This window comes from Lepisma saccharinum, chromosome 17, assembly GCF_977018435.1.
Source record: "Lepisma saccharinum chromosome 17, izLepSacc3.1, whole genome shotgun sequence".
Lineage (NCBI taxonomy): Eukaryota > Metazoa > Arthropoda > Insecta > Zygentoma > Lepismatidae > Lepisma > Lepisma saccharinum.
Window position 1 is genome coordinate 35,540,790 of NC_139245.1, and position 288,358 is coordinate 35,829,147.

Below are 288,358 nucleotides of genomic sequence, written 5' to 3' on the forward strand. Positions count from 1 at the left end.
ATTCCATCAATCAGTGTTCAACCCTGACACTTTCCTCCGGGGAATATTAGACTTCAAGACGGGATGTCACAGCAGCCATCGAATTATAATACTGTTAAAAACAATACTAATATTTTTAAATTGTCCCTTGCTTCTAATGCGTAATTAAATTAAATTAAGTGTAAATTTCGATAAGACTGCATGACCACGGCACTACCATTCCACAGGAAATTGTTGACTGGCCGTTAAGATAGCTGAGAAATAGCTGCAACAAGTTTAAATTCCTTACAACACAGATCAAATCCCAGCGTAGATCACACCAGCCCTGCCGCTCAACACGTGTTTATTGTTGAGATTCAATAAAATGGAATTTTATTACATTACAGTATAACTATTTTTACGATAAAAATTTTACCTTGATAATGCTGTGAGTGGGGTTGGTTATGACTTGAGTAATTTAAATTGGTGAGTATTTCAGAGAATCCACTTTATGCAGAGCGAGGCCAATCGGGACTAAACCTACAGTTTAAAGTAGGATCCGAACCATTACGTACAGAGGGACCACAAATAAAAGAACCTTCGGTCAAGAGCCTTCGCGCATCTTCCCCTCCATTCGTTCAACTCGGGCCATAAGGAAGCCTGATCCACGCGCGAGTATGATGCACAGGACAAGCCGGGAGCTTCCCCAATGGCGCAGTGGTAACCACGTCACCTTGTAACCAAGGGGTCCTGGGTTCGATACCCGGTGGCGGCACATAGTGGTTCGGATCCCACTTTAAACTGTAGACCCAATTCCGATTAGCCTTACTGTACATAATTTGAACTTAAAATACCAAACAATCAATCAATGAATCACAGGACAATCTGTTCTGCGCAGGTCCTTTTGCTTATTAGTGTTGCCCACGAGACGAGACGAGACGAGACTTTGGTCTGTCCCGTCCCGTCTCGTGAAAATGCTGTCTCGTCTCGTGTCTCGTCTCGTGTCTCGTCTCGAAAATATTCGTTTGTCCCGTCTCGTGTCCCGTCTCGAAGGGTTCTGTCCCGTCTCGTCTCGTAAAAGTGATCCGGGATATCATGCCAACAAAAGTCAAAAGTAGCAGAAACACAAAATATTTTTCCGGAAAGTGGGATAAAGCTCCAAATATTTTACACATTGCGTGGTGAGAATAAATAAGGTTCGTTAATCTGGAGTACATTAATATTAAAAATGCAGTTTGTTGGTCACTGATTGCAAGGTATCTTATGAAATCTACTTTGTGGTTTTTCTCGCTTCATACAACTGTCTATCCATCGTACATTTATACCAAGTTTGTTAGAACCTGTCCCGTTTCCCGCGCTAGCGATCGCTCGACAGTTTTGGTGCCAATGAGAAACGAGAAAAAAGTCGTCTGCTGGGCAGCGACGAGCAAATGGAAGCCAGAAGAGAGGAGCTTACGTAGACGTTGTTGCCACGTTGCGTATTTAATTTGCTGCCTGGCTTTGGTTTTCCCCAGCACGGAGTTCAGGCGGTCTTCAGCAGCAACACCGCTTGGTTTATGCTAGAAAAGCCAGCGATCAGCTACCGCGGGAAGCCGGACAGGTTGTAACAAACACGGTATAAGTGAGTGCTCTTTTTCATTACTGCTATACCTTTTGGAAGTCTTGAAATGTTTTCCAATAGACCTTCTTTCTTTCTGAATGTCGAACTTCCGTGCACTATGAAAATGTACATTTTTTTCTTTAAATTCTAAGCTTGGCGCTGGGGAGCAACAGAAAAGTTTTTAAATGTGTAGTACGAACACAAAATACTATTTAAAATTTCAATATTTAGTATATTACAAATAGAAAGCATTTATTGTTCTTAATATTGTTAAACATCTTCTATGGCATAAGTTTCAAAAAGTGTTTCTTTGTGATATTGTGCTGTTTCTTATGCTCAACTTATGACGCACATACTTCTTTGTTTACCCTTTAGCCTCTAAGTCCGGTACCACCACCGCTTGATCTAATTTATCCTTCGGCAGGCACGCATCTAGAAATATATGTCGGGGGAGCGTGTCTGAGCCAAGTGTTCCAGAAAAAATGATAATAATAACATTAACGACAACAATTAAGCAAATGTTTAAATTAATGCATTAATATAATTCATAGGTCTATTCACTTGAATATGTAAATTAATCAATTCTATTATTGTTATTGCATGACATGTTACAAAGATGGTAGAAGAAAAGTAATATAACAGCAGGAATATTAGCTAATATGTAGCTTACGTGTAGTTAAGGTCGTCAAAATATGCATAGAAACAGTTGTCCTGGCAAGAAAATTAATGTCAAAAAAGGTGATGAATTGAATATTTGCTGAATAACAAAAAAAGATGTTACATCCAGTTGACGAAAAATAAAGTTCCTGATTAATATTTTATGCTCATTATTATAAGTAATAGCGTACATAAAACTTCATTGATACTGTCATTCAAAGCAGTATGATCCCAATAGAATCCTTGTTTTCTAGTAAGTTCGGCAGGAATATGTAACCCTCGATTATGCTAAACAAATATATTTTTTGTTTAGCTAGAGCAAGGCCCCAGGAGGATGCAAGAAGCCTTTCCTGCAAAAGTGTATATTTTACGAAGCGAAGAAACGTGACAAAACCACCACGTATGGAAGGCAAACCTGCATTAAGTTTATATCGCACGTTTACAGAGCCGTGCCTCCTGAAGTTATAAAAATTCCAACTTCAATTATTCTTTTAGACATGCTATAGTTGAAAAAAATATGTTTAGATGCACCCAAAGTGCATCATTATCAGATTATGCATATAACGTGTTATTGGAATCAACACATTTGTGTAAATTGGGTGCCTCCCCGATGGCGTAGTAATAACGTCGGGGTCTTGTAATGAAGGGTCCTCGCGTCGATACTCAATGGAGGCACAAGGTGGATCGGATCGCACTTTAAACTGTAGGTCGGCTCGCGATTTAGCCTATTTGCGAATCAAGTGGACTTAATATATATATATATATATATATATATATATATATATATAAGTAGTAGAGGTCTGCGCCAAGGACAGTTTTCTTCGTGGGTGGTCCTTTATTTGCACGTACTTAGAACTAATTTGCACGGGTTTTAATTAATTCGCATGTACTTAGAATTTATTTGCAAGTACTTAGAATATTTTACATTTATATATTTGCATGTTTATAACTTTTTATGAATATATATTTATTTATTTTATGAAAAATATGTATATAGAAGGTAATTAGAGGTATTAAACGCTATGCATATGTTTTTATATTCATTACTGCAAAGTATGTAATGTATAAATCGATAATAATTAATGTTTATAATATTGAAAATAAGTTTTCTATGGTTTATGAACCGCTATGATCGGTGGTAATGGGTGTAGGTACAGGTCCAATTACGATTGGGGACGGTCCCGGTACTCGAACCCACGATATGCAATATTATTAATTAGTACTATGTAATAATGTATGTTATTATGGTATGAAACACGATGATCTCAGACGCTAGACAGAATACTGTCTCAGAATCTCGACTCGGCGGAGATGCCAGACAGAGAGAATGAATTAATATTCAGCGCAGGTAGAGGAGAAAGGAATTTTGGGGAAGCGCGCTCAAGGTCAAATGACGTCACAACGTCAGGACAAAGGAAGAACCTGATTGACCAATCAGAGAACGCGTCGGTAGATTTTCAGAACCGGTTTTTTCAAGGTTAACCAGTACGCAAGAACAGGGGAAAGCTATGCAATACTGTAGGGCATGGGAGGGATTCAACCAGACAACAAAGAATGTCTGGAATTCGCAGCAAGGGTCAAATCTCTAAAGCTATGCGTCGCTTGTAGAACTGGTTTCCGCCACCAATTAATATTCCGCTCAGGGTTGCCCCAAGGCACAGGACGCTATAGCGCAGGTTTTTTTTATCTGTACTATGAAGAAGGGAGAGCTATCAGGGACGGGGCCTACAGTTTTCACCATTTGCTTTTATCACGGGGTAACGAACCTAGGACCCTTTGATTATTGACTTAGGTAGTAAATTTATGTTACTGTGTGCTATTTAACATAATATTGAGTTTATTTTTTACCAAACTTTGACTTTATGTCAAACATTTTACAAGTTTTTATGTATTTTTACAAAAATAACACTATTTGTACTATTCAAGCAACATTTTTTATTAAATTTTCGACACACAAAGTGTGTGTTCTCAACTTCTATCTGTTTATTTTACAACTTTATATTAATTTTTACCAAAATAACACTATTTATACTAATCAGGCAACATTTTTTTATTAAATTTGGGACTCACAAAGACATTTTTTCAACTTTTAATTTATTATTTTACAACTTTATGTTAATTTTTTTACCAAAATAACACTATTTATACTATTCAGGCAACATTTTTTCATTAATTTTGGATTCACAAAGACATTTTTTTCAACTTTTAACTTATTATTTTACAACTTTATGTTAATTTTTACCAAAATAACACTATTTATACTATTCAGGCAACATTTTTTATTAAATGTTGGACTCGCAAAGACATTTTTTCAACTTTTAACTTATTATTTTACAATTTTATGTTAATTTTTTTTACCAAAATAACACTATTTATACTATTCAGACAACATTTTTTATTAAATCTTGGACTCGCAAAGATATTTTTTCAACTTTTAACTTATTAGTTTACAATTTTATGTTAATTTTTTACCAAAATAACACTATTTGTACTATTCAGGCAACATTTTTTATTAAATTTTGGATTCACAAAGACATTTTTTCTACGTTTAACTTATTATTTTACAACTTTATGTTAATTTTTACCAAAATAACACTATTTATACTATTCAGGCAACATTTTTTCATTAAATTTTAGATTCAAAAAGACATTTTTTTCAACTTTTAACTTATTATTTTACAACTTTATGTTAATTTTTACCAAAATAACACTATTTATACTATTCAGGCAACATTTTTTATTAAATGTTGGACTCGCAAAGACATTTTTTCAACTTTTAACTTATTATTTTACAATTTTATGTTAATTTTTTTTACCAAAATAACACTATTTATACTATTCAGACAACATTTTTTATTGAATCTTGGACTCGCAAAGATATTTTTTCAACTTTTAACTTATTATTTTACAATTTTATGTTAATTTTTTACCAAAATAACACTATTTGTACTATTCAGGCAACATTTTTTATTAAATTTTGGATTCACAAAGACATTTTTTCTACCTTTAACTTATTATTTTACAACTTTATGTTAACTTTTACCAAAATAACACTATTTATACTATTCAGGCAACATTTTTTCATTAAATTTTAGATTCAAAAAGACATTTTTTTCAACTTTTAAGTTATTATTTTACAATTTTATGTTAATTTTTTTTACCAAAATAACACTATTTATACTATTCAGGCAACATTTTTTTCATTAATTTTCGACACACAAAGTGTGTTTTTTCAACTTTTAACTTATTATTTTACAACTTTAGGCTTATTTTTACCAAAATAACATTATTTGTACTATTCAGGAAAGATTTTTAGTTACATTTTCGAAACACAAAGACATTTTTTTTACTTCTATCTGTTTATTTCACAAGTTTAGGCTTATTATTACCAAAATAATACAATTCAATCTGTTCAGGAAAGATTTTTAGTTATATTTTCGACACACAAAGCGTGTGTTCTCAACTTTTATCTGTTTATTTCACAAGTTGATTCTAATATTTACTCAAATAACACGATTTGAACGTGTTTTTTATTACATTTTGGACACACACACACACTTACACACACACACACACACACACACACTTACACACACACACACACACACACAGTTTTGTCAAGTTTTACCCTTTTATTTTCAAGTTTAGGCTTAATATTACTCAAATAACACAATTTAATCCAGTCAGGAAGGATTTGTTATTATATTTTGGATGCACAAAGAGATGTTTTCAACTTTTTTACTGATTTTTTGCAGGGTATGTATTAATTTTTATTTATTTTGTTTTGTATCATATATACATTTACAAATTTTTAACTTAGAGTTTAGTATTTATTTAAATCTTTTCAAAAACACTAAAGAGAAAGTACTTTTAGCTAAAATGTAACCTACAGAATAGATTATTATTATTATTAATATTATGGTTTAGTGATTTCCACTATGCCTTCTTTGTTTTGTATTTCTATATTAATTTAGGGCAGGTTACGCCTGCTACGTAGGAAAGTTTGTTTATTTTAGAGTTTACTGAGTATTTTGTTACTTTTATACTAGGTAAAGTTTTCTAAATATATCAGGTAGGGCTCCATCCATATACTTTTGTTTTTGCTGTTTGGAGATGATGCGATCAGCATCACTCTCCATCTGCTTTTTATTTTATGTACCCAATATTATTTTGAGGCTTAGTGAATTCTAGAGCCTATTTATGCAGGAGAGAGGGCTTGAAAATTTTGATCTCAGATAACCCACAACTATTTGTCAGAGTATTTTAAAGGATATTTTATATTTATTATGTGCCACTAGAATATTAAAGCTTGCTTAATTTTTATGTCTGTAACGCTGTTATTGTATTTCTAGCTAAGGCTTACTGGATAAAGTACACGAAATGTTTATCATTTCGACTATTTACCTTTATACGAGGCCAAATTTTTAGTGTAACGAAAATTATTGTGTGTCTATAAAGACTGAAATTTCTTTACCGATGGGTCCATAACTGGACGCTTACCAACATTGTTCCTTTTTTTTTTAAAAAAAAAAAAATATAACCATTTATCAATATATTGACAATTCACAGGACAAGACGAAGTTCACAGACAACTGACTATATAGACCATAGATCCACTTGCTAAACTTTTCTCTATGCTAGAAGAATAATTTAGCCTTATGGCGTTTTTCAAGGTATTTTTGAAGTATTACTGGTTTTTGGGTGCATCAACATTTGGGTTATTTCCATTTGGTTTATTATACGAGGTTTATTTTTTACTCTAAGATCAATATATGTCTCCGAGGACTAAAATACATTTATTGAAGCTAAAAGCTTAGGCTGTAACTAGGGACTTAGTATGTATATCGACAATTTATAGGACAACACGAACCTTACAAAGGATTTTAGGTGATGTAGGCCCACACGCCAGAGCTTTGTTAACCTGCAAGAAGCATTTACAGCTAATGCTACGAGGAAATGAGGTTAATTTTTTACTGTTTCACAAGAATGCTATCTGTTATACACCCAATATTTGCTTTTTCAAGTAACTACATGTACCAGAAGCACTTACAGGCCAACTCTAACTAGACTTCGATTTATGTAAATGTAGCAAGAACTCTATTTCTGAGGAAGTACGCAAAAGCAGATTACCCGATTAAAGTATCTGAAAAACAGATTTTTCTATGCAAGTATATTTTTATCGACTGGATTATTTAACAGATCAAACAGGAAGACTGCAAAATTCATTAAATGTAGTTCTATAGTATAGGTGGTTTCAGAGATATAAAAAGAACAAATATAAGATTTAGCTTTTTTTGCTTCTGAGGCTAATCGCGACGCTAAGGGTAAATGGCGAGGAAATGTAACGGAGGAGAAACAGTCCCAAAAGTTATGGGCTGCATGTAAGTTAATACCACAGAGATATTACAGTAGGTGTAGGTTCTACCACCAGAACATTTCTATTATAATAATGCTGGTTATGCTGTACTGTTAGCTAAAGATGCTGATAATTGAGAAACTTAAAAGCTTATTTGTAAAATTTTAGATAAATAATAATCTGTTAGACTGTAAACATATTTTATATCCATTCTGCAAAAGATCCGATGACAAAATTTAAAATTGTAATCGCCCAGACAGGGACTCGAACCCTGGACAGATAGGTTAAAAGCCTAACGCTATACCAACTAAGCTATCTGGGCACAAGGTATTCTTTTCTTGAAAAGTTAGTTATGTTAAGAAATATATTGAAACACTTGAGAACACTCTTGGTCTGGTTCGACAGAGAAGGAGACAACATTTCCAAATTTTTACAGACTGGGTGTATTTTTCCACTATAGAGGCCTTCACTATATGTAATTCGAAACGCTAAAGTTCAGCTAGCTTCCAAAATTGAGGTAAATATTGTGTTTGGCGAGATTAACAAGTTACAATTATATCCAGTTACGGACAAATAAAGCTAAAACTCTCAGATTTACTGTACTAGCCAAGTTTTAGTAACATTTTCTTCACTTTAGTACAAATACCAAAGAAATAGGTATATTTTATTTATAATTTGACAAAATGTACTAGTATTTAATTCACAAAGTTGGGTGAAAACAGTATTTTTTTAAAAATATTGTTACTGCCTTCAAATTTTATGTTATTTAGCCACTAACAACTGGTTTACACTGTTTGGCATCCTTTAAATAGGAAAAGAAGGAATTATTTGTTTAGTATTTTTACTACTTTATATTTATTTAAGAAAACAATTCTACAGTTTAACTTAATTTTTAACAAATTGTTACTAATTTATGTATCAAAGTTATGTTATTTAGAGTGTATGAAGGCGTATAAAGTTAATATTTGTACTTATCAGTTCAACTAACAATTATATTTTACACACAAAAGATAATGTTTACAGTTAAATTACTTGAATCAGAGAATAATATTTTACAGTAATTGAGTCATTCAGCACTAGTCAGTACTTTTATGCATCAGAAAGTTTTCTTAATTTTCTATTACGCATGCTATTTTGGGCTATTCTTAAAATGTATTTCTAGGGCAAACTGGTTTAATTTTCTGCTTATAATGCAAAGTTGACAGTTTTCGCACAATGCATTGTACATTTGTTATATTCTCTACTTACAATCCAAATATTATGCTTATTTAATGTATAACTAACTAACTCTCTAGCCTTCTTAAACCCGAATGTTCATGCCTGCAGCAACACATGCCTTTCATCTGTCCCTGTCCTGAGCAACATCTATATACTCCTTTCCTTCCCTACCAATTTCCTTTTGGTACATCTCTACATTATCCCTCCATCTTTGTTTTGGTCTTCCTATTGATCTTTTACCATCAGGTTTCCCAACAAGAATCCTGTATACTCTTCTTTCCTCTCCCATTCGTACCATATGATCTACACACCTAAGTCTTCTTGATTTAATCATTCTAATAATATCTGGACATGAATACAAATTATGTACTTCTAAATTACGTAACCTTCTCCACTCATCTGTCTCCTCATCTGTTTTAGGCCCAAATATTTTCCTAAGGATTTTATTTTCAAATACTCTCAATTTATGTTTCTTTTTCAATGTAAGGGATCAAGTTTATTTACTGTATTTAACTTTTATTTTTTTGTAATTAACAAAAATTAAAAGCTTATACTGTAGTTATTAGATCTTTTTTCTATCACCTTATTTTGAAATTAATATTATTAGGTATAGTCTTTCATTTATAACTATATTGCTTTTTTATCAATTTATCTAAGAGTACACGCAGACAAACACATGTGTACACACTTTTCTGTAAATAGATATGCCTTTTTTCAATATTTTAGTATGAAGATTGCACTTTAGCTATTTAAGCAAGGGTAGGAAAGGTAGGATTTCTGAGAATTTGTTGTAGGATTTTGTTGTCCAAGTATAGATGAGAACTGAGCTGGGAGACTGTTTTGAACCTTTTCATGATAGTTTGCATGTGAACTGTATCCAAAATGGGCACTATTGACTGTGCATGCTTCTACGTTTTGCTGTTATTTTACATCAACTCTGTGAGACTGTAGTCAGTTTTCCCTTTTCAAGTAGTTTTTATTGATTGTATTTGTATATGTTTTGGGGACTTAGCAGTTTTATGTTATGAGGCAGTTTGTTGTAGAATATTTTTACATGATTGTTTTTAGATATTGAGTGTCTGCTGTTTTACTTGTAATTATTTTCCTTCTTGTTTTGTGTATTTGACTATATTTTGTCCAAGTTCGTAGTATTTAGAATAATTGTTGTTAACTTGTAGATGTAGGGAGTAATAATCCTTTGCAAGATGCCCTATACTTTAGTCTGAACATTATTTTTAGTGTTCACTTTTGAAGCCTTAGTATCCTGGTAGTATTATTAATGTAGAGGTAAATTAGGCTGAAATGTAGGCATTTTTCTGATAAATTATACTCACTTAGTTGTTTCAGCAGGTAGAAGTTGCATGATGGTTTACTGCTGATGATGTTAATTTGCTCTTCTTATGTACTACGTATGATGTAGCTTACTTGAGTAATTGGAATTTTCTACTGAAAAAGGATTGCTTGTCTATTTTATTCCTATGTTGTTGAGTTTGTCCATAAGCAAGCCATGTTTTTATTCTATACTTGGACAACAAAATCCTACAACAAATTCTCAGAAATCCTACCTTTCCTACCCTTGCTTAAATAGCTAAAGTGCAATCTTCATACTAAAATATTGAAAAAAGGCATATCTATTTACAGAAAAGTGTGTACACATGTGTTTGTCTGCGTGTACTCTTAGATAAATTGATAAAAAAGCAATATAGTTATAAATGAAAGACTATACCTAATAATATTAATTTCAAAATAAGGTTATAGAAAAAAGATCTAATAACTACAGTATAAGCTTTTAATTTTTGTTAATTACAAAAAAATAAAAGTTAAATACAGTAAATAAACTTGATCCCTTACATTGAAAAAGAAACATAAATTGAGAGTATTTGAAAATAAAATCCTTAGGAAAATATTTGGGCCTAAAACAGATGAGGAGACAGATGAGTGGAGAAGGTTACGTAATTTAGAAGTACATAATTTGTATTCATGTCCAGATATTATTAGAATGATTAAATCAAGAAGACTTAGGTGTGTAGATCATATGGTACGAATGGGAGAGGAAAGAAGAGTATACAGGATTCTTGTTGGGAAACCTGATGGTAAAAGATCAATAGGAAGACCAAAACAAAGATGGAGGGATAATGTAGAGATGTACCAAAAGGAAATTGGTAGGGAAGGAAAGGAGTATATAGATGTTGCTCAGGACAGGGACAGATGAAAGGCATGTGTTGCTGCAGGCATGAACATTCGGGTTTAAGAAGGCTAGAGAGTTAGTTAGTTATACATTAAATAAGCATAATATTTGGATTGTAAGTAGAGAATATAACAAATGTACAATGCATTGTGCGAAAACTGTCAACTTTGCATTATAAGCAGAAAATTAAACCAGTTTGCCCTAGAAATACATTTTAAGAATAGCCCAAAATAGCATGCGTAATAGAAAATTAAGAAAACTTTCTGATGCATAAAAGTACTGACTAGTGCTGAATGACTCAATTACTGTAAAATATTATTCTCTGATTCAAGTAATTTAACTGTAAACATTATCTTTTGTGTGTAAAATATAATTGTTAGTTGAACTGATAAGTACAAATATTAACTTTATACGCCTTCATACACTCTAAATAACATAACTTTGATACATAAATTAGTAACAATTTGTTAAAAATTAAGTTAAACTGTAGAATTGTTTTCTTAAATAAATATAAAGTAGTAAAAATACTAAACAAATAATTCCTTCTTTTCCTATTTAAAGGATGCCAAACAGTGTAAACCAGTTGTTAGTGGCTAAATAACATAAAATTTGAAGGCAGTAACAATATTTTTTAAAAAATACTGTTTTCACCCAACTTTGTGAATTAAATACTAGTACATTTTGTCAAATTATAAATAAAATATACCTATTTCTTTGGTATTTGTACTAAAGTGAAGAAAATGTTACTAAAACTTGGCTAGTACAGTAAATCTGAGAGTTTTAGCTTTATTTGTCCGTAACTGGATATAATTGTAACTTGTTAATCTCGCCAAACACAATATTTACCTCAATTTTGGAAGCTAGCTGAACTTTAGCGTTTCGAATTACATATAGTGAAGGCCTCTATAGTGGAAAAATACACCCAGTCTGTAAAAATTTGGAAATGTTGTCTCCTTCTCTGTCGAACCAGACCAAGAGTGTTCTCAAGTGTTTCAATATATTTCTTAACATAACTAACTTTTCAAGAAAAGAATACCTTGTGCCCAGATAGCTTAGTTGGTATAGCGTTAGGCTTTTAACCTATCTGTCCAGGGTTCGAGTCCCTGTCTGGGCGATTACAATTTTAAATTTTGTCATCGGATCTTTTGCAGAATGGATATAAAATATGTTTACAGTCTAACAGATTATTATTTATCTAAAATTTTACAAATAAGCTTTTAAGTTTCTCAATTATCAGCATCTTTAGCTAACAGTACAGCATAACCAGCATTATTATAATAGAAATGTTCTGGTGGTAGAACCTACACCTACTGTAATATCTCTGTGGTATTAACTTACATGCAGCCCATAACTTTTGGGACTGTTTCTCCTCCGTTACATTTCCTCGCCATTTACCCTTAGCGTCGCGATTAGCCTCAGAAGCAAAAAAAGCTAAATCTTATATTTGTTCTTTTTATATCTCTGAAACCACCTATACTATAGAACTACATTTAATGAATTTTGCAGTCTTCCTGTTTGATCTGTTAAATAATCCAGTCGATAAAAATATACTTGCATAGAAAAATCTGTTTTTCAGATACTTTAATCGGGTAATCTGCTTTTGCGTACTTCCTCAGAAATAGAGTTCTTGCTACATTTACATAAATCGAAGTCTAGTTAGAGTTGGCCTGTAAGTGCTTCTGGTACATGTAGTTACTTGAAAAAGCAAATATTGGGTGTATAACAGATAGCATTCTTGTGAAACAGTAAAAAATTAACCTCATTTCCTCGTAGCATTAGCTGTAAATGCTTCTTGCAGGTTAACAAAGCTCTGGCGTGTGGGCCTACATCACCTAAAATCCTTTGTAAGGTTCGTGTTGTCCTATAAATTGTCGATATACATACTAAGTCCCTAGTTACAGCCTAAGCTTTTAGCTTCAATAAATGTATTTTAGTCCTCGGAGACATATATTGATCTTAGAGTAAAAATAAACCTCGTATAATAAACCAAATGGAAATAACCCAAATGTTGATGCACCCAAAAACCAGTAATACTTCAAAAATACCTTGAAAAACGCCATAAGGCTAAATTATTCTTCTAGCATAGAGAAAAGTTTAGCAAGTGGATCTATGGTCTATATAGTCAGTTGTCTGTGAACTTCGTCTTGTCCTGTGAATTGTCAATATATTGATAAATGGTTATATTTTTTTTTTTTTAAAAAAAAGGAACAATGTTGGTAAGCGTCCAGTTATGGACCCATCGGTAAAGAAATTTCAGTCTTTATAGACACACAATAATTTTCGTTACACTAAAAATTTGGCCTCGTATAAAGGTAAATAGTCGAAATGATAAACATTTCGTGTACTTTATCCAGTAAGCCTTAGCTAGAAATACAATAACAGCGTTACAGACATAAAAATTAAGCAAGCTTTAATATTCTAGTGGCACATAATAAATATAAAATATCCTTTAAAATACTCTGACAAATAGTTGTGGGTTATCTGAGATCAAAATTTTCAAGCCCTCTCTCCTGCATAAATAGGCTCTAGAATTCACTAAGCCTCAAAATAATATTGGGTACATAAAATAAAAAGCAGATGGAGAGTGATGCTGATCGCATCATCTCCAAACAGCAAAAACAAAAGTATATGGATGGAGCCCTACCTGATATATTTAGAAAACTTTACCTAGTATAAAAGTAACAAAATACTCAGTAAACTCTAAAATAAACAAACTTTCCTACGTAGCAGGCGTAACCTGCCCTAAATTAATATAGAAATACAAAACAAAGAAGGCATAGTGGAAATCACTAAACCATAATATTAATAATAATAATAATCTATTCTGTAGGTTACATTTTAGCTAAAAGTACTTTCTCTTTAGTGTTTTTGAAAAGATTTAAATAAATACTAAACTCTAAGTTAAAAATTTGTAAATGTATATATGATACAAAACAAAATAAATAAAAATTAATACATACCCTGCAAAAAATCAGTAAAAAAGTTGAAAACATCTCTTTGTGCATCCAAAATATAATAACAAATCCTTCCTGACTGGATTAAATTGTGTTATTTGAGTAATATTAAGCCTAAACTTGAAAATAAAAGGGTAAAACTTGACAAAACTGTGTGTGTGTGTGTGTGTGTGTGTGTGTGTGTGTGTAAGTGTGTGTGTGTGTCCAAAATGTAATAAAAAACACGTTCAAATCGTGTTATTTGAGTAAATATTAGAATCAACTTGTGAAATAAACAGATAAAAGTTGAGAACACACGCTTTGTGTGTCGAAAATATAACTAAAAATCTTTCCTGAACAGATTGAATTGTATTATTTTGGTAATAATAAGCCTAAACTTGTGAAATAAACAGATAGAAGTAAAAAAAATGTCTTTGTGTTTCGAAAATGTAACTAAAAATCTTTCCTGAATAGTACAAATAGTGTTATTTTGGTAAAAATAAGCCTAAAGTTGTAAAATAATAAGTTAAAAGTTGAAAAAACACACTTTGTGTGTCGAAAATTAATGAAAAAAATGTTGCCTGAATAGTATAAATAGTGTTATTTTGGTAAAAAAAATTAACATAAAATTGTAAAATAATAAGTTAAAAGTTGAAAAAAATGTCTTTTGAATCTAAAATTTAATGAAAAAATGTTGCCTGAATAGTCTAAATAGTGTTATTTTGGTAAAAATTAACATAAAGTTGTAAAATAATAAGTTAAACGTAGAAAAAATGTCTTTGTGAATCCAAAATTTAATAAAAAATGTTGCCTGAATAGTACAAATAGTGTTATTTTGGTAAAAAATTAACATAAAATTGTAAAATAATAAGTTAAAAGTTGAAAAAATATCTTTGCGAGTCCAAGTTTTAAAAAAAAATGTTGTCTGAATAGTATAAATAGTGTTATTTTGGTAAAAAAAATTAACATAAAATTGTAAAATAATAAGTTAAAAGTTGAAAAAATGTCTTTGCGAGTCCAACATTTAATAAAAAATGTTGCCTGAATAGTATAAATAGTGTTATTTTGGTAAAAATTAACATAAAGTTGTAAAATAATAAGTTAAAAGTTGAAAAAAATGTCTTTGTGAATCCAAAATTAATGAAAAAATGTTGCCTGAATAGTATAAATAGTGTTATTTTGGTAAAAAATTAACATAAAGTTGTAAAATAATAAATTAAAAGTTGAAAAAATGTCTTTGTGAGTCCCAAATTTAATAAAAAAATGTTGCCTGATTAGTATAAATAGTGTTATTTTGGTAAAAATTAATATAAAGTTGTAAAATAAACAGATAGAAGTTGAGAACACACACTTTGTGTGTCGAAAATTTAATAAAAAATGTTGCTTGAATAGTACAAATAGTGTTATTTTTGTAAAAATACATAAAAACTTGTAAAATGTTTGACATAAAGTCAAAGTTTGGTAAAAAATAAACTCAATATTATGTTAAATAGCACACAGTAACATAAATTTACTACCTAAGTCAATAATCAAAGGGTCCTAGGTTCGTTACCCCGTGATAAAAGCAAATGGTGAAAACTGTAGGCCCCGTCCCTGATAGCTCTCCCTTCTTCATAGTACAGATAAAAAAAACCCTGCGCTATAGCGTCCTGTGCCTTGGGGCAATCCTGAGCGGAATATTAATTGGTGGCGGAAACCAGTTCTACAAGCGACGCATAGCTTTAGAGATTTGACCCTTGCTGCGAATTCCAGACATTCTTTGTTGTCTGGTTGAATCCCTCCCATGCCCTACAGTATTGCATAGCTTTCCCCTTGCTGCGCATTTCCAGACATCCTTTGTTGTCTGGTTGAATCCCTCCCCTGCCCTACAGTATTGCATAGCTTTCCCCTGTTCTTGCGTACTGGTTAACCTTGAAAAAACCGGTTCTGAAAATCTACCGACGCGTTCTCTGATTGGTCAATCAGGTTCTTCCTTTGTCCTGACGTTGTGACGTCATTTGACCTTGAGCGCGCTTCCCCAAAATTCCTTTCTCCTCTACCTGCGCTGAATATTAATTCATTCTCTCTGTCTGGCATCTCCGCCGAGTCGAGATTCTGAGACAGTATTCTGTCTAGCGTCTGAGATCATCGTGTTTCATACCATAATAACATACATTATTACATAGTACTAATTAATAATATTGCATATCGTGGGTTCGAGTACCGGGACCGTCCCCAATCGTAATTGGACCTGTACCTACACCCATTACCACCGATCATAGCGGTTCATAAACCATAGAAAACTTATTTTCAATATTATAAACATTAATTATTATCGATTTATACATTACATACTTTGCAGTAATGAATATAAAAACATATGCATAGCGTTTAATACCTCTAATTACCTTCTATATACATATTTTTCATAAAATAAATAAATATATATTCATAAAAAGTTATAAACATGCAAATATATAAATGTAAAATATTCTAAGTACTTGCAAATAAATTCTAAGTACATGCGAATTAATTAAAACCCGTGCAAATTAGTTCTAAGTACGTGCAAATAAAGGACCACCCACGAAGAAAACTGTCCTTGGCGCAGACCTCTACTACTTATATGTATATATATATATATATATATATATATATATATATATATATATATATATCAACCTTAAGAATATTAGAATCAACTAATTCACAAGCAGGTAAGTCAAATTTCACATATCCTTCTTCATCCTCGTTCATAGACTTCCTGCAATACTCTTGTGTTGCATCCCACCAGGTGCGAAAAATGTGAAGTTATTATTTCCCCGTACTGCGTTATTTCTTTTCATAACAGTAAGGCTAAATTCTCGTTTTATCTGAACTTTTAAAAAATGTGCAAAATCCGTCTCTATCTTTAAACAACCACCCTTTCCCATGTACGTGTAAAATAATCCCACTCTGTCTCAGAAAACCTCTTCCTAAGATCAAATGAAGGAAACGACTCTCAAGTCTCAACAATTATAATTTTTTGCTTAAATTTCCTATAATTTATACAAACAGTAGCTCATATCACGTCCTTTGGTGCAACATTGTGAACAGCTAATGTTGCTTTCCTCGTCCTAATAAATTTACTTCCAACCAGTGACGGCGCCAGGGAAATGTGACGGGGGGGGGGCGGAAGGGGGCAACAAATTATTGTAAGGAGGCAGTCACATTAAAACGCCCGAAAACACTACACGTATATATATATATATACTTATATAATAATAATTATAATAATAATTATTATTATTATAATTATTATTATATTCATGTATGGTGTTTTGTGTGTGTCTTTTATTTAGAGTGGACGTTTACTGCCTAAATTTACTTCTTGATTACGAGATTATCTCCACATGATTCATTTTAATAAAGACATTAATTCTTTTTATTGATAAGTTGCGTTGTCTCTAGTGGGCTATTTCAGTATTGAAAGACATTCATAATTTTATAATTCATCGTCTTTCTTGAGATGAAACTACTGATATAAATATTTAAGTTATAAGATGATAATATAAATGATGAAAATAATGCTTCTAAGAGTTTAATTTTCTTGCAAAATAAACGTGACGTTGGAAGAAATGAATCTTCTTAAGTATTAGAAACAATGTGAGGCACTTAGTGAAGTGCAATTCTCCTGTAGGAGAATTCTGCTCTATGTGCTTTGGAGAACACATTGCCCACCTTTGGTACGTTCAGGACTTGACATTTCTTCTCAATGGCAAGAACAGCCAATTGAGGCAGTTTGCATCCAGCATCCTGTTTCGAGCAAGCCTTTTCAAAGATTTTAAGGACAACCATCTTCGTAACGCTGAAGAGTTTTGGGCAAAATTTGTGTTTCACATTTCAGGGAAATGTTATCACAGGATAAAAAAGTCAGACAAAGGTTACAGTTATCTCATAATTCAAGAAATATTCTCACCCTGGCAATACTTACTCTTACTCTACCACTCCAACGTATGTCTGTGCTACCCAATTACAGGCACCTATGGAGTTCGTGGGAAGAAGTTCTTCGATTTTGATATGTACGATCTAATGATTGAAGAGTGACAAATCCTAATAAGCGTTCTTTTACCTGCCCGCGATATGTTTTGAATCGAATTTTAACTGTAATTTGCATTTTAAGGTTTACGTTCAATACATTTCCAAATAATATCCCCTCATTAACTTCAAGAGTATCGAAGAAATTCCCTTTGTTAAGGTTTCCTCAGACTCATCATCTCGAAATTCAAGTCCCTGAATAGTAAGAAACCGCGATGAATCCACAACAACTGACATGTAGTGTAGGGTTTTTCTCCGATCACCTTTGGTCCTGGGTTCGATACCCAGTGGAGGCACTTTAAACTATAAGTCCAGTCCCGATTAGTCTTACTGTGCATAAAGTGGACTTCAAACGCCAAATCAACCAACCAAACAAATCTTGAATCAACTTTGAATGTCTTTTAATAATTAGCGTTGTCACTAACGACCACGATTAGAATAATTTGCCCGTCTTGTGGCCCTGAAAATATTCGTGATGTTTTAAAATCATCCACATTCAACACTTTTTCCCAGTTCTTAAGACTGGTTAAAACTTACTCGGCTATTACAGGACATAAATGAATGAGAAATCACCTATGCCCAGGTCGGCGCTCGAATCTTTGACGAAGCAAATTAATATTTGTTAATCAAGTTGGTATTATAAGCAGAAAAGTGATATCATGCAGAATACACCACTTTGAAAAGGTGAAAAACGTCATACTCTTATAAATGAACTCTCTTATTATTCGATATTTAATTAACTTCAGTTGGAGGGCCCGGAGGGGGGGGGGCGAAGTGTCCGACATGGGGCGTCCCCCTGCCTCCTCTGGCGTCGTCACTGCTGATAGCCTCACCTTCGAAATGGAAGCTTGTGTGTCGGTGAATAATACAAAGAACTTGTGTTCACTGTCCCTCTTTCATTTAAAGTCTGCCGTTTTCCTTTTCAGCTTTTCCTGCAAAACTTCCTGTCAGCAAGCAAACCGAATTACAGAATTTTTATTGCCCCTCCCTTGCATCAACTTTCATTCCTACTTTAGGCCTGGATTTATGGCACGTACCCGCTACTGCAGGTCAACCTCGCCCTATGTTAGGTGTTTGCCCCCTGAAGCAACGGTGTCCATTGTTCAAAGCGTAACCTTTGTCAGTGGGGAACGGCGAAAAATAGTCTCGGAATACACCCTGGTCGTAAACAAGCTCCCGCCACTGTCAGCTTCCCTGTGAAGTTCGACAAAACTACTTTGTGAAATGTGTTTAATAACGAGTGAAAATGTAGACAGTAGATACTACATGAATTTTGCTCATAAACTTGAAGGCTAAATTTACAGAATAAAAAGAACAGCTACAACATTCCTTCATCTGATTTACAGAAAGGCTAATCGGGACTGGACCTAAGTATAAAGTGGGGTTCAAATCACAATGTGCCTTCACCGGGTATCGAACCCGGAACCCCTTGATTACAAGGCGACGATGCTACGACTGTACCATCGGCGAGTCCCCTCATAGAACAAAGTTTCCTTCTACGACGATTATACAGAACTTAGTGCACTTCCTTCATTTGAAATCTATTCTATGTCAGCCTCAGTATTTCGTTATTACAATCCAAGGAATAGTATTCTCCTTAAATAAGAAATAAAGAAATAAAAAAAACATTGGAAATAATCTTCAAACGGACGTAAAAAAATCAAATCCAACCACCTGCAGAATGCCTGAGGGAAACAACAAGAATTTTCTCAACAAAGACATATCCGAAATTTCCATAACATTCTAATAATTTCGCAACCCGTGCAAATAATCATGTGGTAAAATCTTGTCGTGGTTCCCTGTAAACACTAAAATCACCAAATTACTTCTTTCCATATTTCCCGTATTTTCTCCTCCTCTTTAGCTCTCAGCTGTTCGGAGTGGAATAATGCAAGATTATTTGTCCCTAATTATCTCCTTCTCTTAGTCTTGCTAATATCTTGGACTCCTTAATAACTTTCCCAACTCCTTATCAATTTGTACTGCCATGTTTCCCACAATGCTTTTCCTACTTCCTAATAACAATCACTTCTGTACACCCTTTGATGTAAAAATTAAATAATAAAAATAAACCATATCCGTCGGTCCGTTTATCTTTCCAACCTATAGAGCTGAGACTATTTTTACAAGATAAACCTCGGACGCAGACATTCCACGATCTTTTGGCCCCTCCTTTCACCTTCTCTACCTGCCCTTTTACTTGATGTTATTCAGAATTGTATTAGTATCTGGAGTATTATCGTAACATAAAGTTATTAACCTGGAATATTTTTTTAAAAAAAATGGGAAGTAACGCTATGTTTCGAAAGAGTATAGGAAATAAGTTTAGGTATTCATTCATGCCTCTCTCTAGAATAGTCTTCTTATTTTGACTTAATACACGCTTATCAACGTTTCTAATTGAAATACTTTATTCCAAGCAAACAAGTATTTGAAACTGATTAAAAATTTTGCTTTTATTTTTTCGAGACATTCGAGACGAGACGAGACTTTTCACAAGCCGTCCCGTCCCGTCTCGTGTCTCGTCTCGAAAACGAGACGAGAAAGGCATTCCGTCTCGTCCCGTCTCGAATTTCAAAAGGCTTGTCCCGTCCCGTGAGCAACACTATTGCTTATGCTTTCACAATACCTTCACAGGATATTGAATCCAGTAACTCTTGATTACAATGCGACGACGTTACCACTACGCCATCGGGGAGATAGAAAGAACTATTGATCAAAAAAGTGATAGATGCTTATAGAAAGAAAACAGGACGAATTCAGTTTTTATTTAAGTCGTGAACTCAGGTCTAATGCCTGAGTATTTTCAATTGAATTTAAATTTTATGTGTTGAAAAATAATAATAATATTAATAATAAAAACAACAATAGTAGTATTAACAAGAATAATAATAATAACAGGTAAAATATAAGTTTCTATGACTAAAGGGAATGATGTGAAATTCTACTCCCCCTGAGAAAAGTTGTGAGCGCCCTTGTTAGGGATGATTGCGAAAAGTTTGTGGGGGCGGTGTTTGGGTGTGTGAATAGATTACTGTTCTTTACGTTGCCAAATGAAATCAGGGTAATCTGAGAATTGAGAACGCACATATGACTTTTTTGCACACAGAGGGAAACTTCATTGTTTATTGCCGCGGACTTTGTACTTTGAAGATAACAATGGCTGTGTGTACAGATTTGAAGGGTGTCACAGACACACGTCTCATGAGACGAGACCTATGCATGACAACTTCCTCTTGTTGAGTTTTATTTCAAGTTCACTTGATGCACAGATAGGCTAATAAGGACTGAACTTGCAGTTTAAAGTGGAATCCGAAACACGCTGTTCAATGTGGCTCCAGCTGGTATCGAAACCGAGATATCTCGATTACGAAGTCCTACTTGATAATAGAGTATCTGACTCTCTCGTAATAGAGAAGTTCCCGGAGGGGCAAACAATATTATCTAGGCGTCATGAGGCGTTTGAGAGAGAAGGTTCGCCGGAAAAGGCCAGATTTGTGGTAGAACAATTCTTGGATTTTGCACCACGATAATGCGCCGTCCCACACATCGATCCTTGTACGCGCATTTTTGACCAAAAACTCAACGAATGTCATCGATCAAGCACCGTGTTTGCCAGATATGGCCCAGTGTGACCTTTTTCTGTTCCCCAAACTAAAATTACTACTTAGTGGAAGACATTTTGAGTCCATTGAAGTTATAAAACAAAATTCGCGCAAGGAGCTGAAGGCCATACCGGAAAGTGCCTATAAGAAGTGTTTCGACGACTGGATTATTCGTTGGCATATGTGTATCTCATCAAATGGGGCCTATTTTGAGGGCAACAAAATAAATTGGATCATTATTGAACAATTTGCGGTATTTTTGTATGTGACAGAGCAGTATACTAGCGCACTCATGATTTTTTTCGGGTAGGGGAGGGGTGCTGGAATTTTAGAGGTGGATGTTACTTAGCTATGTTCTAAAGGGGGGAGAATACATTTTAACCATATTTCGTCTTTATAGTTGTTCAAAGACAGAAATGGTACTCGGGAGAAATTATACTTCTTTATTGTAAATATTGATTTTCTCAAAATTTCGGGAGAGGCTGCCTCCCCAAAAGCTCCCCCGTGCGTACGCCAGTGTTACCATGCAATGTTAATTTGATATTATCTAGTGATTTTAATTATACTTATTCTAACACTACGTTTCAAGAGAGTACCTCTACTCTTCATTTTTTTTGCTGCGGGTGTGGTCGAACCTACAACCTGTCGAAATGAGTTTACCGCAGTTGCATTCCTCATGTTTCTTCAGTGTTGTTCAACCTTTCCATGACAATTGAACCGCCTGTATTCACTAGAAACTTTATTCAGATTTCCTTCAGGGTATTTTAATTTCCAATTCAAAGCTCATTATCCAGTGTTTATTAATTTCGTAAGAAAGTATATGTGGTCGAAGGGAGGATGTATCTCGGGAAAAGGGGTATAATCTCTCAGCAACCACTCTAGAATCACACCACTCCTGTTTCATGTGAGTTTTTCTTTCAAGTGCATGTATTGTCTACATGCTTCCTAAATTTAGACCCTACAATACACATGTAATAATAATTTTCAACCATAGTGAACAGAACTGGAAGTAAAAAACATTAATTCCTTGGAAATGTCTATTAATACCTTGGAATATGTTACTACTCTCGGCACGATTAGTAAAATGTGCAGAAAAGCGATGTAAAATTACCTCATTCAATCAATGGTGCCACTCTGTCCACTGATTCGAGCATACAGTGTTGTGTGGTATGAGATATGGTGTAACAAATTAATTTTCACTAAAAAAATTCGAATCATTAAGCAATTACCCTAATCTCATATTGAGAATAAATATATAATAATTATTCATATTTGTCTTTATTCTCCTAATTTCAATATTGATACAATTTAAGTTTATTTCTACCAAAAATAATTATGGAACTGAACATGCCTTTGCAATTCATAAGAAGAAAAAATTGCAAAATTAAATACATTTATATATCAGTATTCTTCCACTGAACCGAACACATAGTATCTACATTTACACATACTTAAAGCTTTATTGAGTTGTAGCATAACCCGGTTACATAAGTCATTTCTCTGAAAATATTAGTATGTTCATTTTGAGTGTACTTTGTACATTATGTGATAAATGTAAATGGTAAACCAATATGCATTGAAATAAATTTTCTTCAAAGTTCAACCGTTTCAAAGAAATTATTGAACTCAATTAGAATATTGGGTCTGCAGATATTCGTTAAACATTTATGATGGTAATATTGAAATCTACACACATATAATGCATATTCATTTTGCCAAGTGTTAAAATAATTTCCATACCCGGGTGAACTGCAATTCTAACACCCTGATTACAACCTTACAAATTTCTATGTAGCAACGAAATAAAAATCTCTAATGAATTGATTACAATATTCACTACTTGGTGTAAATATTTGTAGGCCGTATGATAAATTCTTCAAGTATTAATTGTGCCCCCCCTTTGTTACACAAGAAGGCAATGATTCATCTTCGGACAAAGGATATAAACTGGAGAGAATGCTACTTGAGCATTTTTTATTGATTGCAAATCCTTAACAAGACACTTCACCGTGATATTTTTTATTCTCTCACATGCTTTTCAATCTTGAGGATATGTATGAATTCTCAAGAAAAATCCAACATTACAGACTGCAGCAAGTTTGAAATGGATATAACCTTTTCCTTACTGTAATATATAAACATATATACCATTAACAATTTGGATATTATTATAGTCGTTTATAATAGTTCATTTTTTTATGGTAGCTATGCTATCGTAAAGTAACATACTTCTGTTTTGTTTTGTTTTAAACAGTGACTCAGAACAACACAGTACAGTTTTTGGCACTACATATTTTGGCATGTGTAACTGGTAATTTTATCACTGCATATGCAATTTTTATTTTGTAAAGTATGCCATAGCAACTGTACGATTTTTAAAACATGAGTACTGATATTCCCATGCCTAAAACTGAGATTTTCCCCATAAAATTGACTTTGTATTTGGTAAATTTTTAAGTAAGGTTCTTGTCGATGGAACATAATTTATTACTTAAACATCCTACTGGATACTTAGTTGATAATAAATTACCTAGTGCCTTGACTACAAGTTTTCGTTCCTTACACTACTTAGTACCACGCTAATTAGTACACTATCTTGTTCCCATAACTTAAAACCTTCTAGTAGGGACCTTTCTCCGACAATCCATTAACACAGGCAAGCTCAGAATGACATCGCTTTGGTATTAAAAAAAACACAATTTTGTCATGTGGATGAAGGGTGATCTGTTTGGTTGCTTTAAATATTTAATATATACATTTAGGAAATATCGGACATGCTATGTTGATATGAAATCAGTTAGTTAGCCAGTTGAACAAAAAGTATAATGGCTCATTTGCTAGTTTAATATATACTGTACATAATCCAGCTGTTGAGTTTAAGTAAGTGAAACGTGTTTTACAACTTGAAATTCTGGCATAACATATCTTTACGTTTGTCAACATACGGTGTGTGTCAAATGAATAAAAAACAGTGTTACAATACAGAAACGTAATAACCAGCTCAGCATAATATATATTTACTGATGAGAACAAGAAAACAATACCTATAACCGTCTTCTTACATGCAATACTGATTCTGCTATTCAGAATGCATATGCCTTGTATATATTTTAAACTTTTTAACTTTAAAGCTTTCATTTCAATCGCGATGTGTAGTGTAAAAATTCACTACTTTTGTAGAAAATTAAAAGAGCTAAATAGATTAATATGACTGGTAGAAATTATGATCATTTACGATGTAAACGAGTGAGATGCGCCTCCCCATGCTATTTGTATATTTGTCACATCCTTAATTTAATGTGTATTGATTTATAATTTAAAATATTGAATAAAAAGTTTGTTGTAATTTAATTTAGTATAATAATACAAAATAAAAACAACATTTTCTATGTTGCTAAATTTCAAATGTCGGCTTCAAAATTAATTTTTGTGATAAAATAGTGAGTTTATTTTAATAACAATCGAAGAATACTCTACCAGCGAATAGTCCGTATTTGTCTGCTCTAGAAAAATCTAATTACCAAGTTTGTTTTCAAAATTGCCATTTGCAAATATTTCTTCAAAGTCATAAGAACTCTCAAGAAATCAAAATAATCATTCTTAGCGTGTGTTACAGAAAACATCCGTACGCAGAATTTTGCAATTGAAACAATATCTAATATGGTACACTTGCACCAGCATATTTCTCAGCTAATGCGAATTAAACATCTGTTTCTTTCCCGTTACGTATGTAATACGTATAATATTGTGTAGTCCATTGGCGTATTTTTTCTCTTTTTAAAAAATAGTTTTTTGTGTCGATAGTACTTCAACATAAATACAATTTTCCTAGATTTTAGCCTAAATGTAATATAAACTATCAGTTTACAGAAAGCACGTGTACAATGGGTAGTCTATTTGCACAATATATGTGTTTCCCGTAAATCTTAGGCTTTTCATTGCTATTCGTTCCGTAAATCTTACAGAAAGTTTGTGTACATGGATTATATGCGGCGATATAGTTTTGTAAGGTACATTTTATTTAGTCTTGTAATGTAGTCGCTAGAAATATTTTCTCAAATGAAAAGTTAATATCTGTTTACTGAAATAATTCCATTATGTTATATATATTATATTATATAAATATATTTGCGTTTCACAAATCAGTACAGTTCAATAAATTTGTATGTTTCATAATTCATCACTTTTTAAAATATCGCGATTAAAATATAATTTAGAAATCAAGTTACCAATGAGATATTTCGTGTCTCGTCTACAGTTGTATAAAATTACATTACTTTTTACTCTTCAAGTCAAATAATCAGTAAAGCTGCACGCTCCCCATACTTATGAATTGTTATTTTTATTGTTGAAGATAACGAACCAGTAAATGAAGAAGCTATGGAGTAAACTCCAGTCATATTCTGTATGAGAGAAAAAAAATGCATAACTGGATATCAAATTCACAGTGTAAGTGTGAGACTGCTTTTTCATACACATCTGTAGATATGATATTTCACAAATTTTCATAACTGAGTGAGAGTTCACTTTGAAAATGTTTGTATTTTTTAGAACCATATTGAGCACTTACAGTGTATTTGAGTCTGGTTTGTTTCTCATGAGCCGGTTTTGTGACACTCTATAGCTGGATGCTTATGTACATTGTATCAAATCTGTTTTTGTACTTCATTCTCCACCACTTATAACTACAAAACACTTATGTGCATATATCAGATACATCCACACATCCATGCATTTGCAACAAAATTAAATATATGACGAAAGTTATACTAAGTAGCATAATTAATGTTTGAACGTACAAATTATTTTTTCTATAAAATTGCTTTTAACATCTATTGACATAAAACTAACATCACAGCAGTAGAACAGACTAGTTTTCATTTTTTTAAAACCTTGGATCCTATCACATGTGGTGTTTCGTAAAATGAATCACAGACAAGTGTGATACTATATTTGTGCGCACCATTATCCTAACAAATAGGCCTTTTTAATATCTTCTATTTTTTTTTTGATGAGCTGCTGTTGATAAGATTGTGATCATCACTGGAAAAAAAAATACATGATCCTTATGGTGCCTATGTAAAGGCACTAGTAATCTCAACACTGGAGCGTCTTATATACCACCACACAGTAATCTTCATACACTTCCTCCTGCTCAGGTGAAGCAACAACGCCATCTTGATTTTTTTCCCTTCACTGTGAGCTAGCCACTCTTCACCAGCAACTACTTTTATTCACCCTTGCATCTTCTAACCAGAGAAACAATCTGCACTGACATGTTCCGAGGCAGATGTTGGTTACACGATTCAAACGTACCCTTGAGCTTCTAATTTGAGTGCTGCTTCGTAACTTGGAAGTCCGCTGTCGAAGCTAAAACTGTTTTTCTTGCCAACCACTGCATCGTAGGCTGGAGGAGGGGTCGGAGTATGTGGCATGACGAATGCCTCGAAAGAGGCACATGGGTCCGTTGGCAGGAAGACGCCAAGGCTCTCGTGGCACTGAAAAGAAACAATTAAAAAGTGTAATTAGTGGAAAAATTAAAAGTATACCACGTAAAGAAGAACATTTACCTCGAAACAAATTTGGTAGGTCCAACATACAAACAAACTGGTTTCCCAAATCGCAGTTCAGCTTTGAATACCTCTTTGGACAGAAGCTTTGCAAACTACAAGCCAAACAAGACATAGGAGCCGACTTTAGGGGAGCAAGGCACTTCCCCCCCCCCCAATACTTAAGAAGTACATAGGCTATATATATATTATATATATATTGATGCGTTCACTGGTTTCAATTGCTTAAACTACGGGGATCGTTACTGTGAACGCTTTAGGGGTCAGATGGTAGAGCTAGGTTACGTTTATGGACCCCATACAATCTCACTGACAGGCTTCTGGCAGGGAGCGGAATGATGTCAAGGGATGTAGACGACGTACATCTTACCTCTCGGCCAAGCGGTTGAGTGTGGACGTCAGGCGACAGAGCACGGAGTCCTGAGTTCGACGGCCCACGGTCTTCTTGCCCGTGGCTTGGCGACGGAGCACACGCTGGTCTTGGAGTATCGGCCCTAGAAAAGGCGTCGGGGCGATGGTCTGACCGACGGCTACAAGTTGCAGGACGTGGTACGGAAGATAGTCAACTCGCGAATGTACTGCGGTTGCCTTAGGCGGAAGCTTCGTCTCGGTTTCCCGAGCCGGGATGAAACCTGAAAGGTGTCGAGGTCTTCGCCTGGTATTCTTCTGAAGGTCCTTGAATTCTGAGACTTGACTGAGCCTCGAATTCTGGTGCTTAGCTCTTTTAAGCTGCTGGCGAATACTTCCTAGCTGCTTGGACAGCACTTCCGTATTTGCCAGCCGATGACGGGCTTGAAACCGGTAGTATCGAAGAATGCCGTGTCTCCTGACGTCATATGTTTCCGCTATTTGTGGAATGTTACCTTTTGTTTGTAAATTGTCGCTTGACCGAGCACTGACGTCTGGCGAGAGATTTTACCTTTTTTACAGTCTCCCTTGAATCGTTCCACATTCCCCTGCTCGTAGAGTATCCACAGGCTTGTGGTTACCCAGAGCCTTGAGAAAGATTATATGAGGTTAGTTTATTTGACCCAACAAAAAGAAATGTTACATAAAAGTATGAAGTAATTTACCCGTTGACCGATGAATTACATAACTGATATACACAAAACCTGTTGATATGCACAAAATAAATTATTGCTTAGATTGCAGTGTTAATGCATTCGGAATGCATTTGTTTTGTAGATAAACAAGAGAACAGATATACACCACAGAAATTACTTCTTTTTTTTGTTGGCAGTGTAGATTTACTAATAGTGTTCCTGACCTTGTGGCACTGATTATATTTGTGTTTTTGTTTTTGTTGCATTTACCTTATTATTGATACCCTAATCCATGAATAAAATATTTTTTACATAAGTTTTGAAACATTATTTGTTTAGAATACTGTCAATTGTTTAAACTGCATGTCGTGAGGTGGAAGTCGTTAAACTTAAAATAATTGTTTAGAGCTTAATTGCATAAAAAAATAACGACTTGTGATTTTTCTTTTCTTTTGTTGTTTACACAATGTGAATCGAAGCACTTCTACACTGTTTTGAAGCACTTGTCTACTGTTTGTTCGGAGCACTTAAACACTAGTGTTAGTATGCCATCGTGTGTCATAATATACCCTTAACATAGGCGCCGACTCCATGAGCCACCCAATGTTAACGATGTGGGGGCGCAACCCCCCAAATAATTTTGCTTAAGAGGATCTAATGTATTATTTTGCTTCTCTTGTAAAGTTTACTCTGAATTGTGCCACATGAACTTAACTTTAAATAAATATTTGAAATGTTCTAGAATCTAGACCATCCATCAACTTTGGGGGGCTGAGACCGCTAATCCATCAACTTTGGGGGTGGGCGATGGCCATAGACAGCAAAACACATGACTTATTACTGTAATTATGAGTATTGTTAAAATTTTTACTAAAAAGAGTTTCAAAAGGCGATGTGCATGAACTAGGAGAGTGGATGGGACGTTCGGGCTACAAATGGCTCTCACATGACATTCAGAACGAGATCATTCATATATTAAGGAGATCTGTTTTGTGCTTCGTGGTAGCAGATATTAAAAGTCGGGAATATTTTGCTATTATGGTTGACGAAACTTGTGACATATCCTTCCGTGGACAATTAATATTCTGCATTCGAACTGTGAATAAAAATGTTGATATTTTTAAGGAATTCATGCGCTTTTATGAGATTCCGAACACTGAACTGAGACCACAACTTAAAAAAAGGGAGAGAGTGAGTCATTATTAATTTATTTCAGTGTTCAGAGCCCCCCAATAATTTTGACAAATCGGCGCCCTGACCCTTAAGTGTGTCGCTATATATATATATATATATATATATGTCAATGTTATCCCCTCGATATTTATGTGAAGTTGGCGTCTCTGAAATTTGATATAGAATTAATTAATAAATTGATCCTCACAGCAAAAATTTAATGATTTTAAATAAACCTTTTGCTTTAAATCTTGGTTAATAATTTCTTACTTTCCAAGATGCATATATTCCTCTAAAAATTGTATTATTTTTTTTTACTATACCTTGTCCCACCTATCTGGAGCAGGAAAACGAAAACAAGTCTCTGCGCAAGTAGTGGCGCGAGACGGCTCCACCAATGAACGAGTGAGAGAAAATGGGTTGCGTGGAGCTGGGAAAGCGACTGCAGTTACCAACCTTCGCAGCGGCGTGTGCTACTTCGCTCTGCCCACTCGATTTCCTCCCCTTCTCTGACGTTATGCGCGGCCTTGTTCCAGAATTAGCTGGTATGGGGTATGTTTTTTTATTTTTTTAGCTTATGGTAGGGCTATAGCCCATCAGCATGCTACTGTAAGTCCTTGGTTTTGAATATAAATTTTGCTGCTCCTGGTAACTCTAAACGTCACGTGAACGACATTTTAAATTAGAGATAGCCTCTATTTTTTAACAAATAAAAAGTAACACAGAACCTGAATATATTATGTTTGTAGTTACTATTTCGTCAACGCGGGTCTAACTGTTGGTATTGCGTATTGGTAACCTCGTCGTCTTGCAACCGAAGAGTTCCGGGTTCTACTCTGGTGCCCAACAATTTTACTCGTAAATAGCATTATACGTTGTTTTAACTTTATACGCTTCACATTCAACTTTAAAATGAAGACTCACTCATGATTAGCCTAAATGAACCATAAAGTGAACTCAAAGTATATGGTGACTTTCAGATTCGTCAATGCATTCTAGACATTTCAGAAAGAGAGTTTACTGAGTGTTTCATATGAGCTGGCGCCAGTTTGTTCCACACAAAAATAGTTTTTATATTTGAAAAGTTCAAAATTGAAGTCCAAAATAGTTTTCATATTTTTTCTCACATTTTGAGAAAATAGTTATATGATTCTTATGTAACTTTATAATATTAATGATGATATTAGTTTTCAAATAAGTAAACATTAGCCCTTTGCTTACCAGTGGCCTACTCCGAAAACACTTTTATAGATAAAATTATGTATTTGTCTGAGTTACCACTTGACAACCGTAAGAATTGTCCTACAAAAAATCGCTTGTGTACCAGAGTCATAAGTTTCAGTAATGGTCAAACCACGCTTTTGCACTTAAATTGTACACAATTAAATGAAAAAATGTGAGAAATTTTTGATGTTGTTGTAATAAACAAAAGAGGATGTTAGTGACCAGTCTCCCGCCCCCCCCCCCCCTATGTGCTTGCAAATTTTTGACTCTTGGTACCCGGTGCTTCAAGTCTAGTTACTAGAATTTCTCCAACGGAAATTTTTCAAGTGCCGCACTGTTGGTTACCCAACATTTGAATAAGCAGCTGACAATCAAATAATAATTTCATGTGTTTTTATCAGCACCATTTTTACATCGAGGTTCATTTGCTTAGAAAACTAAAACATAATCAAATTTACTATATTTAGTTAGTTTTATTTACAGTTACCAAAACTCATTAACAAGGATTTTTCTTAATTTAACCATTTTTTTCTGTGTGAATAGACTACACGTGCAAAACTACTGGTAAGTATGGTGTAAAGAAGAGCATGTACTTCATGAGAAATCGATATGATACTCAACCAATCAATGAAACTAACAGTTCATCTGCTTAAAATGAAGAATACTTTCCCTCTAGAAACTCCACCTCCGAGTTTCCATGTACTGTAGGAGTTGATGCAAATTTGACACTAGTGTTGTCTGTAGGTTGTACAGCCATCGAAGTGTCAGTTTAGAGTTGTTAATTGAAAACGTGTCAATGTCCAGAAGGAATGTTGCATATTGCATAGTTAATTGATTACCCCTGTGCTTAGCGTAGCGCCACCATTCCACATGCCGAACACATACTAGTTCTTCTGGAAGAATGTTTTAAACAAAATAAGCATCGAAATTCTACAAAAATACATGTGCTTGAGTACTGTTAACAAACCTATGTACAAGAACCGTAACTTTCTCATGCTACAATCAAACTTATTTTTTACAAGGTTTATATTTTTTCAAGAGAATACCTCTTGTTGTCTCTCTTTAGGCTAACTTTTTGCACTCCCCGAAAGACTGAAGTGCTTAAATTGAATAGTGAATATACACTTGTTTAGCATTTATTGTATTGCTTATTTTCTCTGAAGATACTGCATGGTAAGGGTTATATTGGGATCATACGGCGGCTTTGAATGACAGTAGCAAAGAAGATTTGTGCACACTATACTTATAATAATGTGCATAAAATATTAATCAGGAACTTTTCTTTTCGTCAACCGGATCTAACATTATTTCAATAAATATACAATTCTTTACCTTTTGAACATTAATTTTATTTGCAGGACAGTTATTTTATACAAATGTTGGCGATCTTAACTACACATAAGCAATATAATGAATAAATACGTGGTGTTTTATCTGTATTTTTTCCCGTCTTTTTACCTATTCTTGTAGTAACAACAATACAGTATTAATTTCCATATTATAAATAGTACTATAAGTTATGTTAATGTATTAATGAATCATTTCTATTATTGTTATCATATTTTTATTATTGCTTCTGAGACATTTTGTTCGGCGAAATATATTTCTATGTAGGTGCCTGTCATTGGCCCATGTGCAAATGATTTGTGATTTGGGTTTTAAGTTCAATACATAATATCTACAAAAAAAGCAAAAGAAGATAGAATAGGTAAGAATTTAGAAATAGGTAATCACTCTTGTTTAGTTAAGATTACATACTACTACTACTACTAATAATAGTTGAAAACGTCACAACAAAAGGAAACCTTCCATTTGGGAGCAGTTTGCATACATGTTTTGCTGACCTTCAACAACAATTCCCTATGGGTTTCCGTGATGCATGCTTGTTCATTAGTTTAACGGCGGGAAGCTAATGTTATAATGAGTTGTGTGTGTTCCCAGAGTAGCCAGGGACAGAAAAGTAACTTCCACCGACGTGCGAGGATTATGCATTCTAATGAGACTTGTTACAGACTATTCTAGTGTTTAGAAGCTGGACAGGAGGAACTTCTGCACGGTGTTCATTGTAATGAGTTTTAAACATGTCACAGAACGGAGCAGTTGCCAAATTTAGATTGAGTATTTTCGTCGTCATTGCTCATTGCAGGTGATTATTGGGATAGTGCAGCCTGGTTAAATATTGCATTCTTATTGAATAATGAACCATATTGGTGGTGACGTCACCAGCAGACAACCGACCAAGAGTCCAAATAAACTCGTCACGTGGGGTTTCTCCCTGTTATAGCATTGGATTTGCAATCGCAAGGGGTAACCAGAATCCGAACGCAGTACCTCAGGTGTTGTAGCGCGCCGTGCTAACCACTACGCTACGGAGGTTGGCTGTGTGGATTTGAATCATCATAACACTGTAGTGAAAAAAAGCAGTGGGTCTGAAGCGCATCTATCTAGTTTCTTTAAATTTAACAGTTTGATTATCACCTCTACTAGAATGGATGTTATTTTGCATACCCAATAAAAAAACAAATCTGCACAAGTAAAAAGTCGTCTGGTTTTTAGTAAAACAAGAACTGCCATTCCGAAGCCATGAGGAAGATGAAGAATATGTAAATAAGGGCAATTATATGGAATTACTTCGCAAGTGCCGAGTCCCCCCCTCCTGCCCCCAATTAAATGAGCATTTACTGACTTCTACAGTTTTCCGCGGTACTTTAGCAGCCATTCTTACTACTTAAACTTTCTAGCTGACCTACATGGCAGAGTGGTTAACACAACGCGCTACGACGCTAGGAGTCCCGGGTTCGAATCCTGACCTGGACATGGGTGTTCTTTGTGATTGTCCATTCATAAATTTTATCACATTATCTCATCCTCATCTTCGCGATTAGCCAAAAATTGCAGAAACGCGAAGTAAAGTTTGAGTGGAGACACGTGGAACAGTGGTTCAGATACGACTTTAGACTGTAGGTCGTCTCGATTAGCCTTTCTGTGCATAAAGTGGACTTAAAACAACAATTCAACGTAAAGCAAAATAAATAAAACCAATCAATCAATTCAGCGTGCATTCAAGATTCAATTTGTTGCTTAATGTTTATGTAATTTAAATTCACAATTGATGTTCATTGTTTTCACAGGGAAGGCAGCTTCGAACCTTTCAACTTAGAAGCTAGTCTTTCCACTCAAAGCGCGCTCTAAGGCGTATTTTCAATGGCTGCTTTTCTTAGCGGTTGCTGAACTCGTGTCTAAACGGAAATTATGCATCCAGACCACCTCCGACTGTGGCTCGCGCAACAAAGCCATAATTCTATGTACGGTGGTTTCCCCCCTCCCCCCTGACCCTTACAGCGAGTCGAATTTATCGAGTTTTCCTCGCTTGAGCTGGATTTCGTTCCGGAAACTCCGGTGCTGTTTGGGCTTATCTCGGTGAGCTTGCTGTGCAGAAGCAAGGCTCGGAGCACGGGCGAGATCCAGTTAAAGCGATAACGACCGTGGACTTCGATCTGTGACCCCGTTTTGTCTCCTTTGCCAGGGATAAATGACGTTACGTAGTCTCTCTTTACTAGGTCACGTCACTAGTTCAACGAGCAATTGTGCCTGTTTTGTTTTTTCTATTACCGTTTGAGGTTATTTCAAAGTCGACTTTATACATAGGGAGCCGCTGTGGTCTAGTCGGTCTGACTTCCACGCGGGAGACCCGTGTTCGATTCTCGGGATGGGTGCATAAAGCAGCTCTGGAGCTCACCCAGCCTCAAATCAACGGCTACCTAAGGCCAACCTTGCGGGTAAAGGCGGCCGGAACGTGGTGCTGATCACGTCACCTCCAAAATTGCCGAGGTCGAGAATTTGTGGGGCCCTAGGGCGTAGTGGTAACGCAGTCGCCTTGTAATCAAGTGGCCCTGGGTACGTTGCCCAGTGAACGCACATATAGTGACCCGGGTTCGAATCCCGGCCTGTACATAGATGTTTGTGAGTGTCCATCAGTGGTGGCTCGTGGTCTGGCTCTATGGGTGTGCACTTCAGTCTATCGTCCAGAAGTGTTATACCACCCCTGTGAAATACTCACACGTACATAATGAAGCTTAATATATTGGCAACCCAAGTTTTTATCACCTTTCACTGAAAATGGGGCTATGACAGAGTTATACGTACTTCATGAATTTTTTAACACGATTTTTTTTTACAAATTTCAAATATTTCAGAAATTATCCAGCCAATCAAGCGATGTTATTGTGCAGTATGTAATTTAGCATTCGATAGCCTGTCAAAATCAATCAAAACATAGAAATACCGATCTACAATATCAATACTTTTGTCGATTTGCAAAATATTTCGTAAAAACTTTCTCCCCGGCTCTGCTGAAATTAATGAACAAGGAGAATAATGACATTGGCGTACACCAAAGAAGTCGATCCAACTACCACATGGAGGAAATCAGTTGTAATCTATCTAGCTCTTGTTTATTTCAAATGACAGACTGATCAAACGAAGCAAATCAAGCGAAATCAAGAGAATAACAAATGTTAAAGCAAGTAACAGTACTCACTAAGTTCACACTGCCCTGCTTCGTAATCGTACTTCAAAATTTTCTTTCTCTTCCGCCGTATCCATTCATCATGAAATCAAACACTTTACTGAAACAGGAACGACCTTTTGACAGCGTTAAATAATTTTGTAACGCAGTGACAGCTACACAATGCAAAACAGCTGACTATTTGATGCACGCTCCCTCCCCGCGGGTTGATAATTCGGCTTCTGCGTCACAGAGGCCGTTTATTTTGACCAAGATGCACGAAGCAAAGGCATGCTTAAAACACCCGTTTTGGTTTCAGTTGCCCTCCCCCCTCTCCTCCTTTCCCCCCCTGTTATGCTCGGGACAATACACTATCGAAATTTCCCTTTCATAAAAAAATCCCTGAATTTGCGATGATGTATGGGTTGCATCGACTCCGTCACACGATTTCCAATGGAATGGGTTTGCAACACTACATTCGCTCGCACACAGATCGCTGCGTTCACAGCCTTCCTAAAGGATGCAGCCTCCCCTCGCACGGCGCTCAACCTAAAACACCCAATCAACGTCCTCTACGCGACTGCTGCAACAGCGCCATAGCGAGCGAAAGAACCATTGTGTTCCAGCCCCGATCGCGGCCTGATCTACGCGGGTTGATATCACGGATCGCAGACTTCTCCACCATCTCTCTTGGTGGAGCGGCGTAGGAACACTTGATGTTTCGAAGGAGATAGAGTTCAATAAATAAGTATAATAATAACGATTTGCATTACAGATTTATTTGGGTGTGCACGTGCTAATGTACGAATAGGCAGAAGCCGCTACTGGTGTCCATTCATCAATTTCATCATGTATGTCATCACTCATCCCCATCTTCGCAAATTAGCAGAAAGTGGCACAAGAAGCGAAGTAAAATGAAGCAAATCAATCACATATACTGGTTCGGATCCCACATTAAACTATAGGTCCAGTCCCAATTAGCCTTTAGGTGCACAAAGTAGATTTGATTTTGAATTGTTGTTTTAAGTCCACTTTAAGCACAGATTAGCCTTTCATGTTAATTGTTTACCGGACCATATTATATTTCTATTTTAACACTAACGGCTTTCATTATAGTAAACAGAACTTGAAAACAAAATTCCATTTCCAAACCACTAACTGAAGGTATGCATACACAGATTATTATTATTTTTGAAAGAAAATACAAAATCCCTAATAATACTAATAATAATAATAATAGTATAATAATAATACTACTAATAATAATATTTACCTGTCCATCCAGGGTGAAAACCTCATTAGGGGGCATTTCTTGTTCCACCTCCTCTTGCCAGTACTCCGTGTAGGAACACTCGCTTTTCCTCATGTTCCTATGGCAGCAGTAACAGATTAGGAACACTACCAGTATCAACCCACCCAGCATCGCTCTGTGGAAGAAAAAAAAACGTCATCAGATGTCGCCCTCACTTCACCACCACATCCAATTTTTAATTTGTTGCTCCTTAACAATATACAGGGCTATTCAACATTATTCATTCCATTTCGGAGTGTAAGGGTTAACCTTCTCTTTAGAGTTGGGAAGTAATGTGGCTTCATGGGGCAGAGGGAACATGTAAATCTGATGATAATCTTATTAAAATTAAGAATACAAAAGTATATTGAGAATGTAGCAATGGATATTATTATCTCTTTTTTATCTTTTCTCATGTTAACTTTGTTCGATAAGGTTGCAAACAACTCTAGTCTGAATCTAAAAATATAATCTGGCAACACTGTTTATAAAGACAAATAATGTGTTACGAAATATTTGTTATAGATATTACAATTGTTATATGTTTAATATAACGAATAAACAGGAACTTCCTGGGAAGGATGTATTCAGCGTAGCACATCCAGGAGTAGCATGTTTGCAGGCTAACGAGGCTCTGGTGCGTTCACCTACAGCCAATGAAATCCTCCTAGGAGTTATGTCTTCTCCATGCTCTTCAACGGGGCAAATAACCTCAGCGTTCAAGCCCCTCTGGCTATTTTAATAATCAATTAATGAAATAAATTTACTTCGATTCCCTTCTCATAAGACATCGCCTCTGAATGGGACTCAGGGGTGCTCATCTCCCCCACCCCAGGGCCAATAGCACATTCCCAATAAGTATTTTAATTACTACAGCTCGTCTACTACAGTACTACTGCTTATACTTCAAGTCACTTTTTTCACCTTTACAGACACATTTATTTGATCTGCCCCTCTATAAATTCTTCCGTTTCTTATGGGTCCAGGGTTCGAATCTTGGCCTGGACATGGATGTTTGTGAGTGCCCATTTATCAATTTCATCATCATTCATCCCCATCTTCGCAAATTAGCCAAAAGTGGCACAAAAAGCGAAGTAAAATGAAACATCTCAATCAATCAATCTTCCCTTTCTTAATTTAACGGATTAAATATGGTGCAACTAGTTGCAAAAGTGACTTGGAACAATCTAATGTAAATGAATTACTGAAGAAATACAGGGTGTCCACAAATGAAGTGTACACTTTCAGGTTAATTGCAAAATGAAACGACGATATAGAATAAAGATCTTCAATGTCTCAAACATATAACACAAGTGAAAGTTTTGTGCAGCACAGTCAGTATGTATCCACATGTTGTTTGCTCGTGAGATATCCAGACGATAGTACAGTTTCATCCATGCACGCTGCAGAACGACTGGTTACACGACCGAAGGCTACATAAATGCATTCTCGGAGATCAGTGCTGGAAGTACTCGGTGATACACTCTTCGAAATTTTCGCTGCTCTTGTGTTATAGATTTTAACTCCGCAAGCCACAAGACACACACAGCTTTTTTCTGAGGAGACGCCATTTCTGTTTATTGAGCTCACTAGCGCCACCGCTCGCCGGAGATCCTAACTAGCACAACGTTATCAAACTTTCACAGTTGTCAGCTAGTTTTCCTGTCACAGAGAAGACATATGCAATTTGATTTTCATTCTACAGGGAAAGGAAGTTGTATACAGCATTTAGATTGATTGAGTTGGTGTTTTAAGTCCACTTTATGCACAGTAAAGCTAATCGGTACTTGACCTACAGTTTAAAGTGGGATCCTAACCACTATGTGCCTCCACCGGGTATCGAACCCGGAACCCCTTGATTTCAAGGTGACGACGGTACCACTACGCCTTCGCGGAGGCCCAATACATCATTTACAGACACCCAGTCTATGCTAATTCTCCATCAAACCCTTCCTCATCGCACATATTACAGCATGTTGCCAATACCAAGGTGTAAACGTTTCTGCACATGATTTAAAATTTTATATTATTTTAAGGAGAAATATCCCTCCCAAAAATTTCTATGGGTCGGTCCGACCCCTCTCCGCTGTGGGCACCCCTGATGCGACTTTCAATAAATATCCTTGTATTGCTTTAAAAGTAAGATACACACTCACCGTAACTCCGATATCGCAGCCAATTTGTTATGAATTGAAATAAACGTTTTGATCAATTAACATGGAGAATTCGAATCCTGCTGACAGTCACGAAATGTTCCGAAAGACCCTGACTTCCTACCATTGAAACCAGACGAAAGATGGAGCTACGCCAAGATCCAAACTTAGTACTCTCGATTGCTTTTCGACTTTCGAGACGATCGATCATTTTCTCCATCACGCCACGTCAAGAAAGCATGAGGTGTCCAAGAATGAATTAGTGCCACTCAATTCTGAAAACTTCAATGAGCATTACTTACTCACAGTCATATAAGCTAGTAAAAAGAACTACTTTATAATTCAAGATTTCTAATTGGAAGCAGATTGCTACTGCGTGGAGCATGTCATGCCCTTAACGGCACTAACTGGTACTTCGTGCTCTCGATGGAACATATCATATACTGTTCACGATTATACAGCGTGAGGCACCTAAAAGTACCACCTGAAATAGCGAAGAAACCAGAAACAGTAGCGATGTGAGGTTTGCGGGAAACAATAATATCAAATGGGGCTCGTAAATCGGAGGTATGGGGTGGGTCGAAAAATATCGACAAATGGGGCATCTGGAGCAAAGTCATATTTTTTAAAATGGAACGATATACAATAACATGCATAATATAAAAGAGCACACGCAGAGAAACACAACGCCGTTGGTCTCATGCATCTACTGCACATAGGAACGAAGATATGGCTATGTGAAAATATGTAAACAAACTAACAAGTGGCCCACTTGACCGTAAGTACCACGGCATGTAAGACTTCTCAGGTGCCCGACAGAACTGCCTTTACGCAGAGCAAGTTTTGATAGCAGGTCCACGAGATCGTGTTAGTTCAAAGCAAGCAGTCGTAGTGGTAAGAGCGAAGATTATGGTGTTCACAAACATAGAAAAAGCGGACATGATCCTGATTTATGGGGAATGCCGAAAGAATGCCTCAGAAGCCTACCGTGTGTACGCAGAGAGATATCCGGACAGACGACAGCCATCTTGACGTCTGTTTGGTAAGTTATTTAGTAAATTAAGAGACACCGGACGTGTAACACCACGAGCACGTGTGCGGAACAAGCCAACTACAGGTGAGGCAGGTGCAACAAATGTTCTCGCCGCTGTTGCTGTGAATCCGCACGTTAGCTCCCGTGAAATTGCCAGGGATGCTGGGATGAGTCAGCGAAGTGTATTGCGCATTCTGCACACACACAAGTTTCACCCATATCATATCTCCCTTCATCAGGAACTTCACGGGAATGATTTTGTGGACCGTGTTCGGTTTTGCACATGGATGTTACGACACGACACACCCGATTTGTCACGTATCCTCTTCACTGACGAGGCAACTTTTACCAATCATGGAAATGTCAACCTAAGGAACATGCACTATTGGTCGGTGACAAATCCACATTGGCTTCGCCAAGTGGAACGCCAGCGCCCATGGAGTGTGAACGTGTGGTGTGGTATAGTGGGTGAACATCTCATTGGCCCTTTTTTTATACAAGGGACACTGAATGCTGACCGATACATACAGTTTTTACAACATGAACTGCCTGTACTATTGGAGGACATACCACTTCAGACAAGGAGGGAAATGTGGTACCAACATGACGGGTGCCCAGCTCACAGTGCAAGACGCGCTACAGCATGTGTGGAAAATACATTTCCAAATCGTTGGATTGGACGTGGAGGGCCCTTTCAAATGGCCGGCTCGTTCCCCAGATTTGTCACCGTTAGACTTTTTCCTGTGGGGAAAGCTGAAGGACATTGTCTACCGGGATGTGCCAACAACTCCAGAGGATATGCAACACCGCATTACTGCGGCCTGTAGGGACATTCCCTACGAGATGCTACATTCTGGGCAACGATCTTTGCGTGGGCGCCTCGTTGCCTGTATCGCAGCTGACGGCCACAACTTTGAACACACACCTTGACAGGTTTTCGCTTCTTACGCAGTGGTTCTTCGACATACTGTCATGGTCATTTTCATTATGCTGTAACACTGTCAAATACATGGTGCTGACGATGTCTACTGTATTTTTTCTTCCTTTAACACGTTCTGTCTTCATCTTGTCCAATGGCTTCCGACATCTCATACTTGTACATGCCGTGGTACTGACGGTCAAGTGGGCCACTTGTTAGTTTATTTACATATTTTCACATGGCCATATCTTCGTTCCTATGTGCAGTAGATGCATGAGACCAACGGCGTTGTTTTTCTCTGCGTGTGCTCTTTTATATTATGCATGTTATTGTATATCGTTCCATTTAAAAAAATATGACTTTGCTCCAGATGCCCCATTTGTCGATATTTTTCGACCCACCCCATACCTCCGATTTACGAGCCCCATTTGATATTATTGTTTCCCGCAAACCTCACATCGCTACTGTTTCTTCGCTATTTCAGGTGGTACTTTTAGGTGCCTCACGCGGTATATAGTATGTATAGTTATATAGATAGATATATAAAGAATGTTCCAGCAAGAACGCCGGATTTGAATTGCGCCAATTGTCTTGTTGTTGGGTTGGCGGCACTGTTCTTACACACACACACACACAAACACCTCCCACACATATACGAGGGCTATTTTTTTTTCAACCTCCGATGGCGCCGCCAGGTGGCCCGTGAAGCTCTAGGAAGCAGGGCGTCACACAGCGTGATTGGTGTCTGCCACTGCCACCATCACTGCCAGAGCCAACTGTCTGCTACAATAGACTCTCCCGCCAAGTGTGAGGTGTGTTACTGTTGGACTTTATGGAATCAATGCGGCTGTATACTGTGAGACATTGCGCAGACTACGCAGAGCCATCCAGAAGAAACGGAGAGGCATGCTGTCTTCATTGTCTTGCTTCATGATAATGCCCGACCACATGTTGCTGCGTCAAACTCAAGATCTTCTTCAACGATTCTACTGGGAAGTGTATAATCACCGTCCCTACATCCCATACCTGCGCCGAGTGACTTCCACCTTTTCGCGGCGATGAAGAAGTCGTTGGGAAGACAATGAGCAGCTTCGGGACACCGTGCAGACCTGGCTCAACAGACAGACGGCACCTTTTTTTGCGGAGGGTATTGGAAAGCCGGTGCATTCGGCTCGATAAATGTGTGAATCTTCTTGGTGATTACGTTGAAAAGTAGATTATACGTGTTCCTTTCCTCCTTGTTTATTGCTGCTTTCAATTATACGTGTTTGAGGCGATCCCACAACTGGTTAACGTCTCATGGATAGTGTGGATCAAGATTGTTTCGGCGTACACATCATACATATTAAGGGACGAATCCTGCATTCGAATCTCGAAAGCCGAATCTAGATCCTGATTGGAATCCAGAATCTTCGAAGATTCTGTTCCGCCAATCCCCAGGTGGGTGCCAGTTCGGGCTGCAAGTCGCTTCGTTCTTCCGGGCCTTATTCGATAACGGCCCGTCCGTCAATCTCCACCTTTTGAGCCGGGAGGAATCGCGCGCCTCATTCTCGAATCATCGAATCTCTCAGAAACGCATATCAATCTCTCCTTTCCAAGATTCGTATATCCAGGTAGCTCAGTTTCCCCATAACCATGCTTATTGGATCATTGTTTGAATCGCGCTGGACAGCTATTTTTTAGTACATGAATCACCTGTAAGAATCTTCTATAAACATATAAAAATAAATTTCTTTGAAAAATTTTAAACATTAACTTAACTGAGCTTCTCTTAGGTATTAAACCACAATGAAAAAAGATTACGCAATTCTTCAAGGCCTAGCAAAGGCCTAGTCAACCCGTCGTGTTTGTGGAAGATCGGTCGTTTGGACTGAAGAGCGAGAAGCAGTACTGTAGCTTTATAAGAGGGACGGAAGGGAGGGGGTGAGCTAGGCAGAAGGCTTCGCCGGTTGCGTTCGTGCAGTGGGAAACCTCTCGTTATCTGATTCGTGAGTGGCAGTACAGAAGAAACAGAAGGTGGCTCCGTTGAGAGTCCCTTCATCAATTTCATCATATCATCAGGGGGGGATTTGCCACTAGGGGCCGCACAAAAATGAGACGCTGAAGGGGCAGAACTAACGAAAGACCATCGACTATAAAAATTTATTAATATTGTAACAATAGCAAAATAAAATAACATGCCAATTTTTATTACTTGCTTATTTCATGAAAGCAGATGGAAAGAAGGAGTTTCTAGCGTTTAAGTAACTGCTTACATCATAATCCTATTTTAAGATGTCATGTAATAGTGCTCGAATGTAAACAATTGTTTCTCGAAGAAACGAATGTAAACATTTTGAATGTCAACAATTGATAGAGCATCCCCGAAGCGTTGACGCCTTGTACGCACATAGTGGTTCGGATCCCACTTTAAACTGTAGGTCCAGTCCCGATTAGCCCTACTATGCATAAAATGGACTTAAAACAATAAATAAATATTAGTAGTAATAATAATAACAACATCGGCAGGACTAAAAACAAAGGATAGCCTAGGGACTCAAATTTTAAAAATCTATCACTACATAACATTACTCATTTTCATCTCCGCGATTATCCAATAGCAAAAGTGGCAGAAAAGCCAGGGAAAATACACAAAAATCAACGAATACGTGTAAAACGACATTGAAGTATTTAAATCATTTTAGAATAAAACTTCAAGAACATATGAAATACAGAAAAACCTCGTTAATCCGGACTAATGTGGGAGATAAGTTGACCGGTTTAACGATAGTCTTGATTAACTGAAATAACCTAAACGAATAGTAGAAAGTGAATTAAAACTCCGTTTATAGCAATAAAACACGTTTTTTATGGTGTATTTAGAGGGCTTAGGCCTAAATACACTATACAGTGATATGAACCTCACGGCTCATATCCATGTGCCGTTAATTATTCTTGGTTATTTTATATTAGTTGGTTCTTATTATTTGATTATTAATATTTCATATTTCATAATTTTTGATAAATAGAAAGATTATTACTAGACTTATATAATCCACTAATATTTCCTTTATTGTAACAAAAGTGTAAACGCAGCCTAATGTAATAATCTATATGTTAATTTTCTGACCGAATCTTTAATATTGGATATGTAAATCTGTGTTCTTTCACGGTAGAAAATGTTTGTGATTTAGATTGACATAGATTTCGTTTAGCAACAATGGGAAGATCGAATCTGTTCTTTTAAGTTTAATGTATTCAATAAGGTTCAAGTTGCAACGAGGAATGATTCGAGTTTAATCTTTTAATCGTTCCCCTTATACAATTTTATTTGGTTTTGCTGCAACGTGGAAATTAGTTAAACTTTGATATTGAGATTGTGAATATAGACATTGATGAGTATTTAGTTTTTGGAAATGTCGCAAGTCGCCTGTGCAAATTACGTAATGCTTAACAAGTGAGCATCGATTGGAAAGGTATATAAGTAAATGCGGAGCTTAGTTTGCACGCATTCCATCAGCGTCGGCTCTACGATATAAACATCTAATGACACTTGGGAATAAAGATACCTGTATTTCGCCAAGCACAATTTATACTTCGAAATTTATAATGTTATGGGACGACAGGTTAGGATCGGCCGAAATCCTTTGAGGTTAATGACGCCTACCTATTGGACATGTATTTGTCACTGTTGACCCATATATTCTCATTCTTACGGATAAATGATAGAATTTCAGATCTCCGAACTTTATTTTGGCCTTCTTCAAAATTTATTCAACGTAGACTTATTTTGGCAAGGAAGCAAAACTAGACATGTAATGCAATATGTCTCGTTTTTCAATGGAAATGTCATCATTGGCGTGTATCTTGATGCAAGCTCTGCCTATTAACGTTTCTCGATCCCAAGTACTCAGTGGAGCCCGTAGATTCTATTCTGCTTAAATCCTGCCCGTATTAACATCGACACTCGTGACACATTTTGGTCGCAATATTGTAGGAAGGGGCACGTACGAAAGTTTTTGTCTGCTACTGAATGGTAGGCCGTAAGCTTCGTCTACGGTTGCAAAAACGACAGGGTTCTCTTCCCTGGCACGGCTTCCTCCTAGCGACGCACATACACACGTAACTATTCCCTGCACATATACATATTTGGATTTTTCCCATGGAGACATGCAGCAAATTAGAATTCTGGATTCATCGAATCTAATATTAACGAACAGGGGATTCTGTATTTATTTTAAATTTAAGGATATTCATGGATTGTAAATTGTAACTGAGTGTAATGTAAGCTTTCGTATGTATTGGAAATAAACCATCTCCTGGATAAAAATGAATGAAAAGAAAGGTCAAAGTAACCTCCCAGAGATGCAGTTGCCAATCTTAAAATTTGAGAGAAGTCGTTCATTTATTTCATGATTCACCAACACCTCCCTTAAGTTCTCAATGCTTTACTCACCAAGCCCGTACCTGAGAGGGGTCAGAGTATCCCATTTAGCCATCTGAGTTTTAGCCGAGGTGAAATTAGAACATAAGGTATTTGGAAGATTGAGGCAGGCTACGATTACCATAATTTGCAGCTCTCTGTGTGTGTGTTACTGAAAGGCTATCTATAGTGGAGAATGAAATAACACACAGTTATAGTTATATGAACATACATATATATATTACGCAGATGAATTGCGTCTTACATAAAGCTAAGGTCAACCCTCATGCGTGAATAAGCGCGCGTAACGGCCATAGTAAGTCTCGCAGGTGGGTAAGACGAGCAGAGCCGCGCTCGCTGTGAAAGAAGTTGAGTTGACAGTAGCGTCGAGACGTTCGTCGCGTCCAGTAAAGCAGCTGCCGTGCGACCGATCAGTGGTTGTGCGTTTTTCTTCGCCTGTGCCTCATTTGTCTACAGTATATTTGGGTATACAAACTTACGTCCGACCGGAAGTCACGTCGTCCTTGGCAATTGGCACTGCCATTGCGTTCGTGACAATTTGCGATCCTGTCATTGCGATCGTTTCGTCGTTTTGCGTCCGTGACAACAGTACAGTACAAAGTCTGCGGAAAACAGAATCTCATCAGTGGTTGACTGCCTTTTCTTTGGGAAGTTCTCTTGTTGACTTCTAGCCACATTTAAAACCTTGCATTCTGCTTTTGGGGTGAGGGGGCTTTTGCTTGTCCCGTTTAACGAGGTTTTACTGCACGTGTAAAATTTCATTGATAATATCTCTGATTAGTACAGTAGGTATGCTGTCAATTCCTTTCATGTCCTGACCTTGCATTTTGACTTCTGCTCGCAAACTTTCCTTTAACGGACCCGCCTCTTCTATGCCCTTGCCCCTCCCCTCTGTTGTTCACTGTCACAAACTTTCCGAACTTTTTCTTTTGCGCGCGCATGAATACATTTTCCTGCCGAGACGAAGGCTTCGAAATCACGAAATCCTTTCATGCAAGATTTTGTAACACGCCCGTCACTGGGTAATCAATACTGTTGCAAAAGGTCAGATATGATAGCGTTTGCCATTTGACGCTGCAAAAGCCACGCGGGGCAATATATGCTAATGCCTTGATTGTGCTTCAAAGATGAGGAGAGACAAACTCTCGATATGAATTTTCATACCTACAAAGTATACAGGACAATTTATTTCCAATTGACATGGATAATAAGAAAGAGATTGTCCATGTTGAAAGACTCCTCGTGTTTCCTATTGCTGCATATGAACAATATCGGGGATTTATAATATTTGTGCCCTAGGCTATACTATGTTTTGGGCCCTGCCGATATTATTATTATCATTATTTACGGTTTTGGTACTTCACTTCCACTTCTGCATTAATAAATCTTTAAAATATAGATACATTTGATTAATAATTATATCTCTCCACTTGATTTATTTGTTGTTTCAAGTCCACTTTATGCACAGTAAGGCTAATCGGGACTGGACCTACAGTTTAAAGTGCGATCCGAACCACTATGTGCCTCCACCTGGTATCGAACGCTGGACCACTTGATTACAAGGCGACGACGCTACCATTGCGCCATCGGGGAATCACTATCAATTGTTAACATTCAAAATGTTTACATTCGTTTCTTCGAGGGACAGTTGTTTATATTCGAGAACTGTTAAACTCGCACTTCGGTTAAAATACAGTACTGAAAATAGGGTTATGATGTAAGCAGTTATTTATTTACACGTTAGAAATTCCTTCCTTCTTTCATGAAATAAGGAACCGAAAGGACTTGACAAATTGTTATATATTCTTATCATAATATTAAGGAACCGAGTTCGAATCCTGGCCTGGGCATGGGTGTTCCGTGTGTGTTCCTTCACCAATATCATTATATCATCACTCATCCTCGTCTTCGCGATTAGCCAAAAGTGGCAGAAATGCGATATAAAACAAACAAAATTAATCAATCAATCACAATATTAAGGAATTTTAACAGTCGATGGTCGTTGTCACTTCTGATCTTTCAGCGTCTCATGCGTGTGCGGAATCCATGGACGTGCGACCCCTAGGATAGACTAGTGGCAAATCCCCCCATGATGAACATTATACATCAGAGAGGTTGCCTGCTTTTAAACCCTGTAGGAATTAAACTTTCTGTTGTTTTTTTTTGCTTGGGGGTGGGAGGGTGACCAATCACTGGTGTGCTTGTGATTTCATTTCGGGAGGTACATTATTTTGGGTATGCAAATTTGTACATGTTACCAGTCAGTGCCCCAGCTGGATACGCACATGATCAGTCTCTTACAAAAATTAACGCAAATTACTGACTGAAATTCAGTTATAAGTTTGATTATCACCGTCATTGACATTTTTTTTCAGGTGCCCATATACACTTCCCCTGACCAGTTTCGATTCAGGATTTCCCAACTCAGGAACTATGGAAATTCCAATGAAAAGAGTGCCATCTCAGGAACTGTTCTTTACCAGTTGGATATTTCAGTGGAATGTCTTCCCAAGTCAGGAACTATGGAAATCCCAATGAAAACAGTGCTATTTCAAGAACTGATCTTTACCAGTTGGATATTTCAGGGAAAAGTCTTCCCAACTCAGGAACTATGGAAATCCCAATGGAAACAGTGCTATTTCAAGAACTGATCGTTACCAGTTTGATATTTTAGGGAAAAGTCTTCCCAGCTCAGGAACTATGGAAATTTCAATGAAAACAGTGCCATTTCAGGAAGCGGTATTTACCAGTTGGATATTTCAGTGAAATATATTCCCAACTCAGGAATTATGGAAATTCCAATGAAAACTGCCATCTCAGGAACTGTTCTATACCAGTTGGATATTTCAGTGGAATGTCTTCCCAACTCAGGAACTATGAAAATTCAAATGAAAACAGTGACATTTCAGGATTGTATTTCCAATGTATATATTTCAAGGGAAAGTCTTCCTAACTCAGGAACTATGGAAATTCCAATGAAACAGTGCCACCTGAGGAACTGGTCTTTACCAGTTGGATATTTCAGTGGAATGTCTTCCCAAGTCAGGAACTATGGAAATCCCAATGAAAACCGTGCCATTTCAAGAACTGATCTTTACCAGTTGTATATTTCAGGGAAAAGTCTTCCCAACTCAGGAACTATGGAAATCCCAATGAAACCAGTGTCATTTCAGTAATCAGTCTTTACCAGCTGGATATTTCAGTGAAATGTCTTCACAACTTAGGACGTCCTACTAATTGCCTCGAGGGAGGATGAATTGTAGTTTGAAATAGTTGACATTACGCACACCTGCTAACCTAACCTACAAGCAAAATATCTGGAATATACTCAATATACGTATACATAGGTTGCTATTTATGTATCCGGAACTGGCAACACTAATGTTGCTAGGTAACATCTAATATTTCCATCGTAAAGTTGGACATTTCCATGGTGTATGTACCCAAAACGTTGTGCGTACGGTTGCTATTTTTGTTTGTTACAGGAACTTGAAAATTTCATCGGAGGCCAACAATGGAATCAACTCGAGAACATTTTCGAGCAATGATTTTGTATGACTTTCGACGTGGATTATCTCAACAACAGTGCATTGATCAACTCACTTCGACTTTTGGCGATGAAGCATCATCTAAAAGCACTGTCTATCACTGCTTTAGTGAATTCAATCGTGGCCGTCGTTCACTCAGGGACGAATCTAAAGAAGGCCGACCAAAATCGGCTGTTGTGCCAGAAAACATTGATGCTGTGCGAGAACTGATAATGCAAGATCGTCATGTGACATATCGTGAGATTGAGGCATCTCTGGGCATTAGTATGACTAGCATACATAAGATATTGCATGAACATTTAGCCGTGAAGAAGATTTGTTCGCGTTGGATCCCGCATAATTTGACAATCGCTCAAAAAAGGCGCGTGTCGATTGGTGCAAACAAATACTCTAAAAATACAATCGTGGTGCTTCAAAAGCCGTGTATAACATCTACACAGGTGACGAATCTTGGATCTATACATATGAGCCCGAAAACAAACAGCAGTCGACGGTGTGGGTGTTCCAAGTTGAGACAAATCCAACAAAAGTTGTTCGTGCAAGAAGCACTTCAAAGCAAATGCTCGCCTGTTTTCTATTTTTGAAAAAATGGACATGTGGCTACAGTGCCACTAGATAATCGTAGAAGCATCAATTCTGAATGGTACACAACCATTTGTTTGCCAGAAATCTTTGGCGAAATCAGAAAAAACAACCAGAGGCGCAGGATCATTCTTCACCATGACAATGCGAGTTGTCACACATTGGTCCAAACATCTCAGTATTTGACCGGTGAAAACTGAATTGATGGGTTATCCGCCGTATATCCCTGATTTAGCACCCAATGATTTCATTTTGTTCCCGTACGTGAAGAATAAGCTACGTGGTCAACGATTTTCGACGCGAGAAGAAGCGATTGATGCGTTCAAAATGCATGTTTTCGAGATACCTCAATCGGAATGGACAAAGTGCTATGAGAATTGGTTCAAACGTATGCAAAAGTGCATCGATCATCATGGAGAATATTTTGAAAAACAATAAAACCATTTTCAATTATACATAATTTTTTTGTTTGTTATTCCGGATACATAAAAGCAACCCTCGTATTAGAGTATTAGATGAAAGAAGAAACTCATCTTAAATCAAAGTACTCTTTCCACAAATGGATGTGAAATGTACGTAGTATTTCAAGGTAACGTGCAGTAAGGAAAGGAACCTCTCATACATCTACTCTCACCTCTTCCCCTTCCCTCCCGAGGCAATTAGCAGCGGTTCCTGAGTTGGGAACGTTCCATTTTAAGCATTCCACGTGAAAATATCGGTTCCTGAATTGGAAACTTTCCTCATTGTTTCTGAATTGGGAATTTTCGTCATAGTTCCTGAATTAGGACATCATCGCTTACGACACATTAAACAGAAAACTTGACGCAATGCTACTAAAGTGAAAGGGTACATTTAGTAAATATATTGCAATAGACACGCATGCAACTACTTACTGAATGAACACTTGCATGGGATCCTTCTTGTATCCTTTGGCATCGTCGTGAAAGAGATCATCCTGAAATCTCATTTTTCGGACCCGAAGATTCGGGGTTTTATTCTTCTCCTGCCTAAGAAACGAGCAGACACACAACCGGTACACGTAATCATCGATAGAGAGGAAACCTTCCGAAAAGAGGGCGGAGTGCATTCGCCGTATGAAACCCGACCACACCCTTTGGCTAAACAACCTATTGCATTAAAGAGGACAGCAACGTTTTAGCCACAAACAACATGCACTTTGATATGTAGCCTTCTCTGTTTCCTGCTACATTGTAAGGTTCCTGAACCCAATATGGCCTACCTAAAGTTCACGATTGTTTCTAAAGCCGTACAAAGTCAGAATGATAAAAATAATGGCAAGATTAAAAGGAGGGAAAATTTCTGGACATTTACTGAAAACTGGAGCCAGTTTCAAATAACATGGGTGCAGTGAAGATTTTATTAAAAAATAATATTTATGCCATATTGGGTACATATGTACCAAAGTTGGCCTACTGATATATTTTGTTCTTTCACATCAAAATTGGAACAGAACTCGCAAAAAAAAAGTACCACAATGTTACTTTGTTAGATATATATATTGACACACTGGCATTTTATTTACATAATGGCACATGAGATTAGACAAACAAATAACATCGTTTACAAACCAATACACTAGGAAGTGATGGGTCATAATTTGTCACCAGAAATCCATGAATTACACATCACAGGAAGATGAAAGGCCCTTTAACATGCTTATCGAATGAAACACACTTTATGTGAACATGAGGGTAACAAATGACACATTTGCGCATGTCTTTCATGATATCTCCCATGTAGACCATATTGATTCTACGGGGTGAGCAAAAGGTAACTGTGCACCTACACTACGCTTCATTACGCAGAGAAAAACTTCCCTTTTTTGATGTTTGTTGGTACATAAGGACATGGACAGTGGTGTTACGTTTCGGCCGTTCGCCGGCTTAAACTGCTTGGCTGCAAGAGGATGCGTGTATGAAACTGGAATAAATTACGCTCATTCCTCTTTACCAATATTTAATATAATTGAACAAGTGAGGGGGGGGGGGGGGGAGATCACGCACGAGCCAGCAAGATATCTAAACACTGACAATGATAAAACCCAAAGTGTCACCACTGTACCTGGTTTCCTTCGCGAATCCTCGGCTGGGTCACGACGTGGCGCTCTATCGGTCCATCGAAGGTGTCCTCAGTGGGTTCGCCCAAAGCTTTTAAATGGACCGACTTAACACTGTCACTCGCAACACACTTCGAGCTTCGCTCCCTCGATCAAGACCCCTCCGGCGACCTCTCGTCACCCGGGGACTGCTGGCGTTTTTGATTACACAGCATTTTATTCCGGCTCGTGACAGTGGGTTAGTAAGACACTTATTGTTGTCAGTCACTCATTGTTGTTTCTTCAGTTGTAAAGTTCAAGTTCAAGTTCGAGGTTCCCAATAAGTAAGGACTGAAATTGAAGAACGCTCATTGTAAAAAGTCTCCATTCTGTTTCGACGCTCAAGCATTATGAATAATCTCAAGAGAAGCTTGCGACAGATGTTGATGAAATCGATGAATGCGAAAATGCTAACATAATTTCCATAATTTCCAAATAAATTGTTACATTCTAAGTTGCGTGTTTGAAACGAGGTTGCGAGCACATTATGTTAGCATTTTGTCTTTAAGGTTTCCTTTGTCTTGGTAAGTTTGTAAGTGCTGTAAATAATTGCTTCAACATCGGAAGTATCATTATTCTTTCGTATTTTGCTCAGGTAAGACTGCCAAGTGAGGTTAGTTACAACCCTGCCGCACGCCCCTGGAAGTTATGTCAGAGCGGTCGTTCGCTGTGTTGGGTTGCATACATACAGGATACATTATAAGCGCTTATAGCGCCGAACCTAAACGCTTTCGAGGTAAAGTTTATAAGGAAAAGTTACTTGTTTTTATGATATCTATCAGCACCCAAGCGTTGTCGAAGTTGTTTTGTGACACACAGTTCCACAGAGGCACTGAGAGGCGTAAAGTAATGTAAAGGAAAAAAAAGAGGAAGACAGAAAGAAAGGAAGTTATAGAGAAACACACCTTGAAAGAAGAAGAGACAAATGGAAAAAGAGGTGAGACAAAATTCAGGTAGACAAAAAGAAAGAAGGAGACAGAAACAGGAAGAGAGAGAGAGAGAGAGGAAAGGAGAAATAAGAAGAAATAGATAAGCTGAAAGAGAACAAGAATGAGATAGAGAAACAGCTAGAAAGAAGGAGAGATAGATAAAAAAGAAAGGGAAACACAATTAAGGAAGATAGAAAAAGAAGGAAGGAGATATAGGAATAGGAACAGATAAAAAGAAAATGAAAGGAAGAAATACAGAAGTAAATAATGAGGTAGAGAAACAGAGCTTGATAGGAGAAGAATAAGAGAGAGAGAGAGAGAGAAATAGAAAGCGACAAACAGAAACAACTAGAAAGGTTAAGAAATAAAAAGAAAAGAAAATTAAGTAAACAGAAAAATCGAAGAAAGAAGGACACACACAGGAAGAAAGAGCGAGACGAAGAGAAAGAAAGGAGGAAATAGATAAACTTTCATCAGAGAAACAGAGCTAGAGAGCTAGAAAGAAGGAGAGAGAGAGAGGAAGAAAGAAAAATAAAAGACAGATGAAATTTAAATTAAGAAAGACAGAATGATAGGAGAAGGAAGTAGACAGAAACACGAAAAGAGAGAGAAAGAAAGGAACAAATAGATAAGGTGAACGCGAGAATTAGAGAAACAGCTATAAAGAAAGGGAGACAAAATTAAGGAAGACAAAAGAAAGATAGAAAAAGAAGAAAGGAGATATGGAAATTGGAACAGAAAAACAAAGCATGAAAGAAAGAAATATATAAACTAAAAGAGAGAAAGGTGTAAAGAAACAGAGCTAGATAGAAGAAGACAATTAGAAAGAAAGAGATAGAGAAACACAAGGAAGAGAGAAACAGAAGAAAACAGAGGAAGAAATAGAGAAGAGAAGATAAAGAAAAATCTTAGTAGCTGAATCAATCTGATTATCGATATTTACTCGGAAGAACTTGTCTGAAGGCATCATTGGCCAGAGATTCGTTAGCTTGCAAATACAATCACCAGGATGCACTAAGTGGAACCCAGGTTTACCTTTAAATGCCTTCTGGAAGTGACACCTTGCACCTACTCAAAACTTGAAACAATCTTAGTGTGTACGAACTGCGTATTCGCTAACCTTGGGGAAATACAAGAAGGATGGGAAATTTATGAGTAAATTTAAATATGGACTGTGATTCTCATGAACATCCTGGCCTTCATGGCGGAGTGGTTAACACAGCTCGCTACGATGCCAGGGGTCCCGGGTTCCAATCCTGGACTGCGCATGGGTGTTCTTTGTGAGATCCCCTTCAGCAATTTCATCATATCATCGATTATCCTCATCTTCGCGATTTGACAAGAAGTAAAATAAACAAAATCAGTAAGTGAGATTATCAAGAAACGTAAAATTATACGAAGTACTGCTATATTCTTCCTGTTAGCTCTTGTTGACCATTGCATTAATACGCCACAGGGGTCTACAACCCTTGAACAGTTTTTAAGTGAGGAAATATTGCCTCGATGATGCTTGCAGAATACAATCATGATTTGCAAGGGTAATGAATAGGCATTCAGTGCCGTTGAACGTGTGACGACACACTGTCATCTCTCCTCATGCGGACGAATGTCCGTATAAAGCAGGCGGCCCGTCAAACGCCCCGTCAACTGTCGCTTAAATCGCTTGCCAAAGGCTCTATTCGGGGTAATTTCCACATTTATTGCCATGTTGCGCCATTCGACACATCCGCGGCCTCCTTTTGAAGCTTTGGCATTAATGAGATTGGTGCATTGGGGGAGATGATCCCGTATTTCTCAATATTTCTATGTCCAAAGTTTTTTTTTCTGGAAAGTTCACAGTGTCGCTGACCTCCTTGTAATGCTGCAATCTGTAACAATGGCGCTTTCTTTTGAGAGCAATTGCCGTTTTCTTGAAGCTATCTCTGTGCTACAAACGATGTTTATTGGACAAGTCACGTGTGTGTCTTCATTGGAAGTTCACCAGTAATAGCTTAGGCCTTCTCCGAAAGCACAGTGGCGACGGTAACATCCACAGCATCAAATATGAATGAGGTAATAGGTAAGGTAAAGATCTCAGTGCACATTGCACCGTGCCACACACATTTTCGGCCAATTGTGCATGTGATGTGATCAACACCACGCCGTCAGCTTTACTTCCCTATGGTTTCCTCAGGTACCAATTATTTGAATCTGGGTAAACCCCAGAGCCCTTATTCATGGATCTTCCAACCCGGGAATCGAACATGAGTATGCTGCGTGGAAGTCACACGCCTATCGACTAAACCACTGCGGCTCCAGTTATATATGAGATATTCCACTTTCTCTTATTATGCGTCGTTTTTCTACCTCTTGCCTTCGTTGCGACGAGGATGAATGATGATGTGGTGAAATATATGATGAGGTACACCCGTACCTTCCTCCGGATTCGAACCCGAGCTCTGTGGCTTCGTATTGCGTTTAGGTGACCACTACGGACGTAGGCTGGTTACCAAGTGTTTCCTATATAATCACTAGGCTATGAGAAGAAGCTAGAAATTAATTAATATAATTAAATACATATAACTCAGTTTACACACGAAGAGACTGAAAGTAACTCTCAGTGTATGTATGTACATCCGTTTGATATTCATTCCTTAATATCTATAGGATCTCCATGTTTGGATATGCATTTGAACACGTATAAGATCTCCAATACTGGATATCTCCATTTCTGAATATTGTATATTGGATGTCAACAGGGTATCCTGTCCTGAATATGTATATTGATTGATTGAGTCGGTGTTTTAAGTCCACTTTATGCACAGTAAGGCTAATCGGGACAGGACGTACAGTTTAAAGTGGGATCCGAGTAGTATTGATCCGCGCCAGTGGATGTTTTCTTCGTGGGTGGTCTTTTATTTGCACGTACTTATAACTAATTTGCACGGGTTTTAATTAATTCGCATGTACTTAGAATTTATTTGCAAGTACTTAGAGTACTTTACATTTATGTATTTGCATGTTTATAACTTTTTATGAATATATAATTATTTATTTTATGAAAAATATGTATATAGAAGGTAATTAGAGGTACTAAACGCTATGCATATGGTTTTATATTTATTACTGCAAAGTATGTAATGTATAAATCGATAATATTAATGTTTATAATATTGAAAATAAGTTTTCTATGGTTTATGAACCGCTATGATCGGTGGTAATGGCTGTAGGTACAGGTCCAATTACGAAAGAAGATGGTCCCGGTACTCGAACCCGCGATATGTAACGTTATTAATTAGTACTATGTAATTTTGTATGTTATTATGGTATGAAACACGATGATCTCAGACGCTAGACAGAATACTGTCTCAGAATCTGAACTCCGCGCAGGTAGAGGAGAAAGGAATTTGGGGGAATTGCGTTCAAGGTCAAATGACGTCACAACGTCAGGACAAAGAACGAACCCGATTGACCAATCAGAACCGGTTTTTTCAAGGTTAACCAGTACGCAAGAACAGGGGAAAGCTATGCAATACTGTAGGGCAGGGGAGGGATTCAACCAGACAACAAAGGATGTCTGGAAATACGCAGCAAGCTATGCGTCGCTTGTAGAATCGGTTTCCGCCGCCAATTAATATTCCGCTCAGGTTTGCCTCCAAGGCACAGGACGCTTTAGCGCAGGGTTTTTTTATCTGTACTATGAAGAAGGGAGAGCTATTAGGGACGGGGCCTACAGTTTTTACCATTTGCTTTTATCACGGGGTAACGAACCTAGGACCCTTTGATTATTGATTTAGGTAGTAAATGTATGTTACTGTGTGCTATTTAACTTAATTTTGAGTTTATTTTTTACCAAACTTTGACTTTATGTCAAACATTTTCACAGCTTATCCTTATTTTTACCAAAATAACACTATTTGTACTATTCAGGCAACACTTTTATTAAATTTTGGACTCACAAAGACATTTTTTTCAACGTTTAACTTATTATTTTACAACTTTAAGTTAATTTTTTACCAAAATAACACTATTTGTACTAATCAGCAACATTTTTTATTAAATTTTGGACTCACAAAGACATTTTTTCAACGTTTAACTTATTATTTTACAACTTTATATTAATTTTTTACCAAAATAACACTAATCAGCAACATTTTTTATTATATTTTGGACTCACAAAGACATTTTTTCAACTTTTAACTTATTATTTTACAACTTTATGTTAATTTTTACCAAAATAACACTATTTGTACTATTCAGGCAACATTTTTTATTAAATTTTGTATTTACAAAGAGATTTTTTCAACTTTTAATTTATTATTTACAAGTTTATGCCTATTTTTTACTCAAATAACACAATTCTATCTGTTCAGGAAAGACTTTTAGTTACATTTTCGACACACAGAGTGTGTGATCTCAATTTCTATCTGTTTATTTCACAAGTTTAGGCTTATTATTACCAAAATAATACAATTCAATCTGTTCAGCAAAGACTTTTAGTCGCATTTTCGACACACAGAGTGTGTGATCTCAACTTCTATCTGTTTATTTCACAAGTTTAGGCTTATTATTACCAAAATAATACAATTCAATCTGTTCAGGAAAGACTTTTAGTCGCATTTTCGACACACAAAGTGTGTGTTCTCAACTTCTATCTGTTTATTTCACAAGTTTATACCTATTTTTACCAAAATAACACTATTTATACTATTCAGGAAAGAGTTTTAGGTATATTTTCGACACACAAAGTGTGTGTTCTCAACTTTTATCTGTTTCTTTCACAAGTTTATTCTAATATTTACTCAAATAACACGATTTGAACGTGTTTTTTATTACATTTTGGACACACATCCACACACACACACACACACACACAGAGAGAAAGAGAGAGAGAGAGAGAGAGAGAGAGAGATTTTTTCCAAGTTTAGGTTTCTTTCCACTCAAATAACACAATTTAGATGTGGTTTGAATTAAATTTTGTACACATGAAGTGTGTTTCGTCAAGTTTTACCCTTTTATTTTACAAGTTTAGGCTTAATATTATTCAAATAACACAATTTAATCCAGTCAGGAAGGATTTATTATTATATTTTGGATGTACAAAGAGATGTTTTCAACTTTTTTACTGTTTTTTTGCAGGGTATGTATTAATTTTTATTTATTTTGTTTTGTATCATATATACATTTACAAACTTTTAACTTAGAGTTTAGTATTTATTTAAATCTTTTCAAAAACACTAAATAAAAAGTACTTTTAGCTAAAATGTAAGCCACAGAATATATTATTATTATTATTATTATTATTATTATTATTATTATTATTATTATTAGGGTTTACTGATTTCCACTATGCTATTTTTGGTTCTGTATTTCTATATGTATTTATTTAGGTCAGGTTACGCCTGCTACGTAGGAAAGTTTGTTTATTTTAGAGTTTGCCGAGTATTTTGTTACTGTTATACTAGGTAAAGTTTTCTAAATATATCAGGTAGGGCTCCATCCATATACTTTTCTTTTTGCTGTTTGGAGATGATGCGATCAGCATCACTCTCCATCTGCTTTTTATTTTATGTACCCAATATTATTTTGAGGCTTAGTGAATTCTAGAGCCTATTTATGCAGGAGAGAGGGCTTGAAAATTTTGATCTCAGATAACCCACAACTATTTGTCAGAGTATTTTAAAGGATATTTTATATTTATTATGTGCCACTAGAATATCAAAGCTTGCTTAATTTTTATGTCTGTAACGCTGTTATTGTATTTCTAGCTAAGGCTTACTGGATAAAGTACACGAAATGTTTTATCATTTCGACTATTTATCTTTATACGAGGCCAAATGTTTAGTGTAACGAAAATTATTGTGTGTCTATAAAGACTGAAATCCCTTTACCGATGGGTCCATAACTGGACGCTTACCAACATTGTTCCTTTTTTAAAAAAATATATATAACCATTGACAATTCACAGGACAAGACGAAGTTCACAGACGACTGACTACATATATGAACCATAGGTCCATTTGCTAAACTTTTTTTCTATGCTAGAAGAATAATTTAGCCTTATAGTCTTTTTCAAGGTATTTTTGAAGTATTTCTGGTTTTTTGGGTGCATCAACATTTGGGTTATTTCCATTTGGTTTATTATACGAGGCTACAATCACTATCTGAACACTGAAATTCTCTGATTGAAACTAAAACCTTAGGCTGTAACTAGGGACTTAGTATGTATATCGACAATTTATAGGACAACACGAACCTTACAAAGGATTGTAGGAGGCATAGGACCACACGCCAGAGCTTTGTTAACCTGCAAGAAGCATTTACAGCTAATGCTACGAGGAAATGAGTTTGATTTTTACTGTTTCACAAGAATGCTACCTTTTATACACCCAATATTTGCTTTTTCAAGTATCTACTTGTACCAGAAGCACTTACAGGCCAACTCTAACTAGACTTCGACTTATTCTATATCAGGTGCTAAATTTATAAAGAACTATATTTCTGAGGAAGTACGCAAAAGCAGATTACCCGATTAAAGTATCTGAAAAACTAATTTTTCTATGTAAGTATATTTTTATTGACTGGATTATTTAACAGATCAAACAGGAAGACTGCAAAATTCATTAAATGTAGTTCTATAGTATAGGTGGTTTCAGAGATATAAAAAGAACAAATATAAGATTTCGCTTTTTTTTTTTTTTGCTTCTGAGGCTAATCGCGACGCTAAGGGTAAATGGCCAGGAAATGTAACGGAGGAGAAACAATCCCAAAAGTTATGGGCTGCATGTAAGTTAATACCACAGAGATATTACAGTAGGTGTAGGTTCTTCCAACAGAACATTTCTATCATAATAATACTGGTTATGCTGTACTGTTAGCTAAAGATGCTGATATTTGAGAAACTTAAAAGCTTACTCACGACTTACTGTTGCAAAAGATCCGATGACAAAATTTAAAAATTGTTATCGTCCAGACAGGGACTCGAACCCTGGACAGATAGGTTAAAAGCCTAACGCTATACCAACTAAGCTATCTGGGCACAAGGTATTCTTTTTTTGAAAAGTTAGTTATTTTAAGAAATATATTGAAACACTTGAGAACACTTTTGGTCTGGTTCGACAGACAAGGAGACAACATTTCTAAATTTTTACAGACTGGGTGTATTTTTCCACTATAGAGGCCTTCACTATATGTAATTCGAAACGCTAAAGTTCAGCTAGCTTCCAAAATTGAGGTAAAGATTGTGTTTGGCGAGATTAACAAGTTACAATTATATCCAGTTACGGACAAATAAAGCTAAAACTCTTAGATTTACTGTACTAGCCAAGTTTTAGTAATATTTTCTTCACTTTAGTACAAATACCAAAGAAATAGGTATATTTTATTTATAATTTGACAAAATGTACTAGTATTTAATTTACAAAGTTAGGTAAAAAGCAGTATTTTTTAAAAATATTGTTACTGCCTTCAAATTTTATGTTATTTAGCCACTAACAACTGATTTACACTGTTTGGCATTCTTTAAATAGGAAAAGAAGGAATTATTTGTTTATTATTTTTACTTTATATTTATATTTATTTAAGAAAACAATTCTACAGTTTAAATTAATTTTAACAAATTGTTACTAATTTATATATCAAAGTTATGTTATTTAGAGTGTATCAAGGCGTATAAAGTTAATATTTGTACTTATCAGTTCAACTAACAATTATATTTTACACACAAAAGATGATGTTTACAGTTAAATTACTTGAATCAGAGAATAATATTTTACAGTAATTGATTCATTCAGCACTAGTCAGTACTTTTATGCTTAAGAAAGTTTTCTTAATTTTCTATTACGCATGCTATTTTGGGCTATTTTTAAAATGTATTTCTAAGGCAAACTGGTTTAATTTTCTGCTTATAATGCAAAGTTGACATAGTTCTCGCACAATGCATTGTACATTTGTTATATTCTCTACTTACAATTCAAATATTATGCTTATTTAATGTATAACTAACTAACTCTCTAGCCTTCTTAAACCCGAAGGTTCATGGCTGCAGCAACACATGCCTTTCATCTTTCCCTGTCCTGAGCAAGATCTATATACTCCTTTCCTTCCCTACCAATTTCCTTTTGGTCCATCTCTACATTATCCCTCCATCTTTGTTTTGGTCTTTCTATTGGTCTTTTACCATCAGGTTTCCCAACAAGAATCCTGTATACTCTTCTTTCCTCTCCCATTTGTACCACAGGATCTACACACCTAAGTCTTTTTGATTTAATCATTCTAATAATATCTGGACATGAATACAAATTATGTACTTCCAAATTATGTAACCTTCTCCACTCATCTGTCTCCTCATCTGTTTTAGGTCCAAATATTTTCCTAAGGATTTTATTTTCAAATACTCTCAATTTATGTTCCTTTTTCAATGTAAGGGACCAAGTTTATTTACTGTATTTAACTTTTATTTTTTGTAATTAACAAAAATTAAAAGCTTATACTGTAGTTATTATATCTTTTTCTATCAGCTTATTTTGAAATTAATATTATTAGGTATAGTCTTTGATTTATAACTATATTGCTTTTTTTATCAATTTATCTAAGAGTACACGCAGACAAACACATGTGTTCACACTTTTATGTAAATAGATATGCCATTTTTCAATATTTTAGTATGAAGATTGCACTTTAGCTATTTAAGCAAGGGTAGGAAAGGTAGGATTTCTGAGAATTTGTTGCAGGATTTTGTTGTCCAAGTATAGATGAGAACTGAGCTGGGAGACTGTTTTGAACCTTTTCATGAGAGTTTGCATGTGAACTGTATGCAAATTGAGCACTATTGACTGTGCATGCTTCTAAGTTTTGCTGTTATTTTACATCAAGTCTGTGAGACTGTAGTCAGTTTTCCCATTTCAAGTAGTTTTTATTGATTGTATTTGTATATGTTGTGGGGACTTAGCAGTTTTATGTTATGAGTCAGTTTGTTGTAGAATATTTTTACATGATTGTTTTGAGGTATTGAGTGTCTGCTGTTTTACTTGTAATTATTTTCCTTCTTGTGTTGTGTATTTGACTATATTTTGTCCAAGTTCGTAGTATTTAGAATAATTGTTATTGACTTGTAGATGTAGGGAGTAATAATCCTTTGCAAGATGCCCTATACTTTAGTCTGAATATTATTCTTAGTGTTCACTTTTGAAGCCTTAGTATTCTGGTAGTATTATTAATGTAGAGGTAAATTAGGCTGAAACGTAGGCATTTTTTCTGATAAATTATACTCACTTAGTTGTTTCAGCAGGTAGAAGTTGCATGATGGTTTACTGCTGATGATGTTCATTTGCTCTTCTTATGTACTACGTATGATGTAGCTTACTTGAGTAACTGGAATTTTCTACTGAAAAAAGGATTGCTTGTCTATTTTATTCCTATGTTGTTGAGTTTGTCCATAAGCAAGCCATGTTTTTACTCTATCCTATGCCTTGGAAGAATCTAGATATATTGTGTTTGCAGTTTTATGCTTCTCTAAGGTTTCAGCTATGTAGTTATAAACTGTGCTATGGCTTAACTATTGATTTCTTTTTCTGGATGCCATGTTGGTTCTGTGTATTCCTTTTGCTGCTTGAATTTGACTTAGGTTGTTTGCTTTTTTCTTAGATCTTTATTTGTTTATTTGTTCAGTATTTTTTATTTTTTTGAATTTTAATTACCTTAATTTTACATTAACTAACATATTTTACTTTACAACAAAAGAATTTACTCTAGTATATAAACTTCTTCTAACAAAAATGTACTATTATAACTTTTAATTTTAGAAAATTGTATTTTTAAAACTTTAACTTTGAAAAATTGATTTTTAATTACTTTAATTTTACATTAACTAACAAATTTTAAATTAACAACAAAATAATTTGCTATAGTATAAAAACTTCTACTAACAAAAATATATTATTATAACTTTTAATTTTAGAAAATTGTATTTTTAAAACTTTAACTTTGAAAAATTAAATTTTAACACACTTTGACTTTAACAATGTACTTTGAATTTTTTATGTAAAAAAATATTAAAAAATAAAAAATACTGAACAAATAAACAAATAAAGATCTAAGAAAAAAGCAAACAACCTAAGTCAAATTCAAGCAGCAAAAGGAATACACAGAACCAACATGGCATCCAGAAAAAGAAATCAATAGTTAAGCCATAGCACAGTTTAAAACTACATAGCTGAAACCTTAGAGAAGCATAAAACTGCAAACACAATATATCTAGATTCTTCCAAGGCATAGGATAGAGTAAAAAACATGGCTTGCTTATGGACAAACTCAACAACATAGGAATAAAATAGACAAGCAATCCTTTTTTCAGTAGAAAATTCCAGTTACTCAAGTAAGCTACATCATACGTAGTACATAAGAAGAGCAAATGAACATCATCAGCAGTAAACCATCATGCAACTTCTACCTGCTGAAACAACTAAGTGAGTATAATTTATCAGAAAAAATGCCTACGTTTCAGCCTAATTTACCTCTACATTAATAATACTACCAGAATACTAAGGCTTCAAAAGTGAACACTAAGAATAATATTCAGACTAAAGTATAGGGCATCTTGCAAAGGATTATTACTCCCTACATCTACAAGTCAATAACAATTATTCTAAATACTACGAACTTGGACAAAATATAGTCAAATACACAACACAAGAAGGAAAATAATTACAAGTAAAACAGCAGACACTCAATACCTCAAAACAATCATGTAAAAATATTCTACAACAAACTGACTCATAACATAAAACTGCTAAGTCCCCACAACATATACAAATACAATCAATAAAAACTACTTGAAATGGGAAAACTGACTACAGTCTCACAGACTTGATGTAAAATAACAGCAAAACTTAGAAGCATGCACAGTCAATAGTGCTCAATTTGCATACAGTTCACATGCAAACTCTCATGAAAAGGTTCAAAACAGTCTCCCAGCTCAGTTCTCATCTATACTTGGACAACAAAATCCTGCAACAAATTCTCAGAAATCCTACCTTTCCTACCCTTGCTTAAATAGCTAAAGTGCAATCTTCATACTAAAATATTGAAAAATGGCATATCTATTTACATAAAAGTGTGAACACATGTGTTTGTCTGCGTGTACTCTTAGATAAATTGATAAAAAAAGCAATATAGTTATAAATCAAAGACTATACCAAATAATATTAATTTCAAAATAAGCTGATAGAAAAAGATATAATAACTACAGTATAAGCTTTTAATTTTTGTTAATTACAAAAAATAAAAGTTAAATACAGTAAATAAACTTGGTCCCTTACATTGAAAAAGGAACATAAATTGAGAGTATTTGAAAATAAAATCCTTAGGAAAATATTTGGACCTAAAACAGATGAGGAGACAGATGAGTGGAGAAGGTTACATAATTTGGAAGTACATAATTTGTATTCATGTCCAGATATTATTAGAATGATTAAATCAAAAAGACTTAGGTGTGTAGATCCTGTGGTACAAATGGGAGAGGAAAGAAGAGTATACAGGATTCTTGTTGGGAAACCTGATGGTAAAAGACCAATAGAAAGACCAAAACAAAGATGGAGGGATAATGTAGAGATGGACCAAAAGGAAATTGGTAGGGAAGGAAAGGAGTATATAGATCTTGCTCAGGACAGGGAAAGATGAAAGGCATGTGTTGCTGCAGCCATGAACCTTCGGGTTTAAGAAGGCTAGAGAGTTAGTTAGTTATACATTAAATAAGCATAATATTTGAATTGTAAGTAGAGAATATAACAAATGTACAATGCATTGTGCGAGAACTATGTCAACTTTGCATTATAAGCAGAAAATTAAACCAGTTTGCCTTAGAAATACATTTTAAAAATAGCCCAAAATAGCATGCGTAATAGAAAATTAAGAAAACTTTCTTAAGCATAAAAGTACTGACTAGTGCTGAATGAATCAATTACTGTAAAATATTATTCTCTGATTCAAGTAATTTAACTGTAAACATCATCTTTTGTGTGTAAAATATAATTGTTAGTTGAACTGATAAGTACAAATATTAACTTTATACGCCTTGATACACTCTAAATAACATAACTTTGATATATAAATTAGTAACAATTTGTTAAAATTAATTTAAACTGTAGAATTGTTTTCTTAAATAAATATAAATATAAAGTAAAAATAATAAACAAATAATTCCTTCTTTTCCTATTTAAAGAATGCCAAACAGTGTAAATCAGTTGTTAGTGGCTAAATAACATAAAATTTGAAGGCAGTAACAATATTTTTAAAAAATACTGCTTTTTACCTAACTTTGTAAATTAAATACTAGTACATTTTGTCAAATTATAAATAAAATATACCTATTTCTTTGGTATTTGTACTAAAGTGAAGAAAATATTACTAAAACTTGGCTAGTACAGTAAATCTAAGAGTTTTAGCTTTATTTGTCCGTAACTGGATATAATTGTAACTTGTTAATCTCGCCAAACACAATCTTTACCTCAATTTTGGAAGCTAGCTGAACTTTAGCGTTTCGAATTACATATAGTGAAGGCCTCTATAGTGGAAAAATACACCCAGTCTGTAAAAATTTAGAAATGTTGTCTCCTTGTCTGTCGAACCAGACCAAAAGTGTTCTCAAGTGTTTCAATATATTTCTTAAAATAACTAACTTTTCAAAAAAAGAATACCTTGTGCCCAGATAGCTTAGTTGGTATAGCGTTAGGCTTTTAACCTATCTGTCCAGGGTTCGAGTCCCTGTCTGGACGATAACAATTTTTAAATTTTGTCATCGGATCTTTTGCAACAGTAAGTCGTGAGTAAGCTTTTAAGTTTCTCAAATATCAGCATCTTTAGCTAACAGTACAGCATAACCAGTATTATTATGATAGAAATGTTCTGTTGGAAGAACCTACACCTACTGTAATATCTCTGTGGTATTAACTTACATGCAGCCCATAACTTTTGGGATTGTTTCTCCTCCGTTACATTTCCTGGCCATTTACCCTTAGCGTCGCGATTAGCCTCAGAAGCAAAAAAAAAAAAAAGCGAAATCTTATATTTGTTCTTTTTATATCTCTGAAACCACCTATACTATAGAACTACATTTAATGAATTTTGCAGTCTTCCTGTTTGATCTGTTAAATAATCCAGTCAATAAAAATATACTTACATAGAAAAATTAGTTTTTCAGATACTTTAATCGGGTAATCTGCTTTTGCGTACTTCCTCAGAAATATAGTTCTTTATAAATTTAGCACCTGATATAGAATAAGTCGAAGTCTAGTTAGAGTTGGCCTGTAAGTGCTTCTGGTACAAGTAGATACTTGAAAAAGCAAATATTGGGTGTATAAAAGGTAGCATTCTTGTGAAACAGTAAAAATCAAACTCATTTCCTCGTAGCATTAGCTGTAAATGCTTCTTGCAGGTTAACAAAGCTCTGGCGTGTGGTCCTATGCCTCCTACAATCCTTTGTAAGGTTCGTGTTGTCCTATAAATTGTCGATATACATACTAAGTCCCTAGTTACAGCCTAAGGTTTTAGTTTCAATCAGAGAATTTCAGTGTTCAGATAGTGATTGTAGCCTCGTATAATAAACCAAATGGAAATAACCCAAATGTTGATGCACCCAAAAAACCAGAAATACTTCAAAAATACCTTGAAAAAGACTATAAGGCTAAATTATTCTTCTAGCATAGAAAAAAAGTTTAGCAAATGGACCTATGGTTCATATATGTAGTCAGTCGTCTGTGAACTTCGTCTTGTCCTGTGAATTGTCAATGGTTATATATATTTTTTTAAAAAAGGAACAATGTTGGTAAGCGTCCAGTTATGGACCCATCGGTAAAGGGATTTCAGTCTTTATAGACACACAATAATTTTCGTTACACTAAACATTTGGCCTCGTATAAAGATAAATAGTCGAAATGATAAAACATTTCGTGTACTTTATCCAGTAAGCCTTAGCTAGAAATACAATAACAGCGTTACAGACATAAAAATTAAGCAAGCTTTGATATTCTAGTGGCACATAATAAATATAAAATATCCTTTAAAATACTCTGACAAATAGTTGTGGGTTATCTGAGATCAAAATTTTCAAGCCCTCTCTCCTGCATAAATAGGCTCTAGAATTCACTAAGCCTCAAAATAATATTGGGTACATAAAATAAAAAGCAGATGGAGAGTGATGCTGATCGCATCATCTCCAAACAGCAAAAAGAAAAGTATATGGATGGAGCCCTACCTGATATATTTAGAAAACTTTACCTAGTATAACAGTAACAAAATACTCGGCAAACTCTAAAATAAACAAACTTTCCTACGTAGCAGGCGTAACCTGACCTAAATAAATACATATAGAAATACAGAACCAAAAATAGCATAGTGGAAATCAGTAAACCCTAATAATAATAATAATAATAATAATAATAATAATAATAATATATTCTGTGGCTTACATTTTAGCTAAAAGTACTTTTTATTTAGTGTTTTTGAAAAGATTTAAATAAATACTAAACTCTAAGTTAAAAGTTTGTAAATGTATATATGATACAAAACAAAATAAATAAAAATTAATACATACCCTGCAAAAAAACAGTAAAAAAGTTGAAAACATCTCTTTGTACATCCAAAATATAATAATAAATCCTTCCTGACTGGATTAAATTGTGTTATTTGAATAATATTAAGCCTAAACTTGTAAAATAAAAGGGTAAAACTTGACGAAACACACTTCATGTGTACAAAATTTAATTCAAACCACATCTAAATTGTGTTATTTGAGTGGAAAGAAACCTAAACTTGGAAAAAATCTCTCTCTCTCTCTCTCTCTCTCTCTCTTTCTCTCTGTGTGTGTGTGTGTGTGTGTGTGGATGTGTGTCCAAAATGTAATAAAAAACACGTTCAAATCGTGTTATTTGAGTAAATATTAGAATAAACTTGTGAAAGAAACAGATAAAAGTTGAGAACACACACTTTGTGTGTCGAAAATATACCTAAAACTCTTTCCTGAATAGTATAAATAGTGTTATTTTGGTAAAAATAGGTATAAACTTGTGAAATAAACAGATAGAAGTTGAGAACACACACTTTGTGTGTCGAAAATGCGACTAAAAGTCTTTGCTGAACAGATTGAATTGTATTATTTTGGTAATAATAAGCCTAAACTTGTGAAATAAACAGATAGAAATTGAGATCACACACTCTGTGTGTCGAAAATGTAACTAAAAGTCTTTCCTGAACAGATAGAATTGTGTTATTTGAGTAAAAAATAGGCATAAACTTGTAAATAATAAATTAAAAGTTGAAAAAATCTCTTTGTAAATACAAAATTTAATAAAAAATGTTGCCTGAATAGTACAAATAGTGTTATTTTGGTAAAAATTAACATAAAGTTGTAAAATAATAAGTTAAAAGTTGAAAAAATGTCTTTGTGAGTCCAAAATTTAATAAAAAATGTTGCTGATTAGTACAAATAGTGTTATTTTGGTAAAAAATTAACTTAAAGTTGTAAAATAATAAGTTAAACGTTGAAAAAAATGTCTTTGTGAGTCCAAAATTTAATAAAAGTGTTGCCTGAATAGTACAAATAGTGTTATTTTGGTAAAAATAAGGATAAGCTGTGAAAATGTTTGACATAAAGTCAAAGTTTGGTAAAAAATAAACTCAAAATTAAGTTAAATAGCACACAGTAACATACATTTACTACCTAAATCAATAATCAAAGGGTCCTAGGTTCGTTACCCCGTGATAAAAGCAAATGGTAAAAACTGTAGGCCCTGTCCCTAATAGCTCTCCCTTCTTCATAGTACAGATAAAAAAAACCTGCGCTAAAGCGTCCTGTGCCTTGGAGGCAAACCTGAGCGGAATATTAATTGGCGGCGGAAACCGGTTCTACAAGCGACGCATAGCTTGCTGCGTATTTCCAGACATCCTTTGTTGTCTGGTTGAATCCCTCCCCTGCCCTACAGTATTGCATAGCTTTCCCCTGTTCTTGCGTACTGGTTAACCTTGAAAAAACCGGTTCTGATTGGTCAATCGGGTTCGTTCTTTGTCCTGACGTTGTGACGTCATTTGACCTTGAACGCAATTCCCCCAAATTCCTTTCTCCTCTACCTGCGCGGAGTTCAGATTCTGAGACAGTATTCTGTCTAGCGTCTGAGATCATCGTGTTTCATACCATAATAACATACAAAATTACATAGTACTAATTAATAACGTTACATATCGCGGGTTCGAGTACCGGGACCATCTTCTTTCGTAATTGGACCTGTACCTACAGCCATTACCACCGATCATAGCGGTTCATAAACCATAGAAAACTTATTTTCAATATTATAAACATTAATATTATCGATTTATACATTACATACTTTGCAGTAATAAATATAAAACCATATGCATAGCGTTTAGTACCTCTAATTACCTTCTATATACATATTTTTCATAAAATAAATAATTATATATTCATAAAAAGTTATAAACATGCAAATACATAAATGTAAAGTACTCTAAGTACTTGCAAATAAATTCTAAGTACATGCGAATTAATTAAAACCCGTGCAAATTAGTTATAAGTACGTGCAAATAAAAGACCACCCACGAAGAAAACATCCACTGGCGCGGATCAATACTACTGATCCGAACCACTTGTGACTCCCGGGACCCCTTGATTACAATGTCACGACGCTACCACTGCGCCATCGGGGAGGCCCTGAATATCTATAGAATGATAGGATCTCCAATCCTTGATATCGATAGGATCTCCCATACTGGATATCCATAGGATCTATTTTTCTTGATATACATTCGATGTCCATAGGATATCCAGTCCTGAATATCTATGGGATCACCAATACTTGATATATATACAGGATCTCCGATACTGGATATCGAAAGCATCTCCATTTCTAGCTTGTACATTGGATGTTCACGGGATATCACTCTTGGATATCTATAGGGTCTAGATATCCAGAGAATATCACTAAGACATACAGTATGTGCCCATATGTTATTCAAAAATTGACATACATGTTTTGTATGTTTTGAATGACATAGTGTCTAACTAATCATCTACAGGTATTGGACAAAATAATGGAAACACCTGTGGAAGTCGGAACATCATGTATTAATACGGTGTTGGGCCACCTTTAGCATGCAATACAACTTGGATTCGGGACGGAATAGACCGATACAAGTCCTGAATGGTGGTGAGTGGAATTTGAAGCCATTTTTCATGCAGCACAGCCTCCAGCTCAGGTAGAGATTAAGGAGGTGGAAATTGACGCCGAACCCTGGATTCCAAAACAGCCCACAGAGGCTCGATGATATTCAGGTCTGGGGACTGGGTGGGCCAGGGAAGATGTTGAACCTCATCAGCATGCTCTGGAAACCACTGTTGAACAGTGCCAGCAGTAAGAATGGGGGCATTATCATCCTGGAAGATGGCATTCCGGTTTGGAAATAAGGTTTGCACAATTAGGTGGATCTGGTTACCCAAGAGTTCTCTATACACTGATTATGAGACCCGACTGTGTAATGTGAAAAGGGGGCTGCCGAATACCATGATATAATGCCCCAGACCATAATAAAGCCGCCACCATGTTTGACAGTCGGGCGGTGACAGTCCACATCGTATGGTGCCGAGGGTGTTCGCCATACAAACACACGTCCAGTAGTGGGGAAGAGGGTAAAGGTTGACTAGCCTGACCAAATGACATGTTTCCAGTCCTCCAACGTCCAAGTTTTGTGGTCATTGCGTCATGCACGTCACCTTCGAGCGCTCGTCTCACTTATTAGGGACTTGGCAATAGCAACACGCCCATGGATACCCATTTGATGCAGTTCCCGCCTCACTGTTTTGCATGACACGGGGTGTTTAGGTGCTGATTAAGTTCTGTAGTCACTTTGGAGGCCATTGTTTTCTTCTGCAACGTCACAATACGCTTCAAGGCCCGGCGGTCCCTTTCCTGCAGCTTCGTCTTTCAACCACTATTGTGCTTAGCAGACCCTGTTTCACCGTGCACTGTGTATGCGGTCATGACTTTCGAGACCGTGTTACACCACATAACTTCGCTGTTTTGCTCACAGATGCTCCAGTGAAACGGGCACCAACAATTCGACCTCTTTCAAACTCAGTCAGGTCGGCTATACTGGTCACTCACTACACCTGAACAACGTGCACTACCACACTGCCTCACTCTACTGTCAGTGCACAGTCCATACTACCTGCAACAAACAAGAGAAGGTTGATTTCCGCCGTGCTCAATATTACCAGGCACATCGAAAATATGTCCCACTTCTGACTCGTGTTTCCATTATTTTGTCCAATACCTGTATATGTTACGACTCAAACTAACTCTGATGCAGTCTTAAATCACTAGACCTCGGAATTTTAGGTTCTAAAAAGTGTGCTTTTAGGTTCTAAAAACCCTAAAATAGGTTCTAAAAATCCTAAAATAGGTTCTAAAAATCCTAAAATATGTCCTAAAAATTTTAAGTCAGGCTCGAAAAACCCTGAAGTAGGTTAAAAAAATTTGTTCTAATTAAATAAGTTCAAAAATCCTGATTAGGTATAGTCACCAGCAATAAAAATGGGACACATATATTCTGAAATACGCACTATCTTGCATAACGTTATGTGTGTTGCCTAACCCTACGGTGATGGCAGAACTTACCATTGGAAATTTGCTATTAAAATCCACTCTTCGCCGTATAGTTAGGCAACGATCGTTTTCATGTTATCCACAGTTAAACTCCGCAATTTTGTTTGTGAGGATCGTCTTATATGCTGAAAATAATCTTTCAACATAAGCATAGTCAGTGGTGCAAACTTCAATTCTGAAATGTTAGTTTGCAAGGCGTGAATGCCACAAAGCATCGGAGTGACGCAAAAGTGAGCAGAACAACAAAGATCAGAAGACTTTGTACTGTACAGGTAACAGTGGCTCCAGACATTTGGTTTAGTTAGAGCTTTGAAAAATCACGATGGACTTTGAGGAAGGGAAATCGACAGAGGGTACGTTTCAAACACGTTCGTCATTGAATATTTTCGTGACCAAACAAAGCAAATGCCTCTGTGTGACATAAAAATGCTGTAAAACCTTTAAGAAACTAAAAAAGGCTTGATTTAGACCCATAAACCTAAAATAGGTTCTAAGAAACAAAATAGTTTTTTTAGGCACTACAAATCTTCATCAGTTGTTGAGTTTTTTAACGAAACGCTGACATAACTTATTATTTTTTACGTACCTGTAAAGGAAGAAATAGGTTAAAAACAATAAAATCCGAGGTCCATTCATAACTCACGAACTTAAAAATTAATATTTTCAAGAGAAGAACCACCACCAATAAGCGAATCCCAAGAATAAAGACTCCTAACACAGCTGGAAAATAATCTTTCCCCATTCCTGAGAAAAGTTTCATGGATTCGTTTTCATTTCATCCCCCTTCAGCGGATTGTCCTCGCGGCATGAAATATTAAATCGCCATTCGCGTCTTTCTTCCAAACGCCTTTAACCCAGTTTCCAAGAATTGATTTCCTGCAAGAAATACTTCTGGTCTCAGAATTCCAACGAAGCTATGTGTTCTCACTTAAATGACACAAGGTTCTCTCCAAGGTTAATAAAATATCAGTATCTCTTTGCGATTTCTAGTGGATGCCTCTGTAATTTGCAGGGCCGAACTCCGTGCCGGAGTGGTTAGCACAGCGCGTTACGATGCCTGGGATCCCGAGGCCCCCCCGGTGATAACGTCTTCGCCTTATAATCAAGTAGTCTAGGGTTAGACACCTGGTCGAGGCGCATGGTGGTTAGGATCCCACTTTAAACTGTAGGTCCAGTTCTGATTAACCTATATGTAAATATAGTAGACTTGAACAAAAAATCAATTCAATTCAAGCCTTGGATCCTGGTTTTGAATCTCAGCCTGGGTATGAGTGTTCTTTGTGAACTACCCTTCATCAATTTCATCATATCATCATTTATCCTCATCGTCGCGATTAGCCAAATGTGGCAGAAAAGCGACGCTAAACTACATTTTTTTAAAAAAAGAATCCTGTCCAACGCCGGGTGGTGTAGTGGTAACGTCGTCGGCTTGTAATCAAAGGGTCCTGGATTCGATACCCGGTGGAGGCACATAGCACTTCGGATCTCACTTTAAACTGTAGGTCCAGTCCCGATTAGCCTATCTGTGCATACAATAGACTTAAACTTTAAACAAATCGTGGACAATTGTCGTTAAGCTTGCCTCAGTCAGTGTTGCCAAGATTTACGTCAGCCAGTCCTTGTGATATAGTGGTTAGCGTAGAACAGCGATTCCTAACTGCCGATGGGCGTGCAGGTGTGTTCAAGAGTGGACGACATATTTGCAAGTGGATTGTGTTTCCGTTGTCATGGCAACTAAGAATCTCTCTCTCTCTCTCTCTCTCTCTCTTCCTTCCTGCCTTTCTCTTTCTTCTTTTTTTCCTGTCTCTCTCTCTCTCTCTTCTTCATCTGTCTTCCTTCTTCTTTTTCTTTCTTGTTCTTCTGTTTTTCTGTACATTTTTCCATCCCTTCCTTCCATCCATCCTATCTATTTCACATTCTTCATTTCTTTCTCTTTCATTCTCTGCATTCTCCTCCGTTTTTCTATCTTTCCCCTCAATTTCTGTCTCACAATATTTATCCATACCTTTATTTATTATTCTTGCTCTACTAGAGATAACTTTTACGAGTCTTTACACTTTATGCGAAGGTTCAAGAAAGAATAGACCAAAGCGACACGCTTTACTTCGAAAGAAACCTCCAGAAAAGAAATGCAAGCTCTTGTACGTACCAAAGCAACACTACACCATCACGTGCCGTTTGTTGCTTACGTGTCGGTCGGACGGAGTCGTTTCTTAATATCATGCATCGTGTCGCTTCGGTCTTTTGGTCGCGCATGCTCTGTGAATGCTTTCTTACAGACTGAAACTGCTCGCATCCCTTCGGTCTGAAAACTGCCTTAGAAATATTTATTTAACTCCAGATCTTATTAAACTGATGAGCAGTGGCGGCGATTGGGTTCCAAAACCAGGGGGGCAAGGTGCCAAAATTGGGAGGGGGCGCAAAGACAGTATATTTCCCTTTGTATAAACGGTGTTAAAGGCGGAGCTACTGCGGAGCATGCGCATTCATCTGGTACCCCCTCAGAACATCCGGTTACGCTTACGGTGCTATGGACGATAATATGAAAAGGCAAATTGGAGATTCTTTTACAAGAAAATAGGGCGTCAGCTGTGTAGCATATGGTTGCCCAGTTCGATCGGGAACAAATTTATTGAGTCAAGTATCACTTCGTAGGTTTCCGAAGGACGTACAGACGAAACCTGTTGATACAAGCAGAACGAAGAAAGGATTGGTACCCGGAAAGGATTTGTACGACTTGCATTTTGTTACAATCATGTTGATCGTTTATCTGCGTATTGTGTTGTGGTGAAAAGCGCGCCTCTTGGAGAGGTTTCAAACCGAAGCGACACGCGACAGCAGTGGTTCGTACCGAAGGGACAAGCGACACAGTCCTATTTAGTCTATAAATAAGCATTTACCGCTCATGGGAAATCAAGTCTCAGGCGGCACAATACACGCCATTGGGAATCTGAATCTGTTGTGTCGCTTTGGTTCGAAAAATTTCATTGTCACTGAGGATTCACTTTTAAGTGACACGGAGATTACACAACGAAGCGACAAGCAACAGCCCCTTTACTCTAAACGAAACAATTCACCTTGCATACGAGTACAACAGACCGAGGCGACACGATGCATGGTACTGTGAAAACAACAGTCCAGTCCAAGCGACACGTGCATTTTCTCGTGGTGAATTGGTTCGAAAGGAAGCTTTCAGACTGCAGCGATACGTGTCTCTTGGAAACCAACATTCAAAAATAAACAACACTTTCCGAATTAAAGCGACACGACAAATTGCAGGTGTCGCTTGTCGCTAGAACTGGGCCATTTTATCAATACCGTGCATTGTGTTGCCCCGGCCTGTTATTTGCGCAAGCGTGACTGGTGAATGATTTGCTTTAGATCGAATGCTTCTGTGGCCTAAACCGGAAGTTCCGGGGGGACCGGGCAAGACCTCACCAATGTTTATGTTTACATTTTTAACACGGTCCATATAAGGTTTAGCATAATTTGGGGGCAAAAGTGGCAAAAGGGGGGGGACTGCCCCCTCGCCCCCCTAATCGACGCCACTGCTGATGAACAATCAATACTGAATGACCGATAGTCTTGGAGTACCTTTGTGGGTAAGCTTTGACAACATTTTTGAAACGCATGGATAGAGGGACATCTTAATTAGAGAAAATAGTGTTTTGTTTTTATGAAATTGGAACAGCATATTCAGCTACAGAAGCCATTTGTTCCACAGAATGACACGCGAGAGAAACAGTCATATTTGTATCAGAGGTCTTATTCAGTGCTTGGAAGTAACTAGTTACTAGTGAAGCACTCAAAAGTAACAGATACTACTGTAACTACTCTCTGATTCGGAAATCTCTGGAGCAAGAGAACGAAAATAAATCTATGCGCAAGTAGTGACACCAGTGAACTCGTGAGAGGGGAAGTGAGTGCAGCTACCAGCCGTTTGCAGCACTGCGCGCTGCTTTGCTCCACCCACTCGATTTCTCCCCTTCTCTTCAGTTATGCGCGACTTACTCCACAGATTCCAGAGACAGATTATATTTACTTTTAAAATTACTTTTCAAATACTGAGTTACTTTTTAAAAATGAGTAACTATAACAGTAAGTAAGTTACTTTTCAAAAAAAGTAGCTAACTGTAAATGAAGGCCTCATCATACGGAACTGGATTTACAGTAGGAATGCCCTAGTTGGCGCTGGACTGGAAAAGATGGCGTGCCGAATGGCTGCTACACTGTTTTTTTACGACTAGACGGTGTTTCAATTGCAACTTGCTTCTCTGCTAGATGCTGTGTTAACAACCAATCACAGTGAACATTCGGTCATGTGCATTCCTTTATGTTCGCTGCTTGATAAAAAACTTAACAGAAATGAGGTGCATTATTTAACATTTAGGAATGTATCCAAAGCAATGAGATTTGAAAACGGCAGATGTGACTAGCCGATAAATAGAATCTTTATTATTGCTACTGTATAAAGTTTGACAAATTTTGTTGACCAAAAATATTTTTTATGAATGAATGCTGTGAATCTCATGTATAAATGTACTCGAGTTTATTAAAAGCATGTTGACTACACAGCCAATTTCTAGCACATTCTTTTCATTTAATTTTCGCAATTGCAGGAAAATATCATCAGTAGATATTATAATGTTCTTCCTCAAGTCGCTCGTCCGCGCAGTGCCTTGTGGGAACAAAAGCCTACCAAGTATGCTAGTATCGTGTGAGGTGAAAAGTAGCAGATGGGCATGTAGCACGCAACTAGTTCCACTGGAAAATCCAGCAGAAATGCTTATAAAACGAAGTTTCCGAACACTGAGTATGTCTACAGTGCAAACAGAACTGTGGGCTGGTGCGTCGGTGCAGTGAAGGGTGAGAACTGATTGTAAAGGGTTGCTACTCACCCTCCGAGCAGGACATTGACATTGCCTGCACCGCTCACAACCTTCCCATGCGACATATTCTTCTCGTGTTGCCGTTCTGAGAAGTAGGGAGCGTTGAAAGCGCCTCTGACAATCATACCAAACCAAGATCGATGAAAATTCCTCACAAGCAGCCACCATTTCTTGTCCAGATTATCGAACAACACAACCGAGTTATTACACCTGACAGCACTGCGTTTAGGCATACTCGTGGTTCCATATTCGTCCCCTAAAATTTCCTTTTAGGGCGAAAACACCCGCTGCATTGCCACTAGATTATCAACTCCGAGTGGCACGCAAAGAGAATTGAGGGGAGGTTCCGAGGGGGAAAGGGAAAGAGAAGTCACGAACACGTGACTTGTTGTGGCCGAAGCACGCAATCTTCTCGTCTGCCGACAGGTGGACTCCGTGGCTCGTGACGTCACTGCATTATAATGGGCGGAGCACATTGGACTTGATCATCTTAATGTGTGTAAATAGCAAATCCTTTTACCTACTTATTTTGTGCCGAAGGGAGTGGCTTCTTATGGAATAGTACAGATCTGAGCAGACTGAGCGATTGCTGATAGGAAAACAAAAGTGTATCGAGATGGTAGACACGTGTTGAATGTTGCTGCATTTGTTACCGCAAACAAAGTACTTCCGGCAGCAGGATGAAGCGGATAAGACTTGTGTTAAAACTCGGGTGTCCCGTGAAAGAGGGGGAGGGCTGCTCAAATAACATCTGAACTATTAATTGTGAAGGAAAGCGAAAATATCACTGATTCCGTGAGAACTTTGTGTCGCCCCATTCAACACATGTTTCTTCAAGCACAAAAATGTTCAATCTGTGTTGCAATAATCTATGTTGAAATCTTTTCTCTTAAAAATGTTAGATTTCTGTCTGTTAATACCTCTATAGGTAAAGGATTGTTTAACTTAATTCTTGCAGAGATGCTGAAACTATGGATATGTAAACAACCATGTAGTTACCTTGGAAAAATGTTAACAGATTTTTGATATAAAAGAGCAAGACCTTTGTAAGCCAGCGGGACATTCTCCTGGTTGGTGAAAGGCTGATGGTTCAGGGGACGTTCGGGAAATATCTTGCTTCGTTCTTCGGTTCGGCTGGTGTACTTGTACACTCAAAATCGAATGAAACGTCCCCCCTTACGGTTATGCAACCCGGAATTTAATATCATCTAGTTTCGCCAGGAATAGCAGCTCGCGAGAAGCGTAGTGTTTCCAACTCTTGAATCTAGCCACAGATTCACGCAACCGGGTGGAGATCTTGCTTTCCTCTTGATTTGATTTTAACGGACAAGAAGTTTATTTTGAGAATGTCTCTGGTAATAATAACAAGTGTTATTAACATTTATGCTTGAGTTTTTTATTATTCTTTTACCACTTCCGAACGAATATGTGAAGATTTTTTTTTTCATTTTGCAATAACGCTTTCGGCATTTTTCCTTCAGTTATTCTTTTTGTTTTTAAATTTTTGGCGACATCTGATTTGGAAAAAGTTCCACGAAGTTTGTTTTAAGTGTAAATGCATCTGGACATACAGTGTAGAGTGGGATTCGAACAACAAATATGAGCTTCCGTCGTGAATCGAACCAGCGCTCCTTTCATTATGTTTTCTTTCCACGTTTATTAAAATTTGCTTCCTTCAGCCTACTTCCGATTGTCGTATATTTCAATTCGTATTCCCGTTTTTTTTCATTTGCATTGTTCGAGCCGTGATAACTTTCTCTCTTTATCTGGTTATTCGAATACTTTTATACTTAATTTTTTTTCCTTTTCTCGATTTTCCCTTCGCACTCATTACAGATTTCGGTATCGCGCTTTTCCATATTTTCAGTAATTTAATTCTTTGACTATTTTTAATTTGCCCTTAGTCCGAATCAAGAAAATATGTTAGGAAATGTTTCCCGTGTAAATCTTATTGTATGGTGGTGTAAAATTGATGCCAGCTTTTTCTTGCGATAAGGGTTTTGAAAGTGCAAGGGTCTCATTTATTAACCATGGTGGGAAGTGGGGGGGGGGGGGCGGAGGGGTGCCAGAAACCTTCCAGTCGGAATATGCCTGAAACGAAAAGTATAGATCGACCACAACGAAAAAAATCCTTGGGACGAAAAGTACCCGCGCAGATCTCCCTTCTTCCCTTCAGCTCGGGCCATAAGGAAGCATGGTCCACTCTCCCCCGCCCCTCCTCGCGGGAGTACGGTGCACAGGAGTCGTGGGTCTGCGCAGGTTGTTTTGCTTGTGGTTCCACTCTTCCATCAGCATGTGGGTGCTGAGAAGGCTATGCTATCTGCGAGTGAGGGAGAGGGGGTGACGAGCAACACTGCCACAGCGAGTCGCTGTAAATGATTTCATTGTCTGTGCTGGGTGAAACCGGTTCTTGGTGCTCCTACACTTTTCCGATACATTTCTGCCAGCCTTTCATATGTTCCAGATTCGAACTCTGGTCAGGCATGAATGTATCACTGAGTTTGTCCCGTCACAATTTTATAAATTGATAATTCATCCGTATTATCGCGATTAACTCAAGAGGCAGAAGAGTGATGTAAAATAACCGAAATAGAAATTGATGCATTTGTGTCTGGTGCTAGCGTAACGACGAAGTTAACTCTTTATAAATGATGAAATAGGTAGCCCTTGCGATAAAAAAAACACACACACAAAAAAAAATCCGACTTATCGCTGATCTCTTACTACATTTGGAATACAGCCAAGAGCGATGTAAAGCAATGCAATTACATTGTGAATGTTTCACATCCTATAGTCTTTCTTTTTCTCGTAGCGGGGGCGGGGGTTCATTCATTACAAATATCTAGGAATGGATTTAGCAGCAATCCGTGATATACTTAAATATCATAACATGCTGCGCAGCCAGGGTTCTTGGGTCCTAGCCTCTGATAATGAGTTTTTCTTTTTCGTTGTTTCTTCAATCTTCATCAATTTCCCTGAAGCATCATTCATCCTCTGTCGCCATTGGCTATATGTAAAAGTTGACATAAAATTAGTAAATTTTGAAAAGAAAACACAAGGATCTGCTTTTCTCATAGCTCGCCAAACATGCACATTTCTGTATTTTATGCTTTCAGCGCTATCATTATTCTTGGCAGGCAATGGAATTGAAGCAACTCTCACAACTAACGTAAACTACATATCACTCAGGCATGACAATTCTCGCGGGCAAAGTGGATTTTTTTGGCACATGGTAGCGCAATAACTATCTTCTGGCCTAGATTTAAATCCGTACTTTTTATTCCAGTTGAGTGATTGACTCACAATTTTGCCATTGAAGGTTTGGGTTGCATTTGGGTTATACGTATTGTGTTTTTGGTGCGCTAGGAAAAAGCAATCCAAAAGGTTCGCACTGAACAGAAAATTGTGTGCTTTTCCTCTCTCTCTCTCTCTCTTCCAACTCCGTCCCTCTCTCTCACCCCAAGTCCCCACTATTTAGGTAAACTGTTGTTAGAAACATATTTTCCGAAGAATATCCACATTGAAAATAATATTCCCCAATTGTTTTGATAGGGCATTTCTATTGCTCCGAACGAATTATCTCCGTAAGAGGACTAGGGCCTCCCCTATGGCGCAATCGTAGAGTCGTCACATTTCAATCAAGGGGTCCCGGGTTCGATACCCGGTGGAGGAACATAGTGGTTCGGAACCCACTATAAACTGTAGGTCCAGTCCCAATTAGCCTTTCTGTGCACTAGTGGACTTAAAAAACAACAATTCAATTCAATTCAATTGAATCATCTTATCAATATTTTTAAATCTGCATGCTCCTGCTTAATTTAATAGATTACACATTTATATTCATTGCGGGCAGAAATGTGCGAGAAAACAATGCATTTTTTTAATGGAATGCATGAGTCAATAATAATGTATATTTTACGGTATATACTCTTTTATATTGCATTGATTCAATAGTATCCTTATTTCCTAAAGCAAGCGTGAGTTTCTTTGCACACACCACACAGGCCCTGCTTGACGTAAATCTCAGATGCAGTAACTTCACGGTTGCCTTTGCCACCACGCTTTGGCTTTAATTCGAGCCCCGGTAGGTGCTTCGTTCGAGATCCTGCAGCAGTTTTACTCGTATCTATGCCTTGAGCATGTCACTTGCAACGGAACCAATAAAATGAAACTTTCTGCACCGGAATGGGCGTGAAACTCTACATGCACCAATGATAAGCTGTTTTCAAGAGGCATGTGCCACGTGCAGCATGTCCCTTCGGTCCGAATGTTCCTTTACGATATCATTTCATCATGCCTTACACTTCGGAATTTCCAAGAGAGGAGATAGTCCGCATGTTCTTGTGCGGGGGATCTGCTTTCAAGAGTAGATTGGCCAGCGAAGTCTTCCAATCGAAAACATTTGGGCGTTGATGGTGAGAGAGTGGGAACCTAGACAACTGAGAACAACGGAAGCTCTACTGACTCACGTGTTTGATGTTTCGGAGAGTTTAAGGAGAAGACCAAACATCTGCTCGTGGAATCCTTGCCTCGTCGACTAGATGATGTGCTTGAATCCAACGGCGGGTGAACACAGTATTGAAACTCCGCACTGTTTAACCGATGTTCTTTGCTACATCCCAGAACAAAACTAATAATTACACACATCTCCATATGCAACTTATCTTTCCAATTCTTTCTTATTGATACCTTGGTGCTCTTGCTTAGTTTTTCGCACACCTGAACCATTATATTATATTCTATAATATTAATATTCACATTATTGACAGATTTGATTCACATGAAATTCAAATGCGCAGCACACATGCACCCATTCCTAACACTTAACTGTTAGTTACATTACACCTATCACGTTGCCACAGTTCTAAATCAGGGGTGTCCAGGGGGAGGGGCATTATGGCGCAGACTGTGGTGGAAATTTGACTGAGTAAACAGGGCACAAGTTGAATTACGTCATCAATTAGCCATTGCTGTTATACAAATAGTCATTTGTAGATTGTCAGGGGAATTGTTACGGGTAATAAGTAATATTGGTGGGGGGGGCGATTGATTGATTGATTTGATTGATTTAGTTTATTTTACTTCGCGTTTTGTGCCTCTTGGCTAATTTGCGAAGATGGGGATGAGTGATGAAATGATGAAATTGATGAATGGACATTTACAAACAACCAAGCCCGACCAGGATTCGAACCCGGGACCCTTGGCGTCGCAGCGCGATGTGCTAACCACTCGGCCACAGGGTCTGGCGGGGGGGGGGCGATATCCAACTCTTACATATTAGGCCTTAGATTGATAGGGAAATTATGGTGGGCGATTAATGAAGTTAGTGAGATTTTAAGGTAGCGGGATTGATAATTATTTGGGGGGCAGGGAATCCCAAGTCTTGTGTATTACTATTACGTCTTAGATTGCTTTTTTGGAGGGAGCAATATCAGCAGGAAGTCTAAAATTGGCATGGAAATTTTGTTGGGAAGATTGAGTATTAAATTTGAGGTGGAGGGGAGGGGAATGAAGTTTTGATAAAATGGTATGTCTTAGATTGTGAAGGGATTTCTGACGATTAAGAAATTGACAAAGATCCGGGCGGGACTCGAACCCGGAACATTCGGTGTCTGGATCGTTAGTCCACCACTAACCGCGCTTGGCCGCAGAGCCGGTTCTCTTTGGTGGCCAAGCGCGTTAAGTGGTCCACTTCCGATACCACGAAATTTCCGGGTTTGAGCCACAGCTTCAATATTGGTATCATGGCATCAATTTAATCTAATCGTCACTCATCCTCATTAGCCGAAAGTGGCAGAAGAGCGACTTAAAATAACAAAAGGTACAAAAACAACTTTAACACTCTAGTAATTTCTGATGTATAGATGCGTATTAGCTTTGATTGTTGACTCTTGAATGATAAGCTTACGATTATTATTGTTAATATAAATTGCCATCCATCAACAGAAGGACGGACCAATCGATCATTTAATTCATGTCGTTTTTTTGGTATTTGTTGTCCCTTCGGATCAGCTTCGAAACCTAAGGAAATTATTAGATGTTTGTCTGAAGTTAGTGACAATGGTTCTTTAAATTCCTGTAGCTCTTTCAGCCGACGCGGGAACCACCTTTATGGCAGTGATCCTCTGTTGCCGCGTTTACCTACGAAGGAACTCGTGGTCAATCAACCAATTAGGCCTACCGCTTGGGCAAGAAACGATAACTTCACAAAGCCCTCTTCTCGGAAGTAGCCAGCAGGGAAACAGGATTTTGTCACAATAACCCTTTTGCTCTGTGAATGAACACCGGTTCTAACAACGTTTCTACTTAATTGGATATTATCCATTGTTTTTCCTTTTGATTGAACATATATTCTATCTATATATTTCGAGACATTTCAAGAGATCACCTCTTCTCTCATCTTCAGGCGAACAATTTTTGCTATGTTTGTAGTGTGATTGGAACTGTGACAGTCCATGATTTTGCTCCAAATCCGGTCCGCTAAGCAACCAGTCTTAGATGCCCATTCGAAATCGACAACTATAGAGCAAAATATGTTTGAAGTTAAGATCTTATTGAATGAAACATAGCTCGACTCACCCTCACATTTGCATTTTTTTAGATAACTTGCATGCACTTCGTATAGAAGACTGAAAATTCACACTATTTCGCATGGCAAATAGACCTTATTCCAGCTTCGCTGAAAGTTCGATGTATGTAATAATTGTCAGTCATGACGTTCAACGCCCTCTGCGCGTGTGTTGTGATGGGTTACCGTGTTTTAATTCCATTTCATGCTCAGAAAGGCTACCCGAAGTGGGACCTACAGTTGAAAGTGAGATCCGAACCACTAGGCGGTTGTGTCTCCACCAGGAATCGAACCTGGGACTCCGTGATTATAGGGGTTTAACGAGTTCATGGCTTTACAGTTTCGTGAATTGAAGGAAGCCAAGGTGAGAAAAATGTGAAGAAATGTCTTCTACACGGAACTAACTATGTGTGTGTATGTATGTATGTAAAACTTTCTAGCACATCCATTTTCCTACCTTCATTTTATCATCATTACGTTGAATTTTGCACCAGTGATTTTTCACTACGTTCTAGGTCACGTCACTTTGAGTCGTAAAGTATTGTCTGTAATTTTAGCCTCTCACCCAAGAATTTTTAAGGTGGGAGAAGGGAGGTGGGACTCAATTTCTGGAAAAAATAGTGCGAGTTCAATTGAGAATACGAAAATGGAGCGGAATGATTATATTGCTAAAATATCTTCAGGAAAGTAAAGCCTAAAATTGAATTCTGCCTCTGAGTGAGTCCATGATATTGTTTGTTTGAAGGTAATATATTAAACATGACTATCAGCATAACCGAACGCATATAATGAGATGATTTATTAGTGTTACCAGGCTAAAGGTGTGGAGTGCGGCCTGTTGCCTCCTTCATTACGGAATTCCACATGTAAAAATTGATCCGCTCTTTTTGCGAGTAACCATTATAGGCTTAGACCAAATTCTGGCGTTTATATTTCAATTCACTTCCTCAAAAAATCCTTTCTCGATTGACTAGATTTTAAGCGGAGCGTCATTCAGTTGTCTGTCAGTGTTCTTTTTTGCAGAAGCAACAGCAGCTCGCTCGCACCCACAGTGCCCCGCCCACTCGACGAGACGCGTTGTCTGTGCAGTGCAGAACAGTGACAGTGTTGCCTCTCTATTCGATCTTTGTATTCTCCTTTGCCTGCCACTACACACACATTTCAGACAATTCTTCCCATACAACAAATGGAAAAGCAATCAGGCAACTGTTAAATGGCTCTTTTCTAGATTTTGTATTAACACTTTCCACGGTCAAGATATGTTAACTTGGTTCTGTTTCGTATTCCCACCATTTGGCTTCGTGCAGCAGGGGTTTATATTGCAAGCTTTAAAAAAAAAACGTAGGCAGGTATTTTAACATTTTAATTTTCATCAGTTGCATGATTGTATGAAAGAATATGGTGGAAAAATACACTACTTAAGACAATATCACTAATAATAATTGGCCGCGTCTGTGCCCGAGCGTGGTAAGCCGTCGGCTTTTGATCTCGCTGCCGAAATTCCCGGGTTGGATTCCCGGCCTGGGTATGATTGTTTATGAGTGTTCCTTCATGCATTTTATCATACACTAATCCTCATCGTTGCGATTAGCCAAAAGTAAAGTCAAAAAGAAAGATAATACTAGTAATAATAATAATATGAATCTAGCCCCCATGGTTTCTTTATGACTGTCCTCTTATCAATTTCATCGAGTCATCATTCATCCTCATTGTTCCGATTAGCCAATAAATGGTAGAGATGCTGCGAAAAATAAGATGTAAAATAATAACAGAATTTTCTCCGCAGAAGAAAAAATAAATGCTCCAGAACACATGCAATACAGGAAAAGAGTGTCCTGTAATGTGAGTCTGTAAACCAAATGTAACTCACGAATGAAGAAGTTTACGTGAAGGTTTCGTCTTCTACGAAGCAATACAGGCTTGGATGGCGCAATGGTATCGTCGTCGCCTTGTAATCAAGGAGTCCCGGTGGAGGCACAAAGGGGTTCGGATCTCACTTTAAACTGTAGGTCCAGTCCCGATTAGTCATACTGTGTATTGTGGACTTAAAACACCAAATCAACAACCAACCTACCAATACAGGGTTGGAAACACTACAGTTATAGGTTTGGAAACACTGCTCTTCTCGGGAACTACTCTACCAGGCGAAACTAGATGATATAAAATTACGGGTTGCATAACCGTAAGGGAGTGCGTTTCTTTCGAATTTGTGTGTACTCCATTCGGCAGATATTCCACAACCCAACTCTGAATAATGTGTTCTCCTGCATCATCAAAAGACCAGGGTTATAAACTTCGGTACAACTAATAGGTTTAGGCCTACAAGTTGTATCGGATGAATTGTCTGTTTGAAAAGTGTTTGTATATCATCAGAAGTTTAAATAAATCTCCTAGTGAGAGATCTGGCTGATCTTTTATTCCTAACCAATATAGAATAATTAAAAATAAATCCTGCACCACAGACCACGCAAGGGCTTGGTCCTTCTAACCCTAAGAAGCTTTTGAGAAGTCCGATAAAAGGGTTGTAACCGACGAACATAAAGCCCTAAAGGCAGAAGGGGCGTGTCAACTTGTTCTTCTTTTCAATTGCAAAGTTGTCTTACGCAGGTTACGGCGTTCCTTGTGATCAAGGGGTCCCGGGTTCGAACCCGGTGGAGGCACATAGTGGTTCGGATCACAATTTAAACTGTAGGTCCAGTCCTGATTAGCCTTACTGTGCATAACGTGGACTTAAAACACCAAATCAATCAATCAATTGTCTTATGCAGTGAAGGGGGCAGATTATAAGGGAGACGGAAGGGCAGTGTCCCCCTCCTTACGAGACTTATAATACCAAAACCAAAGAGTTCCTCCCCGATAACGTCGTTGCTTTATAATCAAGAGGCCACAGGTTCGATATCCGGTGGAGGGGCATTGCACTGTAGGTCAGTGTTCACATGAAGGGAAATTTCCCTTTATGAAGGGAAATTGGAAACAAGTTTTGAACTAAATGGGATGAAAAATACCAAACTTCCATGGAAATTTCAAGACACTAAACTCAAAAATAGTACAGATTATGTACTATTTATAAATATTATTTTTAAAGGTTTTTAGTGAAGGGAAAAACAGTGCAAAAAGGGAAATTTTGCCCTTGGAAAGGGAAATTATGCCCTCAGATTGTGGCAACACTGCTATAGTTACATCCCCGATAAGCCTATATAAAGTAGAATTAAAACTCAAACCAAAAGCAAGGAAAAATTAACTAAAGATAGCGAATAGAATAGTGAAATGTTAGCAGTAATGGTGCTTTTAATAAACAAGTGGGAGTAGAGCGGACGGTAATATTTTTTTCGGAAGTTTTCGCGCCTTCCCTGCGAAACTTTGGCTCACCTTGCACGTTTGAACACCACTGTTCTACAGCCTTAACCGAATATTTGTCGTTTGTTACATTAACTAAATGGATTGATTTATTTTACTTCGGTTTCTGCCGCTTGCGGATAATCGCGGAGATGACAACGGTGATAAGATTAAATTGTGGAAAGCAATGTTGCAAACATACGTGGAAAAGACACACTACGAGCTTTACTGAGAATTACACTGGATGTGAGTTCAGACGCCAGAGCCTCGTTAGTATGTAACAATGCAGTGCAAGGTGTACTACGCTAAACTATTGGTCGTTTCTAGATTTTGCATAAACGAGGCAAGTCGACCTCCGTGATGGAGCGGCTAGCACAGCGCGCTACGACGCAAGTTAACCCGAGTTCGAATCCTTGTCTGGGAATGGGTGTTGTTTGTAAGCGTCTATTCATCAATTTCATCATATCACTCATCCTCATCTTCGCGATTAGTCAAAAAGTGGCAGAAGAGGCAAGGAAAATAAACCAAATTAATCAATCAGCCAATCACAACGAGGCAGATGTGAAAGAAAGTGGTTACTTACTCTTTTGAAAAATAGTTTTCAGGAAGGTACTTGAGGCTATAAGTCTAAATAGATGTGTCTTTCTTTAGGGGGGAGGAGGGGAAGCAGGTCGATCAATTTGTATGTGCAAATTATTTGAAGGCCAATTAAGGTTGTTAAAGGTCCAGGAATTAAATAAATTCAATTCCGGTCCAGGAGAGAAAGCGTAAATAGGTTCTGGACCGTAAAGAACCTTTTTATCTGTAAAGTATTTCAATTCGGTTCAGGAACCTTTTTTCCAGATTAATTTAAATTCGGTCCAGGAACCTTTTTTCAAGAATGAATTTCAATTTGGTCCAGGAACCTTTTTTACGGAAGAATTTCAATTCGGTCCAGAAACCTTTTTTCAATGTAACAATTCGCAACTTGGACCGAATTTAAAATGTGCGAGAAAAAAAGATTCCGGTCCTACAGCAGAACCCAATAGAACCCATTAGAATTTATGGGTTCTTGGACCTTGAACAACCAACCCTGCCTGTAAGTTGAAAAGCAGGGCCATTAGGTGTTTATTGGGACGTAATATGGTTCCGGGTTTGACTCCGCAAGCTAGTTAGGCTTATGTTTGAAATTCATATTTTCTTTATAAATGTAAGTAATGTAACATTGAAAAATAAAAATGTATAGTTTTCACAACGCTTTCCTCCATGAAAAGTGCAGTAACGTAGTTTTTCACTGAAGTAAATTGGTTCCACCATAGCACCGTTTCTAAATTGCTGATTCACATCTCTGCATCTATTACCACCTCAAACTGAGTGCGTAAATTATGCGTCTGATATCACGTTAGGGATGCATACATCATCACCTTATGAATGTTTAGCCGTCCGAAATGGACGTGTTATTGGGTGCTGTAAACTGAATTACAAGTAGACACCGGATCTCATAATTGTTGCAGCTTAATGCTGTTGCAGTGCGCAGTGCTTGCGCCCTGCTATGGAATGGTTAATTTTCGGTAAAACTATCAAAGCCGGGAATCGGATTTCTTCAAATTTACAGGAGAAAGTACTTAGGGAATTGAGTTTCTGTGTAATTTCGGAAGGTCGTAGAAGTGTTTTGTCGCATTTTTCAATGTATTTGGCCGCTAATTCATGTATTTTTCTATAATAATGTCCGTCCGATGCACGAAAGCTGTTGCTTGAATTTCCATTCATGTACTTGAACCGGATGTTGCGAGCATCTGATGACGTAATCCCCGGTAAGTGTTTCCAAACACACAGTTTTTTCACTATATTGCCCAACCTAAAGCAACCTAATCTAACCTTACTGTGATGGTGCGTGAGGCATTCTTCGTGGATGGTTATACCATCCAGAATGTTTTTTGGACTATGCGGGAATGGTTTCTGGGGCTATTCGTGGATGGTTACACTATCCCGAATGGTTTTTGGGGCTATGCGTGAATGGTTTTTAAGGCTATGTGGGAATGGTTTTCGGGGCTATGCGGGAATGTTTCTGTTAAGAAGGTTGAAACACTGCTTTGCAGTTTGAAACACAACCCTAGTCAAGATTTGCCCGCCATTTTGCGTGTTCAGGAAGCGAGAAAAGAACGAACAATAATTACTCGATATGTCGACAATATATACTAATTTCGTTAAAAAAAAAAAAAGCGAAATCCCTTGTTAAACAATCTTTCGCAATGCAGAATAATTAAGTACGAATGTCAGCAATTACAGAATAAACGAATTACAAACAATTCCCGGCTTTGATAGTTTTACCTTATTTTCTATTAAAAGTTATTTCATTATCTTTAACTGAAAACATAGCGAGTAAATTATGGAATCACATACACTAATTTTGGAAATATGTATTAACAAGCAAAAATATATATATAAATTCAAATATACGACTGAAAATGGCAACTACACTCTTAAAATACAAAAGAATTGACTTAAAAGGCAAAATTTGCACTTAGATGTCAAAATATGTATTTAAATGCCATAATATGTACTTACAATACAAAAACGTATGGACTTAAAACACAAAATATTCACTTAAATGTAAAAATAGCTATTTAAATGCCAAAATATGAACTTAAAATATCTAAATATGCACCTACGTGCACACAATGTAATGCAAATACAGTTTTGAACAAATATAAACAATGGAACACTACAAATTTGCAAAATAGTCAATGTTAAATTATACATTACGCACAGTTTTCCTATTGAAGATTATCAGTGGTTAGAGCTAGCGCGACATATTAAAAGTTTTGTTGATTTTTGCAGTTGGTTCACACCGCCTATTCCTTGTGGTTTCTAGCCACTGTTATGGCTTTTTGATCCTAGTTCGTGTCTTCTTGTCTCGGACCTCGTTCTTTCTTACGGTACTTGCGTCACACTTTGACTTTCATTTTCAATTTCACTCGCGATTTGCATTGTGCGAGTTGTATTTTGGGGGGTATGTTACGCTTTTGACTTCTGTGTTGTTTACATAGAAATTTATTTACTAGCGTATCTCTACTACAGTGTACTGCTTGGATCTTGTTTTCGTTCTAGTCTCCCACCCTCGGGCGAATACAGTGAAATATTATTTTAATGTGACAATAATCGTAAACGTGTAAAATATCTGTCTTGGTAGTTTCATCCCACAATCATCTATTTAATTTTCATTTATCACTGTGTATTGGTAAGATAGACTTAAGCTCGTTTTAACATGAAAATGATAACTATGCTCACTTAAGTTTCAATTTCACTGCATTTTTCACTTCAAGATCCATATTCGAGGTCCCACTGCCAGAGACAAATGACGGTTATACATGTACTACTGGGCTTCGAGCGTAAACCGCTCGTTTTGCCTGTTCCAGCGATATTCGCTCGAGAGAAGAAACTCTCGATTCCGTACGCCATCTAGCGTCGTCCGTACGAACTATTTGGCGCTCCAGCGAAATTCTGTCCCTATTACACTTTAGTCTAGACAATTGATGCTCGGGGATTGCTTATCCTTTTAATTGTAAACTAAATATAATTTCGAATGTCGGTTACGATGTATATTGTTGAAACAGTTCTCCATTTTGTTTCTTTGTTACTCGCTTTTATGGAAACGGATAGTTCAACAAATTCGACGAAACATGAAATCTTGCATTTATTGAATGTTATTTGCACAAACATACCTTTGCTGAAACAGAAAGTATGAATCAGCAAAGGCATATTTGTTCACTGGCGCTAAAGCTAGTAATTACAACAATCGGTGCTAAAGGGGAAGGTGTTATTTTTCATATTGTAATTGAGTAAGTAGGAAATAAATAATTTAAAAAATTGTCATAGTTGTTTGTTAATTAGAAGTTTTATTAAGTTAATATAGAGTAAAATTTTGTTTCTAGTGGTGGTAACCAGCTGTGTCCATGCAATCGCATTCACCAACCCCCGTAACACTGGAAAGCTAAGGTTCGTCGCCACCCTTTCTTACCACATGATGCACTTGGCACCCTCAGAACCTTCAATTGACCTTGAACTGTGGAGGGAGCGATACTGTCTTGGTTCAATTGCTGTCCAGTTGACAAATTATTTGATATTATTTTATCTGTGTAGTCGTTCTGATGATGCATTAAAATTTGCCATATCTATTTTTTCTATCGACAAGAAAACATCAATTGTGTTACGCAAAAGAAATCTAAAAGAATGTGGATTTCCTGCTTTAGACAACTCATGGCACTTCTATCAAACTTCCGAATAACCTGCGATAACCATGAAAGAAAAGAGGATGACAAAATTGTGTTTCAGCCATTGTTCAAAAGCAATATGTGGAGAATACCAAACAAATTGCTGTTTTTAAATGTAACTATGAATATTAAATGATGTCAAAACTTTTTTGTTTGTTACTAATACTATCAGAAACAAATTATATTAGCCTAATTTTAATTGACAATAAAACTGTTCCTATAAAGCAACAGAGTAAGGTCGTCAAATTCAATACGCCTTAACTTCAGCGTTCTTGACTTTTTACCTTAGCTCTCTAGGGTAAAATGCATTAAATACATCCAAATACATTAAACAGGGCCTCGAGAATGTAGGAAATGACACGTTGGGGGCCCGTCACGGCCGTTAAAAATTATATACAGGGTGAGCATAAAGCCTTTCCCTGATTATGAATATTTATATCTCAACTTTACGTTGCTCCTCAGTTACAGGAATTTCAACCATGGGTAGTGTTTCAACAAGATGGTGCACCGCCACACTGGGAGTAAACTGTTCGCCAGTTCTTGCATGACACCTTTCCAGACAGATGGATCGGTAGAGACGGTGCCATATCATGGCCACCGCGTTCGCCTGACATAACCCCTCTTGACTTTTTTATGGGGTTACTTTAAGGACACAGTGTTTAGTTTACCAGTTCCTGATATGCAAACTCTTCAGACACGAATACGGGATGCTATAGAGACGGTGACGGAAGAGATGTTGGCAAAGACATGGAGAGAAATTGAGTATCGCCTAGACAAAGGGAGCACATGTCGAAGTGTACTGATAACAAAACATTATGAGTTAAGCTACCATTTCCAACAAACCGCATATTTGTATCTAGCATAGTTCTTTAGCAATAAAAGTTTGTAATCAGGGAAAGACTTTATGCTCACGCTGTATTTAATATTGACGGCCATATTTGTCCGCCATATTGAATAACTCAAGCCACGTGTACCATCAGTGGCGCCTACTTATACGGGCCCCGAGCGCACCCAATAATTTGTCGTGTTATTATTATTATTATTATTACATATTTGTTATCGTCATTCGTGGTGAAGTGCTTCTTGAAATCAATAAATGAACAGAATTGAACAAAATAAGTAAGGATGCAATTTTGATGTGCATTAATATTCTGATACATGGACTGGGGATATATGAGATTCTTTCGTGACACTATAACTCGAGTGTTTGAGCCCACCCAATGTTTTTCAAAAGTTGATGCTCCATTGTTCCACATCGCCATTTTGGCAGCTTTAATGATTAGAAAGTCCTGAAATACATAGGAGGCATTACTAAATATAGATCCTTATAGTCGGCGGGGTATCTGACTGCCTCGCAGAAGACCCGGGTTTGATTCCCGAGGTGAGCGATTCCAGGTGGGGTGAGAATTTTTCCCAAAATGCATTGAAATGTTGTGGCGTTCACCCATCCCTAATAAATGGGTACTTGCAAGGGAAGGGCGTGGCGAAGGCTGCCGGAACGTGCTGCTGTTCACATCATCTCCACAAATAGCCGAGATTGTGAATGTATGGGACGCTGCCTCCACAACCCTGACCTTACTTCAATACTTCAGGGCAGTGGGGGTCATTCCCCCAATTGTTGTTGCCCCGGACACTATGCTAAACCTACGAGGGAAAGTAAACTGCCTTTGCACCCCCGTTTTGGCACCTCTTTCCCTGGTTTTGGAACCCAATCGCCGCCACTGCTTCAGGGTATATTACAATGTGCAAAGAGCTTTGCCTTTGCCTTTTAAATACGCCTATCGTAGCCCTCTTTATCCATAAATAAGTTGACATAATAACAATATTAATTTCTAGGTTAGAGATTTCAGGATGCATTACTACAGCAATATAATTTCCTTCCTACAATTTCCTTACATTCTGGGACTTTGTATATAAACATGCTGTAGCTCTCAACAAAACACTAGCAAAGGACAATCCCAGGTACCTAGCAACGCTACAGTGGAAAAATAAGGCATTTTTTAACCCTCCCCCTCTCACAGCAGCCAGAGGCAGCGCCAGGAGAATGCTTGCGCAGCTCATAATTTTCTTCCGCACCTCCTTCAGCACCCCTTTATCACAACCCTAGTTCAACTGAAAACATTAACTCGTAAGTGTCATATAATGTCATCATATTGAGGTATTGAAGTGAGATCGCTGTTATTGTTGCGTACAATAGGCAAGTTGGCCACGGTCTCTCTGGAAAATGAATGTCAATTTAAAATTATACATTTCACACATATACATTCAGTCACTGTACTTTATGTTAATTTTTATAAGGGCGGTGCAGGACCACGATAACCTCAAACGTGGGAGTGCTTTTTTTGGAGGGTAACACTATTGGGGGGTAAAGTATGCCTGTTTGCCCCCCCCCCTAAAAATACCCTCTTTTCCTCTCATAGAAAAATACTCCGACATGTAGCCTATGTTATTTATCTTCCTTGAACAAGCTGTTTCAAGATTTCCAAACATGTCGTTTTTGTATTAATATCAACTAAAATTGGGTTTGAATTATATTTGTACGCAGATGACTGTCTCCTGTACTGCGCGTCAAGAAAATTAGAAAAAGTAATTGCAAATATTGAGAAAAATATGCCCGAAGTTCTTGAGTGGTATCAATCTACCATGTTGAAAGTGAACGAGTCTAACACGCAAGTATTAATACTATCCAGTGAAAATAACAATACGATAATTGACAAGATTAAAATAGGAAATTCCAATGTAAAACCATGTGAATCTCTAAAATATCTCGGTATGCACCTAGATAAGAGTTTAGGCTTTTCACAACATGTAAAAAAAATGTGCGCGTGCGCAGCACCTAGAATCAAGCAATTTCAATTTGTCTGCAAATATGTACACCTTGCCCACAAATTAGCGTTCTACAAAGCATTTATTAGGCCGTTACTTGAATACTGTTCCTCTGTACTTTATGGGGTGAATAGAAATAACACCACGAAACTAGAGAAACTGCAAAATTGGGCTATTTGTAGCATAAGAAATACGGCGCGCACGACCTCACGTGCAAGCAGAAAAGAGCTGCAACTACCCACGCTGGAATCCAGGCGAAAATATGCATTTCTACTAAAAATTCACCAGGCAATTAACACGCACCACCACTTATTAAAGGACAAAGTAATGATATCGAGTAACATACATTATCCCAATCTGCGATGCAACAACACCAACAGTATCCGAGTAACAAAATGTAACAAGGCAAGATACGGATCAAAATCCCTGTCATATCTGGCAAGTAAAGCGTGGAATCAACTGCCTGTAAATTGCAGAAAGGAGATAAATTTGGCCAAATCTAAACGAGAGATTAGGACATTAATCTATGAATACTGACACTGTGCCTCATCTACCTCATTGCCTCCTTCATATAACGTAGCTGCAAAAATGTTTATTTTATTCTATTTATTCTATATTCTTCAATTATATAAATTTATAATATTCCATTTTATGTATACAAACAAATAGCATAACTGTATATTAATTTGTGTAGGGCAAAAATCTGTTTTTGTAGTTCAGAATCAATGTAAAGAAAATTGTAAGCTTAATTGTAACCCTACTTTAATAATAAATATTAATTAATTAATTAATTGAAGCAAGCCACTATTACTCTTCAATGTCATTGCCAAAGCCGGATTAAGACGAAATTGGGCTTGATGCTTGAAATCTTCGGTGAACAATAAACACAACGATGTTACAGTTACGTCACAGCGCAAAGAATAACAGTAACTGTATAATAAGTAACGCTATGTCTAGCCTGGAGGAAACGCTGGGGGGTAAAGGCGGCCAGGGGCGTGGTGCTCATCACTAGACCTCGGATTTTATGTTTTTAACCTATTTTTTCCTTTGCAGGTAAATAAGAAATAACAAGTTATATCAGTGTTTCATTAAAAAACGAAACAACGGACGAAGTTTTATAGTGCCTAAAATAACCTATTTTGCTTGTTAGAACCTATTTTAGGTTTATGTGCGTAAATTTAACCTTTTTTCACGTTTCTATATATTTTTTAGGTTTCACAGGATTTTTATATCTCACAGAGGTATTTACTAGGTTACTATATCTGACGCCACTGTTATCTGCAGGTAACAGTGACGTCAGAAGCACGACAGTTCCCCATACTTTTTACCCCTGCACTATAGACTTTTAATGCTAAGCCTTGCCTACTAGGATGAAGTAAACTGTTCTTGCCCCCCCTCTCCTCCTCCCCATTCTCAGTTTTGGCACCCAATCGTCTCTACTGCCTGCACAGTCCCAAGTGCAAACTTCTGATCTGTGCAGCCTTGCTCACACTCGTGTCAGTTTGGTCCTTTTTGGCATTCGCGCCTTGCAAAGTAATTTTCAGCATTCAAATTTGCTTTAATTGATTGATTGATTTGGTGTTTTAATTCCACTTTATGCACAGTAAGGCTAATCGGGACTGGACCTACAGTTTAAAGTGGGATCCGAACCACTATGTGCCTCCACAGGGTATCGAACCCGGAACCCCTTGATTACAATCCCACTACTGACTATGTTTCTGTTATAATTTTCAGCACATGAAATGATCCTCACAGACAAGAGGTGGAGTTTGAGTGTGCATAACTCAAAAGGATTCATGGTGGTCAAGAGGACCATGAAAAAATTCAAGTATAATTCCTGGTTTTCAAGGCGAACTTTCCAAAAATTCAAGGATACAAGCAGATGTTTTGTATTACCAACTCTGGCCCTCCCTTCCACACACAAACATATTAACAACGTAAAGGGTTTGTAAATTCCAGTGTACCAAAAAATTTACCTAACCAAGTTCAAGATATATTATTTTGGAATAATCTTCCGTCTTTCAGATAGATTGTTCTGCAAAAGACACTAACGAAGTTAACGGATTGAGAAATTTTGTTCTATTTTCCATGTAGCTTTCTTTTTCTTCCTTAAAAAATAAAATAAAATAAAAAATAAACTGAGAGAAACTTTCCTCGGGGCATTTATAAACATGTATAAATTTAATGGGATTTGGATTAATAAAAGTTGCAATTTTTCACGTCTACGGAGAAAAAATGGGACTACAGAAAACATCCGGTTGTACCTTTTTTCATGTCTTGCAAAAATTCATGAATCATTTCCAGAACAAATAATTCACCCATAATTCCCGGATTTCAAGGAATTCCAAGTAAGTAGCCACCCTGATATTGTGCAGCAAATTATACATACGTAATTCATTTTTCATACCAACAAGTATCTTTCTCTAACAGCACAAGTGCAGTATTATATAATTTGTAGATAATTTTGAAAATGATATAAAGAAATGAAAATTTGTTTACAAAATTAATATTTGGTTATTACTGTTCTTGTGAAATTTTGTATTTAACGATTGTATCTAATCAGTATTTTTCTGGAATTTTGTACCAAATTAAGTCTTTTTGCAACCTATTTCAGGATTTTTTGAGCCTAATTTAAGTATTTTCGAGCCTAATTTAAGGTTTTTAGAACCTATTTTAGGATTTTTAGGACCTATTTTAGGATTTTTAGAGCCTATTTTAGTAACCTAAAAGCACACATTTTAGAACCTAAAAATCCGAGGTCTACTCATCACATCACCCTCACCTTCAGCCGTGATCAAGAAAGTGTGGAGCCCTAACTCCACACCCCATAAATGTGCCTTCATGGCGTGGTGCAAAGAACAGGGAAAAACTTTATTTCCTTTTTGTACCCTAAATTTTATTCCGCACTCCCTCAGCACCTCTAAGATCCTGCCGCCCCCGCTGCCAGCACCTAAGGTAAAGGTAAAGTTCGTGATGTGATTAACACTACGCTCCGGCTGCCTTTAACCCCCAGGTACCCACTGATTTGAGACTGGTGATCCCTAGAGCCGCTTAAGCGGGGACAAGGTCGGAAAAATTCCGACCGTAGATCACCAACCCCGAAAAATCGAACCTAAGTCTCCCGCGTGTCAGTCAGACGCACTACCGACTAGGATCAGAATCGGATATCCCTTCAAAACGAACCACATGGACTCAAATTGACTGCATTTTCCCTGCTAACGTACAGTTTCCGTCCACAAGTCATCGGTTCACAGTTATTCATCACAAAAACGACGACATGTGTGACACAGATAGCACCTTCGCAAATCTCCCCATAAATCAAGCAAAGTCGATTTCCGAGAGAAAAAAAAGGCTTTCCTGCAATCCGGCAGAATTTACAGCTGAACCCATATTTTTCGAAACTAAAAAAATCCAAACGTTAGTTAATTACCATCTCGTGGTAAAACCCTACCGTTCCTGTCGTATCATTAAAATAATCAATGCCACGATAATGATTGAGCATGTCATATGTGAGTTACGTCTAATCCACAATTCGTATATTCAATTCGCAGTACATACTATGCCCTTGTTCCTACAATGACGTGTAACTAAAATTAGAAATTCTCTAAAAATAACATTTTTTGCAGCTAAATGTTACTTTTAAGGAGGGTGAATAAAAATCATGATTTTGTATTAAAAAAATATTTTTGATGATTTTTTTATTTAAATTGGATTCTTTTTATTTAAATAGCTTAAATTTTCATGAATTGTTTTTGGCACAATACATATGTGTTCTTTTTACAGAAAGGCTTTTTCTAGCAAATAAAAAAAATATATGTAAATGTATATTTTTCGGTTCCTGATAGTGCGTACATGAACCTACTATGGAAATATTTGTTGAGTGTGTTAATGAAACTACAATACATAATTTCAGTAACTTTTCTTCCAGTAAAGAAACATTCTGGATGTACTCTATAATTGTAACTTAAAATATTTTTTTAAAAAGTCTTTCTAGCTGATTATTTTTTAAATGATACCTTGCAAAATATCAGCTGCATGTTTATTTACAGTATAATGATAAGATCACTATTTAAGGTTTTACATGATTAGTATTTTGTATATTATTTTACAAAATTTAAGCGTGCTTACAGTTTACATATTACGTTTCCTTTCGTATGAGCTTCACCCCTTCAGTTCATATATGTTGTTTCCTTTCTTAGAGCTTAAAAAGAACATTAAATGATTACAAGATTAATGTACTTTCACTAGAACGTATTCTGATATCTGCAAAATCCTTATGTACGTTATTCTATAAATTATTTATTTAAAGTTATTAAAATCGCAATATAAATCAACCTGATTTAAATCAACCCAGCGTGCTTTTAATGCATAGGAAAGGAATATAGTTTATAAATTTAAATTTAGTTTCATTTCACTTATCTATATGTTTAGAAACAGGAATGCATTTATATTACAACCCACTCTAACCCCACCGTCAGGTATACAGCAGAGTCCCAATAATTCGAGGTTGCTCTAGCTCATGTTCAGTCTTACAGCGGGTGCACTACATGCTGGCAAGGGAAGTGGGGAACCTGGAAGCGACCAATCCAGTACGATAAGAAACGCAGCAGCGGCGTCCTCTCACGCGCCCAACTTAACCCGGTGCCGCAATGAATGCGCAACTCGTCGTGCTTGAACGAGGGTTTAACCTTAAGTGTTAAGGTTAAAAATCATTGAAATGAATTTTTAAAATTGTACTATTACTGCATACTTTGACGATCAAACCTTTGTCAAATCACTTTTATTTTAGAAACAGTGCATATTAATTTGTTGTATAGAATAATTAGTAGAAATGTAATCTGTATCTAGGAGGAAACCAATCAAAAAGTTATATTATATAATTTACAGCGTTTTAGAAACATCATCCTGTAACTAAAAATATATATTCTATATTCTAATATATAAAAATGGATGCATATGTGTGTGTGTGTGTGTGTGTGTGTGTGTCTGTGTTTATTCCGGCATAACTCTCGAACGCCTGGAGCAATTTCAACCAAACTTGGTACACGTATCCCTTGCAATTTCGAAAGAAATACTGTTAGGGTAAAACACCTCTGGCACCTTTAGGGGTTGGGGTCAGAGGGGGTGACATGCAAAAAATAATCGAAAACGACCGATATTAGTGTGGAATCCATAGTTTTCGGAGTCGATAAGATGAATAGTGACACTCCCAATGCCGTTCAACTTCAAAAAACCCCTGGCATCCCTAGAGAGTTGGGGTGGGAAGGAGGTGACATGTAAAACATGTATTAGTGTGGAATCCATAGTTTTTGAGCTTGCTAGGATGAATAGTGACACTCCCAATGCCGTACAACTCCAAGACACCCCTGGTACCCCTAGGGGTGGGGTTGGAAGGGATGACATGTAAAAATAATCGAAAACAACCGATATTTGTGTGGAATCAATAGTTTTCGGGGTCGCTAAGATGAATAGTGACACTCCCAATGCCGTTCAATTTATTTATTCTTGCTCTTGGAGGTGGAACTAAAGATGTTGCTCATAAATTGTTGTTAAATTTATATTATAGTGAATTTGGTAAATATATTACTTTATAATTTGTATACTGTACTTATACTTTTAAATACCTGTAAATAATATTAGTTACATTTTACGCTATAGTTAGAATTCATTAAACACCCGGGCAACGCCGGCTAATCAGCTAGTTATATATAAACTATACTTGCTCTGTAACGTGGTATCTATGTTACCAGAGATGTAAGTGCCATCTATCGGTACTTTCAGATAACTGGCTATTGCAGAATTCTGACTGTCAATTCTGCCAGTTTTAATATAGGGACGGGGAGGGGTCGTTTAATGTAAAATCAATATCACATTAAGCCAATTCCAATGCTGTAATATTCCATGGGTAGGACAGATGTATAATCGCCACACATTTGACTGAGTATCTCCTCCGGTTTGTCACTAAGCATGTTTTCGGGATTTCTTTTGCATCCATGGACGTGAGACTTTCTAGAGGGAAATGAGCGAATGACGTCATATTTACGTGACTGCCGATGACGAAATCTCAGTGAAATGGGTCACCCGAAGTGCGGCTGTGTTTCTTTGTGTGAAAGTAGGTTACTCAGGGATAATTTATTCTTTTGAAGTTGCCTCATTAAAAGGAACCATCCAGATAAAGGCTTAAGAAAACTGACAGGTGAATTTTATGCAACGTTCTCTTGAATGAAGTTTGCTATAAACCCACTTTATGCATAGATAGGCTAATTGGGATTTGACATACAGGGTGACCCGAATGTATTGTTACCCTCCGCAAAACAATTTATAAAGTTGCCGATCTGACTTCCACCATTTTCTTGACACAAATAATTTGTCTGCATGTCCTGTGCGAGATTATTTTCTATCTCGGTTGCGCCTCTTTCTTAAATCTTGCGGTGAAGTCATGTACTTTCCTTGTGGTTTTAATGGTCTGTGGATGTTCATGTATCCATACAGGGGTGCCCATCCTCCCCAAAGTTGTTTATCAAACCCCTCCCCCCCAAAGAAATGTTCATCACATTCCCCCCCCCACCTACACACATGCATGCACATAGATAAACACGCAGTAATTGATATTTGTTTAAATGTTGCTAATTTCATTTCATTTAAACATAAAAAAAATTCCAAGCTTCTCGTAAGCTTTAGAATCGAAAACTGACAGTATTGTACAATTATCCAGTCAGTCGTAGCACAGAAACACATACAATCGAAACAAATCGTGTGCAACGTACTCCAGTTGGACACCAGTCGTCAGAAAGTTAGTCCGCTACTCCTTTAGTCGGGAACATGAGAATCTTTGCAAATCATCAGTGCTTGCTGGGTAGAAAAAAAACACAACACAGTATTCGAAGTTAAACGCAGTTTTAAAATCACTTATATTTCCTATCGTATGTGGACTTACAAGCAAGGTACAGATTTGTTCACATTTCTGCCTGAAGAGGAACAATTCTATAGCATATTAAATCACATCACAATCACTAAACACACTTGCATATAGAATTAACGTTTGACAAGACAAACGTAAATACACGAAAGTTTCTGTACTTAATTATTATTTCGAGTGTAGCCAGAATGAAACGAAAATAGTTACGACGTTTCTGTTGATTTCTCACCTTCACCTGTTTTCTAACTGAGTCTTTCGTCAGGTGAGAAACATTCAGGTGGGTTCACTTCCTCTGCTGAGATGAGAAAGTGACGTCAACACGAACAGATTATGACGTATTTATAAACATATATACAAGTTCCAAACACAACTGTATCAATCTAACTATAGTTGTCTGTGACAGCTTGCACATTATTTGAACAAACATTTTAAAAATATTAACTTCTTACAAATATAAAACCTTAAACGCTCAGGTTCGTTACACGTGCCTGAAATCATCCAACACTAAAACTGAAATCCGCAAGTCGGAAGTTCCGAGCATACTCGCAACTGCAACAAAGAAAACACCAGACATTGTTTACCACTGGCCGAGATGCCAACAATCAAAAGGTGCATGGCATTCGAATGTTGAAATTAAGAACCGTAACTAGAAATCAATAACAAGTCAATCAAACGAAAAGATCCCCCTATTTTTATGTGGAGATATGTAGAATTGGTAGCTAAACTATAAAATTTTGACCACCCCGTCATGAATCCCCCTGTGGGCACGCTTGTATCCACACACATGCTGCTCAACATTCATCCTCACTATAGTAACTTGTGACAGACAGCCATCTGAAGGCAGAGAACAAGTTTAATTCGTTTCACTGTGATAATCACCCAGGTAAACAGTGCATTCGGACCACCCTGTGCAGTTTATATTGAAATCCGAACCACCATGTGCCTCCACCGCTCATCGGGGTGACAAGAACCACTTCAATGAGATCAGTGGTTTCTTCCCAGAGAAAGATGCAAGCTTCCCACGAAATGCAGTAACTACAGCATGGTTGCATAATCTTATTTGTATTTGAACTATCTGAAGTCTATTTTCTAGACCAGAGACGTCCAAACTTTTTAGGTACGAAACAAAAGAGAAACAGAACGTTCCGGAATAAGTAAAAACTAAGGCAATATGAGCGTCTCGTTTTTTCCCCTTTCGACTCACATGCATCCACAAAAGAGGATGAAAAAACTGTCATCGTCTCAGCCGCTATGTACAGGAATTTCGACCACTGCGACGACTGGTGACCAGAAATCTTTTTTTTTATTATTTGCTTTATTTTACTTCGCTTCTTGTGCCACTTTTGCCTAATTTGCGAAGATGGGGATGAGTGATGATATGATGAAATTGAAGAATGGACGTTCAGAAACATCCATGCCCAAGCCAGTATTAGAATCCGCGACCCCTGGCGTCGTAGCGCGATGTGCTAACCACTTCGCCACGGGAGCCGGCAATCAGAAATCTGGAAGAAAGCGAAGAAAACAAATCGATCTCAACTGGGGACTGAGTACGGCTGCGGAAAAATAGATTTGATTCGTATGTCGTACTTAACAAACTATCTTTTTTGTTCTTTGTGCTAAGGGAGAAAACCATTAAACCAAATAATATCACTGCTCTGCACAGTTCCAATGGTTAGCTGCCAATAAGTAAAATTTCATGCTCAGAATATTCGATACTATTTTTGATTTTTAACATTTATTGCTATTATATTTTTCCACGGTTTCATGGTCGATAACATTTTATAAATTGAAATTAGTATAAAAACTTTCCACACATTTTAACTCTTCCACATATATATTTTTGGTGCCACAATAGTCCAGTGAGTCCTGACTGCCACGCGGGAGATCCGGGTTTGATTCCAGATGACATCTCTGGCACAAGCCGAGATCGTGAATGTATGGAGCCCCTCCCACTCCCTATAGCCTCCATGACTTGTTGCAGTGTACAGGGTAGGGCTTTCACATATAATTTTTTATTTTTATCCCTTCCGTTAATATTAGTTTCACATTATTATAGCTAACGTTTCATTATTGTTTAATATTATACTTTTTAGTGCTGCATTGTATGATGTGGTTTCCGGCATTCAATCTGCAATTATAATAACCGTCCAATAACAAAAAGTAAAATTACACGAAACAGTAATTTTGCCTGTATTATATCGATGCTCAAATGTTTCCTTACACTACAGTGTGGTTCAAAAATATACCAAACTAAACAAAGCGTGTTACACAGAGAAAAACTTTATTTGAAATAATCGACAAATCTGGCAACCAAACATTTCTTTAAATAGACAGGAAACAAACGATTGTTCACGAGTACTAAAGTATTTAAGTTGTAGTTCACAGTTGTTTAGTGTTACCAATGAATTTGGTCATAATTACCAAATTAGTAAATACTACTAATTTTTTGTGGATTGTTCTAGCGCAGGAACAAATTAAAGATTTTTGTTTTCATAAAAATCCAGTTTTAGTCATATCAAATAGTTAGATAAAAACAATAGTTATGTGATATACTCGAATCTACAGCCAATTCAGATGATGAAATAAACAATCATCTTACGAATTTCAGCTTCCAGTTTAAGCGAGACATTATTTTGAAATACGATGATAATGAATAATAATCAATAACCAGTAGAAATATAAGTAGCATATATGTATTTCCTGGTGCATAAACACTGAAATATTCATTCATCGTGTGGCGTGGAACAACAATTAGGTCATGACTATCCATGAACAGTTTGATTGTGAAATGCATAATTGATAACGAAGTTTTAATTGAGTATCTTCACGGAAAATATTCCAATTTCACAATTAACACTCATTATGGAGGAAAGTGATTTTTTTTTCCTGAAGAATATAATGTGTCTAAGGACAGCTGTTGATGTTTTATCTTTCTTGCACTAGTATTTATCAGTTTCAAGCCCATACGCTTGAGCTGAACATACCGTACTAATATAGTGATGTTGCCAGTATGCAAATTACATTTTTTTACTTGGAAAGAGGAGGGGAGATGATGTTAATTGTTCAATTCACACGTAGACAGGACATTCATGTAATTTTATTTTATTTGATTTGTAATATTTAGCGTGGCTTTTCTGCTACTTTTGGCTAATCGAAACGATGAAGATGTGTGATGATATGATGAAATTGATGGAGAGACACCCATGACAGGCCAGGTTTCGAATCTGGGAACTCTGTCGTCGTAGCGCGGTGTAGTAACCATTTAGACAAGGAGGTCGAAAAAATCATTTAGTTACAAGGAGATCAGAAGTTACATCTTCTAAACAGATAAATTATTTGCAGTAAAATATTAAACTTCGCATTTTCAATACTATATAATGACGTAATTTTTTTTGTCGTGTGTGAATAGACTGTACTGTTTATAAGACCTTTGGAATTGGCAATATGTTTGTAGCTAAGAGCGCATACACTCTTTGGCAACCCCGGTCGGTAGCTAAGGAATACTTCAATTGTTTGTTTCCTTGCTCGTGACGTATCGTGGGAACCAATCTTCAAATCTCACATGTGAGAAGTGTATAATGCTCTGCTTAAACGAAGATTCATGAATGAAAAAGTTCATTCTGTGTTAATTGCTCGTAACGAACATTGAAATCGAAGTTGAAGTTTGACAAATTTTTCCTTCGCATGATTAATTTTCTTGGTATTTGATACTGAAAATTGTGAATATTTGTAGTGATGCATTTTATGGAACGTTTCGTATTTCACACCATGTATGGATTAATCAACCACAGACAGAAGAAGAATGCGCAATGCCTGATCCGCCGTGCAGTCTACTTCATAAAAAATCCATACTTTTCTTGTTTCTAACATCAGACAATTATCTGATACGAAATGTAGGACCACGCTTTTGCATTGAAGCATGCATTTCTACATGTTTGTGAACTTACCTACAAGATGTGAAAGAACAGTTTTGCAATATGCACGTATAAAGAACAACGAGCACAGATACTCGAAACAACTGTGGGAAACAGACAAGTAGCAAAGAGTTCATTCGCGTACTTAATGTTAATAGAAAGAAGCAATATTTTCACCAGACCTGATACATTTTTACAGATTCAGCATGGATTATGCTGACAAATGGATTTAAGGAGAATGGCAGACGTTCAAAATCCTTTTAAAAAACTGTTCCTATTTTGTTTCGGTTGAGAACATCGTACACTTTAAAGAAAATATTGTGTTCTTCCACTGTCCGATCTGCTATTCAAAACATATTAGATTTCAATATATTCTTAACTGTTGAAGAAGATTACTGTACGTGTAATATATTGAAATGTTACTAATTTAAATAATTTAAGGCTTATACGAAACGAAAGTTCTTATTTTGGTGTAATATTATTTGTTAATCTGTTACATTTAAACAGTGAATTCAAGAGGTATTCAAAATGATAATTCACAGTAACTGCTGCTTTTTATTTATTTATTTATTTATTTTATTCTTGTGCATGACTTGCTCGGAAGCTAATATACAGTAGTTGCTTTTAAGACGTTAATCCAAATGGATGTCTTATGTCCGAATGAAAGGTTGCGATGGCTTAGATCTGTTATTACCTTTGAATCAAGGTGTTCTGAATTCGAATCAAAGGTTTATATCCTAATTTAAGCTATCGAAGAAAAAGGCGAGCTTAAAAGGGGAGAAAGTTGTTATTCAAAAATTACGGAATCAATTGGGAGGTAACTAGGTTAATTTATATGCTTTATTTAAAATTTATTTAATGCACAATGATCTTGTTAATATTTTGCGAATAGACTCATCATACAAAACGCCAAAAAACCTAATAAAACGACTTTGTTGGCATTAGCCAATGGTCCAGATTAGCCTTAAGTGCTTCTCTAAATAAATATTTCACCCATTCCCCCCCCCCCCCGCATAACTTAAAGCTATTAACTTTGTCAAAAGGTGTCCGAAAACTTTGCTGATTGGCCGATGGAGAGTTTGTTGAAATTAGAGATTGTGAGGGGATGAGAGAAACCTCAGTTTTATCCCAGTCCCGTCTCGAATTTTAAGATAGTTGCTGTGATTTTTTAGAACTTGAGACGAAAATGAGACCAAACCTTTCGAGAGTTTTTGAGACGGGATCGAAGAGAATCCCTCTCTCTCCCTCGTAGCTACGTGGAGTCAATGCTGTTCGCATTTTCTGTGAACACACGTTTACGGACATAATGGAAGGTGAACAAGTCTTATTTAGAGAAGGCGTTTCTTGAACCTGCATTCGATTTTAAAATCATCTTAGGTGCTAGGACGTTTAGATTCCGCCACTGGCGTACGCAGGGGGGAACTGATGGGGCTATAGTCCCCTCCCAAATTTTGATTGATTGATTGATTTAGTTTATTTTACTTCGCTTATCTGCCACTTTTGGCTAATTGCGAAGATGGAGATATGATCAAATTGATGAATGGACACTCACAAACAACCATGCCCAGGGACCCTGGACACCTGGCGTCGTAGCGCGATGTGCTAATCACTCCGTCAAGGGGACCGGTTCCGAAATTGAGAAAATTCAAGAAAAACAAAGTGATAAATGCAAACTCCCCTTATAGTGTCACCAGATAACCAATCATTCTCGTCTTGGAACAACTTTTGAAATAAAATATTTTAGTGTTGTATCTTGCCTCCTACAATTACATCTTTACAATTCCAGTCCTTCCGAAAAATCCTGCGTATACTAGTGGACTCCGCACATAGTCTTCTGCATTGAAATATAAACTATACGCATTTTTGCATGTTTTATAGTGCTAGGTCATCCTCCGTGGCCGTGCTGTCTAAGGCGCTGAGCTTTGGACTCCGACGGCGTGACGGCATTTGCTCGAGTCCGCCTGGGTTCAGTCTCCAGCTTCTTCGCCTGTGTATAGGACCGGCGGTAACCCAGCATCGTGGGGGTAATTGGGGAGCTACGAGTGAGTAGCGTAACCCGGTTTCGGATATCTTCTATAACGGCTGAGGGTTCGACGTGCTGACCCCACGTCATCCCATTACCGGTTGAAGATCTCCACGCCTCTAGGTAGTATTGTGGGAGGGAGACTGGCAGTCGAGAGATAGGCCAAGGCCCTTCGAGGGCTGTCGAGCTATGCGTTGTTGAATATTATTATTTATATTGCTAGCATCTTTACGCTTGCAAGCACGAATTCACTGGCCACAAAGGAAACGAATCCATTGGCATATTACTGTACGAAATGTTTGCTTTTGTATCTTTGGACCTCAACGGCAGAAACTAGTAGTATTATATTAACAAAACAGCTTAGTATATTTATAAGTACAATACAACTTTTCTCATGTGTAAAAACTGCTTATGAATCGTTGATATGGAATATGCTGCTTGAATACTGTAAAACATCACACAAAGTTTCCTAATTCAGATGAATCACAATTTTGATTGTCCTCTATGCCGAAATAAATAAATTAAACGCTCTTTTCTAACACAACAGAAAATAAGTAAAAACATTAGTAATGTATTTTTCTCAGTTGAAAGATTGAAATCTAAGACATCATTGTTTTTTGAGAAATGATGAAGTTTTAATTTCACAATTACGTAATGTTATAATTTTTCACGATTCAATAAATATTGATCATTTTAAAATGGATTGTACTTACTAATCATGATACAAATTATTCATAAATCATCACGTAATTATTTCTACCAGTTTTCACTAAAATAAACACATATTTATATTTTTCGAATTAAGTGAACCATAGGATGTTTCATGAAAATATCTTTTTACAATTAAAGTGACGAAGATAATCAGAATGAGCAAAATACAAATAAGAAAAAAAATCGCTACCGGATTCGATCTTACAACCTTCAGATTGTGAAGCAAAAACGATACTTCTGGACTAATTTGCCAATACAAGTTGTGTGAGTTATGAATAGAATATACGCTTTCAATTGTTTTTAAGCTTGAAATAGGAATCAAAATATACTGCATTAACAACTTATACTTGCTTTTCAGTTTAAAAACTTGCCTTTGCCTTTATTTAACGTGTAGCACTAATTGTGTAAATTAGTGGCACAATCCATTCCTTCTGCAGATCTGAAATGCTGATTGCACATTAGATAGCTTGCATTTCTATCGGAAAATAAGCATTTTCAACTTCCTTGAAGTGAAAACCTCTAAAGATTTTTAGTAATTAAGAACCATAAATAAACTATCACATCAAGATATAAGCATTTCTGTGCTCCATTTCAAGTTTTCACTTTTTGCTCTTTTGTGATATGTGGATAATGCAACACTTCTACCACGTGTACTTTCGGGGGTTAAATTCACTAAATCCCACGATTCGTCATTAGATCGCATGCATTTTGAGTAAACAAGCTTACGCCCCAACCTTATATAATTCTAATAACCTTGCTCTTTGGCTTGTAGTAACAGATTGTGTCATGTCTTTTAGACATAGAGTTCGTATTGTTAAGTGGCAGTTAGATGTTAAATAAATAATGTTGAATTATGCGGTGCATATATTTTAAAATCAACTCGACACCTTGAGTGCAATCTGCGTGTGTCTGAATACACAACATTTTGTAATGTCTTCTGTAGAACCTACATACTAAACAGGGATGTCTTTGTAACAAGGAGAACAAATAACTTATATAGGAAAGGTATCTATTTCATTAATGTTACATTTTGCTACATGTGCATATAATCAACATTATTTGATATTATTATACAATATATTCTAATATTAAATATGAGCTCATAATTCGAACATTTTATTTCCAAGAAATTATAATAGTAATTAGAAGTAAATTAGAATAGAAATCTACCATTAGGAAAATACTAATATTAAAGAGAATAAGAGTAATGAAACTTACATAAAAAAGACCATGAACTCCCCAAACATTCCTTCCATGATCCACAAGTACATGTAGGCGATCAGTGAAAGGTGAACACACAGTTACTCCCTGAAACAGATAAGTATAAATTAGTGCAATAGCAATCATTGTTTTAACGAAGAAAATGCATTTAAGTATACATAAATTCCATTAAACCAGGCTGAATTGTAGAACATTAAAATGCTAAGGGAAAATATTTATTGTGCAGGATATGCGAGGTTAACTTCCTTCCTAAATGTAAGCTTATTTCAAAGAAATAACCATTGCACACTCCAAAAATTGAAGATTCTTTCCTCTGATTTTCTACCGACTGTAATAAACTTGCATTGGATGAAAGTACATTGTTGTGAATCTTATAACACACTAAACTTTAGGTCTAGATTAACTTAACCTCTCTGTGAATAAAGTGGGATTACAATAAAGGTGTGGAAATTGGAAATATACAAAGTTAATTATCACTAAATCTAAAATCAATAGGTACTTCAAAGTCTGCACTAAATGTATAATATTGACGATAGTAATAATGTTTTAACATAATAATAATAATGTAAAAAGTAAAGTTTATTGATTTAAATTCATTTGTGAAATTAATTAATGAAATATAAAACCCTTTAAGATAATTTAAAATACTTAATTCTCAAGTAAGGTAGTTTAAATTGTGTATTTGGATTGTTGTAGAACATGTACAAAATTATCCTCCAGGAAAAGCAAGAGACAAAAGTTTGTTTTGTCTAAATACGAATAACCTTTTCATTTAAATTATGCCTAAACGTTGAGTTACGTTATCTTAGCGAAGGTTTCCGTGAAGAGACCATGCCGGGATTTGAACAGGATCCATAAGTACAAAATGCAGCATTAGTAAATTAATGTTGTCGTAAATGTAAACAATTTAAAACGTTTCTTTCTTTGTCCTTCAATTGTTGTGTCCATGTTAGGGCAAAACATGAAACTCTTTAAAAAAAAGTATTCACAGTGTTGCGATAAAATGTTCGTTGACGTTGTTTACGAATTAACTACGACACAATGTACCTTCATATAATATTTCATACCATTGCTTTCCTACAAGAAACGAACGATTTAAAATTATAGACGTGGTCGATGGAGTCAGCCACGTCACAATCACCAAGGCCATTTTGAAAATAGTTTTTCGAATATTACTTTTGATTTATGCCGATCTTATTGACCGCTAGGAACAACTTCGTGTTTTTCCAGACAGAAAAAGAAGGAAAATGATATCGATTTGGGATTTCCTGTGTTTTTATGTGTGCAAAGTCAGAGAAATACGACCTTTAAGTAGAGAATGAACTGCTTTTCCTAGCTTTCCTAGATCCACGTGCGAGATCTAGTGAAGGTAGAGTGAAGGCAAACAGTACTATGTGAAGATAAGAGTATTGGGTTGTGTGGTTCGAGAAATAAACGCTGCATATGCATCTAGTTCATTACTCACGATATGTTTTCCTGTGGAAAGAATATGGGATAATTTGCTGGGAAAGCAGACTTTGTGATCGATAGATTAAGTTCGAGAGGTCTTCCTTATTTACGTGTATGCTATCTACGGTGATGTTCAAACTCAGGACGTTCAAATTCAGGAACTACGAGGAAAGTTCCCAATTCAGGAACGGCATTTTCATGTGGAATGTTTGAATTGGAATGTTCCCAAATCAGGAGCCGCTGTCTCGGGAGGGAAGGGGGTAAGAACCGGTTTTTGAGAGGTTCTTTTCCTTACTGCACGTTACCCTGAAATACTACGTACATTGCATATCCATTTGCAGAAAGATTACTGTGAGTACGGTAATATAATATATTTTGAGTATATGGCAGATCTTTTGCTTTTATGTTAGGTTAAGATAGCAGTTACGACAATTTATCCTCCCACGAGGCAATTAGTCGGACTTCCTGAGTTGGGAAGACATTTCATTGAAATATCCAACTGGTAAAGACAAGTTCCTGAAATTGCACTCTTTTCATTGAAATTTCTATAGTTCCCGAGTTGGGTTGGCATTCAAATATCCAACTTGTAAAAACAAGTTCCTGAAATAGCTCTGTTTTCATTGGAATTTCTATATTTCCTGAGTTGGGAAGACATTTCATTCAAATATCCAACTGTTAAAGAACAGTTCCTGAAATTGCACTCTTTTCATTGAAATTTCTATAGTTCCTGAGTTGGGGTGGCATTCAAATATCCAACTTGTAAAGACTAGTTCCTGAAATAGCACTGTTTTCATTGGAATTTCTATATTTCCTGAGTTGGGAAGACATTTCACTAAAATATCTAACTGGGAAAGGACAGTTCCTGAGATGGCACTACTTTCATTGAAATTTCCATAGTTCCTGAGTTTGGAAGACATTCCAGTGAAATATCCAACTGCTAAAGACAAGTTCCTGAGATGGCATTATTTTCATTAAAATTTCCATGCCGCTCCTCATGGTGAAGTGGTTAGCACATCGCGCTACGACGCTAGGTGTTCCGGGCTCAAATCCTGGCCTGGTCATGAATGTTTTTGAGTGTCTATCAATTTAATCATGCCATCACTAATTACCATCTTCGGAAATTAGCCAAAAGCGGCAGAAAGGACGAAGCAAATTAAAGCAAATCAATCAATCGTTGGTATTTCCATAGCCCCTTTGAAATCCTGAATCGGGAGTAAATCCTCAATACAGTCAGAATTCCAGTTGTTTTCCTAAGTTGTGATTTCGTGTCAGTCAGGAAGTCGCCCAAGGAGTTATGTCATGAGCTACAATGTATTTTAGTTAAAGATCGAGATGTATTACAGTGTTCTACAGTATGCCCGAAACGTCCCCGTACCACTTCTTGCATGTATCGTGTTCTGAAACTGTTGATTACAAGCTCTAAGGTGTTCACTACTTTATGTGTTCGATATTATTAGAAAATTTAATGGCTGGTTTATTTTACTTCCCTCTACTGTCACTTTTAGCTAATCGCAAAGATGAGGATGAGTGATGACAGGATGAAATTTATGAAGGGACACTCACAAAGAATAGCCATGCCCAGGCTTGATTCAAACCCGTGACACCTCGCGTGGTAGCGCTCTCTACTATCACTCCGCCACTTAGTATGCATACATAGACTGAATCATAATTTAAATTTTTCATATTCTTGTTGTCATGGAAACTTGTTGTTGTTCATTTTGTTCGCTCACAAGTATGTTGTAATGTAAATAGATAAATGTACATTTTACAATAAATAAACGTCATATGTATCTATATATATAACTAACCTGTATGTTTTATCCTTTACGAGGAACTTAATAATTTCAATGCTTTTTCCACTATCTAGAAGTGATTAAGTTCATATTATTGAGGACGTTGCTCTATGTCATAACTATTTGCTAGAGTTGTTATCATGGAAGAATGTGTTGCGGATTATATTTGAAAGTGTGCCTTCTGCCCGAGAACCTGATTACAAGGCGTAGACGTTACAAGTAAAGGTTTGCGCCAACAAACATACACACGCTAACGTGCTCATAGTAGCCAAGGCTACATGTAAACATACACCAAGCTGGTTTGGTAGCACAGATCGCTACAACGCGAGAGGTCCCGGGTTCGAATTCCGGCCTAGATGTTCGTTGTGAGTGGTTCATCAATTCTATATCATCACTCATCCTCATCGTCGCGAGTAGCCAAAAGTGGCAGAATAGTGACGTAAATAACACAATTCAATCAAGCAATCCAATGTGGTTTTTCAGTAATCCGTTGTGCTGGCAGAGGCACCAAATTAAAATATTTTGGGGGGGAGGGCAAGGTTGGCATAAACAATATTTTATATATGGAAATACATATAATATCGATACCTCAACGTGTTGGGGGAGCAGAAAGTGCCTCGGCCCCTCGAACTCGTCCGCACCTATAGGAGCTGGAGTGAATGAGATATTCAATTGAAACGTTACTATTTCCTTCCATTCCATTAGTCACTAAGACCCATAAACGCCAAACAACATTTCCAATCTCTCACTCGTGATGGAGAATCTTATGGCTTGCAAACAGAGAGTTTTGACGTTGCCTCACGTAGGAAGACCATAAAGGATGTGTTCAGGTATCCCTGCCATAATATCTCCATGGCAACTAATGAATCACTGTTAATTGGGAAGCACTAACATTCAGAGAGAGAGAGAGAGGAAATTGCCTTAGGACTCACGTCATCAATCACGTGGTGTCAGGGGAGGAATCAACTGTTTCCAAGCCAATGCTTCCAGCAGGAACACCCCTCATGTTATTCTACTACCCTCAAAGACTATGCTCATAAGTGGATTAGCTAGCAAATGGCCGAAGTTTCACCAGTGTCTTGAACGTGAAGAGGAACTAATGTTCTGTACTCTTTTCTCCTGATAGTTAACGGTTAAGCTATCTTCACAAAGATCACTTACTTGCGCATTTCTGGTGAGCTTCACAAATCTTCGCCATCTTAGGTTTATTAGGCCGTAGTCTTTGGCCATGACGTCATCAACTGTAGGCAGTATTCCGCGCAAATGAGATCCGTTTGTAGCGTTCTGCATTTCCGTAGCAGAAAATTGTAGCAAAGAATATAAGACATATCTGAGTGATAGTTTATACATCCTGTTACCCAGTGGCGGCGATTAGGGGGGGACGGGGGGGCTGTTGCCCCCACCACTTTTTGCCTTCTTGCTCTCGCACTGTGCTAAACCTTATGTATCGAGGGAAAGTAAACTGTTCTTGCCCTCCAGTTTGGGACCTTACCCCCCTTTACGCCGCCACTGCTGTTAACAATTTTGTAACAATGAAAGAAAACAAGTTTAAATTGCACGTACTACGTAATCGCGACATGATTAATGAATACTAACAATTGATACCAAACAGTACATTGCACATTCACTGGTTTATCGGTTATAGACTTGTAACGAATTTTCTAATGAGGCTGTTTTTTTATCTCCATTAATTAACATATAAATCTGAACTCATTATACAAAATTTTATTCTTCTAGCCAATTTGGCATACCAATGCTTCGTCAAAATTTTTAACTTATCGGAATTTTACACACAAAATACATAGGTAAGTCAGTATGTATATCACAAACATTTATTTAAAATATACTAAGTGAGATTATGACTTGAAAATTGTTTTTATTTTTCAACATGTTCTCCACCAACATTTATACACTTATTTCATTGCTTTATCAGTCCCCAAAAACTTCTGCTAAGAAGTGTTTAGGCTGCTGTCCCAGCCACAGTCGTACCTCACGTTCAACATCTTCATCCGAGAAACGTTTGCCGCCACCGTGGGCACACTTTTTACCAGTACCCGGTATGTTTTCATTTCACGAAATCATAGCATTGTATCTGCAGTAATTAATTGCCAAGCAATCAGCATGTATCAGATGGTTCGACTGTTGACAAGAACGGACAAATAAACGGATGGATAAATCGATTTTTTTTGGTAGAAGTAGGCTTTTTATACAGGGTGACCATAAATTCTGGAAACAATGGAAGATTAATTTCCTTGATACCAAACCTGCTCCTGCACGCCACCAGTATCAACAAGCTTCTTCAAAAGTTACAATGCCTTTTCTTAAATTATCTTCAAAATACATACAGATATCCAGAGCAGCTGTTGCAGTAGTTATCCTTTTCTGGATATTGATCCCGGATTTTCATCGCATACACCTCAACTTTCACCACATGTCAAGCAAGGTCCGTGTGGTTGAGGTCAGTTGACCATGGTACTCACTCCACAGATCTCCTTCTCACAATTCAGCGTCCGACAAACAGATATTCCTGCCAGTCGCGTACGCTTAATGAGGTGGTTTCATTGGTTCTAGACTTTGGGGCCACCCTGTATATTTAGATACATCAAATGGTCTCTAGCTTTATTTCGTTCTGAGATATCGAAGGTTAAAAATGCATCGAATGTTGACTCTGGATTGTTAGACTCCCCAGATAGATATACAATTTGACGAAGATGGTATTAGGTACATGCTTCTGTCTACCGAACTATATGTATCTATCTTTAGTACTTTCTCAGAAATAGGTAGGAATCGCAACGTTGAAGATGAACGATGATTAGTAGAAATTGACGCAAGAATACTCACAAAGGAACACCAATCCGACAGAGATCGTGAGTCGACCAATGAATTCGCTCGACCAGTGATACCGCTCTACGTAATCGTCCGTGGCGGAGTGGTTAGCAAGGCGCACTGCGACACCAGGAGTCCCGGATTCGAATCCTGATCTAGACATGGTGTTCTTGTGAGTGTCACTTCATCACACCATCACTCAGCCTCATCGTCGCGATTAGCCAAGAATTCCACAATAGTGACGCTAAATTTCGCAAGGAAAAAGAAAATCAGGCCTTCTCAATGGCGTAGTGTAATGCCGTCGCCTTGTAATCAAGGTGTCCCGGGTTCGGATCCCACTAAAAATTGTAGGTCCAGTGTCCGATTAGCCTATCTGCGCATAAAGCGGACTTAAAATAACAATCCAAACAAGATTAATTGAAAAATAGAAAATCGTGAAGTTAGATAACTGGAATTCACGCAAGTGTACCGGGTTGCATACCAACTAAGGTGGATACTTTCTTTTGATCGGCGAGGAAGGTATCAATAGTTGTCAGATCCAGACATTGCAGCTGTCCTGCAGCCATTTTTCAAAGCATCCCACGACTTCACTGAAGCACTATAAGAGCGGATGACACTCTGTACCCACGACAAGCTGCAATGAGTGAACGATCACTTCGGGGTACTGTCCACCCCTCCTCCGGATGCGAAAAGAGAAGTTCCGGTTTTCCGGGCGCGTGGGAAGGACTTCCCGGAATCGATAAGAAAAGGTCACAGAACAAATGACCCATTCGTCTGCAGCTTCCCATTTGGGGGGAGTTAGCGTTTGTCTCCCACACCGGAGGTGGTAGGAGATCTTTCCTCTTCTCTTCCGCCGCTCTGCTGATATCGTTCGGCGCTAACCTTGAATCCAAAGCCTAGCTGAAAAGGTTGAAAGCCTGCACCAGCGAAGTTTTCCCAATAATGGGATTATCTTTGAGATAACAGCATGTTCAATTAATGGGACGATATTAACTGTTACTCTCTGGTACACTTTACTACACATCTTCCGACGTGTCTACCAGATTGTATTTGTATGCCTGTCCTTTCATGTGACGAGATCCGTGGTTAAGTGATTAGCACAGCGCGCGCGCTACGGCCTCAAAGGTCCAGGGTTCGATTCTCGCCACTGACGTTCTTTACTAGTCTTGTCATCAATTTCACCATATCATGACTCATCTTCGTAGTCGGGATTAGCCACAAGTGGCACAAAAACGAAAGAAAATCATCATATAATTACTTATCCTGGCAGCCTCCGTGGATGAGTGCTTAGCACATCGCGCTATGATACCAGAGGTTCCGGGTTCGAATCCTGGCCTGGGCATGGATGTTTGTGAGTGTTCATTTATCAATTTCGTCACATCATCACATATCCAAAGCAAATTAGCCAAAAGTGGCACAAGAAGCGAAGTATAATAACGCAAATCAATCAATCAATCAATCATTTATGTTCCTCACCGTCACGATTAGCAAATTGGCAGAAAGTGAAGTAAAATAAACTAAATCAATAAATCAACAAGTGAATTATTCAATATGGTGAACAAATATAGCTCTCAATGTGAAACGTAAACATTTTTTAAAGCCGTCATGGGAATTCAATGTTCCATTGCCTGCAATTTCAAGGTCTCTGAATTATTTTATTTGGGTGTATTTAAGGGGTTTATGAATGCCATTGCTTGGCGTAGCTGGTTTCCACTACTATAATCAAAGTTCTATTCTCAATTATGTTACTTAAACTTGTAATTAACAAACATGTATGACATTTATTTAAGTGATTTGTTTCGAACTTACTCACCTTTATCTTAAGCGCCGATTATTTTAAGTAATACCTTTGGTTTACTGAACAAATATTCCTTTGCTGATTCATGTTTTCTGTTTTAGCAAAGGTATATTTGTGCACATAATATTCGCTAATGCCAAGATTTCATGTTTCGTCGAATTTGTTGAAATACCAGTTTCCATGGAAACGAGCAACAGACTAAACAAAATGGAGAACTCATTCAACAATGCCCATGGATAACGACATTCGAAATTGTATTTAGTGTACAATTAAAAAGATAAGCAATTCCCGAGCATCCGTTATGTGGACTGAAGTGCAGCAGGAAGAACATTTCGCACAAATAGGTCGGGCAGACGACGCTAGATAGTGCGGAATTGAGAACTTCTTAGCTCGAGCAGAAAAAAAAACGAGCGGTATACACTCGAAGCTCAGTAGTACACGTATAATAATAAACATATTTCCCTTCATGAATTTCATCATATCATTCGTCATCCTCATCGTTGCCCAACCACCGAATCTGCTGACAATATACTGATTGATTGATTGATTTACTTTATTTTACTTCGCTTTTTGTGCCACTTTTGGATAATTTGCGAAGATGTGGGTGAGTGATGACATGATGAAATTGATGAAAGGACAGTCACAAACATCCATGCCCAGCCTGGATTCGAACCTGCAACCCCTGGCGTGGTAGCGTGATGTGGTAACCACTCCGCCACGGGGGCCGGAGGCTGACTGTAGAAAATACATATTTTGTACATAGTAAATGCACAGGCAATGCATTAGTGAAAATGGTATCTCATCACAATTAGCCCAGAACTACATAAAAGCGATGCGAAAAAAATATAATCTTAACTCCGCGTTGAAGGGGGAAATAGTAATATTCCAAAAAAGAATAGTTATAAGTTGTTGTTATGCCTATGCAAGTGACGTATGCATTTGTAGATTAAATGTAATAAAAGAGCAACTGTGGTAATTATGTCTGGCAAGAATGAAAAGCTGTTTCCTCACCGTCCCACTTGACAGCGCCAGTGTTCAAGATGGTGACTCCTCAGCAGAAATCTCTTTGTGTTCTGTAGTTTATGAAATGCAGTTTACTCGCATTCAAAAGTGAATTTGGAAGTGACTTGAGACGCTAGATTGTACAGGCTGTTGCATTTATTTCGCCAGAGACGAAAGACATGTGGGAAGAACTCGGCTACCAGTTTCATGTGCGCTGTGTAACGAAAAGTGGTGTTGTATGAACGTGTACATATCATGGCTTATTATTGTATGTCTCAGATAAGAGGAATTACGCAAATTTAAAACTCCGATATTCTTTTGTGTAGTATACCCTGCACTACAATGGACAAGATTGAAACACTGATAGAATCTCGGTGACGTAGTGATTATTATAAGGATCGTTAAGCGAAATTGGTTAGATTCGCGAGAAAAGCATGGACATTTCATTGTTGTTCTTTCCTTATCCGATTAGAAGTACAGAGTGAATTTCCGTTGCATTAAGTTTTAGATATCCACATATTTTATCATGTTGTTCATATCTTGAATCAACTTTGTGGGAGTACTTTGATGAAACAACTTCGGATTCGGAAAATAACGGAATAAGGAAATTGAGATGTTTACAAATCTTATTGATTATACGATTGAAGGGGTTCAAGAGTACAAGACAGTTTTGAGAAAAAGTCGCATTTAGATAACTTAGTACTACGTTTACCTATTGGAGCACAAATACAGTGGTGCCTCTATGAGCAAGAATTTGAAACTTAGGAGATACTTACTCTAGCACTGAAATGTTAATACTTCACTGTTCTAAGTTATACAGTAAAACTTCTCTTAACGGACACCTCTGAATAGCGGACACCTCTATATTACTGACACTTTTAAATTCCTCGGCAGATATACATTGAGTTTAATGGCAATATTACTTCTCAATAACGGACATTCTTAATAACGGACGCGGACACTGAAAACTACCTACAAAACGCAAATAAAACGTCTTAATAACGGTCGCAATTCCTGGAATTCGATACAACAATGACCAGTATTTCGAACTAGCGCGCATTGTTTCATGTAACATCGAACGTATTTCTTTATAAAAGTGCAGACAGTAGACAGTATTCTTTGTGGTTATCTTGAGAAGTGTGTGTCACTTCTGCTACGATGTCGCAGAAACGCAAACGACTGACTTTAAAGGAAAAAGTTGAAATCATCAACGTCTACGAGAAACAGAAACTTAGTGTTCGAGACATGGCCGTGCAGTTTGCTGTTGTAAAAACATAGATCAGTGACATTTTAAGAAACAAAAGTGACATCCTTAAATTGTGGACTGAAAATGAAAATCTTTCTGGAAAACGATCATTTCCCAATACACCGGGCTTGAAAGTTGACAACTTAACATTTGAATGGTTTTGTCGTGCTCGTAGCAACAACATGCCTGTGAGTGGAACTCTTATTCGTGAAATAGCACTCTAAATCGCTAAAGAATTAGGGTATCATGAGTTTAATGTATGTACTGTACTGTAATATGCTTATCCTATTGTGTAACAGCCTGAATAGCGGACACTTCTTAATAACGGATATGTATCACCCCCCCCAGGCCTGTTCGTTATTGAGAAGTTTTACTGTACATGTAACTTCATTTCCACAAAAAATTGAGTTATGTCCCATGTTCTCTGAACCCCTCACTTAATCTTACAAGACATACTGGTTCACAGTATTTGATATGTGATGATTCACGATTGGTTTGATATCGATTCACATCCGTTTCACACTCAGCTTTCATGAACTATATCCTACTTACTATACAACGTTACAGTTTGCAAACTGTACATTCACTAGTCTACATATAGACCCACTCCGCACGTGCGGACTTGAAACAAGCGCACAAAGCATTCTTTAAAATAACACTTATTTTAAGTTACCCCATTTATTACGAACTGGTTTGATAGATGGAGCAAATTGATTTATAGGATTTTTGAACCGAACTGGGTTGCATACACTGCTCATTGTGACGTCATTTATGCGTTGGACAATATTTATCGCAATGTGTGAATAATCTGGTGTAATCTTGCACTGACGTGATTGAGTTTTGCCACCTTTAGTTAATTTATCCGGAAACACAATTTTCATTAATTATGACATTGAGCTAGATTCTGTTGCATTTACTCTATTGAGTCCTCTAATTTACCGGCATGTACAGTCACCAGCAATGAAAATGGGACACCTAGATCCTCAAATGCTCGTTTCTCTGCATAAGTGAATTATAATGGTAAATTATCAATGGTAACTTCTACCACCGCCGAAGACTTAGGTAAGACCCATAATGCCTTGCAGGAAAGTGAGTATTTCAGGATATAGGTGTCTCATTTTTATTGTTGGTGACTGTACATAGAGCAACCACACAGCCATGACCAAATGTCAGATCGTACAAATCCTGCTTTGAATTATGCTTGTTTTGCTCGGATAAATTTGTCTCTAATTGTATGTAGCCTATCGTCTGGTAATTAATGGGAAACTTGATTCGGTATGTAGTGAAAATATTTGGTACGGTCAATAAATAACCGGATTAGTGCCGTGAAAAAATAAAGTGACAGACCCATGGAATTTACGGGATAGGTAGGCCTGGCTGGGGTACGCCACATGTCTGCGAGATGATTTCCAGACCGCGACGCTAGGTGGCAGCACTGGCAGGGAAAGGATGTTGTGTATGTGCAATTTGCCTCCAAGGTGTCAGTCAGTCCTTCAGTAAGGTGAGTCATGGCGTTCACAGTGTCAGGTGCCACAAAGGAGGCTCAGTTATCCGTGATACAGTGGCAAGGGATGAGATCTTGCTCAGCCGGTATACGCCAAAGAGTAAACGAGACAGCAAGGAGTGGAAATACCCCTCGTCCCCGCGACCAAAGAAAAGCAGACAAGTCGACTTTGATCGCAAGGTAATGTTCGTGTTCCTCTTTGATCATCGTTCTCGGTCGCTTTCTCCGGCAGGGTGAGAAAATGGACGCTGCTCTGTACTCTGACATCTTGCGAAACGACGCGAGACCTGCAAACAGGCGCAAGCGGCGCAGCTTCTTGTCACGAGGTGTCACCCTACTGAAAGACAATGCACGTCCCCACGTTGCTGGGCACACTATGGACATGATCGCACAAATGGGTTGGGAATGCTTAGATCATCTCCCCTATAGCCCTGACCTATCCCCGTGTCCCTACGTGAATCCCCTTTGCCTCGGACGCACAACTGCAGGAGGCGGTCTTCCATTGGTGCTCACAGCAGTCACAGGACTTCTGGGACAGGGGCATCAAGCATCGGGTGAAGCGGTGGGATGCCTGCTTCAACAACGCAGGGAAGTATGCAGACCAGTATTAAAAGGTACGTCCATACAACATTCATTCCGGTCATTTATTGACCGTACCAAATATTTAGTTTTTCTTGCTGATTTTAGTAGCAAATCTAAATTAATTCTAATAAAGAAGACTCCATTGGTGCTTGAAGTTTTATATATCTTGAATTCACGAGTTAGGTGGCGATTTGAGGATTTGGGTAAGGAGGGAGGGTTTCGTGTAATTGTTCTTGTATATCAATAGATTGAATAATTGATTTTGTTTATTTTAGTTCGCTTTTCTGCCACTTTCCGCTAATCGCAAAAAAATGAACGATTACTGATATGATAAAACTGATGAAGGAACACAGAAAACACACATTCCAAGGTCGGGATTTGAACCCAGTAGCGCAATGTACTAGCAGTGGACGAGCGATTTGCTTTGAGCCAAAAAGTACAGTAAAACCTCGTTAATCAGGACTAATGGGGGCTATAAGTTCACTGGTTTAACGAAAGTCCGGATGAACTGAAATAACCTAAAAGAACAGTAGAAAGTGCATTAAAACTCCGTTTATAGCAACAAAACACGTATATTATGGGGTATTTAAAGGGCATAGGCCTAAATAGACTATACAGTACAGTACAAAGTCTGCGGAAAACAGAATTTCATCAGTGGTTGACTGCCTTTTCTTTTGGAAGTACTCTTCTTGACTTCCAGCCACATTTAAAACTTGCATTCTGCTTTTTTTTGCCTGTCCGGATTAAGCGTTCGGATTAACGAGGTTTTACTGTACCGCGGTGGTTAGCACTCTTCTTTTTAAGGAATCACATTGTGGTTCATCTACCATGGTTGCAATGTCACACAGCACTATTACTCACGAATCAGATGACAAGAGCTTTCTCATTGTGCGAACGTGACCGACGAAGCCTTCTTACTCGCTCATCCCCTCTTTTACGGCCCTCTCACAACGCTACAGTACCGCTCCTCGCTCCTCAGTCTACCCGAACATACGAGAGCCGTCTTCCACAAATATGACGTGTTGCCAGGCTTAGGATAAGATATCCAGAACAACCGCAGAATGGGATTAAGCGCAAAATGGAGTTATCGCGCTTAATCCTTTTGCGCTTATTCCGTTTCACTCTAACTTCTTTGCCGCCTAATTTGTTTCGCGGTTGTTCCTTTCGTGCTTATTCCGGTGTTCAAGTTTGTTTTCGCGCTTAATCCGTTTCTCTGTTATTCCTTTCGCGCATATTCCGGTGTTCAAGTGTGGTTTCGCGCTTAATTCGTTTCTCTGTTATTCCTTTCGCGCTTATTCCGTTGTTCAAGTTTGGTTTCGCGCTTAATCTGTTTCTCTGTTATTCCTTTCGCGCTTATTCCGGTGTTCAAGTTTGGTTTCGCGCTTAATCCGTTTCTCTGTTATTCCTTTCGCGCTTATACCGGTATTCAAGTTTGGTTTCGCGCTTAATCCGTTTCTCTGTTATTCCTTTCGCACTTATTCCGTTGTTCAAGTTTGGTTTCGCGCTTAATCTGTTTCTCTGTTATTCCTTTCGCGCTTATTCCGGTGTTCAAGTTTGGTTTCGCGCTTAATCCGTATCTCTGTTATTCCTTTCGCGCTTATTCTGGTTTTCAAGTTTGGTTTCGCGCTTAATCAGTTTCTCAGTTATTCCTTTCGCGCTTATTTCGGTCTCAAATTTGGTTTTGCGCTTAATCCATTTCTCAGTTATTCCTTTCGCGCTTATTCCGGTGTTCAATTTTGGTTTCGAGCTTAATCAGTTTCTTTGTCATTCCTTTCGCGCTTATTCTGGTTTTCAAGTTTGGTTTTGCGCTTAATCCGTATATCTGTTATTCCTTTCGCGCTTATTCTGGTTTTCAAGTTTGGTTTTGCGCTTAATTAGTTTCTCTGTTATTACTTTCGCGCTTATTCCGGTGTTCAATTTTGGTTTCGAGCTTAATCGGTTTCTCTGTTATTCCTTTTGCGCTTATTCCAATGCTCAAGTTTGGTTTCGCGCTTAATCCATTTCTCTGTTATTCCTTTCGCGCTTATGCCGGTGTTTAAATTTGGTTTCGCGCTTAATCCGTTTCTCTGTTATTCCTTTCGCGCTTATTCCGGTGTTCAAATTTGGTCTCGCGCTTAATCAGTTTCTTTGTCATTCCTTTCGCGCTTATTCTGGTTTTCAAGTTTCGTTTTGCGCTTAATCCGTATATCTGTTATTACTTTCGCGCTTATTCCGGTGTTCAAGTTTGGTTTCGCGGTTAATCCGTTTCTCTGTTATTCCTTTCGGGCTTATTTCGGTGTTTAAGTTTGGTTTCGAGCTTAATCGGTTCCTCTGTTATTCCTTTCGCGCTTATTCCAATGCTCAAGTTTGGTTTCGCGCTTAATCAGTTTCTCTGTTATTCCTTTCGGGCTTATTTCGGTGTTTAAGTTTGGTTTCGCGGTCAATCCGTTTCTCTGTTATTCCTTTGGGGCTTATTCCGGTGTTCAAGTTTGGTTTCGCGCTTAATCCGTTTCTCTGTTATTCCTTTCGCGCTTATTACGGTGTTCAAGTTTGATTTCGCGCTTAATCCGTTTCTCTGTTATTCCTTTCGCGCTTATTTCGGTGTTCAATTTAGGTTTCGCGCTTACTTCGTTTCTCTGTTATTCCTTTCGCGCTTATTTCGGTGTTCAATTTAAGTTTCGCGCTTAATCCGTTGCACTGTTATTCCTTTCACGCTTATTGCATTTCGCGTTTAAACCTCTTGCGGTCATTCCACCCCTACCCATGGAATAAATCTGAATAAAACTGAATAAAATAAAATAAATATAAAAAAACCTGACCTACTTTAATACTCTCCTAGTGAGCAGCAGCAACAGAGTAGGAAATGCTTTTCATACAGATCAGATCGTCAGCAGGATATCATTGTTAAGTCATCAGCGTACCAAGCAAGTAGATTTTCCGCTGAGCGTGGACAATTCTTTCGTTAGCAATTCCCAGAGGGTTTTTCCCCCTGAGAACAGAAATATGGGACATTACTAGGGGGGGAGGGATGTTGACGCAGAAATATCTCATCCGATCGTCAATTTACTCGGTGGGACGAAGTGTTGTTGTGAATGGCTCATTAGCTAATGGAACGAAATCTCACTTTTTGTCTACGCATTCCGCCCCACGCATCATTCTGTGACGGGCTTCACAGATTTATTGACGTTTGACATGGAAAGCTTTCTCCGTGTTGAATTTTTGAGTTTTCCAGAATCAAATTTTTGTAATCTATTTTGAACAACGAATACCTTTAACCTTTGAGTGAAGTACGGGCATTCGGTAATCTAATTTTGTCCTTTCCTGTATCGTAGCAGGCAGAAACTAACTCTTCTGTTGTTCACTCAGTTTATTTTACACCGATTTTCTGCCAATTTGGGATAATCGCGACGATGAGGATGATGATGAAATTGATGAAGGGATATTCATATTCAGACCGTGATTCAAACCCGGGACCTCTTGAGTCGTGGGGATGTGCTAACCACGTCTAACTATTCTCCAATATGCAGATGATATCCCCATATTCTTCACATGATCAAAGCTGAAAAATCCTAATCTTAAATGGGACATAATTTTAGAAAGGAACTAGTCAGTAGATGTACAGTCATGGAAAAAAGTTCTTCCCCATAAGGCTTTAATAGGAGCAAGTAATGCAGGAGGGTAGGCAACACATATTGCACCCTTCGATGATCGGGTGATTTTGCCTGTCTTAACCCCGAGAAATTTGTTCCACGCGAAGGTCAACATGACAGGAAAGCAAAGAGGGTCACGTGACTATTGGTTACGTGGAGTGTTGTGCTTCTCCACGTCCCCAGTTCTTGATCCACATTGCAGAAAAAGTAGAGCTGCATGCAGTGGCGTGGCGTGGATTTTTAAAAGTGTTACCGGTTATAAGTAGGACATTTAAGGGAGACTTGGGCGCTTCCCCACCTCATGCCCCCCCCCCCAAAGTCTTCCAAGTAGTTCATATAATATTAATCTGGTACGTATGCAATTCAATACTAGATTTTGGTAAAGTTATTAATCAGAAAAAAAAATGTTGACATAAGGACTAAAGTGAAATCGCAAACATTGGTTGTTGACACAATAATACGTAATTTGATACTTACAGGAACATCGAAGGCTACTTATAGAGCAGATCAATCCGACTTTGAAAATAGTTATATGATGCTGGGATCCCGGGTTCGAAACCTAGCTTGGGCATGGACGTTTGTGATGTCTATTCATCAATTTAATCATATCATCACTCATCCCCATCTTCGCAAATTAGCCAAAAGTGGCACAAGCGAAGCAAAATCAATCAAATCAAATCAAAAAACTTCTATGATGCTGTCATAAAGAGAAGTTTTTCATTTGAATTTGAATTTTTGGGTGCGTCATGGTCATGGTCCATGTTATCCACATCTGAATTCGACACGTTTTTTTTCACCCGAAAATAGAGTACATGGCCAACAAAAGCGTTTAGAAAACTGCACACATCCACATAACCACGGTTAGTCGTTATACCACGAAACTTTGAAATGTCGGTCATATCCAGCAGACGACTTGGTTTTTAAATCGTTCAAAATAGGCTTTGACCTCCCTTTCGCCACAATTTCGATGTTTTCTGCAAAATAACGAACCGAAAGATTGCTTCAAAATATCTTCTATCGCACGATTACACACACTGTCCAGATAGGATGAACCCGCCACCTCGGAACTCGGAGCAAGCTTCATAAATTAATTGACAATGCCCGAAAACAACATAAAGACGAAAGACACCAGTCACAAAACTCCCACTGCACAGTCCCTCCCACAAACCGTTGTTTACTTTTGTAACACGTGAAGCACCCTCCTTGCCCCCTCCCCTCTCAGCATCGGCCCTTCCCCAATATTTCCTTCGGAACCTGCAAGAAGTCCAGTTCTACTAATGTTGCCATCTTAGTACTTTTGAAACCAGATTTGCCCAAATCGCGAAACATTTTCGTTTCAAATAAGACGTATGTAGAGTAGATGTAGTCTTCATCTGTTTCCTAACTACTCCCACTCCCATGTTTCGCTAAATCCACTGAAATCTCATTTCTGACACCACTACTATTTCGTATATTTTACGTCTTTTGCTACCTTTAAGGCTTTCGCTTTATAGGATAATCGTGACGATGACGATGCGTGGTGAATTATTGAAATAAAATTATTATTTCTTTGTGTATGTAATTATTAATATTTATAATTATGTAAGTAAAATAATAACAACGAACATTGAAATAACCATTTTTTGCTGAGGCTTCGAACCTACGACACCTGACACTTCAGAGCGTGCTAAGATAACAATCGGGAAATTATGCTTGTAAGTATTGTTTTCACCCAAAAACAGTTCTACCACCTCAAAAACATTGCTTCAATCCGAAATTATTGCATTCCTGCGACAACGTATGTCAATGTCAATCTGTATTATCAACAATTATCACAAATTCCTGTAACCGAAATAATATTATATGTGTGAATATAGAATTTTAGGTTGACATTTTTAGAAGGACAGCGGACCCCTTGACCATACCCATCCCCCTCCTCTCCTTCTCGCCCATGATGTCGAAGAAGGACAAAGAGGACTTTCATAATCGCTGATATTTAGTGTAAATACAAAATATGACTTGGTAGTTTGCTTTTGTCCCAGTGTGATTTGATTTTTTTAAATTTTGATTTGGCGATTTAAGTCCACTTCATGAACAGTAATGCTAATCGGGACAGTTTAAAGTTGGATCCGAACCACTTGTGCCTCCACCGGGTATCGAACCCGGAATCCCTTGATTATAAGGCGGCGACGCTACTAACACTGCGCCATCGTTCCCTAGTGTGACTGGACACCTTCAGAGTAAGATAGACCCGATTAGGCGACTTAGCTCTTTTCTGTCAATTGAATATGGCAACACTGGTATGTTTCCTGTAAGGATCACCGGAAACTGCGCCGGCTAAACAGCCCGCCTCCTCCTCCCGCCATAACAGTCTTTACCGCTACGCCAAGTCTTCCTTTGGTGGGCTCAGGGCCCTTCCCTCATGTTGCCTGTGGAGGGTACCGGATCAGTCCTCCTCTTCGCTTTTGCCGGTGTCAGAAAAAATGTCAGTCTGCAATGTTTACTTTACGACAATATTACCAGTTTATGTACGTAATAATATTTTAAGACAGGTTCTTCAATTCTTTATATTTTAGTGTTACCTGCGGTAACAGCGGCTACATGCACGCCACGCCTCTGGCTGCATGCAATATATGAAAATAGGTTGTTTTCAACTACACGCTTAATTATGATTTTCCCAATTGTAAATCTATCAGACGTGTCTCCCGATTTAGTCGGGACAGTCTTTTACTTTGAATTCCTGTTTGTCATAGGCGTAACTTGACGGGAGCAGAATGGGCATTTGTAACCCCCCCCAAAAAATCAGGTTTCTTAAAGCTGCTAAAACAGGAATTAAATACTATGATTTGACGCGTCCAAAAAAAGTATTATATTGAAAGATTTTTCCCAAATACGTAGATAGCAATTTAATACTTTGAAAGTGTCTCAGATTTGTTTATTGTCACAACTTAGTGTGGCACAGGTCTACTACAAAAGTGGAATTTCGTAACAGAAATATGAACCCACTCCTTTTATTTCGTAGCCGATTTCATCTTGAAACTGAAATTAAGAATATTAGTTAACAATGTCATTGGTAAACAATAAAAAAATGTGTTAGACCCAATTCTTTAATACCTTATCATAATCTTTATCGCAAGTTTAAATTTTGTTGTAAGTCCACTTTATGCAAAAAAAAAAAAAAAAAAAGGTAAAGTTCTCACCTGTGCTTGGCGCTACGCCATGAAGGCGTATAGGGGGTGTGGGGGTAACGCCCCACACTTTCTTGATTCGTTCGTGAGTGGGGGTGATGTGATCAGCATCACGCCCCTGACCGCCTTTACCCAAAGGGTTTCCCCCAGGTACCCATGTCATTCGACGCTGGGTGGGCGCTGGGGCCGCTTCCAACGTTAGAAAAGTTCCCGGGCTTGAACCGGCCGGGAATCGAACCCGGGGCCTATAGCATGGTAGTCAGACGCGTTACCGACTGAGTCACCGGCACAGATAGACTAATCTGAAGTGCATACAGTTTAAAGTGAGATCCGAACCACTATGTGCGATCACCTGGTATCGTACCCCAGACCCCTTGATTACAAGGCCTTACCACTACGCCATCAGTGAGGCGCACACAATCTTTGTATTTCGACCTTTTTAAACCTATATGTATCATATAAGAGGTTGTTTAACGTTGCTATGCCTCTATGGATTATATTTAGCCAGTATTCGAGCACATAGCGTCAGGTTTCATAGAATATAAGCTTCTCTTCCATGTTTATGGTTTCCTGTCTGCAGTAGAAAAACTGGCAGGTTCCCATAGCTTTTCTTTCAATAGTCTTCCAATGGTTGCATATCATATCACTCAAATTTGATTCATTCGTTTCGAACACAATCCCCGATGGCGTAGTGGGATCGTGGGCGCCTTGTAATTAAGGGATCCCGGGTTCGATACTCGGTGGAGGAACATAGTGGTTCGGATCCCCCTTTAAACTATAGGTCCATTCACGATTAGCCTAACAGGACATAAAGTGGACTTAACACACCAATCAACCAATCAACACAATCCCGTTATTGTCCAGATTATCGAATCCAGAACCTTCGTCGCGAATAACATAAGCAGGAAGACAACGTGAAATAACCGAACAGAAACAGAACCTAAAACCTACATCGGATAGATTGAATTAAGTCGACGATACAGCACGGGTTCTGAAATGAAAAAGAATAAGAAAGTTGAAGGACCTCTATACGCACCCACTTTTCCTCCAGTCAATGGGGAAGATATCCTTCTAGCTGAGAAGCCTTTACGTAGGAGTGCCCTGAGGGAACTTCAAGGCCACGACGATAAAGTGTTCTACGTGCAATGACGGGACCAAAACATACGTCAGATAGCTGTGTTCCTCCTTATTTCGTACGCCATTGATAACTGGAACACGTGACCTCGTCTTTGGTAGAGCAGAAGCCTGCTTGCTTGCCACCACCCTTTAGTTCAGTGACCTTCGCCCGTAGTCAGCAAGAGTGCATGACTCACCATATACTTGTTGTCTGTGAGGCTACACAAGAATAGATATTTCGTTAGTGGCTGTAAGTATTGTTTCATCTGCAGTTATATCAGTTAACATTTCAATAGTTTCCTTCCTAATGGTTACGTTAGTGATAAACATGTAAATTAGTTCTCGAGAGTGAACGTTTTATCTATTTGAACGGGGGATTTTTATACAGCCTGCATGTTTTATTTTTTCCTGAAACAAGAAGAAATTCGAAGACGCAAAAAGAGTTGTATAAGAGTAGTTAACAAAAGGAAAAAAGAAGAAGAAAACGAAAATGTAAATGCTGAAATAAATTATGGTAGAGATCGAGTGAATAACATTTTGTCATGGGGCCTCCTCGATGGCGTAGTGATAACGTCGTCGCCTTGTAATCAGTGGATCCCGGGTTTGATACACGGTGGATGCACGTAGTGGTTAGTATCCCACTTTAAACTGAAGGTCGAGTCCAGATTAGCATATCTGTGCACCAAACCAAAACTAAGAAAGAAATTGTCACAGTGTAAGAAAATTTCATGTTCAACCAGATACGAAACAAAAGGGAATAATATATTGCAGGTTGGAGTTCACATCTGTAGTATCTAACCAGCACAATTATGAATCGCAACATATCGTATCAGATCCATTTTTATTATACATGTATGATAATATAAGAGAAGTAGAGGAAAGAGAAAACCAAGCGAAAGACGGACGCCTTCTCCAGAATTTCAAATCTCGTTACATAAGGTTCTGGGTTGGAGTCCCGAACAGGCATGACTTTCTTGTTCTTGCCCTTTTATCTGCTTCATTTCATCATAAATCATCGTTATGGTTTACCTGCAGGGGAAGAATAATGACAATAATTGCCAATACAAAGCCAATGACAAACAGAACAAAACGATTACGGAGGTGCCAAGAAGAAAGGAGACTTGACAGTTTCTCCGTCTCTCGGTTTGTCGAATTGAAAATTGCTCTCCCGTTCTCGGTCTCGATACATGTATTTTATATATTCCGGTTTTGTGGGAGATTTCGTGAGAGATGAAATAAGTACTCTTCCATCGTATTTATTAGGGCCTCCCCGATGGTGCAGTGGTAGCGTCGTCGCCTTGTAATCAAGGGGTCCCGGGTTCGATACCTGGTGGAGGCACAAGTGGTTCGGATCCCAGTTGAAACTGTAGGTCCAGTCCCGATTAGCCTTACTGTGCATAAAGTGGACTTAAAAAACACCAACTCAACAACCATCGTATTTATTTTTATAATTTTTATTCCCTGTTCGATGATCGCGACGATAAGGACGAGTGACCATTACATGAAATTGATGACGAAATAGTCAAACACCCCCGACAAGGACGGTACTCAAACCCGGGAACTTTGGCGACGATATCGAATGTCAATCACTTAATGAGCTTGACCACCGAGCCTGCTTAATGTTGTTTCTGTCAGGTAATTCGTAATAATATCCCACATTCACTATCATTTGCTTCATAATTTATCTTATTGTTGTGATTAACCTGAATTCAAAGAATTAGTTGAAAGGCAAATTTGCGAGATTGAATGTCTCTGATGTTACTTCGTGCCGAATAATATGACGTGGTATTATGATATGAATTTATTAATCATATAATATGCCTATTCATTCCATTGATTGATCCCAATTGAGCACACAAAATATGGTATAATGTCCACTCCAAGGAGGAGTGGTTAGCACAGCGCGCTACGATGCGATGGGTCCCTGGTTAGAATCTCGACTTGGGCGTGGGTGTCCTTGGTAAGTGTCCCTTCATCAATTTCATCATAGCATCACTCATCTTCATCGTCGCTATTTGCCAAAAGTGAAAGAATAGCAAATCTAAATAAAAAGCATCCAATCAAATCGAACATCTCTACCGATTTAATTCTATACGGTACCGAATTCCCACTTTATTACTGCATCTTAAGTCATTTTACAGCATCTCAATTGTTTTCCGATTCGAAAACATTTGGAATGTTGTTTTGTGCAGTTGATTGTGCATTGTTTCGTTGTTTGGATTGTTTAATTAACGTCGCATTAATTAGTTTTAGACCAATCGTGACGGGGGAAGCAAGAGCACAAAGAAAGCGAAAAAGGAAAGGAAGAGACCACGGCTTTCTTTAAAGATAGCATCCCGTGAATACAACTCAAGTGACTGCAGAATATTATGAATAAAATTTATTTCGCTTTTTCCTTTTATTTCTGTTTCAGTTATTTTACTTCGCTTTTCTTCTACCACTCGCGTTACTCGTGTCGGTGAGGAAAAATTATAAACTCGTGAAATGGACGATGGTACAAAAAAATATATGCCTCTCCCACGGTTCGAAACTGTCAGTACAAAATATTGTCTTATTTTTAAAATTTACGGTCAAATATGGTTTGTTACGTAGCAATTTTTGCTTATCTCTTTCTCAAGGGGTTCCATAGTGGTAACGTCTTCGCCATGTAATGAAAGGCTTCCGAATTCAATACCAAATAGAGAGGCATTTGGTTCGGATCCCATTTTAATCTGTAGGTCCAGTGCATGAACTGGACTTAAACAATTAACATGTGGCATGTGGTCTGTGATGAGAACCATCATTTCAGTGAACCTTCTTGACAATGACTCTAATATCACTTGAAGGAATAGTATTTCCTTACGAGTAGCTCTTGTCAAGAAACCAGTTCCTGAAATTTTCTTCTGGAGGCATCGTAGCACCCAGCTGTTTGTTGTGGCTGGGGCAAGAGTCATGTGACTCATGCTATCAAAGCTCAATCCTTCCCGAGAACTCAGAATCACCAGGCAAACTTAAGCGAATATTTTGTTATTTGGGTTGCATAAACAACAGGTTTTAAGACGTTACGAAATTCTACGTCCCGTGGCCCAGGTATTTTTTTCTAAGACTGTACACACTGTCCCAAGAGCCTGTGGAGCAACGACGCGCATAACGGTAAAGAAGGGGAGCAAGCGAGCGGGCGGAACGAAGCATTGTGCACCGCTGCAACGGCTGTTAGCTGCAGCCGCGTTTATCTCCCTATGCACTCATTTCGCCTCTCCCGCGTTCATTGGTCGAACCCTCTCGAGTTGCGCAGAGGACTCGTTTTCGTTCCCTTGCTCCAGAGACTCGTGTCGTGAGACAGTGAACTCGGTTACAGTGAACATTTGGCTGTGGTAAACCTAACTCAACAGTTCCGACCTAAATCCAGTACAAATTTCGTTTCAACCTTACTTCGGTTTTACCGAACCTATGAAATGGAATGTCCATTATAAGTTACTATTAGCATCATAAGTACAGCAGAGTACTTTAAAATAAACATTCTTATACAGTGCGTCCAATTCCTTGCGAGGCCGACAGATCGGTAGAAGTGTGGCGGGCGGCGCTAGTGGAGATGTCGACATTTTCGACCAGCAACGTCCCGCTTAAGTTTACCCTCGAAAGTGTTTTGCTTCGTTCGGAATCGTTTGGAGGTTTGTCATGTGCAACACTGTGTCAAGATTACGTTGCAGACTAAACCATTAAAAGTCAATGGTTTTCGTGAGCATTGTTTGCAATCTGAAAGCTCCGAGCTTGAGTTGTTCTTTCCTTTGCGACTACAGGTACCCTGGACAGAGCTGCGAATGGAGTGAGGAACAGACCTTGAACCAAGAGCGTGGTAATTTCGTACTGTGTGAAAGAGTGTGGTTTTTGGTTACTTGCCGTGCTACTTCTTTGTGTAATTGCAGTGTGTGTGTGTGTGTGTGTATGTTGTGTGAAAGTGAGGCGATTGAAATGTCAGCCGCAAAGTTCATGTTATAACAAATAATTTTTATATATGACACTTACGTGAAAACAGACCCGTGTCGAGACGTAAAAAAAGAAATAACCCTCATAGTATCGACGAACTAAAATACAATATAACGGCAGAACTTGGAAGAATTACGGAAGAACAACTTTTGCGTGTGAATCAAAATTTCATCAAACGATGCCAGGAATGTGTGAATGTATATTGGACTTCACTTTGAACAACTCTTATAACACAGGTTAGTACTTGTTTTGCAATATTAATGTAAACATATGCATGCTAAAGGTATGACCATAAAAATAAGCGCGACGTTACTAGTCGAAAATGTCGGCATCTCCGCTAGCGCCGCCCGCCACACTTCTCCAGATCTCTCGGCCTCGCAAGGAATTGGACGCACGGTATATCCTGAGACTTGAAGTAATGGATTTCTTCCCTGCTTCTGTGACTGAAATGGAACTGGGGGAGGGGGGATAGTTGGGTTGTGACTCATGATGATATTAGGAAATTTGAAAATATTTTATAGTGAATCCTGTCCCTTCCACCTCCTAGAAAGCAGGAATGAAACACCCAACTTTACAATTCCATATATAGCATATATTTAACTAGCTGATTACCTGGCGTTGCCCGGGTATTTATTTATACCAATCTTTTATTAGACAGGAATATAATGAATTCTAACTATAGTGTAAAATGAACTTGGGAGTTGAACGATATTGGGAGTGTCACTGTTCATCTTAGCGACCCCGAAACTTTGGATTCCACACTAATATCGGTCGTTTTCGATCATTTTTACATGTCACCCCCTTCCAACCCCATTCCTAGGGGTGCCAGGGGTGTCTTACCCCCACAGTATTTCTTTCCAGATTGTAAGTCATATGCGTACCAAGTTTGGTCATCGTGAATATTACCAATTAGCTTAGAGACTCCGAAAACTATGGATTCAACACTAATCTAGATCATTTCTGACATTTTTTTCACCCCCTCTCACCCTTCATCCCAATAGATGATGAACTTGGAGTTGAACGGCATTGGGAGTGTCACTATTCATCTTAGCGACCCCGAAAACTATGGATTCCACTAATATCGGTCGTTTTCGATTATTTTTACGTGTCACTCCTCCCCACCCCACCCCCAGGAGTGCCAGGGATGTCTTATCCCCACAGTTTATCTTTCCATATTGCAAGTGATATGTGAACTAAGTTTGGTTGAAATTGCTCCAGGCGTTCGAGAGTTATGGCGGAACAAACACACACACATATATACACACATACTTCCATTTTTATATATAGAGAGATTGTTGGACCATAGCCCGCCAGGATCGTAGTGGGCTATGGTTTGACTTACTAGCACTTTTATTCTGAGGGTCTTAGCTGTTCAAACGCAAATACTATGGAAAATTCAGACTTTTCTCGTCACCAACCCCCTACCAAATGTTTCAAAACGCTTTTATTTTCTCTTAAAAAATGTCATATTCAAATCTATTTTAGTAGCCTTTTTGTAACAAGGTTTTATTGAAGATTTTCCAGGGTAACTGTTTTCAGTGATCTGTTGTCACTATAGAAAATGGCTAATGTATCATGATTTCTCGCATTCCTCTCGGGAAATTCGCCTTTTTCGTTCGGTTATATTTGGAATCGTTGCCTGATTGATGAACTGGGCGTCAAGGCCATATTGAACCTGAGCAGGGGTGGAATTATAGAAAGTGGTGTATGTGATAGGGAGATTGTAAATTTTATGTATAGTCAAAGCGCTAGCTGCGTTAACGACCTGCTGGCTTTGAAGTCGACGGAGCGCGCCCACCAGCTTCAACAATCACATTCAACGAACAGTGTTGCAGCACATCTGCTCTACGCCACCTTGTCCCTCCGCGCACAAGTACCTTCCCACGGTCTTCACATTAAAGTTGCAAAGTACGTCAACATCCGCAGTCATGTGACTGGGACTCCACGTGTAGTAGACGAGCAGAATGACAGCTGCGCCCATTAACTGAAGGTTGAGTGTGATTGGACGAAAACAACTTGCCCAGAGGCAACTAAGAGTAGCCAACTTTGCAACATTTCTTCTTCCTTCATGAATACGCTCTTGTGATTTTTTTTCATTCTTGGGCATTCGATAAAGTAAATATACCCTAAAGCAGTAATAAAATATATGAGTAGACAAAAAAATGTCAAGTAGAAATACGAATGTTGAAAATATTTCAAGATTCTTCGTTCTGAATTTCAAAATAGGGAAATGTATGTGCATTGTGAAACACTAAACAGGTTATCATCCACCTGGAAAGAATTGCAGTCACATTTGAATGCAAGAAGACAAATTTATGATGATTTTATGCGAAATGTTTAATAAAGATACCTTGCTCAACACCAAACGATTCTGCAAAGTGTGTCTTTTCCTTGGTTCTTGGCGAAAAATGGTTCGAAACTCCAGCACAATGTTGCTTCAACTGAGATTAACGTGCTTTACTAAACATTCTGTTAGCAATCTCCTGGAGTAGTTGGTTAGATGACAGCACTTTCGTTTGTTTTGCTGTTTTCGTCAAGATCGAAACATCGTACGTTCAAATACCACCCTTTCTTAATTTTTTTTCCTTTTTATTTACCGAGTACGAAGTGTTCTAATAACGTAATATAATATTATATGATATTACTGTAAATATTTATGCGATGCATGCTCAGTGGCGGCGATTGGGTTTCAAAACTGATGGGGCAAGGTGGGGGGGAGGGCAAGGACAGTTTCTTTCCCTTGGTAGATAATGTTTAGCATAGTGCTGGGTCATCTGCCCCTCCACACTCCATAACCGTCGCCTCTGTTCATGCCTCAAGTAATGCTTCTACTAATGTTTTTAATCTTTCAGTGATTGGCAGGATTTTAGGAAATACTTTTCCTTTCATTCAGCTGTTATAAGTTAACACATATTAAGAACTTACATGTCAACTTTCTGCATCCGGAAATGCTGGACATAAATCGCATAAATATCAACGGAAATATCCTGTAAACGTAGATAAGCATTCTCGTCCAAAGCCGTTTACTTCCCGAAAAAGATTTTGCAAAGAAGTAGGTTTGAACCCATGACCTTCCATTCCATAATCAAACGATCCCCCGACACCACACGGTTCACCTTATTTTATGCACTCGGTTCGGAGGATCACACTTTAAACCGTAGGTCCAGTCCCGATTAGCCTTGCTATGCATAAAGTTGACTTAAAACACCAAATCAACCAATTCATCTCCTTTCAGAGTGGGCCTTCTATGATACTGTAGTCGGCCAGCAACCGAAAATACAGTTCTGCTTCGCGTACATCAGAGTGTAATTGCATTTAATATTGTGACTAATTTTACTTTAAAACTACAGATTAAAGCGATAATAGTGTCCAGAAAAAGAACCTCAAAGTAGTCTTCACACAAAGTATTTTAATCCATTGCCAAACATTTCAGTTAAGAATAATATTATGCTTTTCCATTGACCGTATTTTCGATTCATGGTGAATTTGCTAAAAGGACCATGTCAAGAAATCTAAATATGTAAGTTTTACTAGTAAATGCATTTAAAATGCACGAAACAACAGGGGAAAAGAAAAATAAACCTCAAAAATAAGTAAATACTGACAAATAAACCAAAAGCCAAAAAAGGCCGAAAAATGCAAAAAAAAAAAATGTAAAATAGAAAGTGTTTTTCGGCTCTAACTGAAGGGGAACGGACATGATTTCAGGTTTAGCGTTGTTTTTAAGTTTCAGAAAAAAAAGTATATTTTTCATCAACTTCCGGACCCTAATTAGTAATTATGACCATTGAGAAAGTTGGAGGTAGCTTACTTAAAATGTTCTCTGCTGAGGGATCGTATCGTTTCATATCTTCACTTCATAATACAGAAAAAATCAAGTTCATATTTAAAAAATGACTTGGAGTTTTCCACCACGGAAATATGTTTGTCATAGGTTGAAGTTCGTTAGTATTATCTTTCAAGGTTTTCATTGTTTTAATTTCACACATATTTTATATTTCATACGTTGAATATCCCTCTCCTCTCTCTTTTCGTACAGTCTTTGGAAAAAAGCTGAAGTTTCTTGTTAAAAATGGTCTGGTTCAAATGACTCCTTTTCGTTCTCCTGTTCCTACTTTAAAAAACAACAAAATACTTCGTAACTAAACGAGTGCTTTTTCAAAACACGGAATTTTTACACAATTTACAAAATATGACAAAACGCCAATAGACATGTTCATCATTTTTCCCTTTCAACGTTTCTCGATTTTTTTCTGAATTCGATTCCTCATGAAAATTGCCATGAGGAAATTATAGATATGACTTTATGTGTGAATTGGTTACTTCAAACTGGTAGCAAAATTTTAACATGAGCTATATGGAGAACAGGTAGCGTGCTTCATTTTTACAAGGGAGGTCGTAGGTTCGATTCTCCACCTAGGCAGGATTTTTTCAGGAGATTATCGTTTGATGTAAAGTTTATCCACCGTGCTAAGAAGTTAACATTGATCTCTGTATTTCACGAGGTGAAAGGAAATAGTAAGATAAAGTTGTTTCGATGATAGCAGGAAGTCACATGCCACGTGGAATGCGCAGAATCAAGTTACGTAGAGCTAAGTCTGTAATGGTGATTTCGAATATTGCAAAGTTAGTGGGGAAAGTTTGTTATATCTGATACTCGTACTTTCTGTTCAAAGAAGACAAACATTTTAGATACAAAGCAGTGAGGAATTAACGATCATTATGAGGTTTTGAATTTCTTGTTTGTCACTCACTATGTAAATACTAATTAGTAGTTTCTTATCGAATCGGCCTTCGTCGCAATAACCATTTACTTATATTAATTAGCGATTTACTATTAGTTTTAGACGCATGGTAAGATGGTGCTGATAAGATTGACAACAGTCATTACGAAGGAACGGACATATAAAATTACCAATCATGATGTGTTTGTTAACACAACATATGAACAATAACTAAAAAGAAAAGTTTTAATTTTAAATCCTGGAAATCTCCAACTTCTAAGGGGAAATATGCGCAGAAGGGACGTCCTTCAAGTGTGCATCGGATTCATTTTTTAAAATATTCTAATATCAACGGTATCCGTTCAGCAAACAAAAAAAACAAAAAATGAAAAAGGAGAGGGTGGGATTTGAACCCGCGACCTTTCACGCTTGATGAAAAATAAGGATAGCAGCACCTAACCAACTGCTCTACGTTAACTTAATGACGTTATACCCTAAAAAACATGTTGACGTTTATGAAGACTCCAACCTTCCTGTGTTTCAAGCACATTTTTTCGACAAATCGTGTAAAATATATGTTTTTGAGAACTGTTCGATATTATGCAAGGTATTGTAAATAAAATGTCGCATAAACTCCTTACAAATTTGCTTCTTTCTGCACAAACTTGATGTCAATTTCCTCCAGGTGGAGGAAAACTCTATTCAGTGTTTCAAACCCCCAAAAGTTCAAATCGAGCAAGCAGAATCTTAAATATCCCTCAAGGTTATTTTTCCAATTTATTATTTCTGTTTGATTGTGTATTATAATAGCGGTATATAGTTTCTAAGATCATGGAAAGTGTTAAATTGAAAACCTATCACCGCAGCGTTTTTCGTCTAGTGGAAGGACCTACTCAAAGTTGGCTACTCTCACCTGGAGCCAAAGTGCAATGTTGCTAAGTTTACGATTTCGGGACTTAGAATTATTTCGGGGCGGTCAAATAAGATGTTGCGAACTCTTCGCAACAAGTTAATTGACCGCCCAGAAAGAATTCTAAGTCCTAAATTCGTAAACTTAGCAACATTGCACTTCAGCGCCACCTGAGAGTAGCCAACTTTGAGTTCGTCATTCAACTAGACGAAAAACGCTGCGGTGAAAGGTTTCCAATTTCGCACATTCCATGAACTTATAAACTATAAATCGCTAATATAATACACGCTGAAACAGAAATAGTAAATTGAAATAAGAATTAGAATGAGAATCTTGCGGAATTGTAACAATTCTGCGTGCTCGACTTGAAATCACATAGGTTTGAAACACTGAACAGGGGTTTTCTCCACCTGGAACAAATCGCCATCAAGTTTGGGTAGAAAGAGGCAAATTTCTGAGGAGTTTATGCGACATTTTATTTACAATACCCTGCACAATATCGCATACACATCTACGTGTTTTTAGGGTAATGTTGTCAGTAAGTTAACGTAGAGCAGTTGGTTAGACGCAGGTATCCACATTTTTCAACACACTTGAAAGGTCGCGGGGTCAAATCCCACCCTGCCCTTCTTTTTTTGTTTGTTTGCTGAACAGAGAAAGTTGATATTTCAACACTGTAAAAATATCCGATGCACAATTCGAGGAATATTTCTCCTGCACATTTTTACCCTAAGAAGGTTAATGCTTATTCAGTTGCTTGCCAGGATTTAAGGTTAAAACTTTTTGTAGTTTAGCTATTCTTCATAAGCTGAGTTAACACACATTATGACTAATTAACATATACAGTAACATACGTATATGCATTCAGGATGCTGTAGGTAATTGTATTTAATCCTGGGTTCGAATCCTGGTCAGGCATGAGTGGTCTTTGTAAGTGTTCCTTCATCAATTTCATCATCCCATCACCCATTCTCATCTTCGCGATTAACCAAAAACATCACAAAGGCGAAGTAAATTAAACCAAATCATCAATCAAGTAATGTAATTTAAGATAAGTATTGTGTACGCTCTTCACTGCACACCTAAAATATTAATTATTTCAAAATACTAACACACAAACACACACAATTATAATAGGAATAATCCACTACATTGATGTAGTGAATTTTTGTAACGAACGAAAGAGTTTAATGTATTCAATTCGCTAAGATTGGTTATGTTATGTCGTTTATTTAGTAATGAGAGTTCTTGTTCCCCTCACTTCGATCTTCCAATGCATCTAAAACTAATAATAAATCCCCAATAAACGTAAGTAAATGGCTATTGCGCCCTAGGCCTATGCGATAAAAATCTACTAATAACTATTTATATATTGCGTGACATCTAATAAATGCAAAACTTGAGAATGATCATTAATTCGCCACTGCTTTGTATCCAAAATGCGTTTAAGCCTTGTTTCCATGATATGAAAAACTCAATATGCTGACCAAGGCAGAAATTTATTTTATTATAAAACATAAACTAAACGTAACGTTTGAACCTTCTAGCAAGGTCTTCTTCAGACTCTGCACCAAGTACTTGGTGACGTGGGGTCAGCACGTCGAGCCCTCAGCCGTTATAGGAGATTTTTATGACAGGGTTACGCTATTCACTCGTAACTTCCAAGCAAAGAACATTCTATTTGTATACTCGTATGTTTCTGTATTGTTGTTTTAAGTCTACTTTCTGCACAGACAGACTATTCGGTACTGGATCTACATTTTAAACTGGAATCCGAAGCAACGTGCCTCCACCGGGTGTCGAGCCCGGGAACCCTTCATTACAACATCCTGTTTAAGAACAGATATTAATGACATATAAGTTCTTAAAATATGTGTTAACGTAACTTATGACTTTTTCCTAAAATCCTGCCAATCACTGAAAGTTAAAGAACATTAGTAGAAGTATTACTTGAGACATGCACAGTGGCAACGATTGGGGGGTGGGGAGGAGGGACAGTTGCCCCACCCACTAAGCTAATCCTTATAATCAGGAAAGGGTGGGATTTGAACCTACGATGTTTCTATCTTGACTAAAACAGTAAAAAAAATTAAAAGTGCTGTTATCTAACCAACTACTGCAGGAGATTTCTAACGAAAACCTCAGTAAAGCGTGTTGATCTCAGTTGAAGAAACCTTGTGCCGGAGTTTCGAACCATTTTTCGCCAAGAACCAAGGAAAAGACACACTTTGCAGAATAGTTTGGTGTTGTGCAAGTATCTTTCCTAAAAATTTCGTATAAAATCATCAGAAATTTGCCTCCTTGCATTCAAATGTGACGGCAATTCTCTCCAAGTGGATGAGAACCTGTTCAGTGTTTCAAAATGCACATACATTTACCTCTTTTCAAATTCAGAGCGAGGAATCGTAAAATATTTTCAACATTCCTATTTCTACTTAAGATTTTTTGTCTACTCATGTATTGTATCACTGATTTAGGGTATCTTAACGTCATGGAATGTGAAAGAATGAACAAAAAATCACCACAGCGTTTCCATTTAGGAAGAAGAAATGTTGCAAAGTTGGCTACTTTTAGTTGGCTCTGAAGCGCTATGCTGCTAAATTTACGAATTCCGGACTTTGAAATTTTTGAGGGCGGTCAAATAAGATGTTGCGAAGTGTACGTGGCCCTCGCCGTGGTGAATCCGTCGCCTTGTAATCAGAGGTCCTGAGATTTTAACCGGTAGAGACATATATTGGTTCAGATACAACTTTAAAGCTGTAGATCCAGACCCGATTAGCCTACCTGTTCATAAAGCGGACATGAAACAAAACTGAAATAACCTTTGCTTCCGTTTCAACAAATTAACACACACCACATTAATTTCAGATGACATATTTGTAATGTTTAGTAAACTATTTCTTACACACATCAATCACGTAAACGGTATTTTCCGTGTTCATTGATTTAGATCCAATGCAACACCAGGTCAATCAATCTATTGAAATATATAAGCGCAAGGACACAAAATTGGCTATTCCTTCCCCACTGCCCCTCCCAATAAGCGCTTTACGTTTCAAAACGATTTACTTTCAAATTTTGTTATTTCTACTTGCTCCAAAACACACATACACATACACATATAATCCGATGATCAGAGTCCACCATGATGGTCTTCGATACAGCATTTTCCTTTGGATGTACGAAAACGTTACAGAGGATTCTTTCAAAATATAATTATAACATGTGAGGAAATAATATGTACACACAGTTAAACGTTGGCTTGATTGATCGAGTTGGTGTTTGAAGTCCACTTTATGCACATTAAGACTAATTGGGACTGGACCTACAGTTTAAAGTGGGATCCGAACCACTATGTAGCTCCACTGGGTATCAAACCCGGGACCCCTTAATTACGCTACCACTGCGCCATCGGGGAGGCCCACGTTGGCTTGATGAATGACACCAAGGACCATTATAGATAACCTAGTTATAGTAATTTAAATATATAGTGTTTTAATGTTTATACATACATACATATACATATGGGCGTATATATTGTTCACGTAAGGAGGGTGTTCAACTTTTGGTATGATAAGGGTTGCTATATTTCATAAGTGAAAATCCGGGACACTTGCAATCCCTTTTCGGTCCTTTAAGAAAGGCTACTTAGTATTGATACTTTTCTGTCCATCCTGTGTCAAACAACTGAGAATGTTAAGGTATTTCCTTGGTTTTCTTGCACTGCGTTTTTAATAACCATATTCCTTTCAGAAGACTCGAGAGAGAAAAAATACAACTGATTTGACAGTCTCAATGCAGTTTCTTATCGCAAGAATTCCGAAACTATCAGGAAATTGCAGATATTAGTCTGCAGTCCTATCTGGTGTGTGGAATTACGTAATTTTCTTCCCATCCGTATCCAGTCCTATACGTCTCTAATTTAGGACAATAAAATAAGTCCGAAGAAATTTTTAGGAACTAGCGGATAGAACAGATAATCTCCAAATTTTACTGAACCATGCATACACACACACACACACACACACACACATACATATACATATATATATATATACACATACACATACATACATCTTGGAACTCAACAACACATGGACGTTCTCGTGTTTTCGCTGATATATGTCACCCTGCCTATCACCTACCGTCTAATCGTCGTCGCCTTGCAATCTAGGGGTCCCGAGTTCTATTCCCGGTGGAGGCACATAGAGGTTCGGATCCCAATTTTAACTTTAGGTTCAGTCCGAATTAGCCTTACTGTGCATAAAGTGGTATAAAGTGCAACAAATCAATCAATCAATCAATGAAAACCTATTGTCTAATATAACAATATTGCAATCTTTTTGTGAGGAGAGAGAAAGTGTGTGTGGCGGCAAGGTGACAGTCTTTTCACTACCACCGAGACGGCCAACAAGAACAGATACGGACAGAGCGATAGACGGAGGGAGAGATACAAGGAGAACAGTAGAAATGCACAAATACAGAGAGAGAATGAGAGAGAGACAGAGCGCCAAAGTGACTAAGGGCGAAAGAAGAATGTATCTATGGATAAACACAGAGAATGAAAGAGAGAGAGAGAGAGAGAGAGAGACAAAGTGACTAAGGGAGAAAGAAGAATGTATCTATGGATAAACACAGAGAATGAGAGATATTGTGAGAGAGAGCCAAAGTGACTAAGGGAGAAAGAAGAATGTATCTATGGATAACCACAGAGAAAGAGAGAAGGAGGCAGAAGCTTACTCAAAAGGGAGAGAGAAGGAAAACGATAGAGAGAAAGAAACAGCTAGTAATATCCAGGAAGAAACACAGTTAACAGAGAGTGGGGGAAGGAGAAGTACCAAAACACCCACAGAAGCAGAGTGTGAGAGAGAGAGAGAGAGAGAGGAGAAACACGCAAAGAGAAAACAACGTAGGACTTACAAAAATGAGAGAAACCGAAGAACATCTCTCTCTCTCTCTTTGTTTGTGTGTCTGTGTGTGTGTGTGTGTGTGTGATAAAAACTATTCTAATTTAAATAAACAAAACTGTTACGTCTCGCTTTTGTAGACAGGCAGACTGCTTAACTGTAGAATGCAGTCTTCAGTATAGACTAGAATATGAAAAAACCTTTTTTAAGGATTATAGTGAGCATTGCCAACCCTCTAACAGCTACATTGGTGCCTTCGTAGGCTGAACGCTAGGACTCTATGTGCAAACAAGAAAATAGCTTTTAATATTATCTGTGATTCACAATGAAAACGGATAAAAAATTCTATTTTTTTCCAATTCCGTCGAACTATATACGCCTAGCTGGTTATGCAATTTGCCAATCCGTTGTGTTGTGGTTAGTTGCATATATGTATGGATGGTTCTGTTTTAACACAATTTTGCTCTCGAGTGTATGAAACTAGTGCTGCATGTTCGAAAAATATAACCAAACGCCAAGAGTACAGTAAATACAATCTCGCGAGTAACGTATTGCATCATTAACCTCATCGTAGGATCCGAATCATTTTGATCCACGATTTTTCAAAAATCCACTTTCCTTCATCGTTTTCTTCTTCTCCCTTTCTTGACCCTGGAGAAATGATGTTCAACCTTAAGTGTCTCTTTTGCTTTCTTTCCCTCTCGCTTTTCCCCTTCTCTGGCTCGGATCCAATCCTCTCTGGTGTTGAGATTTCTGAGGAGTCGTTCGAACTTCCCACACGTTATTGATCGAGTTTTGCGATAACTTTTTACGTCCACGTTCCACCTGAGAACATGGAAGGTGCCTCCTATCGGAACACAGGACATCATGCATGCCGAGGAAAGATTATCTCTTGGCGCTGCTTTGAAAATGTTTCCTCCCCTTGACGCTAGGTGTCTCTGTGTTGGCACGGAGACGCACTTCCATTTCAATACGGTCAGCATCAAAAGTGGGTACAGTACAGTAACAGAAATTACATGATAACAGTTATGTTTACCGGGGATCAGGCGATACCTCTCCGAAACGATACCCAGCGGTACCGATGCTTGAAAATTATAACAATTAAATGCTATTAAAAAATATTGATTAGTATTATTGGGCGAGTACCCTATTCCAATTACCCGAGTTTTGCTTTAAAATATCCAAAAATTGCATCAGAATATAAAAAAATATATATCTGTTATGTAATCACATAATATTGATACAAAATCAATTTTGCATAACTTCCAGGATAATTATATCCCACAGAAGTGTTAAGGATCAAAACCGTCGGATAAGTATCAGCTAGTATCGGTAAATAATATCAATCCGATATTTCCAAATATTGTTACCACTCGTATCAATGGTATCGGCTCAGCGCTAGTTTAAAGTTCACATCCTTAAATGTTATGCAACCTTATCTGTATGTATACAATGCGTGTTGCCTATCCATAACAATATAGGAACGTAGTACTGAAATAAATTTTGACGTCGTGTGTACATAGTAATATTAAAGATTGGAGGGCCGCATTTTGCAATATTATCTTATTTCAAGTGTTTTGCTTTAGCTATCATTCTTTAATATCAGGATTTACATAGAAAAGCACTCATGTTGTCATTCATTATTCATAGATGGCACAATCATCGCAAATGCTCGTGATATTTAAAAATTTTCTTCCTACTTGAAATAACTGATTTGCTCTCTTTCTTGAAGTTTTAGTTTTTTACACGTTCTAATATATTTTTCTGAATAGTTCATTTTGCGTGGAAGTAAATTTATTATAGTTTATTAAGTCTACATTTACGAAGTAATTGTTATTTGATTACGGTTCATCCTGATTGATTTATTCTATGGTTTCCTATTATATTGAAAATATATAGATAGGTTTGCTCTGTGAACATGTTTCCCAATTGCATTGTGGTCAACCTGGCTGAAGAATAAGAACTCATTTCTCGAAATTGGCAACTTAAAAGTTAAATTTTCTTGTTATTTTACTACTCCCTCTGCCCATAATTATTGTCCGGTACACCTTTGGTTGTTGTCTCATAATAATTGCCCGATATTCAAATTGTGACATTGGTGTATACAGAAGATGAACATAAAACAAGGGATGAGTCATACAACTTTACTACTCAAGGATCAGTACAAATTGGGCTTTCCATCTGCCTCTTCGTCTGTCATTCCTGTACTATCATTTTGGCATACCGGACTATAATTATGGGACAGAGGGAGTATGTAGTAATTTAAAATACGTAGGAGTAATAATATATATATATATATATATATATATATATATATAAGTAGCGTAACTTTCAAGACTATAAATAATATTTCTCTATTTACTCAATCATTTACTCATTTTTACCCAAACCATGGATCATAAACCTTTTCTGGAGATGTGGCCTTGAGCTGCACTCAAATTAAATCCAGTTAACAGAGGTATTAGCGTAAATATGAAAACCATTGTCGTGTATGTTTTCTTTATAACGTGCATAAGAATTTTGTAAAGATTTATATTTTTTATAGTTAAATCCGTGTAAAGCAATATGTTAATTTCATTAATTGCAGCATATCTTCTCTCCAAATAACAGCTTCTACCACGAAAATAAATAAAAGCCCTTAATAGGAGCTTGTCATTCAAATATATTGTATTGTGCTACGACCCCAGGGGTTCCGGTTTCGAATCCCGACAAGGTATGGATGTTCCTTGTGAGTGTTCCTTCATCAATTTCTTCATATCGTCTCATCCTCATCGTCGCGATTAGCCATTAGTGGCAGGCAAGCAAATTAAAATACATTAAATCAGTCAATTATTCCCCAATACAGGGAATGCTTCCCTATTGCTTGGGGGTGTATGTGGATGGTGGTGAATAACCCTCTGGATTGAAATGTTGATTTTCTGGTAAATTGCCAGCCACGTGTTTAGAGCTCAGATCGATCACAGAACCACGTGGATGACATGTCGTTGAACGCAATCTTCTGGCTAAGCACCTTCTCGAAACAGAAAGGATAGATGCGTGACGTCTCTGGTTTCGGGACAAAGTGGCTTTACAAGTTTGGATAGTAATTTTAATAACTGCATTCGTTGTATGTCCTAAACTCATAATTGTTGATGATATCACAGTATGATTCTGTGTACTTTATCATACTCTCTTCAATGGTATATCTGACTGAATGACATTTCTTTAGCCTTGATAAGGTATTGCTTACATGTACTTCTATTAAAGTTGAGAACTATGCACGCGTATGGCTTTCATGTTTGTTTGAAAGCTAACTTTATGCACGAATAGGCTAATCGAGGCCTACAGTTTGAAGTGGAATACGTGTCGAACCTGGGACCCATTGAATACTAGACAACGACGTAACCTCTAGGCCATCAGAGAGGACCGCGTATAGCTTTGAAACGCCGAGAAAATCTAAGGGTGATTCCACACTCAAGGCAGACAAAAATAAATAACACTTACAAAGTGTTTAATTTAGAGCGACCTATCGTGTTACCCGAAATTATCCTATTCTTTTAATGCATAGCTATTATGCAGTTCAATATCAGGCAACATTTTCGTCTACCTGCTCCTTCATTAATTTTAGATATTCCCTACGTATTGGAATAGTGGTGACCAGGACGCCTTGTAATCAAAGTGTTTCTGGTACGATCCCTGACGTGGCTCTGACCCCCCTAAAACTGTTGGTCCAGTTCCCATTAGCCTAGCTGTGCATAAAGTCGACTTTAAATAAACTTTTATAATAATAATAATAATCCGTTGCGCAACAGCCCATGAAGGGCCTAGGCATACCTACCGACTGCCGGTCTCCCTCCCACGCTTTCCTTCGTCACCTCTAAGCGTGGAGATCTTCAACCAGTATTGGAATAGTCGGGGGGTCAGCCCGACGTATCCCCAGCCGTTATAGTAGGTCTTCTCGACCGGATTACGCTCACTCACTCGGAGCTCCCCAATTTCCTCACGATGGTTGGTTGCCACCGGCCCTATACGCAGGCCGAATAAATTCCGACCAGAGCCGGATTCGAACCTACGCCGTCCCGCAGCGAACGATCTCAAGACGAGTGAACGCCTTAACCCGCTCGACTACGGAGGAAGACAAAGAAACTTTTAGATATTTCAATCTGTGGGGAAATATTTAGGAGAATTCTCGTATAATATCAAGTAAAATTCCAGAAACAGTTTGTATTATAGTTATAAAAATATGTCATTGTTGAAATTCATGAATTGGAATGTCTATAAAAACATTTCCATTTACGTTCTAGTAACTCTGTGCTTTATAAATTCACTTTATGGAGTAGTTACAGAGTAATATTAAAGTCAGTGTACTAACTATATGTAGCTATACATATATATGTACATACATACACTTGCTACTTTACGTCACATATCTGGGGCCTCCCAGATGGCGCAGTGGTAACGTCATGTTTCTGCCCTTGATTATTATAATCGCGACGATGATAATTAATGATGATCTCATAAAATTGACAAAGGCGCGTGCACACACACACACATTAAGGAACAACCATGCTCAGGTCGGGAATCGAACCCGAAATATTCGGTGGTGAGGTATTGAGTCAACCACTTAACACGCTCAGCCACCGAGGTGCTCTTCATAACTACTATTTTTTAAAATAAACTTTGTAAAACTTTTTGCGCGTTAAAATACCAAACCTACGGCCTTGGTAGAGAATATCTGCATGCTACATTCACGACAAAACATAAAACTTTGCTGCTTCAATGGTTGAAATGTAGGTGGGGGAAATCTATATTGAGCCAAAGAAAGGTGATGATGAAGCTGATTTCGTGCCTTAAAAGGATGATTATCACGTGGCAGAACAGACACGCGAAGACATCACGCCACGAGCAGCAACAAAGAAAGTTTGGAGTTTTGTTTACCGATTGTTGGGAAGTCATTAGGAGTTATCTCGACAATGGATCTCTTTAAGACTGGCGATCGTATTGATTTGATTACTTGTTCGGCTAATTACTTTTCCTTGGATTACGTAGATACCTGTATTTTGTGCCCTGTGACGGGGGAAGCCAGTCTTTGGGAAAGTTCTTCCGAGTAAAGTGATTGGTTGTCTCTGGGACAATCGAAGGTTGGAACTTCTCAAGCTTGCGTGGAGTACAGAATGATTTTTAACATGCTAAATGTAGACTTTGATTGATTGATTGCTGTTTTAAGTCCACTTTATGTGCAGGAAGGCTAATCGGGACTGAATCTACTGATTAAATTGGGTTCCGAATCACTCTGTCATGTTACTCCTCCGGGTATCGAATTCGGGACCCCTTAATTACAATGCAACTACAAACTAAATACAGATGATAACTCTTTGGCATCCCTAAAACGGAGTGTTTACTGCCCCTAGCCTTTCAACTGTCCCATTAAATGCCAACATTGTTCTCCCAGCTTCGTCCAACAGGTCCCTTACCACCAGGTTACCGGAGTGTAAGGGGTGACCCTTCCCAGAGACACCCAAATGTCAACCCCCCTTACACGTAGTACATTCTGGACTGCATTTTTCAGACTAATGAGGCTGTGGTGTCTGGGCCCATAGCCAGAATAATCCTTCGTCGGCCTGATATGGGGTGTTTGTGATTCTCACTTCATCCATATCAACTTATCATTATTCATCCTCATATTCACGATTGGCCAAAATGGCAGAAAAGCGAAGTAAAGTAAACTATATGACCAATCAATCATCCAACAGTTTGTGCAACACTGACAGTGAATATATTTTTCTCCGTTCCTATGCGTGTCACACTGCCTGTCCAACTAATAATATCAGAAATGTACCGGGTGGCCAGAATTAAAGTTACCGAACTCAGAGCCCTCTGTAGCCTGTTTGAGGTATCGTAGAACTCTGAAATTTGGTGAATCCACTATGAAGACCATGGGGAAGAGGATGGCGATAAAAATAAATAGTTCAATTTTCCGCCACCAGGTTCAAATGTGGCGCTGTACTTCCATGATAAGTTGTAATAATGACGTAAACTACTCCAATTGGTTATGGATTTGCCTTTACTTTGTAATCTTGCAATAAACGAGTGATTATTTTCTCGCAACTTCCAGCCACTAACAAATGTCTTTCTAATTTAAAACTCAGCTAAATCACTTAACGTGATTATTTGATCAACCTATCATGGAAGTACAGCGCCAGATTTCAAACTGGTGGCGGAAAATTGAACTATTTATTTTTATCGCCATCCTCTTCCCCATGGTCTGCATAGTGGATTCACCAAATTTCTGAGTTCTACGATGCTTTAAACAGGCTACAGAGGACTCTGAGTTGGGCAACTTAAATTCTGGCCGCCCTGTATGTATTATATTGTATTTTGTTGTTTGACCTCAGTTTTATTTTACTTGTGTGTAATCTTGAGAATGATTGATGATTACATGAAAGAACACCCATGCCCTGGCCGGGATTCAAACCCTGAACCTTCAGTGGCGTACCGAAAGTCGATCACTTAACGCCCTCAGCAATGGACGGCGGATGATAAGCATTGGTTATGCAGCTTAGTATTACGTAACCTTCTCCACTGCCCTGTTCTTTCATCTGGTTTTGGTACAAATATCCTTCTTAAGATTTTATTCCCAAAAACCTCTTGTTTTTATTTGATTTTACTTACTAAGCGTTGTTTTTCTACCACTTTTGGACAATCGAGGATGGCAATTAGTGATGATATGATGAATTTGATGCAGGGACATTCACAAAAAACATCCATGCAAAGGCCGTGATTCAAAGCCGCGACCCCTGGCGTCGTAGAATGATGTGCTAACAACTTGCGTTCTTTTTGTGTCTAGAGTGCGAGTCTAATGAAAATATTAAAACTCCGACAAAAATTATAGAACACTCTGTATACAGCTCAACTATACATGAAGTATCAATTGTCTTTTTTTAGTAAACGACCTCACCCATCATTGGTACTTGAAAATGCCATTTTTTGTCATTTAAAGATTGCGCCTCCTCCGTACACACTTGCACCATTAAAAAGCAATGGATTCATGCCCTCTGGAAGCCTGAAACTTAAAGAAATTCTCCAGCAAATGAAAGTTCAATATCTCTATGAATGATTACTACACGAGCAAGTTTATGAATGGAGTGGTAAGGGTGACAATGGCCCCAGTTCGTAGTCAAATAATTGTAAATACCTTGGAAGTAACTCTGGAGATACCTTGGAAGTATATCATAAGTGACCTTGGAAGTATGTCATAAGTGACTGCATTATACCATACATCTTGATGAACACGGGTAATATCTTGGATGTGAAAATATATGTAGATAAGCAAAGGGCTTATGCTAAAATGCAGCAAATTAAGGTTTTCATTTCATCCTATCTCGTACAAACAAGCTTCATGCTATCTATCCCACCATTAGTGCACCACGTTCCGTAGAGAAGTAATTTTAACTCGTCTTCGAATAGGACACAGCCGTCTCACTCATGAACATTTGCTGCAAGGGCTGGACCGGCCAATGTGTTGTGCATGTAATGCTATTTTAAGTGGTCAGCGTATTCTTATTGAATGTAACAAAGTTTTCTCAGACAAACTTTTAATCTTCCCAACTGTTTATCATATAGCAGGCCTTTTACACTATTTCTGTGGACATTTTTAGACCATCCCTACCTTTTTCTTTTAATGTGTTGTGGATGTCCCATGTAGATCCCTTTACAACCTTATCAAGGGGATTTTTACACCCCTTTTTATCATAAAAGCAAGGGTTGTAAAAGATAAGGGGATTTTTACTCGCATACGTATAAGAGTGCAAGATGGCCAAAACATCCAAGAATTATAACTCACTATTCATTCATAGAGACTAGTATTTATATTCTGTGGTATTACCTGAACTAAGTTTACACTTAACATCCTCTAACATCATTCTAATTTTCTCATACAAGAATGTTATTAAGAAAGAATTTAACTGCAGTTGCCCTGAAGATGATGGACGAAGATTTGTCAAACTTACAAACAGTTGTAGATCGAACAATATTTTCATCTTTCAAAGGTCAAATTCAACAAAACACGCGCAAAAAATCTTATAAAGGTCTTACATGACTTCTTTCTATTCTGAAAGTGTGTTTACATGGTAAAGTGCAGAGCAGAGACCAAGAGAGAGAGAGAGAGAGAGAGAGAGAGAAGGTGTTAGTGTGACCAGAATTTACAGGAAGAGGGTATTGAGTGAGTAAATGATCTGATTGGTTATCTACTTCAATTAGCCAACTACCATCAGGCTATTGTTATTAACATTTCCCAGTGCTGATTTTAACTGGATGACCTACCGGTATATGTCTGTATCGACCGTCTCAGTGACCGAACAGGACCTCCCCGATGACGTAGTGATAACATCGTCGCCTTGTAATCAAGGGGTCCGTAGTTCGATACACGATGGAGCCACGTAGTGCTTCGGATCCACTCTAAACTGTAGGTCCAGTCCCGATTAGCGTATTTGTGCACAATCTGTACAGTTGCAAGCAAAACAACACCAGAACTAACACGCAGGGGAAGAACTATTTCTCAGAAGTCACGTGGTTTAGTTGACATGAAACTTCATCCTTACAGCAGATTGTCGAATGCCTGCAGATGAAACTGGATATAACTAGTTAAACTGGAATATTCGGATGTTGAATTTAGTGTTTACTAGCCAGAACTAGAATGAACTTAAACCCTGTACCAGCTAGCTGTAGAGCAGGCGAATGAGATCAAGTCTCTGCGCAAGTTGTGACGCGAGACGGCTCCACCAATGAACAGTGAGAGAAGCGGGATTGCGTAGTGGACGACTGGAGTTACCCGCTTTCTCTGCTTCGCTCTGCAGTGTTGCAAATTTTAAAAACGATGGCAAATGGACTGTATTTTTGTCTCCAGGTCCGTTCGCTTAGTTTAAAGATTTGTAAGGAAAATATTAGGGATAAAACATCAAGTGCAAATTTTGGCAAGCCGTACATTTAACGTACGGTCTAATATCTGGACCGTACGTCCGTAAATGCCATGAAATTTCCGTACTTTTACGATCAGGACCGCACGATTGGCAACGCTGCACTTTCACCACTCGATTTCCCTCCTCCTCCTCTGCCGCTATGCGCTGCCCTGCTCTACAGTTATCTGAGACAGGATATAGTGAATAATAGTTACAGTGACTTTTCATTCCATAATGTTAGTAAAAACTACTTTGAAATTTGTCACTGTGTTTCTTATTGCACAATAGAACATAGGTGACCATATGTCCTTAAAAGCATCTGAACATATCATCAAATCGTAACAATTATAAAACACCATTAACTGTACTTTCACCTGACAGGCTAAACATATTTTCTTCCATCTAGAATGCTAGTGAGAAAATAGAAGGAGACCAAGGAAATAGAGAAGAAAGGTAAAGAAGACACAATGAACTGGAATGGGGGACTGAACATAAAGAAAGAATGGAAGAAGGTGTTAGAAAGAGTGGAAAGGACAAGAGAGAAAGAGGAGAGAAGAAGGAAGGAAAAAGAGCGTTAGATAAAGAATCCAACCACATTCTAGATGGAAGTAAATATGTTTAGCCTTTCAGGTGAAAGTACAGTTGACAAGGGAAAGCCACCTGCTAGAATGTTCCAAAACAACTTTCTAATATTCTGGTGGGGAGTAATGTTTGTGTATATATATCGTCCTGTTTTGTACCTTGTTACATTTGTACTTGGTAGAGAGTCTGAAGAAGACCTTGCTAGAAGGTTGAAACGTTACGTTTAGTTTATGTTTTATAATAAAATAAATTTATGCCTTGATCAGCATATTGAGTTTTTCATATCATCAAATCGATCAAAGAATCGCAGTTCGCATCAGCCACTCGCACCGTGCGAATTCCTAATTACATTACGCACAGGATCGATCGCACCAGACACCAGGAAGGAAGATTGTTTTTTAGGGGAAGGGGGGATAAATGGATTGTCTCCCACCCAGCCGAAGTCTCTTTTAATCAAACTGATTCTATACCGTTCGCCGGTCGCGTGCGTACATGTCTTTTCCTGTAGTCAACGTTGTACAGTTTACGGACCTTTTTTCCTGGCAGATAAACAAGATACTCAATATTTATATACGTGCATATTCACTTTTAGGGATTCTCACACTAAGCAGGTGTCTGTGCGCTTTGAGTGTTCGATAAATGGTCTCAGCATTGTAGCTCTCACTCTCTCCTTCTCCCCCTGTTTCTCTCACACACACACTTTGTTCCTTCCTTCTCTTTCTCTCTCCTATTTCTAATTCTCTTTCTCTCTCATTTCTCTTTCTCTCTTCCTTCTGTTCTCCTACTTCTTCCTCTCTCTCTCTTTCTCTCTAGTGAGAGAGAGGGAGAAAGAGAGAGGGGAGAGAGAAAGAGATAGAGATAAAGTGAAGAGAGGGAGAGGGGGAGAGAAAGAGAAGAGAGAGAGAGAGAGAGAATGAAAAAAGAGAGAGAGACATAGAGAGATAAAGAGATAGAGAGAATGTAAAGAGAGGGAGAGGGGATAGCAAGAGAGGAGAGAAGAGAGAGAGAAGGAGAAAAGAGAGAGATAGAGAGAGAAAGAGAAGAGAGGGAGGGAGAGAGAGAAGGTTAGAAGAGAGAGAGATAGTGAGAAAGAGAAAAGAGAGAAAGATAAAAAGAGAGAAACAGATGAGAGGGAGAGAGAAGGAGAAAACACAGAGGGAGAGAGAAGGAGAAAAGATAGAGGAAATGAGAGAGAAGGAGAAAAGATAGAGGGAGAGAGAGAATGAGAAAAAAGATAGGGGAGAGAGAGAAGGAGCAAAGAGAGAGGGAGAGAGAGGAGAAAAGAGAGAGGATGAAAGAGAAGGAGTAAAAGAGAGGGGAGAGAGAGAAGGAGAAAAGAGAGAGGGGGGAGAGAGAGAAGGAGAAAACTGAGAAAGAGAGACCTAGAGAAATAAAGAGAAAAAGAAGAGAGGGAAAGAGGAGAAAATAGATTGAAAATGAGAAGGAGATAAGAGAGAGAAAGAGTGAGAGAGACAGAAAGAGAAAGACGGAGATAGAGAGAAAGAAAAGACAGGGAGAGAGAGAAAAGGAGAAAAGATAGAGGAAGAGAGAGAGAAGGAGAAAATATAGAGGAAGAGAGAGAAAGAGTGAGAGAGACAGAAAGAGAAAGACGGAGATAGAGAGAGAGAGAAAAGAGGCAGAGAGAGAGAAGGAGACAAGAGTTGGAGAGAGAGAAGGAGAAATAAGGGAGAGAGAGAGAGAAGGAGAAAAGAGGGAGAGAGAGAGAGAAAGAGGAGAGAGAGAGAAAGAGAGAGAGATAGAGAGAGAGAGAGAGAGAGAGAGAGAGATGTTTCCGCTTTCAAGTCGTGGGCTGGACTTGTGTGTTTCCCTCTTACTTTAAGTGCATTTATCCATTGTAAGCAATGCTTACAAATAAAAATAATATGCCAATGTAACTAAGCCTTGTTTGCAAATTAGAAAAACGCTACAGCTGCTGATTAAGGCGTTTCTATATACTTAAAAAAACACTACACTACACACGTGACGTTTTCTCCCTATATCAGGGTCTTCTTCAGACTAAGAAACAAATTCAATTCAATTTCAATGTCAGTGAAAACTGTTCTTCAAATAATGTGGCGTGTGTATTTGTAGAAGGCGAAATTTAAGGTATTTAATTGTTAATCAATGTGAATAGCCTGTTATGGGCCAAGTTAATAATGACATTAGATGTCGTTGTAAGGCACATGTAAGTAACGCACTTGCCGCTCCGGCCAGATACGATAGCGGTTGTTGCTCTCTGGTAGCCAACGCCACGCCGTAGTATGTAACTCTAACATGTCGTGAAAGCAGGTGTATGAATGATTACGGTCTGAGTTTTCAGAGCTATGCTCAGTATTTCGATGATGTCTTCATTTGCAGAACCATCATAACCAACTGAAAATTAATTGTGTGATCGAGGATCATGTTGGTGATAAAAGCGTTTGTTGCAAGAAATTTCACAGACAAACTGATCATCATTTCAAAGGGACGATGAACTTCAGAAATCCTGACAAACCAGTGCAAAGAAACAACATTATGACGCCATTCCGTGGTTGTGCTGTTGCCTGAAAACTTCATTCTTCTTATGCGACACGAAATAAACTGATTTCGAAAGAAGCTCATGATAACTTAGGCTTATGTAATATTCATTATTTTTTAACTGGTTTGGTTTGATTTGAGTTTTAAGTCTACTTTTATGCACAAAAGTGTAATCGGTACTGGACCTACAGTTTAGAGTGGAATCCGAACCATTAACTGTATGGGCGTAACTTGGGGCCCAACTTTGAGGGTGCAGAATTAAACTGGGCCTAATTTTGAGGATGCAGAATTAAACGCCTAATTTGCAGGGGGCAGAATATTAAACGGGGCCAAATTGTGAGGGGGCACAATTAAACTGGGCCTAATTTTCAAGGGGCAGAATATTAAAGTGGGCCAAGTTTTGAGGGGGCACAATTGAACTGGGCCTAATTTTGGGGGTGCAGAATTAAACTGGGCCTAATTATCAGGGGGGCGAATATTGAACGGGTCCAAATTTTGAGGGGGGCAGAATTAAAATTGGGCCTAATTTTGAGGGGGCAGAATTAGACTTGGGGCCTAATTTTGGGACGGTAGAATCAAACCTGGGGCATAACTTTGGGGGGAAAAACTCGAAAAGTTTTCCATTCCATAAAGACAGCGTCCAGAAATATTTGCTAAATAACTGTGACGTTTGCGAAATTACAAACATTGCTCTTAATTACTTTGCTCCTCAAGTCCCCTCCCTTAACTTGTAAATTTTAATAAACCCGTAAACAAATTTGAGGGGGGCAAGCGCTCCTCTTGCCCCCGCAAAGTTACGCCTATGACTGACTGTGTGTCTCCACAGGGTATCGAACCGAGACCCCTTGTATACAAGGCTACGACTTTACCACTACGCCATCGGGGAGGCCCTTTTATTGGTTACGGTAGTTGAAGTTATTAACCAATCACTGATCAGTGATGGAGGCTATTACTAGGATCTATGGCAGTTTTCCTACACCACAATTAGACGAGTTAATAAATTAACTTGAATATGAGTAATGTGTGTGATGTATGATTACTATAAGTAATGTACTAGTCACAGTGCAAATTGAATTTGTGCAACAGTTTAACATTCATTTCGATACACCAATTTTTTGACAAGCCACACTTCAGTAATAGCAGTGCATAAACATGCAGAGATGCTATGTATTTCACATATATATTTTTAGGCACTGTATCCACCAGTTGAGAAAACTTGGTTTCTGAAATTAGAGTTTGGCGCAACAGGAAACTGCAGACAATCGAAATACGATTCTGGAGAAAGTCCAACCTAACGACTCTCTTAGTCGCCAAACTTGCGACAAAAGGATTTATGGCGCAGAGGAGAGCTTTGGAAGGGCTAAAAGCGTATGCCTCACATAGGAAACCAGGTTGATATATTCGGAGAAGCAATATTTTATACCCAGCGCCGATTTCTTCGACGTAAATGTCGTCGATCATGTTTGTGTAGAGATAGGTGATCTATGTACTGACTGGAGATCTTCTAGAACTAGATTTGTCTAGGAAATACAAGATTGAATATGCCGAGAGAAAAGTTGGCAGGTTTCCTGGATTTTAAGGTACAGACCCGTATCCAGTGATGTGCGTCTACGCGTAAACAACGATAGTCTACATTCTACACGTAGACTATTTTGTACACGTAGAATACGTAATCTATGTAAACAACATGGCGAAAGGTGATAACTTAGCAAAGGGCGCCGTGGAACTAAAAAAATATACTGCGTATCAGTTGCTGATGTGTGAGGAGAACTTTTCATACTATTTCTTCCAATATCGAACAATTTCTCACCTAGGAAGAAACCTAATATAGGAAATATTCTAGTGTTTTATGGAAAAAAGACCACTTTTGCCTCACGACTGCCATCTGTTGTTGTTTTTTGCATATTATTTATCTTCTTCCATAGTTGGTTATAGAAGAAAGGAGAAATTTTCTTGTAAATAGGGTTATTTTCATTTCGTTAGGAACCAATATAGTTGAAAATGTCACTTTCCTTTCATGAAAGCCTTGAAAATTAATTTTAATGCACTTTAGATTGTCTATGTAGTCTATGTAAACTACAACCCTATGTAATCTACGCGTAGATTAAGTTTAGACAACGCATGTAGACGTAAACTTATAGTCTACGGCACATCACTGCCCGTATCCCGTGATAATTTTTCTCGTGACGTCATTTGTTCCGTATTTGAAAGAACAATTTCCCCCCGTCATATCTATATTTCTGAACGCTCTTTCAGGCGTGCTGGTGCATTATGGGACGGATATTAATTCCAGTTCCGCTTCCCCACCGGTTTGTGACCGCTACCTCCCCTGCACTGTTTCTACTTTCTTCCCAGCTAGCGTTATGACTGGTTGCTGTAGTAAGTTCTGTTGGTGTTTCAAGTGGTAAACATGTGTCTTTCCGATACGAAGAAAACGAAAGAACTGTTTATATTTCACCAGTCATGGATGGGGCAGAATATTATTCCTTGAGGTTGAAGGATAGTGATAATAAATAACAGTTGTAAACACTGCAACAAAGAACTACCAGAGTATAAAACTATCGCAGCCATGTAATGCATCATGCTTGAGGAATGGAGTGCAATCATAACAAAGCATCTTATTTATCTACAGCATGTATTAGGAGCTATTTCATAAGAAAAACTGTTACGAAGATGACACTTATTTTCAACATATTATTGCGATTTTGTTCCATATTTTCATCTTGACAACCTGGCAACCCTGGCCATAGTGACGTCACTGCACCGTAATTTACTTGCACTTAGTAATTCAACGTACTAATTTGTCTTGGCAGTTCCTCAAAGTTTGGAAAGATGGTGCTGGGAAATAACTTTCATAAAAAATATTAAACTAACTAACTAACTCCCTAGCCTTCTTAAACCCGAAGGTTCATGGCTGCAGCAACACAGGCCTTCCATCTTTCCCTATCTTGAGCAAGTTCTATATACTCTTTTCCATCCCTACCAATTTCCCTTAGGTCCATCTCAACGTTGTCCCTCCATCTTCGTCTTGGCCTTCCTACAGGTCTCTTACCATCAGGTTTCCCAACAAGAATCCTGTAAACTCCTCTTTCCTCTCCCATTCGTGCCACATGGCCTGCCCACCTAAGTCTTCTTGATTTAATCATTCTAATAATATCTGGACATGAATACAAATTATGTAGTTCTAAATTATGTAACCTTCTCCACTCACCTGTCTCCTCATCCCTTTTAGGTACAAATATTTTCCTAAGGATCTTATTTTCAAATACTCTCAATTTATGTTCCTCTTTCAATGTAAGGGACCAAGTTTCACATCCACATATTACTACAGGCAAAATTACAGTTTTGTATATTTTAACTTTTAGTTTCTTAGATATTAAACGAGAAGACAAAAGTTTATGAAGAGAGAAGTAACATGCATTTCCTGAATTAAGCCTACTTTTTATTTCCTCTTTAATATAATTTTCATTTGTTAATATTACTCCTAACTAACTAACTCTCTAGCCTTCTTAAACCCGAAGGTTCATGGCTGCAGCAACACAGGCCTTCCATCTTTCCCTATCTTGAGCAAGATCTATATACTCTTTTCCATCCCTACCGATTTCCCTTAGGTCCATCTCAACGTTGTCCCTCCATCTTCGTCTTGGCCTTCCTACAGGTCTCTTACCATCAGGTTTCCCAACAAGAATCCTGTATACTCCTCTTTCCTCTCCCAGTCGTGCCACATGGCCTGCCCACCTAAGTCTTCTTGATTTAATTATTCTAATAATATCTGGACATGAATACAAATTATGTAGTTCTAAATTATGTAACCTTCTCCACTCACCTGTCTCCTTAAAAAATATTAAGATTTCCTAAAATGTTTCTCAACAAAGTACGATATTTTGTTACAGGTTTATAAACATATGATTCAATTACTTTGTTCATATCCTTCAGTTAATTACAAATGCCTTTTAATGTCAATTATGAGCTAGAAATTGCCGATAGTCGTAGATTTCTTTTATCTCTTGATAATAATAAATGATGGTTTGCTAGCCTTATCGTTTTACATCGTTAGTTCCGCATAACTTTTGGTCATTTATACGAATAGTATTCTTTTAAAAATGATGAATCTAAATATCACATAAGTGATAGTGGAAGCCAGGGTTGAGCATATCGCTTGCTTTTGTGGAGACCGGCGAGCCTTCCATGCTGTTCGAGCTTCACGTCTGTACACTGGACCTGAAGGCCAGTAAGGAGCACAGGAACGGGGGAACCGATTGCGGTGAAAGGTACTGGAGGGGAAAGTGCCCTCCATTTGACGGAATTACCACCCGTTTATTCTGCCGTGATTACAGCGCTACACTGCACTGTTACGAATCAGAAGACCAGAGGCACGAACGCGACCGACGAAGCCTCCTGCCACCCTACAGTACCGCTGCTCCCTCTGCAGTCTGAACGCTCTATTTACAAGCACGGCTTCTGCTACCGTGTACTTGAGTGCATAATAAGTACTGTTCCAAGCTTGATGAAACAACAACGCAAATACGATTTTCAAAAACCCTTAATAACTTAAATATTTCTGCCCATATATACAGATTTATTAGCAACAATTTTCAACGAGGTGCACGGTGGATTTAGCGATGGATAATTGTGGACAATGGTATTATTGTCATTTCAGAGTTAATAAATATATTTCTTGGTTTGTTACGAGTTGTGTCCATGAAATTTACAAGGAAAACAATCATTTATTTTTTATTCGCCATAAGTGTCGGGGGCGTTGGAGGCAGTTCCCCTCCTTACTTCTTGCCCCGTACTATGGTCTCTTAATGCCAACCTTGCCTACCAAGCGAAAGTAAACTGTTCTTGCCCCCCAAGCTTTGAAATCTTGCCCCACCAATAGTTGATACCCAATTGCCGCCAGTGATCGCCAGTGCTATGCTTTACTATCTTTTTATTCATCCGTAGCTATATTCTTAGGGCCATTTAGACCAAAAGGGAGGGGACGCTGTAATCACCACAAATCCTTTCTCGAGACAGCCCTAAGAATAATACATTTGTAAAGGTACATTTCATTTTACTGATTGATTGTACTTTAGTTTTCTCTTAGTGTTGGCTAATCGCGGAGATGAGGATGAGTGATGATGTGATATAGAAAAAATCATGGCTGCCTGGCTGACAGCTTGACTGGTTTGGAGGAATAGGACATGTTCTAATTGCTACTTGCTTTCCTCGACTGGATTCTGTGGAACAGCCAATCAAAGCAAAGGTTCGGCATGAGAATATAATCTGTGAATGTGCAAAGGAGCGCTTTTGTCTGTGGTTTCCAAGTGTTACTCCAGCAATGTATAACGTATACAGCATGAAAGGCGCGTTGAGTTACACCATCTATGCTGAGTGCACGGTGTTTACATTTGAAACAACTAAAATATTCTTCCATACGTGTACAGTGAACGTTGTAAAGTATGTATTTAAGCAGCGCCATTGTTTTGTACTTAATAACGTTTTATACCAGACGTTATTCCTCTCGGTTGAATAGTTATCGGCTTTTAAAAATATGAAGTGATACATTGTTTACATCTCACGCGGCCGCCATTACAACTTCCCTCGTATGGGAACAAAAGTATATCGACAAGTACGCTGATAAGTATCGTGTGAGGCAAAAAGTAGCAAATTGGTTGCCAATCCAGCGCAAACTAGGGCATTGTTTTAAAGTAGCAATCACCTTTGTTGTTAATTCAATCTAGTGTAACTAAAAGATCAAGACCACTCTATCTGTAGTAAGTGATATATCGGATCACAAACATTTCTGAACTTTAATCAATATTTAAGTGTTATTTTTTCTTGATAGCGACATAACTTGTAATTATTTTGCCCATTATATTACTTTCATGCCTATTTCTACTAAACTTGCGCTGAAATGTTATTCAAAACAATGCACTGTGGCTCCATCTCTGATCAAATTTAGCTATCTACGAGGGCCACTATTTATATTTTGAGCCTTGGCAACACTGATTGAAGTTAGGCGCGATTTGACCTTTGCACGGAATCGTCTGGCATTATTGACCATAACGTACTTCAAATGTTTTATCAATAGCTTCATTTGTGTTGTTTATGTTGCCTTGGAGATTGCGCGACAACAATAAAATGGAATTAACTCGTGAACATTTTCCTGCGATGATTGTTTACGATTTTCGACGTGGATTATCAAGACAAAAGTGCATCGATCAACTTACTTCCACATTTGGCGATGAAGCCCCATCCTTTGCCACTGTGAAACGCTGGTATAACGAATTTAATCGTGGCCGCCATTCGCTCGCCGACGAGATTCGCGAAGGTCGTCCAAAATCAGTTGTTGTTCAAGAAAACATTGATGCTGTGCAAAACCTAATACTGCAAGATCGTCACGTGACATACTGTGAGATTGAGGCAACCATAGGCATTAGTTCCACCAGCATATATAAAATATTACATGATCATTTAGCTGTGAGAAAGGTACGTTCTCGTTGGATCCCACACAATTTGACAAAAACTCAAAAAGACGCTCGCGTCAATTGGTGCCAACAAATGCTCAATAAATACAATCGTTGTGCTTCAAAAGACGTAACAGGTGACGAATCGTGGATATATGCATATGAGCCGGAACGTAAACAGCAGTCGACTGTATGGGTGTTTCAAGATGAACCCAATCCAACAAAAGTTGTTCGCGCTCGAAGCACATCGAAACAAATGGTAGCCTGTTTTTTCGGGAAAACTGGTCATGTGGCAACTGTGCCTTTAGAGGAACGTAGAACGGTCAACTCTGAATGGTACACAACAATTTGTTTGCCAGAGGTCTTCGGTCAAATACGGAAAACAAACAAACGCCGTCGGATCATTCTTCATGAAGACAATGCCAGCTGTCACACATCTCGTCTAACAACCGACTATACGAACAGTCAAAAAATCGAATCGATGGGTCATCCGCCGTACAGTCCTGATTTGGCACCCAATGACTTCTTGTTCCCGAATGTCAAGAATAAATTGCATGGACAACGATTTTCGTCGGCGGAAGACGCCGTTGATGCGTTCAAAAACCATATTATGGAGGTGTCTCAAGTAGATTGGAAAAACTGCTTTGACAAATGGTTCGAACGAATGCAAAAGTGTATTGACCATAAAGGAGAATACTTCGAAAAACAATAAAGCAGTTTTCAATGCCAAATTCCTGTTTTTTCATTGTTAGGCTCAAAATATAAATAGTGACCCTCGTATGAGATCCACATAGAATCTCTTGTAAGTACCATATATATACAGTAGCTCAATTAACGTATTTATCCACATAAAAATAGCTAATTGGTGTACCGATACTTCTTTAAATCTGTAATTCGTTTCGGATTGGACGGTATTCGTTCAATTAATGAACTCTTTTACTTCTTTTTTTTATTCTGGTATAATCTGGATACGATTGAAACTAGATGTTGAAGATTGAGTTCAAAAGGTCTAATAACTGCATTGATTAGTTTGGAATACAGAACGTGTGCTCCGGGATTCCCAGATCGGAGATTGAGTTGATGGCTCCGATGCCTCTGTGGAAAGGGACCTACCACAAAGGGAATTGCACCAGCAGCATTTAACGAACGCTGATAACATGGATATTGTGATTACTAAAAACGTACGGAGGAAACAGACTGGGGAATGAGTTCGCTCCGTGTTTCTCTGGTGTTCTCTTTCTGCCACATTATATTCAATATTATTTGTTTCTTTTTTCTTCTTGTTGATCTCTGTTTCATCCGTATTCTTCCTTGTTTTTCTCTACTGCACGTGTGTTGTTTCTTCCTCACTGTCTACTGTGTGTTTCTGTTTATTCTACTTATTTCTCTTTTACTCTTCATGTTTTCTTGTTTCTTCCATCTTCTTTTTTTCTGCCTGCATGTTTTTTGTCACTGTTAGTATCAGATCTCTCTTTCTTCTTGTCTTTCTGTTTCTCCCTAAATCTCATTCTCTCTGTCTGTTTGTTTCTTATCTCTCTGCCTCTGTTTCACTATCTCCCTCTCTCGTCGTCTCCATTTCCCTACATAAAAGCTCTTTCTCTTTCCCTCTGTCTCACAACGTCTCTTTCTTCTTGTCTATTTATCTCATCCCATCTCTTCCTCTCTCTCTGCCTGTTTTTATCTGATTGGTCTTTCTCTCCTTGTCTCTCTGTTTGTTCCAACTTCCTCTCTTCCTCTCTCTCTCTCTCTCTCTCTCTCTCTATCTCTTCCTCTCTGTCTGCTGCTCTCTGTTTATCTCGCCACTTCTCGCCCCTCTTGTATCTCTTTCAATCACCACATCTCCTTCTCCCTGTCTGTCTGTTCTGTTTCTCCCACTCGCTCTCTCTTTCTCCTTGTCTTTCCGTTTCTCTCTGTTTGTTTCATCCCCCTCTCTTACTCTCTCTCTCTCTCTCTCTCTGTCTTGTTCTTTCTGTTTATCTCGCTACTTTTCGCCCTTCTTGTCTCTCTTCTTTAACTCACCACATTTCTTTCTCCCTGGCTGTCTGTTCTGCTTCTCCCACTCGCTCTCTCTTTCTCCATATATATCTATTTTCCTCTCTGTTTGTTCCATACTAACCTCTTACTCTCTCTTCCTCTCTCTCTCTCTCTCTGTCTGCTTCTCTCTGTTTATCTCGCCACTTCTCGCCCCTCTTGACTTTCATTAACTCACCACATCCCGTTCTCCTGCCTGTATATTCTGCTTCTCCAACTCGCTCTCTCTTTCTTCTTGTCTCCCTGTTTGTCCCACCATCAATCTTTCTATCTGTGGATGTTTCTTTTCCTCCCTCTCACTCCGTGTTTCTATCTGCTTCATATTCTCTGCGTTTTCCTCTCTTTCGCACATGAACGCATACCACATACAAAGATATATGTTTCTCTTCTGTTTATCCTCGTACTATCTGTGTTGCTCTTTCTCTCTGCGTGTCTGTATCTATTTCTGCCTCTCTCTGTGTATGTATGTTTGACTACACCTCTTCCTGTACTTGATCTTGTCCGATGCCTCAGTGGTTGAGATGATTAACCGTCGATCTTGGTACCAGTGGTTCAAGTTCGAATCCTGGCGTGCACATGTATGCTCCTTTGAAAGTTTACATTCATCGATTTCATATAATCACCATTTCATTCTGATAGTCATATTGCAAACTAGCTAACTAACTCTCTAGCCTTCTTAAACCCGAAGGCTTGTGGCTGCTGCAACACAAGCCATCTATCTGTTCCTATCCTGGGCAAGATGAATCCAATCTTTTCCATCCTTACCGATTTCCTTTAGGTCCATCTCAATGTTATCCCTCCATCTTTTTCTTGGCCTTCCCACAGGTCTCTTACCATCAGGTTTCCCTTTAAACTCTGCTTTCCATTCCATTCGTTCCACCTACGTCTTCTTGATTTAATTATTCTACTAATATCTGGACAGAATACAAATAGTACAGTTTTATATTATGTACCCTTCTCCACTCGCCTGTCTACTCATCCCTTTTATTACTTAAAAACTTGTAATTTACGTTCCCCATTTAATGTAATGGACCAAGTTTCACATTCGTATAATACTACAGGCAAAATTACTGTTTTGTATATTTTAACTCTTAGTTTCTTAGATGTTAGGAAATGTAAGAAAAATACATACACAGTCCGTCCAGTGGGAAAAGTGACTAATGAGAAATGAAAGACAAGACGTTGTGGACTGGTAATTTACAATAACGTTTATTAGAAATAGAGACCGTGTGAGTCAATACATGCACTGAAGCGGTTGTAGAACTTTGTGAACCAGTCTTGGTACTCCTGTTTCGGAATTGCCTCCAAAATCGCGGTCGAAGCCTTTTGGATGTCTGAAATGGTGTCGAAACGCATTCCTTTCAAGGCCAATTTTAGTTTTGGAAATAGTCACAAGTCGCATGGAGCTAAATCTTGAGAATATGGGGGTGATCGAGCTCCACTATTCCTTTTTTTGGCCAAAAACTGGCGTACCAACCTGCTGTTGTGCACGGGTGCATTGTCGTGGAACAGAGACCATGAGCTCTGTTCCCGATAATCAGGCCGAACTCTACGAATCCTGGCCAATAGACGATGCAAAATACCCACGTAATACTCAGCGTTCACAGTGCGACCGTCTGGAGTGAATTCCCTGTGGATGATGCCTTTGGAATCGAAGAAAACCGTGAGCAGGGTTTTGATTCGTCTCTTCTGCATGCGCACTTTCTTCGGTTTTGGAGAGCCTGGGCCCTGGACCATCACGAAATCTTGCACACCACTTAAACACGTTCTTACGACTCAATGCCTCACTACCGTAAACAGTTTGAATCATTTGAAACGTCTTTGTTGCACTTTCACCTAATGTGAAACAGAATTTAATGTTGGCACATTGCTCCGTTCCCGACCGACGTTCAGCAGGTACTGTCAGTCACAAGATCCGTATGCGTCGACCATTGACGCTAGTGCTTTGCAACTTTGCCGGAAGAAAGTCGAAATGTGTCGCTCCGTAGTACATATACTTCTCCATAGATGGCACTGGTGGTTCCGTGGCAAAAAACAGTCACCTTTCCTACTGGACGGACTGTGTACACCGATCTTTTAGGCTCTCTTACTACATTCTCCCTTTTCTGAGCATTAAAACATACTATAAAGATATATAGGTGGTGTGGAGGCAGTACCACGCACATACATTTGTGGAGGTGACGTGATCAGCACTAAGCTCTGCCCACCTTTACCCATAAGGTTGCTGTCCCCCGTGGCGTAGTAGTTACCTCATCGCGCTACGACGCCAGGGGTCCCGGGTTTGAATTCCGGCCTGGGCATGGATGTTTGTGTGTGTGTCCATTCATCAATTTAATCATATCATCACACATCACCATCTTCGCAAATTAGTCAAAAGTGGCGAAGTAAAATAAAGCAAACCAATAACAATAACCATAGGGTTGCCCAAAATTGTCTATATTTTATAGGCTCGGATAACCACAGACGCACTCAAGGCAGAGACATTTTGCAAAATTCTGACACAAAGTCACCCCCGGAATCGAACTCGGTACTTCCGCTTGAACTCCACATCGACTGGACGTGCACGAACCGGCTTGTAGAGAAGAATGGTCGGTATGGGAAAATCCATACACTGTGGGAAATGTGAGATGGGGAGTTATGTGTTGTTGTTGGGTAATAAGTTTATCGACCATAGTTCAACGTCCCATATGAAAAGAAGGATGTGTCGTTCCCTACACCAGCGTCGGCAGCTATTTGAAGAAGGATGTGTTATCGATCTTTCTTTGTGGAAGTGTGAAACTCACTTCCTTATACCAGCAAAAGAAAACCTGCTACACTTACCGCAGGTTTACTGCACAGTTAGAACTACACTACGTAGTCCAAATTAAGACTAACAATTTGGAAACGGTTGTGTCATTATGTAAAATCAATCTTTGAAATCAATGAAAATTAATTATTTTTGGCTTCATATTCGTGGTACATTTGTCTATTAAATATTTCAAATTTAAATTCCTCTTTTAGAATCTTGGAAATTTATTTTCTTTTTCTATGGGACCAATTTAGATGAAATGCTAAGCGAATTGTATCATATTTCGTTCATTGCAGACGCCAGAGCATCGCAAGTCTACCCAGGGTCTGGTACATGGGAGGAAGGTTGTCGGGTGTCTTTCAAAACATTCAAAGTTTCACAATAATTGTCTCACCGATGGCTTAGTGTGTCGGCCTCCGTGGCGGAGTGGTTAGCATAGCGCGCTACGAAGATTCGAATCCCGGCTAGGACTTGGCTGTTTGTGTTGTCCGTAAAATCAGAAAATATTAAAGTTTTAAAGTTACCGTGTATTTTATAGGTATCTGTTTAATTAATACGGTTAGCACTCTTAATTGTATAATATATTATTATAATTCTCACACCAATTTCTTTCAGAGCATTCGCTGTTTCACTCCTGACTCTATTAAAGTTTTATTTTTCATCCATTTTTATTGCATATTGAGGCTTTTATAAAAATAAAAGTCTCTAAACATAAGAAGGAATACTGTTTTTGTGGTAATAATAGTTCAATTTCTTTATTATTGACTCTAGTGCCATCTATGAACTGAGGAAAACAGCTCAACTCATTCTTGTGGAAAAGTTTGAGGTGTGGATACTTTCGTGGAGAGGAATTTGGGGGAAAATGGGCAGGTGGGGAATATTGGCACACTTAAGGATATTGCGTAACAGTATATTCTGTGTGTGGTGAAAAATCAATTGTAGGTTGACAACATCGGTGGTCTTGGTAGCCACGTGTAACTGCGTACTCATCTGAACTGGAGAAAATAAGCGTTCTGGATCTGTTGAAAGGGAAGTACTTCTCGAAATTGTGCTAAGAAATACAGCTCATGTTATTTTTTGACTACAAAGAGTTAAGATCTGAGCAGAATATTACTTGTGAATGTAGTAACAACAAAGCTAGAACAATGTTTCACACACTACGAATTGCATCATGGTATTGCGTCTCATCCCAACACAGTAGTACCAACTCAATGAAAAGTTGCAATTCGGTGTAATATGGACACTTTAGAAAGATAAGTTTCTATCCCATGTAATCGATTTGAAACCTCATAAATTGCCAAAAAAGGAGTGTATTACTCATGGCCCTTTACGATCCATAACAAATTCACATCGTACTTGATTAACAGATTATTCAATCGACACAGTCAGTGCCCTGTATGCAAACGTTGGTGCCGTGGTAAAGAGTGGATTTGGTGACACCTCTGTTCCTTACGGTATCAATTTATTCTGTGACCACACAGGCGGAACACAACTAGGCTAACGAATCAAAGGCAAGAGCCATAATGACAAGTAATTTGCTGGAGATGGTCAAACTCGCTGTAGTTGCTGGGAACTTTCGTCGCCTTGAAAATACTTTTTTTAAAAAACAAAATAATATTGTTCAACAACGGTAATAAAATTTATCTGCACTAAATTTCTAAGAGAGAGAATTATGAATTAAGCCACTGCCCCCTTGCCCCCTTCATGCGCACGCCATTGTTTATGATACGCATTCATTCAGTGCTAACATGTGATAAATTTTTACGTGTATATGTCTTTCAATGTATCCATAAACATAGCTTCCCATATTCCCAACCAGGTGTACTCATATTACCCCTCCCTTTATCAGTGGGGGTAATATGGATTTGCAGACCTTGTTTGTGAATGCCTTGTTCCTTCATTTTGCAATATGAAACTTATTTTTATTTCAATAAATCTTTTAATTATTAGCAACGTTTCCTTAAGGTGGTCATATTCTCCCCCCCCCCACTTCCAATACTTTCTGTTAAACAATAGTTCAGTATAATTGTCAATGTTTGTACTTATGACGCACAAAAGCACGAAACGTTACTTGGTTCGTGATTATATATTTGAGAAATATTCCTGTTTTATTGTTATTGTCAGGAGGAAAGAAAACTCATCCCTAACTGGGATGAAAATATAGGAGGATCTATTTTTGGAAGAACTCTGGTATTTGACCTGTTTTACTTCGCCAAGTAAAACAAATCAAATAAGAATACTCGTATTAACACTTTTACTATATGGAAAATGCCATCCATATGCTGGATTCATATTTCTAGAGGAAAATGTACGTTACGAGGAAACCCAGTCTATCTATGAGCACACATAAAGAAGCGTGCCAGGCTGGGGTACGCCACATGTCTGCGAGCCGAGTTCCAGACCTCGTCGCTAGGTGGCAGCACTGGCAATTAATTATTAAAACAATGCATGGAAGAATAGAAAGGTACGTAAGGAATCTTCCATTTCACCATACAAAAATATTTCCTCATTGTTCATTCTTACAATGTGAGTTTAAACTGATTTTAAGTATTTTTTCATTCATTGTTACCTCCAAGATTCTGCAACCTGTGTATTAGCTATTTGTTTTCTTTTACAGGATATTCTGATGTTATTGCATTATGTAACATGTGTATTGGCCATTTCCTTGTTGGTATAACCAATTTAGCTGTTTTTATTTAACAAATTTTGTAAATTAAGTTAATATTGGTTATATATTTATATACGAATTACAAAGAACAGATCATAAACTCAGTATTCCTATGCAATGATGTGATTTATAATAAAAATAGAAGAGTTTTTTGTTTTCTTGTTTTACTTAGCTCCTATGTAACTTTAGAGTCTCAAAGATGAGGATGAATGATGATTAATTGAAATTGATGAAGGGACTTTCAGAAAGAGATAAACATGTCTACGACGAGACTCGAACCTTGGACCATTAATGACGAGTTTATGCCTCCAGCGTGTAAACCAATATTCTGAGACTCATTAAACGGATAAATCATCTTGCGTTCAATTTATTAATGTATAAGGGAGCTTTCAATCATAATCATTAGGCTACATGCGACACATGTCGCTTGGGAAAGAGCCAATCAGCAGCAAAGTTTTACACCATAGTGGCATGATAGTCCTCACAAGTCTGCGTTCGATTGGTGAAATTCTCAAGCAAAACGTGTCGCCTCTTGCTTGTCGCTTTGGCGTGAAATCTCCCTAGCACTCATTTTTATCCAACAATAACAAGTAGCATACATATAATATTGTTGAGTATCATTTATAATGATAATATTGGCACATACTCGTAGTTCCATGATAGTCAGATGAGTTGGTAGTGATATATTGAAACTTTAGTCAGCTTTCACACCGAAGCGACAAGCGACAGACAACAGGAATGCAATGGAATAGACACGTTCCATCCCAGACTGTAGAAAACCTTTCAGTGCGCATGCGTGAAAAACAGACACGATTGAGATAATGCATTCCTGAATGAACCAGTTGCGGTGCCAGAGGAGGGTAGTGGGCCATATGCTCCGTCAGAAAATGTTCCCATAACCATTTCTACGTTCCTGTTTTTTTCTGGCGCCATCACAGAAACTGACCTTGCCTCTTGAACAAATTTACAGTTGAGATTCTACTGCAAATACTTGCGTTAGAAATGCGACTATTTTATTGTTATTTAGAGGGAAAGCTTCCATGTTGTGACGTGCATCTGAGGGGGAACCCCCTGAATTCTCCCCCTCCTTTTTACAGTTAATTAGCAACCTGAACATAAGCGACTACTTACCTATGTGATCAAGAACCGTTATGTAGCCTATTATATACAAAAAGAGAGTAAAATACTAGTAGTACATGTTACTATAATTGACGTTCGTTCATACGCAACATTAAAATACAATGAATAATAAGCAACATTTAATTTACTACAATGTCAATTATATAAATCATTAATCCATTCATCCCTTTAGGAGCACGTGGGCCAATTCGTGGGCAAAGGTACTCATCAAACACCTCTTCTTTTGTGTGGTAGAAGGTAAGTGTATTATTTGCATAATATTCACAAAGCAACCCAAATATAAGATGTAATTAATTGTAAGTTATATACTTTATTGTTAGGCTGCAATCCTACATCATCGTGTCTTCTAACTAGTGTGAAAAATTCTACAGCATATGTTTTCACTAATTAAATATAATGTAACAATTTAATCAAAGATACTTTTCGTATTTCTTAATTAGTACATCTGTACTCAAATTGCTGTTCGAACTGCACATCGAATTGAGATTAATTAATTGATGATAACTTTTCGCCATCTGTGTGCAATATTTGTAACGTTAAGTGCAAGTACGGGAAACATTTCGAAATTTACTATCGTAAACAAACATTAGTTGTAAATATGCTTTCATTAAGAACCTAAAGGTAAATTTAATGTGAAACCTTCTCTTTTCATAAAATGATTAATTGTGAAACTTGGTAAAGATGATTAAAAAGAATCTAAGCCTAGATAATATGATCTTCATTTTTATTAAAAGTGGTTTTAGATGTGTTTATATATATTTTGTTGTTGTTATGTTTTAAGGAATATTTATAATTGTACGTGTTTCAGCTTTATTAGTTTAATTCTATTTTAATTCTTCGGAAAGCAGTTCTCTTTCATATATCTTTTCCAAACTTACTGTCTCATTCTGATTAACCCCATCTCTCGGTTTCCAAAGATATCTTGGTATTTGCAACAAATAACATTCTTTCAGGAATTGAAATACTGAAAATTAAAAGCGTTGTAGTCATTGATAAAGGTTTGAATGTGAAACAATAAATCAAACAGTATTTCGTTCCTCTGGTTAAAGTGTACTTTTGGCAATAATGTTATAAAAATTTCATAACTTACCTTTCAAAATAATGTATCCATTATTTGTTGGTGAACTCTGGTCACAAACGTGCTACATTCCACCTGGTCATGCGTGTTGAGGTTAAATTTCATGTCCACATATATCCCGTAGAGGACTGAGAAGGACATTTAAGCGAAATAGAGCACAGATTCATTACTGAAAACCCACAAAGCCAGTTCTTGAAATGAAATAAATCACTTTTCTTCTACGTACAGTTAAAAATAGATCCACTGAAATTCACTGAGTATACACGTAGGAGGAACATCGCGATTAAACCATTACTGGAACTGCCATTTCTAGACTGGAGATTTGATCCAGTCTGGATGCTGCGTTGCCAAGGAGATTGCGTACGGGAGAGCACTGGACGAGTGTGATGCTTGCTCCAGAGCGAACGGACGTTTCATCCCCCTCTAGATCCGGGAAGGAAGGTCCATTTTCACACGAGACAAGAGGTGTACGGTGCACAGACTACTGAAAACGGTCGATGCCCATTGCTTCTATAGCCATGGGAGCAACTGGTGGATCTGTACAAGTTCTTAGGCGCCATGTTTCGTCTATCGACCGGCGCATGCGCGGTGGTCCTTCAGTCTGGGATGGGGGTGATTCGAGCCGTCGGAAGGGCATGTGTGAGGGCGCATGGTATCTGCCACTACCAAGCCACTTACAGGTATAACCCGTTACCATTTGCATTTTAGCTGGTGATAGAGCGCCTCTATGGTGACTAGGAGGAAACTGGAGATTTTGGTTGTATATCTTGTCATGTTCCAACGCTATGATGGCTGTAATAATGATGACAGCGGTTTATTGATGATTAGAACAGGAATCTGTGGCACACACGAGTTTGTATTTGTTTCAGTTCGTTCTTAACTCCGCTTTACGCACAGAAAGGCTAATCGGGACTCAAGCTACAGTTTAGAATTGAATTCGAACCACTAAGTGTCTCCAGCGGGTATCGAACCCGAGACCCACTGATTACAAGGAGACGACATTTGCCACTAAGCCATTGGGTAAGCCTTCGTTGCACATGAGTTTGTTTACTTGAGTTTTGAAGTTCACATTATGCGACTTGACCTACAGTTACCACCGTACAACGAACCTGAGACCCCGTGATTGTAAGGCGACGACGTTACCACTAAGCTATCGGAGAGTAAAGTGGTATTTAGTTCATGTTGCTGGGGAGTTTAGTTTTAAAAGTTCACTTTATTCTCAGACAGGCTAATCGAGACTGGGCCTACAGTTTAAAGTGGGTATCGAGCTACCGGGAGTCGAATCCGGGTCCACTTGATTATAAGGCGCCGACGTTAACACTACGCCATCGGGAAGGTCCACGGTGCTAGAGAGGATATAAATTACAAGAATGATTAATTGGTTACTCTACGTAAGATATGCTCACAATTGAATTTAATTACCTCCATTTGCAGGAAACGTAGAAAAATCATGTGCATTGTACCTCACCATAGTGACATGGCCACACATATTCTCGATCTCGGCCATAGTTCATATGTTAGGATCAGCATCACTCTCTGACGATCTGTACCACGCAGCTATTCCTCGGATAGATGCTGGGTGTGTCCCAGAGCCTCTTATGCAGCGGCATTGTCCTAAAAGTTCTCACCTGTGATCACTCAGCCCTGGAATAGTTTTTGGGTCTTCCGGAAGGCAGTCAAAGTGCACAGACTGCATCACCTAGAATTTTAAATGTAACTTTACCAATAATATACAAAATATAAAAAGTGATGAGCACAGTATGACAACCAAGTACATCAATATGTAAAAACAGAATATAAAAAAAATATAAAATGGAATATACAATATAAAATTATACAATAATATATAATATAATATAATATAAAATTATACAATATATCGTACAAAATTATACATTTTTATAAGTTCATATTCTAGAATTGAGATATTCTTCGTATTCCACTTAGGAATTTATTATACAAAAAGTTCACTATCCAATTAAAAATACAGGGTGTTCATAAAGTCCCGGTACCACTACAAAAGAACATAGCTCGGAAACTACATGCAATAGAACAATGCTGTTGATTGCAAAATGAGCTACAACTCTCCACGTTTATATGCCATACACCTCAATGTGCGGCCCTCTAGTTGCTCTCAGAACATGAAGGCGGTAATCCACTTCTACTCATACACGCCCCAGCATATCACCAGTAACAGTTAGGATACTCTCCGTTATTCTTCTTCGAAGAATTGCAACATCTGGAACAGGAGTGCGGTAAACACTATCTTTGACATACCCCCAGAAGAGGAAATCCAAGGGTGTGATATCAGGAGAGCGCGGTGGCCAGGGAATAGGTCCATCACGCCCTATCCACCTGCCAGGAAAATGCCTATCCAGAACATCCTTGGACCAATGAGGGGGGTGCCCCATCTTGTTGAAAAATTATGGTTGGCTGGAATTCCTCCAACTGAGGAAGAAGGTATTGTTCAAGCATGTCGTAGTAAATATTACTGGTAATGGACTTCTCAGCAAAGATAAATGGACCTATTACTCTATCACGCAACAATCCACACCACACATTCAACTTTGGGCTATCACGCACGTGTTCAGGAATGGCATTGGGATTCTGCGAATCCAATATCCGAACATTATGTTGGTTAACATGTCCGGGCACGTGGCTTCGTCAGAAAACATCACTTTCTGAAGGTAGTCAGTCGAGCACTGGTGAAATCTGAGAACAAGCAACTAGAGGGGCACACATTGAGGTGTATGGCATATAAACGTGGAGAGTCGTAGCTCATTTTGCAATCAACAGCTTTGTTCTACTGCATGTAGTTTCCGAGCTATGATCTTCTGTAATGGTACCGAGACTTTATGAACACCCTGCACAATAACGTTTGCACAAAACTGTTCATTTTTAATTTTCTTCTCTCTTGTAAGGTAGGCATATTTAACCGTGTTAGCCTTTCGGAATAATGCTGTTCAAAGTAATTCTCTCTAAACTTCGTACAAAGTAACCTGATACAACGTTTCTGAACTGATTTAACCTTTTGAAGCTAATTCCTTACTGCCAAAAACCATAATTCATTTCCATATTCCAGAATTGGACGGACTATTTGTTTATACAGATATATTAACGTACTATCTTTTTGAAAATCTTTCCATGAGAAAAATGTAAAACCTAATATTAATTATAATAATAGTAATATTACTATTGATAATAATAATAAAGTTGCAAATAAAATACAATGACGATAATTAAATTGTAATGGCATCCACATAGTGTCCTGGGAACTTAATTCTTGCAAGCTAACGAGGCTCTGGCGCTGGGATATACTACCATAATTACTTACGCGTTGGTCTTATACTATCTGTGAATTTAGGCTCCGTCTTCTTTTAATACACTAGCCATTTTTTCGTAACCCAATTTTGGAAGGTACCGTGTGGCCAGAATGAAAGTTACCCAACTCAGAGCCCTCTGTAGCCTGTTTGAGGCTTCGTAGAACTCTGGAATTTTGTGAATCCACTATGAAGACCATGGGGAAGTGGTTGGCGATAAAAGAAAAAGTTCAATTTTCCGCCACCAGGTTGAAATATGGCGCTGTACTTCCATGATGTGTTGTAATAATGACGTAAACTGCTCCAATTGGTTATGGACTTGCCTTTACCTTGCAATCTTGCAATAAACGAGAGATTATTTTCTCGCAACTTCCAGCCACTAACAAATGTATTTCTAATTAATAAATCAGCTAAATCACTTAACGTGACTTATGTTTTTCAATATTCATTATTACAGCGCCAGATTTCAAACTGGTGGCGGAAAATTAAAGTTTTTTTTTATATATATCGCCATCCTCTTCCTCATGGTCTGCATTCTGGATTCACCAAATGTCAGAGTTTTACGATGCCTCAAACAGGCTACAGAGGGCTCTGAGTTGGGTAACTTTCATTCTGGCCATCCGGTACTTGCTTCAAATGGCAAATATTCTATCCCAGGAATCTCTGGAACAAGGCCGTGCATAAAGGTAATAAAGGGGAGAAAGCGAGTTTGGGGGAGCAAAGCAGTGCGAGCTGCAGTCTCCCTTCCCCTCCCACACAATCCCGTTCACTCGCAGTTGTTCATTGGTCGAGACCTCTCGAGTTACTACTTGCGCAGAGACTTGCTTTCGTTCGCTCGCTCCAGATTCCCGGGACAGGGTATAGGTGCTGGCTTCTCTATAGGGTAACTTTATTGAATAACGCCACCAATTGGTCATTTCGTTCTAGAACTCGTACATTTTTATTGTTAGGAACATGAAACTTACATGTATAGGAGAATGAACTCTCCTCTATTGTGTAATAATAAAACATTGATTTCACTGTTATAATGAAAGCAATAAGGTACTAAATTCTGTGTTAATGCAAAATGGACCAGACCTGTCGGGTAATAACGCCATGTTCTTAATTACAAGTAAAACATTCACATTATCTTAATTACAAGTAAAACATTCACATTTTCTTTACTAAACTGTACTAGGAAAAATAATTACTGTAGTAAGTTATTAGAAAAAGCATGTCTTTTTTTGTCTTTTCGCGATACCCAGTCCCTCAAAGTTCTGCGAGGAATTTGGAACAAATGTACAGCACATGCTATCTTCATCTCTTGTTTGATGGCCGCCCTAGCTTGCCTCAAGTCATCTACTGACCATTCGGCCCGTATATTTCTACATTTCCTCGCCATCTGAAAGAGGAAATTAACCGAGAATAAATATCTGTACGCCTCGAAAGTAACTGAGCAAGGATAAACCTATTTTCGAAATCAACATTTCCTTAAATTTGAGTTTAAATTGAGTGGTGTTATTCCCCGACACGATGATGGCGTTATTTCCCGAAACAACAGATTGCAGTTTAACCAACTGTTCTAAACTTACGACACCGACCCTGAAAACCGTACACATATCATTCACTTACGTAATAAACGTATTGTGTACGTACAGCATTGTTAAGATTTAAAATCTAATCCTACAATAGAAAAACACTCAGCTTTGTCGGCGCGATGAAAATGTGGACCCTTTTTCCTCGAAACGCAACTCAAACGTCTACACTGTTCAAACTGTTTCTCTTAAATGAAGGCTCGAAAATGGCAACCGTTCTTATCAGCAATGCTACCAGGCACCATTGTTTATAGCACAACGGTGAGTCACCCCTTAACTTTACATGCGTCCATGCTTTCAGAGTTGAAACTTTGAAATGGTGTTGTTTCCCGCCTGGCGTTATTCACCGAAGTTACCCTAATTTACTATGTATAAAGTAGACTTAAAAGACACTAACCCAATCAACGCAAATCCTAATTTGTACTGTAGGTAGAGTCTTGAGTAGTTTTTGCATATACCTGACTTACCTAAAACAAACATTAATAGGAGATTGTGTGTATTTTGCTATAGCTCCGCGTCAGGCTAAGTTTGCAGCTGGTTTTATGTATTAATCCGCGCGAGAACGGAGCTCAGAATCATCCGTGCAAGTCTTGCCTGAACCACCGAGCTCTTCATATCGCAGACAATGAGGGAATCGGCAGTATTGCCAACCTCTTAACATATCAAAACCCGTACATGCAAATCAAGCGGAATGCATTTTTGCTTCTTTTTGTCTCCTGAACCATACAATTTTGAAAGTACTTTCTGCGCATTATGTAATGATGTAATAAATTTGTCCCTACTTAATATAAATCGCGAGATATCTTCGAAACATGAGGGCATATGTGTATTTGTCGAGCACGCGCAAAAGAAAAAAAACAAAGGTAAAAGTAAAGAACAGGCCCCTCTTGAATTTAATGAGTTATTGTTTCTCGTTTCGAAACAAATAAATTTACGAAAATCTTGGTTGCTTCGTTATATATACAATGTAGTGAATTGTCTGCTACTATTTCTCTGTTTGGTTTCAATTTATGAATCACTTCACTAAACCAGGAGGCAAATGTTGGTGTGTCCATTTCTTGGTGATGATCACCCTTCCCTTTCTTTGCACGGAAACAGTAAACATGCGTCTTCAACAAAGCCTTCATTGCAGCCAGTGCGTGAAACAATAAGCCTTCCCCTCCCCCGTCGCCCTGGCGGTGGTTTTGCACGCTCCCACGGTTGAATCACTGTACGACCAGCGTTGACGCATGCCTCGTCCAAATAATTAACATGTTTTTGTTTTTTTTCACGGCGATATATTTTAATATCGCGGAGATTCTTTTGTCGTCAAACAACAAACAATAGTTTTCTACTTCTAAACTAAACAGCAAATCATTCAACATCCGACACAGTTCATGCGCTCATTGACAGCAAATCACCTCACGCCCTGTTTTATTTTGGTCTTGTTGCCGTAAGGAGGAATATGTATTTAAAACAACTTGTTTAACTTTAAAGAGCTTTTTCCTTCGGATGATGCTCAAAATAACACTCGGGCAAAGCCGGGCCCTGAACAGGAGACCTCGAGTCAGCCATTCTCTCCGCTGTACAGCACAAATAGCAACGAAAATGAATCACGAAAAAAATAGGGTTAAAATAGTGGGATGTGCAACACTGATATCACTGATTCCACGCGCTTTGCAACGTATTCAGTCTCACTCGACTCGCTCTTGAGCTTTTGTGTTCCTTCAGCCCTACCGACTGCCCAGTTGGCGAATCTGCGGATTAAAGTTCGTCTGCACAGTGATTGACACCGATCAAGTCCATAGCTGCTAATGGATGTATCATTCTGTCTGTATATTACACATTAAATAACTGTTTTCTTGCAAGAGTGCAGCTGTATCGGAATGGAACCCGTCTCAGCGGAACTATATTCTGCGCGCACGTTTGGATCTACATATGCAAAAACCTACTGCAAACTGTTGTATTACCAACCACGGTAATATGATATAACATCATATGATATAACATGATAATAACATCATAGATGTTTCACAATCTAGCTACTGCAACTTTCCCCTTCTTCCAAATGACAGCTGCAACCTGTCAGGTGGTTTCCTCCTTCTAAAAGATCGTCGTGGACTGTTCACTGTGGAGGCAGTAACAGCTTCCTCCCGCCCAGTTTGCGGTCTCTCCTCACACGCCCTGTCCTGCGCTGACACGGAACCATCAAAGATCCAAAAGTTATCTTCTCCACTGTCTGTATCCGACCTGTTAGATTTAAACTTCACTTGATGCAGGTGTACCCTTCTCGTTGTTCCACCGACATTGACCAATAACAAGCGTCTTCCTAAATGACCCGTAACTGTAGCTCGTACGTATTTTGGAAATCTAGATGTATAATTTCTTGTCCACACTGTACTTCCGATTGATGGTAATTCTTCGTTCTTATTGATCTCACTTCTCACCACTTCCTTCTCCATTATTTGCGACCAGGACCAATTATAGATATTACGAGGTTGATATGACGACAACAACAACTCTGCAGGAGTCTGCAACGTGCCACCACTCGTAACTCCAGGGTATGGAGATCCGAATTGGCAACACACCGCTCCTTGCTCCGGCTGGTCAGTTGGGAGCACCAGTTCTCACCCAGGGATCGGGATTAAGACGATCCACCCTTCCTCCAGGAAGGAAACCACCGAATTGCGACACGCAACAGTAAATAAAATTCAAATACTTTATAATTAAAATGTCCAAAATCTTTAATCACGAATCGCGCGAGTATGTATTGATTCGCACAAGTTAAAATTATAATTTGTTGGGTAATGCACGCTCGTAGGCAGTGATAAGCAACTTATTTAACACGAGAGTCCGCGCACCGCCTTCACAGTTAATAGCAAGACCTCAACTGCCTACGTCAAGCGCGAGGCGCAGCATAACAGATTGTTCCATCTTACAATAATACAAACTCATAACACAAAATAACACAAGGAAAACTGATAATTTATATAACACGTCAATGTTAATTAGCGATAGTAAGCTAATGTTCAGGTTGGCAACAATTAGAAATGCCAACGTGGAAGTTTTTACATCGCCAAAAACACGTAGCGTAACATAAGCAGCCAATAGGAAAACTATATTTTATTGAAAACGAGGGAGAAATACTTTGCTATAATATTACAATATTAAGCTATATAGAAACAACTAAAATGCATTTAACCTGTGCTTAAACAACAAAATTTACGTGAAAGATAGAAATAATCCTAGCCATTTTGGATTTGAAAAACAATGAAAACGTTGCATATGTTATTTGGGATAATTATTAGCCTATAAATTCTGAATAAATGTTGCAAAAATACGTGAATAATATAATAGAATAAGATAAAACATAAATATATACATGAATTATGAAAACAATTAAGTATAAATAATTTAATCCAAGTGATTGTATCATAGTGTAATCGCATGTGATAATGGACCTCCATTTTCGGGAAGGAAGCTCAAAGAAATAATCCGAATAATGTAAACACTTTTAGGGATTATTAGCGGTATATTTTACCACATGTAAATCGTATGTTTCTCTCTTTGAAGTTGGCGATAAAATAATTAGAGCATAATGTTAAGGGAACATTATGAGAACTTTAAAATTTGCATAATTTTCAATACCTATGATCTTAATATGAGTTCATCTTGAAACTTTTTTAAAAAATACAAAATTACACTTTGCATCATAACTGAACATTATGCTTACTTAATCTAATATCAAATTAACAAAGTATAGATGTAAACATGTATAACGTATACGATATATTATCTACCAAAACAACGAATACTGGATCTACTACGAAGCTCTAATTTAAAGCTAACAGTCTTTTTTCTGACAATTCAAGAGAAATCTAACAATGGAGAAGGTACTTGATTAATTTTTGTCACAATTACATTATCGTAAGGACTTTACTGTACTTCGTGTTATATTTATAATCTCATGTTCTTTTTATAGATTGGTTTAAAAATATCCTTTCATTCGCAATGATATACCGCTATTGTAAAACTTTGAATTTCCTCCCATCTGGCGAGTAACTTTGGAACTTCCAGGACTACTTTTCGTTTCGTAATTCTCTAGTTGCTCAACAGAGAGCGTCGGCGTCTTCTGTTGAAGAAAACAGTTACATCTCTGTGGAGAAGAGACAATGATTAAATTATTAACGGATTGATTTATTCTAATTCGATACTGAACTTCGAAGAACTCGCAGAAAATATGTCGGAATAAAATATCTGATGTTTAACTGATATTTATGCACGTACGCACCGGTATATTTTAGATTCAAATAAATGGATATAATTAACTTGTATTGGACACTGGAAATGCAACATTATACTGCGATAAGATCTCTTGGTGGGAAAAATTTATATTTATTGATCGCAAGCGAAACTGCTATTGCAACATTCGAACAGCAGATAGTCGGTAACATTAATAAGTTGATACAGTTTAATTTAAAATATATTAAAAGAAAAATAAATAATAGCAGTTAATCACATGTATATACAATAAACAGTTGTGATGGTGATTTATTTATTTATTTCCTTCAACATAGAAATGTTCTCCTTTTACAGAAGGTTGCCAATAAAAAAAAAAGAAACACATAATATAATACAGTGAGACATAACACAGGTAGAACACATACACAAATATAATGTAATATAAATTACTAAACTATACTATAGAATAATATAACACCCAATTAGCAATTTAGAAGCGCTTGACCCAAAACAATACAAAACAAGAACAAAAAAGCAAACAAGATGTCATTTTTATTCATATGCAGTGATATATTGCTAAGTATAACACTAAATCTGATAAATTAAATTGTAAATACTTGTCTTAATATTATTTTGCACTCATTGATTGCAATACTAAAATCAAGATTAGATTGCAATATAGATATTTTGTTGTACGCAAAGTACATTCTAAGTAATGGTGAATTCTTGAATCTTTCTGTTTTAGGAATATCATACTAAGGCATCAATGGCCGCAGCCTCAAGCCACATTGCTTTGAAACATAACTTTTGGAGAAAAGTAGGGTTATCTATGATGCCAGTTATTGTTTTGTACAGAAATATTTGTTGTGTTATTTCCCTTCTATTAATAAGACTTTCATAATTAAACTCATTAAGTAGGTCATTGTATGATAAGTTATTATAATATCACATTGATTATCGCAGTTCTGTGACTTCCTAACCGCTAATATGCTGTACAGGCCTCCCCGTTGTCGTAGTGGTGACACTGCTCACTTATAACAAAGAGGTTCCAGGTTCGATCCCCGGCGGAGACTCATTACACAGTGCAGTAGTTAGAATCACACTCTGAAGTAAAGTTTCAGTCCCAGAGCAGTGTGGACTTAAGACCATAAGGAAATACGTTGTGACTATCCTTTCATATGTGAACATTACAAATCGGGTATATGGTAAACTTTATCCTCGACCACGCAGGAAAAGTATAAGGTATTCTGCTTGCTCGTTCACACCGAACGGACTGCCAGGTGCCTGGGCTTGTTCATCCCTTACTTGAGGACGTATCCTGATCCACAAGTGTAAGAAGATGAGATTACGGTTGCTGTCTGAAACTTGTATATTCGTACGTTTCTTATTTTGCGTCACTTTTCTTATACTTTTGGCTAATCGCAACGATGGAAATATGTAAAAAATGATGAAGCGGCACGTCCAGGTTAGGATTCATTTCCGAAACCCTCCCTGATAAGATCGTCATTGGACGGCACTCTCATTTAGACTGCTTGTTATAAACCATTTCCGCTACTGTTGTACAGGGTGATTCAAAAGTCACAGGACTCCATTTTAACTCTGAAATGGATGTGGTAATGGCAGATCCAACTTCACCTGGATACATCGGGGTAAGGAACTCACGTGATTGATAGATTGAGTTGCTTTATTTTTCTTCGCCCTTTGTGCCACTTTTGGCTAATTTGCGAAGATGGGGTTGAGTGATGATAAGATGAATTTGACGAATGGACACTCACAAGCATCCATGCCCAGGCCAGGATTCGAACCCGGAACCCCTGGCTTCGTACCGCGATGTGCTAACAACTCAGCCACAGGAACCCATGTGTGAGGGCGCTTCCGGGACATGGCCGCCATCTTGAAGTCCGCCATATTGGATCGAGGTCAAATTTTTCAAATGGCAATGGGCCATATGGGGTATCAAAATACATTAGAATTTTCCAGGAAATGCAATGCTGTAATTAGTTTTGTGATTTCTCTAACGGTACAAAAGTTAAAGAGTAAAACCAAAACTCTTAGTGTTTAAATATGCATTAAAATAACAAATACCCACGCAAGGCATCGTTATACGTGCTGTATTTGGCCAGAAATCACTCGTTGCAGGCCAAACTTACAGGGAAAGAGAAGTTTCACGGCTGGGACATTAGCCTCGTAGGAGAATCAGTGTCAAAGTTACCCAACACCTAATTGAATTACGTGGCCTCTACGTAAACTTGACTCGTAAATATGTTTCATCGGTGTAAACACTGCGTGGAACAATGCTCCCTTAACTTCTACGGTAAATTGATTTACGACTGCGTTTCACAAATTTTCGCCTAATTATGTATTAAATTGATGAGTTTCGGTGGTGAAATTTTTCGTAAGCAGAGATCACAATTAGTTTGCCCCACTATAAATTCGTCGCGGAGAAAGAGAGTTTAATGTCGAAGCATTGCAACTTTAGAGGTTAATAGGGCGCAAGCATGTAAATTTGATCGACCTCCATGGTGGAGTGGTTATCTCAGATAAGTCCCGGGTTCGAATCCTGGCCTCCGCACGGCTGTTCTTTGTGAGTGCCCCTTGATTATTTTCACATAATCACTCATCGTCTCGCTTAGCCGTGAGAGACAGAAAAGCGACGCATATCCTAATTCAATCAATCAATGTAAATTTGATTTGATGTTTCTCATTTATCGCGGTTAATGGCGACGATGATGAGTGATGAGGGGACAATAAAAAAATGCCCAGAATTCGAACCGAGACCCCTAGCATTTGCTACCCCTCCCCTTGAGCATGCCACTGGCCGAACTTCCGTTCGTGAACAGTCCCTGAAACTCGTGACTCAACAGTAAATCATCTTCAAACCGATCTTCTGCAACTGTTTCGCGTGTTAGTCAATAGATGGCAGGACGTACTGTCCCAAAATAATTTAAATATTTGTTTTGTATGTTGCTTACTCCTCAAAGAACTAGAAGAAAATATCCGCAACCACAATAATATGGTGTGGACATGTGTAGACTTGTAATCAAGGGGTTCCGCGTTCGAAACCCGGCGGAAGCACATTGCACAGTGGTTCCACTTCAAAATGTAGTACCGATTTGCCTATCTGTGCATAAACTGGACTTAAAACCAACCCAGAACACTTTTACTGTGCAATTATATATGAAGTTCTTCATTCCAGGATTCTCTCATTGTATTTGATTATAAGTAATTCACCCCGTACTTTTGTTTCACTTTCCTCTCAAGGAATTACGTTCTTCGCTGAGATGACGAGAAGATGTGAAGGTACTTGAGGATGAAATCTTTTAAACCCGAACATCACCCAGTAAGTTCAAGGATTAGCGATCAAGCACGTTTCGTAGTCTTCTAAATAAATCTTTGCGTTGTGAGCAGTGGCGGAGGCAGAAAGGAATGATTGGGTTGGAACCTACAAGATTATCAACACAAATGTAGATTCCAATAATAATATTTATATATTCATAACTTATACATGGTTCAAACTTTTTACAAACTATTCACTATATTCGATAGTCATTTGTTTCTTTTTAGACATGTACGTTCATAAATTCACATCATAAAGTCATCGTAACTCAACATAACATTGTAACTTTTGTGCTAATCACAGGGTGGGGGTCAGAAATTGTTGAAACTTTATATCTAATATTATTACACGGTTACAATTAGTATTATACAATAATAATTATTATAACTTAATAAAAATAAACCTATTATTATTGTCTTTATTATTATGTAAATGGGGAGACTTTTTTACTCCACCAGATGAGTGAATATCTAGCACAGAGGTTTTCCGTTTTATTTAACATTTCATACAGTTAGAGTACTGAAATGTATATACAGTAAAACCTCGTTAATTCGGACCGCGATATACCGCTTAATCCTGACAGGCAAAAAAAAAAGCAGAATGCAAGGTTTTAAATGTGGCTAGAAGTCAACAAGAGAACTTCCCAAAGAAAAGGCAGTCAACCACTGATGAAATTCTGTTTCCCGGAGACTTTGTACTGTACTGTATAGTGTATTTAGTAGCCCTATGCCCTTTAAATACACCATAATAAACGTGTTTTGTTTCTATAAATAGAGTTTTAATGCACTTTCTACTGTTCATTAGGTTATTTCAGTTAATCCAGATTTTCGTTAAACCGGTCAACTTATCCCCCCCTTAGTTCGGATTAACGAGGTTTTACTGTATATATTATTTTTAGGAGGAAATATTATTCATAAAGTTTATGTTGTGTGACTTGTCACCTAAAAGAGGCATTCCATTGTTACGTGTGTGACATTTTACATACAAAGTTTTAGGATCTGGACATGAGATTGGATAATAAACTGATTTCATAGAACTATAAAGCACTTTAACTTCTCAGCTACGAAATGAAAAAAGAGACTTAAGTATGATTGCAAAGGCTGAATGCGCGAAATGCATTAACAAACGTGCGTTACGTGTCTGACGCTTAAAATGTAGCAAATTTTGACTTTATTTGTCTGTGAAACATATAGGCTGCAGATGCTTGTAACTTTAATTGGTAAAATGTGTAAATTATATGCATTCACAAACATGTAAACCTTAATACAATTATAAACAATAATAATTTCCATATTAATTGATTTTTTTAATAACATGGAGTAGGACTACTTTTCATAGAATGCCCCAAAAAGTATAATTTTTAGAATATTAGAAACTGTTGAACCATGTTTTCCTCGGACTAAGTGATAGGAGATGAAAATACTTGTATAACCTGATTCATGCAGTTTTTTATTGGTTATGCTCTTCGAGTAATAACTATCTGAACATCATTTCTGTTATTAAGATAAAAATAACGAGCCTTCGTTTTGCTTGAAATGAACAATACTAATTTCCAGTGGGGATTGGCTAACACGTTAGACACCTTCCCCCTCCTGACGCCCATGTACACATGCATTGCCATCCCAGCTACAAAAAATAATTGTAAGGGACTGACTACTTCTTCAACTTCCGGCCAGAAAAAAACCTGTAATCTAAGGATTCCACAGCATCCATCTTCACCTGAGACATCTTGAAACGGGACCCTCGGGAAGAATCTGATCTTAAGTGGTCCAGGTCGGCTACCTTGAGATGCAAGTGCAGAACAAACAGTCCACTCGACCTTTAGATGTGTTCAGGCGTTCGTTGACTTCCGATGGATAAACCCCGGTAGAAAGACGATATCCCTGAAGTGCAGGGAGGGGGGAAGGGCTTTGAGGGTGGTCATTAACCGCCGAAATCGATGACTTGGTGATTTTAACGACCGCTACTTATGTTGTCGCTCCTTTTGCGCAGCATCTTCCTTCAGCGGGAAGTTCTTGTAGAAGTTCATCTCATCCGGAAGTTCTCTGATGCTCACGGAACAGGAAAACCTCCAGATTCAATGCTTTTATCAAAGTACACTCTCCGGCAATAAAAATGTCATAATCGCCGTAGAGGTAGGCAACACGCATAACGTCACACAAGGAAGCTAGTATTTCAGGATATAGGTGTCCCATTTTTATTGCCTGTGATTGTACAGTGGTCATAAATAGGGCCCTGATCGAATACTGGGGTGATATCTTTACGTATCTGATGAAAATTAGCCGAAATAGATGAACTCGATAAGGTTTTGACATACTTGATCATTTTCACGTTTTTACAACATATCTCTTCAAATTTCTCGTAATAAGAAATATGTCTGTATAATTTCATAACTGTCTTGCATACAATCGGTTATTTTATAATTTACTAGCAAATTACCCTGCGATTATCCCAATCTTGTATTACACAGGATAATAATGATTTCTAACTATAGTGTTATTATACCTAATTTTATTTAGAGGTATTTAAAAGTATAAGTACAATATTCAAATTATAAAGCAATCAAATGTCTCGAACGCCAGGAGCAATTTCAACCAAACTTCGTACACATATGAAAAGTGCATTCGTGAATGTCACCAATTAGCTTAGCGACTCCGAAAACTATGGATTCGACACTAATGTAGGTCATTTTTGACATTTTATTTTTCACCCTCTCCCACCCCCCATGTCGATAGGTGATGATCTCGGAGTTAAACGGCATTGGGAGTGTCACTATTCATCTTAGCGACCCCGAAAAATATGGATTCCACATTAACATTGGTCGTTTTCGATTATTTTTACATGCCACCCTTTCTCACCCCCACTTCTAGGTGCTATCAAAGAGAAAAACTAAATATATGCTTACAGGCCGAAACAAAGTGTTAGGTAATAATCAAAATCTAATTATTGATAACAACTCGTTTGAACCAGTTTCCAAATTCAAATTCTTAGGAGTAATATTAACAAATGAAAATTATATTAAAGAGGAAATAAAAAGTAAGCTTAATTCAGGAAATGCATGTTACTTCTCTCTTCATAAACTTTTGTCTTCTCGTTTAATATCTAAGAAACTAAAAGTTAAAATATACAAAACCGTAATTTTGCCTGTAGTATTATATGGATGCGAAACTTGGTCCCTTACATAGAAAGAGGAACATAAATTGAGAGTATTTGAAAATAAGATCCTTAGGAAAATCTTTGGACCTAAAAGGGATGAGGAGACAGGTGAGTGGACAAGGTTACATAATTTAGAACTACATAATTTGTATTCATGTCCGGATATTATTAGAATAATTAAATCAAGAAGACTTAGGTGGGCAGGCCATGTGGCACGAATGGGAGATGAAAGAAGAGTTCACAGGATTCTTGTTGGGAAACCTGATGGTAAGAGACCTATAGGAAGGCCAAGACGAAGATGGAGGAACAACGTTGAGATGGACCTAAAGGAAATCGGTAGGAATGAAAAAGAGTATATAGATTTTGCTCAAGATAGGGACCGATGGAAGGCCTGTGTTGCTGCAGCCACGAACCTTCGGGTTTAAGAAGGCTAGAGAGTTAGTTAGTTAGTTAGTACTTCTAGGTGTGCGAGGGATGTCTTAACCCCACAGTATTTATTTCCAGATTATAAGTGATATGTGTACTAAGTTTGGTTGAAATTACTCCAGGCGTTCGAGAGTTATGCCCGAACAAAACATATCAGGCATGTCCAATTTCAATCAAGTAGTGATCTACTTGTTATTGTCACAACAGGCAGTGAACTACTATTAATCGTTCAGCACCGTAGGGAAAATATAAACTTTATATTATCAATGGCAAGATAAGGAAATTATGGACGAAGAAATTGAAAGCAGATGCAGTTTTTTCTTACCAACTAGTACAGAACAGTAATATCTGCCCCCTTTTTTATCCTGCCGACAATTGACAGCCGTGTGAGTGTTACTGAGGGAAAATGTTCTCCATCATTGTTGTGCGGGCCGAGAACAACTAACATAATGAATCAAGTTTCAATTGTTCGTACATTACAGCCCCTGAATGCTGTCACAAGATGATATGTGCATTGCGGAACAGAAATAATATTGATTGTAATATGTTCTGACAAAAATTTTGTAAGTTCATTTTCAGTATACTTAAGATCTGCCTTATATGTAAGTTGTGTTTGAGTATTGATTGCTTAGATTTACCAGAGCTTTAGTGAGCTACCAATTATGCTTTAGTTTCCGCAAAGGTGTAAAAATGACATAATCTATATAAAAATGTATGTATGTGTGTGGGTGTGTTGTTCCGGAATAACTCAAGAACGCCTGGAGCAATTTCAACCAAACTTGGTACACATATGACTTACAATCTAGAGAAAAATACTATTGGGGCAAGACACCTCTGACACCCCTAGAGTTGGGGGTGGGAAGGGTGTGACATGTAAAAATATTCGAAAACGACAAATATTAGTGTAAAATCCATAGTTTTCGGGGTCGCTAAGATGAAGCGTGACATTCCCAATGCCGTTAATCTCCAAGTTCATCACCTATCGGCATGGGGGGTGAGAGGGGGTGAAAAATAAAATGTCAAAAATGAGCTACATTAGAGTCGAATCGATAGTTTTCGGACTCCCTAAGCTAATTGGCAACATTCATGATGAAATTTAATCCCAAAGAATTTATTTATTCTTGCTCCTGGAGGTGAAACGTAAAATGTTGTTTATATTCAAGTTTTGAGTTAAATTAATATTATTGTGAATTTGTAAAAGATTTTACTTTATACGTTATAATTTGTTTACTCTACTTATACTTTTAAGAACCTGTAAATAAAATTAGTTACATTTTACACTATAGTTAGAATTCATTATTTTCCTGTCTAATAGAAGATTGGGATGAATAAATACCCGGGCAACGCCGGGGAATCAGCTAGTAGTAACCTCACATTATTTTCAGTATTTTCCCACTAGATTCTTCGGTTAGTGAATTCTGACTTCATTTAATACCGCAACCCCACTCTAGTCGATATTCTCTGGAAGATACTGACTTCCCGTACAATGAGAAATTCGAAAGTACTGTTGTGCATATTTTTGGCTTTACTGGGAATATTTCTGCATTTTCTGACATATTTTAAATTTTTGACATATTTTTCAATTTTAATGACATATTTTACAATATTTATGACATATTTTTCACTTTTTATGACCTATTTTCCAATTTTTATGACATATTTTGCAAATTTTTTACATATTTTTCAATATTTTTATGGCATATTTTCACTTTTATGACATATTATTCAATTTGATGACATATTTACATGCACATTTTACAGATTTATAGGACATAAACTCCCGGACCCTAGTCATAAAATAATAACACATTAGAAATTACATTTTTAGCTTACAGTACTAAACAATACAACTATGAAAATTATTGCACCACAAATTGTACATTCTTCTAAAATATGTTGTTCATGTTATTTTGGTTTAGTTTACTTCACTTTTCTGCCACTTGCATCCTCATGGTGTTTTCTCCCTGAACAAAGCTCCTTGTGCCGACCTTCGCGCTACGACACTAGGGGTTCGGGGTAAGAATCTCACCCTGGGCGTGAGTTTCTGTGTGAATGTTCATTCATTAATTTCATCACTCATCCTCATCGTCGCGATTAGCCAAAAGTGGAGGAAAATCGACACCAAACTCAAAAATCGAATCTAATCAAAAGTTCCTTCTGAAGCTCATAATTACCAAAGGAATGACACCAGCTTTTTAATGCCCTCGCCTAGAATAAATGATTCTGTAATTAAGTAAATGGATGATTTTGCCAATTTTGTTCATTCGCTTATCTCTAGAGCGGATCATCTATAAACGAAATTAGACCTAATTGGGCACGAGTCATTGTCGTTAAAGAACGTCAAATTCTGTTCGCTGTGACTGCCTGGTTGGAGGAATCTTTACGGCGCTTTCGTCTACGAAGTGAGAATTTATCCATGGGAAAAGAGAGCACGCTGGTTGAAGCAATCTGATTTTGCTTCGAAATTTCCAGCCTCATACAAATCATATGGCTTCCTGTACCTATAATGCTGTATCATCTGTTATTAAGTTGTGTTCTTCTGCATTTTTTATATACTTTTTATTTATTTATCACCTATAACGCAGCTCTGGATTTAATTACAATAGATGTAAATATAGTACAAAAATAATTAAAAAATACAATTGAGATGGGTCTGTGCAACAGTGTTCTAACCAGGGCTGTTTCAGTCTTATGGGAGATTGGTTGACCGTAGTTAGTATTCTGTGTTTCTACTGTTCCTCGCGAACCGGCTGAAGTCAAATTCGTGTCCATATTCACGAACCTTTTCTTCTACTAAATTTTATTGCGAGAATGTGAGTAGAATACGTGTAATATTTACAAATAGTACCAGCAATGTACGTATTCTACAACTCTTTCATTTACACAATATTTAGTTTTTAATTTGGATAAGTAGCTTCATCCGGCCGACCAGTCTGTTTAAATTTTGAAATTGTGTCGTCTGATTCTTGTCATTAGAATATTATTTTGGGGATGCGGTAAGTGTTGCCTAATGTAGTTAATGAAATCGTAATTTAACATTGTATGAAATCACTGCGTAATACGTATCAAAGCTTTTTTTCAAAAGTGATAAAGAAGTATCGCCAAACGCGAACCAAATTCCGTTCATTTCATACATCAGTACAGGCTTGCATTCAGTATCGAAATCGAACTTTCTGATTGCAATTGTGTGTATCATTTGTTGTGTAAAATAAAAACTCAGGAATTTTAATGAAATGGTAATAATATTATATACTGTTCTGTAAGGGCCAAGTTCCATGTGTATAACTTAATCTGTGATGTTATGCTTCTGCAATAACTTATTTTTTAAGTTTCTCTCATATTTGCTTGCTTGAGTGGTTTAGGTGGACCAGGTTTGGTTCTCTTACTTTTATATAATAATTATACACACGCGCGGAAATAATCAGATAATTACACCTAATGATCCTAACCTACTTATGTTATGATTCCGGTAATTATTTTGCTAGTGAAAATAACCCTACATGCTATTCTCACCACCTGGTGAAAATAGTCTTAGCCTTTTTTTATTTGTATGTAGCTTATCCTTAAGGATCATTTGAGGTAAATGCAACTTTGTATTGAAAGCAGCATATTTTCAGTTACTATTTTCACCAAGTTTTTGTGCTATTTTCACCTAAATTCTTGATTCTTCACAATGTGGTAATTATTTTATAAAACATTCACGTTCTCCTGTAAGATTTTGTTTTGCATTGCTTGTTAGGTTCTATGTCTCAAAAAATAATCATCTATACCATGTGATATCACTGCTCTCTCTAAAAACTGGTAATAATAATCAATAATCAGCATTTTTAATTTGTGTTAAGCTCTATGGTTAGTTGAGTGATTTAACTTGCAAAAATTGACAATTTGTGAAATATAATAGCATCTGTACTTAATAATAAAGGTACCAGTTTCATAGATCGGAGACATATTAAAATCAGATATTTTGTGTTTTGCATGGTTCGTACCTACCAATTGTGTATTGCGGAACATAGTTCAAGGTGCTATTATGCTTTTTACACAAGAACAAACACTTTTTCTACTGAAAATAAAATGCATTTATCTAAGTGCTATCGAATGCACGTAACGGTGCGATATCACTTACTTTGTGAATGATATCGCTTCTTTTGTTTTCCAATATCAGTGTTTTCCAACCTTCTTCACCGAAAAATGCCTACTATCGTGTTCGTCACGTGTGCAAATTGTACATTGCTGACGGATAGCCCCACGAACCATTCCGATAAGGTTAGGTTTGGTTAGGTTAGGCAAGCATAGTGAAAAAAAGGGGGGTTGGAAACACTGACATGATTTCCCGGTCAAATAGGTACCACGATGAAATAAAATACCTTGACTAACGTTGGAAACCTTAGAGAAACTGATTTCCGATGTGTCTCCGATGTATGAAACTGTTACCATAATAATAATAAAAAAAAAACTGGTGAAAATAACTTGTTCTGCTAGTCCCAACACCTCATGAATGTAGTTGCACATTTTTATTTTTATTTTGAGAATAATTACTGAAAATCATGGTTCCCATTGTGTGAAGTTTTTTTTTTAGAAGCTATACAAGAGAATGAAAAGGTGCTTTCAGTACTGCAAACAACTTTTCAGTTCGGAGAAACCTTTCTCTGGAAAAAAAACAACACTTCAGAGTGTGATCATTTCCACAATTTATCTATTTTAAGATGAACATTTTTGTGTTCAGTAACATGCATGTATCATGATACAAACAGTACAGTAGTTACTGATATAACAGATTAATCAAGTCCAGTGAGATGTATGAAAGTAATTAGTCTCGGCTGCACACTGTTTATGTTGTACTTCATTAAATACTAGTTGCTCATGTTATAAAACTATACGTAATAACTACAGAAAGGAGGTATGGAGTAGCAAGGTCCAATATGAATTTTTCATTTTGTAATGGTGCTCGTATGTCCCTAGGATAAAGCAGCCAGAGTTGATAATGAAGTCATGCATTTCTTAAAGTGAGTACATTAAGTACATTATTTTTGTTTGCCATAGCTTCGGTCGACTTTATTTTTGCAAAGTGTACTCTCATTTATGTGGTGAGCACTCTAGCATGTTGGCTACTGAAATGTTATTGTCACCAGGGAAACTATGTTACCCATTGGGCAGTTCCCAGTACATATTTTTCTAATAGTATTTGAACATGAAGACGCAAGAAAATTAATCCCACTGTACAGCACTGTAGAGCATTTATTTAATTTCTAGGAATTATCCACCATTGTGTGTGTTTTATGCACACATCAAGATAGTAGAAGAGATGCAAATGCAAAGTCCGGTATGGGACTTGGACGTGGGAAGTGTAATAAATATGGCACTTCTCTGTTTAAGTCTCGTATCAGCTGGCACAAAGTTCATCGTGGAGGGGAAATAAATCAACATTTCTTCATTCATGTTCAGCTATTTAGTAAATGATGAGTATTTGGTTTTTAAATAAGCTGTTTTATGTAAGAGATATTGTAGATATTATTTTTGTTAATATTTTCTGTGTATTATTAAAGTAGAAATATTAATTTTCAATATTACGGGTTTTCATTCTTTCAATTGCTTTAAATGCTGAAAGAAGTCTTCAGGGAACAACTATTAATTTTCGAAAATATGTTTTCATGCTTTTCTTTCAGTGTAAAAAGCATATGTGTATAGTAGATGTTGCTGCACTTGCTATAATAAGGTATGAAATTTCACTTCATCTTAATGGTCAGTGTCATGACAGTAAATTTGTTTTAAAGGCTGAACTTTTTCGTAGCATTCCACCTAGTACTTTTTATTTATTTGATTTTTGAGAAAACTTCCGAGCATTCTCTTGGTAATTATTATATTTTTTCTGTGCAGACTAACCTATTTCTAATCAGTGCCATAAGGTATGTGAACTGATCCCTGACAGTATTGAAATTTTTATTATCGAATGGAGCATAGTTGCTGTATGCAGTCATTTTTTTCCGTTTTAATGTGTGGCAAAGAAAATATTTTTTATTGATCGATGTAAATTCTTGCAATACAATCCTGTATAGCCGAAGGATCAACCAGGAAAAAAAATATTTTTGCAAATATGGATTAACATGACATAAATCATTCTGAATTCTTGTATACTTATTTCATTCCATTTCTCCACCCAAGAAAAAAAAGTTACCTATTTCATTTTCGTATGATGTAGATTTATTTTTTTAAAAAAAATGCTTTTAGAGGAAATTATATATTTCCGCTCAAAGTAATAGTGCAATTTCAGGAAGTTTTGGTAATAGTACGTTTTCCATATAACTTTCGTACTTTTATTTTTGTTTGATAGAACTCAATTTTAATGCGAAAAGTTTGTAATTAAACGAAAGCATTGCTTATAATTAATTTCCGCCACTTCTAACTACGTTTAGTCAATTTGCGCGTATAATTTATTATACGCGCAAATCGGCTGAACGCGGTTAGAAAGTATCGGAAAGCGAATGGTACGGAACACGATAGTGTTTTGTCGTTTCGAGCAATCCGCGAGTCCTTGCGCATATCGTTCGTCTTCTGTTTTTTCCCCGACGGTGCTGCCGTCGGTGGTCGCGAGGAAACGACCTTCCAGTGCCGCCATACTGTCAACCATTTTTAACCCGCAGCTGTAACATCTTGTAGTAGTATGTCTATGGTTCTAACCCTCTTAAACAGGCAAAATGAGATAATGCTGCCATCTGTTGGCAATCGAGCTGAACTATCTTCCTACCATGTGGATTAGACCAAATCACCACGTATATCCTGGTTAGAAGCCACTTATTTTTGTGCCCGAACAAAATTCTGTGTTCTGTGAGTGCAACATTGGTCCAGCCTCAAACAGCCAATGCGAGGATCTGGATCACATGTAATAACATCAAAGACGGCTGACGTTCAGGGTGAAAGTGATGTCTCGAGTAATGAAAAGGAGGAAAATAATGAAAATTAAAAAACAGTTAAAAATCGTGGAAGGGAAATGTCAAAGTGTATAAATTTGTGGGACAGAAACATAAAGAAGAGGAAAAGAAACGCAATCCAAGACCAATAAACCCAAAGAAACTTAAAGATATTGATGACCTTTTGAAATATGTTCCACCCATTCACCATTCATTTTATAATAGTCTGGTATCTCAAAATAGAACTGAAGAAGATGAAAATATAGAACATATGATGGAGGATGATAGTGAAGACATCTTTAACATTCCTGATTATGTGTAGTACTGTGTAATCCTGCACAAAACATACTGGAATAGTATGCAAAACTGTTATGCTATTGCTCGTAATGAAACAATGTATACTCTAAACAATTTATTAATAGAACCACTTTGTGCACTATGTAATCACTTTAAATAATATTAAAACTTCTAAACAAAATATTAGGATGAAAATATGTTTCTTTGCACTACATTTCTTCAAATGTTTTTGTATCTTTTCTCATGTACAAACACATGTCAATGTAACAGTGGTCTAACCAAGGAAGGATGTTGCAGGTTCCTCATAAAAATTACAATATATGTAAAACTACTTAACGTAACACTATATATCGTTGTAGTTGAGTTAACCAAGCATCATGGCACACACCACTACCAACAAAATTGGGATTTCCAAATTCCAAGAAAAAACACAATTGTCTAACTTTAACTTGCAGTTTCTCTATTTTTTAAAAAATGTGGCTTAGACCGCTGTTCCGCTGACCCCCTCAATTACAAGAATATTAAACAATAAAAGAAGAAAGGAAGAGAAAACATAAGTACTCTAAGCAAGTCCAGGCATCTGGTAAACCTTCTACGTAGAACTCGGCTTAATTAATTGATTCATTTATTTTATGTTTCCGCCACATGGGTATGAATGGTGATATGATGAAGGAGCAATCACAAACACATATGAACAGGACAAAAACACAAGTCCCATGATTCATTGATTTGGTGTTTAAGTCCACTTTATGCACAGTAAGGCTAATTGGGACAGGACCTACAGTTTAAAGTGCGATCCGAACCACTATGTGCCTCCACCGGGGTATCGAACCCGGGACCTCTTGATTACAAGGCGACGACTCTACCACTGCGCCATCCGGGAGGCCCAACACAAGTCCCATAAAGGACAATATTGACATGGATACCGAAACCAGAACCTCGTTAATATACAAAATGTAGTATAGGGTGTACTACGTTGAATTGGGGTTGACATTTGACATTTGGGTGTCGTGGGAAAGGTTTACCCCTTACACATATTACACATAGTAACGGAATATGTACGTTAAGATTTCATGTCTTGACATTTCAGTCAAATAAACTTATATTTTAATTTTATTATCATTGATATTATTATTTCACAAATCATAAATTAAAATTGACTTGAAAATACATTGAACACTAATTAAAACAAACAAGATTCGCCTTCCATCTATTCCATAGACATCTATCATTTTGCTGATGAGCAGTTTCCTACACGTCGTCCCGCACGCCCCTAGTTACGCGAGTTCCTCCCCGATGGTGCAGTGGTAGCGTCGTCGCCTTGTAATCAAGGGGTCCCAGGTTCGATACCCGGTAGACGCACATAGTGGTTCTGATCCCAGTCCTGATTAGCCTTACTGTGAGTAAAGTGGACTTGAAACACCAAATCAACCAACCAACTAACGTTAGTGAACATGATTTTACTCTCATATGAAAACGTCCTCTCTCTTTATACTGTTGGAGATAGCATTTAATTGCTGTAACTTACACCCTGTAAATTACACCATTCGTATTACATGAACATCTTTATTCCTGAAGGCTTTTCTCACGCTTAGTAACATTCAAAAACTTTCATTTTTAAACATATCTTTGTGATTAACCCCTTACTTCCCTCTTGATTGCTTAATTAGTTCCTATCTATGTCAAAAATAAATTAGTCACATAAAAAGTAAGATTAACATTGTCTAAAATATATGCTATTGGATTCCTTTTCTAATTATGATCTTAAAATAAGTTTCATAAGTTACACTACTGACATCTATTATGTATTTAAGTTACCAAAACGTTTGAGTAGTTTCTGATTCTTCGAAAACATTGTATTGTTCTTTAGCAGTAAGGAAATTATTTGTCATATTGGTAAACACGTTCAGTTCGCTTATCTGTTAACATAATGTGTAGTTTAGCAAGTTAATAGTCAGCATGGTATTACGAACGGTCACGGTGTTGAAAATTATCCCGCAAGATGGTGCACTTGTACATAATTCCTATCACTGGCAATAAAATCATGAAAATGTGCCGCAAGCAATTGTTGTTATGTAATTAACTACACGACTGGGAGATTATGTGTAATTACAGTTCGAGACCCCTGGTTCCGATCTCCCGGTTGATATCCACTTCTCAACTGGCCTGAATAAGCCCAATCATTAACACTGAATGGTTATTTGGTGTTGTGAGTTCTGATAGGTTTGTGTTTATGAATTCTGGCCAATTACGGTCAATTCTATTTGACGTTTTTGTTGTTGAACACTTTTCGACACTTTGCAATTGTACTTGTGTTACACAAATTAAAAGTATTTTTGGGCGTTCCCTCGTAACTATAACCGTTATTTGAAGATGATTTCATGATTCAAGATTCGTTTATAATTTGTAAAATTAATTAGTGTAATTGTATTAAAACATAAAGGGAAGGTTTATGGGGGCAATTATTTAAAAAAAAATTCTCTGGATTTTTAAACTTGTATGTTAATAAATTTAAGTTATGAGTTATAGAATGTTTGATTACCACAGTAAGAATGTATAATGATATTAATTTTAGACAATTTCATCTGCACGAATTAGTTGTCCTACTATAACTTCCAAACACTGGCGGCGATTATGTAGGCGAGGGGGGCAGTCCCCCTTTTTTCCACTTTTGCTTCCGCACTATGCTAAACCTTACCTACCAAGGGAAATATACTGTCCTTGCCCCCAGTTTTGGCACCTTGCCCCCCCCCCCGTTTGGGAACCCAATCACCGCCACTGCTTACAAACTTTCTGGTCAGTTTATTTGGAGGTAACTTTCAAGGCACTAGTAGCGACACATTCTTACTAAAGTAAGATAATCTATGACAAAGCATACGAGTATTATCGGACGAGTTTCAGTCGTTCAACGTTAGATGTCAGCAGCAGTTAAAGTTGTAATATTTTAATTGATTCCTATAGTAATTATATAGGAAGAATTTAAATGTGAAAGTTCAAAATTATAACTAAAAGTCTTCATGCTTCTTGAATTTCTTAATTTATTCTGTAAGGAGTTGAATTTTATGAAAAGTGGTTAGTGATGGCAATCTTCCTCTAATAGTTCGGAATAAAGTGTATAAAATTATTTCGGTCCTCATAATGAATCAGTGTGTATTTGGATTAGAAATGTAGATGATGTTAAGTTAAATATTGGAATTACAGAGGCATTTATGAGTATAATAATCGTAAAGTGTATCTATCATTGGCTGTTTTCAACAACGTGTGAGGAAAATGTACATTTAATTTTGTATGCTTTGTCTAAAACTTATCAACACACAGAATACTAAATGCATCAAAAATATTTGATACACCAGAAACGCATCGATCGATGCTCTAAAGTGTGTTTGTGGTCTTTGCCAAGAATCATGTTTACAGTTTGGTGCATTTGTGTGTATTATTTGTAAAGGTAACGACAAAGCGCATCATATTATGCAAGTAAGAATTCCCTTCTACGCTGATCTGTACTTTAATGCATCAGCTGATGTACTTTCTTGCATCTTTCTCGACGATACGCTTACACTTTCAGACTTTATGCATTTTTTATTCAACGGTCGAATTTACTTTACTGTGTGTACCATCACAACTCTAAAATTTAATTGAACGAAGGTAAAACAGAGAATATTCAAATTCTACCGTCTCGAAAGTTCATTTTTCCGTACAATAGAAAAGTTCAACAGAGATTTCCTTTTTTGATTGCGACGCTTGTTTTCTGAGTAAGTTGTGTACCTGAATCCAAAAATGACCCCAGTTTTGTACTATCGCACACCAATTTTTAATAATTTACATATTAGATTAAAACATACACAATATCCCAATGAAATAGCAATACAAATACTGATGTGAAAGTGAACAATCATTCATAGCTACTTTCGTATGTGCAAATAAATGGCTTCAATACAAAAAATGAACTTTTTATCCGCACTCAAATCCGATAGAAGGCCTGTACCACATGGCTCTGATGTTCCTGTACCGAACCCTCCGAATAACATTGAGATACTGCAATTTGAATCAAGTTCTACGCCAGTCGATTGGGCCGACATACAAGATACAACCCAAACCTTTCACACAAAACGAACTCAATTATTTGGTCAGAGATTTAAATCTCCCAAAGGATGCTGCAGAATTTGTGCCTTCAAGACTGAAAGAAAGACCTTCTAGCTCCGGGAACATAGTTTACAGACATCGCAGAAAGAGCCAGAACAGTATTTTGCTCAGGAAAGCTCTTTAGTATATTGCATAGATATTCTCCAAACCTCATAAACAAGTTAGGAGAATAGTGTAACAGAGATGAATGGAAGCTCGTTATTGATTCAAGCAAGAGAAGTTTGAAAGGTGTCTCTTTCCACATGATGGTAACATTCTAGCATCAGTCTCAGTCGCTAATTCTGTCCATCTGAAGCAGACATATGACAATATTGAGCGGCTGCTATTAAAAGTAAAATATAACAAAAATGGATAATGGAAAGGTTGTACTAGGTAATACATCAACGATGGCTGACTACGTTTTTCTTTCTGAAATTTGATGATCCTCTTACAGTACAAAAGAGAACATGTTGTACAGTCACGGACACTTCTGGGTTGTAACGACCCTATTGAAAAAGCACTGAAGCAAGCCCTCAATGTCTGACCACAAAGCGCCTTGTGAGTAGACAACCCAACATTGCAATTCTGCGGCTTGTATACCAGTCACGGGTATACATCTCTGTAAATTGAGCAGTGATGCCAAAGAGAAATACGAGATGAAGATTGTCGATCGTAATGTCTCGTGTTCTCGACCTGTAATAATACTCGGACCACGTTACGTTCCATTATATAATGTTGTTTGGGAAGGAACCTGACGGACTGGGCTTATATTTTCACTCCTTGCATTACAGTAAATTCCATATTTTACAATTATAATAGTTCTTTGAACGAAAATAATAATTAGAACAATATCCAACACACGTTCACACCACTCTTGTCACACACATGCATGTGAAAACACACACACAAAGCTAAGTTTTAACTTCCAAGCGAATGTCCAAATAACAGTAAATGGAGAAGCATGATGTGCGAAACATGGGATATTTTACAGAAAGAATGAGTCTATTTTTGACCTACGTGGTTTCTATTAATAGACAATGAAATAATTATCAGAAATTAAGATGCATTTGCTTTTTCAGGTGCTGAGGAAGGAAACAGACTGACTTGGAAAAAGAAAATGTAGTGTTATTGATAATATGTTGGTTAGCCTGCAGAGCTTTCATCAGCGAGGACTGGGTTCGATCCCCACCATGGGCAAAAAAATGTATTTTTATCTAGCAGTGAACAAGTGAATTAGGCATTTTGATGAATAGGATACTCATCAAGTTTAATATTTAAATCTGTCCTTTCATTCTTCTAATATGTTCTCTGTCACAAGGTATATAGAGATTTTCTATTATCTTGGCGAAGGATATTTTCTCAATGGTTCCATAGCTACGATTCTCCAGTCCCTTCCACCCACTTGTCTTATTTATTTACTTTTTTCATATCTACTCACGAAATAACATGAATCTAACGAAAACACAAAGATATAGTTAGAACAAGAAACACACCTCGCATCGATGCTTGGTTGTTCGTGAATGTCCATTCATCAATTTCATCATTTCATCACTAATCCTCATCTTCGCAAATTAGCCAATAGGCACAAAACGCGAAGTAAAATAAAGCAAATCAATCAATCAATCAATCAATCAATCAATTGAAGGTTCCAGGCTCGGGTTCTGGCTTTTTGCGAGGGTGATTATTACTGCGTGTCTATTTATCATCTTCGTCTAAAAAAAACATTCCTCATTATTCCCGTGATTAACCTAGGGAGAGACCAAAGCTACTTAAATAACAAAAGTACAGAAAATGCAAGACACACCTGGCTACGCATCTTATACCTCTGGAATTAGCAATCTGAAAGTAAACTTTCCCTTTAGTCTACTACTTCCAAAACGTTTCGTGTTGTCTCGTTTGGAGTGTTGGTTATCGTGTCGGACTAGCATGCGGTCAACCTGAGTTTGAGCCATCGGAAGGTAACTTTTTTTAGTCTCATTTCATCCAACCTTATTTATAAAACTGAGGTTTCTTCATAGCCTTTTGAATTACATGCCACTTCGTATGTTGGTAATCTGAAAGCAGCGAAGATGAAAAGTAATACGATTTTCTTTATTCCCAGCAAATGACATTGAAACCATTAATAACGGTCTTTGCAATGTGATATTGATATTTGTTGAAAGAATAAAAATGGAGAATTTTGCTTAAACCAACTTATAAATCATATCCTAATATGAAGCGCAAGATGAACGATCAGAAAGCCTGAATGTTTCATTCAAAATTGCCGAGAACAATGCATTATTTATTAACAGTTTACAATGCATTATTTTTTAACAGTTTACAATGCGTGACTTATGAACAGTGAAATATATTTTCATATTATAATAGAAATTTAGTTATTAATATAAATAAACAAGAGAGAAGAACTAATGATGAACTAAAATTGTAAACTAAAATAAATTATCTAAGTTTCTCAGGAAAAAGCACACAAGTCACAAACTACGAATATCTGTTGATTTCATCTAAGAAGGAGAAGCTACGGTTTGGGACGGGACTTTGTATAGTGGTAGGGTACTCTGTAGTGTTTTTTTATTATTAAATTAAAGGAATACACCACCTACTTGTCAATATCGCCAATTTTTCACATTTTTCTCAGTTGTCACACATGTCAATTTTCTCTATGTTGATTCTCATTGGACAAACATCCATGCCCGAAACGAGTATTGATAATATCGCACGTTAGCCAGCAATTTCCGAGGAAAAGTTTGATACCCGGTTTAGACGCAAGTGGTTGGAATCCCACTTTAAACTGTAGGGCCAGTCCGGTATAAGCTTTCTTACTGTGCATAAAGTGGACTTAAAAGTATAAAAAATCCGAGAAAAGACGCTTGAAGGTTTTGATGCTTTCCAAGTGCCTTGATGAGGCGAAGCTATTGTATGACTTTTAAGTGGTCAGGTGGCCCGTGGTATCGAATAAGTTTCATGTCCCAAATGTATTGGCTTCGATTCCCGTTCGACTGCCCATTTTTTTAAATAACTGGAGCAACAAATGTTTGCATTTTATTTAATAATTTATTGAAATAAAGGTGAAATATATTTTTACTTTATTCTTGGGTAGAAATCTCTATTTTACAGTTTTCAATTTTATTTATGAAAATTATTTTTTAAGATAGTTTTCCACTTTTCTCATCATTTTACAAACATTTACATATTAAATTGTCCACTTGTTTTATTCAAAAAATGTTATGCCTGGCGAAAAGTATACATTTCTTTAGAGAATATGATCCAGGAATAAATATAATTCAATTCATAAGTAATTATCGTAAAAGTTTTGAAAACAAAATTCAACATTTCGCACAGCAAATAAAATAAGAATGTGTGCAACAAATAAGATGAAATAAACCGTTGCTTGAGTTAAGAAAAAATTGAGTGCAATCAAGCGGGAATCGAACCCAGTATCTTCCACGTGTTAAACAAACACGCTACCACCACACCATCGAACCTTCTGACACCCGGACAATATATTCGTCTCGTGAGTAACGCTTGCTAAGTTTCTAAACATTCAAGGGCTTTTTTTCTCGGGAGTGACTGGCTAATGTAATTGTTGTTGTGTGTCACGGAGATATGTTTACTGCAACATTTGAGCACACAATCGAAACATACAGAAAAAATGTTTTTTCTGCACATCCTTACTTTTCTCTGAGCTCAAAAAATATCCAGAGTCCAAACTCACTTGCTAATTATACAGTTATGCAATACGTGCCAGGACTACATGGACCATGCGCTTTATCAGGGATGAGAAGGAACCTCACAAAAGTACAGAAGGTTCTCTGCGTTGCTGACGGTTGGCCGCGGAGTCACGTGGTATCTACTTATCAGTCGATCATGACCTTGTGCAGCACACTGAAGCGAGCGAAGGTATTTCATGTGATTTGTAAGCTGAAACAAAACGTTACACACGTTACAATCGACAGAGGTTTCTCTTCAGCTTACTCTTTAGGGACAAGCAAACCACACTAGGCATACAGAGTATAATGTAAGATAGGAGGCAATTATTTCTCCGTATCCAAACACTGACAATTTTCTACCTTTTTTGGAGTTATTTGGCCATAGGAAAGGATCTTATTATTGAAGTCGTATCTGATGTGATGGCTTGGTTCAGTATGCTGATCAGGTTTTCTGAAAAAAGCAGGACAGCCTACCCAAGAACAGTAATTTTCTGCCTTTTATATCTGCTTCCTTCCTCATCCTGTATAAAGCATACGAGCACATACCACAAATATGTAAGAGAAATATTTGTTAATTGGGTAACTTGTTTTGCAATTGAATTTCTATCATGAACAGCTGCAAAGAAACAAAGGCTTTCCTTTTTAAAGATTACAATGAATAATTTTTATACGATTAGGAAACTAAAAATGACTTCAGTGTTCTCATGCAGTACACAAGAGATTCTAAACCATCTCTAAAACATACTGCTCGTTGCAACACATTATTTCCACAATCAAGACAAAATTAAGGGCATTCTCAAGTAAAATTATATTTCCGTGATCATCAAGTGTTTTACGGGCTCAACGTCAAGTTTGGATTTGTTTGTTATCCAAATACTATTAATTTTGAAAATACCCCTTTCAGTTGGTGGAATGTGCCTGAAATTAAATGCCATATTTTAAATCGTGAACGTGTTTTGTTTCTTCAATTAAAACTTTTAGTTTACAATTTAGTTCATCAAACCAACCTGTGTTCTTCTCCCTTGTTTATTTATACTAAGAAAGAAAAGCCCATTGAAGCATAGAAAAACTTTTCACTATTCATAAGTCAGTCATTGTTCTCTGCAGTTTTCAATGCAACATTCAGGCTTTCTGATCGTGCATCTTACGCTTCACATCAGGGTATGATCATTTATAAGTGGGTTTAAGCGAAATTCTCCATTTTTATTATTTCAATATATGGTATCAATATCACATTGCAAAAACCGTTATTAATAGTTTCAATGTCATTTGCTGGGAAAAAAAATCGTATTACTTTGGATTCGAACATGCAAACGCAAGTATCAAAGTATTTACTTTAGACAGCACTCACGATTTTGAAACGTGGAAAAGTAATCATTTTACGGGGAAAGTGAAAGTTGGTGTGTTAACAGAATGTAGCTACTACCATACTAGCACTGACAACTAGGAACCGATGTCAATGATAACGTGTCTGCATGCTTCTCGCTAATAAATAACTGTGTTTTTTCAACATACACACAAATACATCGTCGCTTCGGAACAATAAATTTTCATCTTTGCTGCTTTCAGATTACGAAATACGAAGTGGCATGTAATTCAAAAGGGTCTCAAGAAACCTCAGTTATATAATCAAGGTTGGATGAAATTAGACAAAAAAAAGTCCGCTTTACTCGAACTCAGGTTGCCCGCATGCTAGTCCGACACGATAACCAACACTCCAAACGAGACAACACGAAACGTTTTGCAAGTAGTCTACTAAAGCGAAAGTTTAGTTATTTTCAGATTGATTCCCGAGGTATAAGATCTTGCATTTTCGGTACTTTTGTTATTTAAGTAGCTTTGGTCTCTCTCTAGGTTAATCACGGGAATAATGAGGAATGTTTTTTTTAGACAAAGATGATGAATAGACACGCAGTAATAATCACCCTGAACCCAAGCCTGGAACCTTCGATGCGAGGTGTGTTTCTTGTTCTAACTATATCTGTGTGTTTTAGTTAGATTCATGTTATTTTGTGAGTAGATATGAAGAAAGTAAATAAATAAGACAAGTGGGTGGAAGGGACTGGAGAATCGTAGTTATGGAACCATTGAGAAGATATCCTTCGCCAAGATAATAGAGAATCTCTATATCCCTTATGATAGAGAACATATTAGAGGAATGAAAGGACAGATTAAAATGTTAAATTTAATGTGTATCCTTTCAACCAAATGCCTAGAAAACAATGTAATATACTTGTTCACTGCTAGATAATAATAAAGTTTTTTGCCCATAATGAGAATCGAACCCAGTCCTCGCTGAGTGGTGTGAACGTGTGTTGCATGTTGTTCTATGTATTATTTTCGTTCAAAGAATTAATATAATTGTAAAATATGGAATTTACTGTAATGCAAGGAGTGAAAATATAAGCCCAGTCCGTCAGGTTCCTTCCCAAACAACATTATATAATGGAACGTAACGTGGTCCGAGTATTATTACAGGTCGAGAACACGAGACATTACGATCGACAATCTTCATCTCGTATTTCTCTTTGGTTTCACTACTCAATTTACAGAGATGTATACCCGTGACTGGTATACAAGCCGCAGAATTGCAATGTTGGATTGTCTACTCACAAGGCGCTTTGTGGTCAGACATAGATGGCTTGCTTCGGTGTTTCTTCAATAGGGTCGTTACAACCCATAAGTGTCCGTGACTGTACACGCAGGGGTGCCCATTCCCCCCAAAGCCTATGACGCACTCCCCCCAAAAGGTAGAATTTTCGCCCCGCCACCCCCCTTTATGCCGAATTATTTACTCAAATTATTTTGGTCAGACAAATTTTGCAGAACAATATAATACAGACATATTTCAGCAATGTATGTTTACTTTAGTTACTTTATGCTCACTTTCATGTTTGCTAACATAAAACGTACAAAACTTCTCAGGCTCACTGTCATTGTTAGTGTACTGAACCTTATTTTTAGCAGTTTGTCTGCTCGAGTAACCTTGTATTAATGCGAACAGCACGCCCCCCTCCCCCATCCAAACCGATTCTAAAGGCATAAGAGGTGGTGTTTCATTTCAACCGCGATCACCCACAGATAGGTAGGGAAACTGTACATAATAATAATAAAACTAAAAATCAATAACAAGTCAATCGAACGAAACGAACCCCCCATTTTTGTGTGAAGATATATAGAGTTGTTATATAATGTTGTCCCTCCCAAAAATTCCCCTAATACGGGCGCGTCATGAAACCCCTTGTGGGTACCCCTGCGTACAAGAAGTCTTTCACCCAAGTGACAACGGTTCTATTGACATATCATGTACGTGACCATTTTTTCGTGCTTCTTTTCCTTTGAACTTTATATGTTACAATAGGCAATGTGACATGCGTTTATGAATTTCATGTACTTATCTACACCTGTACTAAAACACAATACAATGCAATATGCAATATGTATTATATCATGATGATTGTATGGTTCACGTGTATTAGAGAATTGGAAGTTGAATCATCTGCATATTACGTGTTATTTTTAAGAAACCTGATGTGATATATGAAAATGATTAATCCATACATCGTGAATATTCAAAATAAGTTAATGATTGCAGAAAAGGTCACATTCCCTTCAATTTTTTTGACCTGTGTTATCATTCACAATCTTATTATCGATATTGGTACTATTTTCACATCTTCAAAAACTGTCAGCCACTTAAATCTCTTTTACTGCTAAATTTACATATTTCTTTCTTATGACAATTGCTTCCAATTATATGTGCTCATAAATATGCATAAAAGTGTCACTGTTCTGCTTAGCATTTCATTTTTCGTATCATATTTTTGCACACACCCTGGTGTGCAAATGAAGTACTATTCAAATTTATAAATAGCGTCCGAATAACCCCAATCTGAAACCTAGAGAGAACTTATCGCAGATTGTTTGACGTCTGTTTTATGTCCATTGTATGCTCAGATATGCTTATCGAGATTGGACCTACAGTTTAAACCACTGCGCAATGTGTAGCCTTGAATGAAAGGCAACAACGTTACCCTTACGCCACCTTCACATCGTGTATATTGTTGAGAGCATTTATTTGGCATCGCTGGGGAAATAATTTGAACTGGATTACACAAGAGCTTTTGTCAAGTTTACGCAACGGATAAATGGAATGCACTAACACGTGGTTAGGTAGTCACAATATGCTTAATTCATTTTGTTGAATTTATATAATCATACAGGATAACTTACAGAAATTTGCACACGAACCAATTCCACGCTTCACAAAACAGTTGAACATCGTAGTACATAACTACTAAAGAACGATAAGAATGCAAATGATTTGTCCTCATTCTTAGCTAATTGATAAGGTAGTCGAAAGGGATGCGTAACTAACGGAGTGAGAGACAGCGTCTTTATATAACGATGAAGCCCCATTGTTTCCATAACTTCCATAATAATGCTGCCCTGTGAACGTAAACAAGGGAAGGAGATCCTCTCACTATTCCAATTAGAAATAGACACGAGAGATTTATCTCTATTTTTGTAAGCTTATGGCGACGTTTCATCTCAGACTGTAGGATGAACGAGTGCTGACGAATGTTTGAAGAGAACTAGACCATATCTATAAAATTCTCCATTTATTTATTCATGACTATCTATTTCAACGAATGGATGCTGATGTATGGCACTAGATTAAAAGTTAGCTGCATGGTTTCTCCGTTCATCTCGAGAGAGGTTCTCCCCATCGGGTCTCGAGCAGTTCTCTATTTATTCTCGAGAAGTTCTTTCTATCGAATCTGAAAGTTTTCTCTGTCGACTCTCGAGCAGTTCTCTCTATCCAATCTCTAGCAATTCTCTCAATTCAATTCAAACAGTTCTCTCTATCCAATCTCGAGCAGTTCTCTATCCAATCTCAAGAAGTTATCTGTTACAATTTCGAGCAGTTCTGTCTATAGTATCTCTAGCAATTCTCTCTATTCAATTCGAACAGTTCTCTCTATCCAATTTCGAGCAGTTCTCTATCCAATCTCAATAAGTTCTCTCTATACAATTTCAATCAGTTCTCTCTATATAAACTCTAGAAATTCTCTCTATTTAATTCGAACAGTTCTCTCTATCCAATCTCGAGCAGTTCTCTATCCAATCTCAAGAAGTTATCTGTTACAATTTCGAGCAGTTCTGTCTATAGTATCTCTAGCAATTCTCTTAATTCAATTCGAACAGTTCTCTCTATCCAATCTCGAGCAGTTCTCTATCCATTCTCAATACGTTCTCTCTATACAATTTCAATCAGTTCTCTCTATATAAACTCTAGAAATTCTCTCTATTTAATTCGAACAGTTCTCTCTATCCAATTTTGAGCAGTTCTCTATCCAATCTCAATAAGTTCTCTCTATACAATTTCAATGAGTTCTCTCTATATAAACTATAGAAATTCTCTCTATTCAATTCGAACAGTTCTCTCTATCCAATCTCGAGCAGTTCTCTATCCAATCTCAAGAAGTTATCTGTTACAATTTCGAGCAGTTCTGTCTATAGTATCTCTAGCAATTCTCTTAATTCAATTCGAACAGTTCTCTCTATCCAATCTCGAGCAGTTCTCTATCCAATCTCAATAAGTTCTCTCTATACAATTTCAATCAGTTCTCTCTACATAAACTCTAGAAATTCTCTCTTTTTAATTCGAACAGTTCTCTCTTTCCAATCTCGAGCAGTTCTCTATGCAATCTCAATAAGTTCTCTCTATACAATTTCAATCAGTTCTCTCTATATAAACTCTAGAAATTCTCTCTATTTAATTCGAACAGTTCTCTCTATCCAATCTCGAACAGTTCTCTATCCAATCTCAATAAGTTCTCTCTATACAATTTCAAGCAGTTGTCTCTATATTAACTATAAAAATTATCTCTATTCAATTCGAACGGTTTTCTCTATTCAATTCGAATGGTTCTCTCTATTTAATTCGAACAGTTCTCTGTATCCAATCTCGCGCAGTTCTTACTCAACCACGATTTCTTCTCCGCTACTGCTTCAGGATTTCGTGACGAAAGAAACACGGGCCTACTTGAAGTCGCACCAACAAACCTGATCCTTTCAAGATCACCTTCTCGGTTCACAATAATTTTCAATGCGAAAGTGTGTGTAAGTTTAAGTACAAGAAAAATATCAATATTTTGGTATTCAAATAAACTGTATTTTCATTATATTTGCGTCGCTTATTTTCCACTTTTGGCTAATCACAACGATGAGAATCAGCGACAATATGAACACCCACACCCAAGACGGAATTGGAACCAGAAAGTCGATGCCATTACGCCCTCAGCCGTATTGTGTCTGAGGAAAAAGAATTCCTCTTAAGTTTTCTTCCAAATCATAAGTACAAAACAGATATGCGCTTTATTTCTTCCAGCTATTGTAAATACCTGAGGAGAACAGTTTAATTACATGCATTAAATTTTGATAGGATGTAAGATGCTGAGATTAATTTGTTTCTGATAATAGCCAAGTACCTTAATTAGACGTAAACCACTCACTTTCCCGAATCGTTATAGGAATTTTTCAGACATTAAACTTTCAAACTTCATTTGCATTTCCGTTGTCAAGGGAAGTCAAAGGATAAAATCGTTATCAGAATTCTGCTTCGACAGATGCCTCTAAGTATACAGTCGTGTTTAAATCCTCTGTACTCGTTGAACTTTTGCCTATATTATTTTACATTCCACCATTTTCCATCTCTGAAAGGGGTTTCAAGTGTCCGTCCTATTTTGTTGAACTTTGAGAAGGGTTGAACGTATAATCAAGGGGTCTTATTGTTAACAATATTTATCGTCTTTCAGTAAATTATTAACACACTCAATTAACTTGTAATTTTACACTGTTTTCTGACACACTTTTACTTCTCAAGATTACTTAATTTATTTTTTATTTTTGTGTATTAATCCTGGTTCATGAAATATGACGCACAGGCCACTGTATAGCTAGCTTTCTCTCTCTCTCGCTCATTTTAGCTTTCTATATCTATCTGTCTCTTTCTCCCCCCTCGCTCTCCCTGAGGACCTCCGTGGCGGAGTGGTTAACAAAGCGCGCTACGACTCCAGAGGTTCCGGGTTCGAATCAAGGCATGGGTGTTCGTTGTGAGTGTTCCTTCAGCAATTTTATCATCTCATCTCTCATACCCATCTTTGTGATTAGCCTAACGTGGCAGAAAACCGAAGTAATATATATCACATCAATCTCTCTCCCTCTCTCTCTCTCTCACTTTCTCTCTCCATTTCCTCTCTCTTCATTCTTTATCTCTCTCCTAGGAGAGGACTGGGATCATTTAACTACGTTTAATACATTTTCATAATCCAGGTAATCTTTCACGATGATCCTTTCAGTGCAACACCTGTCTAAAATCAATTACTAATATCCATTCAATAGGTAGCACAGCGAGCTCCGACGCCAGTGAACCCGGGTTCGAAAATGGCATGGGATTTCTATCTAAGTGTCCCTTCACTTTCATCACATCTTCACTTGTAACAGGAAAGCTGGATTTTGCGTCGTCTCTAGCTTTCGTTCAGCGGGAAACAATTCCTTTTCAGGTTTTATTAATACTCTCAAGTTGCGTATCCAATACAAATTAGCCCGACCCTGTGGCCGAGTGGTTAGCACATCGCGCTGCGACGCCAAGAGTCCCGGGTTCGAATTCCGGTCGGGCTTGGTTGTTTGTGAATGTCCATTCATCAATTTCATCATTTCATCACTCATCCCCATCTTCGCAAATTAGCCAAGAGGCACAAAACGCGAAGTAAAATAAACTAAATCAATCAATCAATCAACCAATACAAATTACATTTATTAAAGAATAACCTTTAGTAAACAATTATAAAATTTAAAGTGAAAGGCCGCTGAGTTCCCGCTTGTCCTCGGTTTATAAAAGTCAACTTAATACGAGGATTCAAGCGGCACTTTGGATTGTATTGAAAAAAAAATCTGTAGCTACACACTGTTGTAATTATTGAGTTCAAAATAATTACTGAATATTACTACATTTACTTACATAACAAAAGGCTAGCCTGTTTTGAGAGATCTCTACCTTTGTTCTGAATAGCGCTTTTCGTTCACCCTTTTGTAACAACCACTTTAATCACTGAATACGAGAGCTCTCTTTATTATCAAAGTAATCACGTTTCACTTCAGCACTAAGTTTGTCACTTCACTTTCCTTTCTGCAAACTCAGATCCAATTTGGTAGAAAACTCTTGAACAGCTGACAAAATCTCTTCGAGATGATCACGTCATCAGATCAGACCCTTGCTTCTGGGCACGCATTTCCATCGTCCTCGTTGCAGCCTCCGGACCGATCAACTTGGAAACATCTATTTTCGGGGATTCCGAAAACTGAAAACGAACTTAAAGGATTCTGAGTTTCTTTTTGTCAATCCGAGCGCGAACTGTCATTCATCACTGCATTTGCCGACTTCACGCGAAGAAAATTGCGCAGCCTTTCAAGGACTTCCCCAGCTCACACACTGCTGTTTTCCGCGAGACCTAGTCAATTTTCAGCAGGGGTGTTTATGGTTTTTTACTTTAGTCTTTTCGGACACCTTAACAATCGGTCGCACACTAATCCTCATCGTCACGATTACTTATTTATTTATTATTATCTTCAACAGAGGTATATCCTCCAATGACAGAAGGCGTACATCATAATAATAATAATGATTAGTAATTACAAAATTACAGAATTACAATACAACTATAATTACAGTAGATACATATGCAATCCAGTTACAAATTGTACTCATTACATAAGTATAGACATACAGAACAGTTTATAATTAAAATTAAAAAAATAATAATCATATAATCTTGAGTATAAACACAGTTATTATGTATTATTATGAATTAACTATCACACATTAGCCAAAGCGTTACAGATTTAGAAAATGAACTCTAATATCCTTGAATAGAACATTTCAGTGTGACACCCCTCTACACTTTCGTGTGCTACTCAAGTTCGAGCCATAGCTCCTCACTCTCGTCTGCTTCTCTCTCGAACTTTTCCCTCTTAGCAGTGTTGCCAGGGGCATATTAGTGATTTCCACTAAACCCATCTGTACATATTCTAACCAAATGTTATTACTAAATTTTAAAAAAAATAACATAATCTTACATCAAAATATACAATATTTAAAATTTACAGCTGTGCTGAAAAATCCTATTTCTCCATCGTAGCAATCAACATTGTCTTCTCACCTCAGCGCATCCTCCTTAATTCTACTTACACCCTCTACCCCTGAATCCTGAGCTAGGTAGCACTACGGTGTTTGAATAGCAACGGAAACTGGCGATCTTCTACTGTCATTTCTCCAATCATCGTTTTACAGCTAAGGATGAAACGCGTGGTTTGATGTTGAAAGCGTTTTATAGAATTTGTTACAGTAAGCCTTAACTTCAAACACAAATCGTATAATGGCTCTTTAATAATGGAAACCTCATAGCCAATATGTTGTAGAGATTTATCTGAAACGGAGAAAAGATAAATTCTGACTTTGATAAAATATAGAGTATATGCGAGTGGCTTCTTTTCGTAATATATTCTGACGTAATTCTGATATTAGCATTGTATTTATAGGTATTTTCTGCTTGACGTCATTTATGATGCATTACAAGTATATTAATGTTTGTTCACTTAAATAATGATATTAGTATGTAAAGTCCTCGGCTGTCAGCCTGATCTGTAAGTTTATTAGCTATCAATGTTGTATTATGTTTAGTTGATTTAGTAATGGCATTTCTCTGTAATATGGTGAAATTTGTTATTTGTGTGGTAGCGAAAGCTCTAAGGTAGCAACATTGGCTGTATTGAGATATACCTTAAGCACAAAGTTCATATGTAGACCGCTAGAGGCGCCTCGGTAGAAGTTATTACTGTGCGCCGCTGGTATGCGCAACTCTAGAAAGTCTAAGTAGTTCCGAGAATCGTCACCTGCTTACGCTGCGATCGGGGGTCGGAATGCTATAAAAGAAGCCCGAGTGAGGCCATTGCAACAAGCTTGGTACCCAAAAAACTCCAGTACTGCGGTCTTTTCCTTCTGAGGATGGCCAAGGCCAGTGATAAATTCAGATGAAAGAACGATTTGTCCAACGAAATTGTCCTAAAAGTGCCGAATGTCCTACTTAGGGCAGAAAGCACGTCGCTCAACGACTAATGCGGTCCTTTTAAGGGCCACAAAAAGCTGAAACTCCGATGTTCCTTAGGGAAAAAGAAAAATGGGTCCAAGTGCAGCCGAGGATAGAGTTTCACCCCTCCTTCTTAGGAGGGGGCGTCACTCGAAAACCAAAAACCAAAAGCTCAACCGGGGGAGAAAGGAGTGCGTGGACCTGGGCAAAGGAGCGGATGCAGAGGAAAGGGACAGCGGATAGCAAAGGCTGATCAAAACCGACCTGGTTGGTGGCTCTCAAAAGGGCCTTTCCACCCAATAGTCTGCCAGGGAGTAGTGACCCCCGGTAGCACCGCACTGCTGTGCGCCTTCGGGCGTAGAGGAGTCGTGTTATCGGAGGTGGTTGACCGGTGACGTTTGTGGTAGTGCAGCCACACGATGCTCTGTTGTGGTCAACTCCGATACCCCGCAAGGGGACAGATTTTCGAAGGCCTAGCCTTCCTGACTGGCGCCGACGAGAAGTCACTCGCCCCTAAAGCAATAAAAAGCCAGTTCTGTCTTAAATTCCGATCCGAATCAAAAGTAACAATGCCCGGAGAAGCAGACGAGTTGTCTCCAACGGACCGACATCCCAAGCAACGACTTCTCATCCTTTCACGCAGACGTCTTTGGCAGTTAATTCCGATGCGGCTCTTTTTCGCCCTTACTTCAAAATTCATTTTCGATACTTTATCAAACAAGGTTGTAAGTCGGAATGTGTAGGTCCAACTAACATACAGATTTGCCAGAAGGATATCTGCAAATGTCGGTAAGAAGTCTGACTGCTACGTGGGAGACCAGGTTCGATTCCCGAGTTGGGTAGATCTCAATTGGCCATTTCTCAGACCGTATCCCTGCAAATGACTGCTCTGGAGTTCACCCAGCTTGTAACAAATGGGTAACAGGCGATAGGAGTGTGCTGCTCCTCAACAATGGAGGAGATCGTGAACGTGTGGAGCCCATACTGGCATCCCCTTCCTTATGAACCTCAATGGCTTCTCCAGTGTGAAAGCGCTGCTCTACTATGCCAGATGTTCCGGGTTCGAATCTCGACCTGTGCATTAGTGTCTCTTGCGAGTGTCCCTTCGTCAATTTCATCATGTCATCACTCAACGTCGCGATTATCCAAACGTGCCAGAAAAAATACGTCCAGTAACAAAAATCCAATCCAATGTGCATGGAAAGGCTTTAGTTGGTTTTATCACTTCCTTTGTACAAAATAACTTCTCAATAAGAGAACAAACCTCAATGGGTACTTGGTGAATTCAAGGTTGACACACTTTTACTGATCGATGTCCTTCTTTGATACAAAGGAAGGTGATGCGGCCATTTTTTACCCTGTAAAAACAACAAGAATAGAAAGAAAATGATTGTGAATGTCAAATATACACTAAACCAATACCAAATACACACTCATTAACATGCCTGCGCAGAAAGCAGTGTCGCCATGCCAAAGAAAATTACATCAAAACGCAGATACTTATTGACCGACCCTCGTATATATAATTTGACATTTTGGATTTGAGTTGTCCTAACATTGGCTAACATTTAATTCCGGGCTGGAGATCATTTTTAGCTAATTCCACCCTACTACATCAAGAATTTTAAATGCAAGTAAAAACCTTTCCAAACTATATTTTAGGAATTCACAACAAACGACTTACATTTGACATTTTCGCGACAGCGTGTTGCGCCGTAGACTGACGATCTAGCATCTGAAGGTCGGGTCTCAACTAAAGCATTGTGCCTGCCATTTCGTCTAATACGTCATCGCCCTCATTAAACTTAATGTGTAGAAACCTATACGCACAACCAATCACAAACAGAACTATATACATTTGTCATTTGCTAGTCTACAGTCAGGCCTGTTTGCCTCTTGAAACTGTAAACACGTCATCACTAATAGACCAATATTACTGGAAATCAATCCATATTCAAGCAAACTCTTCTGGTATTCCTGTAAATGCCGCTTTGAATGCGTCTCTATTGATCGAATGCACTCTCTGACTCATTCAAAAAGATCTCTATGCGTTTTCTGATATTACCATGGATACCGCAGCAAATATATACATGAAACGTTAGTCCCCCTGCAAGAAAAAAGACAGAGAGGATTACATATAATTACAATGTTCAGTGAATGGAGGTAAATTGCTCACTCGGCTATTGTGTGTGCTCCTTTGCCAGATCGTGTTTCTGAATAATTAGTGTGTATAAAAAAGTGTGGTTTGAAGCGTAATGAATAATGGATAGTTTAGTTCAGGAGTTTCCACTAACAGACGTTTATTGAGTCAATGTGTATATTGTTGCCATGTTATTGTAGCCAATCTGCGTGGAAATTGTCATCATCTTAGCATCATGTGTTCTCGGGTTCGATCACCGGTGGAGGTACATTTGCTCATTTGTTCGGTTCCCACTTTAATAAAGTGTATAGTGGCGTATTTTTGATTGGAGGGGATACAAAACCCACATAAAAATCACACACACACACACAAATATGTGTGTTGCGAAAGAGACATCCTCTCTGTCATCTTTAAAGACAGGGCCTCCCCGATGGCGCAGTGGTAGCGTTGTCGCCTTGTAATCAAGGGGTCCCGGGTTCGATACCCGGTGGAGACACATAGCAGTTCGGATCCCATTTTAAAGTATAGGTCCAGTCCCGATTAGCCTTACCGTGCATAAAGTGGACTTAAAACACCAACTCAATCAATTAATCAATCTGTAGAGAGAGAAATGTGGTTGATGAAGGAAAGGGAGACACAAAGAGAGCAAACTCTCTCTCTCTTTTTCTCTTATCCCCTCTCTATTTCATCTCTTTCTTTTTCCCTTGCCCCATCTCTCTCTATCTTTCTCTTGTCCCCTCTCTATTTCATCTCTCTCTCTTTTTCTCTTGTCCCCTCTCTATTTCATCTCTCTCTCTCTTTTTCTCTTGTCCCCTCTCTATTTCATCTCTCTGTCTCTCTCTCTTTTTCTCTTGTCCCCTCTCTATTTCATCTCTCTCTCTCTATCTCTATCTTTCTCTTGTCCCCTCTCTATTTCATCTCTCTCTCTCTTTTCTCTTGTCCCCTCTCTATTTAATCGGTCTCTCTCTCTCTCTCTTTCTCTTTTCCCCTCTCTATTTCATCTCTCTCTATTTTTCTCTGTCCCCTCTCTATTTCATCTCTCTCTCGTTTTCTTTTGTCACCTCTCTATTTCATCTCTCTCTCTTTTTCTTTTGTCCCCTCTCTATTTCATCTCTCTCTCTCTATTTTCTCTTGTCCCCTCTCTATTTCATCTCTCACTTCTTCTCTCTTGTCTCCTCTCTAGTTCATCTCTCTCTCTCTCTTTCTCTTGTCCCCTCTCTATTCCATCTCTCTCTTTTTCTCTTGTCCCCTCTCTACTTCATCTCTCTCTCTCTTTTTCTCCTGCCCCTATTTCTTCTCTCTCTCTCTCTCTCTGTAAGATAGCAAGATAAACTAGGGAGAGAGAGAAGAAGAGAGAATGGGAAAAGGAAGAAAGAAAGAGATAATGAGAAAGAGAAACAGAAAGAAAAATACTTTTCGCTCCCCTCCTCTCTAACTCTCTCTCTGTAAAGAAAGAAATGGAGAAGTCTCCCATTTCTTCTTTTTCTGTCGTGCGTGTGTCTATGTATGTCGGTTGATACACGGTGATACCCAGTCTGAGTAGTTCGGATCCCACTTTAGACAATTCGAGTAGATTTCCATGCTACTTATCCATGAAGAGGGCTTTTTTAAAAGGAACGACTTTCCTTAAATGCAGAAGTGTAAAGAGAATACTATCTCAACTTTCGGACTTGAGATGCCTTTAGCGAGTTTCAGTCAAAATGTAACAGCTCCACGGTTGGTTTCCTAGTTTTTCATGCGCTTTTGAAATAAGATCCATCTCGTTTGAAGGTTCCTGTTGCTTTGTGCAACACGCTAATTTTCACTGTAAACTTTGCGAACTAGAACGTGTTGCGGAGAATATTCGTTGGGAGGAAATAAGGGCAAAACGTGTGCCTAACCATGCTTCGCGTTAATGTGTGAATTTGAACTGCTTTTCACCTGTTTCTCTAGACTGAGGTGGGAGAGATGAGGTTATAAGTTTTATTTCTCCTTGCATCAATGCCACATATATTCAACTTTCGCGTTTGTGATGAACAAAACGTATGCCTGGAACAAAATGGAAACTCACTCTCTATCATTTCCAGTTGAATTTGCAATTTGGTTAATAGAGATGAAGTGAGAAATAAAAAGAACATTTGAGATGGTTGTTGTACTGGGAAATTTATTTGTATTAGAAATTTGATTGATGAGGCTATTCCTTTCTTCAAATTCAAACTTCTAACTAACTCTCTGCCGTCCCTAAACCCGAAGGCTTATTGCTGCATCAACATATATCTTCCATTTGTCTGTACCCAGGGCAAGGGCGTTCAACTCCTGACTTTCCTTGCCAATTTCAGCATCTCAATTTCATCTACTACTTCATGTATGCGTTCCTATACGTCTCTCGTAGCCAATACTCCAAACAAGGATTATGTAACTTTCTCTTGTTCCACGTATGCCCCATCAGTCTCTTTCATTAAATTATTCTAAAAATTGTATTTTTCTTCTTTAGTGTCGTTACGTCCACTGCTGGAATTAACCTGCTTCAAATTTTTCAGCCACCATTCACCAGCTACTAATTCCTAAAACAGCCTGAAAAGAAGTCCTTCAACTTTTCTTGCATCATCAGTTCTTGTAAATATGAACTTCATATACAGACATCTCTAAAGTTTCATACCTGCCATATAATAACGTTACAAGATTAATGAGTATCACAATAAATTATCATAAAGCTACATCCCCATTAGAGAAAATCTGAACAAACTCGAATAATGTTCTTAAAGTGTTACAATGTTTAATTGTTAGGAATGGGCCTCCTCGATGGCGTAGTGGTAACGTCGTCGCCTTGTAATCAAGGGGTCCCGGGTGGAAGCACATGCACATTGGTTCGGGTCCCACTTGAAACTGGAGGTCCAGTCCCGATTGGTTTATCTGTGCATAAGTGGAGTTAAAACAATTCAATTCAACAATTCATCATTCAATTGTTAGAAATTGAAACGTGGGACATTTTCACGCGCATCCTCATCTCTCAAAAGTTCAAATGGACAAGAGTATCCTGTAAGTTACACAACCCAACTTTAAGTACTGTGGAGCAGGTTGCAGATAGGCCAGGCGCTTTTCCTTTGGAAGCGAACTCGGATGAAGTTAACTTGATTCATGATTGCGTCGACCGTCTGTCTATCTGGCTTAATATCTCATAAACCTTCTAGCTAGAAATGTGAAATTAAGCCAAGATCAATAAAATTCTGGAAAATGTCATAAATTACATTCTACGGCCATGTGTTGTATCCGATTCTATCAGTTTGTCAGTTCTTATAACTTACCTGTGAACCGCTTCGGAATATCAATTATTATAAGCACTGGTTATTGGAGTGTTAAGTTGTAAACATCATTTTTGGACACCCTGTATATAGAAAACTTTGAGACCTAATTCAGACATAAATTGTATCAAAATGTCCATCCGTCTATTCGGTTAAAAAAATATTATATTACCTGATTTACCAGTCTGTTGAGAACAAGAACAGTTAAAACTTTAATGATGTAAAAGTTTTTTAATTATAGGTAGGAAAGGAAATATTATATTATCTAAAACATTTATACTTACAACACTTTACAAAATATGTAACCAGTCTGTTGTAGATATCAGATATCCTCTTTATATTCGGTAGCATGACGATGTAGAGGAATGAAAAGATTGATTGTACTTTGTAGGAATTTCACAACGTATAATCTTCAATTCGACGTACAGGGTGGTCAACAATCAATTGAAATAACCAGTGTTAGGTTAAAATAAAGAATTTGTGGTAGGTATATGCATTCGAGGGTCATAGTAGATTAATAACTATACAATGTAAACGGGTTGGAAGTTCTATGAAGCAAAGACAAGGCAGATGTTTTGCACTTTCACACGTAAATTAGTATTTAATGTGTTCGCAAGGACTAATAACAAATTTCAAGAGAATTTTGAAGCACGTGATCTGACTTATTGACTTTGGAATGTTGCCAGGCAACACAAACTACGAGAAAGTTTCCATAAATGTGCCACAAAATTGCTCCTTCGTAACTGAGGTTTCTATTGGGAAAACCATGCTCACGAAACTTTCGCGTATTTATTGCAATATTTTGCAGTTTCTAATAAGCAGAATTTGACGTCGTAGCTTCGCCCACGTCATATAGGAGTTCAAAAGCAATCATTTTAGGGCAACAGCGGTTACATGAAGCTTCTCTTTCGAGTATAGTTGCTTTTACCATCAAAATAATTCGCAGAATTTAAAATGGAAATGATCGCCGAACTACAGTTATCATCAATAAACAACAAAGTCGAAAAAGTGAAAAAAATGTACCACTTGAATTTTGATACTGTGTTATGAGTATTTGGACGTACAACTGCAGGTTAACACTACTATTAGTAGGAACAGACCGGACCTCCTTCCTTCATTTTCCACTCACACTTGCTTCACCCTCTCACCCAGCAATTCAGTCTTATCTTAACATGACATCTGTTTTACATTCCAGGTTGGGTATCGTCTATTAAACTCATTGTGAGATGTATTTAGCTTTCCCTTTTCATATTCTTCTTCTTAATTTTCTTACTCTCACTTAATACTGGCTTTATTCTTATACCTGGGTGCGGTAATGTCCCTACTGATTTTTTATGCATATTACTGAAATAACTTATATTTCCAGTCTGCTCCTCTTGTGCATCTCTTATCTATTTAGGAGTTGAATTAAAATATATATATATATATATATATCAGTGGCGTGCGGTGCTAAATCGGACAGGGGAACAGGTGACCTGCACTTGCCCCCTCCCCTCCAAAACCTGTCGTAATATAATACAGTAGACCAAGTAAAATTCAACCCTTATTGAAATGAACTAAATACATTGGCCCCAAGGCCAATGGCTCACCTCTCCAAATCATATAATTTGTGCCCTTAAACCATATCGTAATCCCCACAAAGTATTTAATTACGACAGCGTGTCTACTGAAAGTAACTTCTTTCTTAGCTTTACTGAACACTATACTTGATCTGCTCCTCCTTCCTAAACAGGGGGCCCATCACTCAAGACCACCCCTAAAATCGTTCATCATAATCGAGAATATATCTTATCTTGTAATGCAGCTATAGTATATAAACTTCACATTCGCCTCATTCAAGCACAAAACACGCATCCTAGTAACATATCATTGCGATCAAAGCGAGCAAGAAAATATTTAAATCCATTCCTTTGCAGACTTTCAAGAATATTAATTTAATGGGATGTCAATACTTTCTTAAGATCCCGAGATATTTAGTCTTTTCCAGCTTCTCCATTGGCACGTTCGGGGTCGAAAACGTGTGGATATCATATCGCTAAATAGAGTCTCCAAAATTTAATTTTCGAACTCTCTCTCCACTACAGAAATCTCTTGACAATCTGAGATTTCACCAAAGTTTCCATGCCAATTTTAGACTTACTGTTGATATTAAAGAATGGATTATGCCTCCTCCAAAAAATTAATTCTCAGTCTCCACACCAGAATTTCCGCAATAGTCTGTGTAAGACAATAATTGTATAACTGCCCGCAATTTAAGGCTCAATCCACCTCTAACTAAAATACCCGCAATAATCTAAGACATAGAGTTGGATACTGTTCCCGCCAAAGTTTAATTCACAATCCCCCCAGAACCTCCATGTCAATTAAGGCCTAATATGTAAGAGTTGGATATTTCTTCGCCCCCCTTCGATAATAACACTTTAAACACTTTCTTTTCTTCATCTAATGGATTAAATATGGTGTATTTAATGTGTAAATTGTTTACATATATTTTGGAAAAAGATATAAGTGTTGAATTTTATATTATTTTAAGGGAACCCCCCCAAATCTCGATAGCGCAACCTGCGCCATAATCCCCCCTGTTGGCACCCCTCCTAACCAAATAAACATACGATACATATGTTACAAATTGTCAGAAGTAACATACATGAAGCACGTTAAAATTTGGACAATTACAGTGTTAGAGCAAATAAAAAAAAGTAAAGTGCCCCCCTGTGCATAGCACCACGCCATGAAGGCGTATAGGGGGTGTGGGGGTAACGGCCCACACTTTCTTGATCCGGTCGTGAGTGGGGGTGATGTGATCAGCATCACGCCCCTGACCGCCTTTACCCCCCAGGGTTTCCCCCAGGTACCCATGTTAAAGCAAATATGATACTATAATGTAAAAATAACATTAAAAACAAAAAGTGTTGATGCGCAACAAAGAAAATAATAATAAAAGCAATTTATGAGTGATCAGAGAGAAAAAATGTTTTGCCGAAACCTGTTTCATCTCTCTATTTGTATATTAAGTTGACTTTTTGTAGAGTTGAGCATTCTTGTAATTCAAACATCCTCAATGCAATAATGGCATTCAGATGGGCGAGTTTTTTCATGACGTCCGCTAGATTTGTAGAAATTGTGACAAAACTCGAACTGTTCCAAACTCCCTTCTCGTGAACAAACAAGGACAACAATAATTTGCCACTGGAAGAGTATCCAGTTAATCATTTTAAGAGTTGTTGTAACTTTTTATAAAATGCCTTGTGTACGATTTCGTTTTTGTTTTTAATTCGGTTAGGGTAGATCTTGGTTTGCTGTATTTTCTGTAAAGTTCAATGAACTAATAGCTTTCGTCTCCAGCCGTTCGATCATACAACATTCTCAACCCTTCGCTTGCAACAATCGCTTTCTTGTCCTGCCTCTGCTTGCGCCTGGTCTTGGGGCTGTTGGAACAGGTGGATGTGAGCTGTTCCCTCGGAAGCTATTTCGCAGCATTTAGCCAAGGCATTTAGCAGACGATTAACTGTAGAAGATTTTTCCAGTTCGTTATGAATGTCAGACGCAATTTTGCAATGAGATTAGGAAACTATAGAGTTACTACACTCAAAACTATCACTACGACGCAATTAAACTTTTGCACATAGCAAAAACTCGAAGGAAAACGAATTCGCTGTCTCTCGTAGGGAACAGCCAGAGAGTTCAGCTTCCGTGGTGGGGGAGGTGGGAAGTGGGACTTTGAGGATCGTTTACCTTCGCGCGTGGTCGGAAATACTCGGCGTCGAGGGTGGGTGAAGTAAACAAACGTCCAGTCACGGTGAAAGTTTTCTTCGGCGTGTTGATTTCGAGAGAAAGAAGTGTTCTTATTATGTTAATATAGATAATTAAAATAGCTTCAATGGGCGATAAGTAGGAGGGAACAGCCTGTTCCCTCTGTTCCATGGAGGGACCGCCACTGATATATATATATATATTATAAAACATACTGCCGGCCTCTGTGGCTGAGTGATTAGCACATCGCACTACAGCGTGAGGGGTCCTGGGTTCGTATCCTAGCCGGGCACGGATGTTTGTGAGTGTACATTCATCAAGTTCTTAATATCATCACTCATCCCTATCTTCGTAAATTAGCCAAACGTGGCACAAAAAGCGACGTAAAATAAAGCAAATTAAATCAAATCAAATATAAGACATATTACGAAACATATCATAAAGCATCTAATATTATAATATACAAGATCCAATATACATTGTGTCCGAAATGTCACGCAACCCGGTGTTTACGACCGTATAACGGAATAGCGAAACGGAATGTGAAGAAACGCTTTCTGCCAAGAGAATGCCCTGTATATTGGTAAAATTTAGAGAGACAAACATATGTAAGAACATGCATGTTTTAATAACAAATAAGCAAAGTGTTGCCAAAGGCGGAAAAAAAATTGCAAATCGTGTGTATTGATGCACATAACTCACTGAGGTAAATTATTACAAAATTTCATAATACCAACGAACAATTTGGAGGGCCATCAATTGAATTTGACAGAAAAAGAACTTTGACGAAGTTTCAAAAACATCTCACAAGGGAATAAATAGGCTGTTCCAAAAATCAATGTTTTCACAATATTACGAGGGACACTGGAAACACTGTTGCTGTCACGTGTCACTAACAGACGTGTTTCACCTCAGGCTATCACACTAAGGTACTTCTAACAACAAAGGAGAAAGTTGGTTATTCTCGAACATAAGCAATAAAGTGACTTTTCGGACACTCTGTATAATTTAGGTTTATTATACAGTATTCTTTACACAGTTACACGAACAATCCTTGTGCAAGATTCAATGCATCTAGAAAAATTATACTTCTTAGTATGAGGATAAATTTTTGTATAACCTAGTAAAAGGTAATACTTAAGACTAATTTATACATTATAATTTGTATTGATGACATAATAATTATTCTAAGGTGAACAGTTGAAACATGATATGAATAGAGTATAAGAGACTAACAATATACAGTAATAGTTGACATCTAATTTTGTTCTAAAATACATTTACTCTAAATGATTTTTTAATTTTTTTATTTTATTAATAGATACAGTTAATCTTCATCTTATTTACAATTTGCCTCAAAAAGTGCAATTTGAAGTGGATAAATACTTTGAATCCTTTGACTTTGCAGGGTGTATTGCGTAGAAGAGAGGTTTACTTTTAAGGATCTTTCACCCGGGGGTTAATGTGTGAACATAACCCAGATAGCACAGACAGCTTGCTGCAAGGATGAAACAAGCTAAGTAGCTATCAGCAAGCTTGCCATGGCAAGCTAGGTATTAGCTGGATGCAAGCTTGCATTAAGCAATCTACTTACCACAATTGGAAGTTGCAGCAAGCTTGCCAAGGCATGCTTGCATCAATCTTTTCATAACTAGCTGTAAGCTTACAGAATGCAATGCATAAGCGATAATATGTATCTTCAAGCTAAATTTTTATATATGGCTGTAATGTACATTGTATACACTTATATTCATAATAGCAAAACTAGAAACAATTGGGGCTAATTAACAAGAAACACCAATGTTTGAAACTTCTCAGTTTCTCTTTGCAACTTATAGAAACTTTTCGTGCTCCCCCAAATTGGCAATAGTTCGGATGAAGAGTTTAATGAATTAATCAATAATCAAACAACCTCTAATTATACACTGGTATTACATTTTTCTTTGCAGTTTTTTTCCCCGTTCATCCGTTTAGAGGGTTATGTCCCTCTCTTCGGTACGTGCTAGATACTTTTAAATATATAATAATAATAATAGATAGGCTAAGTGCACTTTTTCTATTTTTGGGATTATGAAATGAACACTAACCTAGTCTTGAAATGTCCTTGGATTTTCATTGCTATATTATATAACACCCTACTTTCATTCTTATGTTAGTAAATAAATACCCTTTCTTGTAGTTTGATTATTAGTTGCAATATGAAGGGTATAAATGTGGTCGTAATTGTGGTGGATGATGAATGGTGTATAGTTCATAATCTGGATGTCTGGGCCCGATGGTCAGAGTATACAGAGTTAAAAGATGTTGTAATGGAGTATACAATCTGTACGGGTAACAGTCGTGTATTGCATCTTCACGGACTGTGTGAGCCAACGGTGGGTGTTCTTTGTTCATCCTGTTATTTATATATTCTTTTCGCAATGCCTCTAGGTGAAGTGTTATATGTGGAAAACTTATTCGTGTGTATAAGAGTCGAGTTGGACTTGGTAGTTTGATTCTGTATGCCAGTCGACATGCATGTGTCTCTATGATTTGTAGTCGTTCATAGAACGAGTCCTCTGCTGAGAGCCATGCTGTATGTCCATACGTAAGTACGGGCCGAAGAAAGGCCATATACGTATTTAGGAGGATGTTTGCTCGAAGTCCCCAATTCGTGCCGACAAGTCTCTTCATCAGCTGTAGTCTGTTTTTGGCTTTATTTTTGATGTTCTGCAAGTGTGGTGTCCATGTTAGTTTTGTGTCAAATATGACACCAAGATATTTGACGCTGTTGGTAGGAATTATGCGTGTGCCACGGATCTTAAGATCTAACAGACTTGGATTTATTTGTATCCGTGAGCGACATCCGGTAGGAAGAAATATTATGACTTGAGTTTTTGCGCTATTGATGGTGAGTCTCCAAGTGTCGCACCATCGTTGAAATACATTAATAGCTGGTTGCATAATGCGATTTATTGCTTGAATTGTAGAACCACAAGCCAGTAGAGCTGTATCATCAGCGTATTGGTATGTTGACACCTGAGAGAATGTTGGCATATCTGCGACATAAAGTAAGTAGAGCAATGGAGATAATACCGATCCTTGCGGTACTCCGGCGTTCAAGAAGATAGGGTGAGACAGATTGTTATTTATTGTTACATATGCCATTCGGTTGGTAAGAAAGTTGAAAATTAATCGAATGTAACAGAAAGGAAGGCGAAACTGATGCAGTTTATATATGAGGCCGGTGTGCCACACTTTATCGAATGCCTTTTCAAGATCGGATAGTATTAAACAAGAGGGTTTAGATGTATTGTACTGGTTGTAGATTCGATTTGAGAGTCTTAGTAAGTTATCCAAGACGCTAAAGTGTGGCCTAAATCCGGCTTGGTGTATCGGGAGAAAATTATTTGACAATAAGTGAGAGTGTAATCGGCGGACTAAAATTTTTTCAAGGATTTTGCTGAGTGTTGATGTTAGTTGTATAGGTCTATAGCATTTTGGATCTGTACGATCTTTATCAGGTTTCGGAAACATGAGTACTTTCGACACTTTCCATTCGACAGGGTAATATCCAGTGCGAAGGATTAAGTTGTATATCAAGGCGAGAAATGACAACATTGCTAGTGGAGCTTTCTTTATCAAGACATATGTGATGGAATCAAACCCTGGGGCAGTGTTTCTTTTGTTGCGGACTGCGTTTGTTATATCATCTGTGGTGATTAAAGTAGTAAGAGGGTGATTTGCGTTGATAGCATGATGAGAACTGGGTTGCAGTTGTCTATTTTCAGGATGTACCTTCCTTGTTATTTGAGATTATAATCTGCTATTAGGAGCAAGCGGAAGAGGGGGAGTAAATGTGTCTTGGAGAATTTGTGCAAATTCATTTGCCTTTTCGTAATCATTTGTAAGAGCTTGTTGTTGTGAGAGAAGAGGATACGTAGTACTTGTATGTTTTCCTGTAAGCATATGAAATCGTTTCCAGAATTTGCTAGGATGGCTTTCAGCATCAAGGTGATTGCAAGTGTCGATCCACTGACGTTGTTTGTGTGCCTTTATGTAGTTATGGCCAGTTCTTATCCATTGACGGTGAACTCGCAGACATTCAGGATTCCTTGTTTGTACGTATTCCCGATAGGCACGACGTGATGCAGTTACTAGGTGAAGGTATTTAGGTGGTAGTTTAGGTTTAAAACTGTTCACAGTTATCTGTGGTATATGTGTGCTCGCTGCTTGTTTGACTTCTGACGTGATGTTTTCTACAGCCTTATCTAATTCGTCAGAGTTCGTTGGAGGGGTGAGATTTTGAAAGATAGTGGAGAGATCTTCTCGATAACCTTCCCAATTTGCTCTGTTATAATCGTAGATCCGATTTGGAGGAACCTGTTTGTGTTGAGTATAGTGGTGCAATGGTAGAGTTATTTTAATTGGTGCATGATCACTTCCTATCGGTGCAAGGACTTCTATGTTAATTTTGTCAGCTAAGGAAGGTGATACAAAAACTACATCGGGGGTTGTGTTACTCTCTGGACGAGTTGCAGATGGTAAATCTTGAAATATACCTGTAGTATTGTTATCGATGGTAGTGTGGAAAGCTGTTCGTTCTGCATTTGTTCGACTATGTATATTAATATCAGCTATGAAGTAGTGACGGTATGTAGTAGCGATATAAAGAAAGAAGTCCGTAGGTAGAGGGCTAGTGGGTCGTATATATACAGTAGCCAATGTCACATTTATGCTTTTGAGATAAAGTGTGGCAATAGAATATTCTTGGTATGGAAATTGAGGTGGTAATATATTTGTTCTATAGGGAAATTTTGGCTTGATCCCTAGGGCTACTCCACCACATAATCGTTGCGCCGTTGTAGGACCGGGTGTATGTAGCAAGGAATACCTGGGTATGTAAAGGGGTGTGGCTTTGGGGATACGGGTTTCATTCAGTGCAAAGAAATGAATGTCTTCTTCCAGGAGAAGTTCCTGGAATATAGCTTTATGTTTCGGTAGAGAACGGATGTTCATAAATAGGAAATTATATTGTATATAGCCCGCCATAATTATATAAATAACAGTTAGGTTTCTAAACTTCAGTTTCCAGTGGTACAATTTGAAAATGTACATGTGGACCAGAATATGTAGCGAACAGGTGGACACGAAAAAGAGTCTTAGCTGTCTGTACTATCTGTTGTAATATATGTTGGCGTAGAAATGGGTGGATATTTTGTAGGGTTAATGTTTGAAATCTAAGTAGATCTTCAACAGTCACTGGTTGTTTCAGAGAGTTCTGTGGTGGAGTTGTAGAGTCCATAGTTCTTAATGGTACAGTTAGGTCAGGGCGTGAGGCTTCGGGGTTTGGGCGTGCAGCACAACGGTAACTATATGAGGGATGAGCCTGTTTGCACGTGTTACATTTGGGTGGTGCATTCAGATTTGTGCACTCTTTAGTCGTGTGTTGGCCAGAACAATAGCCACAGATAGGTGTTTCGGGGCAATTTGCCGTAGTGTGACGTTGTATTTCTGGCAGCGTTCACATCGTAACGGGAGAGGTGCCCTTGAATGCGATGGTTCAACCCTATGTCGTTGGCGATATATATAAGCCCCTTCGTGAAGTAAGCGATCGATTGTGCTGGAACAGTCTGTTATTACTCGCATCAGGTAAGTTGGTCCGTTGTTGTTTTGGATTCGAACGCATTTTATAACTTCATGCCCTTCCAAACGTAGTTCTTCTAATACTTCTTGGTCAGCGAGTTCTGGATCTACGCCTTTAATAACGACTGACATATGAGGTGGTTTGTTTCGAGGTGGTGATTGTTTGGCAGTTTTGGGTGTCAGTTGTTATACAGCAGCCTGTGGTCCAAAAATTTCAAACGAAACTTTGTTTCTCAGAGTGGAGAGAAATTGTGGATCTTTTGATTTTATAATGATGCCATTTCTGGTGAATATAATTTGTTCTACTTGTGCTCGGGGGAGGTATTTTTGTAACTGTTGAAGGAGCAACTTAGGAGTTCTGTACTTGAAGTCGTAATTTTGTAGTAGGAAGTTGTAGACAGTGGAATTTTCTTCAGTTCGGCCATCAATTTGTGTGGTATCTCTGGGATTTAACTTTGGATTGCGTGTTTGTTCTTGATATTTTTGTTTCTTTTGTAGTTGAAGAGGAGATCGAGAGCGATCCCTGAATGTTTTTGAATCGGCTGAAGTGCTTCTTGAGTTGCCTCGGTCTTGCTTTTGGATTATCCTGTCTCTAGAGTTTGCCCTTCGCTCACCTTTATGCATGGTGAGCGAAGGGAGGCAACCTAGTAATCTTTTTCAAAGACGAAACAATTAGGAGACAGAGTTATTTCAGGTGTTGCAAAAATAAGCAAAGTACAAGGTGCTGCAAACGAGAATTGTAGCACAGTTTGCTTCAAAATAAAGAGGGTACAAGTGCTGCAAACGTGGATTGTAGCACAGTTTGCTTCTAAATAAGCAGAGTACAAGTGCTGCAAACGAGGATTGTAGCACAGTTTGCTTCTAAATTAGCAGAGTTCTTACCAGTGTTTGCAAACGTGATTAGCAAACAGTTGCTCCAAAGTAAGCAGTAATGGTTGTATGTCCCTTCACAGCAAGGCGTTCTGCCGAAGGCACCTCGAACACACCAAACCACTGTATAGGATTCAGTTTCCTACAGGCGTCCGTTCCAAACGTGCTGAAACCAAACCCACAGTGAATGTGTCAAGGAGGACCAACCGAGAGAGATGTCTTTGCAGTTTTTTTTTGTCCTCGTTTTCGATTTAGAAGGGTACACCTTCTCTTTGGTAAGTGAATTGTTTTCATAAATGTTTTCCCTTCCAAGGTGATGGTCTAAGTGTTTTCAGTAATGAAGTGGTACATATTTACTTATTCTGAGGGTAGTTCACTTAGATCTTATTTATTCAGTAGTAGGAATATTACTTCAGTTAGGAAAGTAATAATTTGCTATGGTGCGGCATGTGTTGGATATATCACGTGCCGTAGTTCCGGAGGATGATGGATATTATACAGCTGGTAGTCAGGATGCTGTGGATCTATCAGGAAGGTGTACATGGTTAAGAGATGCTGTAATGGTGTGCAGTGGTATGTGGGAGGGCAGTCGTGTAGAGCATCTTCGCACATTGTGCTGAGAAGTTGTGGATGGTGCGAGTTCATTCGACCAGTTATATATTTGTGACGGATGGCTTCGATGTGGGTTGTGATTTCGGGAAAGGTTATTCGCTCGTACAGTAGTCGTGTAGGACTTGGTAGGACTACTCTGAAGGCCAAACGAAGAGCATGTCTTTCCATAACTTGTAGTTTGTGATAGAATGAGTCTGGGGCTGATATCCTTGCAGTGTGGCCGTAAATAATTGCTGGTCGAAGGAAAGCCTTGTAGGTATGTAGGACAACCTGGGAGTTGAGTCCCCAGGATGTTCCAATTAGCCGTTTGAGCAAGCTCAGACGATTTGTAGCTTTTTGGACGATGTTGAGCAATTGAGGTTTCCAGGTTAGCTTGGAGTCAAATATGACTCCCAGGTATTTTGCAGTGGTGGCAGGCAGAATTGAAGTTCCCCGTATTTTGATGTTTAATAATGTTGGGTTCCTTTGGATCTTCGAGCGACAGCCTGTCTGCAGAAACACCAATGCCTGTGTTTTGAGAGCATTAATTGTGAGACGCCATGTGTCACACCATCTTTGGAAGGAGTTTATAGCTGGTTGGAGAGTTTTGTTTATGGCTTGGATGGTTGAACAACAGGCGAGAAATGCGGTGTCGTCAGCAAATTGGTAGATAGAAACTTGTGGGGGTTTTGGCATATCGGCAACGTATAGTATGTAGAGTAATGGTGATAAAGCAGCACCCTGTGGAACGCCAGAGTAAGGGAAAATGGGGTATGACATTGCTCCATTTACAGTGACATAAGCGACCCTATTTGTTAGGAAGCTGTGTACTAATCTGACATAGGAAAGCGGTAGGTGGAATTTATGGAGCTTGTAGATGAGTCCAGTATGCCATACTTTGTCAAATGCTTTCTCCAGGTCGAATAGTACTAGACAGGATGGTTTGGATGTGTTGAAGTGATTTGTGATGCGAGTCGTTAGTTTTAGTAAATTGTCAAGGACACTGTGTTGAGGTCTAAAGCCTGCTTGGTGCGACGGAAGTAAACTGTGTGCTTGTAAGTGCATGTGTATGCGTCGAACAATGATGCGTTCGAATATTTTGCTAAATGTTGATGTGAGCCGAATAGGTCGATAGTTTGTTGGGTTGGTACTATCTTTGTTTGGTTTTGGGAACATTAGAACCTTTTAAATCTTCCAGTCTGTCGGGTAGTGTCCTGTGCGGAGGATAAAATTGTAGATAATGGCCAGAAAGGACAGCAATGCAAGCGGGGCCTGTTTAATCAATACGTATGTGATCTTGTCCAATCCGGGAGCAGTGTTTCTCTTCCTACGCACAGTATTGATAATATCATCTGTTGTGATAGGAACAGTTAGAGCATTTGTAGGATCAATAGTGTGCGTATTACTGGGTTGCAGTTGCCTGTTATTGGGGTTGGTGACTCTGTCAATTTTGGTCTGGAGGCTGAGATTTGGAGCTAGTTGTGGTGTTGGAGTGAAAGTGTCTTGCAAGACTTTTGCGAAGGCATAAGCTTTTTCAGTGTCGGTGTTTAGGGCTGCGTCCTTGATTGTTATTGGATAAGGAGTACTACTGGATTGTCCAGTGAGCACCTTGAAACGTTTCCAGTATTTGGTGGGATGGCTTTCATCACTCAATTGGTTGCACGTTTCAATCCATCGACGTTGTTTATAAGCTTTTATATAGTTTTGTACTGTACGCAGCCATTGACGGTGTAAGTTAAGGGATTCAGGATTTCTGGTCTGGAGGTAGTCTTTGTATGCTCGTCGTGATGCTGTGATTAGGTGAAGATATTGCGGAGGTAGCTTTGGTTTGTAACTATTCAGAGTGGTCGTAGGTATGTTAGTGGTTGCCGCACTGGTAATCTGAGCAGTAAGATGTTCCACCGCCGTATCGAGTTCCTCTGAATTGTTTGGTGGTGGATGCGGGTGAGAAAAAGCATTCTGTAGCTTTTCACTATATGCCTCCCAGTTCGCTTTGTTGTAACACCAGATTTTTCGAGGTTGTATTGTACTGCTCGTATTGCGGTTTCCAAGATTTAAGGTAATTTTCACTGGGTCATGGTCACTGCCGATGGAATCCAGCACAGATATGTTCAAGCAGGCACTTAGAGATGTTGATGTTATAACAACGTCAGGGGTAGCGTTACTTATGGGACGTGTGGCTCTGGGCAGTACATGGAATTCTGCTGTAGTGTTTTGGTCCAGAAATTGTAAAAAGTTTGTTTTGTCTTGCATGCTACGACTATGATAATTGATGTCCGCTGCTATGATATAATGTTTGCTAAGGGTTTGGATATGTTGAAAGAATTGGTATGGAATAGTCTCCCCTAGTCTTACATAGATGGTAGCAAAAGTAACGACCCGGGATGGAAAATAGATGGTACTAGCAGTATGTTCTGGCAAGTGGAAGTTTGGTGGGAAGGTAACTGTTCGATATGGTAATTTTCTATCTACTCCAATTGCTGTGCCGCCGTTTACTCTTAAGCCCGGCGGACCATCGTGGCGTAAGATGTTGTATGGTGGAATATGACAGATCATTTTTGGAGCAAGATAGGTTTCGTTTAGCGCAAAGCAGTGAACAGATTCTTCCAAAAGCAGGTGTTGCAATAAAGTTTTCGTTTAGAAACGGATCGGATATTTAAAAATAGAAAATTATACATATTCCGTACTGCCATATTCAAAACCTTAAACCGCAGTTTCCAAGTGGGATATGTGGAAATGCACATGAGGACCAGAGTATGTTGCATGGAGTTGCAAGTTGAAAATTGTTTTTGCAGATGCTGTTACTTGGGTGAATATGTGCGTTCTTAAAAATGGGTGCACATTTTGGAGAGTCAGGGTGAAGAAACGTATTAGATCTTCCCCTGTTACTGGATGTCGTAGTGAATTGTCAGGTTCTGTAGCAGTGTCATTGGTGCGCAGGGGAACTGTTAGATCAGGGTGTTCAGGTATTGCATCTGGCTTGGCTTTGCATTTGTAACTGTATGTAGGATGGTTTTCCGTACATGTGACACATTTTGGTGCAGCAGTTTGGTTTTGACATTCTCTGGTTGAATGGGGTCCTGAACAGTATCCGCATTTATCTCGGTTTGGACATGCAGCGGTAGTGTGCTTGTTATACTGTTGGCATTTTTCGCACCGCAATGGAAGAGGTTGTCGAGAACGGGATGGTTCAACTTTGTACCTGCGTCTGTATATGTATGCTCCACTGTGTAGTAGGGTGTCTACAGCATTTTGTGAGTCTGTTAGGACCCGCACCATGTATGTGGGTCCGTTGTTATTGCGAATACGGATACATTTGCGGATTTGTACACCTTCGCATTCCAGTTCCTCAAAAATCTCTTCGTCTGTTAGACTAGGTTCTACACCCCTGATGACAACTGATAGTAGTGGGGATTTATGTGGTGGTGGTGGTTGTTTTTGAATGGAAGCATTTAGTGTTTGGATGTTTGCTTTGGCTCCATAGATTTCAAAAGAAGCTTTGTTTCTAATTAGTTTTGCAAAGTCTGGATCTGGTGATTTCAATATGATGCCATTACGGGTGAACAGTATTTGTGCAATTTGTGCCCTTGGTACATACTTAGATGTTTGTTGGAACACATGTTTTGCTGTATTGAATTTGGTGTCGTAATTGGTGAGCAGGAAGTTGTATAAGCTGTTATCCTGTTGTTTGGATTTTAGTTGGGTTGCATGAGCTGTATTTCCTGTATCTCGTTTAATTGGTGATCTAGATCGTTGACGTTGAGGTAGAGGTAATCCTTCGTAGGAATTGCGACGTCGGTGTTTTGTGGAATAGCTGGACGTTTGCATTGGATCATTGGTACTTCGTGAATCGAGCATCGTCTCGGAGTTTGGACCGTCCGTCCGTTTAGTACCTCCGGTGAAGGTTTTCACCCCTTGTCGCTGTCGTAGCAGCGTTGCAGGAAGACCATGATGCATATCAGAAGACCACAACCGTGAGTTGTTTATATGATCCAATAGAACAAACGCAAATCCTATGGGAAAAGAGGCACAAACTCAAACCAACTGACAACTCAATCCAAAGAAGCGAATCCAAATTCCAAACTAATTGTAGAGCCCAAGACAAAAGAAGAGGAAGGATGAAGGTAGTAAGGGAAAACAGTTTCAAAAAATAGTGCAAGTCGTATGTCTGCTCCACTCAACGTGTTCAACCAAAACGGTTCCTCGCAATCACCTAACCACCGTATAGGCACAATTGGTACCGTTTGTCCGTTCCAGACTTACGGCTTCCACCTGGAATAATTGGCCCACGATGCGTGACACAAGAGAGACCGACTTACGATTACCTATACCTTGATTTTTTTTTTTTTTTTTTTGTCCTCGTTTTCCATTTAGAAGGGTACACCTTCTCTTTGGTAAGTGAATTGTTTCCATAAATGTTTTCCCTTGCAAGGTGATTGTCTAAGTGTTTTCAGTAATGAAGTGGTATATATTTACTTATTCTGAGGGTAGTTCACTTAGATCTTATTTATGCAGTAGTGGGAAAATTACTTCAGTTAGGAAAGTAATAATTTGCTATGGTGCGGCATGTGTTGGATATATCACGTGCCGTAGTTCCGGAGGATGATGGATATTATACAGCTGGTAGTCAGGATGCTGTGGATCTATCAGGAGGGTGTACATGGTTAAGAGATGCTGTAATGGTGTGCAGTGGTATGTGGGAAGGCAGTCGTGTAGAGCATCTTCGTACATTGTGCTAAGAAGAAGTGGATGGTGCGAGTTCATTCGACCAGTTATATATTTGTGACGGATGGCTTCGATGTGGGTTGTGATTTCGGGAAAGGTTATTCGCTCGTACAGTAGTCGTGTAGGACTTGGTAGGACTACTCTGAAGGCCAAACGAAGAGCATGTCTTTCCAGAACTTGTAGTTTGTGATAGAATGAGTCTGGGGCTGATATCCATGCAGTGTGGCCGTAAGTAATTGCTGGTCGAAGGAAAGCCTTGTAGGTATGTAGGACAACCTGGGAGTTGAGTCCCCAGGATGTTCCGATTAGCCGTTTGAGCAAGCTCAGACGATTTGTAGCTTTTTGGACGATGTTGAGCAATTGAGTTTTCCAGGTTAGCTTGGAGTCAAATATGACTCCCAGATATTTTGCAGTGGTGGCAGGCAGAATTGGAGTTCCCCGTATTTTGATGTTTAATAATGTTGGGTTCCTTTGGATCTTCGAGCGACAGCCTGTCTGCAGAAACACCAATGCTTGTGTTTTGAGAGCATTAATTGTGAGACGCCATGTGTCACACCATCTTTGGAAGGAGTTAATAGCTGGTTGGAGAGTTTTGTTTATAGCTTGGATGGTTGAACAACAGGCGAGAAATGCGGTGTCGTCAGCGAATTGGTAGATAGAAACTTGTGGGGGTTTTGGCATATCGGCAACGTATAGTATGTAGAGTAATGGTGATAAAGCAGCACCCTGTGGAACGCCAGAGTAACGGAAAATGGGGTATGACATTGCTCCATTTACAGTGACATAAGCGACCCTATTTGTTAGGAAGCTGTGTACTAATCTGACATAGGAAAGCGGTAGGTGGAATTTATGGAGCTTGTAGATGAGCCCAGTATGCCATACTTTGTCAAATGCTTTCTCCAGGTCGAATAGTACTAGGCAGGATGGTTTGGATGTGTTGAAATGATTTGTGATGCGAGTCGTTAGTTTTAATAAATTATCAAGGACACTGTGTTGAGGTCTAAAGCCTGCTTGGTGCGACGGAAGTAAACTGTGTGCTTGTAAGTGCATGTGTATGCGTCGAACAATGATGCGTTCGAATATTTTGCTAAAGGTTGATGTGAGCTGAATAGGTCGATAGTTTGTTGGGTTGGTACTATCTTTGTTTGGTTTTGGGAACATTAAAACTTTTGAAATCTTCCAGTCTGTCGGGTAGTGTCCTGTGCGGAGGATAAAATTGTAGATAATGGCCAGAAAGGACAGCAATGCAAGCGGGGCCTGTTTAATCAATACGTATGTGATATTGTCCAATCCGGGAGCAGTGTTTCTCTTCCTACGCACAGTATTGATAATATCGTCTGTTGTGATAGGAACAGTTAGAGCATTTGTAGGATCAATAGTGTGCGTATTACTGGGTTGCAGTTGCCTGTTATTGGGGTTTGTGACTCTGTCAATTTTGGTCTGGAGGCGGAGATTTGGAGCTAGTTGGGGTGTTGGAGTGAAAGTGTCTTGCAAGGCATTTGCGAAGGCATAAGCTTTTTCAGTGTCTGTGTTTAGAGCTGCGTCCTTGATTGTTATCGGATAAGGAGTACTACTGGATTGTCCAGTGAGCACCTTGAAACGTTTCCAGTATTTTGTGGGATGGCTTTCGTCACTCAATTGGTTGCACGTTTCAATCCATCGACGTTGTTTATAAGCTTTTATATAGTTATGAACTGTACGCAGCCATTGACGGTGTAAGTTAAGGGATTCAGGATTTCTGGTCTGGAGATAGTCCCTGTATGCTCGTCGTGATGCTGTGATTAGGTGAAGATATTGCGGAGGTAGCTTTGGTTTGTAACTTTTCAGAGTGGTCGTAGGTATGTTAGTGGTTGCCGCACTGGTAATCTGAGCAGTAAGATGTTCCACCGCCGTATCGAGTTCCTCTGAATTGTTTGGTGGTGGATGCGGGTGAGAAAAAGCATTCTGTAGCTTTTCACTATATGCCTCCCAGTTCGCTTTGTTGTAACACCAGATTTTTCGAGGTTGTATTGTACTGCTCGTATTGCGGTTACCAAGATTTAAGGTAATTTTCACTGGGTCATGGTCACTGCCGATGGAATCCAGCACAGATATGTTCAAGCAGGCACTTAGAGATGTTGATGTTATAACAACGACAGGGGTAGTGTTACTTATGGGACGTGTGGCTCTGGGCAGTACATGGAATTCTGCTGTAGTGTTTTGGTCCAGAAATTGTAAAAAGTTTGTTTTGTCTTGCATGGTTCGGCTATGATAATTGATGTCCGCTGCTATGATATAATGTTTGCTAAGGGTTTGGATATGTTGAAAGAATTGGTATGGAATAGTCTCCCCTGGTCTTACATAGATGGTAGCAAATGTAACGACCCGGGATGGAAAGTAGATTGTACTAGCAGTATGTTCTGGCAAGTGGAAGTGTGGTGGGAAGGTAACTGTTCGATATGGTAATTTTCTATCTACTCCAATTGCTGTGCCGCCGTTTACTCTTAAGCCCGGCGGGCCATCGTGGCGTAAGATGTTGTATGGTGGAATATGACAGATCATTTTTGGAGCAAGATAGGTTTCGTTTAGCGCAAAGCAGTGAACAGATTCTTCCAAGAGCAGGTGTTGCAATAAAGCTTTTCGTTTAGAAACGGATCGGATATTTAAAAATAGAAAATTATACATATTCCGTACTGCCATATTCAAAACCTTAAACCGCAGTTTCCAAGTGGGATATGTGGAAATGCACGTGAGGACCAGAGTATGTTGCATGAAGTTGCAAGTTGAAAATGGTTTTTGCCGATGCCGTTACTTGGGTTAATATGTGCGTTCTTAAAAATGGGTGCACATTTTGGAGAGTCAGTGTGAAGAAACGTATTAGATCTTCCACTGTTACAGGATGTCGTAGTGAGTTGTCAGGTTCCGTAGCAGTGTCATTGGTGCGCAGGGGGACTGTTAGGTCGGGGTGTTCAGGTATTGCTTCTGGCTTGGCTTTGCATTTGTAGCTGTATGTAGGATGGTTTTCCGTACATGTGACACATTTTGGTGGAGCAGTTTGGTTTTGACATTCTTTGGTTGAATGGGGTCCTGAACAGTATCCGCATTTATCTCGGTTTGGACATGCAGCGGTAGTGTGCTTGTTATACTGTTGGCATTTTTCGCACCGCAATGGAAGAGGTTGTCGAGAACGGGATGGTTCAACTTTGTACCTGCGTCTGTATATGTATGCTCCACTGTGTAGTAGGGTGTCTACAGCATTTTGTGAGTCTGTTAGGACCCGCACCATGTATGTGGGTCCGTTGTTATTGCGAATACGGATACATTTGCGGATTTGTACACCTTCGCATTCCAGTTCCTCAAAAATCTCTTCGTCTGTTAGACTAGGTTCTACACCCCTGATGACAACTGATAGTAGTGGGGATTTATGTGGTGGTGGTGGTTGTTTTTGAATGGAAGCATTTAGTGTTTGGATGTTTGCTTTGGCTCCATAGATTTCAAAAGAAGCTTTGTTTCTAATTAGTTTTGCAAAGTCTGGATCTGGTGATTTCAATATGATGCCATTACGGGTGAACAGTATTTGTGCAATTTGTGCCCTTGGTACATACTTAGATGTTTGTTGGAACACATGTTTTGCTGTATTGAATTTGGTGTCGTAATTGGTGAGCAGGAAGTTGTATAAGCTGTTATCCTGTTGTCTGGATTTTAGTTGGGTTGCATGAGCTGTATTTCCTGTATCTCGTTTAATTGGTGATCTAGATCGTTGACGTTGAGGTAGAGGTAATCCTTCATAGGAATTGCGACGTCGGTGTTTTGTGGAATAGCTGGACGTTTGCATTGGATCATTGGTACTTCGTGAATCGAGCATCGTCTCGGAGTTTGGACCGTCCGTCCGTTTAGTACCTCCGGTGAAGGTTTTCACCCCTTGTCGCTGTCGTAGCAGCGTTGCAGGAAGACCATGATGCATATCAGAAGACCACAACCGTGAGTTGTTTATATGATCCAATAGAACAAACGCAAATCCTATGGGAAAAGAGGCACAAACTCAAACCAACTGACAACTCAATCCAAAGAAGCGAATCCAAATTCCAAACTAATTGTAGAGCCCAAGACAAAAGAAGAGGAAGGATGAAGGTAGTAAGGGAAAACAGTTTCAAAAAATAGTGCAAGTCGTATGTCTGCTCCACTCAACGTGTTCAACCAAAACGGTTCCTCGCAATCACCTAACCACCGTATAGGCACAATTGGTACCGTTTGTCCGTTCCAGACTTACGGCTTCCACCTGGAATAATTGGCCCACGATGCGTGACACAAGAGAGACCGACTTACGATTACCTATACCTTGACGATTACCTATACCTTGATCTACCTTGATTTTTTTTTTTTTTTTTTTTTTTTTTTTTTTTTTTTTTTTTTTTTTTTTAGTGTTAACCCGTTGAGAGGGTTATGCCCTCACTTCGGTAAGTGATTTCATTGTAAGTTATGTGTCTTTCATCATTTTGGATGGTCTAAGTGCTTTTTTATATTGCAGAATATTTTTCTTATTAAGATTGGTGATTCGTATGTGTTATCTTACTTTTGAGCATGGTTGAGAAGATTATAAATATGGATTTCGATATTTGGAGTCTGAGTATTGTTGTTACTGCTTAGGCTGTAGTGGTGGGATAAATATGGCGTGATAACTGCGATGGATGATATATATCGTATTCGTGTTTCTGTGGGTCTAGATCATCTAGATAACATGAATACATGGTGAGCAGGTGTTGTAATGGTGTATAAATATGTGTAGGTGCTGCATCATGTAGGATATCAAGATGAATGGTATTCCAGAATACTGGGTTTTCGGATATCATGGCTTTGTTTATGTATCGTTGGCGAAGGCTCTCGATGTGATACAAAATGGTCGGGAAGGAAATTCTGTCATACAGTAGTGCTGTGGGATAAGGTAATTTAATCCGGAAAGCCAATCTAAATGCGTGCCGTTCAAAGATTTCCAGTTGGTCGTAGAAGGAGGCAGAAGCGTCAATCCAAGCAATATGCCCGTGAGTGATGGCTGGGCGCAAGAACATTTTGTAGGTGGTTAGGACTGTTGTCGGGTGTAATCCCCAAGATGTACCCACCAGTTTCCATAATAGGTTTAGGCGGTTCTTTACCTTCTTCTTTATCCTTTCTAAGTGTGGACGCCAGGTCAGTTTTTCATCTATGGTAACCCCAAGGTATGTTACGTGATTTGAAGGTAAGATGCGTCTCCCCTCTATTTTAATCTCCAAGAGTTTGGGGTTTCGGTGTACTTTAGAGCGACAGTGGGGAGGTAGGAAAACTACTGCCTGAGTTTTTGAAGAGTTTATTGATAGTTTCCATTGGTTGCACCAGCGAATAAAGGAGTCTACGGCCTTTTGGAGTGTTTTATTAATGGATTGAACTGTTTTCCCAAGAGTTAGGAAAGCAGTGTCATCTGCAAATTGGAATATGTGTGTGCTGGTATCCATGGTCGGCATATCTGTTACATACATTAAATATAACAGCGGTGACAAAACAGACCCCTGCGGGACTCCTGTGTGCAAGAAGATGGGATAGGATGTTGCCGAGTTCAGAGAGATGTATGCCATGCGGCCTGCCAGGAACGAATGGATAAGGCGAATGTAGCATTGAGGAAGTTGGAATTTGTGGAGTTTATATATTAATCCGGAATGCCATACTTTGTCAAACGCCTTTTCGAGATCGAATAAAAGAAGACACGATGGCAAGGATTTGTTATAGTGGTTTGTTATAGTTGTTATCAATCTCAGAAGTTGGTCGTTGAGGCTGATGGATGGTCGGAAGCCTGCTTGATGTGCAGGTAGGAGCTTCTTGGATGAAAGGTGTTGGTGCAATCTGCGTACAAGTACTTTTTCAAAGATTTTGCTGAGGGTCGATGTGAGCTGTATTGGTCTGTAAGAGGATACTTCGCGAACAGGTTTCCCGGGTTTGGCGAACAGCAGCATTTTGGAAACTTTCCATTCTGTCGGGAAGTAGCCTGTTCGTAGTATATATGTATATATGGTGGCTAGGATTAGCAGAAAGGTTCGTGGAGCCTCTTTGACGAGTCGGTAGGTTACCGAGTCGAAGCCTGGAGCAGTGTTTCTTTTCCGAGATATGGTGCATGCGATGTCTTCTGGTGTTATAGGTGAGGTTAGAGGTTCGTTTTCATCCATACTATGGTCATTGTTAGGTTTGAGAGCTCGGTTATGTGGGTTTGAGACACGTTGTACTGTACGTGATTGGGTTGTTTTGTGTAATGGTTCAGTTTGTGGTGTGAAGATACCTTGGAAGTAGTGCGCAAAGGCGTTTGCTTTCTCTTGGTCGTCGTCTACGGATTTCCCATCGACTATAATGGGATATGTAGTTCTTGACCTTTTCCCTGTGAGTTTGTTAAATTGCTGCCAGTATTTTGATGGGTGGGATGTATCAGCCAGTGTATTGCACGTTTTTATCCAATTCCTTCTTTTATATGCAATAATATAGTTTTGTACCGTGCGGAGGAGTTGTCTATGATGCTGTAACGCTTCAGGATTTCTTGTTGCAACATACTCTCGGAAGGCACGCCTGGAGGCTGAAATGAGTTTTAGATAGTTCGGCGGTAATTTTGGTTTATATAGATTGATGGTTTGAAGTGGGATGGTACTTTTAGCAGCTTCAGTTAAGGCAGAAGTGAGTAATGGGACTACATCATCCAGATCCCTATCGTTTGTTGGCGTATCTGCGTTTTGCACGGAGTTTTCGATTTCATTACGATATTTTTCCCAGTCTGCTTGATCGTAGGAGTACCTTGTTATGAGAAAGGGTTTGTGAGGAGTTGGTGCAGGTGCATCAACTGTAAAGATTATAGGTGCGTGATCGCTACCAATGGGTTCAAGTACATCCACGTTGCTATTTGTAAGGAGGGAAGTCGATGTAAGTACAACATCTGGAGAAGTACTGCTGATTGGTCTAGATGGTTTCGGAAGTTGGTGGAAATGACAATTTTGGCAGCTGTCTATAGTTTGGTGAAATTGTAGCTTTTCGGCTTGTGGTCGACTATGGAGATTTATGTCGGCCATGATTATGTAATGCTTGTAGCTGTTTTCAATATAATTGATAAAGTTGTATGGTATAGGATGTCCAGGCCGGACATAGATGGTTGCTAGGGTAATGCTTCTGTGCCTCAGATATATTGTTGCTATGCTGTATTCCGGCAAGTTGAAATGCGGTGGTAATGTGTGTTCTCTGTGCGGATATGATTTTCGAAAGCCAATTGCAGTCCCTCCATTTGCACGTTGAGCTTCCGTTGGCCCATCATGTCGAATCATAGTATATCTGCTGATCTTGGGTTTGAGTTTTGGCGTTAGGAATGTTTCGTTCAGGGCGAAAGCGGATATATTCTTTTCCTGCAAGACAGTCTCAAATAAGCTTTTGTGTTTTGTTAAAGAGCGAATATTTAAGAAGAGAAAATAATAGCCCATGATTGTTATGAAGAGTCTGAAATCTGTTTTAGGATGTACTTGTGTTTTCAAGAGGGTTGATATTGAAATGGACATGTGGTCCCGTATACGTAGCGTGTAACTGCAGTTTGAAAAGTGTTTTTGCAGCGAGTATGACTTGGTCCAGAATATGTGTGCGTAGAAATGGCTGGATGTTTTGAGTTGTAATAGTAAAGAATCGTAGCAGATCTTCCACAGTGATTGGGTCCATTAGTGAATTTGCCGGTTTGGTTGAGCTATCTATAGTTCGGATGGGAACAACAAGCTCAGGGTGATTTGGTTCTGGGTTAGGTCTGGCTTGGCATTTATAGCTGTAAGTAGGATGTCCTTCAGAGCATGTGTTGCATTTAGGCGGGTTCTGGATGTTTGTACAAGTGTTGGTAGAATGTGGCCCAGAACAGTATCCACAGATTGCTGAATTTGGACAGTTGGTTGTAGTGTGCTGATTGTATGTTTGACAACGTTCACAACGCACTGGTAGTGGTGTTGACGTCCTGGAAGGTTCGACTCTGTGCTTTCGACAATATATATAGGCTCCATTGTGCAATAGTTCGTCCACGGTATCTTTATCTACTGTCAGTATTCGAACCATATATGTTGGTCCGTTGTCATTTCGGATTCTCATGCACTTGTGGATGGTGTGACCTTCTGCCTGAATTTCTTCAGCGATTTCTGTGTCGGTGTATTCAGGGGGAACACCCCGAATCACCACTGATAGCATTGGTGCTCGTTTAGGCGGAGGAGGTTGCTTTGGACGTGTAGAGGTTAGTGTCTTCATATTGGCATTTGTACCAAAAATTTGGTAGGAGGCCTTGTCTCTGATAATGGTGGAGAAATGTGGGTCAGTAGATTTTATAAGTATTCCATTCCTGGTGAAGACTATTTCATTAACTGAAGCTCTTGGCACATATTTTAGGATTTGATTTAGGATATGTTTTGGCGTCTTGTATTTGGTGTCGTAGTTCGAAAGAAGGAAATTGTACAGCACTGGTGTCTGTGTGTTTACTTCGGTCTTGTTCTGTCTGGAGTCTGTTCCCTCTGGAAGTTTCTGCTTTTTGTTGGCAAGTGGTGACCTAGATCGATCGCGGGAATCCATGGAAGAGCTTCGGGAATTTGGGTTTTCTAGCTTGTTCCGGCCTCTGGCTCTGACATCTCTAGGGACAGTACCCCCAACTTGTTGGGGGAGCCCTTTATGCATCGCTTCCCTTGCACTACTTTGCAATCGGCGAGTGAGTGTGGAAGCTGCACTTTGCACGTGATGGAGAGAGTCAGAGTCAAAGTCTCGGAACAGACACTTACCAAACAAGTTTTTAGAACCAAACAGCCAATGAGAAACGAGGACAGAAACCAGAGCCAACGAAAGAAAGAAAGGACTGGTATTGTGACCAGAGCTCCACAGGTGAATGTTTGGGGCTACAACCTAGTTGCGGCCACCTGAAAAGTGTCGTTCGAGTCAGATATCCCTTCGCAGCAAGGCGTTCAACAAAGTACCTTGGGAACACCAAACCACTGTGTAGACTGCAATTACCTCCAGTCGTCCGTTCCAAACGTACTGAAATTGCAGTCACAGAGAATGTTCCAAGGGGGTTTTCTCTCGACGCACTGACGTGTCTACCTTGATTTTTTTTTTTTTTTTTTTTTTTTTTTTTTTTTTTTGCTAGTGTTAACCCGTTGAGAGGGTTATGCCCTCACTTCGGTAAGTGATTTCATTGTAAGTTATGTGTCTTTCATCATTTTGGATGGTCTAAGTGCTTTTTTATATTGCAGAATATTTTTCTTATTAAGATTGGTGATTCGTATGTGTTATCTTACTTTTGAGCATGGTTGAGAAGATTATAAATATGGATTTCGATATTTGGAGTCGGAGTATTGTTGGTACTGCTTAGGCTGTAGTGGTGGGATAAATATGGCGTGATAACTGCGATGGATGATATATATCGTATTCGTGTTTCTGTGGGTCTAGATCATCTAGATAACATGAATACATGGTGAGCAGGTGTTGTAATGGTGTATAAATATGTGTAGGTGCTGCATCATGTAGGATATCAAGATGAATGGTATTCCAGAATACTGGGTTTTCGGATATCATGGCTTTGTTTATGTATCGTTGGCGAAGGCTCTCGATGTGATACAAAATGGTCGGGAAGGAAATTCTGTCATACAGTAGTGCTGTGGGATAAGGTAATTTAATCCGGAAAGCCAATCTAAATGCGTGCCGTTCAAAGATTTCCAGTTGGTCGTAGAAGGAGGCAGAAGCGTCAATCCAAGCAATATGCCCGTGAGTGATGGCTGGGCGCAAGAACATTTTGTAGGTGGTTAGGACTGTTGTCGGGTGTAATCCCCAAGATGTACCCACCAGTTTCCATAATAGGTTTAGGCGGTTCTTTACCTTCTTCTTTATCCTTTCTAAGTGTGGACGCCAGGTCAGTTTTTCATCTATGGTAACCCCAAGGTATGTTACGTGATTTGAAGGTAAGATGCGTCTCCCCTCTATTTTAATCTCCAAGAGTTTGGGGTTTCGGTGTACTTTAGAGCGACAGTGGGGAGGTAGGAAAAACTACTGCCTGAGTTTTTGAAGAGTTTATTGATAGTTTCCATTGGTTGCACCAGCGAATAAAGGAGTCTACGGCCTTTTGGAGTGTTTTATTAATGGATTGAACTGTTTTCCCAAGAGTTAGGAAAGCAGTGTCATCTGCAAATTGGAATATGTGTGTGCTGGTATCCATGGTCGGCATATCTGTTACATACATTAAATATAACAGCGGTGACAAAACAGACCCCTGCGGGACTCCTGTGTGCAAGAAGATGGGATAGGATGTTGCCGAGTTCAGAGAGATGTATGCCATGCGGCCTGCCAGGAACGAATGGATAAGGCGAATGTAGCATTGAGGAAGTTGGAATTTGTGGAGTTTATATATTAATCCGGAATGCCATACTTTGTCAAACGCCTTTTCGAGATCGAATAAAAGAAGACACGATGGCAAGGATTTGTTATAGTGGTTTGTTATAGTTGTTATCAATCTCAGAAGTTGGTCGTTGAGGCTGATGGATGGTCGGAAGCCTGCTTGATGTGCAGGTAGGAGCTTCTTGGATGAAAGGTGTTGGTGCAATCTGCGTACAAGTACTTTTTCAAAGATTTTGCTGAGGGTCGATGTGAGCTGTATTGGTCTGTAAGAGGATACTTCGCGAACAGGTTTCCCGGGTTTGGCGAACAGCAGCATTTTGGAAACTTTCCATTCTGTCGGGAAGTAGCCTGTTCGTAGTATATATGTATATATGGTGGCTAGGATTAGCAGAAAGGTTCGTGGAGCCTCTTTGACGAGTCGGTAGGTTACCGAGTCGAAGCCTGGAGCAGTGTTTCTTTTCCGAGATATGGTGCATGCGATGTCTTCTGGTGTTATAGGTGAGGTTAGAGGTTCGTTTTCATCCATACTATGGTCATTGTTAGGTTTGAGAGCTCGGTTATGTGGGTTTGAGACACGTTGTACTGTACGTGATTGGGTTGTTTTGTGTAATGGTTCAGTTTGTGGTGTGAAGATACCTTGGAAGTAGTGCGCAAAGGCGTTTGCTTTCTCTTGGTCGTCGTCTACGGATTTCCCATCGACTATAATGGGATATGTAGTTCTTGACCTTTTCCCTGTGAGTTTGTTAAATTGCTGCCAGTATTTTGATGGGTGGGATGTATCAGCCAGTGTATTGCACGTTTTTATCCAATTCCTTCTTTTATATGCAATGATATAGTTTTGTACCGTGCGGAGGAGTTGTCTATGATGCTGTAACGCTTCAGGATTTCTTGTTGCAACATACTCTCGGAAGGCACGCCTGGAGGCTGAAATGAGTTTTAGATAGTTCGGCGGTAATTTTGGTTTATATAGATTGATGGTTTGAAGTGGGATGGTACTTTTAGCAGCTTCAGTTAAGGCAGAAGTGAGTAATGGGACTACATCATCCAGATCCCTATCGTTTGTTGGCGTATCTGCGTTTTGCACGGAGTTTTCGATTTCATTACGATATTTTTCCCAGTCTGCTTGATCGTAGGAGTACCTTGTTATGAGAAAGGGTTTGTGAGGAGTTGGTGCAGGTGCATCAACTGTAAAGATTATAGGTGCGTGATCGCTACCAATGGGTTCAAGTACATCCACGTTGCTATTTGTAAGGAGGGAAGTCGATGTAAGTACAACATCTGGAGAAGTACTGCTGATTGGTCTAGATGGTTTCGGAAGTTGGTGGAAATGACAATTTTGGCAGCTGTCTATAGTTTGGTGAAATTGTAGCTTTTCGGCTTGTGGTCGACTATGGAGATTTATGTCGGCCATGATTATGTAATGCTTGTAGCTGTTTTCAATATAATTGATAAAGTTGTATGGTATAGGATGTCCAGGCCGGACATAGATGGTTGCTAGGGTAATGCTTCTGTGCCTCAGATATATTGTTGCTATGCTGTATTCCGGCAAGTTGAAATGCGGTGGTAATGTGTGTTCTCTGTGCGGATATGATTTTCGAAAGCCAATTGCAGTCCCTCCATTTGCACGTTGAGCTTCCGTTGGCCCATCATGTCGAATCATAGTATATCTGCTGATCTTGGGTTTGAGTTTTGGCGTTAGGAATGTTTCGTTCAGGGCGAAAGCGGATATATTCTTTTCCTGCAAGACAGTCTCAAATAAGCTTTTGTGTTTTGTTAAAGAGCGAATATTTAAGAAGAGAAAATAATAGCCCATGATTGTTATGAAGAGTCTGAAATCTGTTTTAGGATGTACTTGTGTTTTCAAGAGGGTTGATATTGAAATGGACATGTGGTCCCGTATACGTAGCGTGTAACTGCAGTTTGAAAAGTGTTTTTGCAGCGAGTATGACTTGGTCCAGAATATGTGTGCGTAGAAATGGCTGGATGTTTTGAGTTGTAATAGTAAAGAATCGTAGCAGATCTTCCACAGTGATTGGGTCCATTAGTGAATTTGCCGGTTTGGTTGAGCTATCTATAGTTCGGATGGGAACAACAAGCTCAGGGTGATTTGGTTCTGGGTTAGGTCTGGCTTGGCATTTATAGCTGTAAGTAGGATGTCCTTCAGAGCATGTGTTGCATTTAGGCGGGTTCTGGATGTTTGTACAAGTGTTGGTAGAATGTGGCCCAGAACAGTATCCACAGATTGCTGAATTTGGACAGTTGGTTGTAGTGTGCTGATTGTATGTTTGACAACGTTCACAACGCACTGGTAGTGGTGTTGACGTCCTGGAAGGTTCGACTCTGTGCTTTCGACAATATATATAGGCTCCATTGTGCAATAGTTCGTCCACGGTATCTTTATCTACTGTCAGTATTCGAACCATATAGGTTGGTCCGTTGTCATTTCGGATTCTCATGCACTTGTGGATGGTGTGACCTTCTGCCTGAATTTCTTCAGCGATTTCTGTGTCGGTGTATTCAGGGGGAACACCCCGAATCACCACTGATAGCATTGGTGCTCGTTTAGGCGGAGGAGGTTGCTTTGGACGTGTAGAGGTTAGTGGCTTCATATTGGCATTTGTACCAAAAATTTGGTAGGAGGCCTTGTCTCTGATAATGGTGGAGAAATGTGGGTCAGTAGATTTTATAAGTATTCCATTCCTGGTGAAGACTATTTCATTAACTGAAGCTCTTGGCACATATTTTAGGATTTGATTTAGGATATGTTTTGGCGTCTTGTATTTGGTGTCGTAGTTCGAAAGAAGGAAATTGTACAGCACTGGTGTCTGTGTGTTTACTTCGGTCTTGTTCTGTCTGGAGTCTGTTCCCTCTGGAAGTTTCTGCTTTTTGTTGGCAAGTGGTGACCTAGATCGATCGCGGGAATCCATGGAAGAGCTTCGGGAATTTGGGTTTTCTAGCTTGTTCCGGCCTCTGGCTCTGACATCTCTAGGGACAGTACCCCCAACTTGTTGGGGGAGCCCTTTATGCATCGCTTCCCTTGCACTACTTTGCAATCGGCGAGTGAGTGTGGAAGCTGCACTTTGCACGTGATGGAGAGAGTCAGAGTCAAAGTCTCGGAACAGACACTTACCAAACAAGATTTTAGAACCAAACAGCCAATGAGAAACGAGGACACAAACCAGAGCCAACGAAAGAAAGAAAGGACTGGTACTGTGACCAGAGCTCCACAGGTGAATGTTTGGGGCTACAACCTAGTTGCGGCCACCTGAAAAGTGTCGTTCGAGTCAGATATCCCTTCGCAGCAAGGCGTTCAACAAAGTACCTTGGGAACACCAAACCACTGTGTAGACTGCAATTACCTCCAGTCGTCCGTTCCAAACGTACTGAAATTGCAGTCACAGAGAATGTTCCAATCTACCTTGATGTCTTAGCTCGTCATTATATAGTCTGGGATAAATATATTTATCATGGAAGTTTCAATTTTATTCACCACATTTTATTTTCTGATCTTCGTTGCAACTTCAATATTCACACACCTTTTGAAGGATAATAAAACACATTTTTTCGCTACTTACAATCAAAGTTATCCTTACTCATGTTACTAAAACTTATGTTTGTTTAACATTTGAGTCGCACTGCCATCTAGTGTATGCCGCATGTAATAAAAGCATTGGTGCTTTATTCGCACTGGAATTTATTCCACTGTATTTCTGTTTTATTTCATTTTGTCACTGTTGTTTATGTTTAATAAGTACCTCTATTGTTATATTAAATGGGTGTCTCTTGTTTTATTTTTTTTAAAAAATGCATCCTATCACGTTAGTTATCACATGCATCAGGCTTACGTCGAGCTTGCCATGTCAAGCTTGCTTTGACAAGCTAAAAGGAAGCTATCGCAAGCTTGCCACAAGCTTATGTGCTATCTGGGAAGAGGGCGGTGAGTTGAAATGAAGGTATGTGAAAAGGTTAATTCATTTTCAGAAAGCTCTCTTAACCCCAACCAATCCACAAAATGGGTCCCTCCTCTTAGTTCGGTTCCTAGAGAAAAACAGCAAAATCCCTGAGGAATATTCGATACCTCGAGGGTTAAAACGCAATTTTCTCTTGTCTTCGTCTCCTCTTTCGATCCCTTCCGCTGCTGGTCTTCATTCCTCGATAGTCTTTTGTCCATTTTTCCAGAGCAGAGAGAGGAAAAAGAGTCCATAGGCATTTATCACGCAGCAAGAGAAAGACAAAACCGTGTAATTCCGCAGTAATCCGCTAGATGCCACCGCAGGTAACTGAACCTCCCGTCGACTTAACAAAGATCTATTTTTGTCTTTGGGATCTTTAACACGGGACCGGTAAGGTAGAACGGCCGCTTCTAAAAATAGAAACCGTTCCGTTCCGTTCGGTTACTATTTATCCCCTCCACTCCTTTTTCCGTTACAGCTCTCAGACGGTTCTTTCAGCCAGACTGGCTGAAATCGATAACTTGTTGAAATGGTGGGAGGGGTGAATTGGAGGGGCGAGTCGTGAAGGGGGGCGGCGTTGCAATTAGGGCGGGCTGGGCCGGGCTGAAAACGGGTCAGCACGTTATGTAGCCACGTGCCTGCATATTCGAGCAATGTCACAGGCGACATTAACAAACGCAGCTGGACATGTTCCAGCACTGTTGTATAATTTGTATTGGCTCAGTATACATTGTTCCATTCCGTGTAACAGGGCTACCGTATTAGCGCCAATAAAAGTTTTAACAATTGCTTCTGGCTGTTTCTGTGTATCACCCTTGTAAAGCCGGCCTCCGTGGCGGAGTGGTTAGCACTGCGCGGTACGACACCATGGCCTGGACATGGGTGTGCTTTGTGAGTGTCAATTCATCCATTTCATCACATCATTACTCATCTTCTTCTTCGAAATTAACTAAACGTTGCTGAAGAACGAAGTTAAAAAACACATATAGCAATGAGGGCAAAGATCTGCTCTTTTCATTGGCTGACTCGTGATCAGGGCTTCGAGTTCCATCGCCGATGTTATCTGGTTTTGGAGAGCATATAGTGGTTCGGATCCCCCTTTAAACTGTAGGTTCAGTCCCAATTAGCCTTACTGTTCATAAAGTGGACTTGAAAAACAACAACTCGAATCCACGCTTGGTCATGGGTGTTCTTTGTGAGTGTCCCTTCATCATTTTCATATCATCACTCATTTCATTGTTGCGATTAGCCAAAAGTGGCAGAAAAGCGAAGTAAAATGACCGCATCAATGAATCAAGAAGAGTCGGACAGATTCTAGACAATTTTGAAGAGAGGTAAGATAGATATACTTAGACATATTCCATTGAGGAAATTTTAGGAATGAGATAGTCATTTTCCCTGCTTCTGTTCGCCTAGGAATAACCTGCAAATATTACAGGAACACATTAGGTTCTTTTCTAGAGATACGTAAGGAGACTACGATAATACAAGACCACAGGCCGAAAAATAAGAAATTTAGGGCAGAAAAGATGGAAATATTGTCCATCAGAAACGGAGAAACAACGAAGATCGATCAAACACGATAAGCCTGGTGTGAAGCATAACAATAAATGTCGAGAAATAAACAGTGTTATCGTTTGGAACATACGCACGGGAAACACAAAAAATGGATACACTGCGAAGACAGATCACCGAACCGACTGCCTGTCGATCGCATCGCAGAAAGAGAGCCGCAACACAGGAATCTGTGAAAAATATTGGAAAAATCAGAGCTTCCTGTGGTAAATGTGGAACCAATACAGACCATCTGCTCCCTATGATTGATGGCTTAGCTCGTATACACGACAGTCAGTTATCGACAATGACTAGCGGCAAAGGGATAGTTTAAATTGCAATTTTACCTGCATGGCAATTGATTAATAGCAATTTGAGAAGAAGTCTCCTTTTATTTAAAATTTAACTCACCTGTAGCGCTGGCGTACGCAGAGGGGGGTTAATGGGGCTGCAGCCCCTCCCGAAAATTTTACAAAATTAAAATTTTCAAATTAAAACAGTACAAAACTTGAGAGAAACAAAATTCAACACCCCCCCATTAATATAAACCATGAGTACCATTCTTGCCTTTGCACAACTTTTAAAACTAAGGTTACAAACTGCAATTAAAACTGCATCCCCTCATCTCCAAAACACAGCTATGTCATATCCACCCTTACCATCCCAGCCTTCTCCGAAACAAAATTCTACGTACCCCAGTGACCTGTAATGTTGTGATTGAGCATGAGATTAGAATAGAATAGAATGGTCATTATTTAAGCAGGCGTGTTTCGGGCTCGTGGGCCGTTCTTACAAACAACCTTTGTCAAAGATACAATAAATTAATAAAAATAAAGAAAAACACATTGATCATGATAATACAATAAAGATAATATAAAGGTTATACAATAATAAAATGATACATTGAATTGATACGTGCATATATACTGTGGTGTAAATATAAGTAATAAGTCTTCAGTAGTTCATTGTGTGTGTGCGGGGGTGGGGCGGTGTTAGGTATGCATTGTATGATGTGTAAGTGCAGGTGCAACTGTCATATTATGTATAATCATATTCAGGGTGTCTCATAAGCAATAGTGCAAACTGGCACAGGTGAAAGTACACGATAATATAAGCAAAAAAGTCTCAGTAAACATGGGTCTGCAATCGAGCCGTTTTCGAGATAATCGCGAATGTGTGATTACAAGCCGCCACTGACTTCATTGTTTGTAAACGTCGTCCTAGTTGGTAAAATGCTAATAATGTGTGCGAATGTGTGGTTACAAGCCGTCACTGATTGCATTTTGTAAACACCGAGTGCTTTACTCCTTGCGCGGTCGGAGTTTTCTCTTTGTTTACAAAACAGAACATTTCCGAGAGGTGGCGTTGTAATCAAACAAGATGGATACAATCAGTACACAGTTAGAGTAGAATGTTCAATAAAAGCAATGAAATCTCCAATGACTTTTCTTACTGTATTATTAGCATTTTACCAACTAGGACGACGTTTACAAACAATGAAGTCAGTGGCGGCTTGTAACCACACATCCGCAATTATCTCGAAAACGGCTCGTTTGCAGGCCCATGCTTACTGAGACTTTTTTGCTTATATTATCGTGTACTTTCGCCTGTGTCAGTTTGCGCTATTACTTTTGAGACACCCTGTAGCTACGATGAAGAACAAATGTGTTGGGCTAATGAAGAACATTTGCAGTTTCTATTCCGAGAAGTTTATTAAACCATCTCATATGGACGAACGCAAGTGCTGAAACAAAAAATCGAGAACAAAACAATTGAACATCAATAACCGTGCAGCTTCGAACAGACTACAAACCATGTAGTATATCAACTCTTGAATTTGAATTTGAGTTTAAAATTGTGGGAGCGTCAGCACTTAGGCTATTTTGCTCCCGTCATATTATACGGGGGCCAGCCCCTTATCATTACAAAGAACAACTATAACGTTGCATAATTAAAACCCTTAAAATGTTCTGACTTCTGTTAAAAGCTGAGGCTGTAAACGGGCACTCAGCACACATAAAGACAACAGGACAATGCAAACAAAATTATACTGGCCATGGGGCCAGTCGCCAGAGCCTCGTTAGTCTTCAGTCCAGGGTGTACTAACGTGGAAGTGAGGTTGACATTTGGGTGTACTACGTGGAAGATCACCCCTTACACCCCCATATATCAACTCTTGTATGGTATGCACTTTATTGTCTATTGATAACACAACCGACATTCAATAGTCTGTTGTTGATCATATAGAGACAGCTTAGCTCCCTATGGCGCTATGTTGAACTGTGCATATGCTGAAAGGCTATTAAACATCGTTTGTATTTTACGTACAGAATGTGTTTCATTTTGTCGATCCATGTTTTTACGTGTACCTATGCATTATATAATCATCTTGGAACGTTTCATGTAGAGACAATCTGGACGGACAATGAAGAATGTAGCTGACTTCTGTGGCGGATTGCTTAGCACAGTGCGCTACGACGTTAGAGGTCCCGACCTTGGTGGGACTTCTTTGTTAGTGTCCCTACATCAATTTCATCATATCTTCATTCATCCTCATCGTCGCGATTAGATAAAGGTGACAAGAAAGCGATGCTAAAAGAGAAGAATCAAGAAACAGAAATTCATGCAAGAATCAGTCATGCGCCATAAACATTTCGAAAGAGTAAAGGATTTGTTTGTTAATCATGAAAGTGTTTGCTGAAATAACAGCTCAACCAATACTATTATTTTGTGTATTTTAATGCATAGGAAGTAAATTTTGAATAAGCTGCAATGAAATGAAATAAAATACAGAAGTTTGTACTAGAATATTCCGGAGAACATTTATTTCTTATCCAAATTTATAGTGTGCAGGTATGAATATAACAACATGGAAATGCTGAGAAAGGTATTCTTGGGGGAAATATCCTGTCACTGTCGGAGTGAACTTTGTAGAAAAGCGAAAGACGGAAGCGTTGGTGGAGAACGAAAGGGCAGGGCAGTGATCGGAATGGGATCAGATCAGATTAGATCCGAGACTGGAGAGGGGTGTGTGTCTATGGAGAGAGGAGTGAGATTCAGCTTGCAGAGAGAGATTACTTCCATCTTTCCTTCAATGTAGCTGCACATTCTAGATGTCAGATACTTTCGTTCTCTTTGGGCTCAGAGGCGGACGAAATATTCTCTGCTTCGGTTGTCAGGGCTGCTATATTTCTTTCATTTTTCTATCTTTTATTCTTTTTATCTATTTTCTATCCCCTTCTTTCCATCTATCCCCTTCGGTTTATCTATCTCGTTCAATTTCTCCTTGCTTCTTTTTTCTCTCTTTCTCCATTCTCATTTCCTTCCATCTTTTTTCTGCCTTTCTCCCTCTATCTTCATTCTTCTGTTATTTTATCATTTTTAAGGTTTCCTTGTTTCTTCCTCTTCTGCTACGCTTCATCCGTTCGTTCTTTCCTATAATTACTTTCTTTCTTTTCCTCTGCTTTTCTAGTTCGTTTAACATTTACTTTTTACCCTCTTCTTTTGTTACTCTTCGTCCCTTTCTTTTCTATTCCTATCATCTCCTCATTTATCTGTTTGAGCTATTTTTTATTCCTCTGTTTCTCAATTTTCTCCTTTTTATCTTTCCTTTGTTTATCTATACTCCTTCTCCCTTTCTCCTTCTATCATTTTCTCTTTATGTAGCTTGTTTTCCTTGCTTCTTTATCTTTATCTCTTCTTGTCTTCCTATGATCCACTCTATATATCTACTCTTCTTTCCTTTCTTCTCTATGTTCATATTGTTTAAGTTGCCCTTGTTTCCTTATTACTATATTTCTGTATATTTTTCCTTTCTTTCTTTCATCTCTGTATCTAGTTCATTTAAACTATCGTGGTTTCTTTCTTCTTCTCTTTCTCTATTTCCTCCTTTATTTGCTCTGTTTCTCTATACCTTTATTTCATTCTTCTTTGTCTTTTAGTAGTTTAAAAGCTTTCCTTTCTTCTTTGATCCTCTGTTTCTATATTTTCTCTTTTCTTTCTTTCCTATTCTTTCATTTCATTTTGTGTTTCTTTCTATACACATTCACTTCTATTTTTCGTGAAGTATATCACTATTATTTTTCTTTCTTTCTTCCTCGATTTCGTTTTTGTTTCTATATCCTTAGTTATCTCTTTCTCTATCCATCCATCTGTATATATGTCTTCACGCTATTTAAGGGAAGAGGAGTGTGGGCTACTATTATATCATGGTGGGCTAGAGATGTAGCGGCGACCCTGAAACCGGCTGAGCTACCGGGCTGCAAAGGGTGATCAGCTGGTGGGTTGTAACCGTTAGCTGCGTGCTCCAACACCGCCTCGCATTAAAAGTTACCAGTATTAGATTATCCCCCCCTTTTTTTTGTTCCGGGAGAATCCTTGATTGGTGTGCGTCATGAACAAACACGCACACTGAGAGAGGCAAACACACGCACCGCTTGACATTTCCCAGCTCTTTCAATCGACCCGGAAACGCCACGTGGTTTCCGTTAACATACGCTCCCGTTCAGTGTTGCCATATCCGGAGTTCGGAAAGTTACCACGTGGTCTTTTACCTCATTTTTTTTTTAAAAAAAATGGTGCTTCATTTGATTTGAATGTGAGATTCTGGCAATCCTACATATGCCTTGCTGATAATTACCAATTCTTTTTTATAATCACTGCAATAATTAACCCTACACCTACTTCTAGGCCACTTCTCGCGAACGTTACTTTCTTACAATAGTTCAAACTACACTTTAAACTGTAGGACCAGTGTCGATTGAACCATCTGTTAAGGCGAACGTTAGAGAGATAACTTTCATTGACAATGGAACCAAGCTTATCGTTGCTCATGCAATTTAATAGATCGTCAGGCACGTATTCGGCGGGGGGACTCAGGGGCTGAAGCCCCGCCGAGATCCTACAAATGTTTCTTTGGTTTATAAACCTGCCATTAGATGGCAGCTGTTGTTTTTGAACAAGCCCCCTCCCCGGTATAAAATTATAGCTACGGTCCCGAAGGTCGTTGTGTGTTTCTGGTTGCATACTTGCTCTCAAGTGAGCTGCAACACACTTCTGTTCTTGACTGTACTGCACATAGTAGCAATATTGAGGTGTCGACTTCCAGAATCATAGTTGACCCCTACGTTCTCTGTTTCCGAATTTTCACTGTTATTATTATTATTTTGGTATTCTTTCCCTGAAGCACATAAGCAACCCAGATTTCATTTCTAAATTTCTAATTTTGTCTATTGCTCTCCATGCGCCAGCAGCTTGGTTGACTTGTATGAAGGAGTCGATATCGTATTCCTCTACAATGCCAGTGGTTTAGGTTCGAATAACGGACTATCTTTCCTATGACATAGTTGCGATATCGCCGTCTTCTAATTAAGATGTCTCGGGTTCGATACGCGATGGGGTCACATAGTGGTTCGGATCCCGCTTTAAAATGTCCAATACCGATTAGCCCATCTGTGTACAAAGTCGACTTTAAAAAACAAACTCAAACTCGAATGACAGTGTAGTTTTCCAAGCAGCTATTTTATCACTTCATCATCCCTCCTCAACGTCGCGATAACCTAGATAGGAGCGTAAATTATCCACCGCTCATTAGTGATTAGTTTCATCATATATTATTATCACTCTGATATATTAAGGAGTACATAAGTAAAGTATGATCCTTCTCAATAATCGCGCTATAAACTATGTGTTCAATGTCGATTTACCTACCCGAACGTAATATGAACTTAAAATAAACTTGTTTCCTCTTTTGCACCTAAATCTAATGTAACTTGATTCCCTCTGCATCTACAGTTATTTCCTTATAAATTGATTGGTGTTTTAAGTCCACTTTGTGTACAGTAAGACTAATCGAGACTGAACCTACAGTTTAAAGTGGGATCCAAACCACTATGTGCCTCCACCGGGTATCGAACCCGGACCCCTTGATTACAAGGTAACGACGCTATCACTGTGCTACCGGGGAGGCCCCTATTTCCTTATAAAGTCCTTTCCATGCCCATTGCTGTTGCTCGTCATCGCTTTCTAATTAAGGGGTTCCGGGTTCGATACCCGGTGCAGATACATTGCACAGTGCTTCGGACCCCGCTTTAAACTATAGGTCCAGTCCCGATTAGCCTATCTGTGCATAAAGTGGACTTCACAACAACAAGAACATTTCTCTTTCTTCCGAAGCTGCCTCAGTTGCGACATCTTTCATGTATTTTGGTATATAGCGTCACTTTTCTGCCACTTTTGGCTAACCACGACAATGAGGATGAGTGACGATTAGATAAATTGATGATGAGATATTCACAAAGAACACCCATGCCGAGGCTAAGACTCGAACACGGAACTTCTTTGGCGAGATCGAAAGTCGACCACTTCTTCTCTGTATTAGTGCAAATGGTCACTTCCACCCCCCTCCTCCCGCCCGTCTGTGAGAATAAGGACAACATGTCCACCAGTACGTTCCTGTTCGATCTGTGAAAAGAGAAAGGCGTGGCTACTCAGAAACAATTCGTGTTTCTCGGTGATTCTGAAACCCTGACATTGATGGGTGTGCTTTGTGATTGTATATGGAAGACCATGGATGCGAAGTCTTGTCACGGATAATACACATTTATCGGAATTCCGTCAACCAGATTCGGCGGGTAAACTACACGGTTGGCAACACTCGTTGTCTTCATGCCAAGCGCCCTTCCAAACCCAGCTGATGAGCCAATCACAGGACGCCGTACCCAAGCTCATTCTGAAACACGGTTGAATTTGCCCTCCTCCCCGGCTTCCACGAAAAGGCCCTTTTTTTGTCCGGGCGAAAGGGGGAGGGAATCAGGAACCAGGGTGTTTTCCGGGGTTGGGGAGATGTTGACGTCATAGTGCGGTTCCAGAAGTTCCACGTGTCTCTGACGTCACCAATCTGCTATTCCGAGTCCTCTTTCCACTCATAATCTTATCTCAACATGGTTATATAGGCCAGCAGAGGAATGCCCGCAGATCATATGCAGGATGTGGGTCACAGGGATACTGGAAGATGGCTGCCGTGGTCTAGTGGTTAGTGTAATGTGTTTAGGAAACGAAGGATTTGAGTTGGAATCTTAGGAGATTAGGGTTGAGCCTCGTTCTGTAATAGAATTAATCAACTGTGCTATTTATCTGGATATGGATTTGGTGCGTAAAACTACTTCGTGGATACTTTCATTCTATCTCGGTTAGATTACGTCGCTTTACTACCTCCTTGGTTAATCGCAACGATTTGATTTGATAAGATCTGATTTCTGTTTTTTGTGGCGATTTTCTGCCAGGTTTACCTAATCGCGACGACGAGGATGAGTGATGATAGAATGAGGGACACTCACAAAGAACATCCATGTCCAGGAGGGGATTCCATCCCAGCACCCTTGACTCGTAACGCGCTGTGCTAACCACTCCACTACGGAGGTCAGCCACAACTACGGTTCGAACCTTTGACCTCTAGCTCCGTAGCACATTGTGCTAACTAATCCGCCAAGGAGACGGAGGTCACAAAAATGTACCCTTGATAAATTTCCCCCGGAAAAAGTAAAATTTTTCTCCAAGGAAAAATCCATATATTAAGTCCACTGTGGCCCCCAATTGTAGAATCTTCCCCTTTATGATTGTTTTTGTTTATTTTACTTAGCTTTTCTGCCACTTTTGGCTAATCGCGAATATGAGAATAAGCGGTGGTATTGATGATGGAACACCCACAAACAGTCCCCATGCTCAGGCCCGGATTCGAACTCTGGATCCTTGACGTCGCGACGTACAGTGCTAACCACTGCGCCACGGAGGTTGGCGAATCTCCTCCTCAAAGAACACAAGGGGTGGTTAAAGCACAAAATGATTTAATAATGGCATACTTCCCATCCGGGAATCGAACCAGTGACCTCTTGATTACAAGGCGACGACGAACACACGGAGTGTTACTCTATATGCACAATGTCAGTTTAGTGAATTACTGAGTTCTTCACTACTTATTATTATCATCACGAAATTTAAACAATAAATGTACCGAATGCCGAAATATTGAACCCAGAACTGTAAGAGCTCAGAAAGTATTCATTCTTCCAGTTGCTTATACAATAGGATTCAGTACGTGGCGCTGTGTACTGGAGAGCAATGACCGCTATAGCATCTGGCCGGAGCGGCGAGTGCGTTGCTTATATGTATCTTATCACGACATCTGTTGGCTTAATTTGATACTATGCCCACAACAAGATTGCTACGCTGAATAGAATTTGAATACATTGTGTAAGATTACTCTAGGGCATTGTTTCTCAACCTATGGAGCGCGACCCACTGCTGGGTCCCGAGGGGGCATTTGGTGGATCGAGAAGTCGGGCTCGAAAATTTATTTACTGTGTCTTTAAAACTATATTGTATTAACAATTGAAATTCAGCCTGTGTTGTACGTAGTCTAAACTGTACATTTCTGTTATTCATCGAAAGGCATTGGCTGCTAAAACTATGCCGCGAGGTTTCGGAACTGTTTTGGGTTTAATATCGCAAACTTTCTAAATGCTCGTCCGTTAAATTGAAGATTTTTTGTGTGCTGCACGATGAAATAGGCAGTGAACATAAGTAGCTTCTGTTTCTGAAACATGAAGCGCACTGGATACCGGCGTCCATTCTTATGGGTTCCATGATGTGTACCATCCTTCAAGGTGGGTCCCGGACTGAAAAAGGTTGAGAACCACTGCTCTAGCGGTGTTGCCGGATTTAGCTGGAGGCGCACGGAGCACATGCCTCTCCCAAGAAGGGATGATTAAGTATTATCAAAAGTATTGATATCATTATATGAAAACGAAGAAAAATGTTCGAAGAATCCTTTACAATATTTAGCAGAAATACTAAACTTAATCTGGGCTAGATTTACTAGACACTTAAATATACCGACTCCAAGGCTTGTTGTTTAGAAAGCAGTAATGTCAACTGACGGAAATAAAGTCAGATAATCTCCTTGTCCGTGACAGGTTCGCCTGAGCTAATGATCATCAAGATTGTATCTTTCTTTATGTAATAATTCTTAACACAAATAACTTAGATCTTCTTCTATTTCAAAAAACTTTAGTAATCATTTCAAAGGGTCTTGGGTTCATTTCCTGGTGAAGATACAGACTACTGTATGAACTAGAGTTCATATCCCTCTTTGAAGATGAAGTACCGATTAATTCAACTGGAAACAAATCGGAACTGGAACGAACCCTGAAAATTATTTGAGTGTCTCCACCGGGTATCGAACCCGGAACCCCTTAATTACAGGGCAACTACGTTATAAGGGAGTCTGTATTATGCTATGTGTAATATCTAGAAAAATCTGCACATTCTAAACCATATCCCAAAATGATTACCGGGGTTTCAAGTAGTTGGTATATTACAAGAAACGAAGGTGAATGTTTATATCGTTCATGTACGATAAGAACAGCTGTGGAAGGTTGCTACCCTGAGCGCTTATCATTTGTTTCCCGTCAGTCACAGCGTCGTAGGTGTATTACAAAATGGCCACTCTCGTGCAGAAGTCCTTCGATGTCAATGAATTTGCAAGGTGCGGTTCTGCTGTTTCCGTTCAACGAGCTTTTCAACGGCGATTTGGAAATGATCCTCCGTCTGATAACAACATTCTGATACGTTCATGCCTGTATTATTATACTATTAAACGTATTATTATATTTATTAATAATAACTTAATAATACTCAGCGGTGAACGATGAGACTCGGTGAAGTACACAGACTCCTCTCAGGTACAGTCAGAGAAAGTAGTTCTTGGGCCACGAGACCTACGATATCGTAACATCTTAAAGCCTGTTGTCTATGCAACCCAAATAACAACATTGTCGTTTAGTTTTGCCTGGCGGACCTGGATTCTCGGGAACAATTGAGTATTGACAGCACCGTGAGTCACACCCCCAGGCCCAGCCACAACAAACAACAGCTGACTGCCGTGAGACCACCAGAAAAAGTTTTAGGAATTGGTTTCTTAACAGCAGCTACTCGTAAGGAAACTTTATCTTAACTGATATTAGAGTCATTGTCAAGAAAGTTCACTGAAATTGTGGTTTTCATCGAATCATCATCGCGCAACACACATGCTGTCAACCCAGAAGTCCTTGAAAAAGATTGGAGTTAAAAACAATTGACAAATGATAAGACGAATCGATATTCATTAGTTCCAACTTAGAATTTTGTGTAAGGCATGGATCATCATGTCCTATCATTCATTTCATAACTTCATTAATCATCCTCATCGCCTTTGTTGACGCAAGTGCTAGAGTAGCAATATAAAATAAACAAAATTAAGATATTAAAAAATAACATTCCCAGCGATTTCACGCAGCGATTCAGTTGCATGTAGACAAAGTTTCATAAATCGGGAACCAAGGCCCCCCTCGTTCTGCTTCACTGTCATTTTCCCTCCACTTTGCCTGCCGCGATTAACCTGATGTTGATTAATGCAACATTAATTTTAAAAAAAAGCAACCAACGAAACAATCCACAAAGTGTAACAAAGGAGCGCATATTATGAATACGTAAATTTTGTGATATTATGCTAATTTAGAATTTAGTAATAAAATGGGAATTTTGGGGGCTTCAGTTAACTGGATGCACATCCATTACGTAATCGCGATATCATTAAATTGTACGAAGCGTGTCTACACCTACGTAAAGTGTCAGCCCCGTCAGAGGCGTGCGCAGACCCTCTGATTAGGGGGGGCAAGAGCATTGATGATAGTTCAGGCGGGAAAGATAAACGTAATTTCATCTCACTTGTTTGAATTTTATTGCATTGATGGGTGTGTTTATATATACAGCCCTCCCCCCGCCCGCCACACATATACATACATACACACATATATATAAAACACACACACACACACACACACACATACATATACATATATACCAACAGTAAAAATCATATAAATTGTCTCTCAAATGTGCGCGTTCCTTTTAGCAGCAGTACTTCTCTCCTCGGTAATTTAAAATGCATTCGCTCGCAATAAATTTTCAGATCCAAATTTTTGCAAAATGAAAACAATATCGATTTAATCGCCATATTATTCTCTTTGCCTTTTTTTTCATTTAGATCATTTGGCGTCCAGGGTTAACTCCCGCCGACCCCTAGCTACGGCTCTGAACTTGACAAGACTGCAAGAAAAGCAGACATTGCGAGCGAAGCGAACAAGAAAATTTTACAAAATGTATTTATATTTGTATAAAATTTGAAATCAAGGGGGCAATTGTAGCTCTGTCCTCGCCCCTTCCCCTCGCAGGTGCTCTTGGCGGTCTGGAAGAAATAATGCAAGAAAGACGTAAAAACTAATTCCATCTTTAATATCCTTTTGTCCTTCTACTCTTAGATTCTGCTAGTTTTGCTTTCCTTTACTTCCATGTTTGCCCCCTTAAAAATGATTTCCGTTCAAGGTTGAGGGAGGGGGCTGTGGTTGCGCCACTGCACCCCGTTCCCCCGTAGTTGCTTTGAAATTTCATCGCCTTGAAAATACTGAATTTTGTTTAAGAGTATAATATCGTTTAATAACGGCGATAAGATTCATCTATCCTAAATTTCTAGGTGAAAATATAATAATATAGGGGCATAGTTGTCCGGAAGGGGGGCAAGGATTGCCACATCTTCCCCTTAGAAAACGAATGTCAACCAAAGAGTACGTTTTCACATGTATAATTTGATTTCAGTCATAATAATTTACATTAATTATGGTAATGAGGATGCAGGAATGCGAGAATTTCAAATTCAAGAGGTGTCTTTTGAGGGGGCAACACTATTATCGGGGTAATATGCCACATGGAAAAATACCTTGCTTGTTTCTTCGTGGAAAAAAATCTGCGGACGTCCATGATTAGGGGGCATTTGCCCCCCCCCCTGCCTCCCTGTGCGCACGCCTATGGTCCCCGTGATGGAATATGCAGTGCAAAGCCAGCGCTTTAAGATCAAATTTGTTTTGTTTTTGTTATTATTAGTAATTACCTCAGTTTTCTTCCACTGAAGTTAAATTATTCATCACGATCATTTACGATTACATTAAAGACATGAATGAACATACACAATGAACCCATTTTGGTCGAAACTCGAACTCGGAACCTTGTTCGGCAAAAAATACAAATATCCATAAGGCATGAGTGTTTCATTGGAGATGTTCCTCTACTTCCGTCATTTTATCACTAATATATTTCTGTAATATACAATAATAAATCACAACTACCTAAAAATAAATATTATTTTGCATTTTCACATGCAAATGTTTTTTTTACGGTTAGTGTGAACTGGCACCTGTTTATTTAGATTGTTCTTTATGTTTCGTGTGTAGTTAAAGATAGGAAAAATGGTTGTGGAACGATTAGGGACATAAGAATTCCATCCGTGACGAAGTGTTAGCACAGTGTGCTACGATGTCTGATATGCTGTGTTCGAATCCCGTCGTGGGTATGGGTGTTCTTTGTGAGTGGCCCTTCATCAATCGTCGTCGCGATTAGCAAAAGGTGAAAGAAAAACGACGCTAAATAAGAAAATAAAAAGAGGTTAAAAGAATCATTCTTATTTCCGGACGTGTCCTAGATTTTATAGTTGTGTCTGGCCTCCGGAAGGAATTTGAAAGAAATCTCAAATGTCTTATACGTATTTTGGGCATCACGTAACTTCAAATTAGATGGAGAAACAGAAAATCTGAGGGGAGTCTACGATAATGTGGTTCCTTGGAGAAGTATGTTTAAATCAAAAAGTGTACAAGGTTGCTACTGGATGTTCAGAAAAAATAATTACAATCCCAGCTCCGAAATTACTTCCCGATTTTCTAGATCCGGAAAAGTCCGGTTATATGTATAAAAATGCTTACTTTGTGAAGGTTTATCGAGATTACAAGTGTTGGTAATTTGTCCGAAGTAACAAGTTTCATTCCAGAAATTACATAAGCAGTCCTTATTGGAGAAATAAGGCACACGATTCTGTTTTTTCCCAGTGTATATTAGTTTTTTACATTTCAATAAACAAGAACTTCCAGACTTTGTTTATGAAATTGTGAACTTTTTCCTTCCCGAATTCATGAATTATTTTCTCTTCCTGGCCCCACCTCGACGAAAAACGTTCTGTCTTACATACACAAGTTGAAAGCACATAAGGCCGTGCTATTAATTAGCAGTTGAGGAATTTTGAACTCAACCGTTCACTTCAACATTAATTTTTGAGCTGAAGATGTGTCACATTCTCGTTATATGCTACAATGTCCTAGTAACCTATTATATTCACTTCAAATGCGTTTGTGTCCAACGTTTTGAGACAATTTGTCCTACTTTCCGCTGAAGAGTGACCTGATAGCCCTATGTGTGATGAAAACTGTTTTTACTCAAGTTCTGAAATAATTTATTCCAGCATTCCTTCAACTTGTATTACCTTGTTATTACCTCCAATGCTTACACAACATTATTTCGTGCTCGACCTTTGGGTTCAGAAATGTTTACAACACCACCATCTCCCGCGTGTAAATAGCAGGCAACAACACTCTGGATGACCATAATGTATACAACTTGTTTACTACATATTTTACGAAAATATTAGAACGTTAGCTTCATATAACTGTGGATTGGAAAGAACGAAATAAAATACCTGTTTCATACGCACACTGGAACGAGCGGAGGCCTGCTGTGAGTCACTCTGGCAGTGAAGGTCACTGATCGAAGGAGTTGGTTCTTGCTTGTTACAAGCAGGCGCCTTATCTCTGCTCAAGGAAACACGGAAATCTTCGTTACTTTTTTTTTTTCGCCAGACTAATGGTGAACATTTACAGGAACGTAAGGAGTAGTATCGTATTCTATTGGAATTAGATTTCGTGACGTTTAATAGATATCATAACAATATGTAAATCTCTTTTGTGACCTACACTGAATTTATGTTAAAGTTTCATTGACATGTGAAAGCAGAAATTTAGAGATCCTTCTTCCTTACGATTTCTTAACAATCGAAGAGTGTGGTGAACGTGAAACTACTTCGCAACAACGATATGTATTATACAAATGGTCTCTAATCAAAAACCCTATTACATCACAAGAAGTAATTTTTAAGACAATTCTACCACGTATCCAACGTAACCAATATTCAGATTGATTCCAAGCTTCTGTTTGGGTTATTTTGTGTCGCATTTTTACCTCTTGCGATAATCACGACGATGAAGATGATGGGTACTGATACGAATGCAATGCTACATCTAAGCCTCAACAGGTTTCGAACCTTGATTCTCTGGCTTTGTAGAGAGTTACGGTGATTTTTATTTTTAACTTCATTTGGTATTTTAAGTCCAGCTTTATGCACAGTAAGTCTAATCGAGACTGTATCTATAGTTTAAAGTGGGATCCGAACCACTATGTTTGTCCACCGGGTATCGAACCGGGGACTCCTTGATTACAAGGCGACACCGGAACCACTGCGCCATCGGAAAGGCTAAGAGAGAGAGAGAGAGAGTTACGGTGACTACGGTAATGAAGAATTAAAAGTAGCATAACGACTAAGCTATTATTTTGTCAATATTGGGATTGTTAATGAATATTATGAATGTCAATACAAATTGAAAAAAAAATACGAAATTTCCATTGTGGCGTTCCAAATCGTTAATTTTTCTCTTTCCACACACTACTTTGCTACTAGATATTTGCATGCTAAGATGTAGAAAGTGCTACATTTTCAGTCTGTGGAATTGAGATTTCTTTCTGAGTGGGAGAAGATCACCTCACATGTTTGGATTATAACCCCCCCCCACACACACACACGCACACAAAAGATATCGGCTGTTGTTTTTATAACGAAATATAACATGTATGAATTGTGTCAAGAAAAATTGGAGCCTATTCACATCCCTACGGAACTTGGAAGAAACCCCACGTGGAGATTGGGAAGTTCTGTTCCGACAAAATCGGGGTGTATAGTAAATTAAAAAGCAAAGTTCTACCTTGTGCTTTACACCAAGCCATGAAGGCGTATAGGGAGTGTGAAAATAAGGCCCCAAGCTTTCTTCATCAGACGTAAGGTGGGGATGATGTGATCAGCACCACGTCCCTGGCCGCCTTACCCCCCTTCCCTTCCCCACAGTTTTCTCCAGGCACCCACTTTATACGACGCTGGGTGGGCACCGGAGCAGCTTGAACAGGTGGACAAAATCCAGATTCTCCCCTGTCGGTGATCGAACCCAGATCTCTCGCATGGTAATAAAACGCCCTAATGACTGAGCTACTGCGGCACATATAGTATAGTAGCCTATGTAATTAAGGCAATAATTGTTTTAACGTTTCGTTCAACGTTTTTAGGCGAATCATTTTCGGACATATAACGTGTAGCTCTTGTCGGTTCTGCGACCTGGCTTGAGAAAAGGCGATTATCTGACTAACAACATTCCACCTGACAAGTCACGTGACGTTCTTACATTTCCTGTGCCTGTTGGCTTTTGCATGAAAGACGAGTTGCTCTTGAGACAGACAGAATCACCCGATCACCTAATGGTGCAATGTGTGTTGCCTACCCTTCCGGCATTATTTACTGCCATTAAAGTCTTATGGGGAAGAACTTTTTTCCACCACTGTACAAGGATAGTGTTAGGCAAAGACAATATTCACAGCACAGAGAAATAAAACCACATTGCTGCAGTAGATAAACTAAAAGGTTTTATTCTTTATTGATGGCTGTGCGAATATACAATAGTGGCATTAATTCTGGACACTTTTAGTAAAATGTTATTTTTTTTAAATCTCGAATGTAGAAACTATATTCTGTATAGAAATATTAAACAAGTTTAAATGACATCGTTCAGTAACTTCAATAATTGCATCTGAGTGCAGCATTGTAGTCTATTATTGTTATTGTTATTTTCAACCAACAGAACGCTTGTGTGCGATTGTTGGATAGTAGGTCAACTGGGAACATCATCGTTGTACATTGTTCAGTAGCTTCAAGAATTTCATCTTACTGCAGCATTGTTCTCTGATTATTGGTATTTTCTGTATTGTACTGTGGGTTAAGTGTGAGCTTCATTGTTTGCAGAAGTTGGAAGTTGACCTACTATACAACAATCGCACACAAGCATTCTGTTGGTTGAAAATAACAATAACAATAATAGACTACAATGCTGCACTCAGATGCAATTATTGAAGTTACTGAACGATGTCATTTAAACTTGTTTAATATTTCAATACAGAATTTACAGGGTGGCACAATAAGTCACTTAACACCCCCAGTACAAGGCCACTGCGGCATGGAATTTGAAATTGGCGATGACCAATCATTGCCTGGCCAAGGGGGAACCACATTGACGCCACCCACACGGTCGGCGGCCATCCTGATGTCCGCCATCTTGAATTCAACTTCAGAATTTTAAATGGGAAGGGGGTCGTGCGACATATCAAAATGGGCTAGAATTTCACGAGAAATGCAATGGTGAAGGTTGTTTCGACGTATCTTTAACCAGTAAAACGTTATGACTGAATTCTTGTACCAATTAGCTCCTTTTCGAGGTGTTAGAAAAATGCCTTAAAATTTGTTTAGCGCATCGGTAATGCATCGAGATCAAAGTGACGTCTAGGGAGAGACGTTCGCATGCCATTGCACATTATTTTAATCGGATACATCCATGAAGAGCTGCTCATTATGAATGGTTGTCGCGAACAATTACCAGTGTGACGCTTCCATTGAATTAAAAGTCCTTCACAGTGACAAGGCTAATGTTTATGTTGGTAAGGAAATTCATAAACAGAATATTCGATGCTTTTTATCTGATAACCCATTTTTGACAGATCAAAGCTGAATGGTTAGTGTTGGTAAGTTAATGGTGTGACGTGCTGTGTGGAACACGATTGGTTAGTCAATTTTCCATCAACGGAACCTTAAATGCTTAGGGCTACTTGGATTTGTTAAATAAACAGTTTTTTTCATCCTTGCTTATAGAAGAAGGTACTTTTTACAGAGTTTTTTCAATAGGGAAGAACGCCAGAACACTTATGGGAACGTTATGAACCAGTTTTTGTCCAAAGTTAGTTATCAGATGACAAGGGTCACATATTCTGTTTATGAACTTCCTTCTGAACATTAGCCTTGTCACTGTGAAGGACTTTTAATTCAATGGAAGCGTCACACTGTAAATTGTTCGCGACAACCATTCATAATGAGCAGCTTTCGTGGATGTATCGGATTAAAATCTTGTGCAATGGCATGCGAACGTCTCTCCCTAGACGTCACTTTGATCTCGATGCATTACCGATGCGCTAAACAAATTTTAAGACATTTTTCTAACACCTCGAAAAGGAGCTAATTGGTACAAGAATTCAGTCATAACGTTTTACTGGTTAAAGATACGTCGAAACAACCTTCACCATTGCATTTCTCGTGAAATTCTAGCCCATTTTGATATGTCGCACGACCCCCTTCCCATTTAAAATTCTGAAGTTGAATTCAAGATGGCGGACATCAAGATGGCCGCCGACCGTGTGGGTGGCGTCAATGTGGTTCCCCCTTGGCCAGGCAATGATTGGTCATCGCCAATTTCAAATTCCATGCCGCAGTGGCCTTGTACTGGGGGTGTTAAGTGACTTATTGAGCCACCCTGTAGTTTCTACATTCGAGATTTTAAAAAAAATAACATTTACTAAAAGTGTCCAGAATTAATGCCACTACTGTACTTGAGACGAAGGCGAGGATTTCGCTTTGTCGATGAATTGACTCAACTAAAAACGCATAAACTCAATGCGTGGCTATCGGCGTACCTATGATCACATAGGCCTAGCTTGCGCCTCAAACTACCATACCAAGATGTATGCATAACACCGAGGAGTTCTTTTTAAGTTTAAAAGCTTCGTCGATCCGTGGCGAAAGTGTGATATTTCTTACGCCATTTCCTCGCTTTTGTACTATTTCAAGAACACAGATTCAAGTACAGATGAATCACTCACTATTTACAAAAGATGCTACCAACAAAACTGACATCTATGCATGTTTAGAAATACAAATTCGTATAGTGCACTCTCTCAAACATAAAGATACATTAAATTACCCATAATACATAATACAATAAACAAAAGATATACAGGGTTTTCGTAAATGATTGTCGGTGTTACAAACAAGCACTGTATTTTACCTAATAAAGATAGATACATGCAATTTTTTGCAAAATGTTAGAAAACTCACCAAGTTTTTATGACAGAGTCACAAATGTTCCATGTGCTCGCCTCGCGATATCCTGCAGATATCTTAGCGATAGTCCATTTCCTGCCACACTCGGGATAGCATATCACGTGTAACACTGTTGATGGAATTCGTTATGCGTGTTTTCAGTTTCCCAATGGTAGTGGGCAATGGAGGATAGTAAAAGGTATCTTTTACGTATCCCCAGAGAAAAAAATCGCAAGGAGAAAGGTCAGGGGAACGAGGCGGCCATGATAAAAAAAATCGTAGAACACTTCATTATGTTGTTATCGGAATGTTTAGTTCCTTGGATCCAGCAGGAATCGATTTCTTCGGGCTCCGAAGATAGGTTTCACGAAATCGCTCCACATCATGTTCCGACACTGCATTTGCCTTTGCAAATGTAACCTTTTTCTTTGAACTGTGAATACCACCTTCTAATCGAAATGTCGAGCACGAAAATGTCGTTGCACAACTGTAACGGACCTCGTTGCGTGATATTCAAGGACACAGAATGCCTTCTCACTAGTAATATCCGCCATTCTGGAAAATTGCCGCCTAGCGGCAGAATCGGGAAACAGAGGTCTATTCAACAAATAAGGAATAAAACTTGTTGAGTTTCTCAACAATATCGTGCATTTGTGTTCACCGTGTCATTCTCCCAGATCGATTACAACAATGAGGAAACCCCGACAATCATTTACAAAAACCCGGTACATTACAAACAAGGTTCATTATTACATATAATAACAAGGAAATTACGCTTTCTTTCACGAAAATAAATATATTAGTTACATATTTTCTACTGGTGACGTCACATAAAAATATTGATCATATCAATTCGTCGATGGTTTATTAAGTTTTCAACAACTGGATGTGTCTGCAAGGCGAAAGGTTCTGGGTGTCCAAGTGTGTCGAACGAAAACGTGCTCCCATTGAACATTTATAAGGTACATATGTAAACTTCTTGAGCTGTTGTTTACTCTCACATAAGCTTTGCCCTTGTACCCCATATATAAGGGAAATTAAACGACTATGAAACCGAGGTAATTATTTTGGAACACGCTGTATTTCCAATGTTAGATCTCTCATACGCTTACAGCATATCCACTTGTAGATACCTGCTGAATGAACAGTGCAATATGTTTGAAGCGAAGGAGGAGAGAAGTGACGAGGTTAGAAATAAATGAATTACGAGTCAGAGTGGGGAGAGGGGAGACTGACGTCTAGTATACTCCTGAATAAACTATTTTCTTCTCCAGCATAAATCAATTCTTACAGAATAATATTTTCTATCGTGTTTATATGATGAGACTCATTTTTGCTTTTAGCAATCACTGGTTTGAATATATCGTTCCGTACGAATGGATATCAAAGCTCCAGTGGTGCCTGAACGAACCTGGAGAAAACTGAATGAATCCTTGTCTTCCTTGAATAGAGAGCTTGTTTGATGTCCCTGGAAAGATGGGATGAAAAACACCCATTGAATGAATAGAGGCAAACGTGAAACGCAGAAGAGAAGATTTCTCTAATACGATTTGCACGAAAAATACTCAGAGCTAAAAAGATAAAGAGAAACAGTGTGTTGGGAGGATATAAACCAATTATACAACCAGTGCCTGGACCAGATCTGGAAAAACATCTTTCTGGGCCTCCAGCTTGAAACGTAAACAAACTACGCTGCAAGTTTCCTTCGCGTGCTGTTGAGTTTTTTCTTGAGAGAAAGAATAAAGGAAAGATTGTGTACAGTCACCATGAATATTAAGACACGCCTGATCCCTCCATGGCGTTATGCGTGTTGCCTAACTCTATGAAGAAGTAGAGAGGTAAAAGTTGGAATTGAAAATTTGCTATTAAAATTCACTCATCGCCGCACAGTTAGGCAACACACATATTGCCATGCAGCAAAGGGAGAAGGTCAAGATGTAGGTGTCTAATTTTTATTGCTGGTGACTGTACAGTCGGGAAATAAGTTGCCGATTCTAATCTACACTCTGTCTCGAGAATCTCTGGGGAAGTAGAGTGGCCAGCCGTTTGCAGCAGTGCGCACTCTTTTACTCCGCCGACTCGCTTTCTCCCCTTCACTGCCGTTATGGGCGGTTTTGCTCCACAGATCCCCGACATAGATTGTTCGTTTCGAATCCTGGATATGTCATTACCTCGAAGCCGAGCAGGTCGAGTGTTCGACTCACGGTCTCGTCTCCGAAGGTTCCGGGGTAGAGTTCCCACCAATTCGTTTTTTGATCCATCTACGAGGCTTGACTGGAAAGTAATGCCTCCATGGCTGTAACTTTTTATTTGTTAACTGATTTTCAAAATTATTTTTGTACCTGATAGCTACCTACATTTATTCTCCCAGGTGTCGATGTTGTTCTGATAACTGAAGATGGCGACCTACCTGGATATTAGGTTGAAGCAGCCTGAGTTTCCGACAGCTGAGAGTTGCGAGGCTATCCAAATTCATCGACGAATGACAACTGTTTACGGCGACCCTACCGTTGACGTCAGTACGGTGAGGCGGTGGGCCAGTCAATTGAAAGAAGCAAATCCGGTTACCTTTAGTGTGCTTGATCAACCCCGTAGTGGAGGACTCCACGGCAACAGATGATCACCACAGAACTCAACATTTCGCAAGAAAGATTGCACTTTATCATAACCGAGGTGCTGGGGGTATCGCAAGGTGTGTTCTCGTTGGGTCCCGCGGATGCTGACGCGAAACACAAGAGGCGTTGCAGCGCCTGCACTTCAAGGAGGTTCTATCGCACTCATCGTACAGCCTCGACCTTGCACTATGCGACTTTCACCTCTTTCCAAAGATGAAAGAACACCTTAAGGGACATCACTTTCGTTCTGACGACGAGATGAATGCTGCCATTCAATCCTGGTGTCGGCACAACCACCGGACTTCTTCTCCGACGGGTTTGCCCGACTAGTCACGCATTAGCGCAAGTGCGTGGAAAGAGATGGGAACTATGTCGAAAAGTGAATAGTGCATTACATAGAGGACAAATGTACAGATACAAAAATAATTTTGAAAATCGGTTAACAAATAAAAAAGTTACAGCCATGGGGGCATTACTTTTCAATCAGCCCTCGTATTCTAAAAATGATGCATCCTCAGTGTTGCTTAGTAACTAAATTAGCCACGTTAAATACCGAAAATACAATCGCACTTGAAATTTAAGTCCACTTCATGCACAGATAGGTTATTCGGGGCCGAACCTTACAGTTTAAAGTGGGATCCAAACCACTTTGTGCCTCCACCGGGTGGACAGGTGCTGACAATCCGGAGTACAACATTGATGAGGTCAGGCAGCTGAGATTAAGCGGGAGAGGGGGCTTTGGCAAGTCTTAAGGGTGAGGGCGTGTGAGGATGAGAACGTGAAGGTCAGAGCGAGGAGGCTTGATTTAAAATGAACACCTCTGGCAGAAGCCAGTACCCTGTATTACAATGCGATAACATTAACTCCATCCAGAAGATTCTAACCTTATAAGGTCCATTGTGGTAATAAAGCCACGTTACAGTTCTGTCAATTGTATCTCCCTGATGAAAGTTCTTTTTCAAAAACAAGCACAGGGTTAGATAGAGTAGCTTATGTAATTAGTACACACAGAATAGCAGAAGGGTAGCTGGAACCAAAAACAATGTTGCAGGGAACTTTAACGAAAGCGTTGCAATCTGGCGCTATTACGCAACTATTAGGGTAAATAAAATAGCAAAGGCAATTCTCCCATAACAACTTTATTTCCACACAAGAAGAACTACACATATCACTTTTCCACATATGCCCCCTGCACGGCAATGCACTTTTGGTATCGTGCAATCAGCTTCCGCAAAGAAGGTTTTTGGTTGTTCACGAAGCCACGTCTGCACCGCCTGCTGGACCTCGTAATCTAACCTGAATCGACGACCACGCAGCGCATCCTTCAAAGGGCCGAAGATGTGGTAATCTGATGACGCCAGATCAGGGCTGTACGGAGGATGGGGAAGCAACTCAAAGCCAAGCCTGTGAACAGTGCCTACTGTTGCCTTGCTGTATGAGGCCCGGCATTATCGTGGAGTACGAGCACCCCCTTAGACAGCAGTCCTCGTCGCTTGTGAAGAATTGCAGTTTTTGGTTTGTATTGCAGGACCGCACAATAACGTGCACTATTCATAGTTCCACCATGTGGGTGGAACTCTGCCAGGATCGGTGCCTTCACATCCCAAAACAGCGTTAGCATCAATTTCCTACAGGAAGGCTGTTGTTTAAATTTCTTGCGTACAGGGTACGACGGATGTTTCCATTCCTGGCTTTGCCGCTTATTCTCTGGTTCGTAGTGGTGAACCCATGTTTCGTCTTCTGTCACGATTCGTTCCAAGACACTGGGATCGGCTTCATAGCGTTGGAGAAACTGGGTAGCCGCTGTGACGCGCTGCTGCTGATGCGCAGCTGTGAGCTCCTTCGGTACCCACCTCGCACAAACTTTATGGTACCCTAATTCATCATGCACTCTTGCATATGCTGATCCAAAACTGAGGTCCAAGAGTTCCGCCACTTGTGCTATTGTGATTCTTCGATCGTCTCGGATAATGGTATTCACCAGTTGGACGTTTTCTTCTGTGCGGGATGTTTTTGGGCGTCCACTTCGACTTTCACCCGTTACACTTGTGCGTCCCGCTTTAAAGCGGTCCACCACTCATACACCTTTCGTTGAGTCATGGTGCTTGCTCCATACTGCACTAACAGCGGACGGTGGATGTCTGCCGGTTTGACTCCTCCGAGCACAGAAAGCGCACTACGGCACGCTGTTCCTAGATGGTGCATTCGTGGAGTGGTGCGTCCATACGCGTGATCTTTTTGCTCCGCGACACTCGACTGAATGGGGCAGTAATGGATACTCCTACTTCCACGTCACTCCACGTATACACGTATACACGTGGTGACGTCAGACATACCCAGTCTTCATTTATTCCTGCGAAAACACAAAATTGCCTTTAGTTTTTGATTTATGATGGTAAAAGCGCCACCAAGTTCATAAATTGATAATACATTTAAGAAAGTACATTTTCACACAACGATATTAAATTCTAATAAATAATATTATAGTTGGGATGCATTTCTGGCAAATACCAATTATTTGTAAAGGTTAAAAATTATAATTTTTCAAGGAAAATTTGCGAATGAAATGTGAAGCATTCATTTCATGATATCTTTGCTATAACATTATTGGATAGTAATAATTACGGTCCTGTACGTTATAAATCAAGAGGAATGAGACACACTAATTTTTCTTTGTCCTTTTTTGTAAATACGATACAGATTTCATGAACATAAGCATTCTCATATCGCGAACTTTACCCTGACAGAAAAGTGAACAGTACCATGATGCGACAGCTTTCTTGGACGATATTTCTTCGTCTTCACTATGAACTCTTTTTCTTCTCTCGGTTCTGTTCCTTTTGACCAGTTTCCAGTAGAAGTTGATGAACATGTACTACCAACCCCTTCGGTATTTGGGAAGATATCTGTCTTTAGAATTGTGGCAAAACTAGAAATAGCTTCAAGCATTTCTTCGTTACCCCCACACAACCTATACGCCTTCATGGCGTGGTGCTAAGCACAGGGGAACACTTTACCTTTTTTATTTCTTCGTTCGTTCATGCAGTATGCAAAACTTGTTTTTTGTAGGTCTTTGGCACATAAAATGCCACAACAATACTGATCTCAGGCTCCTAATTCATAAACTGAAAGCAAGAAAACATGGTGTTATTACCCCGGCTCACTTATTACACTTTCCATATCAAATTACGAGGTCATTCTTGAACACACGATAACTTAGTATGCAACGCTAATACATTAAATGTACTACTAATGTATGTGCAGTGTAACTGACAGATATTTAAATTTCAGTCTCACATTCTACGAACTTTCCTTGGCTATTTTACAACAGGCCGTTCGTAAATCAGCTATCTTCAGCACTGAATAGAGGAATATTGGCGCCTCAGAGAATATTTCAGACGGATTTCTTGCTTTCCTGACTTCAGAAACTTCAATCAAGGTACTGCATGTGCCATCTCTCGGATTTCTTCCCAAGTATGTTCTTCACGAGCACTTGGCGTTATTATCCCAAGGGATCTTTATTCCAATATGTGAATATTTCTGGGTTACACATGACTTCAGTATATCGTTTCAATTCATGATTAAATATTAAGTTTCTAATTTGATTTTCTCCAACAACTAACTAACTCTCTCTATCTCTCTCTCTCTCTCTCTCTCTCTTTGGAATTCCTAAACCGGAAGACTCATTGCCACAGCAATTTAAGTCATTCATCTCTCTCTATCCTTGGCAAAATCAATCCATCTTGAGTATGCTCAAATTTTCTTGAGGTCAATCTTAATATTATCATTCCATTTCCTCTTGGCCTTACTGCAAGGCAACATACTTCCTAACAGAATCTCAATTTCCAGAGGAAAACAGTTATTTTTACCTTAATGATCCTAGTGCAGAGCGTCCTTACTTTGTTTTGTTCATTGACTTTTCCTGTTTCTTTCATTTATTAAAGAATTTTCAAATATATCTTCCCCTAAATGCGGCTTCATGCAATATCTTACCTTTCTTTATAAATTACTAGCTGATTACCCGGGGTTGCCAGGGTATTTATTTATCCGACTCTTGTATTAGACAGGAAAATAATGAATTCTAACTATAGTGTAAAATGTAACTAATTTTAAATGTGATCGTGAACGTCACCAATTAGCTTAGCGACTCCGAAAACTATGGATTCGACACTAATCTAGGCAATTTTTATTTTTTATTTTTCACCCCCTCTCACCCCCATGCCGATAAATGATGAACTTGGATTTGAACTGCATTGGGAGTGTCACGAAAACTATGGATTCTATTCGCAATACAGCCTGAATGTTAGACAACCCGAGAAACACAATCGTTGTGCGGATTGCATAGAGTCAAGGATGTCTGTTTGTGCGGAATTTAATATCGGTGGTTCTTGATTATTTTTACATCTCATCCTTCCCACCCAACCCGTAGGGGTGCCAGGGGTGTCTTACCCCACAGTATTTCCAGATTGCAAGTGATATGTGTACCAAGTTTGGTTGAAATTGCTCCAGGCGTTCGAGAGTTATGTTGGAACAAACAAATATACAACCCCCACACACACATACATTCATTTTGATATATATAGATTTAGTAAGAAAATATAATATCAAATGAAATATCTAATTTGTTTGATAGTAGCGTCACAACCAATTGAAAGTGTGTGAAATGGCTGCGAAAATTGCCATTATTGTTTGACCTTTCAAATTAGGTTCCACAAGATCTGCAGTTCGATTGCACATCAAAAACAGTTCCGTGAAGTCGCAGACGAAATTTCGTTTTCTGCATGGAAAGCCAAACAATATTGATTCCATATATCTACCTTATTCCTAAATGCGGGTCTGGTGATGACAGAAGGATATTGTGGTTCGAACCTTGAAAAAGCGATACGATAGGAAATCCAGAAGATATTGTGGAAGTTTTTGCAGACTAAGCTTTAACTGAAGATTTGATCTCGTTGCCATTGAGTAGTAGAGTAAATATGTACCTCTGAGGCCAACTTTGATTTCTTGACTAAACGACCACAAAAAGTTAAAAAACTCACTTTCTCTCCCTGTTCCGCGCCTCATTTATTATGCTGACGACGTTTCACGGGCGCAAAAAGGCAGTGATGAGCGAAAGATGAGCTCTCATCTCCTCATCCTTCTCATCTTTCTCATTCTCTTTTTATTCTCTCATCTTCTTATTCTCTCATCTTCTCATTCTCTCATCTTCTCATCCTCTAAAATGTTTGTAGATCGTGACCTTTGTAAACCTCTTTCTCGAGAACGATGTGACACACACACACACACTCCTCTCATCTTCTCATTCTCTCATCTTCTTATTCTCTCATCTTCTCATTCTCTCATCTTCTCATCCTCTAAAATGTTTGTAGATCGTGACCTTTGTAAACCTCTTTCTCGAGAACGATGTGACACACACACACACACTCCTCTCATCTTCTCATTCTCTCATTCTCTCATTCTCTCATTCTCTCATCTTCTCATCTTCTCATCTTCCAAAATGTTTGTAGATCGTGACCTTTGTAAACCTCTCTCTCGAGAACGATGTGCCACACACACACACACACACACACACACACACACACTCCTCTCATCTTCTCATTCTCTCATTCTCTCATTCTCTCATTCTCTCATCCTCTCATCTTCTCATCTTCTCATCTTCCAAAATGTTTGTAGATCGTGACCTTTGTAAACCTCTCTCTCGAGAACGATGTGCCACACACACATACACACACACACACACACACACACACACATACACTCATTTTCTCTCCACGTTCCGTGCCTTATTTATTACGCTGGCGATGTTTCAGGGCGCAGAAAAGCAGTGATGAGTGAAAGATGAACTCTCATCTTCTCATCTTCTTATTCTCTTATTTTTGAAGGACCAAATGTTTGTAGATCGTGACCTTTGTAAACCTCTCTCTCGGGGGAAGGATGTGGCACACACATACACACGTGCGCGCTCTCATCTTCTTATTTTCTTATTCTCTTATTCTCTTATTTTTGAAAGATGAGTGTATTTTATCGTAATTTTCCAAATCCGGGACCAAATGTTTATATATTGCGACCTACGTAAACCTCTCTCTCGGGGAGGGAACGATGTGCCACACACATACGTGCGCGCGTGCGTATGCCTCTTATTATTTTCCGTATTGTAACACAAACAAACAAACAAAATAATAATTGTTGTTTTTTAGGATACCTGGCCCCTATAACCTCGCCAGGGGTCCGTGGTAACGGCGAAATCATTACGAGTTTAGATTTGTACTGCGAATGTTGTCAAAAATTCAATCAACGTTGTTTATTCTCGATGCTAGAATCTTACATAGATTATTCTCTAAAACGAAAATCGATAATCTTATACTAAGCCTCTCTCTCTCCCAAAGCATTCAGGCAATTTCTAATGTTCGCGTGGATAGCGACGCTCGGTAGAATTTTTCCTGTCCCCCTGTGGAGCAATTGTGTTTCGTCGCCCAATGTAACATTTTCATCACGGACCAAACTATCCACAGCAACCCCTCCCCGAACCCATTCACCTTGCATCCTCTTTCGCCGAAGAGATTCTATTTTTTTCAGCTTTCCCACGGTTCTGAATGAAGAATCCATCACATCCCCGATAACAATAGAATCAGAGGGGGGATGTGGCGGAAGCAAACACAGCAGCATCTTCCGCTTTTTGAGTTTTGTGCTGGGAATCGTTTGTTTCACACACCACACCCTGACGGGGCGTGGAATAGAGGCCGAGGGGAAATAATCGACAATACATGCAAGGGTGGAACTATCAACGTCCCGTTTATTGTTATTTGTCCCCTACAGGATATTGTGCACATCACAAAAATCTTTTGTTGAAAAAATATGGCATGAATGAATTAGTTAACAAGGGTTTTATTTGCTAGGATATTGACCATAGCCCTCATTGTGTTTTCACCAAAGAGAGTCGCGTGGAGTAGGGAGGAGAGAAGGAGAAAAAAAAGAGGAGTTCCTATATAACGTACTAGTTTCTTCTTTTGTACATCATTATCATAGTGAACGTCAATCGTGGCAGTTCAGTATTTTTTAATTTGTTTATCTGGCAGTATACATATATATCATCGTGGAAGTTTTTAGTGAGCTACAAGTTTTATTTTGAAGTTTTTCTATCTCTCTTGAAGGGTGAACGTCAATCGTGACAGTTCAGTATTCTTAATTGTTTGTCTGGCAGTATACATATATATCATCGTGGAAGTTTTAGTGAGCTACAAGTTTTTATTTTGAAGTCTCTCTCCACCTCTCTTGAAAGGTAAGTTTTTATTTTCATGATATATTAATATTTTTGTTTTGCGTCTGACATACACATATTCAGAGGAGCCATAAAAAATTGACACACACTTACATGTCCCATATTTTTAACCTCCTACAACAGTGCACACACACATACATACATACATACTGTTCGCCTCTAATATATATGTGGAAGGAAAAAATGTCGAGCATTTTTTCAATTTTTTTTTCTTCTGTTTCAGTGCGTTTTCCACTACCATCACCACAACCCCCCCCAAAAAATTTCTCTGTATATATATAAATAACAGAGAGAAAAAAAATGGAATCGCAACCAGGTCCCTCCGGTCTTGTGGCATGTCGCAACTGTCGAAAGTTGATTTCTAAACCTAATATTGCTAGGCATTTGAAAAAATGTCGTCTACCAGATCATGATGTCGTAGCCCCCCCGGCAAAGAAATCTCGCACTGATGGGCATGAGGAGGGTGCTTTGAATAAAAGTGCACGCATCATGACTTATAAATCTGGAAGCGATGAAAAGTGTGACTCGAGCATCTTCCTCAACAATGTGAAATCTCTGGTAGTCGATAAATTACGTGATTGCCTCGTCAATGTTGCAATTAAAATTCATCTCGTCTTGACCCTGCTGTATGAGAAAGTTGTCTCGTCCGAGTCAAGCACTTTCAGCTTTTACGTAGGGTGTGAAAGCTTACACGATGACAATAACGAGGATCTTGACGAGATAGTGACACGGCTATTTGAGCACTTGACACAAAAACAAGAAGAGTTTGAAGGTAGAGGAAGTGGATGGAGTCTTTGCGGTCACAACCACATGTTAGAACTTCGAGTCTGCAATTTCAAACCATTACGCAGCACTCAAAAAAAAAACAAAAAAACAAAAAAAACAAAATGCAGTGTTGAACATACAAAGTAATGATCAGAAGAGTTTCCTATGGTCTGTCATCGCCGCATTACACCCAGCTAATAATCACCCCCAACGTCTGTCCAATTACAGAGGATACGAGGGAAGATACGAGAATATGATGAGAGGAATTTCCTACCCTGTGCCCCTGAATAAGATCAATCAATTTTTAAAAAACTATAGGGAGGAAAAAGGAGAAGATATCGATATTTCTGTGTTTGGGGTTGACGATTCCGGCAATATTCGTGTCTTAAGACCTGCGAGAAGGCAGAATAATGTAATTCGACTCTTGCTTGTAGATGGGCGTTACAGCTTGATACGGAATTTCTCAGGATTAGTAGGAAGACAGATCACCAAGCATCACGATAAGATCGAAATTTGCGATCGATGCTTGAGAATTTTTCGCGGGGGTAAGAAGATGAGAGAACAGCACAAGTGTTTTGGCTCCGTGAATGCAGAACCCGAAGATGTCATGCCGGAACCCGGAACCAAGATGAAATTTCAGAAACACCAGGCTCTTCTCCACCATCCCGCTGTCCTTTATGCCGACTTTGAAAGCTTCCAAGTTCCCATGACGTCTTGCGACCCTGATCCCTCTACCTCAAGCACGACCCAAATTTTTCACCACGAGCCTTGCAGTTTCTCCATCTACGGAGAAAAATTGAATGATGTCATCTTGTATTGCGGACCCGATGCGGCAAAACATTTTGTTGAGAAGATAGCGGAATGCGCGAGAGAACTTGCACCCGGCCTGAAAGGCTCTTACGTTTCTCCACCTGCTCTCACAACAGAACAACAACAGAGACATGACGCGGCGACAAGATGCGAGGAGTGTAACCAGACTTTCACCGCCGAAAATTACAAGGTCGTCCACCATAACCACCAGAATAGATTATTTCTGAGCACCATCTGTAATTTGTGCAATCTCAAGATTAAGGAGTCGCATTTTGTTGCCGTGTTTCTGCACTACACGGAGAAGTACGATACGCATCTCTTCGTCAAAGAGCTCCACAACATAACTTCTCGAATCATCATCATTCCGAGAACAAGTGAGAAGTATATTACAGTGAGAGTGTGGATCCCTCTCGAAGAAGGGGGAAGTGTGGAAGTGCGAATCCTGGACTCTTACAATTTCCTGTCCTCCAGCCTCGCAAGCCTTGCATCTCAACTTGGCGACGAAGATCTTGTGGCCACCAAGCAAAAATGTTTTTCGGGGAGAGATGAGAATTTGAATCTGTTGCGTCGCAAGGGTGTCTACCCCTACGAGTACGTCAACGATTTCGACAAATTTGACGAGACGGAACTTCCACCCCGGAAGGCATTTTATTCTTCTCTCACGGAGGACGTCTGTTCCGAAGAGGACTACGAACACGCTCGTAGTGTATGGACGGCATTCAATTGCCAAACTTTTCGCGATTATCACGATCTCTATCTGAAATTGGACGTAACACTTCTGATGGATATTTTCGAATCGTTTCGTAAGAGATGCATCGCGATATACAAGTTGGACCCTGCGTATTTCTTCACGACGCCGGGATTGACTTGGGAATCGATGATGAAATACACCAATGTGGAACTGGGCCTCATCGCAGAGAAGGAACAGTATGCTTTCATGGAGAGTGCGATACGTGGTGGCATCGTCCAATGCCCCCGACGCCATGCTCGGGCAAACAATCCTCATACCCCTGGTTACGATGCATCGAAGCCCAACACCTACATTGTCTACTGGGATGTCAACAACCTGTACGGCCACTCCATGTCCCAGTGTCTTCCCATCAGCGACTACGCGTGGATGACCGAAGAGGAACTCTCCTGCGAAGATTTTCTCAACTGGAGCGAAGATAATGAATGGGGCTGTTTCTTGGAAGTGGATCTCGATTATCCCGAAACACTTCACGAGAAACATCACGGATTGGCCCTGGCCCCCACCAAGGAGAAGCCACCTGGAGGATCGGAGCCAAAACTCATACTAAGCATGGAGAACAAGCGGAATTACGTTCTGCACTACCGACTCCTCCAATTTTACATAAGTCACGGCTTGCAGTTGAAGAAAGTTCATAGAGGATTGAAGTTCCGACAGAGCAAGTGGCTGGAACCCTACATAACCGAGAACACGCGCCGCAGAGCGCAATCGACATCGCCTGCAGACAAGGATCTGTACAAACTGTTCAATAACGCCATCTACGGCAAGACGATGGAGAACGTGCGTAATTACATCGACGCAATGTTGGTCACGGAGGAAAAGAAATTTGAAAAGATCGTCGCGTCACCCTACTTCAAAAACTTCACCATTTTCGACGAGAATCTAGTATTCGTCGAGAGGAACAAGAAGCAAGTGATGCTCAACAAGCCGATTGCCATAGGTGCCACTGTCCTTGAACTATCAAAATTGCACATGTACCAATCGTACTACGATCAGTTTCAACCCTTTTATGGAGATAACATCCAAATATGTTACATTGACACGGATAGCTTCATTTTTCTAATCCAAAACACACCAAGCCTCGAACATGATCTGACTAAGATGAAGCATCTGTTTGATTTTAGCAACTTACCATCAGGCCATCACTTACATTCGGCAGAAAACAAAATGACGATTGGAAAGTTCAAAGATGAAGTTGGCGGGGAGTACATCAGCGAATTTGCAGGGCTTCGTGCCAAAATGTACTGTGTAAAGATTGCAGAAGAAAAAGAGATCAAGAAAGCGAAGGGGGTGGGAAAAATAAGTACCAGCAAATTTAGCATGCAAGACTACAAGGAATGCCTTTTTCATGGTAAAAGGCAACTCAGCACCGATCATCGCATTGCAAGTAAATTGCATCATTTGTACACGACGCGCGTAACCAAGGTCGCATTGGATGCAACGGACAACAAGTTACGTGTTCTCAATTGTCAAATCCACACGCGAGAGTGGGGGCACTACAATAAAAGCGATAAATGTGGCGTGTGTTAATCGTAATTTCATAGCCATGAAGTCCGCTGTGTTTTTTCCTCTTCAAAAGCAGACGGAGGAAAAGAATGAAAGGGGGGAGCCCTCGGGCGATGAAAAATAAGAGTTGAATTTAATGAGCCTCGGTTTGGAGCGGGCTTAACAACATAATAACAGGTTGCAACTTTTCATCGCCCGAGGGCCCCCCCCCTTTCATTCTTTTCCTCCGTATGTTTCGAATGTGTTAAATAACTAACAAGGACAATGAATCTCTTTGGTTTTCGCAAACAAAGCAACATGGACACTGCATCGCCAATTTCCAATAACCTCTTACCTTCCGTGTTATCTAAACTCAATGGTCTACTAATTGTACATCTTAATAGTATATGGACGGAAATAAATAACGATGTGGGCAAGATGTTTTACGTTTTTAATAACAATTTACATTTCTATGAAATTCCGATTGACGGGAAACTTCAAATCACCGTGAATCCGGAGAACACAGGCGAAATCAAAATTTCTACCGGCAAGAACATTTTTCGAATGAAGCACGACAAGATACTTTCTAACATGTCGTACGATGTGTCTGCAGGAGATTATCTTTACGTGGAACTCCTAGGAGATTACGACAAACTTATTCCTCTCTTCGTAGAATTACGAATCGTCTATCCTATTATAAATAACCGTTAACCAAAAATGCCTAACGACATTTTCGGCAACACCAAGCGTGTAGACCATGCAGAAGAGATTCTCATGCTGGACGTTCGAGTTAAGAAGTTGAGGACCGATTTGATCGCTTTACAGGAGACCTTAAACAAAAGTTTAGAGTCTGAGATTGCTACGCTCCAAACGCAATGTCTCGATCCCATTCTGAAAATCGATTCCGAACTGAAAACACTGATAAAAAATTATGTCGACGTACCTTCTTACGACAACATTCAAAATATACAGTTGAGCATGGATTCGCTTCAAAATGATTTGGCCAAATTACAGCAATTTCAATCGAAAAATGAAGATTTGGAAAAATTGAAACTCGAAATCGAAGAGCGAACTTCCGCAATAGAAAAGAATTTCTCTGAACTTCAAACCGTGGTGAATGATATTGATGTAGAACGCTTGCAGGTTGTTGTTTCCAAATTACAAGAAGAATTCACCGGCACGTTGGAAGAAATCAAATCCAAGTTGCAGACTTTGGAAGATACCATGACGAACCTACCATCGTCGGACGAACTGCAGGTCATCGGTAAAAGCGTCGCGAACATAAAAATTCAATTGGAGGCCTATCAAGATTTCGAACACATTCAAACCACCATCGCTACGCTTCAGGCGTCCTTGGAATTGATCAACGAAGAAATTAAAAATATTCACGCTGAAGCAAGTGTGTTGACGAGTATTCAGGACACGTTGAGCACGGTTCAGCAGAAGATCCAATATTTGGAAAATTTGAACGTCGAATCCAATCTTACTCATTTTCATCACGTACTGGACAACATACAGGGTGACTTGGAATCGTTACGAACAAGCGTGCCTTCGAGCGAAGATTTGGAAAAATTGAAAACGGCGGTGACGGCACTATCAGATTCGAGTGACATCAAAAGTTCGTTGAGCGATCTCGAGAGTAAAGTGGCCAATCTCCCCACCTCCAAAGAATTACATGCTTTGAAAAGGAACATATCACGCATGCTGAAACGACTGGAAACGGAAACGGCGAACGTGGAACAGATTCGAGACGAACTTGCCTCGCTGGTGTCGACGCTGCCCACTTCGCAGAGCGTCGCCGACCTTCACACGCAGTTTACAGACATGCGAATCATCGTGAACGATCTTACCGAGAAGAGCTCGAAATTGAATCAAATTGAGAACCTTCAGAACATTGTCGTCAACATCAGAGATCAAGTTGGAGTGCTGGAATCAACGCAGGAATCAACGCTGACCTCTTTCGGTGCCAAGTTGCAAGAACTCAACGAAAGCTACAAGCAGTTGAACGTGGAAGTGAAAATCAAACCGTCATTTTCTACCGTAACGGATACCATAGTCGAACATTTGTTGCCCGTACAAAACACACTGGGTCAGCTTCACAGCAACCTCGTTAGCATCGACACTAAATTCGCTAAACTGCATTCTTTGCAAGCCATCGAAATCAACAGCGTACCCAATCAACAGAGAATCTCCACGTTCGTCGAAGGTAACAAACTGTACATGCTACATCCTTATCATCCGTACTACAAGTTTCTCCTCGATGGCACGATTCAGATAAACGAATTTTCGTACTGGTCTCACGGCAGAAAAGCTAGCGTTCCCACCATGACTTTGATATCGAATCGTGGTGTCCAGAAAGCAGGAAACATTCCTCTGGCACGTTGGAACGAAACGCGCAACATATATGAAATACACGAAGACGAAGATCTCACCGTTTTCGACGTGAGTGCCGGCGATAAGCTGATCATTCAAAACACGAGCGAAGTGCCACCCTCTTTGAATCCCATCACGCTTGTGCTTCTCTTGAAACGTAATCTCTAAGAAAAAATGTCAAGGCAGGCCATCGTCCAAGAATTGCATAAACCTGCACGCCGTAACTACAAACGTTTGGCTGTGGTAACCAAGGGAATCGACGACCTCTGGGAAAGTGACCTCGTGGAGATGAGTAGCGGCAAGTTAAAAAACGTGCATAAATTGAACAAGGGCAACAAGTACCTCCTCACCGTCATAGATACATTTTCGAAATTCGCATGGGCTCTACCTTTGAAGGCGAAAACGGGAACATGCGTCACGGAAGCATTCAAGACAATTTTTCGCGAAAGCGGCGGCAGACGACCACGGTTTCTGCACACGGACAAAGGGAAGGAATTTTACAATGCCGTATTCCAAAAGTTTATTCAGAAACACAACGTTCAACATTACTCGACCTTCACTGACGTCAAGGCCAGCATCGTGGAAAGATTCAATCGCACTCTAAAATCGCGCATGTGGTCACGCTTCACGCTTCAGGGAAGCTACAAGTGGGTCACTATTCTTCCGGAACTTGTTAACGACTATAATCACACACGGCACGCAACGATAGGCATGAAGCCAGCTGACGTTACCAAGTCTGACGAGCAACGTTTAATTTCTAGCGTTTACTGTCCAAAGTACACGCCCACGACAAAAAAAGCTAAATACAAAATTGGAGAACAGGTGAGGGTTAGTAAATTGAAGCGAACGTTCGACAGGGGTTTTACACGAAACTGGAGTACTGAACTTTTTACCGTGGTTCGAGTTCTACCCGGGAACCGTCACACGTATATAATAAAAGACAGTGGCGGTGAAATTTTATTGGGGCGCTTCTACGAGGAGGAACTCTCTAAAACTAAATACCCCGACACGTACCTTATCGAAAAAGTTTTGCGCAAGAGAGGCAACAAACTTTTGGTGAAATGGCTGGGACTTCCGGAAACAAGTTGGATCGATTCAAACGAAGTGATTCTATGAGTACGTGGAATGTTGTGAAACGTTTACCTAATTCGGAAAATCAAACGAAGAAAAAGAACGGCGAATTGCTCCCCGACAGCATCCGCTGTCTGATCGTAGGTCCTTCGGGGTGTGGGAAAACGACACTGCTCGTGGACAATTTTCTCCTCGCACCGAATTGGCTAGATTGGAAGAACAGGCACCTGTACGTGTTCTCGAAAAGTTTGGAGCAATCCAAATACCAGCAACTGATGAAACTGTACGATGGTCTGGACATTGCAACGTTCGCCTCGGAAATAAAACCACTCGACGATTGTCGTGAAAATTCAGTCGTTGTGTTCGACGACGCCATCCTGGAAAATCAAAATGAAATTCGCAACTTTTTCACGCAAGGTCGTCACAAAGGAATGGATTGCTTCTACCTAGCCCAAACGTTTTCCAAAATTCCAAAACAGTTAGTACGCGACAATGCTAATTTCATATGTTTGTTTCGTCAAGATCACACCAACCTCAAGCACGCATACGATGACTACGTAGGCGGAGACATGAACTACAATCAATTTTCGGAAGGCTGCTGCTCTTCTTGCTGGAACGCTGACGATTTCGGATTCGTGACGATCGACATGACGAGGAAACCCAACGACGGAAAATACAGAAACAAAATCAACGACTTTCTAAACGTTGCAACGTTGTGAGAAACGAGGTATATAAATAACGTCATGACGAAACGAAAAATTGAAGACGAAAATCTCAAGCTTCGCGATTACCTCGCGAAACGCTTCAAAGGTTGGAAATCCGAGAATCGCGGATTCTACGAAGAGAAGAAACGTCAGGATCAACCTGTGATCGATGCCATCAGCGGTCTAGGTAAAGAAATTAAAAGTGTCACGGAACAAAATAAAAATTTGATTAATGAACTCGTACCGCTCGCAGCTAAAAGTTACGCCGTACCCACGCCCATTTCGAGCATTCCTTCGACGCCATTCGAACTGAAGGATGCACCGGCACGACGTCGAGCTATTGGTAGCACCTCGTCGTCTTCGGATAAAATCGAGTTGGGGCCTTTGGCACGAGACTACCTGAGCACGGGGAAGTTCGACAAGGATGAAGTGTTCGGATTGTATCCTAGCATGGAAACCAGCGAAGGCGGCGGTGTGGTGTGGAAGATTGGGAAATCGAAGGTGACCTTCGAAGGCAACGACATTAAAGTCAATTTAGGCGACAAGGATAGTTGGACCAGGTATCCGGGTACGGTGGGACTGTGGGAACTCGTCGCGAAAAAGCAGCCGAAAGATTACACCGACGAAGATTACCAAAGTTACAAGGAAATTCTGATCATGACGGATGCCTTGTACCAAAACAACGACGCCTCGCAGAATAGGGTGAAATCGAGCAGCGGCGAGAAGTACAGGAATCTCATCAAACCGATTTGGAACCAGGTCAAAACAGGCAGCGGGGTCAAACGCTACAACACGTTACCCAAAGAATTCGTTTGGGTGGACGACGTTAGGAAACTCGTGGACCGATTGTTGGTGATAGCCGGCGAAGAGAATGCAGGCAACCGTAATTTCTACAACGAGAAGGTTGGTATCGTGGACATGATTAGCACGAAACTTTCCAACTTCATCGTTAACGACGACAAGGGCATAGGTTACCTGATCAAAATCATCAACACGCTGCCTCCGAAATTCTGGAACGTGGCCGAAGGAAAGGGACTCGTGAACGACATCATCAACAAGTTACCTTTCGAGATGCATTTACCTGGCTACCAGTACTGCGGACCGGGTACCAAACTCGAGAAAAGATTGGAGAGAGGAGACAAGGGTGTGAATCCGTTGGACGCCGCATGCAAAGATCACGACATCGCCTACAACACCACGCAGACGGATCTGAATGCACGTCACGAAGCAGACAGAAAGTTAGAGCATGCAGCTTTCGAAAGGTTCGTGAGCAGAGACGCATCGCTGGGTGAACGGGTCGCCGCACTAGGCACCACCATCGCCATGAACACGAAACAAAAATTGGGGTGGGGTATATAAATAACATACAGTAAAAAAAACAACATGGCTTGCATAACTGATTTGCCACCCGAGCTACTATCTAAAATATTCAAAAAGGTAGTTAACGGAGATGTTAATAAACTTGTAAGCATAGCAAGAACAATGCCGGAATTTCGCATCCCTTGTGAAATGGTTCTCAAGGACCTTCTTCGGGAGATCAGCGGCCTGAGGTGCGGTGATCTCAACATTCTGCTTTCGGCTGCAGGGGAAAAATTGAACGAGAGGTCGGACGAACTGTACGAGGCAATGCAGGGAAGAAGATGGTATACTGATGATTGGTACAAGTCTATGCAGGAGAAGGAAGATATTCTTACGCACATCCTCGCGTTTTCCGAAGCACGAACTTTCTTCCTCCGTTAAAAAAAATAATAATATATACGTGTCAAAAAACTTGATATATAAATAACACACATCGTGAAAAAAATAATCTTCGGTATATATAAATAACTCACATCGTGAAAAAAAAACAATTAAATTTCTCTAACATACACACACTGAAAATTTTCTCTTCTTCGATATGACAACTGAAAAAATGAGTGATCTCCAAGCATTAAAACAAATGCTAAATTTGTCAGTCGAGTATGTAAAAATTCGGGAATTGGAAGTCGACAAACCTTACACGATAACTTCCGGTTCAATCGTTTCTACCCAGTATGGTCCCAAGGTACGCCTGTTGCTCAACGCACAATACAGTCTATTTTTACCAGATCGATACGCTAACATGTTATCCGAGGAGAAGCTATCTATTTTAATCGAGAACAAAACTCGAATCGTGTACAAGGGGACAAAGGAACTTCTTGGCAAGAAAACGAAGCACGTAATAGAATTTGTGTAACGACTGCGAGGCCTTGAAAATATATAAATAACATACCGTAAAAAACTACACAAGAAAAAAATCTCAGAATATATATAAATAACATACCGTGAAAATAACACATAGGGCATCAACATGAAGCCCAAGGGTGTCGTGTACCAGATACCATACTCAAATCTTAAAAATCTAGGTACCCTCGATGGGTTACTCACCAAGAAACAACGCGAGAAGAAACGTTCTTGCTTGTCGAAAGGACATGGAATGAAATTACTGCTCAGCACACCTCAATTGAAAAGATTGCAGCGTTCGCGGAAACAGCAAAAGATCGGAGGTTTCATATTCAGCATCCCGGCCATCCTAGCAGCATTGGGGGCCGTTGGAAGTTTGGCTGGCGGAAGTGCCGCCATTGCGAAAACCGTCATCGACTCAAAGAAGAACAAAGCGGAATTGGAAGAACAGAAACGTCACAACCTGGCCATGGAGAAGAAAAAGGGGAAGGGCGTGATGAAGAAGTTTAAAAAAAAGAAACAGAAGCACTCACCAACCGAGACATTGAATCTCTGATCGAACCGTTACAAATCAAACACTTCAGAGGAGTTTTTATGTCCGACTCGTTACCTTCAAGCGTGAAAAGAAGAGAATGTGGAGTAGTCAACTTGGACGGTCAAGAAAATCCAGGCACGCATTGGATATGTTACCACAAAAACGATGATAAAGTATTCGTTTTCGATTCTTTCGGAGGTGTTCCACCTACAAATTTAATTCATTATCTGAAAACGAGCGAAACCTCCATATACTACAACGACGAACGCATTCAAGATTTCGGAGACGTGAACTGCGGTCATCTCTGCCTCTCCGTGCTCGCGTTTCTCTCTAAAATAAATAACCCTACGATCGAGGATTTCCAGAAAGTACTGTGGAACCTCAAACAGCATCACTAGGATGGGCGTGTTCCATCTCACGAGCGAATCTTCAATCTTGAAACTCACGCTGCACGACGATATTGTCTATCCTAAATCCGTGGCTCTGCGTGCATTCTACAGCATGTACCTCATACCTAATGTTACGCAGCACAACAACAAAATTAGCGTCGGAAGCGAACACATCGTCGTCACGCCAGGACAATACAATCTTTCCACTTTGCAAGCTCAGTTACCCAAAGGCACATACTTTTCTCAAAATTCGGTCACTCACAGAGTGGAAATCCTATCCGCGACGGAGACCGTGGACCTGGTCACCATGGGAGAACTTTTAGGTTTCGAGAACAACACAAAACTCGAAGCTGGCATCAAGCACGTGGCAACAAACATTCCTAAATTTTTGGCCATAGAGACTCTGAACGTACACTGCAACGTGGCAGAAGGTATGATCACGAAATCCTCGGACGGATTGTTAGGAAGTCACAAGCAGACGGGAATCATAGCCACTTTCAAACCAAGTTCCGAATTCATGGAACCGATCATCTACACGCCCTCTTCGCCGATCTATTTTCCAGTATGTCGCAACCGCATAGACGACATAGAGTTGGTGGTGACGAACGAGAAAGGAGACGTGGTAGATTTCGCAGGTGCAACAACTACTGCCATCGTGGAGATCAACGTATAATAAATAACCATACATGTAAAATGGAGCAAATCGAAAGTTACGAATTGCAATCTTTCCCTCCCAACCGTCGCACGTTCGCCAATCTCAACGAGGCGAACAGGGAGATCGAATACGACGTTGACGTAGGCGATGGGTTTATTCATCCTCACAGAGCAGACCTCTACCTTCAATTCGACGTGGTGAAGAAAGAAAGCGGAGACGCGTTTCCCGCAGCAGCAAACTTGATACTCGTAGACAACTTCGTGCCTCACCTGTTCTCGCAGG

General features: G+C 38.6%; 1 protein-coding gene across 3 annotated transcripts; it reads right to left on the reverse strand.

The window, feature by feature from the left end:
- Window positions 1-22,859: 22,859 nt before the first annotated feature.
- Window positions 22,860-170,709, reverse strand: s-cup (spermiogenesis-related protein stanley-cup). 3 transcript variants are annotated; one of them, XM_083139302.1, is made up of 4 exons: window positions 170,213-170,709; window positions 107,387-107,476; window positions 36,359-36,512; window positions 22,860-27,066 (listed from the first exon to the last, which is right to left on the reverse strand). In XM_083139302.1, exons 2-4 carry the CDS (start codon window positions 107,437-107,439, stop codon window positions 26,875-26,877), a joined length of 399 nt encoding a protein of 132 aa, XP_082995428.1. In that variant the 5' UTR covers window positions 107,440-107,476; window positions 170,213-170,709; the 3' UTR covers window positions 22,860-26,874. The 3 variants fall into 3 exon arrangements, with proteins under 3 accessions (XP_082995428.1, XP_082995426.1, XP_082995427.1); XM_083139300.1 differs by lacking the exons at window positions 107,387-107,476; window positions 170,213-170,709 and adding an exon at window positions 75,628-75,928; XM_083139301.1 differs by lacking the exons at window positions 107,387-107,476; window positions 170,213-170,709 and adding an exon at window positions 49,928-50,025.
- Between the last annotated feature and the right edge of the window lie 117,649 nt (window positions 170,710-288,358).

Bases quoted from the DNA above. Each gene is read 5' to 3' on its own strand.
- s-cup (XM_083139300.1), bottom strand. From the start codon at position 75,851: ATGCCTAAACGCAGTGCTGTCAGGTGTAATAACTCGGTTGTGTTGTTC. The intron at 36,513-75,627 runs GTGAGTAGCAAC...TTTCTTCCACAG, and splicing joins GTCAATGTCCTGCTCGGAGG to AGCGATGCTGGGTGGGTTGA. The intron at 27,067-36,358 runs GTAAATATTATT...GTTTCTTTTCAG, and splicing joins TTTTCACCCTGGATGGACAG to TGCCACGAGAGCCTTGGCGT.